Raw genomic sequence first — 288358 nt, 5'->3', positions numbered from 1 at the left:
GCGCACAGTTATGAATGCTTGTGCAGCCATGAGTTTTAGTTTAATTTTAAAATGTGCGCAATTTCGGGATTTGTATTATTTGAATTTATTTTTAAAAAACACAATGTTGAGTTTTATTGTAACACTGTTTAATCGCGCCCACGGTTATATTTTGTATATTATATATAATTATAATGTATTATCTGTATAAAATAATACTACAATAAAAAACAAATTTGTGACCGACCTGATCCAGCAAAATTAGTCACAGTGACCCAAATTCAAAAATTGAGATTTTAATATTAATGGAAAGAGGACACTGTAAGCTTTCAAATGATACCTTGGTCATACCTTGAATGGTTGTAAAGATATACAGATTTGAATTCTGGTCGTCTGCCCTTTTTTTCCAATTGAAAACCTAAGAAAATCGCTTTTAAAGTTTTTTTGCCCGTTTTTTTTTTTTTTTTGTTGATATCTTTCAAAATCCATAGCATTTTAAGGGATAAACTATTTATTTTATATAGCTTAATTTGACCAAATAGATTAACATATATAAATGCAATTTAACGAGGCTGAAACTCAACTTATTTTTAATTTTTTTGAAATAAATAATTAAAAAGTCACTTTTACAAAAATGTTCTAAAATCAGAAAGATTAAAGAGGAGTCAGAGAGAAATTCAGTTTTCATACGGATTAGCCCACATAAGCAGAGAGCAGTCTGTTTTCTTTCATTTTGAATGGTTGTGTTTAAAAGTAGACATTTCAATATATATGTCTGTGAGGATACCTTATACGCTGACTTTCGGTTCATGAGACAAGCTTCAGTTCACGTGCCGCGCGTCTCCGCGTCGTGATTAGGCCTAGCCTATTGTCTGCAATTTATTTCTTATTATTAAATCCTAGTAATTGGTTGATGAAACATTGATTTAAATTAAGATAATTATTTTAAAACGAAATTTACTTTAAAGAAAGGCGTTGTGCTTGCATGTTTAAGCTATGTGAAAGTTTTAGTGCTGCTTCCAGAGAACGGTCACGTTCGGATTGTTTTTCCTCAATGCGAACACGGAAAATAAAATAAAGATTTTATGTTCTGGAGAGAGTCAACCCTTCTTCATCCGGTGAGTATTACTTTTGGTTTGTGCAGTGTGGTTCACATAGGCCAATTTATTAAAATATTTAATTATCTGGGAATTGGATCTCCTCCATAATGCTGAAATTGCCCAATTTAAAAAAAATTAGTAATAATTTAAGTTTTGTGGTGTAAGTCTACGTATTTTATAATGTTAACTTTAAATAATACTAATAGTAATTTAAAGATGTTGTAGCTAGCATTGGGTCTGGACGTGAAGGATAACTTCGGGAGTTGAAGGGACGTGTCGGTGTTGTGATTCTGTCTTCTCACACCGCGACACAGGTTCGTGGATCTGAGTGTCGCGATCGTTACAGCCTTACATAGGCTATATTCTTCTTGCAGATAAATATACTCACGCAGTTTAGGTTAGAAGCCTCCAGTGAGTTCAACGTTTCAGGGGATACCCGGGAAATGCTCAGAGGTGACGAGGGGAGTTGAGAAGAGCAATGTTTATTTCAGCGAATTTAAAGCTTTGACAACTTTAATCGTTATTTAAATACCTTTACTCAATTATCTCGACTACGAAACCCTGTGAGATTATTTTTGAATGTCTGTTCTTTGAAATTAGCAAAAAAAAAATATATATATATATATATTTTTTTTGTTATTTCATGGTTTTTCCACATAATCGGCCCATATCTTAAAATGGAAGGTTGCAACTTCCGACTCATTTCGCCAGAGCGGGTCACATTTGATTTTTATTTTTTAAACAATGTAATGTGTAACCTAAAAATAAACAGATTATTTGATAAATGGTATATTTAAATCTGCATATTGTAGCCTAATATCTGCAGGGCAGCCTAGTCTTAATAAATGTATGCTTAATTTTTCATTAGTAAATTTGATCAATAAATTCAATAATTTAGAATAATAAGACACTATAGGGCTGTTACCCTAGGTAAGGCTGATCAAATTAAATCGGTTACACAATAATGTTACGAGATTGGTTTAACAGGAGTCAATTAAAAATCGCTGTAAAGAACGATACTTTTAAACATAACCCTAAATCACCATAAGGTGTCGCCAGATGACCGTCTTAATGAACGAGTCAAAATGCTGAATCATTCAGTAATGAGAAAACACATTGCTTTGAGATGCGCGATGGGTCGCTGTGATCTTTGTTTAACTATTTTCTCTGCTGAAAGTCAATATTGCATCTAAAAAGTCAATATTGCATCTAAAATGTAAGTGACTTGACTTGTGTGTGTGACTATGTTTGTTGTAGTGATAAGAGTTGCACCCTTGTTAAAGTTTAAGGCCTTGTGTTTTTGGATATATATCTTTCTTTCTTTTTTTTTTCTTTTTTTACAAAATATGCATATAACCCATATATTTTAGATTTATTATTTGCTTTAAATTAAATTAAGATTGTATTTTGGTAATTGAACCTGAATGAATTTTAAAAATGAATGTGCTATATTTCAGATCATATATTTGTTTTTCTTAAAATTTGAACTAACTTTATTCTCAGCTGAATTATAAATATTTTATTTCTGTATGAATTAAAAACACATTTGATTTTTCTTTTTTAATCAATGTAGAATGTGTAACTGAAATATAAACAGATTAGGGCTCTGTTCGAGGACAAGTAACTAAAACCAATGCGACATGATGAATGTTTGTTTCCCAAACCATCTCAGAGTAACAGCTTACTTTTCTTTCTTACTATATTCTTTCTTACTATAAACTGTGCTGTAGAGCTTGCATCAGTCAAAGCAGGGTTACATTTTGCATGTCGTGCACAATAAACCTAAAGGCACCAGGGTGGCGGTGCCACCGGCTTCATATATATATGTATATATACAGTATATATATATATATATATATATATATACAGTATATATATATATATACAGTATATATATATATATATATATATATATATATATATATATATATATATATATATATATATAGCTGTGATCCGCGATGAAGGGCCAAAGCCAGTGGCATGGCCACCCTGGTGCTTTTAGGTAACTAAGGAACCGGGGTTGCGGTGCCACCGGCTTGGGCCCTTCATCGCTGCTCGCAGCTATATTTATTATTATTATTATTATTTATACGACTATTCGGGCACTTTTGGGGCCCTTAACATGCTCAAAAACTCTTGAAACTTTGCACACGGGTCAGAACCCGCGGCCATCAGGGCCGGGCTGAAGATGGTACCCGGGCGTGGCAGGGGGGCTAGACAGCGCCCCCTGGAACGGGGTCCGAACACTTGGTCCATAAATCAAACACGCTTGCATGTAATAATATGAAACTCGGTACACATGTTGATCTCATCGTTTCATCTATACCTCGTGCTTTTACTTTTTACCCCAGCCCAACAGGAAGTCGGCTATTTAGGGTTGTTCGTAAAACACTCGCAATGGAATTTTTAATACTCCTCCTAGAGCTTTGATCCAAATTCGACGAAACTCGGTCAGCGTGAAGTCAAGACATTGAGGATGAAAGTTTGCGAGGGGATTTTTGATATCTCGAACGGTTTGGCCGTGGCGAGGAAACAAAATTATGGCGAGAAACGTGAAACAGGAAGTGTATCATAACTTCAGCACACATCAACCGATCTTGATGAAACTTCAGCAGTGTGTTCGCTGTAAGAGGACGATCACATGGATGTGACTATTGTGAGTCAAAGTTATAGCGCCACCAACTGGCAGCAGGAAGTGTGTCATTTTCAAAATGCTTTGAAATCACCCTCTAATTTTAACTCGATTTGCTTCAAACTTCATCTGTATAATGCAAATACATAGCAGATGAAGACCTGTGAATGGATTCTTGATATCTTTGATACTGTTGCCGTGGCAACGCATCAAACTTTAAAATTCTTTTTTTTGATGATTTTGAGACTCTTAGCGGCTTTTGGGGCCCTTAACGGGTTTGAAAACTCTTGAAACTTTGCACACAGGTCAGATCCCACAGCCATCAGAGCCGGGCTGAAGATGGTACCTGGGTGTGGCAGGGGGGCTAGACAGCGCCCCCTGGAACGGGGTCCAAACACTTGGTCCATAAATCAAACACGCTTGAATGTAATAATATGAAACTCGGTACACATGTTGATCTCATCGTTTCATCTATACCTCACACTCTTACTTTTTACCCCAGCCCAACAGGAAGTCGGCTATTGAGGTTTGTTTGTAAAACGCTCGCAATGGAATGTGCAATACTCCTCCTAGAGAATTCAAACACACGGCACGAAACTCGGTCAGCATGAAGTCAAGGCATTGAGGATGAAAGTTTGCGAGGGGATTTTTGATATCTCGAACGGTTTGGCCGTGGCGAGGAAATGAAATTATGGCGAGAAACGTGAAACAGGAAGTGTGTTATAACTTCAGCATACATTAACTGATCTTGATGAAACTTCAGCAGTGTGTTCGCTGTAAGAGGACGATCACATGGATGTGACTATTGTGAGTCAAAGTTATAGCGCCACCAACTGGCAGCAGGAAGTGTGTCACTTTCAAAATGCTTTGAAATCACCCTTTAATTTTTACCCGATTTGCTTTAAACTTAATCTGTATAATGTAAATATACGGCAGATGTAGACCTGTGAATGGATTCTTGATATCTTTTAAACTGTTGCCGTGGCAACGCATCAAACTTTACCATTCTTTTGGATGCTTTTGAGACCCTTAGCATGCTTCAAATCGCATGAAACTCGACAGACACATCACATTTATTAGCCAGTAGACATGTGCAAAGTTTCAGAAACGGGCGTGGTGAGGGCTCAGTAGCGCCACCTTTTGACAAAAGTGGGGTTGTTGGTTTTAACTAGAGTTACAAAAATCTGTATGTATATTGTACTCCTCGAGCCGGACAACTTTCTAATTGACACTCATTAGCTAGGACCCACAGAAAGTCAGATATCTTTGTTTGAATGTAGAGAAAATCTTAGAATTTTGCCAGTCTCTCAGTGTCTCTCTGTGTGAGTGAGAGGAGGGGCGCCTGTCAGGTTTATTTTAACCCTTTATTTGCTGTGTGCGACTTCTCTGGCATTTTCGGGGACCTTAACATCCTCTAAAACTCTTGAAACTTTGCACACGGGTCAGAACCCATGGCCATCAGGGCCGGGCTGAAGCTGGTCATCGGGCGTGGCAGGGCGGCTCGACAGCGCCCCCTGGACTGGGATTCGAACATTTGTCCATAAATCAAACACACTTGCGTGAATTAATATGAAACTCGGTACAATTATAGATCACATCAGGCCAAACAACTTTCGTGCTCTAAGTTTTACGACAATTAAAATGGAAGTTGAGAATTATGGGTTGTTTGAATAGTTGTCCTAGGAGAAATACATCAAATTACAACGCATGTGTTTACCAATCACAACCAAACTCGGTGTGCAAGAAGTCAAGACATTGAGGATGAAAGTTTGCGAGGGGATTTTTGATATCTCGAACGGTTTGGCCGTGGCGAGGAAACGAAATTATGGCGAGAATCGTGAAACAGGAAGTGTGTCAGAACTTCAGCATACATTAACTGATCTTGATGAAACTTCAGCAGTTTGTTTGCTGTAAGAGGACGATCACATGGATGTGAATATTGTGAGTCAAAGTTATAGCGCCACCAACTGGCAGCAGGAAGTGTGTCACTTTCAAAATGCTTGGAAATCACCCTCTTATTTTTACCCGATTTGCTTCAAACTTAATCTGTATAATGTAAATACATAGCAGATGAAGACCTGTGAATGGATTCTTGATATCTTTGATACTGTTGCCGTGGCAACGCATCAAACTTTAAAATTCTTTTTTTTTGATGATTTTGAGACTCTTAGCGGCTTTTGGGGCCCTTAACGGGTTTGAAAACTCTTGAAACTTTGCACACAGGTCAGATCCCACAGCCATCAGAGCCGGGCTGAAGATGGTACCTGGGTGTGGCAGGGGGGCTAGACAGCGCCCCCTGGAACGGGGTCCGAACACTTGGTCCATAAATCAAACACACTTGAATGTAATAATATGAATGAAAAACTTCATCTGTATAATGTAAACAGATGAAAAACTTCATCTGTATAATGATGAAAAACAGATGAAAAACTTCATCTCTATAATGTAAACATACGGTAGATGTAGACCTGTGAATGGATTCTTGATATCTTTTAAACTGTTGCCGTGGCAAAGCTTCAAACTTTGAAATCATTTTAGGATGCTTTTGAGACTCTTAGCATGCTTGAAATTGCATGAAACTCAACAGACACATCACATTTATTAGCCAGTAGACATGTGCAAAGTTTCAGAAACGGGCATGGTGCAGGGACTAAATAGCGCCACCTTTTGACAAAAGTGGGGTTGTTATTTTTATCTACAGTTACAAAAATCGTTATATACATTGTACTCCTCAAGCCAGACAACTTTCTAATTCATAGTCATTAGCTCAGACCAAGAGGAAGTCAGATATTTTGGTTTGAATATGGTGAGACTCTCTCTGAGCCTACGTCCGTGTATGGCAAGCCCTTTTAACATTTAAAAGCTAAGTTTGCCTATCCGGAAATTAACATTGTAGATATCAACAATGTCTTTCTGTCTAGTCGTAATTACATTTTGGATAGTTTGTATTATCATTTAAGATATCTGTAACATAATTGTGACTAGTCAAAATGACAGACTATGGCAAGCCGTTTTAACATTTAATCATGAAAGGGCCAAAGCCTTTGGCACCGCCACCCCGGTGCCTTTAGGTAACTAAAGGAGCCGGGATTGCGGTGCCACCGGCTTGGGCCCGCCATCGCTGCTCGCAGCTATATTTTTTCTTTCTTTTTTTACTGTAACAGCATAAGAAATTCTGTTGTTTTGTATGTAGACCACTGTATGTGCAACTGTGTGTTGGTTGGGGTGTACAAAATGTGGGATCTATCTCCCATTGATTTTGTGGGAAAAATAAAATATATTTGTTACCGTGCATTTGTGTGTTCTGGGTCTAAAAAGCAATATTCTCAAATATTTTACAACACACTTATGTATGTAATGTCTGTAGTAAGTGTAACACTGAACAAAAAAGGCCTAAGACATTCTAATGAATGGAGAAGAAGTGTTTTCCATTCATCATAGTGTTTTACATTGAGCACATCAGTGTTCAACTGGTTCTTATAAATGTCTATTCATATGATGGTTTGTGTGTGTCATTTGAAAACAAAATACCATTTTGAGAAGAAATAACATTGTTTTGAATGTAAAGTTTCATTTTGCAGGAGAATTGAGGGGTTTTGCCAATTGTGTGAGTGTTTTTAGATTTGTGTGTGGAGTTCTGAGAATATGAGGCATTCTTTCAGAAAATGTGTGTAAACAATCGAGAAAAACTGTAAGTGTGCACTCAGTAACACTTTATTTTAAGGTGCTTGTAATAAGCAGTAATTAACAGTTACTCATTAAAAAAATGTGTGTGTGTGTGTGTGTGTGTGTGTGTGTGTGTTACCACAGAGAGAGAGAGAGAGAGAGAGAGAGAGAGAGAGAAAAGAGGAGGTAAAGAGACAGACAGAGAGAAAAGAGGAGGAAAAGAGAGAGAGATAGAGAAAAGAGGAGGTAAAGAGAGAGAGAGAGAGAGAGAGAGAAGAGGAGGTAGAGAGAGAGAGCCCAAGAGAGGGACCCAGAGAATAAAAGACGAAGAGCAACAGTTACAATCCTTTACCTTTCCCTGACCATGTGACTTTAACCCAAATGTGAGACATTCAAACTGACCAATAAGATAATTACACTTACCTCATTGTTCTACATGTGTGAGGATTCATAGACCAGCAGTACACACACATCTAGCCTATCCCTCTCAACTACTCTCCTTTAGGAACAACACACAATCCTGATGGGGAAACAGAAAAGCAAATGTCTTTGTTCATTTTAAAGTACAGTATATTAAATCATTTTCAATCCTACACTTGTGGAATATATTAATCATGGATGGTATTAAAATAATGCATTTTCAGAATGGTGTAATTGCACTAATTAAATTAAATGGCATGATCTATGTGAGGATATATAATGCCACATCAGCTGGTGAAATAGAAATGCTTCAGTGATCTTTAACCATTGTGAAGTTGTTTTATTGGCTAAACAAAACCAGGATGTTTAAAGCCTCATTTATGTCATGCGAGAGCTTTTGTCTCCAGTGTTGAGAGTCAATGACACCAGGATGTTATTGTGAAGATGATCCTTTCACTTTAACCTCCACAAAGCAGTGATTTGTCCTTCATTAGGTTGCCATTTGAACTCACACCCTCTTCTGCGCACACGTTTCCAGATCTTTGTTGATGCATTTGTGTCCGAGTTCCCGGCAGTAATACAGGTTTATCTCCGTCAACAGACACATGCTGACAGACATTCGGTCTCGGCACAGAATGGCACAAAACGTTAATTACAAGGCTTGGCAAGTGTGTCAGCAGGTGTGTGTGAGGGGTCGTGTGTTTGTATGTGCTTTACATGTTTGTGCTGGCATTCCTATCACTGCTCTCCATTTATGTCCATATGACGAGACTTTTAATGACACACACACAAACCCTCAAACACGGTTCCGGTGTGTGTTTAAAAGCTTGTTTTTACATACTTTCCTCTCTTTGCTCCAGACCTGCGCTATATTCTCTGGCGCTTTTGCCAGCTGGATTTTTAATAAGAGAGTAATATGTGTAAAGATGCAACGACATAGTGCCTCTCCATAACCTATGTTTGATCATTTTATTTTTTTAAGAAAGCAGACAGGTAAATGTTGCACACATTTGCAAAAAAATGTCGTTCTTCCTCAGTATTTTTATGAGTATTTTTCGACTTCCAAACAGATGGAAATGGACAAATTCTCTTAATGTTTCGATCCAATTTGTTTTGTAATCACTGTTCCTTTGTTGGCCAGAGGAGAACTGGCCCCTGACTGAGCCTGGGTTCTCCCAAGGTTTTTTTTTTTCTCCATTCAATTACCTTTCTTTTTGGTTTTGTGGAGTTTTGGTTCCTTGCCACTGTTGCCTTGCTTTTGGCTTGCTTAGTTCGGGACATTTAAAGGGTTAGTTCACCCAAAAATTAAAATTAAGTCATTAATTACTCACCCCCATGCTGTACCAACCCCGTAAGACCTTCGTTCATCTTCGGAACACAAATAAAGATATTTTTGATTGAATCTGAGAGCTGGATCAGTCCTACATAGAATGCCAAAGGGACTGGCTCTTGATGGCCCATAAAGTCATTAAAGAAAAGGTTTAAATATTCCATGAGCCTACAGCGGCTCAATTATAAGTTTATCAAGCGACGAGACTACTTTTTGTGCGAAAAAAAACATAAACAACGACTTAATTCGACTATTCTATTACTTCCTTATGGGCGCATGCGCGAGAACTGAGACGACTCACGTTCTCCTTCGACTACTTTTTGTTACCGGCTGCTCCGCTTAGGAGTTTTACCGCCCCCTACCGTATAAGATGATGATCCATATATAAGGCGCTCCGGATTATAAGGAACACTGTCGTTTTTTGAGAAGATTAAAGGCTTTTAAGTGCACCTTATAGTGCGGAAAATACGCTAATTGAAAAGCGTATGTACAGCGCGCATCTTCCTCTGCTTGTAAACAGAACGTTTTGCACTTCCAGCTATATCAGCACATCATCTTATACGGTAGGTGGCGGTAAAACTCCTAAGCGGAGCAGCCGGTAACAAAAAGTAGTCGAAGGAGAAGAACGTCCTCGTCTCAGTTCTCGCGCATGCGCCAATAAGGAAGTAATAGAATAGTCGAATAAAGCCGTTATTTATGTTTTTTTTCGCACAAAAAGTAGTCTCGTCGTTTGATAAACTTATAATTGAGCCGCTGTAGGCACATGGAATATTTAAACCTTTTCTTTAATGACTTTATGGGCCGTCAAGAGCCAGTCCCTTAGGCATTCTATGTAGGACTGATCTAGCTCTCAGATTCAATCAAAAATATCTTTATTTGTGTTCCGAAGATGAACGAAGGTCTTACGGGGTTGGAACAGCATGGGGGTGAGTAATTAATGACTTAATTTTCATTTTTGGGTGAAATAACCCTCAACAATATTATTGATCTGACTGTGTTGTATTTTTTTTCTTCATGTTATCATTGTGAGGCTGCTTTGATACAATCTGTATTGTAAATAAATAAATAAGTAAATAAATGTGACTTGACTTGACTTTTGCCCTGTTTTCCAATACAAATATCTAAACATCTTTAAATCAAGATGTACTTGAGATGTACAGTAAACTTTTACAGTAAACAGGCTTAAAATCTTGATTTAAGAATGTTTAGATGTTTTTGCTGGAAAACAAGACAGAAACACAGAGGAAGAACATCAATTTTGGCAGTGTGTATTTCTGATTTAATATTTAAACATGAAAAAGAAATTAAATAAAAATGTATTTCCACATATTTCTAAATAACTCATCACACAATTTTTTGAGAAATCATATTTCTAAGCCTGTATCTTACACACACTTCATGGGAGATTTTAAATTCAGTAAAGTTATTATTATCTAATATGACCTCATGAGAACTTCAGTAGAAGTAGCCCAGTTTACCCCAGACACTGAGGAAGAACATTATTTTTATTTTATTTTTTTTTTGCAGCAAAATTATTTCCATATAAAAGCTGTCCTTGTAAAAGAAATGAAAAAGTAATGGATCTGTCTGAAGTTGTGTTTTCGAACTCAAGTGATGCTGATCCAACTCGTCATGTTTCTCTCCACACATTTAGAGAACACTGACATATTGGTTACATTTGATTAAATGTTCCTTCACAAGTCTTGCAGAAACACTGGTTGTGTTGTGACTTCTTAGTAACATGTTGCAAAATATTGAAACATCTGCTGAAGCAAAGATTAAAACAAGCTGTAACTGAGAGGCTGGAAATCATATGGAAGCTGAGGGTCAAACATTAAAGAATGAAACACACGCTTCACTATGTAACAATTAACTGTGATTCAGGGGAATCCCAATCCGTGAGACGAGCGGGATTGCTTATATCACTCAGTGTGGGAAGAACCTGAAGGCATCAGGGAGGGAGATCTGAAACACACTCTCATCAACATGTTTCCAAACTCCACTGGGGTTGAGAGTAGGTCTGGAGAGTCCCACACTGAGTAACGTGCGCCGGATCAATGCTTTGCGTGTCAACCTGCGCTCGCTCTTAAATAACTTGTCTGGGACTCAAACATTATTGCTCAAGATGCTCATATTTCTCATGGTCGTAATATCCATCCTTGTCTGAGGTATGCCATATGTAGATGTTTAGAGATTGTTATTGTCAACTAGACTGTTCTTAATGAAAAAGGCCACGGATATACTGGAAAAAAATGATGATGTTCTTCAAAAGTTCAATAAAAGAGCAGATTCCTGTGCATTGCTCAGTACTGATGGGAATATGAAGCATGCGTTCCCTCGAATGTGTCGGTCTGGACCATTTCCTTCAGCGGATGATTCTGAGACTGCAAACTGTGGCCTTCAAACAAACAATGGATGGATGGATGGATGATGACGTTGGTTCAACGTTAATTCGATGAGCAAAACAATGTCAGATCAACGTTGTTTCGATGTCATGTTTCTACGTTGATTCAATGTCAGTTTGCTATCTGGGAAGATAGATAGATAGATAGATAGATAGATAGATAGATAGATAGATAGATAGATAGATAGATAGATAGATAGATAGATAGATAGATAGATAGATAGATAGATAGATAGATAGATAGATAAAAACACCGTAAAAACATTTGGAAATCTCTACAATTTATTGTGACACAAATATACTTTACTTTCAAATAGATTTTACTTTCATATAGATTTTAGTTTTAAATATACTTTAGTTTCAAATAGATTTTTGTTTCAACTAGACTTTTGTTTCAAATAGACTTTAGTTCCAAATAGACTTATGTTCCAAATAGACTTATGTTTCAAATAGACTTAAGTTTCAAATAGACTTAAGTTTCAAACAGACTTGTTTCAAACAGACTTGTTTCAAATAGACTTACGTTTCAAATAGACTTTAGTTTCAAATAGACTTGTTTCAAATATAGACTTAAGTTTCAAATATACTTGAGTTTCAAATAGACTTTAGTTCCAAATAGACTTATGTTTCAAATAGACTTTAGTTTCAAATAGACTTAAGTTTCAAATAGACTTAAGTTTCAAATAGACTTGTTTCAAATAGACTTACGTTTCAAATAGACTTTAGTTTCAAATAGACTTGTTTCAAATATAGACTTAAGTGTCAAATACACTTTAGTTTCAAATAGACTTCCCCCAGATGAGCAGCCGAATACTCTAATAAACACAACACTACACTAATATCAGGGTTATTATAACAAATAACCCTAAAATGACAAATAACCAATAAAAACAATTCAAAATAATAATAAAAATGTTAATAGTATATCAGTGATACTTAGGTATAGATGCTAAAAATCATATACGCTAAAACAATATATAAATATTAAACTATGAATCTGTAATCTATTCAAATCTTTCTCAGATCTTTTTTGCTCACATGTTGAGTTTTTACGCTCGCTGTTTTATATTTATGACGCTTCCTGTTAAGCCTTTGCGCCAGGAGTGTATCGAATATCTGCAACTCTGATTAAGATACGCCATAATGTGTGATGTAAAACACACGTACTCAGCAACAACACACCTGACCGTACTTCTACCTGACAGGAAGTGATGTCATCATCATCAGTTTCAGTAACAGTGGAAAGCCCTGGTCATGCCGTCTGACACTGACTCACACTAGAGCAAGGCACCTGTGCTATAATAGTTCATCACTCCCACACAATAATAATAAATCATACAGTCAGTCAATCCACTCAGCACTTTCAGAATGTTCATCAAGTTATTAGTCAGGAGAGTTATCATAACAGATAAGAAAAAAAATACATTCTCTCTCTCTCCCTCTCTCTCTCTCTCTCTCTCTCTCTCTCTCTCTCTCTCTCTCTCTCTCTTTGAGAATAAAGGAGTGGGTGAATCAGTAAATCTCTAAACCACCAAACATGCAGACTAAACCCAGGACACAAACCTGCAGATCGCTCTCTTTCTTGCAAGCGTTTAGACCTGCTGATCCACTGAGTCAGAGAAATGAACAACAATAGAGTTTGAGTTCCAGACATGTAATCCGGCTAATCTACAGACTCAAGAAGAGCTTCTCTCAGACAGTTTCTGCTAATGTGAGCGATCAGCGTGGATGGCATTATTAGCCAAGTTTGATCACAGCCTGAACATATTAAACGCAATTTCACAAGCACAATGAATTTTCTTTCTATGAAAATAATTTATCTCTAAACCTAGCAGTAAGACAAAGACAACAGTAACTCCTCATGAAAAAAAAAAAAAAAAAGATTGTTATTTTTTAATTGATCTAAATATATATATTTTTAATTTTAGGAATTGATTTTGTTGTTTATTTCATCATCAATTCTTTTCAAAGAATAAACAGACTTTTTATTTATTTATATTATTTATTTATCTAAATTTATTTATTATTAAAAATCATTTTCATTATTTAAATACACAAAATAGTCAATTTTATTTAGTATTTTTATAAATAACATTAATATAAATAATTATATTATATATAAATGTAAGTTTACCTTTTTAAATTTTTTATTTAATTATTTATAAATATTTATCTAAATTATAATCTTTATAAATGTGTGTGTATATATATATAGTTATAAATTATCTGTACATTTTTATATAAATGAAGATATATCTCATTTATCACAAGTTCAGTATGGCGTACCACAAGGCTCAGTACTAGAACCGCTGCTGTTCACTCTGTATGCATGCTACCGTTAGGATTTATCAATTGGACAAAAAAACTTCCTCACGTAGCAGCCTAGAATACTGTCTAACATGCGCGTCGTTAGTCTATGGTCATTAGACATGGGCATTCGGGTTTCAGCCCCGGATGGTTTTTTTTAAAGCCCCGGATCTCTAAAAAAAAAAAAAATAATAAAATAAAAAATATTGATCATTATTAGTAAATTTTAATAATTTTGTACTTATTAAAAAAAAAAATTACCCAGTATTTTAATCTATTCTTCGGAATAATATTCGGAATATTCTGCGCACCAGAGGAGAGAGAGAGTGCCTGAAAGAGCAATCGGTTACAGCTTTAGGGCTTGACTTTCATCATTGTTGTTTGTGGCATCACTAGGAGACAACTCACTGTCCGTTATGGTTCTCTCTCACACAGCCAGCTCCTCTTGGACTGGATGTGATGGTGCAGGTGTGGCCTAGGCTACACCTGTATGCATTTCCCCCGATATCAATGCTCCCGGGAGTTCTGGAAAGAGTTCGCCAGGAAGGGGCTCATCTGTTGTTAGTAGCCCAGCACTGGCCGACCAGAATATGGTCGGTTGTTATGAATATGGTAAATTGTTCTCTACATGGTGCAGAGAACGTGCTTTTAATCCTGTTGACTGCCCGGTTGGTACAGTTCTCGATTTCTTGCAAGACCGTTTCTCTGCTGGACTAACTCCCTCCACCTTGAAGGTGTATGTTGCGGCTATATCTGCCTTTAGATCCCTTGCGGGGGCTTCTTCTCTGGGGAGAGATCCTCTAATAACTCGTTTTCTCCGTGGAACATTGAGGCTGAGGCCTGCCTTGCACTCCAGAGCACCAGCTTTGGACCTGGCCATTGTACTCGAGGGTCTGGCTTTGGCTCCCTTCGAGCCTATCGAAGAGGTTTCAGAAAAATTCCTCACTTTAAAAGCTTTGTTTCTTCTCGCTATTTCTTCTATTAAGAGAATTGAAGATCTGCAAGCTCTTTCGGTTGCTCCTTCATGTTTGGAATTCGCACCTGGTATGGTTAAAGCATTTCTATACCCTAGGCCGGGTTATATTCCTAAGGTCCCTACTAATGTGATGGGTCCTATTGTGCTGCAGGCCTTCTGTCCTCCACCCTTCAATTCCCCAGATCAGGAAAGTCTCAATCTGTTATGTCCAGTTCGGGCATTGGATGCCTATGTTCAAAACCCTGTGGCGAAAGTCAGAGCAATTATTCGTCTGCTTTGGTTCGACTAAGAAAGGTTGCCTGGCATCGAGACTAGTAAGAGCAAGTGGATAGTTGAGGCTATCTCTATTGCTTATAATGCGGTCGGACGTCCCTCACCAATGGAGGTCCGTGCCCATTCTACTAGGAGTATGGCTGCCTCTAAGGCTTTAATTTCGGGTGTTTCCCTTCATGACATTTGTAATGCGGCAGGGTGGTCCTCACTGCATACATTTGTCAGGTTTTATGACCTAGACCTTTCCACTCCCGGGGCTAGGTTGCTCGCTTCTTAGTGTGCGCATTGGACTTCACACAGAACGGGCATTTCTCAGCATGGCATAGTGGGTATGGGGTTCCCATCGCGTTTGACAACGCAGCTCGAAGTTCCCTTGAAAGGGAAACGTCTCAGGTTACGTATGTAACCCTGGTTCCCTGAGAGGGAACGAGAGCTGCGTTCGCCTGCCATACTTCCTGCATGCCCTGATCGACTTGCTTCAGGCCTTTCACAGAAGCTGTCGCGGTCTGATCAAGGGTGCTTTATAGTTTCCTGGTCAATGACGTCACCTGACGTCCTACTCTCTCATTGGACTGATTGTACAGACGCTTCACGACGCAATCACGCAGAGCGTTCCCATCGCGTTTGACAACGCAGCTCTCATTCCCTCTCAGGGAACCAGGGTTACATTCGTAACCTGAGACGTTTTCCATTTTAAATATATATCTAAATTGCATTCATAACATCAAGGCTTAGATTATTGTAATGCTCTACTGGGTGGTTGCCCTGCTCGCTTAATAAACAAACTACAGCTAGTCCAAAACACAGCCTCTTGAGTTCTTACCAGAACCAGGAAGTATGACCATATTAGCCTAGTTCTGTCAACGCTGCATTGGCTGCCTATTAAACATCGTATACATTTTAAAATATTGCTAGTTACTTAAAAAACACATTTTCTCAGTATGAACAGGTGAGATGTTTCCTCAGTATAAATAGGTGAGATGTTTTCTCAGTATGCACAGGTGAGATGTTTCCTCAGTATAAATAGGTGAGATGTTTCCTCAGTATGCACAGGTGAGATGTTTCCTCAGTATGCAGAGTTGAGACGTTTCCCTCAGTATGCGACAGGTGAGATGTTTCCCTCAGTATGTGACAGGTGAGATGTTTCCCTCAGTGTGCACAGATGAGATGAGCCACTAGAAAGTGGCCTGGAGGAACAGATGGAGAGTTAGAGTTAGTGTGAGACACACACTTCTCCCATAATGCCCTGCTCACACACTAATGAGCGGAGGAGCCAGGCAACATCTGCGTAAGCCAATCAGATTAGAGTCACACTGAGCTGAGCCAATGAACTCATCAACATCTTTAAGGGTCTCAACATATAGAAAACTGAGGATCGTTTAAAGACATGATTCTCTTTTCAAATCAGAGTTTGACTCTGTTCAGTTTTTCTGTTTACACATGATTTATTTACACACTCAGTTCAGTTACGCAGATGACCAAGCAGATGGCATGCAATAATGCCGCTCTATAATCCCTAAAACTTGACGATCAGTGTAGTTATTACCACATAATCATCTTACATTCATCCTCACATCTTTCTTCCAGTGCTTGAAAGTAATTGCAGGCCTAAAGATGCTGATCTTGAAAAACAAACTCTGCGGTTGTTTGCAGAAGTTGGAAATGACAGATTAAATTAGATTAAAAGGCGAGATAAAAACAGAAAATCAGGGAAGTATTTATGTCGTATAGTTTCTATTACTGGCCTTGTGAACGGGAAGTTTGACTGCACGTCATGTTGTGAAACACTGTCCTCCTCCTCCTCCTCTTCCTGTCAATATTTGCCGATAGTTGTGTTTTGATGAGTGTGTGAGGCCGACGACAGGATTGATTGCATCAGGGTTGTGTTCTGCTCAAGACTAAAAGACTTAAAGGCTGCAGGATTGAGGCAATTAGTGTTGATTATGGTCCGAACGGGAGGGAGAGAAGATTAAATCAAGAGAATTAGGTCAAGTAATGCAGGAGAGAAATGGGAGGGAGGGATGGGGAATCGGGGAGAAAGAGAGAGTATTAGGACGGAGGGAGACGAGCTTCTGTTTCCCAGTTATTTACACTCAAACAAGGGAAGCAACGGAAGGGGCAGCGCTACTTCCTTCTCACTTCTAAGCAACCCTTACTTCTGTAAATCTACAAATACACATCTCTTCACTTATTTCATATATGTATTTACTTTCTGAAATTAAAATATTGATCTATTTATGATATGTTTCATTAGATTAAATTAATAAGTTTATTTTTTATATGTATTTTTTTCATACCTAATCAAATCATAAACCCTAAATAAAGCGTGTGTGTGTGAGGATTCCAGGACCTGTTGCGTGTTGAAAGTGAGAAAGGAAGGCCACTTCTATATTTAGCCTGATGCTCAGATCCGGTGTCGTTCCAGGTACCGGCCCTGATCCGGTGTCTGTCAGGTGTGGTGCTTCAGGCTTTACTCGGTCTAGACGTCTGTGAATCAGCACAGTGTGTGTGTGTGTGTGTGTGTGTGTGTCACTCCCTCTCCCCCGCTTTATCTTAATTAGCAGACGTGTTTATTGATTCAGGATTTGAGGGAAATCCCTGCTGTCTGTCAGACGGATCTGTATTTTAGCTCTCGGACGAGTCTGAGGTCTTTGTCCCTGCAGCATCGAGGCTTTGCCCCTCACAATATGTCACACAATTAGTCATTATGCGCTTTCCTCTCGTCCTGCTGTCTAACGGCTCTGATACAAGCTAAACCTGAGGAAGCCGTAGCAAGTGTCTGAGGCATCTAAACCATCATCACGCGTGTGTGCGTGTGAGTGTGTGTGTGTGCATGAAGCATAAAAGTGGCATTATTCATGTGTCATTTCAACAGAGCTTCAGATTCTTCATGAATATGCTAGCAGTGACATGAATCTGCGTGTCTTTAATGTGCTTTACACAAAATATCGACCTTTCAGGCTATCGGGCTTTCAATTTCACATGCAAAATATGTGAAAAATGAAATACATTGATTTTTATGTGAATTAGCAACCCTACTTCAAGCATAAAACATTTAAAAATGTAAACATTTAGGACAGTTATTATTTTATATTATAGTGTTGTATTGCTGAGCTATTTGTATCAAAAAATGAGAATATAAGAACACTTCTATTCTGATTCATTTCAAACTATAAGCGACTAATAACAGGGGTGAAGGGGCAAGATCATGTGCTTTTGTGCAAGTCTTTATTTCTATAGCCACTGTTGGGAGTAACGCATTACAAAAGTAATACATTACAGTAACATATTACTTTTTGCTGTAACAATGTAATCAATTTTCAGTAATATTTTACTCGTTACATGTTCAGTGAGGCTTGTATTACAGTTGTATTACAGTGTATTGTCTGCTTTTACTTTTACTTCTTTTTCCTCATAAATGCGAACACGAAAACTAAAATAAAATGAATATTTTAAGTTCTATGGAGACTGGAGAGCCAACCCTTCCTCATCCGATTTGCGCAGTGTAATTAACAGAATTACAAAAAATATATTTTGCCTCCTATTTTTTTGTCACGCATGAATGTGTGTCTTTTCCCTAATATTAAAAATAAAACAGACTGATATTTGTCTAATGTCTGGAGTCATTTAAGGAAGTAGCCTATATACGTTTCAATACATGTATTTTCTGAGAATTTTTATTTCAAGTTTTGACTGCAAATGTCATGTCCATAATGCTGGACTTCCCCAATTTTAAATAATTTATCCTCAAATAGTTTTGTGGTGTAGGTCAACGTATTTTATAATGTTAACTTCAAATAATACTAATAGCCTAATTTAAAGATAAGGCAGCATTGGATCTGGACGGTAAGGAGAATAACGCTGGAGTTGGAAGAGGTGTGTCGCGATTCTGTAGGTTCGTGGATCTGAGTCGTGTGGCGAATCGCGATTTCGGTTTCATATTGCATATCGTTACAGCCCCAAAGTTAAGTTCTACTTAGTTATTTTGGTGAAAGTAACTCAAAAGTAATACATGAGTAATGGAATGCATTACAATTCTGAGACAGTAATATTGTAAGGTAATGAATTAATTTTAAATAACAGTAACAAGTAATACCTAATGTATTACAGTTTGGAAGTAACTTGCACAACACTGTCTATAGCACTTCTATAACTGTTTGAAAGCAGCTTCACAGTAATGAACATGAGAGTAAAATAATATGCAAACTTCATCAAATATGAGGCAGGTTAAAATTCTGCTGTGAAGCAGCTCTGCAAACTCCATAGTGTCATTATTCAGATCAATTCAGTTCTGTGTTGATTCTGTTCAGTGTTTCTTTTAGCCCTTATGTCTGTTTTATCTCACTTGCATTGCTCTTTCAGTCAAGTTTTCACGTCTTCAAAACGAGCACACTCATTGACAGAAATGAATAGTTTCAAAAATTGTCATAAAATAATATTTTCCCAAATAAAATAAAAAAAATTGCATTAACCCCTTCAGACCTGAATTATGTTTCAAGTTTCTGAAAAATATAAAAGTACATTTTCCCAGCTCATGAGGCTTCTATAAATGAAAACAAATGAAAAAAAAAATTTTATATGATGGCTTTCATTGTGATTTTTTTTGTCCATTCCAATGGACATCAGGTCAAAACAGGTGTACTTCCGAAAAATGTACCAACATAAAATAAATTAATAAACATAAAATTTGTTGGTCTATACTTTAAGCTTTTTCTCAAGGTCAAAAAATTCCAGCAGTATACCATTTCAACTATAATTTTGAGGTTTTGTTTTACAGATTGCACATTGTTTGTAACAAACGAAATATCTTCGAATCAATCAATCTGGTCATTTTCTGTGTGCATCTTTCTTTTTTTAGATCAAAAACTTGAACATTATAACATTACAACTTTAATCGTAAGGTTTTTCCTTTATATATTGCACATTTGTTTATTCATAACAAAATAAACCTAGGAATCAATCAATGCATTCATGTTAGAGTCATTTCCGGTGTGCATCCTGTGTTTTCTTGTATTTTTACAGTACTGGCAGGACGGTTGCCAGCAAGTCACTGTATTTCGATTTCCAGTACCTAGTGTAATTCACTTTACAGTGCACAAGATCAGTAATGCAAACTAAAAAACAGTACTTTACTGTATTTTTACTGTATTTCGTAATTTCGCAATTTGATTACTGCTGTAATCAATTATACGGCATTGTACTGTAATATATATTGATACATTACTGCTAAATATTATTGTAATTTTCTAAATAGTTACTAATAATGATAATTTTATATTATAATAATATCATATAGTTATTTGGAAAATATATAGGAAAACAAAATACTATTGAAGTTAATGGCCACTGTCAGCTGTTTCGTTACCGACATTCTTTATAATACCTATTTTGTGTTCAGCAGAATAAAAACGGTATATGAAACTCATACAGGTTGGGAACAACATGAGAGTGAGTAAGTGATGACAAATATAATTTGTGGGTGAACTATACCTTTAAAGGAATAGTTCACCCAAAAATTTAAATTACCCCATGATTTAACCACCCTGGCCTCTAGCCATCCTAGGTCTATATTACATTCTCTCAGATGAAAACAATCAGAGTTATATTAAACAATGTTCTGACCCTTCCAAGCTTTATATTGGCTGTAAATGGTTGTTTTTGTTTTGAAAGTCGATAAAAGTGCATCTATCCATGATACAAGTGCATCTAGCCTTCATAAAAGTTCATCTATCCATGATAAAAGTAGATCTATGCATCATAAAAGTGCATCTATCTATAAAAATATATATATTAATATAAAATATTAAAAATATTAATATTTAAGTTGTGCTTTAGATTTAAGTCAAATCCATACGTTCTTTTGGCCAGAAGTTATTTTACTATATAAAGTTTTAAATATGGATATTTTTCTTACATCTTCATCTTCCTCATTACTCCACATAAAGTCAACATCTGAGATATTTTCATCAGCAATATGTTCAAGCACTTCAGAACTGAATATTCTGCACATGAAAAAAATTCAAAAATGTATCGGTACACTGATATTATTATTTTTTTTATAAAAGAAATTTCAATCAGCATTACTGAAAATGTGACTTCAGTAACACGCTTTCAAACCTACTGTCCATTCTAATGGACAGACACATTTAAAAAAATCCTGATTTAAAATGTGCAATTCTAAAGTCGATTTTTAACTTTAATTAATAAGTTCAATCTTTCTATTTTACATACAAACCATGAAATACTGGAAAAAATACATACAAAATGTAAATTTAACTTAGAAAATGTTGCTTGCTTCTGTGTTTGGAGTGAAGTGCTGACATGCTTCTCTTCAATGTAGTGTTTTTTATATATAATTACCACATGCAGAGCTTTTCTGGCATTTGATTGGATGACAAACGTCCAATCTCATGGACTGCAGGCTTTAAACTAGGTGAAATGCTCCAGAAGTTAAAAAAAGGGGGCTGACATGTGATGTCCATTGTAATGGACACAGGGTCTGAATGGGTTAAAGATCAAGCATGTGCAACAAGATCAAATGGGCAACGATGAAATAAAAAAAAAAAACTAAGAGTCTGTCAGATCTCTTTAGAGGAAAAAAAAAAAAGTACAGCAGTTTGCGCCTACCCGAGAGTATCGGAGAGTGGTTTGCTGATCGAGACTTCGACGATGCCATAGGATCATTCAGCCTTGATCATTTACAGAGATCTTCTTATCGTCGACATCTGCAAACGGCCCCCTGAAGCCTGCTCTCTTCCCCTCCTTTCTCGCTTGTTCCACAAGTGGCCAAAGTTTGTTCCTGGTGTCTTTGGTGTTTTGCGACAAGTCTTCGAAAATTCTGATTTTCCTTTCTTTGAGAATGGCCGAGGTTCTGCCATCCCTCCAGATTTTATCTCGAACATTGCGTGACAGAAAATGTACGATGATGCGCCGGGGCCCAGTCTGTGGGCGACGTCGGGCGTGTACACGAATTGGTCTGCGATCTCCGGAGAAACTTTGCTGAATACGTCGATCAGAATCTTCCGTACGAGCACACCTTGCTTGATACCTCTTCCATTTGATTGCTCACAAACTCAAGCGCCTCAGTCACACTGTTTAGCGAGGCTGTATTACCTTGCATTCATTAATGAATTCATGAATTCATGATTCATGAATTCCAGTTGCATTTTTTCGACTCTCTCCAAAACTTACATCAGGTTCGAATTGGACACCATCTGATTATCCGACGCCACTCTTTTACCCAATTTAGATTTTTTGGCAGGCTTTCTATGAGTTTCAGGCAGGGGAACTTTAGCTCCTGTTGCATTCTTAGCGTCATTCCCTTTGAACGAGGCATCCAGAGATTTCTTTGCGTACGAATGCATGGCACCTCGAGTAGGCTTATCTTCTTCCATCGCGCTCGTTGAAACGTTAAAAAACGTAAGATCGAACAAAGACTTTCTCAGATCAATAAAGAAATTATTACTTTGTGCCCTTTTACATATTAAATCTTTTGTCAACTATATAATGAGTGCAGAGCTTCGGCACAGTGATGTTACTCGGTCGCCATCTTGGCTCCTCCCCTATTGATTCATTTCAGTGCTGATTCAGTTCTGTATTGATTCAGTTCTGTGTTGATTCAGTTTATTGTTGATTTAGTTCTCTGTTGATTCAGTTCACTGTTGATTCGGTTTAGTGTTAATTCAGTGTTGATTCAGTTCACTTTGCTTCAGTTCTGTGTTGATTCAGTTCACTTTTGATTCAGTTCTGTGTGATTCAGGTCTGTGTGATTCAGTTCTGTATTGATTCATCATGAAACTCAATTCAGCTGCAAGACATTTGTAGACAATACTCACTTTGAGTCAATGTCAATGTTCAGTTCAATAGCAGTGTTGCAAACTTGATCAGTTTTGAAATAATTTGATTCAGCTACAAAACAGGAGAGAATACTGTCATAATTCAGTTCAAGTTTATTTCTCTGTGGAGACGTACAGAAAGACAGTAAATGTGACAGTGTGTGTGTGTGAGAGTGACAAGCGGCGGCAGATGACTGAGATAAGATCTGATACACACACTCGCTCTGCTCGTCTCCAGATGAAGGTGTGACTTCTGCAGCTGATCGCTTCAGGTCTGTTGCTGGTTTATAGGCATGGTTTATTTATGTGTGTTAAAGTGTGAGTTTAATGTGACATATAGTTCATGAAGTCCTTCGACATGAACTCCAGTGACCTCAGCTAACACACACACTAGCAGCAAATGTACAGTCATCAACATTTGAAGAGGAACAGATCCCGTTCTTGTCTCAGGACAACTTTGATGAACTTTGGTGGACTTTTGATCCTCTTCAAATGCTCACTACTGTATATACTGTACATGAATGAGAGGATTAATTTCAGAAATATGATTATTTTGCTTAAAGTCACCTAAATAGACAAATCTAAATAGACAAATCGGTAACACTTTAGAATACGGTTCCTTCGTTAGTGATCTTCAATTTATAATACGGATCCAAATAATTAGTAAGTAATAGCTCACAGATGAAAGTCTTAATAGATACTTCTGTGGGAATTACTAATTTTTTTCTTAGCATGATTGTGTTTATGGGGTGCAATATAACATGTATTCGTGGTTTTTCTTTTTTTTAAAAGTCTTATTTTTCATAACCTTCACCTTTATTGTCAGCCGCGCTCTCCTCTGTCCTCGAACGACCGGTCGACTTCCTGAGTCTATGAAACCACTCCCTCAGAAACAGGCAGTGGGCTCAGATTGGTTAGTTTGGGCCGGTGTGTTGTGATTGGCTAAACTGTCGCTCACGTTGTCCGGAAAGGTTAACGCCCATTACCTTTACTGGCGAAACGTGCATGTCATGAGCTCCGGTCCAGATGTAAATAAGGTAAATACTGGTGTCGAACTAGAGTATCAGTTTGAGGCAGAATCAGACCGAGAAAGCCGCGATGAAGAGAGTCAAGCAGCACTCCTCCTCTGAGTCATTTTTGTTGGCAATATACTTCCTGATTTTTATAAGACGATATGTTTGCTTACACTGAACTTTCAGCGCTGCAACTTTGCAGATACTCTTCATGCACCAACAGAAACATTACACACTGTTCAAAAAAGTGAATCAAAAAAGTGAACTCGCAATCAAACCCCCTTTAATAATCTTGAATGAGAATAACTTCCCCTCATCTCTTCTCTGATGATGTGGACGGGGCAACCTGTCAATCACAGGAGATCAGCCAATAGCAAACCATAACCATCCAATCAATTCCCCACAGACACAATCAAGCCCCGCCCACATGTGTTCTTGTTGCTGAAGCTTTTCGCTGGATAACAGAGGACAGAAGACGAGTGTAAGTTCCCTCTCACATCGACTTTAATCTGCATGTTTGTGATTTGAAAGCCTCGTCTCGGCATCTGCTGCTTAATCCACTTTGAGGAACGAGGTGTTGTGTGTTCTTCTGTTTTTCCTCTTCGCTCCAGATGTTTCCTTCACTTTACGTCACTACATTCTCCTCCTTACAGAAAAGCCTTCCCTTCCCGGCCCTGGCCAATCAGATCGAGCCGGTCGGGTCTCTGAGACTGTAGAGAACCAAATTAGAACAAAGCCAGAGGAAGAGGAAGAGGAAGAGCAGCATGATCCGTCACACACAGATGCGGCTTGGAAACACACATCAGTGTCTGCCAGTCCTTAAGAACACACACCTCTGCTCACATCATGAACAGATTAAAGGGCTGAGAATCATTTACTGGCACATATCAATATTCATAAACCTGAGGACTTTCATTGAATGGCAAAAACTCTTCCACTGAAGAAAGAAGGAAGTCTTGCAAATTTTCACTGCATAGCATCAATAACATCAATAAAATTAATAACATCAATATCATCAATAACATCACAACATCAATAACATCAATAAAATAACATCAATAACATCAATAACATCAATGACATCAATAACATTAAAAACATCAATAACATTCATAACATCAATAACATTAAAAACATCACAACATCAATAACATCAATATCATCAATAACATTAATAACATCAATATTATCAATAACATTCATGTCATTCATAACATCAATAACATGCATAACATTAATAACATCAATCACATCAACAACATTAAAAACTTCAATAAAATTCATAACATTAATAACATCAATAACATCAGTAACATCAATATCAATAACATCAATAAAATAAATAACATCAATGACATCAATAACATTAAAAACATCAATGACATTCATAACATTAATAACATCAATAACATCAATGAAATTCATAACATTAATAACATCAATAAGATCAATAACATCAATAAAATCAATAACATCAATAACATCAGTGACATCAATATCATCATAACATCAATATCATCAATAACATAAATGTCATCAATAACATTCATAACTTTAATAAAATCAATAAGATCAATAACATCAATAACAACAGAAAATCAATAAAATCAATGACATCATAACATCAATATCACCAATAACATCAATGACAATAACATTAAAAACCTCAATAACATTCATAACATTAATAACACCAATAAGACCAATAACATCAATAACATCAGTATCATCAATAACATCAATGACATCAATAGCATTAAAATAGCAACAACATTCATAACATCAATAACATTAAAAACATCAATGACATCAATAACATCTATATCATCAATAACATCAATATCATCACAACATCAATAACATCAATATCATCAATAACATCAGAACATCAATATCATTAATAACATCAATAACATCACAACATCAGTATCATTAATAACATCACACTCCTCTGTGTTTCTGTCTCGATTTCCAGCACAAATATCCAAACATTCTTAAATCGAGAGATATTTACTGGAGAAACTTCATGACTGAAGATATTAAGCCTTTTTTTCTGAAAAAGAATCATGAAAATGAAGTGAGTTTGTGTTTAAATCAAGAACCAATATCTGTCAGTGGAGTCAGAAGAATCATCAAGTTTTCCCTCTGAATGAAGATCATTTTTCTGACAGATATTAGTTCTTGTTTTAAACACAAACACACTTCATTTTCATGCATATATCAGAAAGGATGGCATCACATCATGTCATTTTGCTTCTCAAGTAAATTATGTTTATTTAAGACTTTAAGATTTTAGATATTGGTAACACTCTACATGAAGAACTGCAGGAACCCTATAGTGTGTGTTGATGTCATTGCTTCGGTTCGGGCGAGATCAGAGTGTGATGATGTCATTGCTTCAGTTCGGACGAAATCAGTGTGTGAGGATGTCATTGCTTTGGTTTGGGCGAGATCAGTGAGTGTTGATGAGATCAGGCCTGCATGACTCTCCTTTCATTCCCATGGAAGAGTAAGTGATGTCTAGAATTATAATAACCACTCAAAAAATAAACTTCGGCATGTGTTGGATTGGCAAACAAGGAGTTTGCTTAAATTGCATGATTTAATGGTGCTTATCTTCATTAAATGATTCATTCTTGTCTGTAAAACGTGGTTAAACAAATATTCAGATGAATTATAAACATTCATATCAATCAAATGAGAAGTAGATTGATCAAAAAAAACGACCGCCCTTGACAAGCAGTTGATTGGACGAATGCATCACGTGGGGCTGGCTTCTCCCGAATTTCAAAACCGGCCACAATGGCGGCTGTTCGAAATAAGATCTCAAATTTTATGAACATAGTCCATCGAAACTTGTTTCTGAAAACATTTTAAGCGAGATATAGGCCATAAAGTTGCTGAATCTGTCTTTTTAGATCTACAAAGTTCTGTTTATAAGATTAACGCTAGAGGCGGCGAGCCGAGCCGACCGCTTTATGACCTCATTTGGCTTACGTTGGCTGGATTCAACCGACTCAACTCGACGCCCCCCTTCTCCAAAGCTTTTACCGCGACTGCCAGAATGCATTTCACGGAATGTGACGCGGGAATAACGGACTCTGCTGACGAACACATGCTGCAGGTGCATCGTTTGATTCCTTTTAAGTGCATTTTTTACATACATTTTTAAACATAAATGTATGTAATTCAACTTTACTTGGTGTGTTATAAATAATAGTTATTGGCACTTGAGAGACATTTCTCTGTTCAATTGTTTTCTCTAGGCCTAACATTACAGTATGACTCGTTTTTCAGTAAGCTAACTAACTAATGTTAGCTAAAGTTAACGTCAGTTGCCGTTAGCTTAACTGCATTGGTAACTTAGGTTTCAATACTTTAGCTACACCCACGGGAACATTATTTATCATAAATGCTTTCTTGCTGATTGAATGGCGATAAATATAATTAAAAACACAGAGGCACGTTTGTCAGTTGCGCTTCAATTAGGCACGGTGTGTGGTGCGGGAAGAGGGGAGTGCAAGTAAGTTAGTCGTAAATTAACATTAGCCATAGTGAAATGTATTTTGAACATGGTTTTGAGTGGTTAACGTTAAGTTAAGCCCTGTGCGCAGACTAAACGTTGCACAACTTTCAGCTCGGCCCACGGCACGTCTTGGGAGGGAATCTTGAAGTTGTTGTGGCGTTCACACAAACGTTATGTGACTGTTTGATAACGGGGTCACACACTAAAGTTACAGGAGCTGACAGTGTCAGCGACTCTGTTGCTGGTCACCAAACCAAATTTTGTTAAGAATACAGATGTGAAACTGGAAATGACGCAAAACTACAACGAAATGACGAAACAGCTGTTGTTTGCTATTATAATAATAGCAATTATTAAGACAAAGAATCTGGGTGAATAATTTAGTATAATATAATGTTATCACACTTTCACTGGTCAGTTATGAAGATCATTTGCCCATTATAGCAATTGATTCCATTAAATCTATTTGTGTTAATATAATATTGCTTTTTTTAAATAAACATGCTCCTGTATTAAACTGAGTAACATCTGTAATGTGTAACTAGATACTAACATGCTTATTTGCGAAAGTTTATCATATATGTGTGTGTGTGTGTATATATATATATATATATATATATATATATATATATATGAAGAGTTCAGATGCAAAAGCCTCTAAATGCCATTAGAAATGTTCTTCTTGAATGATGATTTTTATCAAACTTGTATATTTAAGTTCAGTAATTTCACTTAAATAACAATTAATAGGTAATCATCATTGCCATTTAAGTGAAAGCACTGAACTTAAATATACAAGCTTGATAAAAATGATCATTCTAGAAGAAAATTTCAAATGGCACTTAGAGGCTTTTGCATCTGAACTCTTCATATATATATATATATATATATATAGATTCACCTATTCACTAAATATATTTAGATATATCGAAATCATCTTCCATTGCAATTTCCCGTATATCTATATCGTATATATGTTTAGTGAAAGGTAAAACTTCCAAAATCTCTGTGTAAACAATGCGTGATGTAGACGTGCGAGAGATCATTTCCGGCGTAACGTCTGGAGAGTTTGGTTCAGTTGGACATCTGATTCAGATCAGTTCGACGGCTGTTAACAAGAGGTAAACACCAGATAAATACTGTTCGTTTTCTCACTCAAACCGCTCGTTTCGTGTCTTAGGCCATCAGTGTGTACTTACATTTACGAGTCATTAAATCTTGTTTAATTTTGACTGCATGCTCTTTGACGTGGACCCCCTTAACCGTATGACTGACAGACAACAACGGTTTGACCAAAAATATGTCAAAATTGAAAATGCTGTGGAAACAAAGACACCTACATCTTGGATGCCCTTGAGGTAAGCTAAAACATATCAAAAATTAATTTCAAAGTGAACTACTTTAAAACAGATAGGCCTATTTTAACAGGTTTAAGATTTGATACTAATGTGAAAACACTTATTTGATGCAAATGTGGATCAGCTGCAAGAAAACTAGGAAATGTCATGGTGGTGATTTCCAAGGTTTGAATTAAAATGTGTTTCCAGGTAGTCAGGAAGCCAATTGCTATGTATTTGTGATGCAGGCAAAATGTTGGATAAATAAAAATGTAAAAATGGATTTGCATTTTGTCTTTTTATATTCATATTTTGTCATACACAATACATTAATGTCCTAGGAATTAAATCAACACCAATTAAACCAGCAAGATTGACATCAGTTCATTCAACAACACTAGTACTATTTTAGTTGATATATCAAGGTTGAATTTTGTTCAACTGAACAATGTCTACCAATGTAGAATAGCTACACTCAAAGTAATCTCACTAAATAAACTAAGAATGAACATGTAACTCCAATAAGATGCAAATTAGTTTCATGGAAATATTCATATCATGTTTAATATCATATCATATCATCTATTTTGTGTTCAATTAAAATCATAAAGTTTGGTTGACTTAACTTGGTTTGTTTAGATGGAATATAGGTGGCATGATTAAATAATGTTCATCCAATGAATAATTTTTTTGAGTGCACGGGTTGAAGGATCCTCATGACAGCACTGATCCCACAATGCACCACGACACATGATGAGCCGTCATCCAGCATGACCGATACTCGAGTGGCTGATGCATGGATGATTAAAGTAAAGCATTAAAACGTCTTTTCTTCTGTTTCCTGAACACAGACGTGCATGTTAGCGAGGATGAGGTCAGAAGCATGTTCTCCTTCCTCACTAGCGGGGAACTTCCTCAAAACATGTCAACATCACACCAGAAAAACAACACGATGAAATGAAACTTCGATGAGAGTGAATAATGTGATTGAGGTGTTTAGGCAGCAGATAATCTGTGTTTAGGAGGATGTGCGCTGGCCTTAAGCCGAGAGAGACGGTAAACAGAGCGTGTATGTGTGTGTGTGTGTGTGTGTGTGTGTGTCGAGGTGGGCAGGGCTTGTTGCTAGGGTTTGTCATAGATGTAATGCAAAAAACACTATACATAAACAGATATTAATCCCTCTCCCTTGAGGAATACGGTCTGTTTACTACAGCATCTGACTCGAAAAACAGAAACAGAAACTGTCAGTTTGTGTTTCATAACTATATTTAGTGTGATGTAATATTGTGCAGTTATTTTGGAGGGTCTTCTTGTGAGCTTTTTGAGCCTCACGCACTAAATGTGTGATTAAATCATAAACACATCTTGGATCATGATGCGCAAATAACAACAATTCAGAGGTCTCTTGTAGGAATTTTCTGCTGTCATGAAATGCTGTGCTGTGTTTGTTCCCCTCTGGCACTTCTGTCTTCACATTATCAGCTTTATTCAGATTGTTGTTTTCAAGCTGAAGGAAAGTTGTAGGAAGTCGAAACATCTGCTGTTTTGGGCCTTTATCTCGTGCGAGGTTATGAAAGATTTCATCAGACTCAGTGTATTTGAGACTCAGTTTGTTATTTCATTCATCCATCGGCGCAAAGTAGACATACAGAGTACAGACACAATGATTCAGACAAAGAAAAGCAGATAAGATATATTTCCTGCAAGTGTGTGTGTGTGTGTGTGTGTGTGTGTGTGAAAGAGAGAGAGAGAGAGAGAGAGAGAGAGAGAGAGTAACATTTGAAACCCTCACCCTATAAAAATATCCGTGATTTTAACAGTAAAAGACTGTAAAAATGCTACAGTGCAAAACTGTTAATTGACCCTTCGCTAAGCCACGCCCGAAAACCGCCACTGGCCAATCATGTCGTAGCAACCGTAACAATGCGCGGGAGGTCTGGCAAGCTTTCGAACGAGGGAAACATGCTGAAGCATTGTGCGTATGGATTGTGCAAATCTGATAACGGTATACTAAAAGTTTGGACGGGGGAGAGGAATTGTTTTCCTTCCAGAAAATCTAAAAGCCAAGGGGAGAAATGACTGGCGTAATCTAGCATCTATGTGCGAGACCCATTCACAACTACTGGTAAATGTTGACATGCTTAACAAAAACACCTATAGGCTATGTGCACAACCGTAGTTTCGAACTTCCGCTTTTGTCAGAAGTCGGCATCTCAGTTTCCGGTCTACGACTGGTCATCCGCATCCACTAATAAACAAACAAGATGAGTGCTGCTGTTGTACGAAAAAAGAGTTCTTAAACACATCTAAGTTTCTAAGAACTGTAGTGGATCTAACGTCCGTTTCACACCCGTTTGCAGTGTGTGTTGCGGTGCAGGAGCGTGCTCTGTTAGTGCGTTCACATCTTATGATGCGTTTGCACAGTGAATAACTGATCCGCGGATGTACAACAAACACACACTTAACAGTTTTATCATTTTTTGCGCGTCACCCAAAATGTCTATTTTGTGCAGCCACTGTGCACGAAGGTTGGTCAGGAAGCTGTTGAAGCTCAAATGGCTGTTAGCGACTTGAAGCTGAGCAAAGTGCCACACAGCAGTCTCCTACGCACCATGTAAACAGGTTAGGGCTTTCACTTTTCACTAATGTGGTACATATAACAGCAGCACAGCGATCGTTTCCACGCCGAATCTATTTCTGCTGTGCTGCAAACGCTGGTGGTCAAAATAATAAAGATTGACCTGAAAATGTAGTAATTTCACCATAAATGCATTTAATTAAATAAAATGTAGTAATCTCACCATAAATGCACATTTAATCAAGGAAAACTACAATTTACTTCAACCAGGCGACAGAATGAACTCGTCTCGATCGTGGAGGTGGAAAAATAAGTTTTGTGACATGCAAGATCTATTGTTTTAAAATTAAAGGTGGAATACCTAAGATTTTTGCATTAAAATATACCAAAATCACAAGGCCAGTGTTATATATTTAGTTAAGATGATAACTTAACTAAATGTTAAATGTCCAATTGGACATTTAACATTATAGGACATTTAACACAACATTGGACATTTAACACATAGCCTATATTGCTTGGAAATATTGACGGTTCTTTGGTCATTATGATAACGTAAAATAAGACGATTAAGAGACAAGACAAAGGCTCACTGACAGACATTAAAATATATTTCAGCATTTTGTTAATCGACGTCCTACTAACGTTAATCTACCACTTACTAAGTAACTTAACCCAATCCGATCGCGGCTCTCCCGGTAATACTGTTATTCCACAAGATTTATTGATAAGCTGTTTGATTTATAATTATTAAGATTATTTTCACATACCCTGCTGTGTATGAACATAGCTGTTCCTCAATTTGTGTTTCCCATTTGAACGGTCCGCGTATGAGGCGCTGCTGCTTGCGCTGGGACTAGTATAACGTTAGGCTTTAACTTCAATTTTTTAAGAAATTATTCTCTAATCCGTTGCATATAAGGTCGTAAATATATCCCTCGAATGCATACTGTAGCTTTTGTCTTGCTCTCTCAGATATTTCCCTTGTTCGCCGAAAATGACTAATTATCTCATTGGGAATGTCTGACACCGGGTGCATCCACACTATAATAGATGGGCCATCCGCGAAAGCTTGACAGGCGTAGCAACAGCAACTAGGGAGGGCGGGGCTTAGCGAAGGGTCAATTGGTTAACAGAAAGTTTCCGTACTTTATATAGTAAATAACTGTGATATAATTTTACAGTAAAATACCGTTAAATTTACAGTTTTTGAAAGTGAAAAAGAACAAATCGTTGTATAATTTACAGTGAAAAAATGTAAATTGACATTCCCACAATTCCCTGTGTGACACTTCACATTTGATGTATTTTTGTTGAAATAACTACGGTTCCTCATAGTTTTATTGTTTTTTTTCTAATCAGTTATGTACATTAGGGTTTTATGTTACATTTAATGTTGTTAAATTAATGTTTATTGCATTTTTTAATTTCACGTGTGTTACCATGATGATGTTTAATGTTTGTGTGAATGACACTGTGCAGCTTCTTTTTATAAGTATTTCTTAAATAAGTAATCACTTATGATGAGCTGTGATTGCTCAAGTAACTCTCATCACTGCTGTGATGATTGATGGTTGTCAGTGTATTACAATAGTCTAAAACAGATATCAATAAGTTGGTAAATAAACATTTTATCAGAAAATAAAATACAGTTTATTACTGTAAATTTTAAGTTAAGTCTGTAAAACCATATTAACGTTCCTACCGTATTTTTAACGGTAAAGTTCTGGCAACCACAGCTGCCGTTTTTTTACCATAAAATTTACGGTTTATTTTTTACAGTGTAACCCAACCAATATGGAGGGAGAAAAACAACTAAAAAGCGTGGGTGGGCAGTGAACCAGTTCCGAACCAGTGCAGCCCTGTGGAAACTTACATCATCCCAAAAGACAACACACCTGAGTTGCCCTGGGCCCTCTACCTGATCTAGAGGAATGAGTGTGTTGTGTAGGGTGTCCAGGAATGTGATCAGATGGGCGGTGTTGTAGGGGCCGAGGGCAGTATGGTGATGGATGACGCCGTGGGTAATCGCTGCACACATTGTGATGTTCCCTCCACGCTGGCTAGGGACTTCAGCGATGGCACACTGGCTGATGATATTCCTTCCCCTTGAACCCAACCTCATCAATGCAGATGAACTGGTGCTCCATCGCAGCCAGCTCCAGCTCCAGAACTCTCTGAAACACACAATATCAGAAATAGACATGGAGTGGTCACTATTGTGAAGCACAATCATTATGATTACAATATTGAAATATGTATAATTTACTGTATACAGTGTTGAGACTATGCATCAATAGTGGGAATCACTTGCACATACGTACATATTGCAATTCTTTGACTCTTTCTGAATTTCGTTAGATTGGCCCCCTGTAGACCTGCTTTATACTGGGATGATTTCTGTGCAAGACACGGTCCAGTGTTGATACGCTGACCCTATCAATATTTTGAAATATGTCATTGTTTTCTATTATTTTTCTTTGTATCTGCTGTAATGTTATGGCGTGGTTTTCTAGGACCATGTTTATGACTTTAGTTTCCTGTTCAGGAGACAGAACACACTCCCGACCACCTTGTGTTGGTAATCTTCAGTTCTTCCTAACAAATAGTAAAATACTGTAAATACAAAGTAGGTTTACATTTCCTAAATACTTGAAACACATTTCCTCACATTTCCTCAAACAAAATATGGATGCAATTGGTCCTGGTCTGCTGTCCGTCATTAATAAGTGCTTATATGCGGGCACTGTTCCTGTTTGCCTTAAACAGGCTGTGAGAACACCATATATTAAAAAACCTAATCTAGATTCCTCATCTCTCTCCAGCTTTTGACATATTTCAAATCTTCCTTTTATTTCAAAGATCAATGAGAAAGCTGTATTGGCCCAACTACAAGCTTTTCTGTCAAACAAAGTAATCAATTAAGTTTTTCAATCTGGTTTTAAAGTTTTACAAAGCACTGAATCTGCCCTTTTAAAAGTCCTACATGATATATATCTTATAACAGATTCTGGTAAACCTCTGGCTCTGGTCCTCTTAGATCTAATTGCTGCTTTTGACATAGTAGACCACAACATTCTTTTGTCACGCCTGGAGTCTTGTGTAGGACTTTGTGGGTCTGTCTTACAGTGGTTTCACTCTTATCTGTCTGATAGATGTTTTACTGTACAGTTAGAACAATATTCATCCTCCATTAAGCAGCTTGGTTGTGCTGTTCCTCAGGGATCAGTCCTTGGGCCTGTGTTATTAGGGCCCGAGCACTAACTGTGCGAGGCCCCATTGAAACTGTTGGGATTATTTTTTTTTTTCGTTACATTTGCTGCTTGGCAGCTCTTTTTTAAAAAACATGGTGTCTTGTTTCATTTTTATGCTGACGATACCCAACTCTACCTCCCCTTGCAACACAATAATGAATCTTCTCTTCAGCTGCTGCTAGATTGCCTGAATGATCTTAAGTCATGGCTGTCAAACAATTTTCTACATTTAAATAGCACCTATTATGCCCCTTTTTACAAGATGTAATATTGGTCTCGGGTGTCCCCAGAATGTATTTGTGAAGTTTCAGCTCAAAATACCCCACAGTTAATTTATTATAACCATTTGAAAATGTCATTTTTGGTGCCTGTTTTAAAAATGACCTGTTTTGGTGCATACAACCTTAAATGCAAATGAGCTACATATCCCCGCCCTGCCTTTGGATGAGGGCGTCACTTGCAGGCCTATGGCAGTCGGTAAGCAGAAGGGCTGAGAGTGAGAGACCTGCTGTTTTGAATGTCATTCAGCCGTACATGTTTGAATCGGAATACATAAATAGATCAGCGCTAGATGATGAAGAGACTTTGGAAGAATAAAACACAAATGAGAATGGACCAGTACGTTTCGGTAATTTGATACATTTATGCACTTATAGAGTTTTAATCTCGTCCCCTTTGAAATTGTGGATGTGCAACACACACACACACACACACACACACACAGACACACACAAACACTAACGTTGGTGCAATTTTTTGAAACTACATACACATACTGTGACAAAGTTTGCTACGTACAAGCGAGATTACATTTATGCGAGGGACCTGTTGCGTCATGTTTAAATTAATTGTCATACAGGTGCTTCTGTGGCAAATGTGAGAAGATGGCTAACTTACAAAACAAGAACATATACAGTATGCAGTTTTAATACAATATCTTTATATATATATATATATATATATATATATATATATTTATAAACGTGTGGTTACACACTATACAAACAAAGTTCAAATTATATACACAGACATCCTACGACGACAACAACTAATGACGCATTTGTTGTTGAATTGGCTGACATCGACTGAAATGACTATTTGCTCAAAAATCATAAAATACACTTACTGTTACTGGAGGTGTCGTTGGATTGCAAACAGTAGACGACGATCCACAGTTGAGGATTAACTTTGAAGCAAGACCTGCTTTCAATTGACCCTTGTTCACAAAACAGTCACTCAAACATAAACTTATTTACGAAGGACAGGCCAGGCGCCACTTAAACTTCCAAAATACAATACATCCACTGTGTTTAAAGTGGCTCTGATGTCGGAAATAAGTGAAAACTACCATGTATGTCATTACATCCCACCCTACAACAGAACACTTATGATTCTAGGAGACATTACCGGTTGTCGTTGAAACAATGGAGGAAGGTGTACAGATCACTGAGGGTGGGATCTATGTCACAACCACACTGTCAATCAAACCCCTTTCTCAATTCTACGTCACAAAGCGTTGAATCTTAGGACAGCTCGTTCTGAGACAGTGCATATGATTTATTGAGATTGTAAAAAAAACACTGGGTGGATTTGTATCATTCTAGGGTGGTTATGCTCACACACTGCCAATATTTATCTTCGAACACCATGTAAAAGTGAATTTCCATAATAGGTGCCCTTTAAATGAAAATTAATCGAGTTTATTCTGTTCGGCCCCAAGGAAAACTGTGTTCTTGACTTTGATTTTGGCCCTCTCACCCCGTACAATACAAAGTGTGCCAGGAATCTGGGATTTCTCTTTGACTCTATAGCTTAAAGTTCGATAAACAGATTTCTTCTGTTGTTAAATCATGCTTTTATCAACTGCGCCTTCTCAGTAAAGTAAAGTCCATTCTATCAAGAAGTAATTTAGAAATAGCTATTCATGCGTTTGTTACTTCTAGGCTTGACTACTGTAATTCTTTGTATGGCATTTCTCAGGCATCAATCTCCCGTCTGAGTTACATGTTGTGGTTATTGTATCTCAAGTACCAGAATTTGTGTGTAAACAATTGAGAAAAACTGTTACACGCTTTACGAGTCTCTAACGCAGTTTAACGCTTGACACATGGAGGATAAAGCATGCTATTTACTCTCACCGGTTTCGGCTTCATCATAGATTCTGTGTTTTCTTGAATCCGACCATGTCATTCGACTCCTCGTTCACATGATTAGCGAAATCAGTGTTGTCACCTAGCTAAAGCTTCATACACATCTCTGCTAACGTGTGGGGTGTTTGTCACGACGTCACACATGCTGCTGTCAGTCACAGTACTGTAAATCTCAAACATGCGAGAGCTCACTTATGGTGTTAAAGCATGTTATTACACGGCTCTGTGGAGCGCTTGATTCTGATTGGTCAATCGCACATCCAGCGGTGTATTATTCTCCGATAACAGCAGAAACACCCCAGATAGCAAACTAACATTGAATCAACGTGGAAATATGACATTGAATCAACGTTGATCTGACATAGTTTTGCTCATCGAATTAACGTTGAACCAACGTCAGACGTGTCATTCTTTCAAAACTAACGGAAAATCAACTTGAAATCAACGCGTTGTTTCAACGTTATGAAAGCAAACTAATTTTCGATTTTCATTTAGCTTTGAAGAATGCCGCGTCTGACGTTGGTTCAACGTTAATTCGATGAGCAAAATCAACGTTGTTTCAATCTCATGAGAGACGTCGTTTCCACGTTGATTCAATGTCAGTTTGCGTCTGGGACACTCATCCGGCTCACTGAAGACATCAGCTACACACTCACTAGGAACAGCTTTTCTGTGTAATAAGTTTTATGACCGTTAAATGTCCGTCTAGTTTGATCTTGCCGCTGAAACGGCTATCTCCGCGCAAGCTTTGCGTTTAAAGAGATAATAAAACATTTCAACTCAGATCAATATTTCTTGGCTAATTATTTACTTAAGTATCCGTGTAATAAGCGGATAATCTACATCCAGCTAGACCGCCGGTTGTTATCTCAGAATAAACCCCTTCAGGTGTGTGTGTGTTATCTCAGAAAAAACCCCTTCAGGTGTGTGTGTGTGTGTGTTATCTCAGTATAAACCCCTTTTAGGTATGTGTGTGTGTGTGTGTGTGTGTTATCTCAGAATAAACCCCCTTCAGGTGTGTGTGTGTGTGTGTGTGTTATCTCAGAATAAAACCCCTTAGGTGTGTGTTATCTCAGAACAAACCCCCTTCAGGTGTGTGTGTGTGTGTGTGTTATCTCAGAATAAACCCCCTTCAGGTGTGTGTGTGTGTGTGTGTGTGTCCTGATCACCCTGCCGGGTTTATTCTGAGATAAGGACCGGTTGGATGCACATTATCCCACATATAACACACAGGCGTCGAGCTCATCACATAGGATCTGTGTGTGTTTCCCTCTCTCTCTCTCCCTGATCAGTCCTTTACAGACCCCACCCGACCCGACCCGATCGACCTCAACCCTCCCCTGTAAAAGTGCGACCCGCGCGACGCCTGGATGATCCTCAGCCCAGACTGTCTGCCAATTAGAGAAATTAGCCCAGTGAAAGAGAGGCACACTTACGCCATGCGGCCCACATGCGGCTCCAGCTCGGCCATCTGCTGGCCACTGCTGACCGCTTCACTGCACAGCCGAAGAGTGGTGGAGACGTGGAGGACAGCAGACACTAAACACTAAACATCTCCAGTTACACAATTCGGCTTCACTTGATCTCTATAGTCCCGTCTACACATTCTAACTATCAGTAACTTTGCAACTCCAGGTCAACTAGTGTCATTTGAGTGTTAGTACACACTAAAAAATAGTTTTAACCCAAATTTGGGTCAAATATGGACAAACCCTGTCATTGGGTTAAATTCTTAAATTAAATTTTTAAGCCAGCCTTTGGGTTTGTCCATATTTGACCCAAAATTGGGTGATTTTTAGAGGTTTATACAATAAGTTGACATGCGGTTGCAAAGTTATTAATAGTTAGAATTATTTGAAACAATCTATATTGTTAAAAGCGCTATATAAATGAAGGTGACTTGACTAGAATGTCTAGAGTAAACTCACAGTTTAAATATTACAGTAAAACAAACTACACTCTAAATAACGCTGGGTTGATTTAACCCACATTTGGGTCAAATATGGACAATCCCAAATGTTGGGTTAAAAATGTCATTTCAAATTTTCAGCTTCAACTTTCACTTTCAACTGTAATTTTTTTAAATTACATTTTTAACTCAGCATCAGGTCGCAGTTGTAAATGAGAACTTCTTCTCAACTGATTTTACCTGGTTAAACAAAGGTTAAATAAATAAAATAAAAAAATTGGGTTTGTCCATATTTGACCAAAATTTGGGATGAGACAACCCAGCATTTTTTAGACTGTAAACTCAATGTAATGCATGTTTTTGTCATACGTAAATAAAATGATCAGATGTCTGGACTTAAAAAATCATGGCACAGTTTATTATTAATTAACTACTTATTTGAATTTATTTAAATAAATGTATGTTTATGTTTTTAAAAATGCACTTTTTAAATTGCTCAGTTTATCGTGAAAACAGTTAAATTTGTTCAGTATAAACATGGTTAAATATGGAAGATTCAGGAGTTAAATAAAATGCAAAACAATCTGTATTTGTTGTGATAAATATATAAACCTGGTTATTGAGTTTAAAACATCTCTGGTTACTGGTGTAACCTATGTTCTCTGAATAGGGAACGAGATGCTGCGTAGCTTATGACGCAGTGGGAACGCCTTCTGGGTGTGCCGATTGTCTGATGCCCTTATAGAATCCCGCCAATCCTATTGGCTGATGGCGCAGCCACGCCCTTTGACGCCCATGCGTCATCATATCATATTAGCGCGCGCGCCATCCGCTCCTCAGATTTCTCTGCCGAAAAGGAACCTGTTGGCAGCGCAAGGAGCTTGGCAGCGAATGCAGCGTCTCGTTCCCTATTCAGAGAACATAGGTTACACCAGTAACCAGAGATGTTCTCTTTCATAGGTTCACTCAACGCTGCGTAACTTATGACGCAGTGGGAACAATATACCAAACTCGCGAAGCTACAGTGCTGCCGAAACTAAAAACAATAACATATAACACGTTCAACTGGTTCAAGCAGACAAAACCTGGGAACTTGGAGTCGTATAAAGATCCAAATTGTAGAATTTGACAAAAGTGTGCGGAGAGGACTATCCTGCCGCCATTCAAATGTCCTCCAGGAGAGCACCTGTAAAAAGGGCTTGAGAGGAAGCCACACCCCTGGTGGAATGTGCCCTGATGCTAAGAGGTGAAGGTAAACCGCACACCTCATAAGCCAAAGAAATAGCGTCTGTGACCCAGTGGGAGATTCTCTGTTTCAATGCGGCAAACCCGCGGCAGCCAGCACCAAAACACACCAAGAGCTGGTTGGATTTCCTCCAGCCACTGGAACGATCCACATACATCTTCAACGCCCGGACTGCGCAAAGCAAGTTAAGCTTTCTGTCCTCTTCAGACCCAAAAGGAGGAGGGTGGAAAAAACGAAGGTTAACAACCTGAGAATGAAATGCTGTGGACAAAACCTTAGGCACATAACCTGGTTTTGGTCTCAAAAACACTCTGACCAAGCCTGGAGCAAAATCAAGACATGACTCGCTAACGGAAAAGGCCTGCAGATCTCCAACTCGCTTCAACCCCACACATAAAAGCAGACACTAATCTTACTTTGCCCATATGAATCTCGTCCGATTCTCTGTGAGCAGCAATAGCGGCAACATAAACTCTCAAGGTAGTAGCCGCCGCCCCCGAGGCAAACTTTTTCCGTAAGAATTCCATCACTGAACCAACTGGACAGTTGACTGGGTCCAAAGAGTGTACTGAGCACCAAGAAACAAAAACTACCCACTTAGAGGAGTACAACTTTCTCGTGGAGGGAGCCCTAGCATTTGCAATGGTTTCCTGGACATCAGCGAGAAGACTAAAGTCCAAAGCAATATCCTGCCCTGAAGTTGGAACAACAGATCCTCCCTGACCAGAATCTCCCAAGGTGGGAGTTCCAAGAGGGGAATCAGCTCTGAAAACCACGGCTGGGAGGGCCAGAATGGGGCTACCAAGAGGAGACGAACTCCGCTCTCTCTCACCCTGGAAAGAACTGCCTGAATTTGCTTGACCGGCGGGAAAGCATAAAGTCTCCGTCTCGGCCAAGGGTGAGCGAATGCGTCTATCCCCAGAGGTGCTGGGGGGCTCAAGGAGAACCAAAGAGGGCACTGGGTCGACTCCTGGGATGCAAAGAGGTCCACCTCCGCCTCTCCGAACACTTCTCAAATTAGAGCTACTGTCCGATGGTTAAACGCCCATTCCCCCAACCTGAGTTTCTGCCTCGACAGAAAATCTGCTGTGAGGTTCAGGGCTCCCAGAACATGGACTGCCCTCAGTGACAGGAATCTGCCCTGAGACCAAAGGAGAAGGCAGCGCCTTCTGTCCAACGTGCACCTGCATAAAAATGCACCTATGCTGACCCCTTTCTGAAGGAAAAGAGGGTCCCGCCAAATTGAGAGCGCGTGGAGGCAGCTGCGCGACACCTTCAATAGGCGGAAAGCTGGTCCTGTGGAACAGCCTCGTGTTCCACAAGGAGTAAGCCAAGGGGAAGCACCAGAGATGCTGCAGCCATGGGGCCCAGCAGCCTACGACAAGTGCCCACAGAAACATGATGACCGAGTGAAAAACGGGCCAAACATGTCAGAAGGCTGGAAATTTTGGCAGGAGCCAACCGGGCCTGCATCAGAACCGAATCCAAGCACACCCCTAGGAAGACTGCGCTTAGAGCTAGGGCAAGAACACTCTTCTCCATGTTCAACCTCAGGCCAAGAGACTGAATGTGACGAGGGACAAGGTCCGTGTGGTGAGTCACTAATTCCTTGGAGTTGGCTAAAGGAGCCAATCGTACAGGTAATTGAGTATCTGGATGCCCTGGAGCCGCAAGGGCAGCAATGCCAGAGCAGCATCCATACACTTCGTGAAAGTTTGTGGAGCTAGGGCAAGACCAAAGGAGAGGACCTTGTACTGGTATGCCTTCGCCCCGAAGGAGAACCTGAGAAACCTCTTGTGTCGTAGCACTACCTGAATATGAAAATGTGTATCCTTCAGGTCTATGGTCACAAGCCAGACCCCTGCTCAAATTTGAGAGATGATAGCTTTGAGCGTCAACATCTTGAATTTCCCCTTGTAGAGACAAAAATTCAGTCGGCGCAGGTCCAGTATTGGACGCAGACCTCCGCCCATTTGGGGACCAGGAAGTAACAACTGAAGAGGCCCTGCTCAATCACCTCCGGAGGAATCTCCTTTATGGCTCCTTTGAGTAAACGGGAGGAAATTTCCTGCAGTAGAACAGAAGCCTCTGTCGACTACTGTTGGGCATACTCCATTGAAGCAGGGGGGCGGGCGACAGAACTGAAGTGTGTAGCCAAGCCGAATTGTGCGGAGGACCCAGGGTGAAACCCCTGGTAGACGCTCCCAAACTGGAAAGAACCGAGAGAGAGGAGGTGGAGTGGTGCAAGGCAGCGGACATATCCGAAATGGGGTGATGTGTTGGCTCCCGGAGCGATCCAACGTGCGATCCAACGTGATCCAGTGATCCAACGTGAAGGAAGGCTGTTGACGTCCTGACACGTACAGGGGAGAACCATTTCCTGATTGGCAAAAACCAACGGGTCCATCTGCTGCTGAGAGAAAATGAAAGTGTCTCCTGCGGGAGCGAAATGAATCGGGTGAGTCGAGAGGGAGGGAAAAAAGCTGAGCGTGTCTCCTTCCTCCTGCACTAGACGGTTTGTTGAGGGGTGGCTGCACTTCGGGACACGCAGGGTGGCGAAAGTGGCCGGTTTAGAAAAGGAGAGTGAGTGAGAGGTGGGCAGAAACGCATGCGCGGTCTGACCAACCTTGTGGATCGAGAGAAGCTCTCCTTTTCCTGACCTGCGGGTGAGGAACGATTTAAGGAGGCCGAGCGAAGGGTTTGTTAGACCGCTTCAGCTCGAGGCGCTTATGGGGCCGCTGGCGAGTGAACGGGCGACCACGGGCTCCCCAGACCGTAGCGGGTGGGGGATGAGCCGAGCCACATCTCCTGACGACAGGGAGAGATGAGAAGCCAGCATGTCCTCAACTGCTGGGATGGCGGGATAACCCTGCTCCACAGAACCAACAAGGTTGGTGAAGTCAGCGGCTGCCGCATTAAGCTTTTGCGTTCACACTACACGTGACCAAGCGACACGATACCATTCATTTTCAATGGTGAGCGGGCGACTTCCGGCGACACGCGCGACAGCGACCGTTGGCGACTGGTGGGGCATGTCCAGTGACGCAATAAAGTTGAGAAATGTTTAAATGTATGCAAATGTAGAGCGATACGAAACCCAATTTTCACGAGCGAAACCCAATAGGAGTGAAGTCAGTGGAGCGCGTCACTCTTCAGTGCTGAGTCTGACCAAGGCAAGTGGCAAGTTGAACAAGAAGCTCATTTTAGCAGTCAGAAACTGTCCTATAATGTATGATATATCTCCGTGAACATACAGTGGTGTTCACCGTACTGACTCCGTGAGACGGAGGGAGAGAAAGGGCATAGCCCGTCTGCTCAAACTCCATATCCTAGAGCTCTAATGTTACATCCGAGCCCCAGGTCGTGGATTCAAATGAGGCCTCAGCGGCCTCGGGAGCACGACGAGGGGGGGGGAGGGGGGGCGAATGACTCTTCTCAAACAAGGCTTTAGGATTGGCGTGATTCTATAAGGGCTTCAGACAATCAGCACACCCAGAGGGTGCTCCCACTGCGTCATAAGCTACGCAACGTTGAGTGAACCTATGAAAGAAAACACATTCAGTTTATTAGTACTATTACAGATATTTTATTTATTTATTTATTTATTTATTTATTTTTATCAGACTCTTTTATTTACGTATGATTGACAGATATGAGTCACATTATGTCTATTAGTTTGTTAGAACTTTGTAATTCAAAAGGGTTAAACATATATGCAGTTTTATTTATTGTTTTTTCATAATTTTAATGTAAAATCTCCCTTTGAACATGCACTGACTGACAGTAAGTAATGAATGTCTCATCTCTGTAATAATCTCAGTATTTGAACAGATTGGTGATGAATTGGAGTGAAACGCGTTACTCTTATATCAGGAGTGAAACACGAGGAAGAGAATCTCCAAAGAAGTGTGGACGTCTTCTGACTCATGAATGCATAACATTCCAGAACAATCATAACATCAGTCTGCGGTCCTCTGTCCTCTGCCGATGACGAAGCGATTTCAGTTTTTATTGAATGTATCATTTATTCAGCAGTAATGCTCAGAAGTCTGAGGCCGCTCGTGAAATGTTTTTATTTGCTTTATTTCTTTCAAATAAAAAGATGAACAGGATTTGAGACAATCCAAAGAGCCTAGTGACCTTGACATAGTGCATTATATCTTTAAAAAAATCTTAATTATTTGATGACATTGTTTTTTTTTTTTAATTCGTTTTTGAAAAAAAAAAATGAATTTTGTTAGTTACAATAAAAAATTTAAAAAATACATTGTCACAACAGAAAAAATATGTTCTTCCTCAGTGTTGAAACCTGGTTGAAACACTCTCTGCTCAGTGTTTCTGTCTCGTTTTCCAGCACTAATATCCAAACATTCTTAAATCAAGAAACATTTACTAGAGAAGATATTATCAAGTCTTGTTTTTTAAGGTTTGCCTTAAAACAAGAAATAATATTTGCTAGTGAAGTCAGGGAAATGAATAATAGATAAACAAAACAGGCAAAATTGATTTTTAAAATATATTTATAGATACTTTTTCTTGCTTAAGTGCAAACTTTAAACTTTTAAGTTTAAAGACATTTCATGTCCTTTTAGGAATGTTAAAAAAGCAAAACACAAACACTCCCAGTCATAATTAATTGGGTATGAGAACGATTGTATAAGATTCACTCTTGGGCTTTAACCCGTTTCATGTTGTTGTTTGGTTTCCCTTTTCTCCCAGCCGTGCCGGATGATACCCGTGTGTGTCAGGTCAGTGTTCAGAGCTGGTATGTGTGTGTGTGTTCAAACCCTGCAGACAGGTGTCTGAGACGCTCTTCAGTTTGACCTGCTTTTTCTCCCCCACCACTGGCCTAGGCACAGTATAACACACACACACACACACACACACACCAGTCCAGGTCTGGATCTAGGTCACAGAGGTGTGTGTGTGTGTGTGTGTGTGTTGGGGAGGGGTCTAATTGGGTTGGGACCAGATTGCTCATTACGAGCCCATCCAAGCAAAAGTCCACTGGTGTTTTCAGTGATCCAACCATCTGTTTTTCTTTTACTCAGTTGTTCAACTCTTTTCAGATTGTCTATGATCCTCCTTTGTCTGCTGGAGGTGTTGATGTGAACGTTTGCGCCCAAAAAAGCTTCCAGTGTCCTGATTGGATCACCTTCAACTAATCCTGACAGTCACATGATTAGAGCCAGATGCCGATTGGCTGGCTGCTGCTCCTCAAAGGTCTGGCGCAGCCGAGCGTGGGCAGTGTGTGTTACGGTGGTCAACGAGTGTGAGAGTCAGAAGATCTGCTGTTGGACTTTATGGAAACAGGAGAGAAACCAGACGAGATGGCTGAGTGAAGCTCAGTGGGACACAGAGATGACCTGACCAAAGACAGAGGATCCAACAGCTTCACCAATGTGAAGTGAGTCCAATGTTATTATTATTATTGATAGGAAACATGTTGTGATCTTCAGGTCTGGTGTTGGATGGATGATGTATTCTGTGTTGAGGTGTAAGTGGATAAAGTGTAAGTTTGTGTGAATGGCTCCATCACTGGCATTATTTTGAATGGGGTTTGAATTTGGTATGGTCACTAAGAAAACATTTTATTATAATTTACTTGAAAACTTTAATACTGAAAAATCATCAACATCAAGTGAGTTTTTGCTTGTGGAGTCAGAGAAGTAATCTTGTTTTCCCTTTGAAAAAGTTTAGATTTCTTTATTCACCCTTCTGGCCTACAGACTCAATTACAGGGCTAAGTGTGTAACGACATAGACTACATTTACTCACAAGAATACACTGTATTTCTCATAAACGTGGAGTTGGTACACACCACTGCTATTGTCATCTGCAATTAGTCATCTGATAGTTGTATGTGGTTGTCGAATTCTGAAGAAAGTTCGTTCATCTCTGGCCTCAGGGCTGGTTCACAGTCACAGTGTAAGAATACAGTATATGCTATCATGTGTTGCAACACACACTTACAGTATATTGTATTATGCAAGGTGTGTATTGCATGTTTGGAGACCTGAGAGGAAGTGTGTGTATGGCTAAAGACGCATTTCGCTTTTTCTTTAGAACTTGAACTAACCAATAAAGCAAAAGGAGAACCAAAGCAACCCGAACCAAAGGAGAACATACCAAACCGAAAACCAAGCGAGTGACGACTGAAGGATTGAAGATGAAGCTGGAAGCGTGTCTCGAGGACTTGAGCGAGTGGAGGGAACTGGACTTCGCCATGAACTGCACATATATTGTCCAGGACCAGGCGTGCGAGCCGAGCTTTGGGCTCCCGAAGGCCATGACCTCCATCCCACGAAACCTCACCTTCCAGTACAGCGCCGACAACCAGGTACGCATTCCAAGTTCTCAGTTCCCCCCGTCCCCCATCCCCAGTCCCTAGTCCCCAGTCTCAGTCCCACGTCTCCAGTCTCAGTCCCCAGTCCCCAGTGCCCAGTCCCCAGACCCTAGTCCCCAGTCCCCAGGTCCCAGGTCCCAGTCCCCAGACCCAACTATTTTCTATTTTAATATATTTTAAGATGCAATTTAAAAGTTTTGGGTAAAAAATAAATAATAAAGTGAAATGCTTTATTGTGTGTGATTTGCAAGTTTGATTTATTTTAAGACATGTAAGCTGAAGATCTAAAATAAGTTAAAATGGTTGGTTCAACTGATTTAATTGTCTTATTTTTATATATAAATGAGCTTAAATGTTAAGTAAACAGAACTAAGATTTGTTTTGATCTCACATGGCCTGCACTGTGTTGGATTTACTTAAAAGATATATGCACCATTTTTGCGTCATACTTTTTAAGTAATCCGTAATCATTTAATTAAGTAAATTTTTAACTTGGAATAATTTTACATAAAATAAACTTAAATATTTTAGTTCACGTGACATTCTTTACTTAAAAATATATGTAACGTGATGCATACATTTTTAAGTAAAGAATGTTGCGTGAACTCAAATAATTAAGTACATATAACAAAGATTTTCTTGTTAATTTTAAGTAAAATTATTCCAAGTTGGGATTACTTAAAAAGTATGGTGCATATATATTTTAAGTAAATCCAACACATCATTTTTTAGAGTGTGGTCGCTCATCTAACATGTTTCAGAGAACATTCAGAAGTAATATTCCAATAAACCAATGGAATGCTTGCGTTACACTTTACTTAAAGCCTTTATGTAAAAATGTATTCATCATGTACATAATGCATTATGGATAATTGTAACCAAAGTTAAAATGCATTGTAATATTTGCAGATTTCTCGTTCTATCTGAAACTGTCGTGATATTATGCATTATATTTTCTAAAAGTGTAACAATGTATTATAAGTGTGGTTACAATTATTCATGAGATAATACCATGCATTATAATGTGCACAATTAATACATTAAAGTAAAGTTATGTAAAGTGTTACCAAAAGGTTTTAAAAACGTTTTGAAGATTCAGAAGTAACAGTTTTATAACATTCTTAGAACATGTTTATGTTGGCTGGTCATGCTGTCATTTAAAAAAGTCCATCATGACGGTGTTTTGTTGTGTATGAGTTAATCTCAGCACTTGAAGTCCAGGTCCATGAGTGGGATTGTTCATTAAAGTGTCCGATGACGGAAACGGCTGGTTTGGTTTGAGTAGTTGAGTAGGTCAGTGTGACGATGACAGAGGATCTAATCACACACACACACACACACTCTCTCTCTCTCTCTCTCTCTCTCTCTCTCTCTCTCTCTCTCTCTCTCTCTCTCTCTCTATCTCTGTGTGTTGGATGTCACTAGTTCTCTTGCTGGACTCGACTTGTGGCGTATGGTGTGTGTGTCAATGTAAGGTCATGTTACACGGCTTTCTGGAGTGTTTGATTCTGATGTTTAAAGGCTCTTATTCTTCGGATAAAACAGTAAACAAAATCACAATAAATGATCACCCTGTAGAGGTTATTTTGGGTTGATAATCGATTGATTGTTAATTATTTCTTGGTTACTTTTGATGGCAGCTTATTTAGCATTTTTTGTAATACAATAAGATTGCTGCAGTTTATGGAAGCTTGTTTTTTGGCACAGAATTGCAACTTTTTATATCAGAATCAATCAGAAAGTCAGAAAGTTGCAATTGCGTGTTTTTGACTCTTTTTTTTTACTTTTTTGCGTGTTTGTATCTCACAATTCTGAGAAAAGATGCTTTTGATTGATACACAACACTCTAGAAAATGCTGGGTTATTTTAACCCAATTTTGGGTCAAATATGGACAAACTCAAACATTTGGTTAAAAATTTAATTTGAAAATGTATCCCAATGGCTTTGTCCATATTTGACCCAAAATTGGTTTAAAACAGCCCAGCATTTTTTAGATAAAAAGTTGCAATTACCTTTTTTATTGTGTGTCGGAAACAATCAAGCTTCTATGTTAGTGTTTGCAGTCTCCATCATCTCTTGCCCGTGTCACTCGGCCTTTGCTGTGGTTTCTCTGCGTCGGCTTCATGCGTTTCTTCGCTCTTGTGTTCGTCTTTTGCATTCGATCCAGTTTCCCTCCTTCGCAGGTGAAAGTCAGTTCCTCTTTCTAAAGCTCTTTGCTCTTTTTATATCCTGTCACACTGAAGGTGTGAACTTGTGGTCATGAGCTCATAAACACACACACGCACAAACACTGGACGGCCCGTGAATGTGCAAAGATAAAACAATACGTGTGAAAAATATTCGGCTTCTGATGAGACCTCAAGATCAGCAAGACATTAAAACTGTGTGTGTGTGTGTGTGTGTTTGTGTGTGTATATACAGTATAGTATGTATGTGTATATATATAGGAATTCTATATAGCCATGTATCTTTATCTATCTTTTCTTGTAAGTGCTTCTTTTAACATGATTCTCATTAGCCGCATAATGAAGCTTTCGGGCCACATTCAATCGCTTCTTTCTCTTCCCCTTTCACACACTCTTTCATGTCTCACGTTCATATTCTCACTGTCATCTTTTATCACACATTGAGCCTCTTTTATTCAAGCAGAATCAAGCAAATCGTTGAATCCAGCGCCTGTCCCGATGGACGAGAGCGAACAGCAGATTCTGTATCTCACACACACTCGAGAGGAATCGATCACACACTTCCTATTCCTGGCCGCTGATTCTGTGAAAAGCTTTGCTCTTAACTGTCATTGACGTTTGCCTCGGACAGAAAAACCCAGTGGTCAGTTCCTGGAGGGCCGACAGCACTTTTTTATTGCAAGGAAAAATGAAAGCTTTTTAGGGATGTTGGAAAGCCAGTCTCAGGGTGACGAGATGCAGTCACTCGCTGATGGGTTTTTGTGATGCATACGCACATAGTTTCTGTGTTTGTGAAAGTCTGCGTATTAATGTGTCGTCGGTGCGCAGTGTGTTGTTGTAGGGAAGAACTGAAACTCTCGAATGATGTCTGATGTGTAACTTAAACTAAATGTGTTTTCTTTGTCTTGTTTTTCCAGTGCAAATCTCTAAATGTTTTTTAAATTAAATCCATGTACATTTACTGGAGAAGCAATTAAAGTAATTTTAATTTTTTCATTGTTTATTTTCCGGGAACTAACTCGTCACAATATTCCTCATTATAATAATTCATATGCAGAATAAAGGGGCAGGGCCTGGTTGAGTTAGTTAGTAGTGTGTTAAACTGGAGGTTGTGGAAAGGGGTGGGACATTTCCCAAACACACTCGAAGCGCTCGGCCAATCACAACACACTACTCCAGCCGACCAATCAGAGCACAGTGTGCTTTCAGAAAGAGGGGCTTCATAGAGACAGGAAGTAAACAGAGCGTTACTGACAGACTGAGAAGAGACGAGCCGCAACAATGGAGAATAATCAACATTTACTATTCAAACCTGTTCTAGTAGAGCCTGAAACATCATCACGGCTTGCAACTTATTCTTAGTCTACTCTACTAATTCTGTAATGAAAGCTAGTAGACATGAGGTGCAACTAGTCAACAGAATTTTTTAAAGAGACCATCAAAATAAAGTGAAACCGAGTTTTTAAAGAAAAGCAAGACAATCTTTGTTTGCAGTGTGTTAACGAGCAACAGGCAGAATGGCACGCAGTCATGCATGTAAGCGTGTGTATAAACGAAGCGTGCCTCCCGAGCGGGGGCACGTGGCAGATGGGGTGATCTGTGACTCAAATGCACAAACACTTATAGAATCTCAGGCAAAGGAAGTAGGTTAAGCTCGACTGATTAACTTTCGTTTGGACCTGGATCCTCGGACAGCTGCGGGGTGTTGGGTTAGCGTGGTGCCGCTGGCCTCGTCCGAGAGTGACACACACACACACTCACCCCCTCCTCTGACTCCATAAACCCTCTCTGAGCGGTTAATCACTAAAGAACAACCAATTAGTCACGCAACGCTAACGACTCACAATTCTTCTGTCAGTGCAGCTCACGTCTAAGTGACCGTCCCTGTACTTATTGCAATCCATGATGTCTTTATCCTGCAGTAATTTTGTATTTTTCAGTGTTTCTGTGTAGTTTTCCAGCACTAATATCTAAAAATTCTTTAAGAATGAGAAACAAGCCAAAAGCACTAAGTATGCGGGTTGGTTGTGAGCTGGTTGTTCGGGGCCGTGACCCCCACGCCACACTTTGACCCATTTTACAGGCCGGTTTCTGCGCTCGACAGCGTCGAGTGTCGACCACCTGCTCCAGTTTCTCTTCTGCCTCTTTTTAAGACATTGTTTGTCAATACCAGACAACTTTTGCCAGCAGGGTCATTGGGGTCAGGCTTATTGAGGACAGCTGTATGTTTCCAGGTCAGGCTCCAAGTAGAGCAGGGAAAGTATAAGTCTGTTAACTCGTTAGTGTGCTACCTTAGGTCACCTATGACGTTTCCTACAGGTCATCTCCATTGAATTCAGTGTATCATTAATGATTTATGTGCTGACTCACAGTCTGCTTCTCTCTGCAGGTGACCGGTGTGTTCAGTAAAGAGTACATCCCTCAGGGCACGAGATTCGGACCTCTTCAAGGGGTCGTCTACACCAAAGACAATGTGCCCCTTCATGCCAACCGGAAGTACTTTTGGAGGGTAAGTGACTTCATTACTGCACTAATCCTTCAGGGACACCGTTTCTGCTGAAAAGCTGCTAAACCGGTCACGACTTTCCCGAGAATTTTAGCAGAAAGGAGCCGGAAGCTTAAACATCCAAGCAAGAATACATACCATGACGCCTTGGCTTCTTCGACACGATCGTGTTTCCTTTAAACACACGCCTATGTTTAGACACATGCATGCATTGAATAAGTAGTTATTCCTATTGTTCTTTTAAGGGCTTGTTTGGAAAACACAGAGGAAGCTCTGAGAGCCGTTTCCTGTTTGCTGTAGATTCCTCTCCGTTCTCAGAGGCTTTACTCCAAGTGTGCCTCTTTCGAAACCATTCGTCAAAAACACAACGATAGCGCAAGTCTTTGGTTTGTGGCCAGGTTTTAGAGAAGTCGGGATTCCTGCACAGACAGGGACGCACGCACACACACACACATCACTTTCTTTTCAGTTCTTTGTGTTCTCATATCAGCATGCATCTAAGTGAACTTCAGTCTCTTTATCTCTCTGCCAAGGTCACTAGATCTGCCTGTGTATGTGTTTGTTTATATGCATGGTGTGCGTGTGTGTGCGTGTCGCTTTGGGCTTTCCTAGTCTGAGCTGTCCTTTCCTTTCTCCGTTTCCTGTAAATCCTTTCAAACTTCCTCTTGCCATATAGAATTGCAATGACGCATCGTGTCACGTGACCGAGGGCAGGAGGACGGATGTGTCCATGTGGGTGAAAGTGTGTTTGTGTTTATGAGTCTTCAAGGGTGTGACTGGTTAAAGGAGCGTCTGTGATAGTGGAGATGTCATGCCTCGGCACGTCTGCACAGTGAATTCCCCCACACACAACTGAGAACGAAAGTGGGAGGAGTCAAGGGCAGAGCCTGAGCATGTGACTGGCAGCATGTGTGGAGCGTTATAAAAAGCCTGACATCATTGACACACAAAGTTAGTCACACATCTTCAGCAGGACAAGCCACACACACACTTTCACAGGTTAGGAGACACAGAGGAGTTGATATAAAAAGCTGTTTATCAAGCATTCTGTTCATGGCAGAGGTAAAGAACCTTTAGTAACGACTGATTCACAGCTTTAAAGAGTGATTTTAGTGTTTAACGGTAATGGTTTTGACACCTGCAGACTCAAGCCTTCATGTTTTCCTCTCTCTCTTCATCCAGATCTACAGTGGTGGGCACTTACACCACTTCATCGATGGCTACGACGTCCAGCGCAGCAACTGGATGCGGTTCGTTAACCCGGCACGCTCGGGGGCCGAACAGAACCTGGTGGCCTGTCAGAACGGCCAGGAGATCTTCTTCTACACGCTGCGGCCCGTGGAGCCCGAGCAGGAGCTGCTGGTGTGGTACAGCCCCGAGTTCTCCCAGAGACTGTGTGGCCAGCCGGTGCAGCCCGACCGCCTCAAGCCAAGTGAGTCACGCTGGGACTGTCCCACCGCCGGCTCGGGGATGGAAAACTGGATGTGCTTTGATGCATATAGGGGCTTTTGCTTTTCCTCCTGTGTCTTGATTGTGTTTTTTCTTGCTGTCTTGAAGCAATATGATTAGTCACATCAGTTACCTTTGTGTTTTCCCGGAGTCTTTCCTTTCCTCAGTATATAGTGGGTTTCTTCCCCTCTTTTGTTTTTCTTCTTATATATCTTTATTCTAATATTAGTCATGAGTCACATCAGCTACCTTTGTGTTTGCCCTGAGTGTTTCATCAACATTAGGCGACTCCTTTAACCCATTTGAACTGAAATTCACAAATAATTCCAACGAATCGATCATTGGACATATGCGTTGCGTTCTTTTATGCCTCTAACTAAAAACAAAGTTGGCTTCAAATTTTTTTTATGTAATTTTCCCAAATACTTCCAAGGAATCGGTCATTGAACGAAACATGAAATTTTAAAGGCTAAATGCTTGTTATTTACAACTTTGAGAGTCGTTTTTGACAGTGTAAGAGTTCAGTAATTAGCGGGCACCCTCAGATCTTCTGCGCACACTAGTAATATTGACATCCAAAATACATATGGGAGGTTGTTTGATATTTTTGTCATATACAGTCAAACCAGTATTAATTGCTATCCTAACTTACGTAAATGAACTATCATATCCTGCACTCACTAGTAAAAATAATAATATAAAAAAAGGTTACACTTTATTTGGATAGTCACTTTAGACATTCTACTAACTATAAGTAACTTTTCAACTACATGTCAACTAAGTGTCTTTAGAGTATTAGTAGGCTGTAGTAGACTGTCAGTAGACTGTTAGGTTAGGGTTAGGTGTTAGGGTTCAGGTTAGGAGAACAAGTTGACTTGTAGTTGCTAAGTTACTTACAGTCAGTTGAATGTCTGTTGGGGGACCAACAAAATAAAGTGTTAGCTGATATTAAGCAGACAGTCTACTAATCCTCTAATGATAGTTAGTTGACATGTAGCGGCAAAGTTACTTGTAGTTAGTTGAATGTCTAAATTGGACTATCAAAATAAAGTGTTACCTAAAAAAATACTGTATATATGCTGTCTGAATAATTTGATGACTGTATAGATGTACTTTCTTTACATGGCTGAAATGAGCTTTGTGATATTACACCACTAATAGGAGCATACTGTTAAATGTTTACTGAAAATTATCTCTATATGTAAAGAACAGTAAGTCAGGGATTCATTTGAGACTTGAAAACATGAAAGCCACAACATGAAAGTGACTGTCAATGAGCCTGATTGTGTATGAATGTGTGAGGTCTGTGAGTGTGTGCGGATGTTTATGACAAAACACTGGACATTTCTGTCTGAGTAGATGTCATGCGATAGCACCTATATCACACTGACACTGTTGTCTTATTCACTCCTTGGAATGCATGTATTTGTGTTTCTGTGCGTGCTGTGCGTGCATTAATGTTTGCTGTTGTTAAGGACCATTACCTGAGTCATGTCGACACGCATACGCTTCTCTCTTGTGATGCTTTTCCTCAACAATTACACCTAAATGTCCCTCTTTAGGAAGTCATGCGCCGTGAAGAACATCAGCCTTTCTTAAAAACTCTTTTTAATTTGGATCATTCAGTCCCCTTTAACCCGTTATTTTTCTTTTGTGAGCGTAAAAGAAATCTGTATATTCAGTTTTGCATCATATCGCTCTTTTTGCTGGACTTTGGCATATCAAGTCCTTCTTCAAATCTGCTGATATTTAGTCTAATTTAAAACACGGTGAATGTCAACCGCTTCCATTCGCCCGTGTTCCTCCGGGAAACGTATTCATACACATTTGACAGTTCGGAGTTTCAAATATCCATTTTCGCTTTCCTCACGGTAGTTAGGAAATGCCTAGACGATGCCTGTAAATGTTGCACCAGATTGGGTTTGAGGAACCAAGCTTCGACCACAAGGGTTATAATGTGTTGGTGTAATCTTCCCACTGCTGTGTGACACACTCGGGCCTTGAACCACTCTCCATGATTTAGCAGATTTTGTCTGAGTCACCAGAAAGGTTACTGAAAGAAGCTCGCTGTTGTGGCTTTCCTTTTACAATCTCTGAAGCGAAAGGACAGTAATAATCTGATCTTATCTTGATTCCCTGCATAACAGTAAGTTACAGTTAGTGATTTTTCCCATGGTCGAGGACATCTGCTGTTATAGTGAGTCAGAGTAGTTTCTGAGAGAAGTATGGCCATCACACGAGTCTCACATACATATGGCCCTCCACCTCACAAACATACACACACCCACACTGCGAACACCCACACGGTTGTAATCTAGGTGCTGTGTGAAAGCAGTACTACCTCTTTGTCAAACAGAAACCAGTCAGAGATCTTCTGCCTGTCAGCTTTAAACTGAAAGAGCTGCCATTTACCATAAGTGAGCGTTTGAGGAGGAAGGGTATGAGTAGGTGTGCGGCACACAGACACACACAGGCATGTGCGACGGGTGACCGGTGTCGCTCTGTGAAGACTTGGACCTGCTTGGTCAATCTCAGCAAACCTGAAATCTGTTGACAAGTTTCGTGACACTTTATTATGATGGTCCCCAAACTGATCGTCTACTAATGCTCCAATGAGAGTGAGTTGAAGGGGTGTCACAATATATCATGTCACAATGTCATGTCGCAATACAACAATGTGTGTGAATATGTACTAGTTCACCCAAAATACAAAAGAAAAATCAAGTTTTCAGAGTTTTAGTGTCAGTAAACCGCTATATATAATGTTGAATGTAATGATGCAATGAGGGATATTTGTGGGTCCTGATAATGCCAAATGTATTGTTACCAGTAAAAAGTGGCCTACATTGTTTTAAATATATCTAATCAGTGACAGAGTGCAAGTATATTCGTCTAAAATAATTTTATGTATTTCCAAAATCATGAATATGTTTATTCTGGTGTCTCTATTGTCCTGCGCTTTGGGTTTCAGCAGCAAGTCCAAGCCTATTTATTTCCATCCCCGATGTAAAACCAAATGTAGGATTTTAATCAACACTACATTTGTTTTGTTTTGGAGTATCGCAATGATGCCATCTGCCATGAATCGTGACACAAGGGTATTGTTAACCCCCTAGTGAGTTGACATTTACAGTATTTAAGTTAGTAGAACGTTGAAGTCTCATACTCGTGTTCTCACCTCTGCTGTCTGTCAGCCTTCACACGTCTCCTTGCACTGTGTGACCTTTTTGCGCTCTCTTTCTGCAGAGTACATGCCTGACATGGACTATCAGAAGCAGAATGTCTACTACCCTAAACAGGCCTCAAGCCCACACAAACTTCGAAACGAGGGAGAGGAAGAAGAGGTGGACGAGAAGATCGACGTGGAGCTCATTGAGAGGGACACGCCTCCTGACACACCAGACGAACAGGTCGTGGACTTCAGCAAGAAGATCCACAGAGCTGCTTCTCCACAGTTGGTGCGTTCTCCACATCCCAACCAGAAGGAGATGAACATGAGCACTCACCTGTATCCCACCCTGTCCCCGCAAGACCTCTCGCTCCACTTACAAGGCCTTTATGGTCATCATCGAGAGGGTTTGATCTCGTACCCTTCCCTGCCCTCTCCTAGACCTCTGCAAGCTCCTTATCCACTTCTACCACAGTACAATCCTCATTTTTCCCGTTTGCTGTTGCCCCCGTACTCCCCTCCCTTCCCGTCCATGTTGCCCTCGAAAGGGAGTCTCCGGTACAACGGATTCCTGGGAAGTGATGGCTTACCCTACCCTTCAATTCCCCAACCTGGTCTGTTACCAGTTACCCTTCCCTATCCCTCCCCGGTCCATGGAGGATTGAAGGAAAGAATCCCGAATACTCCCCCCGGTGCCCCGGCCACCCCCGAACTCTCCCCTCAGCAAAGCTTCCACAAGTCTCTCTCTGAATGCGAAGAAGCCATTAACCTCAGCCTGGCTTCACCCAGGAGCACACCCCCCCTGTCCTCGTCTTCTCCACCAACACCCGGGTACAAATCTCTCCCATATCCACTCAAGAAGCAGAACGGCAAAATCAAGTATGAATGCAATGTCTGCCTCAAGACCTTCGGTCAACTGTCCAACCTCAAAGTGAGTACACTTTATTCAGAGTCTTGTTTTGAGAGATGTGGAATGATGTGGTTAAGACTAAACGGTCTGTTTTTGCTTTGAAGGTGCACTTGAGGGTCCACAGTGGCGAGAGACCATTCCAGTGCAACTTGTGCAAAAAGAGTTTCACCCAGCTGGCACACTTACAGAAACATCACCTGGTCCACACGGGAGAGAAGCCACACGAATGCCAGGTGAGCTCATATGCTATGACTCAAGATAAAGTTATATCCTATTAACATGCCATGACGCACTCCTACAACATTGCTTATCTGTCAGAAGACCTTTACCTTGTCACTCCTGTTTCCTTGAAGAGAAATGCTTTGTTGTTCAGTAACTAGAGAGGGTGTGACAGTGGCGTCAGCCTGCACTAGTTATTCATTTTGACCACTGAAAATTAACAAGTCCTTTAGTGTGGCTGGCTTGCTGTCTGCATACCAGAGCAAACAATGAGGTGATTATGTAAGGCTGCTCTTTGAATTAAAGTCTGTGATTCTCTTTGAATGTCCACAGGTGTGCCACAAACGCTTCAGCAGCACCAGCAACCTGAAAACACACTTGCGTCTGCACTCGGGAGAGAAGCCGTATCAGTGTAAGCTGTGTGGAGTGAAGTTTACCCAGTATATCCACCTCAAACTCCACCGTCGGCTTCACAGCTCCTGCGAGCGACCGCACACCTGCCAAACCTGCACCCGAGGCTTCCTCCATGGCTTCTCCCTACACCTCCACCAGCGCTCGGGATGCTGTCCCAACACCCGTCCCGAGATCCCCGAGCTGGTGGAGCGATTCGACGCCAGTCACGAGGCCGAGGCTCTTCCGGAGAACGCCGGAGACGCTCAGGTCGACGCCGCCTTGGAGAAATGGCTGGCTAGGAGTCTGGAAAACGGCGAGGGGAAGGAAGACGTGGGATTCCTCAAGGCTTTCAGTGCTTCAGTACCTCAGGGAGAAACCATCATGGGCCACCATCCCCAGGAGAGAGCCAGCGTGGTTCACTTCAACCATCGGCACTCCATTAAGACTGAGGAGGAGTAGATGACCCATCCCAGCAAGCAATCTTTGTATCTAAAGGACGTCTAATAGCCGTTTAATAGCTAAATCGTGTCTATAGATTGACATGATATCTTGTTGATAATATTGACATTGGTAACCATCTCACGCGCTGCCTGGCCAAAAACTACAATGAATCAGGGTTGACTCTAAATAGCACAGAACATGTCAAAGAAACCAAACACCTTGTAATCACTGTTGAATTTGCTGTTTTGTAATGTCATCAAATTCAAGGTTATGAATTTAGAAGTCTGTAAGTGTGTTACTCATAGCCGGACTATATATCGAGTCTATAGTTAACCTATTGACGGCTATTGCTTGCTGAGAGTGCTCCTTCAGGTCTTCCAGAAACCCCTCAAAAATGCGATCTATGCACAGGGCATTCCCTAGTTGACCAAAAATCCTATCTTTCCTGGGAAAATCAGAGAGAAGATGCATAAACCAAGCCAATGAGAGCCGCACCAAACAAATACTTGTACTTTCCAAAGACTTGAAGAAAGTGATTGCACTTCCACCCTCTGACCTGTTGTAGAATGAAGATGTGATTTATAATGTCCTCATCTGGTTTTCAAACCAGTCTGTCTGTGTGAGTTTGTCTTAACTTATTATTGTTGAGTTTTTGAGCACTGTATCAAATGTTTATTTGTGTACTTTTTATGTATTTTTAAACAAATATTGGGATTCTCAGGAATTATGTGTCAATCCCACTATGGACACTATATGTTACAGTCCCAAATGGACTGGATCTTCTCCGTCCATTCCAATGGTCTGTGTGCGAATGTGTGCAGATGGATGTACGTGGCTATGATTTTACCTGGTGTTCAATAATTGTGAATGTGATCTTTTATGAAAGTATGTATAATGTATCTTTTCAATGGATCATTCACTGTAGATTCTAAGAATAATATAGCAGTTTTCTCAGATCTTGAACTCCTTGGACATTGGAAAGAAAACATGCCTCACTTTTTATTTAATATTCGAAATATTCTTTGTTTTCTTAGTTTAATGTTACTTGGTTGTGTCTACCAATGTTTACTGTTGTCTCTTTAATTCAAACAAGTGTTGTTAGCACTATGAAAATGATCAACTCCATGTAGCTGAAACTGAATTTGCCAATCATGAAGATTGCAATACTTATTTCTTATAGACTGCAGTACCTCATACTAAAAAGTTAAATTGTTAGTTTCATATGTTATGCTCTTTTAATTTATTTGATGTCAGCACTGGAAAAAGCAGGAACTAGATCCAAGTGCAGACTGTTAGCTGTCACAGGGTTTAGAAAGGAGACATTTTGTAAAGTTCTTTTGTTATCCTAGTTTATTTTTGACTCAGTCCAAAGGATGTTGATACTTTATATGTGAGAACTTATTTTTTGACAAACTTTTATAATGTAGCGCATTAAACATGACTTGTCTAAGACCTTGCTCTGTCCGTGTGATTGTGTTGTTGAAGACCTTGTTCTCATAGAATCAGGTTTTCACACTCGCGTCGCTTCTCGCTTCTCTCTGTGGTCGTATTTCTAGAAAGTAGAGGAACTGAAATTGTTGCTCATCAGCCAAGACTGATCAAAAATGCCCACCGTCACGTGCATTGCTATTTTTCATTTTGGTGTGAAAAAGAAATCATAAAAACACCCCCAACCTTTGCCTACTGTTACTTTAGAGTCACAAATAAATAACTCCTCCCAGCAATTCGATTATACAAGATGATATCAAGACATATGTAATATTAGATTTTCTGAAATATCTGTTTCAACTAACGGTGCTCCTAAAAAGTGGCCGAACACCTCAAATGTAACTTTAAAATTACGATACCTTTGTTTCCACAATACAAAACAAATAACTAATTAAATATTTGCTCAATTAACCCCTTCATTGCTGTTTGCTTGCTTTCTGCATTCTGGCTGATTTAGTTTGTATCACCAAAAAAAAAATATAATATATATATATATATATATATATATATATATATATATATATATTTATTTCCCATTCATTCTTATGGTGGTCATTTTTGGCTGAGATGAGTGTTTTCAAGTTCAGTTAATTGAAGCACGTTTAAAAACAGCCACAAGATGAACCAAAGTGCTGTACAAAACTGAATATAAATCCTAAATACATATTTAAGATAACACACACAAATATAAAATAATATAGTTCACTTTTGAAAAAACTTTTGCTGATAATTTACTCACCCACATGTCATCCAAGATGTCCATGTCATTCTTTTTATTTTATTTAATTTTTAATTAAAGGTTTTTGATGAAAAAACATTCCAGCATTTTTCTCCATATAATGGACTTTAATGGGAACCAACGGTTCAAGGTCCAAAAGACAGTTTCAGTGCAAACTGCAAACTGTTCAAAGGGCTTTAAACGATTCCAGACAATGAATAAAGGTCTTATCAAGCAAAAAGATCACTCATTTAATAAATAAATAACAAAGTCATCAAAATTTCATCAAATCTTTTTTCCGAGTCATTGGTTCAAAACGAATGAATTGCTTCAGAAAAATATTTGTTCATTTTGATGAATGAGTTTGAACAGGAGTCACGAGCGCGCATCGCAGTGCAGAGCTTATTTTTAATTTTTTAATTTTTTTTTTTTAAATGAGCGATCGTTTTGCTAGATAAGACCCTTATTCAGCGTTTGGAATCGTTTAAAGACCTTTGAACAGTTTGCACTGAAACTCTCATTTGGACCTTGAACCGTTTGGTTCCCATTGAAGTTCATTATATAGAGAAAAATTCCGGAAGGTTTTCATCAAAAATTTACTTAATTTCTTTTCGACTGAAGAAAGAAAGATATGGACATCTTGGATGACATGGGGGTGAGTAAATTATCAGCAAAAGTTGATCGAAAACAAATACGTTTTAAAAGAGACTTTAAAAGTACAAGTGTGACTTTTCGAATCATATGCACACTTTTATTTGTGAGTGTGTGTTTACATAGCAAGTTCCACAAAAGTCACCAAGTGTCATACCCTTCCAACAAAGTAAAAAAAAAAAAACACGTTCTTTTTCTCAGTCAAAAGTGGCCAGCGAGCACCACCGGGTTAAACGTCCTGTGTATATGGTGTAAAAGTCATTTCGTAGTTCTACTATTTGTGAAACTGGAGGCTAAATATGAAGCAATGCTTTGATTTGAGTAACTGAGGCGGTTTCTGGTCATCACTCCTGCTGTTCTCACTGCTCTTCTCGCTGAAACTGCGATCGACATGAGTGTCGGTAATGGAAGACAGGCAGTTACAGTAAGACATGTCTCATGTCTTCAGTGTCCTCTCTGAGTTCAACGTACACGATCTGTTTCCTTCTGTCAAAGCCTCCCCTCTTCTCCGCTGGCACACACACATGAGGGGAGAGCCCCGGACCACACACACACACACCTCACCTCAGACCAGAGCAAACACACCTCAGTGCACGCGCGTGGCGTGTGTGCGTGTGAAAGAGAGACAAGTGAAAGAAAGCGCTTCTGTCATCGACATCATGTCAAACCACCACTTTGAATACCTTTAGGAGAAGTTGCGAGACGCCCTTTTATGGCAGAAAGGAGAAAGAAACAGAGAGAGGCATGTGAAAGAAAGAAAGAGTGGAACTCGACTTGCTGTAAATGACATGCGGCGTGCGTGTGTGTGTGTGTGTGTGTGTGTGTGGGTGTGTGTTTGTGTCATGTTCAGAGTACTTGCATTGCCTTCCTGCGCACACTTAAAACTTCGAGCATTCAGTAATCTGTTGTTGTTCTCTGAAACCCAGAAGCTTCAGTTCTGTGAACCGCGGCTCTGGGGCAAAAGCCCTTAATGCAGAAAACATGCAGTGTGTTAGGTATCTCAAACATTTTACAGATCAAACACATTCAATCAGCCGTTGAGCGCCACTGTAAAAAAGACTTTTTGAGGATTGTAAAGATTGTTGTTTACAAGGAAATAGCCTACTGTTGCATTCTACTTCATTCAATGCATTACTTGTCCTTTGTGATTTTTTTTAAAAAGTACAGTAAATCCTCCATTCATTTTTCAAATGGAAAAGGTAAAATCTGGAATTTTGAAACCTATAGTTAAAGGGTTAGTTCACCCAAAAATGAAAATTCTGTCAGTATTTACTCACCCTCATGTTGTTGAAACCCCGTAAGACCTTCGTTCATCTTCGGAACACAAATTAAGATATTTAAGATATTAAGATCGCTCCTGCATACAGTCCATAGGCTTCTTGAGGGACTGGCTCTTGCTGTCCTCGAAAAGTCATTAAAGACATCGTTAAAATAGTCCAAGTGACTACAGTGGCTCAATTTTAACTTTATCAAACGACGAGAATACTTTTTGTGCGCAAAAACAAACAAAAATAACGACTTTATTTCAACTATTCACTTCCTTCTCCATGGGCCTGTAGTCAGTTAACGTAGTGTGATTGCGTAAAGCTACGTCACACGTAGGCTCACTATTGGCCGACGCTGGTCATGTGTGTGATGCGTGTGACGTACAATAACAGAAGCTTACGCTATTAAACTAGTAACCTGACTCGCGCAGAGGGAGAAATAAACGAATAGTTGAAATAAAGTCGTTTTTTTTGCGCACAAAAGTGTTCTCGTCGTTTGATAAACTTAAGATTGAGCCCCTGTAGTCACTTGGACTATTTTAACGATGTCTTTATTGACTTTTCGAGGACAGCAAGTCATTCCCTCAAGAAGCCTATGGACTAGTATACAGGAGTGATCTTAATATCTTAAATATCTTAATTTGTGTTCCGAAGATGAACGAATGTCTTACGGGGTTGGAACAACATGAGGGTGAGTAAATACTGACAGAATTTTCATTTTTGGGTGAACTAACCCTTTAAGTTTTTTTTTTTATGCGATTCATGTCAAGATGGGGTTCCTTTCAGTGTTATTAATTATAGTTTTATTTATATACTTTATGTTAATTTTAGTTTTAATTTTTTTAGTCATGTCATGTGCTTTTATCATTTTATTACTTTTTTCTTTAAATAATGCTATTTAGGTCTAATTTATTTTTATTTCAGTTTTAGTTTTAATTTTAATTTATTTCCAGGTAGTTATTTTAGTATCTCACCTTAAAATTATTTCAGTTTTTTGCCAAGGCAACATATCCGATTATTGTTTAAAGTTCTCCAACTAATATTTATATATATATTTTTTAAAATCTTGTGAATTATGATTAAATCTGCAGCTCACATGTGGAAAGTTTTTAGCATAACTTTGCCATGCCTGTTTCAATCGGTCGAAACATCATCTTAAGAAGATAACCGGTTTCATATAGTTCAATTACAACCTTAAATAAATAATTCCGCTAAAAGTGTATGATTCCTCATTTTTAATTTCATAATTCCTTTGATGTTGCTCTATTAAAGTAATGGAGTGTCCTCTTACAGTTAGACGAGTGTGTGTAATGACACTGAAAGCAACATTCCTGGCGCTCGGCCAGACTTCCATCTGACTTCTTCTCATAAATCACTCTGAAGTGTCTCATGTCTCTGACTACAAGAGAACTAAAAGTGCAAGCGGCCCGTCTCTTCCAGTGAACCCGAGTCCGGAAAAGCAACATTCACCGATTCAACATATTATCATACCTCTGTCTCATCTTACCCTCGCTTTACGAGCAACACAGTGGAACGTCCAATTAAACAATACTTCACAGTGTTTGCATATGCAAATATTAGTTAATGCATTGACAAGTACACTGCAAAAACAAATGTACGTAAAATCCACAGTAACATACTGTAAAAGCTTATACAGTAACTGTTAAGATTACTGTGAAAACAGCAGAAATCATTTACAGTGTAGTTTAAAGGGATGCTCCACCCAAAAATGAAAATTCTGTCATCATTTACTCGTCCTCAAGTTGTTGCAAACCTGTATGACTTTCTTTCTTCTGCTGAACACAAAAGGAAGATATTTTGAAGAACGATTGGAACCAAACAGTTGTTTGGCACCAAGTAGAAACAAAATACTATGGAAGTCAGTGGTGCCAAAGTTCCAGTCGCTCTTCAAAATATATTCCTTTGTGTTCAGAAGAAGAAAGAAACTCATACAGGTTTGCAACAACTTGATGACAGAATTTTAATTTTAGGGTGGAGTATCCATTTAATGTTACTTTCTACATATAAAAACCTTTTTAGCATTTCAAATTGCATGATTAACAACCTAAAGCATTAACTGTTGTAAAATGCTACTAACTTTCATTTAGACAGTAATATTTGTGTCCATTTTTAAGTCAAGTCATCTATATTTATATAGTGCTTTTTACCATATGGATTGTATCAAAGCAGCTTCACAGTGATAACATGAAAGTAATGCTAAAACTAAGTTGTTTTTTAAATCAAGTAGATTGCGTCATCGTCCGCCTGAAGTAAGGCAGATCAATAATACTGTCGGATATTAAATGTCTCCAACTAAGCAGCCGAAAGCCGTGAAGGAACCCAAACTCCATCAGGGACAGAATGGGGAGATAAACGCTTGTGAGAACCCAGACTCAGTCACTCAGGTGATTAAATAATCTCGAATAGACAAGTCTTTCTAACATTTTTGATATACACGGGAGAATTGATATTGGTCTGTAATTACTAAAATCCTTGGAGTCACCGGTCTTCAAAATTGGTATAACCCTAGCAACCTTCAAATTAGTGAAGTTTGTTTATGGATTTTGACATTTTAACACATGGAAACATTCTGATCCCTCTCTTTGTGTGTTATATATGGGTATGCATGTTAGGACACATTCTGATACAACATAACATTAGGCCTACTATACATCTATGCCAGAACATGACTTGCTGTTTTTTTTAAAAATGCACAACTCCATGTGACCTTTACACCCAAAACCGGTGTGTGTGTGTGTGTGTGTGTGTGTGTGTGTGTGTGGGGGGGGGGGGGGGTGTACAAAGGGAAGGAGAGCTTGTTGCCATGAATAAACATGTAAATATTGCATTCAATCGATTGTACTCAACTGCCAGTTTAATGCTTCAGTGCATTTTCACTTTTCCTTCTCCAGCTCTGACTCAGACACGACTCGAGTGTGATTAAATGACACACGTGAATTCCAAATATGCTCTCAGTAAAATCTGATCCCACGTTCAGATAATGCGCTTCTAATTAAACCGGTCAATGGCAGAGAGAAAACCAGAATTTCACTATAAACCTATCAAATTATCAACAACATTATTATCAAAAACATTCCCTAGAAATGTTGCACGCCTGTTAACTGCATATTCCAGATAACTGTGTTCGAATCGGCTGAACCGGTTTAGTGTTCGCTAATCGCGTGTTGGAGCGACTGACAAGGAATCAGTGACGGGCCCTCTCTGCTCTCTTCTTGTGCTAGGCCGTACAAGCATTTGTTTCCTTCTGTGTAATCTGCACAGAACTGACAACAAAACAACACAAGCACTTCTGCACACGGAAACTTTAACAATCACTTTTTCCTTTCCACAGCGTCAAATAACAGATAAACAACCTGCACTTCTGGGAACAATAAAGTGCAGTCTGTTAACATTTTTGGAGTAAATAATGGTAGTGTGTGACAAGATTGTCTCTTTAATTGATAAAGAGACAGGATGATACAAGTAGAATCACTTATTATTATTATTATTATTATAAATATATATTTTTTAGAAAAGCCTTTCAGGGGCTCGAGACGCAGATTAGCTTATGCTATACTCTCAATGTGCAATACATAGTTTCCAGTTTTCAACTGGAATCATGTTTTGTTTTGTACTGTCCCTATCTAAATAAACTTGTATGCCAAAGCTCAAGCAAAACCATGTTCTTCTGGACACAGAGGCTCTCACATTGACATACACAACACATTCACTCCTCCTACTGTTCCAGAGAAGAGTTTCACCTTGTAAGAAGACTTCCACATAAGTGTGTGTGTGTGTGGGTGGTGTTTTAAAACAGCGGCCCTCATCTTTAGAAATGATCTGTGGTGCAACCAGGAAGTTTTAGTAACTGGACCATAAGCATAATCATAATCATACCTGCATGCTATTTATTGTTTGATGTGTTGGTCTGTGAAGGTCTGGACATGCCCTGGTGTGTGTTCGGTGTTTGCTGTGTTTCTTAGAAGATTAGTCGTCAACTTAATACAGTCGTTTAGCCGACTAGATTCCCCTGACTAACCGCCATGCTTCTCAGTCTGCTGTCATTTAGTGTTTACAGTAGATAATAGACCTTGGAGAAAACATGGGCTTTTCTGGCAGAAATATCTGTGCAATAACAGCAAAATAGGAAGTAGGGCTGTTGTTTTCTCACATGAAGATTGGCAGAATGAGCGTGTGAAACAGCAACTCCTGATACATACATCAGTACATACATCAGTTCTGAGTGTGTGGTTCACAGTTTTGACAGCAGTGTGTTAGCATTCGGACAGTGCTGTACATCCACAGTGTTGTGCAGGTTGTGGGTAAAGTCATGGGATAAGTGTGTTTGGTCCACATGAACGGCTGCTGGTTCGAGTTTAGCACACACAGCTCCAGTGTGTCTCTGGCGTTTAGCAATCCAAAAACACTGTAAGTGGACTACAACTATTACAAACATTTCTGTTAAAGGGATAGTTCACTTTGAAATTGATTTTTGATATGTTTTAGCTTACCTCAAGGGCATCCAAGATGTAGGTGTCTTTGTCTCCACAGTATTTTCAATTTTGATATTTTAGGTCAAACCGTTCTTGTCTGTCAGTCATATAATGCAGGTCTATGGTCACCACCTCAAAGAGCATGCACAGAGAAGTCCAGATTAAACAAGATTGAAATACTTGTAAATGTAAGTACACGTTGATGGCCTAAGACATGAAATGAGCGGTTTGTGTAAGAAAACGAACAGTATTTATATCGTTTTTACCTCTTGTAACTGTCACGGCAAATGATGGCCAGGAAGCAATATGCAAGTAACTCAGTTTAATATAATATATATGGTCAGACAAGGGTAGACACAGGGTGCAGCGCAGGGACGTTGATGATCAACAGAGTGGTGATGAGAGGTCAGATGAAGAGGATGATGGCTTGAGTAGATCCAGACACGGAGACGAGAACACGAACAGAATCAGGAACGAACCAAGGCACTAGGACGGGACGTCAACCGGAACACAGGAACTCACAACAAGAACATCAAACAACGATCTGACAAAGAGAAGACAAAACAGTGAGTATATGGACCAGCAATGGAGCTGCAGCTGGTGACAGCAAATGAAACCAGCTGCGCGCTGATCAGCGCTGATAGATCTGCCGCACCCTCTACTCACACACCCACACACGTATAACAACAAAGACACGAGACACGAAGAACACAATGAATTCGTGAAACGTGACAGTACCCCCCTCCTAGGAACGCCTCCTGGCGTCCCCAGACTCTCTTACCTGTTGATTGTAATCATCAATAAGAGAGTGATCCAGAATGTCTCTAGCAGGTACCCAACTTCTCTCCTCCGGACCGTAACCTTCCCAGTCCACCAAGTACTGGAATCCGCGTCCCCTCCGTCTAGAGTCCAGAATACGATTGACTGAATAGGATGGTTCCCCATCTACGAGTCGCGGCGGTAGGAGAACTGGGGCTGGCGGATAAATGCGAGAATAAAACACGGGCTTGACTTTGGATACATGGAACACGGGATGAATTCTCCTGTACGCCAGAGGAAGTTTGAGGCGGACTGCCACCTGACTAACGATCTTGGTGACAGCAAACGGGCCAATAAATTTAGGAGTAAGTTTATTCGAGACGGATCGGAGAGGAATGTTCTTGGTTGAAAGACACACTTTGAAACCGACGACGTACAAGGGAGGCTTCCGCCGGTGGCGATCGGCTTTGGCCTTGGTGTGTGCCCCCACTTGGAGTAGAGTCTCGCAGGCTCTAGTCCAAGTGCGTTGACACCTCTGGACGAAGGCGTGAGCGGAGGGGACCGCGACTTCGGATTCCAGACTAGGAAAAAATGGTGGCTGGTAACCTACACTACACTCAAACGGAGATAGGCCCGTAGATGACACCGGTAACATATTGTGGGCGTACTCCACCATTGACAGTTGCTTACTCCATGAGGAAGCATTCTTGGAAACCAAACATCGCAACGTTCTTTCCAAATCTTGGTTGGCTCTCTCAGTTTGACCATTGCTCTGGGGATGAAACCCTGAGGACAGACTAACAGTTGCCCCCAGTAATCTACAAAACTCTCGCCAAAATTTGGACACAAATTTGGGTCTTCTGTCGAAAACCACGTCTATCGGGAGGCCATGTAAGCAAAAGACGTGGTCTACAACGGTCAACGCTGTCTCCTTGGCTGAGGGTAATTTGGGCAAGGTGTTAAAATGGGCCGCCTTCGAGAACCGGTCCACCACGGTCAAAACTACCATGTGCCCCTGAGAGGGTGGGAGGGCGGTAATGAAATCTCGCGCAATACCAGGGTCAATCAATACCAGTCCCACCAGGGTCTCGAAGGGACCGGCAGCGGTTGAAGTAACCCATCAGGGGGCCGATTGGAAGTCTTACCAGTGGCACAAACTGAGCAAGCCAAAACAAAACTGTGAATGTCGCAAGAATGTCGCAAGAAGAAGAAGGGCGGATGAATCCGGCTGCCAGAGAATCAGAAATATATTTCTCCATAGCCTCCCTTTCTGGAACTGAAAGAAAAATATAAAATATAACTTGCCCTTAGGCGGAGACTTACATGGCAATAAGTTTATAGCACAGTCATAGGGACGATGTGGAGGGAGAGAAGCAGCACGAGACTTACTGAACACTTCCTTCAAGTCTTGGTACTCTGCGGGCACGTTTGACAAATCCACTGTCTCCTCCTGCAACATAGGGACAGAAACAGACGCACAGGCAGACACAAGACAAGACTGATGACATTGATTGCTCCAGTACACGACAGTGCACTGCTGCCAGTCCACACGGGGGTTATGCTGAATGAGCCACGGATGTCCGAGAACGACAGGTGCTAGAGGTGAGTCCATAATATAGAATGACAGTCTTTCAGTATGATTTCCAGAAGTGATGAGAGTGATGGTTTCCGTGGTGAATTCGATAGTGGGGAGCTCCTGACCGTTGAGTGCATTAACTGAAATCTTGTGTTAGAGCAGTTTGATGGGAACATGAAACTTAAGTGCAAACGAATAGTCCATAAAATTACCTTCGGCTCCAGAATCCAACAGTGCACGACAGTCCTGGGTGTGTGTTGACCATCTAAGTCTTACCGGGAGGAGCGTAGATGTTGATGAGGTCTTCTCAGCAGAGATCCCCTTGGCCCGGTAAAAGGCCAAGCCCGATAGTAACTATGAGGCTACTATCGGGCTTGGCCTTTTACCGGGCAGCTGTAAGCATGATGGCAGCTGTAAGCATGATGGTTTCCGTGGTGAATTCGATAGTGGGGAGCTCCTGACTGTTGAGTGCATTAACTGAAATCTTGTGTGAGAGCAGTTTGATGGGAACATGAAACTTAAGTGCAAACGAATAGTCCATAAAATTACCTTCGGGAGTCTTACCGTGAGGAGCGTAGATGTTGATGAGGTCTTCTCAGCGGAGATCCCCTTGGCCCGGTAAAAGGCCAAGCCCGATAGTAACTATGAGGCTACTCCTCAGTAAAGGCATAGTCCATGGGACCTCCGCCTTTCCTTCTCCGGGAAAGCCGAGCTCGCCCTACCTGCATGGGCTCATGATCGTAAGTAGCGCTGACCGCATCCGCTCCGCTGAACCGCTGACTCTCGGAACCACTGGCCAACCGGCTGGGCAGACTTCTTCTCTCCGCTCTGGTCACACGAGCATCCACCACACTGGTCACACGAGCACAAGGACGGGATGTCAACCGGAACACAGGAACTCACAACAAGAACATCAAACAACGATCTGACAAAGAGAAGACAAAACAGTGAGTGTATATGGACCAGCAAACGAGCTTCAGCTGGTGACAGCAAATGAAACCAGCTGCGTGCTGATCAGCGCTGATAGATCAGCCGCGCCCTCTACTCACACACCCACACACGTATAACAACAAAGACACGAGACACGAAGAACACAATGAATTCGTAAAACGTGACAGTAACCACAGCCATGTCCAAGTGAACTGTGGGCGCTTCGGTCTGCGCATGCGCTGGAAGTGATCTCTCGCGCGTGTGCGTCACTCGTTGTTTACAAACAGATTTCGTAAGTTTTACCTTTCACTAAACATATTTAGATATATCGAAATCGTCTTCTATTGCGATTTCCTGTATATCTAAATATGTTTAGATCTTCACAGTGAAAGGTAAAACTTCCGAAATCTCTGTGTAAACAATGAGTGATGTACACACGCAAGCGATCTCTTCCATCGGAACGTTGGACATGGTTCAGTTGGACATGTGGTTACAGGAGGTAAAAACGATATAAATACTGTTTGACTTAGGCCATCAATGTGTACTTACATTTACGAGTCATTAAATCATGTTTAATTTTGACTTCTCTGTGCATGCTCTTTGAGGTGGTGACCTTAGGCTATGAGCACAACTAGTTTCGAACTTCCACTTTTGTCAGAAGTCGGCGCATCAGTTTCCGGTCTACGACTGGTCATCCGCATCCACTAATAAACAAACAAGATGAGTGCTGCTGTTGTACGAAAAAAAGAGTTCTTAAACACATCTAAGTTTCTAAGAACTGTAGGTGGATCTAACCTCCATTTCACACCCGTTGTGTTTCACACCCGTCTGTGGGCAGACGGGCCACGTTAGGCGTGCCAAGAGAGCGGACGACACTGAGGCGGGACCGAGCGGAGAAACAGCGCGTGATAACAGTCGCGCGATGGTGACTGAGGATTCTGTTAGTGAAGATGATGGTAGTAATGCAACGGGACGAAATACAGATAGTGGGGAGAAAGAAAGTGACATAGTTATTGCGGGGGGGGGGGGGATGCAGAAAATATTGGGGGAAAAACTGATACAGTGTCTGATGATGTTAATGTACAATCTATTGTAGAGGAGGAAGAGATGGTAACAGACATTGCTTGCGAAGAAACTCTCTTCAAAGTACCCAATACTAAGAGAAAGAGAACTAAGAAAAGTACAGGAGCAACTAAAATGAGCAGACAAACAAACGCAGAACCTGAAAAGCATGATGACACTAAAGGCAGTATGGTTGATGACTCTGATGGTGAAGTAGTGGATAGTAGGGCGGGACGAAGTCGACGCAGTGATTACAACTTAGACAAAATAAAGTCATTCCTGCAAAGAACAAAAAATTTGAAAAATGTCCAGTTCGAGGATTTTTTTGCAGACCGTAGAATGTTTATTAACTCAGTTACAATGCTAATGAGAAATGAAAGAGGGGAACAGTTTACAGTTCAAGAAATATACAGATTAAAGAAACTTGTTTCCAAACTGAAATTAGAAGTACAAATTGAAGATGGCTTTGAAACCACATAATCACTGTTTTCTCAAGTTTTTGTTTGTTTTATGTTCCCTCATACTATTTATTTTAATGAGTGTTATGAGGGTGAGCTCTCTAAATTTGAATGGAGCCTGAGATAAAAGAGCAAAGCTATTTGAGCTTATCAGGCAAAAGAATATTGATGTAACGTTTGTCCAAGAAACACACAGCGACTGTTTTAATGAAATTGACTGGAAAAAAGAATGGGATGGTGAAGCATTTCTTACTCACATGAGCTCAACTAGAGGAGGGGTGGCTGTCCTTTTTGCTAAGAATCTCTTACCTATCTCATGTGATGTCAAACATGAGATACCTGGCAAACTAATATTTGTAAGGGCTCAAATATCAAGGCTGTTTTTATTAATGTGTATGCTCCAACAAATGGTAACAAAAGAGTACTATTTCTTAAAAATGTTAATACAATTATGCAGAATTGTAGCTCTGATGATTTTCTGTTTTGGGTGGGGATTTTAATTGTACAGGAAATTATAGATTAGACCGCAACCATATGGAACCTCATATTGGTTCAAGTCGTGCTTTAAAAGAACTGATTGAGACCCATAGATTACAGGTATGTGATCTATTGAGGGATCTAAATAGTAACGTAAGACAGTACACGTGGGTACATACTAGAGAAAATTGTATTTCTTTAGCCAGATTGGACAGGTTTTATAGTTTTAAGCATCTTTTTTTAATGTCCTGAAAAGTTGTGTTATTACACCAACTGGTTTTTCTGATCATTGTCTAGTCACATGTAATGTGTTTAAAACAAATATGAAGCCAAAGAGTGCATATTGGCATTTTAACACTTCCCTGTTAAATGATGTGAACTTTAGAGATGTTTTTGTTTCTTTTTGGAATGATTTTAAATTAAGAAAACCATGTTTTAAAAATCTACGTCAGTGGTGGGACTACGGAAAGGTTGAAGTGAAAGTACTTTGTCAACAGTATACTTTCAGTGTCTCTCGGGACATCACTAGATCAATGAGGAAACTTGAGTCTGAAATAATAGAGGTACAAGGTTTAGCAGAGATTACTGGGGAGGGAAGACATATCGAGACACTTAAATCTGAGACACCTCTTCTGTCAGATTTGCTCCGCATTAAAGCAAAGGGGGCTCTGGTCCGTTCTCGCTTTCAAAATTTAACACAAATGGATGCCCCATCTACTGTAAGTTTTTCTTTAGTCTTGAAAAAAAGAACGGCCAGAGTCGCTAAATTCACTCCTTACGCTCTGAAAATGGGCAGGAATTGACAAAGACATCTGAAATTAGAAAACGAGCTGTACGGTTTTATGACAAATTGTATAGTAGTGAATATAGAAAGGACGAGGGGTTGTCTGGTTGCTTCTATGAAGGTCTGCCAAATGTCTCGGAGGACTCAAAGGCAGAGCTGGAGAGGCCTCTTTCAGAAGAGGAGCTTCTGAATGCTCTCAAAGGCATAGAGAGTGGAAAGGCTCCTGGGATGGATGGACTCCCAGCTGAGTTTTATAAAGAGTTTTGGGCTGTGCTGGGCAAAGACCTGCTGGAAGTCCTAAATGAAAGCTTGGCTGATGGCTCTTTACACCTGAGCTGTAGGAGAGCAGTGATCACATTGCTTCCTAAAAAGGGTGACTTGCAGGAGATTAAGAACTGGAGACCTGTGAGTTTGCTCTGTTCTGATCATAAGGTCCTTTCTAAGACTCTGGCCAATAGACTGAGAAAAGTGATGGGGCAAGTCATACATTTTGATCAGACGTATTGAGTGCCGGGTAGGTCAATCACAGATAATGTGCGTCTTATACGGGATATTTTAAGTGTTTTGAGTCTTTTAGGGGTAAATTTGGGGTTTATCTCTATTGACCAAGAGAAAGCATTCGATCGAGTGGAGCACCAGTATCTATGGGACACCCTAGAAGCTTTTGGTTTTAGTTCTGGTTTTGTTGCCATGATAAAAGTGTTGTACCAAGACACTGAGAGTTTGCTGAAGGTCAATGGTGGTTTGAGTGCCCCTTTTAAAGCTAAAATAGGGATCAGACAAGGTTGTGCACTGTCAGGAATGCTCTACTCATTAGCTATTGAACCAATGCTGAAAAAAAAATTAAGAAACAAGATTAAAGGTTTAACGTTGTATCATGATATACAGCATCACATTTCAGCATTTGCTGATGATGTAATTGTGTTGGTAAATGGGCAACAAGACATAAATCAGTTGGTTTCTGTTGTTAATGAGTTTGGAATAATATCTGCTGCAAAAGTTAACTGGGAGAAAAGTGAAGCACTGGCTGTTGGGAAATGGGAGGAAGGGTTACCAAAACTACCTGGTTGGTTGAGTTGGAAGAAAGAAGGTTTTAAATACCTAGGGGTATATCTTGGGGATTTAAATACCCAACAAAAGAACTGGGAAGGGGTGATTGAAAAAAATAGAAGGAAAATTGAAAAAATGGAAATGGATTCATTCACAGTTGTCATTTAGAGGAAGAGTCTTAATAATTTACAACTTGGTTGCCTCTACATTGTGGCATAGATTATATTGTGTAGATCCACCTGTTGGATTACTGTCCCGGTTACAGGTCATTCTAGTTAATTTTTTTTGGGATTGTTTACACTGGGTTCCTCAAAGTGTGCTTTTTCTTCCAAAAGAAGAAGGAGGACAAGGTTTGGTGCACTTACCAAGCAGACAAGCTACCTTTCGTCTGCAGTTCATTCAGAAATTTCTGACTGGTCCTGTTGATCTGGTGTGGAGGAAGATGACAAAAATGATTTTACACTCAGTAGATGGGCTTGGACTGGATGCTGCGCTGTTTCTTATGGATGCTAAACAACTACGATTGGCTGGAGTGCCTCGATTTTTCGAACTTTTCAAGGTGTGGGGACTTTTAAATGTTTGCAGACCGGAGGAGACCAATTCTTTGTACTGGTTACTTGAAGAACCTCTAATCAAAGGCGCTCGCATGGATATTGCAAGTGAGAATGTTCTGGGACTTACGCAGATACTGTGTGCTTCAAAAACTGTGGCATTGAGGCACATAGTTAATGTGGCTGGACCTGAGATGAGTGATATAAATGCAGTAGCAACTTTGCTGGGTCAGAGGTGAACACGCCACACACAAACTTTAGTGGATATGTGGAAAACAAGACTGACAAGTCGAGAATTGAATTTAATAAAGGATTTTAAGAATGGACAAGTGACTCTGGATATAAGAGACCCCTTTCCAAAACTCGGGATTACACCAGACTTAAAAGAAATGTCAGGACTTTTGCTGGGTCTCAACGGATTGCAAAATTTAGATCTGAATGAAGTCGAAGGGAAAGTGATGTATAAATGCTTTGTAAAATCTTTTAATAAAGGAACATTAAATGGGAGGGTTGATACAGTGTGGAGGGATAAACTGGGGTTGACAGATGACAAGAAACCTGTGTGGAGATTGCTGTACAAACCACCATTGACCAAACGATCTGGTGACTTACTGGTGACTTATCTGAATATTACATGGGGCTGTGGCTGTGAACGCTTTTATCTCAGTCATTAATTCAAATACTGATGATAAATGTGTATTTTGTGGATCTAGAGAAACTGTTTTTCATTGTTATTTGGAGTGTGAAAGACTTCAAAGTCTTTTTAATTTGTTGGATTTGTTATGTGGTAAATGTGGGGAAAAGTTTACACCAGATGCTTTTATTTTAGGGGCAGGATAGCGGTCACCCCCCCTTTTTGAGAATGGGGGTTAAAATGCACTATTCAAACTTAAATGGTTGTAATTTAAGAATGCTTTGGAATATATACCCAAGTTTGGTCTTGTTTTAAAGAAAACACTCAGCAGAATATTCAAAAAATGAAAGTATGAAAAAGTTATGGAAGTTTAAATTTACAGTAAATTATACTGTACTATATATTTTTTATTTTATATAAAATATATATTTTATAAAATATTTTTTACTCTAAAATTTCTATAAAATCAAAGCCATACATCTTATCAAGTTATGTTCCAAATTTGAAGTTGATATCACAAACATTGAAGTTCCCATGAGATTTTGTTTTGGCGTAGTACCAAAAAAAATATTATATTTTAGAGGATAATAAATATAATATTATCATTTTTAGAGGATAATATTGTACTATAATTTTTTATTTTTTATTGAAAAACACTAGATTTTATGTTTATTATGAACTTTTAGCATGAAAACAGAAGTTTCAATGATTAAAAGTGGGTTCATCAACTTGTGTGACAAAGGTCAAAACTCCTGTTATGAAGCAGATTTTTTGAGGTGCACTCTTGTCATAAATTCATCAATTACTCTTCCTACATAATTTTTTTAACACAAAACAGGGGTAGAATATCTATTTAGAAGTCTTAGACCTTTCCAACAATATATAATTTGTCATAATTAGATTAGGATTTAATAGAAATATAGTGAAGTAAAGTTAGGCGTCCCGGTACCGGGAACGGTGACAGTTAAGGGGTTAAATGGCAGCTGCTTAACTTTTTGTTTGGACAGGCAAAGCTTGCAATCTATAAAACAAGGAAGAACAGAATAGAAAACAGGGGTGGTCAGGAGATTGGAGTCTTATTTAAAGCTTTTATCAAGTCGAGAATTGCTGTGGAGTTTAAGTACTATGAACGATATAGAAACTTTTAAAAAACAGTGGTGTTACAATTCCATTTTCTGTACGGTTGTGGAGGAGGAGCTTTTTTTTGAACTTGTGTGGATTTGAAATTGGTGTAATGTTTATTCTTTTGATATGATTGAATAAAGTGTGTTATTAAAAATCTCTCTCTCTCTCTGAGTGCATGCTGGGAGTGAACGGAGCATGGTGAGGGTGAGTGTGAGCTGTGTGTTGTGGCCGTGTGCTAACAAACTTTTCTATCTTCTATCTTTTTTGTGTATGTTTGTGTTTTTAAAATTTAAAAAGTAATTTAAAGGGTTTTGGCTCTGCAACCAGCGTTGTGCTGGGAGGCATGACGCACCAAAACACAATGAGTTGTAAAGACTTAACCCGCTGCCATGGATCGAAGGTTGAGTCTAGAATAAACGTAGAGCAGTGTTGTTTAGCGGTGGGAGAGATCGTGGGACATGAGCATATTGTCTCGGCATCGCGAATGAACAGTGCAATTGTTCTTTTTTTTAAAACAATTGAAAAGGCAAATGAAGTTGTCCAAAGTGGCGTTGTGTTGTGTGATGGCCGCACTAGCAGCCACACATGGAAACTTCAACTCACGGTGGTAACTTTTATTTGTTTGAGCACATTACATACAAAATAAATAACTGGACACATACACCTATTTTAGTTTTAAAAACAGTTTTATTAGTTATTTGACTTGGTTTTCTGTTTGGCACACATTTAGTTAATTTGGTTAATTCAGCTAATTTCAGGTCTATTATCTTTAAGTTACTTTCTGTGAAGTTAATACCTTTTCTTTTGAGTTACCAGTTTCTGGGGAGTCGCTGTTGGGGGTCTCCGGCTGGATGACAGGCCAAAGGATTTGCAACTGACTCTCAGCTGTTTAAGTAGGGGAATGGCTAATTGGACTGCACCATGTATGCCCATTTCATGGGGGTGGCAGAGTGTTACATTTTGAGTTTTGTTCTTTTTCTTTGCTATTTATATTTTGGTTATGATTTATTTGATTGCTTTGTCCTTAGTTCATATACAATAGCATTGGTTTGACATGTGTTGTAATTTCTCTGGTTTGTTTATATATTATGTGTTTCTCTACCCCTTTTTGTGTCAGAATGGCCTGATCAGCCACTATATAAGTTTCCCCATGTCTCAGTTTAGTTAGGTCGGTTTTGTTCTGTTCAACCTATGTTACCTGAGCTAAGTTCTGTTTAGTTGACCTCTTTTATGGGCCCAGAACTTTCTTTTTTTTGTGAAATAGTTATTTTTTGTGTTTGGAAATAAAATCTTATATTTTTGAAAATATACATTTTTTGTCTCTCCTCATGTCTGCCAGCTTGGTCCCTCACATGTTGGATGGTTCACTTGTAACTGTTTTACCGCTGAGAACCCCATCAAAAAAGGTCATACTGTCTAACGTACCTCCGTTTATTAAAGAGGAAACACTCGTGCAAGAGTTATCTCGGTATGGAAAACTGGTTTTCCTGATAAAGAAAATTCCTCTCGGGTGCAAGTCACCTTTAGTAAAGCATCTAGTCTCATTCAGAAGACAAGTTTTCATGGTTTTGAAAAATGAAATTGATGAGATCGATCTGGTCTTTAAGTTCAAAATTGAAGGGTTTGACTACACAGTGTTTGCAACATCAATTAAATGTTTTAGTTGTGGTAAGATCGGACATCTTGTTTGTGATTGTTCTAGTAAAAAGGACAGTGCAGGTGCGAGTTCAAGCATGGGACAGGGTGTGTCTGTACTTCCTCCAGCTGAGGTCGCGAGTGACACCGATATGTACCGGTATATACCGTTATGGCTGTGGTCGAGGCTGGTGACGCTGCCGCCGGTGTGGTTGTGGTTGACAGAACTTGGGTCGATCGCAACCATGAAAATATCTGATACAACTGATATTGTTTCTGAGCATAGCAAAGATGTTAAATGCACGATGTCTGAGAAGTCTGAGCATTCTGAAAACGTCTGTGTAACAGACGCTGATGAAATTGATGTTTAAGATGATGTTGATTTTGAGGGGAAAGCAAAATCTGTTTTCAAGATCCCAGTTAAAAGAAAGAAAAAAAGCAGTGGAAAAGCTTTTAAAAAAGTAAAGAAGGATGAGGGTGGTGAGGATACGAATTTGGCTTCGGACAGTGAAAGACATTCCTCTGATTCAAATGTGTGTCAAGTTTTAAATATAACTTACACAAGAGAAGCTGGAAAATAAGTGCAGCGCACGTCTTGTGTTTTTGAATGTAACGTAGGCCTAATCTGCTTTTAGAGCAGCAAGACTGAAAGAAAAAAAGATATATTAAAGCGTATCTCTGTATAATGTTATTAAAATGTTAGTTCTCTTAACATTTTTACTGCAATGGGGATGATGACGTTTCAAGCGAACATAAACTGAAGTTTCATCTGAAACTACTTGGAATCTGACACAACACTTTTTACAGATATTTTGGATACACAATAAGGTTTCATTTGTTAATATTAGTTAACTACATTAGTTAACATGGATTAAGAATGCACAATACTTTGCATTTATTAATCTTAGTTCATTTTAATTTAGACTAATACATTATTAAATCAAAAGTGAACAGTTGTATTTTTATTAACTAATGTTAACAAAGATGAATAAAGGAAGAGTTCAGATGCAAAAGCCTCAGTGCCATTTTAAATTTTCTTCTAGAATGATTCTTTTTTTTTTTTTTTATCAAGCTTGTATATTTAAGTTCAGTAAGTTCACTTAAATGACAAATTACCATTGCCATTTAAGTGAACTTACTGAACTTAAATATACAAGCTTGATAAAAATGATCATTCTAGAAGAAAATTTCAAATGGCACTTAAGGCTTTGCATCTGAACTCTTCAAATACTGTAACAAATGTATTGGTCAATGTTAATCCTACTGTAGTTAAATTAACTATAGCCTAATTTTAACAAATGAGACCTTATTATAATGTGTTACCAATATGTAAACTGCTGCTTGAACTTTGGCAACAACATTTGTCAAACATATGAAGAGTTCAGATGCAAAAGCCTCTAAATGCCATTTGAAATTTTCTTCTTTAATGATGATTTTTATCAAACTTGTATATTTAAGTTCAGTAATTTCACTTAAATAACAATTAATAGGTAATTATCATTGCAATTTAGGTGAAATCACTGAACTTAAATATACAAGCTTGATAAAAATCATCATTTTAGAAGAAAATTTCAAATGGCACTTAGAGGCTTTTGCATCTGAACTCTTCATATGTGCTTAAACTAATTCTTAAGATTTAATATTGACCTCACAATATGTATTCCTTTCTATTCCTTTCTTCCTTTCTAAGGTTCTATACAGAAGCCTTTTTAAGGGTCCAATAGTAAGAATAAGTTCTTTGTAACCAGGAAAAAGATTCTGAAACTTTTGGGTTCATTCATTATCATTTATTTTGTCCTTTCTGGATTAAATATTTCATATTTTTGACAAACATCAAGACCTTAAAATGTATTTGAATGCATTTGAATGATCACAAAATTCAAGATATGGGGGTTAGAAAATGTACGTATATCATTTTATGTAGTTAATTAGTATCACACGATGAGTGCCATTTCAGTTTTTATCCTCCAAAAATCAGCATGATTAAAATGTGATATTAACTTACTACAACAGTTTAATAAACAATACTTTAATTACAACTACAAAATGTTGCAGAATAATGTAATATATGATAATGAATGAATAATAGCCTATAAAGAACCTTTGTGCCAAAAGGGTTCTTTCTTGTCATTATAGAAACTTTTTTAGCATAAAAGGTTTATTGGAGTTGAGTAAAGAACCCTACGCTTCATATATATGTAGAACCCCAATGAACCCTTTTTTCCAAGAATGTACACTTATGTTAGTCTCTCTGTCTCATTCTGATCCCAAGATTAGGCTATACTGTAGTCATCCGGATCTAGTCTGCATCCAGACCAGATGGTGGACCTGCCCCCTAAGATGACCACAGCAGCCTGAATGCCAGGCGAGGACATCACAACTAGACAAGACCTAGAAACAAATGCCTGTGAAGGCCTAAGAACAGTCTTCGGCACAGTCATTGGATCAGATCCAGAAGAAACAGACCAGTCCACCACACAGACCCAACGGCCAGCTTCAACTCCCCTCCCACCGACACCGGCGTGATCTTATGAAGGTAAAGGAGGAGCAAAACTGGAGAACAGATGTGAACTTAAGAAGTTGTACAACAAATATTTGTACTTGAAAACCTGGTGAATGTTGAGATTTTCACTCGCCGACAATAGTCACAAACCTGTATTCTGAATTTGAAGCTGCAGTCAAGTAGTCACAAATGTGTAAAATGCCTTTCAAAGAAATACAACGACAGACACAAAGTTGTATTCGTTCATTCACATTCGCAATACAAACTCAATTAGGCATTTGCAACTTTTCAAATCTGCCATTGCTATTTCAAATCTTCACGCATTGACTTTGCAACTATTTTCGCAATATATTAATGCGTAACTAACTTAGGCATTTGTAAACTGAGTAATGGTGAGAGAAAGGCGGGGCAATTAAAAAAATTGCAATGGTTGATTTGAGAAGTTGCGAATGCCTATTACAGGGTTTTCATATTCACGTTGGAGCTGTGAGTGTAAACATTATTGTACAAGTACAAATATTTATTCTACAAGTTCTCAAATTCACATCTACATGCTCTCAAGTTTTACTCTTTTACCTTGGTGTAATCTTTTCCAAACTTCAAGCAAAAGGAGCTGAATAAAATACTCTGAATGATATCAATCCACAATCTGACTTGTGAAGCAGCCTGGAATCCTAACACACACATGTTGGTTGTTTGGCCAGAGGAGAACTGGCCCCCGACTGAGCCTGGTTTTTCTTTCTTTGTTTTGTCACTGATGGAGTTTGGGTTTTTGCCACTGTCGCCTCTGGCTTGCTTAGTTGGGGACACTTATTCTTAATAGTGATCGGCCTGCATTGACACCACTGAGCTGGGATGACATCACTGTTTTCTGCAGAGCTACTTAATAATGAAAATTGACTCTTTTTATATTTGATATACTTTATACAGTTATTGAACAGAACTGAATCAACACAGCTAAATTCAGATGAACAATGACACTACTTTCTTTTTAGAGCAGCTTTTTAGCCAAATTTAACTCTTTTTTGCATCATTGATCATTTTCCTGTCTAACCCTGTAAAGCTGCTTTGAAATTACTGTATAGTGCTATACATTTAATGGTGACTTGACATTTGCAAAATGAATTTGTTTACTGTTAAAGAATGATAGTTTGTGTAGGAAAGAGAATGGTGTTTTTCTTTTAATCATATATAATAAATATAATTTACTTATTATTTTGTTTAAAAATTGTGTTGTTGTTAAATGGTAATGAAGTGTATTTTGTTCATTGTTAATACATGTTTATATTAAAGTGTATTTGTTAATTTTATAATAAAATGGTTGAATTTGTGTTTCACTGTCTGCCAGTTTGTGGGCCACAACTGGGCCGGGGACCCAGCCGACTCTCAGCCATATCTGTCTTAGTGCCTGGGCCAGAACTGAGCCATGTCAATAAATAAGAGTCATTTTACAGTGCCTGCGCCAGACCTGGGCCATGTCAATAAATAAGAGTCATTTTACAGGGTGTGGGCCACATATGGGAAGTTGTTTGAGTCCGTTGTCAGTGTGTTGGGCCTGTTTAGGGCCGGGGACCCAGCCAGAACTGGGCCAGAATTGAAGCAAGGATGAGGCCCAGAGGTGGGCCAGACAATTTTTGCTCACTTCTACAAAAATTTACTTGAAAATCTTTTAAAATCATGTTTAAACAGGGACCAAGGTCAGTGACGGGGTTGAACTTCAAAATAACTTTCAGTAAGAAAAAACACTCAATATCGATTAGAATTTCATGCCTGAGGTATAAAATGTGTTTTCTTAAAAGTTTGACTAATCCACTATCACATGAAATGGTCAGAAATATAACTATTTGAGGTATATAAAAAAGGTAATACCTAAAAGGCACCCATCTCAGAGAATCACCCATATATATATATATATATATATATATATATGAGTAACCTTAGGTGTGTTTAAGATAATAGTTTTTGATTGCTGGTTGTACATAATCACTTTCATATTTTATGCATTGGATGTTCACGCACACGTTATTTAATTAGGCTAGTTGTTGCTCTTTAATATTTAAATAAAATATCAATCAATGGCATCATTTTTAATGGACCGGATCAACTGAAAAATCATACCTAAGAAATCCACATGACAGTGTACTTTTATTTTCAGCGAAAATCCAGTTAAATGCACTAATGAGGTGATGCTGTGTCTTCCGCATGTCTCGTGAAGCAGCGCCCTCTGCTGAACGCACACTATGTCCAATTATTAGCTTGGAAATTAAAATAATGTTACATTTTTAATTGTTTAGTAAATAATGTGTTTCTGGCAATCTGATCAAATATGATTATTATTCAACAATTATTTTGAAAAAAAAATATAACATGTATATTTTTCCATAAACTGGTTACTACAAATAAAGGTTATTCATTAGCATTTTTTAGAACTGTTCATCGAAAGGTTCTTGGAATGGTTCTTCATTGGCATTGAGTCAATAACATGTCAAAACCTTTATTTCTCCAGATTGCATGAGTGAGATCCGTGCAGATTGTTGTGTAGAGTGGCGTCATCCACTGGCCAATGAGTGTCAATACATCCTGTGGACAAACAGTACACAGTAATATTTCTTTGCCTAATTATTTATGAATGATAGAGATCAGTTATTATCAGCGAGATGAAGATATTTGACTGCTTATAAACTCGAAATAAAATATTAATTATCTATATTCATTCTGTGTTTATTGTGTCTGTCTGTCAAGCTTGTGATCAACAATGATGGTAAAAGTTATTTAATATATCTTGATATTTTTCAAAGGGATTGGCAACGATTCACCAACCTGACATACTTCATTCTGATGCATTATGAGTGAATTTTACTCATATTATAATTATCCATTTTATTCAGATTTTTATTGAATTTCTTATAACGAAGCAGCTTGCTTATTTATTTATTTATTTATTTATATTTGTGATTTTAGAACATAAGAATATAAACGACACAATTTTAGAATGATTATTTTTGGTCTCTTTCGGTTATGTTGCTTTTAGGTTCTCAGATTTAAAGTCACAATATGTATTTTTTCTACTTTAAAAATAGCAAAAATAACTGTATCTATGTTATATATTTCTATTAGATGTGTACTTACATTATCCCGACAGTTTCCACCAACTTTAAAGGATTAGTTCACTTTTGAAAAAAACTTTTGCTGATAATTTACTCACCCCATGTCATCCAAGATGTCCATGTCTTTCTTTCCTCAGTCGAAAAGAAATTTAGGTTTTTGATGAAAACATTTTTCTCCATATAATGGACTTCAATGGGAACCGGATGGTTCAAGGTCCAAAAGACAGTTAATAACTGTTTCAGATGCAGCTTCAAATGTCTTTAAATGATATCAGACGATGAATAAGGGTCTTATCATGCGAAACGATCGGTTATTTCAAAAATTATTCCAAAAATGTAACTTTTCTAAGGACAAATGCTAGCCTTGCTCTATTCTGTGAGGCGCGTTTGCAACGTCACATATTACGTAATTACGTTCAAAAGGTCACGGGCGACGTAGCCGAAAGTACATTTCGTTTATAAACATATATATATATATATATATATATATATTTATAAACGTGTGGTTACACACTATACAAACAAGGTTTAAATGATATTTGAACAGACATCCTACGATGACAACGACAACTTTAAATGCATTTGACATCGACTGAAAAGACTATTTGCTCAAAAATCATAAAATACACTTTACTGTTAACTTACTGGAGGTGTCGTTGGATCGCAAACAGTAGACGACAATCCACAGTTGAGGATTAACTTTTAAGCTACAACAACAGGATTATCCCACAACAGAACATTTATGTTTCCAAGAGACATTACCGGCTGTCGTTGAAACAATGGAGGATGATGTGTACAGATCACAGAGGGGGAGGTCTATGCCACAACCACACTGTCAATCAAACCCCTGTCTCACTTTCTACGTCACAAAGAGCTGAATCTTAGAACAGCTCGTTCTGAGACAGTGCACATGATTTATTGAGATTGTAAAAAAAAACACTGGGTGGATTTTTTATCATTCTAGGGTGGTTTTGCTCACACACTGCCAACACACATTTATGTTGAAACACCATGTAAAAGTGAATTTTCCATAATAGGTGCCCTTTAAAATAAGGAGAAATGTATAGTTTAATTCGAAGACACGGGACGTTTCTTTATTTCCGTTTTGTCGCCCGTCTATGGCGTCATATAACCTTTGACTCCTCTATTTTCTCTAACTTCCTGTGGAACCCGGCGAAACCCGCCAAACACAAAGGGGAACACTGACTGGACTACCGCCAATAAAGCAAAGAAAATAGCAAAGAAAAAAAAGTTGTACGTATTTTTATGTGTGTAAATCACATGCCCGCTCACGAGCGCCCACTCTTAACAGACACACTGTCCCCGGTGCTGCTCGCGCGTCACAGAATGTTCATAAAGCGCTCCCCGTTCACAGTAACCGCCGGGTCGTCTCATTCAAATCAGCCAGCTGTTGCTGTCAGCGATCCGCACACATGATTGAATACTCATATGAGTCAGGCTGTGAATGTAAGTTACGTGCCCCCTCCAGCGCGCTCATGCTTACTAAATAAACGCCTCACCTCCGGCGCCGCACACTCACTACATTCCCTTTAGCCTTAGCACAAAGTGGATGCATAACGCAAACCCAGTCAAACGTTTGACTGCAGTATCTTATGCGCTTTATAATCCGGTGCGCCCTATATATGAAAAATGTTCTAAATAGGTCATTCATTGAAGGGGCGTAATATAAATATTTATATTCGTCTCTATTATAGTTATGGACCACGATACGCTTTGCCTGCACGTTCTGCTGCTACAACCAGCTCAGTAAAGCTCAAACGTACGGGTGAAAAATGTGACCCGAGAAGGGTTTGGGACAGGAGAAGCATGACACAGGTAAACATTGGGGTTGCATTTAAAGCTTCTTGACAAGCTAAATCTTCAGAGAGATGCCGTATATCCGTATATTTTGTGAAACGATGATGTCATGTCATGTCATGAGCTGAGCTAGTTGTCATTGATAGCGACAACAACTCGTGAGCCCACGCTCTTTCCCGACGTCATCAAAGTACGTCTTTTGTTATTATTTTAAATGAGTGACCCCTGGTGGCCAAAAATTGCATTCTGTACGTTTAAACCAACATAAATAAAATGCCTGAAGCTATTTGAATGAGTAGTATGGAGCTGCAGACTCGGAGACCTGCATCTACAGTCCCCCGCACCCAGAGTCTCGCATTCTCAGACCCCTCGTTTTTCGAACACAGCACCTCCTATCAAATTGTATCGGAACTTAAGGCAAAACGTGAGTAGGCTATCTTCAATTTTATTTAGCGAATCGTAGTAGCCTACTCGTTTGATTTATTTTTTAATAAAACTAATTTAGCTCATCGATACAACATATGAATAGTCCATTTAATATTTGTAAAGATAGTTTGTAACAAGATTTGAGCCGTTAATGTGTGTTTTTCGCCCTCTTCCCCCCAAAAATATTTAGATAGCTAACGTTAGCCTTTAAAGAGCCCCTATCATAGCATTTGAAATGTTCCTATTTTTGTTTTAGGAGTTCCCAAAAACAGTTTAACGTGCATGCAAGGATAAACACTTTATTTGTCTTATAATATGCATTTATTTTTAACTAATTTGCTCACCGACTCCCAAATGATTCGTACAACGACTCATTTTTCCAAACCACTCCTTTGCGTGACGCTAATCGGCGGTGATTGGTCAGATGACCCAGTCAGTTATTGTTTGTTAGCATAACACATAAACATATTGATAAAGCACTGCAGTACAAGACGCTCTATTCTTTATGACAACTCCAATAACAGCGACAAACATTTCACATATTTAAAAAAAAATTGACATTAGAGACCTAAGCTGCGCTGAGCGTAACTTACACACACACGCGCACACACATACTTATTGTGCCTTCCCTCCTCACGCCCCGACGCTACAAAACCATTCAAAACCCACAAAATCAACAATTATTAATAATACTTACAGGTTGTGATTCATAGGAGGAAGCTGGTCTATATATGCTGGGTAAGTAAGTTACTGAGCCCTCCTTCAGGAACAACCGCTTGTGAATCCACATTTGAATTAATTTATGTTTTTGAATGATTCGTCACAGGGCCGGATTCAGCCAGCCCCACTAGGGGGTGCAGGTAGAATATCAGGGGGGGCAGCAAGTCTTTATTTATTTATTTATTTTTTTTTTTGGGGGGGGGGGGGGTGAAATTGTATCATTTCACAATATATATAAAAAATATATATTGTGAAATGTAAAAATCCTATATCGTCCAGCTCTAATCTATCAGCTCCTTTGATCCATTTGATTTTATGTTGGATGCCCTTCCTGACACTACCCTCTGCATTTTACCCGGGCTTGGGACCGGCACAAATAGGACACTGGCTTGTGCGCTGTTGAGGCTGCATTTATCTTTCTTTTTTTCTTTCTTTTTTTTTGTCATCTGTCTGTCTGTCTGTCTGTCTGTCTGTCCTTTTGTTTTTTATTTCAATCTTTTTTATTTATTTTTTGGGTTTTTTTGTTTGTTTGTTTGTTTTAATTTCTTTAGCTCTGTACACAGCTTATATCAGTCATTAGCATCAGTCGTCTGCTTTTCTGTGCAAAAGTCCTAACAAATGCGTCCATATCTAGACCTGTTGTTATGGGGTCTGAGACCCCATAACAAGAGACCCCGGGTCTCGTGCTCTTTGAGAGATCAAAATTAAGAGCTTCAACCCATGAACTGCTCCTTAAACAAAGATAAAGCACTGATTTGTATAATGACAATAAAGAGGGCTCAAACATCTTTTTAATTATGAGAGTCTCAGTCTACACATTACATTATCAATGGTGTTTTAGGATGCCAAACAATTATTATAATAATGTAATAACGATTTAAATATAATTATTCCTATGACGTAAAATATCCATATAGCCTATTATTTAGGCTACTATATGAAAATGTTTATTTTAGTCTGCATTACACTATAATATAGGAAAATTAAAATACTTTTGTCCTTATTTCTACACTTGCAAGAAATAAACCTTGAGCTTGTGTTTAGGGGGAAACAAACACCAGCTGATCGCGTGAGCAAAGTGCACACGTTTCTCTAAATACCCAGCACAAACAGAATGCCTATTCTTAAAGTCTTGTGCTCTTTTATGAAAACAAAAAGCCATATCATGGTTTTTTAGTTCATTGGCAAAATATAACGCTAGAGACCTTCATGTTAGTTTATACATTTTACATCTCATGTTCAGCAAAAGGCGGATTCGAACTCGAGTCCGAGCGCAAAAGCTCATTCACGAACGACACGCTCTACCATATGCGCCACTGTCGCTGTTCCGTGACGTGCGTGTTTTGTTCAAAATTAACATCGCTATCGGCCTTTGCGAGATTGCGACCAGTAGCTACTTTGAATGAGGGATAGAGAGCAGAGAGCGCTCACTCTGACCATTTCTCTTGAAATATTTTTTACATTTCGGATCTTTGCATGCCATCACGTTTGGGGGGGCAGTCACGGCATTTGGGGGGGCATTGCCCCTCCTTGCCCATGCCTATATCCGGCCCTGATTCGTCATTAAAATGAGAACACAATCGGGGTATACTGTTGCGGTATCGTTGCAAATATGAACTCTAACCACCGATTCTTCACATGCTCGTCCCTGGTAAATGAAAACAAAGTGGCTGAACTATCTTTGCATTGTAGAACACAGCGTCTTCTCGACATGACGCTATGATGAAGTATTTGAATGTGTAGACACAGCGTCTTCTCGACATGACGCTATTATGAAGTATTTGAATGTGTAGACTTCAAGTTTACACTTCCGTCTGCGCGCGCAGTAACTGGGCTCGGCCAATGACCTCTCTAAGGCACGATGTAACAGCAATGACTCGTTTCAAAAACAATTCATTTCATACGCTCAGAGTCGACTCACACTTTTGAAAGACAATAACTTTATATATGGTGCACTTTCAGATATAAATCTTTGCAGGATGTTTTCATTCCCTTAGAGCTATATTCCACACCATATGAACAGTCATTTTCAAAAATCCATGATAGGGGCTGTTTAACCTTGGACTTTTTGTAGAAATGTCATAAATGCTGCTGTTATTTTCACTGCCCATTCTGTGCCCCCATATATTCAAAGTTCAAAAACATCTCAAGGGACACTTCAACAGAGCAGTGCAACATGGTAGCTAACATTTGCAAACATCTTTTTTCTTTTTTTTCTTCCTTTTTGAAACGTCAAGACATGTGCTATCAGTCCTATGTTGTAGGCTATTCCAGGGTACACCATACATCGATGGAGTTGCCGCTGCCGAATGCAGCAACATATCATTTTATGATTATATGCAAAGCGACTTATAAATTAGTTTTTTTTAATGCAGTTGAAGATGAAAAGTAAAGTCACAAACACAGTTTTTTCTTCCATTTTTCTTTACAGCGAGAAGATGTTTAGGTGATCATTAAATAAAGTACAGAATTGTTTATTATTGGTGTTTTGTCTATTCTGATTTGTTTTGCTTCACATTCAAAATATCAAAAAAAAACAGATATTGTAATGTTAGCATGGTATTGTTAGACCATTATAGGTTGAACTGAAAGAAAAATTGGAATTTGAATAAAAAATATAATAAAAAAAAAAACATTGTAGCAATATAATATCACATAGCCTACTATTTTTCTGAAGATAGTTTCCCTTCCATCAGTAACAATTAGTTTTTTGGCACATGCATTAAGCAGGGAACGCAAATATTTATTGGATCATTTATTTGAAGACTGTAATATTGCAAATATTGCATTTGGATAATCGTGCGCTGTACTCTGTGTGCGGGTGTTATTCGATCTTTTGAACAGCAGGAGGTGCTGTGTTCGAAAAACGAGGGGTCTGAGAATGCGGGACTCTGGGTGGGGGACTGTAGATGCAGGCTCCGAGTCTGCAGCTTCATAATATTGATTTGAATCAACTTTATCTTTAGGCTACTAATCGCCAATGACGTTTGTTTTTTACACTGGCGCTTTCTGAACTTTATGATAGAATGGGCTATATCTACGTTAATGAATGACAAAACTGATGGAATGAAACATTCATAGGGATTAAACCCTGCTATTGAGGGACATGTTTAGTCAGCGTTAACTTCGGTTAATCAGTTCATCATGTTAAGTTAAAGTGAAGCTGCAGTTCAACAGAACTGATCAAAATATTCAAATCTCTCGGTGAGTGTGAGAGTTATGGCTGTTAATAATCATAACCGACAGATCTGCCCACATCTGGGTCATACGGCGCGTGTGTCACTGATGATCACAGTGCACTAGTGAACACAGCTGTAGTGTGCTGGATTGTAGTCACCTGTAGACTCGGTTTACTGCTCCTCTCGGGATCTTCTGTGTGTTCGTCGGCATGGCGAAAAAGAGTTTTTCCGGCAGAAAGTCTTTGAGGAACTTGTTTTCTAAAAGTGAAGCGAATCTCGAAGAGTCTGTGGACAAAGAGGACAGGAGAGGAACACTCAGACTCTTCAAGTGGAAGAAAAAGCAGAAAACGGAGAGTTCAGACACTGAAAGCCTAAAGGCTGCGAGGTAAAACATTGTTTTTGTTTGTTTTGCATCTGTCAGAGACATCCGTCAGTAAACCTCTATCTGACATCTAGATTTAAACATTTCAATATGATGTAAAAATAAAATGTAAAAACAACTTCGTACTTTCATCCTATTTGTTTTTAATGTTGAGTTATTCGGGATAATGCGTTGTCACTTTAGAAGTCACGTAAAAATAATTTATCTATTATTATTGAATCTATTATTGAAAAATAGCATTCTTAATTAATTTATTATTAATTTATGAACCAAATGCATGCTATGTTTTATTCTATGGTATTAAAGATATGCTTTATAACCTCCTCGTTTCTGTCCTCTAATTTGAGGACGTGTTGTTCTGAGAGTAAAGCTATGAAAGTTTAACCTGTTTATTATTTTGTTGTTTTGCTTGTCTTGTGATTAGCATGATATTATAAACGTTTATGATATGTAATGCTGCAGTACCGCAGGGAGTAAAACGGAATTCTGTCCAAAGGAGCGTGTAGAAAGTTGTGGAGCAGGTTTTGTTTTTGAACAATTTTATATGGTTGCAAAGAAATATACGATCTAATTGGCCTGAAATGTAAGTTTAACGACATTATTTACTTGTTTAAACACCTGCATTTGATATTGTGCTGCACTCTAAAAATGCTGGGTTGTTTTAATCCAACTTTGGGTCAAATGTGGACAAAACCAGCCATTGGGTTAAATTTTTTAATTACATTTTTAACCCAACGTTTGGGTTTGTCCATATTTGACCCAAAGTTGGGTTAAAACAACCCAGCATTTTTAGAGTGTGTGTAAAATCCACAGCACTCTTGTTTAGGATATGTTTTAATTGGAAAGATGGATTGCATGAGTATCTGTTACCTGGGTTATGAGCCAAGACACTGAGTTGTGAAGCGTGTTTCCACCACAGAATAACATATTTCCTCAGGATTGCGAGATACAGTCGCATTTGTAAGTTATAAAGCCAGAAGTGCACAATATAAAGTATCACGTGTATCACGTGGATGAATAATCATATGCAAATGATATGCAGATGAGGATATGCATATTTAAACTAGGCGTTGTAATCTCCATATGGTTATTTCGGGGAGGAGACGCACGTGCGCACAATCTCCCGCTGACTGGGATTTATAAAGTGAATTCTGCGCAGGTTCTGGCGTACGAACGGTTTTATAAATCTGAAAACTTTTGTGCGTACACAAATTCTGCCTTATGTGCGTACGCACACTTTAAGGATGAAATCTACGCAAAGTTTTATACATGAGGCCCCAGTTCACAAGTGGAAAATATCCTACTTTCCATAGCACGTGAATGCAGCATTAGTATGGCGGAAACCAGCTTCAGTTCTGGGTAATGATTAGCCTGGCTGCGCCCTCCTACGCACTTCCACTCAATTTCATTTTCCTTCATTACTACGTCTGGGACTGCTGTGTATCCTTCCTTAGGTTTCCAGAAATCAATTTTTTTGTAGGACCAATCAGCGAATAGGGAGTGGCTGAGAACGATGACATTGATGTAGCGTGACAGTTTGAGTTCAGTAATGGCAGTGGAAAAAGACGTGAGAAAAGCTATTCGGTCCGTTGTTGGAAAATAAACTGCCGAATATACAGAATTTAAAGCTGGATTGTTATCGTCTCACCTCAGGATTGTTATCGCTTGTTTCACAACGGAGGATCAAGTGAAGGAGGCAGAAAGGTTGGAAGTTTGTGCTGGCCAGCTCGTGCACGATGACCGTGACATTTTGGACGGTTTAGCCTGGTGTTCGGAAGCCCCGAGTCCTGGCTGCTAAACTATTGTTGAAGATCCGCTCAGGAGTCATGTCAGTCGCTCAGATTCCCAACAGTAAATTTACTGATTCTTGTGATGAATAGAACATTTTGAGACCCTTTGTGTACTCGTGCAGGAGGTTGGTGTGTCAGTTTTACATGTTGTAAATCATACAAAATGGTTGTGATTTTTTTTTTAAATAATTGTCATAAATAAAAATGTGAAAACCCATACTTTGAAGACTATATTTGATTTTCAGTTTTAGATGGCAATGGTTAATTTGTTTTTTTAATAAAAAAAAATAAATAAATGCCATATAAAAATGTACAAACACATACTTTGAAGACCAATTAAAGGTGGAATACCTAAGATTTTTGCATTAAAATATCCCAAAATCACAAGGCCAGTGTTATATATTTAGTTAAGATGATAACTTGCAATATTCCAAATGTTTCAAACAATGTTTAAATCGCGAGAAAATTTAGATTTTAACCAAGGAAACGGGGCGTGTGAGCAGGGGTGAGCTGGGAGTCGCCAGTCAATCGCGTCATACCTCGGTTTCCGCTCGTACTGCGTGTAGTCCTGGACAAATGCGGAAGTTGTAGTTGTGTGTTAGCGTCTATCAAGCAACAAACGTCAGCTTGTTTCGCGCATTTGTTATGGAATGGAGCACAATTATTCTTTTAATTTATTCTCGGAATGTGAACTGTTGGCTGTAAAGGGGGTCGCACACCGTACGAGAAGCGGCGCGCCACGTTTGGGACAACAGGTAACACCGAACGCGCACTTTCTCATCAGTGTATGGCCAGCAATATTGTTATGTTTAATGACATGAAAGGAAGATAACGTCTGTTCTATGTTATTGTACTGTACAATTAAATACAATCGTTGCTGAGTCTGCATTCTGAAAACTTTACCTCAGATCATCATCCGTTAACTGAATCAATTGAGAATCTCAACTGAAAAATCTAATAACATCAGCTATTGTTATTCAAGCAGCTGATTTCTGTAAATGAATGCAAACCTTATGCATATTGCAGCATAGGGCGAAGTCAGGATCCATTAGCAACGATTTGAGACAAAAATAAGTCACTTCGTCCAGTGACTCGTACAGTAACATCTGTGATAACTAATTTACTTTTAAACCTGACTTTTCTTGCGGTTGTTTCAGTTGAATAAAAAACAAGCATGTCATTAAACGCAACATTTATAGAAATCGAACTTTACCTCATCCATGACAACTAATTTTCGATTCCCGTCTGACTGATTTATCCATGGTAGAGTTGAAAACAACAGTTCCCATCATTCCGCGTTCCTCCACGGCGTCATCAAGCAAAGCCGTTATTGTTGTTTTGAATGTAGCGCCCTCTAGCGGCATCTAAATCATAGGTATTCCACCTTTAAGGTAATTAAGAAACAATAAGTCGTAATATGAAAAATTGTTGTTTATTACACATCTGCAGATAGAGACAGACTGATCATTCACTGTACAGCATTTGCGAAAACGACCACAGGGACGTATTTGTAATGATTAGACACAGCTTCGACCGTTGAATGAATATATCACTGTCCTTCGTGTCAAATATACATTTCAAATTATTAATTGTTCCTAAATTAACAAAATATGCAGCTCTCGTTGACTGAAATCCTATTGTAAACATAATCCTCTGATCATTCGGACTTGTTGTTTCCAGCTGTTTCAGCGCGTGACATACGTCGCTCACGACCACACGCTAGCGATTGGCTATGGCAGATCGTGAGTGACTATGGGCAGATCCAATAGTTTTGAACTTTAATAGTGAATCCGCCTACAAGGAAGTAAATGTTTCTCAATGGAGAGAGGCCAGACTCTATGTACAAATGAAATGTACTAGAGTCTGGTTGAACCAGGCTAGGTAATGATGTGAGGAACAGCACAACTGACCCGGACTGGTCCTGTAGGCCAACGGGCCGAATAACCCACTGAACATCCAATAAAGTTTATCGAGATCAGATTCTGAGCACATTCATGATCTGATCTTATTTTTATTGTCAAGTCAAGTCAAGTCACATTTATTTATATAGCGCTTTTCACAATACACATTGTATCAAAGCAGCTTCACAGTGATAACATGAAAGTAGTACAACACAGATCAATAATATTGTTAAATATTAAATATTAAATAACCCCAACTAAGCAAGCCAAAAGCAAGGCAGTATTTAGGCAGTAGCAAGTTAAGCAGTTTCAGTGGCAAACGGTTCCGTATGGCATAACAGAGGACTAAAAGGTAAGCATTATGTGAATGCTTGACTAAAGAGATGCGTCTTTAATCTAGTTTTAAACTGTGTCAGCGAGTCAGAGCCTCGGACCGCATCGGGAAGGCTATTCCAGAGTTTTGGAGCTAAATGTGAGAATGCCCTCCCTCCTTTAGTGGACTTAGATATCCTAGGAATGACCAGAAGCCTTGAATTTAGTGATCTTAAGGAACGCGGTGGATTGTAGGGCAAAAGAAGGTCCGTTAAGTACATAGGAGCTAATATAAACCATTTAGGGCTTTATAGGTCAGTAGTAGTATCATTGTCAGGACAAATTGGGAAAAGTGAAGAAACTCTGCAAGTGACTGTAGATTTTAAGGCCTGAAGAATGAAATCTCATAAACTTTTGCTTTTAAAACGGCGTAAGTCTTGTTTGGGACACTGAAGCTGAAATGGGACACATTTCTGACTCTTACTGCGCTGGACGTCGGATTGTGTGTGTTCACTGGTTTCTGTTTGAGTTGTGATGAGCTTCTGCTAGTCAGCAGCTGGTGGAGCTCAGAAACAGGTCGAGAGGAGGATATAGTGTTTCTTTATGGTCCATTTTATGCTTATAAGTGTAATCATAGTCATACAAGTGTAACTCGTAGTCATATAATGAGTGGGATCGTTCCATAATTTACAAAGGGTGTGAAATTGGAGGTTGACAGATCGCTGCAGTTATTCAGCCAGTCCTGGTGACATGGACACTAGATATCTGTTAATCTGTGGATCTGAATGTAATAGGTGAGTTAATGGGTGAGTTGAGTTTAATCACTTTAATTGTGACCCAAAAGGGTCTAATCTGCACATTACCACAGTTTAACCCTCTATTAAAACCCTTCTGTTGTAAATTACAGGAGGTTTTCCCAAACTACTTACACACCAGAAGTGGATCTTGAGGTTCACTCGTTTACTGATTATTCAGACCAAGTTTGCAAAACCAACAGCACATTACACGCTTTATTGTAGAAATACTCTAAGCACAGGTCTCTACTTTACACACATCATCCAACAAACAGCGTTCATGTGGGAAACACTGTCATTTAAATTCCACACTGCTTTACATATCGACACAAAGGTGTCATTATTCATAACTCAGGTCAGTTCCATAACTGTAAAATGCATCAGTACTGTATATAGAGTGTATTTGTGCACAGACGTGTCTGCCAAACTCCTGTAACTCCACTGCACACTGAAGACACGAGTGTTTATGTTTCACATCTGTTTGTAGTTATGTGTGTATGTCGGTGATCATTTGATGTTTGTGTGTAGAGTTACTACGCGAAAAACACAATTTTTGAAGGAGTTAAAATAGTTCTGTTTGCTTTTGCAAGAGATGTTTTGTATGTTGTGTGTGTGTTTTGTGGTTATGTGTGTAGAGTTTCAAGAAAGTGATCCAACATTTTTTGGAAATGTTGTATCTTGAATAAAGTGTAATGCTCAGGTGATCGACCTGCAATAACCCCTGAACCGTGACAGTTCTTCAGAACCCGTCGGTTAATTCTGTGTTTGCTCGACACAATACTGTGATGCCTAAATCAAACACGCGTCTCCATTCCCAAACAAACCATGACACTAAAGCAAACAAGCTGTGTGTGTGTTCACAATGACAGGAGTTCAACCCCAAACCTGTTGCTTGTGTAGACAGACTCAGAACGAGAGCGAGAGAATAACTGTGTAGTGTTTGTGTGTCGACAGAATCAGCCAGAAATGGCAGATACACACTCACAACACACAGATTCAGTTGAATATTGAGTATTGACCAATATATTATTAGAGCTTTTCTTCTTCTTTTTTTATTTATCAGTATAGTATAAGAAGTCTCTTCTGCTTATCAAAGCTGCATTTATTTGATCAAAAATACAGTAAAATATTTTTAACATCTGTTTTCTATGTGAATATATAATAAAGTGTAATTTATTCTTCTGATCAAAGCTGAATTTATCATCATTACTCCAGTCTTCAGTGTCACATGATCCTTCACAAATCACTCTAATATGATGATATGATGATCATAAACATTTATGATTATTATTAGTGTTGAAAACAGTTTAGATTTTTGTGGAAACTTTTTTTTTCAGGCTTCGTTGATTAATATAGAGTTAAAAACAGAAATGTGATAAAAATGTGACATTATAAAGGTTTTTACTGTCACTTATGATCAATTTAATAATGCGTCCTTCCTGAATAAAAGTACATTTTTGAAAAAAACCTAACAAACCCCCAAAGTTGTGAATAATGTAAGTGTGTGTGTGTGTGTGTGTGTGTGTGTGTGTGTGTGTGTGTGTGTGTGTGTGTGCATGTGTGTGTACGTGTATATGTTCAATCATTTGTAAATTTATTTAGACAAAATAGAATTTTCATATGAGCCATTTATCAGTTATCAGCTATGACATGAAATTAATACATTTCCTGCAGGGATTTAATTTTTTATAAAAACATAAAGTAATTGATTTTATAAATGACGTGTCTAGTTATCTACTGTGCTCTTTTAAACACATTTAAGCAATAATTTGTGGCTGAGCGTTTCCACAGTAACACCAGCGAGGGAGTTTCTGCTAATGATACAGTTGCAGTGAAGGAACAGGCTGCGCAACATTACTGTCCTCATCATCACACGAGCGAAACTCATGTGTGTGTGAGCCCTCGAGGGAGAAGATGATCACACACACTCCACACACCAGTGAAAGTCTCAGCTGACTTTCACCTCGCAGGCCTCCAGAGAGGAGTTCAACAGATTTCATAAACTCAGTGATTATACTTGAGTTGGGTTATAGACCTCAGTGATGATTATACTCAGGTTGGGTTATAGACCCCATTGATTATACTCGGGTGAGTTTTAGACCTCAGTGATTATACTCGGGTTGGGGTTTAGACCTCAGTGATTATACTCAGGTTGGGTTTTAGACCTCAGTGATTATACTCAGGTTGGGTTATAGACCTCAGTGATTATACTCGGGTTGGGTTTTAGACCTCAGTGATTATACTCAGGTTGGGTTATAGACCTCAGTGATTATACTCGGGTTGGGTTATGGACCTCAATGATTATACTCGGGTTGGGTTATAGACCTCAGTGATTATACTCGGGTTGGGTTTTAGACCTCAGTGATTATACTCAGGTTGGGTTATAGACCTCAGTGATTATACTTGAGTTGGGTTATAGACCTCAGTGATGATTATACTCAGGTTGGGTTATAGACCCCATTGATTATACTCGGGTGAGTTTTAGACCTCAGTGATTATACTCGGGTTGGGGTTTAGACCTCAGTGATTATACTCAGGTTGGGTTTTAGACCTCAGTGATTATACTCAGGTTGGGTTATAGACCTCAGTGATTATACTCGGGTTGGGTTTTAGACCTCAGTGATTATACTCAGGTTGGGTTATAGACCTCAGTGATTATACTCGGGTTGGGTTATGGACCTCAATGATTATACTCGGGTTGGGTTATAGACCTCAGTGATTATACTCGGGTTGGGTTTTAGACCTCAGTGATTATACTCAGGTTGGGTTATAGACCTCAGTGATTATACTCAGGTTGGGTTATAGACCCCATTGATTATACTCGGGTTGGGGTTTAGACCTCAGTGATTATATTCGGGTTTGGTCATGGACCTCAATGATTATACTCGGGTTGGGTTTTAGACGTCATTGATTATACTCAGGTTGGGTTTTAGACCTCAGTGATTATACTCAGGTTGGGTTTTAGACCTCAGTGATTATACTCAGGTTGGGTTATAGACCTCAGTGATTATACTCGGGTTGGGTTTTAGACGTCATTGATTATACTCAGGTTGGGTTTTAGACCTCAGTGATTATACTCAGGTTGGGTTTTAGACCTCAGTGATTATACTCGGGTTGGGTTATGGACCTCAATGATTATACTCAGGTTGGGTTTTAGACCTCAGTGATTATACTCGGGTTGGGTTATAGACCTCAGTGATTATACTCGGGTTGGGTTATAGACCTCAGTGATTATACTCAGGTTGGGTTATAGACCTCAGTGATTATACTCGGGTTGGGTTATGGACCTCAATGATTATACTCGGGTTGGGTTATAGACCTCAGTGATTATACTCGGGTTGGGTTTTAGACCTCAGTGATTATACTCAGGTTGGGTTATAGACCTCAGTGATTATACTTGAGTTGGGTTATAGACCTCAGTGATGATTATACTCAGGTTGGGTTATAGACCCCATTGATTATACTCGGGTGAGTTTTAGACCTCAGTGATTATACTCGGGTTGGGGTTTAGACCTCAGTGATTATACTCAGGTTGGGTTTTAGACCTCAGTGATTATACTCAGGTTGGGTTATAGACCTCAGTGATTATACTCGGGTTGGGTTTTAGACCTCAGTGATTATACTCAGGTTGGGTTATAGACCTCAGTGATTATACTCGGGTTGGGTTATGGACCTCAATGATTATACTCGGGTTGGGTTATAGACCTCAGTGATTATACTCGGGTTGGGTTTTAGACCTCAGTGATTATACTCAGGTTGGGTTATAGACCTCAGTGATTATACTTGAGTTGGGTTATAGACCTCAGTGATGATTATACTCAGGTTGGGTTATAGACCCCATTGATTATACTCGGGTGAGTTTTAGACCTCAGTGATTATACTCGGGTTGGGGTTTAGACCTCAGTGATTATACTCAGGTTGGGTTTTAGACCTCAGTGATTATACTCAGGTTGGGTTATAGACCTCAGTGATTATACTCGGGTTGGGTTTTAGACCTCAGTGATTATACTCAGGTTGGGTTATAGACCTCAGTGATTATACTCGGGTTGGGTTATGGACCTCAATGATTATACTCGGGTTGGGTTATAGACCTCAGTGATTATACTCGGGTTGGGTTTTAGACCTCAGTGATTATACTCAGGTTGGGTTATAGACCTCAGTGATTATACTCAGGTTGGGTTATAGACCCCATTGATTATACTCGGGTTGGGGTTTAGACCTCAGTGATTATATTCGGGTTTGGTCATGGACCTCAATGATTATACTCGGGTTGGGTTTTAGACGTCATTGATTATACTCAGGTTGGGTTTTAGACCTCAGTGATTATACTCAGGTTGGGTTTTAGACCTCAGTGATTATACTCAGGTTGGGTTATAGACCTCAGTGATTATACTCGGGTTGGGTTTTAGACGTCATTGATTATACTCAGGTTGGGTTTTAGACCTCAGTGATTATACTCAGGTTGGGTTTTAGACCTCAGTGATTATACTCGGGTTGGGTTATGGACCTCAATGATTATACTCAGGTTGGGTTTTAGACCTCAGTGATTATACTCGGGTTGGGTTATAGACCTCAGTGATTATACTCGGGTTGGGTTATAGACCTCAGTGATTATACTCAGGTTGGGTTATAGACCTCAGTGATTATACTCGGGTTGGGTTATGGACCTCAATGATTATACTCGGGTTGGGTTATAGACCTCAGTGATTATACTCGGGTTGGGTTTTAGACCTCAGTGATTATACTCAGGTTGGGTTATAGACCTCAGTGATTATACTTGAGTTGGGTTATAGACCTCAGTGATGATTATACTCAGGTTGGGTTATAGACCCCATTGATTATACTCGGGTGAGTTTTAGACCTCAGTGATTATACTCGGGTTGGGGTTTAGACCTCAGTGATTATACTCAGGTTGGGTTTTAGACCTCAGTGATTATACTCAGGTTGGGTTATAGACCTCAGTGATTATACTCGGGTTGGGTTTTAGACCTCAGTGATTATACTCAGGTTGGGTTATAGACCTCAGTGATTATACTCGGGTTGGGTTATGGACCTCAATGATTATACTCGGGTTGGGTTATAGACCTCAGTGATTATACTCGGGTTGGGTTTTAGACCTCAGTGATTATACTCAGGTTGGGTTATAGACCTCAGTGATTATACTCAGGTTGGGTTATAGACCCCATTGATTATACTCGGGTTGGGGTTTAGACCTCAGTGATTATATTCGGGTTTGGTCATGGACCTCAATGATTATACTCGGGTTGGGTTTTAGACGTCATTGATTATACTCAGGTTGGGTTTTAGACCTCAGTGATTATACTCAGGTTGGGTTTTAGACCTCAGTGATTATACTCAGGTTGGGTTATAGACCTCAGTGATTATACTCGGGTTGGGTTTTAGACGTCATTGATTATACTCAGGTTGGGTTTTAGACCTCAGTGATTATACTCAGGTTGGGTTTTAGACCTCAGTGATTATACTCGGGTTGGATTATAGACCTCAGTGATTATACTCAGGTTGGGTTTTAGACCTCAGTGATTATACTCAGGTTGGGTTATAGACCTCAGTGATTATACTCGGGTTGGGTTTTAGACCTCAGTGATTATACTCAGGTTGGGTTATAGACCTCAGTGATTATACTCGGGTTGGGTTATGGACCTCAATGATTATACTCGGGTTGGGTTATAGACCTCAGTGATTATACTCGGGTTGGGTTTTAGACCTCAGTGATTATACTCGGGTTGGGTTTTAGACCTCAGTGATTATACTCAGGTTGGGTTATAGACCTCAGTGATTATACTCGGGTTGGGTTATGGACCTCAATGATTATACTCAGGTTGGGTTTTAGACCTCAGTGATTATACTCGGGTTGGGTTATAGACCTCAGTGATTATACTCAGGTTGGGTTTTAGACCTCAGTGATTATACTCGGGTTGGGTTATAGACCTCAGTGATTATACTCGGGTTGGGTTTTAGACCTCAGTGATTATACTCAGGTTGGGTTATGGACCTCAATGATTATACTCGGGTTGGGTTATAGACCTCAGTGATTATACTCAGGTTGGGTTATAGACCTCAGTGATTATACTCAGGTTGGGTTATGGACCTCAATGATTATACTCGGGTTGGGTTATAGACCTCAGTGATTATACTCGGGTTGGGTTTTAGACCTCAGTGATTATACTCGGGTTGGGTTATAGACCTGAGTGATTATACTCAGGTTGGGTTATAGACCTCAGTGATTATACTCGGGTTGGGTTATAGACCTCAGTGATTATACTCGGGTTGGGTTATGGACCTCAATGATTATACTCGGGTTGGGTTATAGACCTCAGTGATTATACTCAGGTTGGGTTATAGACCTCAGTGATTATACTCAGGTTGGGTTATGCACCTCAATGATTATACTCGGGTTGGGTTATAGACCTCAGTGATTATACTCGGGTTGGGTTATAGACCTCAGTGATTATACTCGGGTTGGGTTATGGACCTCAATGATTATACTCGGGTTGGGTTATAGACCTCAGTGATTATACTCAGGTTGGGTTTTAGACCTCAGTGATTATACTCAGGTTGGGTTATAGACCTCAGTGATTATACTCAGGTTGGGTTATAGACCTCAGTGATTATACTCAGGTTGGGTTATGGACCTCAATGATTATACTCGGGTTGGGTTATAGACCTCAGTGATTATACTCGGGTTGGGTTATAGACCTCAGTGATTATACTCGGGTTGGGTTATGGACCTCGATGATTATACTCGGGTTGGGTTATAGACCTCAGTGATTATACTCGGGTTGGGTTTTAGACCTCAGTGATTATACTCAGGTTGGGTTATAGACCTCAGTGATTATACTCAGGTTGGGTTATAGACCCCATTGATTATACTCGGGTTGGGTTTTAGACCTCAGTGATTATACTCGGGTTGGGGTTTAGACCTCAGTGATTATACTCGGGTTTGGTTATGGACCTCAATGATTATACTCGGGTTGGGTTTTAGACGTCATTGATTATACTCAGGTTGGGTTTTAGACCTCAGTGATTATACTCAGGTTGGGTTTTAGACCTCAGTGATTATACTCAGGTTGGGTTTTAGACCTCAGTGATTATACTCAGGTTGGGTTATAGACCTCAGTGATTATACTCGGGTTGGGATATAGACCTCAGTGATTATACTCAGGTTGGGTTATGGACCTCAATGATTATACTCGGGTTGGGTTTTAGACGTCATTGATTATACTCAGGTTGGGTTTTAGACCTCAGTGATTATACTCGGGTTGGATTATAGACCTCAGTGATTATACTCAGGTTGGGTTTTAGACCTCAGTGATTATACTCAGGTTGGGTTATAGACCTCAGTGATTATACTCGGGTTGGGTTATGGACCTCAGTGATTATAATTGGGTTGGGTTATAGACCTCAGTGATTATACTCGGGTTGGGTTTTAGACCTCAGTGATTATACTCAGGTTGGGTTTTAGACCTCAGTGATTATACTCGGGTTGGATTATAGACCTCAGTGATTATACTCAGGTTGGGTTATAGACCTCAGTGATTATACTCGGGTTGGGTTATGGACCTCAGTGATTATAATTGGGTTGGGTTATAGACCTCAGTGATTATACTTGGGTTGGGTTTTAGACCTCAGTGATTATACTCGGGTTGGGTTTTAGACCTCAGTGATTATAATCGGGTTGGGTTATAGACCTCAGTGATTATACTCGGGTTGGGTTTTAGACCTCAGTAATTATACTCAGATTGGGTAGACCTCAGTGATTATACTCAGGTTGGATTTTAGACCAGCATGTTTTCAGCATCGTGCTCCCGGGGGTTTTCAGGGTGGGTGTGGAATGTGAAGTATGATGATTTTTCTCAAAAACCTGTGGGATCTTTAGACCTCAGACTCACTTTTGAACACATTATCTCGCTTCTGAAGCTCCTGGATCCTCACTGCATGTTCATGCATCCTAATTAAATAAACTTTCGACTGTGTGCATGACATTTAACAGATTATTTCACATAAGTCAAAGGATAATTCATCAGTTGTTCACGTTCCTCAAGAAACAGCTGCTCTTTGTTTTCAAATAAGTTTATTTGTGCATGGCATCTACATGATTCACTTTCAAAAAATGTGATTGCTTCCTTCGTGACTAGTTGTTTTAGATGCACCTTTTCCAAACTAATATTTCCAGTTTAAATGAGAGCTATGATGAGTTATGAATTGCATCCCTTTTTATAAGAGTATGTAATGCCACACAATTAGTCCATTGTTTTCTTTGTTCATTAAGGTGAATCAGAAGCACTTTACTGAAGTCATTTTAATTGGCCATTAGTTTAGTGTGTATTCACGTCTTGTTCTTTGAAAGTATGCCACAAGTTTCTGCTTTAATGAATACGAATAACCTGTTTACACATTTAATTTCCATAGATCATTAACTGTAACACATTCCTGTCGTTTTAGTCGACGGTTATGAATACTGTAAACTCCAGGACACTTTTTGTTTGCTCTTTTGCTTTTATCTGAACTTTAAACCGAATTCTCAATCTCTGGATCTCTAACTGAATGTCGTCTTCCACAGAACTGAGTCGGGAACACCGGGAGCCGGAGACGGGGAAAGTCAGGATGGCGAGAAGTCGAGTAAACGCAAGACGTCTCTGTTCGGCTCGGTTTTCAGGTCAAAGGTCAGAGCTCGAGCTGGCATTAATCCAACATGTGCATGGCGGGATTATTGACCTTAACTAAAATTGAACTTAACTAAAAGGTTTAAATATATTTTAATAAAGATGAAGTCAAATCAAATGTAGATATTAGTGTCACAGTGTCTGGATGTGTTCCCTTGTTTGTCCACTAGATGTCCTCCTTCCCCACTGTGTCATTCACTATCTGGAACTGCATTTCCCATCATCCTGTTCTGTCACTTACTGATCATTGCACTCAGCTGTTCCCCGTAATCATTGTTCCCAGCTGTTCTGTGTTAGTCTTGTTAGAGATGTGTATATATTCCCTTTGTTAGTATGTGTACGGAGTTGTTGTTTTATGTCAGCACACTTTGGAGTTCTGTGTTTCTTGCCAGTTTCTTGTTTTGTTTGTTTATTTTGTATTTGGATTGATAACATGGATTTTAAACCTTGCCTGGATGATTACGAGATGGGTTGCCCTTAATTAAAATTTTACTGCAACTGGATTTTCTGTTCCCTGTGTGTGTTCGTGACCGAACGACTCCATCACACCTAAATCCAGCGGTAATTTTCTTTTCTTTTTTTTTTCTCGGAAGATCTCTTCCCCAGTCATCATGTGGATTCCACGTAGCAAGCTTTCTTCCACTGAGAGGGAGAATGGCATCTCGCTACTGGAATATTTTTCGAGATGTGCATGAAGGCATAAGGAGATCAGGGTAGCTGAGGCTTCACCACTGGTCTCATCGAACGCTGGGACTTCGTCAATGGTTTCGTCCATTTCTGAGGCGGCAGAAATCCGTCTGAAAGGACGAAGGAGGAGAAGGAGACCTGTATCTGCCCAGCGAGAGACTGTTCGCGTCCCGTCTGCCCAGCGGGAGACTGCTCGCGTCCGGTCTTCTCAGCGGGAGACTGCTCGCGTCCCGTCTGCCCAGCGGGAGACTTCTCACGTCCCGTCTGCCCAGCGGGAGACTGCTCACGCCGCGTCTGCCCAGCGGGAGACTGCTCGCGTCCCGTCTGCCCAGCGGGAGACTGCTCGCGTCCCGTCTGCCCAGCGGGAGACTGCTCGCGTCCCGTCTGCCCAGGGGGAGACTGCTCGCGTCCCGTCTGCCCAGCGGGAGACTGCTCGCGTCCCGTCGCCCAGCGGGAGACTTCTCGCGTCCCGTCTGCCCAGCGGGAGACTGCTCGCGTCGCGTCTGCCCAGCGGGAGACTGCTCGCGTCCCGTCTGCCCAGCGGGAGACTGCTCACGTCCCGTCTGCCCAGCGAGAGACTGCTCACGTCCCGTCTGCCCAGCGAGAGACTGCTCACGTCCCGTCTGCCCAGCGAGAGACTGCTCACGTCCCGTCTGCCCAGCGAGAGACTGCTCACGTCCCGTCTGCCTTGTCGGCTTGCGGCTGTCTCGGATATTGAAGAGGCCGGTGTCCAGTGTTTCAGAGCTGAACCCAGTGCCTGTTCCAGAACCGGAGGCAGAGTCAGTGCCCGTTCCAGAGCCGGAGGCAGAGCCAATGCCCGTTCCAGAGCTGGAGCTCATGTCGGTTTCGGACCCAGTGTTTGTGTCTGTGTTTGTGTCTGTCCTTGTGACTGTTTCTGTTCTAGTGTCTGTTCCTGGGCCGGTGTCTGTTCCTGAGCCACTGCCTGTTCCAGAGCCACAGGCAGAGCCAGTGCCTGTTCCAGAGCCACAGGCAGAGCCAGTGCCTGTTCCAGAGCCGGAGGCAGAGCCAGTGCCTGTTCCAGAGCCGGAGGCAGAGCCAGTGCCTGTTCCTGAGCCGGAGGCAGAGCTAGTGCCTGTTCCAGAGCCGGAGGCAGAGCCAGTGCCTGTTCCAGAGCCGAAAGGGAAAGCCAGTGCCTGTTCCAGAGCTGCAGCTCATGTCGGTTCTGGACCCAGTGTTTGTGTCTGTCCTTGTGACTGTTTCTGTTCTAGTGTCTGTTCCTGGGCCGGTGTCTGTTCCTGAGGCGGTGTCTGTTCTCGAGCCGGTGTCTGGTCCTGAAAGGTCTGCTCCGCCCTGGCCACCTGAAAGGTCTGCTCCGCCCTGGCCGCTCGAGGGGTCTTCACCGCCCAGGCCGCCCGAGGGACACTCTGTTTCGCCCTGGCTCCCCGATGGACTCTTTGTCTCGCCCTGGTCCCCAGTTAAGCCCTCATCCCTTGTTCCTGTCTCCCTTCACGGACCTGGTCCACCATCCCTCCCCCTGATCCTCCACCACTCCACCTCCCTCCTGAACTCTTGTGTCAGGTTTTTTTAATGTTGTCGTAGAGTGTCTGGTAGCCGCTCCGTAGATGGGGGGTTATGTCACAGTGTCTGGATGTGTTCCCTTGTTTGTCCACTAGATGTCCTCCTTCCCAACTGTGTCATTCACTATCTGGAACTGCATTTCCCATCATCCTGTTCTGTCACTTACTGATCATTGCACTCAACTGTTTCCCGTAATCATTGTTCCCAGCCGTTCTGTGTTAGTCTTGTTAGAAATGTGTATATATTCCCTGTCTGTGTTAGTATGTGTACAGAGTCGTTGTTTTTTTTTTTTTGTCACCACACTTTAGAGTTCTGTTTCTTGCCGGTTTCTTGTTTTGTTTGTTTATTTTGTATTTGGATTAATAACATGGACTTTGAACCTTGCCTGGACAACTACAAGATGGATTGCCCTTAATTAAAATTTGACTGCAACTGGATTTTCTGTTACCTGTGTGTGTTCGTGACAATTAGTATAAAAAACTTAAAAATATAAAAATTATAAAAATTTAAATGAAAATTACAAATGTTGCCTTGGCAATAAACTGAAATAAGTTAAATATGAAGCACTACAATTATTAACTGGAAATAAATCAAAATTAAATAAAATTACATTAAACCTACATAGCATTTATTTAAAATAAAAAACGAATAAAATTACAAAAAATTCAACTAAAATTAACAATAAATACCAGCTCATTTAAAATTTTGTTAAAACTAAAATAACACTGCTGCACCCTTGACAAAATTGCAGTAAACATGTATCTGTTGTTTTAGGGTTAATGTGCAAACGTTTATATGTCATTATGTGTACGTTACAATGGAAAAAAATGAGCTGATATTAGTGGTGTGCATGCAAAAAATAATGATAAAACTGTAAATGAGAAGATATTAGCAGTGTGCATGCAAAAAAATTATAATAAAACAGTAAATAAGCTGATATTAGCAAAGTGCATGCAAAAATAATGATAAAACAGTAAATGAGAAGATAATTTCAATGTGCATGCCAAAAATAATGATAAAACAGTAAATAAGCAGATATTAGCAGTGTGCATGCAAAAAAAAGATAAAACAGTAATTAAGCTGATATTAGCAGTGTGCATGCAAAAATATTGATAAAACAATAAATGAGCAGAGATTAGCAGTATGCATGCAAGAAAATAATGATAAAACATTAAATGATCAGATATTAGCAATGTGCATGCAAGAAAATTATGATAAAACAGTAAATAAGCAGATATTAGCAGTGTGTATGCAAAAAAAAAAATATGAAAAAACAGTAAATGAGCAGATATTAGCAGTGTGCATGCAAAAAATAATGCTAAAACAGTTATGCTAGTTGAGCTGGTTAGTGGGACTCCATCACCCCCTGGTGGATAATGTGTTCACTACACCATCTATCTCATTTATCAAACCGAATCCTGGTGGTTTGTAGAAAAAATGCTTTGCACAGAAAAGTGAATAGAACACAATAACAATTGATTTATATGCATATATTAGATTGATTAGTCAGAAAATGAATAGCGGTTGAGCATACAACAATATCACACATTGAGTCCAGGTGTAAATATAGGCTAGGCTACTTGTTTCATTATTGTTTGTTGTCACGGCCATTCTCATATATTTACATCCATATTTTACATTCTAAATAAATAAAATGAATGAATGAACACAGTTATTTAGTGTTGATGATGATGATGATGATGTTCAGCGGCCCAGAATGTCGTTCTCTCAGGATAGACGCGCACACACCTGCAGAAGGACACGCGAGACTGACTCATTTCAGCAGTTCGTGCCTCTGGATACTTCTTTGAAAATCAGATTTGAACTTTAATGGCTTTTTAGTCTGCCTGTTATACAGTTTATAGGCTAGTGCTCTCCTAAACGGTTTCACATATTCTTTAATCATTCTTAATATATTACAACATAATTATTTGCTTATTGGTTTAGTTACACCGCCCCACAAAAGATTCCTGTCTTGTTTTACAGCACAAATTAAGCACAAACATTTAATTTCTTTTTTTGTGATTTTTAATATCTTAATATAATATCTTGATATCTTAATATCTTCAGTCGTTGCTTCTCCAGTAAATGTATTCTGATTTAAGAATGTTTAGATATTTGTGCTGGAAAACGAGACTGAAACACTGAGCAGTGAGAGTTTCAGTTATTATTGATCTGACATTAAAATTCCTTTTGGGGTTTTCCCCCGGCCAGCAGGTGGTGTGCATCGTGGGCGCGTGTGTGTGTGTGTGTATGCGTCTGGAAGAATCACGGCTGACAGGTTGATCTCTCCACAGTTCTTCAGAAGTTTATTCTCAGTCGAGTTTACAGGTTTCTTCTGTTCAGATGTGACTTTTAGTGTCGGATCGCCATAAACATATTGTCATTAACTTAATATGTTGGTGTTTCACACAGTGCCTTTTGATTTCTGTCACTATTTATGACACCGATAAGCATTTATAACTCTGCATTACAAAAGTGGATAATATTCATTAGTGATGTTGAAAACTCGTTAGTGTAATTCCAGCAGGTTAAAAGTCGCTTGTGCTTCAGCGGCTGTTCCTGTAATGGACTATGTGCACGTTAGCATATGCTAGTTCCGGCTGCGAAACCGATATGGGGTGTCTAGTTTCCGGTAGCCTGATGGACGACGTAGAGGATGTATGTTTCTCCAGATGTCTTGAACATTTGCCGAATATTACAGTCGATTATGTTCATCGACTGGCTAATGATTTTCTTCCAGCTCCCCAGAGCAAGAGAGAATTGGGGTTTAAATATTACATTTCTCAGTATTTGCATCATTTTGAAGGGAACGTTAAGTCACAACAACATCCATGCTCAGACTGATCTCATGAAATTGCGTATGTAGGCTATGACGCGTATCACGTATTTTTGGCATGCTATCAACATGCATAATTTCTTTTCTGCGTGTTTATGAATACCGTTGACTTAACATTATTATTGTATATACATACATATGTATATATATATATATATATATATATATATATACACTCACCGGCCACTTTATTAGGTACCCCATGCTAGTAACGGGTTGGACCCCCTTTTGCCTTCAGAACTGCCTCAATTCTTCGTGGCATAGATTCAACAAGGTGCTGGAAGCATTCCTCAGGGAGTTTGGTCCATATTGACATGATGGCATCACACAGTTGCCGCAGATTTGTCGGCTGCACATCCATGATGCGAATCTCCCGTTCCACCACATCCCAAAGATGCTCTATTGGATTGAGATCTGGTGACTGTGGAGGCCATTTGAGTACAGCGAACTCATTGTCATGTTCAAGAAACCAGTCTGAGATGATTCCAGCTTTATGACATGGCGCATTATCCTGCTGAAAGTAGCCATCAGAAGTTGGGTACATCGTGGTCATAAAGGGATGGACATGGTCAGCAACAATACTCAGGTAGGCTGTGGCGTTGCAACGATGCTCAATTGGTACCAAAGGGCCCAAAGAGTGCCAAGAAAATATTCCCCACACCATGACACCACCACCACCAGCCTGAACCGTTGATACAAGGCAGGATGGATCCATATGCTTTCATGTTGTAGACGCCAAATTCTGACCCTACCATCCGAATGTCGCAGCAGAAATCGAGACTCATCAGACCAGGCAACGTTTTTCCAATCTTCTATTGTCCAATTTCGATGCGCTTGTGCAAATTGTAGCCTCAGTTTCCTGTTCTTAGCTGAAAGGAGTGGCACCCGGTGTGGTCTTCTGCTGCTGTAGCCCATCTGCCTCAAAGTTCGACGTACTGTGCGTTCAGAGATGCTCTTCTGCCCACCTTGGTTGTAACGGGTGGTTATTTGAGTCACTGTTGCTCTTCTATCAGCTCGAACCAGTCTGGCCATTCTCCTCTGACCTCTGGCATCAACAAGGCATTTCCGCCCACAGAACTGCCGCTCACTGGATGTTTTTTCTTTTTCGGACCATTCTCTGTAAACCCTAGAGATGGTTGTGCGTGAAAATCCCAGTAGATTAGCAGTTTCTGAAATACTCAGACCAGCCCTTCTGGCACCAACAATCATGCCACGTTCAAAGTCACTCAAATCACCTTTCTTCCCCATACTGATGCTCGGTTTGAACTGCAGGAGATTGTCTTGACCATGTCTACATGCCTAAATGCACTGAGTTGCCGCCATGTGATTGGCTGCTTAGAAATTAAGTGTTAACGCGCAGTTGGACAGGTGTACCTAATAAAGTGGCCGGTGAGTGTATATAGCATATATATATAGCATATGACCTACCTTAACCCCAACCTACCCGTCACCTACCATCCTAGGAAAAAATAAATATCGCTCCCCAGATGTAGATCTACATTTTGTTTTGTTTCGCTCGGACATTTGACGGCGTGTACATACGCGGTACATGTGGAATCACTCGGACATTAATGTTGCCATGCTACGTGCTCAAGCTATGCGATTTGGTAACTGTTATATCTCTCTATACATTATAAAATGCGAAATCATGCGTTAGAAAGTGCATTTTCCAGAACAGTTTGTGTTGGCCATTGTTTTGTTTATGATGTTCAGAGGCTATGTTGTTGACAACCACTATCGTCATATAGATCAGTGTTGACAACCACTATACATGTCATACAGGGAGTAAAGGTATCCGACGTTGGTTCGTTCGTTATCAAGTTAGGCTGTTCACACATATTTCTAAACAGGTCTCCCTTTCAAAATAGGTTCTAAACCCAGGGGCTTCTCCTGGTTAAAGGGTATAATATAATAAATAATTAGTAGCCTAAAAACTTCCTTCTAGCTGTCATGGATACGCAACGCTCCAGTCTGTAAAGCGACTGCTTGGGTGTGATGACAAAATGTGAAATATCGTTTACTTTTCACAATGCAGCAGCGCCTGGCTCCACCCAAATATGAGTGAAAACTGTGTTGGTTGACTTGACAATGAACAAACGAACATAGTTTTAGACAAATATATTTAGATAGCTAAGCTTTAGATAGCCGGTCCACTGATGTGGGATGTAAACAACGGCAACCGGAACCGAAGTACCCAACATCCGCCCTCAAGGCGGAAGTTAGCATTTTTCTCGTGCACATAGTCAATTAAGGCTTGTCTGAACATGTGATGGGACTTTTAACTCTACTTTTAGTTGATTTGAAGTAAATTCCCATGTACACTAGCAGTGGACTACATAAATATTCACAAACAAATCTATTGTATTGGATTCCAAAATATGTATTGACAGAACGGTATTTAATAGGCTTCTCAATCAAAAGAATAAACACAACTACAAGCCAAGTATACTTAGAATAGGGGAGCGCGGGGCACAACCTAACGCGGGGTTAAATGTAACACGGGCGTTTTACATAGTTCGTCAGGATCAAGCAGGCTGTCTTTACGCTCTTTCTCTCGCTGCCAGACGGTCTCACACGAATTTGCGGAAAGTTTTGAAAATATTTCGTGAAGATACTGGACAAAGAGTGTTTTGATATCATGAAAGTAATTTTTTTCATCATAGGTTTTTTTTTTTCGGTTTCTGAGTTGGGTTTCCAAATCTAACTTTATATTGCCTTAATCACTGTCTTGTTGGCTCAAACATAACACCGTTTTGAAATATGTCAGCAATTCCTAGCAACTGTTAGCTAAGCTTAAAATATGTAATACACAGCGGGGTTAGTTCTAACACAATGTTACAACTAAGCCTCCAAGTGTACAATGATAATCAAATATAAACGGAGCCACACAACTTTTCAGGTTTGAGTATACATTTAACTTTGCTGGACGTTCACAAACAATGTTGGAATTTAAAATGTTTAAAATTTAGTGTAATATGAATGATAACTTGTTTATTTATTAAAAATATGGCCTGTTTTTTAATGCAATAAACCCTTTAAATTTTTATTTTAAGCTCATTTGTATTATGACTGTTATTATTATTAGTAATATACTGTTATTAATAATAATAATTGTACATGCAGCTGCCACACAAAAATCTAATTTAATTGCAATTGCAATATTTTATAATTTTATTTATTATTATTTATCACAAAACTGTGCAGCCCTTTTCTATGTCTCTATCCATGATATTGATCCACAATAGAAGGATGATCGGATGAGGGATGGATTTATGGATATCTGTCTATACAGATTGTGATGTCATGAGAGGCGACACATATCTCAGCGGGACAGTTCAAGTAGTGCAAGGACACAAAGTTCAAGTGAAAACAAGGATTTTATTCAGTTCTTTGGTAATATCAGAAATAGCATTCCCAACTCAAAAAGTGTAACTAAGGATCAGGTCGGTCTTCAACAGTCAAAACTTAAAGGATGCCTCTGAGGGTGGAATCATAATCTTGTTTCCCTCAGGAACGTAAACTTTCAAAGTCTTTTCCAACCTTACATCAGTCTGTGTTGCAGCCCGTGGCAAAGCCAGCAGTACATCTTCCAAATGTCTGGTGAGTATTTCCAACCTTCATTATTCCTTGTGGAAACAATCCTGGCGTGGTCTTGGTTCTCCACAGAGCGCACAGCCTGAAGCTTGACTCCCCAAACCTCACACACCCCGTCACTGTGTCTCTAACCCTTAAGTAGGCCTCCAGCTCATCAGACCCTAATCAGTCTCAGGTGTGCAGGAACTTTGTGTATTGAGGGGTGGAGTTCCCGCCATCACCAGCAGATGGAGCCACAGCTGTTTGTGGTTGCAGCCACCTCAGGGAAATGTAGCGCCCTTCCAGGACACAGCCTCTCGTGACATCACAAGATACACAAACAATATCAAACTATTCAAATAAAATAGTACTGAATTATGTGTGTTACACACAAGTATTACAACTAACCTCTCTGTCTGTTACAATTAACCCTGCATATGGGGTAAGTTGTAACATTTGCACTTCTGTCACTTTCAGTGCAACTGTACAAAAATGGTAGGTCCTAGAAAAAACTTAAGTGTTCATTTGTAGCAGAGATGTGTATGTTGCTTGTGTAAAAAAAAAAAAAATAATCTAACCTAATTATTTTTTAATTAATTGAGCCAAAACCAAAATGCGTTAGGTTGTGCCCCGCTCTCCCCTACTTCATTATAGTTATAATCGAACAACAGACTGTGTACAAGATGTAAACAACACTGGTCCAGAAGCACTTCCTGTTTCAGTTTTTTAACACTACATAAAAGCTGGGATAAAATACAACCAACAGAACACATAAAACTGAATCAAAAAGTTGTACAAATATCTTTAAGATGTTTTCTTTACATGTGAAATAAAGAAAACGGTTACAAACTGAAACGGGAAGTGTTTCTGGACCAGTGTTGTTTACATCTTGTGAAATGGTCTATAGGCCAATTATAATTAGACTATCTGTCAGTATAAGTTAAGTAATATTAATATTAAGTATAATAAGTGTTATTTTAAGTATATTTCTGAGAAGTACATACTAAAAGTACATACCGAGTGTGTGTTTCATGTATCATTGATCAGTATGGATTGGTTGAGTCTTATGACAGGTTGATGTTGACTGATGATTATCTGTTCTGTACCAGTCGCAGTTTCAACAGCCTCCAGCCGACTGACACACACACACACACACACACACACTCACACTCACACTCACACTCACACTCACACTCAGACAAACGCGTTAACAGATAAACACTGAATGCACTTTAGCAACAGACTTCTCATCTTCCCCCAGACAGCAGAACAGGATTTAAATAGAGTCAGAGAGATTACATCTGTCGGTATTACTTTGATTAATCTGATATTCTTCTCTTCATCTTGCTTGCTACTATTTCTATATAAATATTTTTTTAAAAATGCATATAAGATTTCACGTTTGAGTTATGGTTAATTTCGCTCTAAAATGTTTAACAACAAATGTTACAAAAGTTTAAAAAAAGTTTTCGTTGTGCTCCCGTCCTGTTGTGTGCTCTTGTTGTCATTAGTGAAAGCAGTCGAATCACATTCAGTCTGGATAAAACTAAGATCGTAGTTATACGTCACAAACAAAAGGCCTATTAAACCCTCCCCAATATACCATTGTCTCAAATCTCTCATGCCTAAAGAATATGCAAATTAACCAGGCTACGATGACACATGACATGTTTCGGTTACACTTTATTTAAGGTGTCCGTTTCATGGTGTAATTATGCATTTAATATTGTTTACTAATAATTAACTACATGTGCTTTTTATAGGGTTAGGGTTAGGATTAAGGTTTGGTTTAGGGTTAGTTCCATGCAAATCTGTAATTATGCATAATTTATACTTATTATAATAAGAGTTCAATAAACAGTTATATTATTATATTATACTTATTATACAGTTTAATAAACTCCGCTACATACTGTTCAATAGTCCGACTCTCCTGATGAAGACGGAGAATCTGAATAGCTTGTCTCCAGGAAAGCATGGCTGCTGGATCACGATAGGGTGAGTTCCCTATCGAGGGAACTCAACACTGCGTCGATAAAATCGACTCTTTGGGGACGCTCCCTAAGCGTGCGCCTCTGAAGTATGAATGAAACTAATCCAATCCTGATTGGTGTTGCGTCGTGACGTAACATGTGACGGCATACCCGGAAGTATAAAAGTGACGCTGTCACAACACACACTAGCTTTCGCTCTTCAGCAAGCGCTTTATGTTGAAACTGTCTGTCTTATTTGGTGTTGTTTGTCTTATTATTGAAAGAGAAAAGTATGGCCAGTGAACAATTCAAGAGGTGTGTGCATCCCTGTCCTCGTTACATCACGGGTGGGGACGCACACTCTCTCTGTGTGTATTGTTTGGGAGTGCAGCACGCACGGGCAGCTCTCGAGGGGGCTGCTTGTGAAATGTGTGAGGCTTTGCCTATTAGAGTGCTGCGCTCCCGGCTGGCGTGCTTTGACGAGCACGGTCAGGCTCGCGTTCCCCAGGGTTCCGGTCCCGCATATGTCGAGGCGATGCGGCGATTGAGATCCTGGGGTTCGCAGCGGGATCTGGCGGAGGAGAGTGAGAATGCTGAGGCATTTTCTCGCTCGCCATCGGCTGATCCCGCAGCCTCTGGGAGTGGTGTGGGAGCCCGCGCTGCGGTTTCTCCTACCCGCGATCAGGTCCCGGTGCTTGAGCTGTCTACTTCTGAGGAAGGGGACGTGCTCAGCATCGATGCGGACGACCGTGATCTCAGCACGCCATCACGCGGCCTGGGTTATGAGGAGCTGGTGGAGGTTGTGACACGCGCTGTGGCCAGACTAAACATCAGCTGGCCACAACATGAGCAGGAAACGCAAGTCACCAGTAAAATGGACGAGCGTTACCTGCAGCGCAAGTCACAGCCTCACCGCCGGGGTCTGCCGTTTTTCCCTGATCTCCATAAAGAGATTTCGAGAACGTGGGAAAGACCGCATTCGTCCCGTATTTCGAGTCCCAATGTAATAGATTACAGCAATGTTATGGGGGCTCGAGATATGGGATATGGGAAGATGCCGAAGGTGGAGGAGGCTTTAGCGAGCTATCTCTCTCCCGAATCGGCGTCTTCCCTAAAGACCCCGGTGTTGCCTAGTAAGCCCTGCAGAGAGACATCTGCATTGGTGGGCAGGGCTTACATGGCGGCGGGTCGGGCTGGTTCGTGTCTGCACTCAATGGCGATTTTGCAGGCATACCAGGCCGACCTCCTGAAAGATTTGGATGGGGGGAGGGGCCTACTCCTGAAGATGTCGCGGAGTTGAGGAAGGCCGCAGATTTGTCTCTCCGGGCCACTAGGGAAGCGGCCAGCGCTATTGGCCGCTCTATGGCGGCCATGGTGGCCACGGAGAGGCATCTGTGGCTGAACTTATCCGGTATTAAAGAAAAGGATAGGTCCTTCCTGCTGGATGCGCCGCTTTCGGCTTCTGGCCTGTTCGGCGACGCCGTTAATTCGGTTGTCGACAGGTTTCAGGAGTCGAGGAAACAATCTGCGGCGTTCCAGCAGTACCTCCCCCGGAAAGCGAAGGCCAAATCTAGTAGGGGGGGGCAAAGCAATCAGCCCCAGCCATCAGCCAGCTCCTCCCACAGGGCAGAGCAGAAGGAGAGCGTTTCCTCTAGAGCCCCCCCTCCGGGGTCTTGGCAACAGAGGAAACGCTCCCAAAAAACCGAAGTCCTCCAGCCAGAGGGGCGACCTGAGGGACGTCATTCAGGCTAAGAGGACTTCGGAAAAGAGGTCCTAGCCAAGGCAGGACTTCAGAGGGCTGCCCCCTCCGCAGTGAGACAACCGAGGTTCCCTCTAGGAAAAGATGCAGGTCCGCCGTTAACAGCGCTTCGGGCCGCATCAATTTCCAGCGAAAAGACACCAGAGGCCAGCCTCGAGAGGCTGGCACCCTTAGCAGATTTTGTAGAGGGATGGTATCATCTTCCCAACATATCTCCATGGGTCCTGCAGATAATACGAGTTGGGTACAGACTGCAGTTCGCGCACCGCCCCCCCAAGTTCTCTGGGGTGGTGCTCACTGCGGTGGTCCCAGAGCAGGCTCAGGTGCTGGAACAAGAAGTACAGACTCTGCTGTCGAAAGGAGCCATAGAACGTGTTCTTCCGGTAGACAGGGAGTCCGGGTTTTACAGCCGGTACTTTATAGTTCCAAAGAAGGATGGGGGGTTAAGGCCAATTTTGGATCTCAGGGTGTTGAACCGGTCTCTGAGAAAATTCAAATTCAGAATGTTGACCATTCCAACAATCGTGAGTCAAATCAGATCCGAGGACTGGTTTGTCACGATAGATCTGAAAGACGCCTATTTTCACATCTCCATCCTTTCTTGTCACAGGAGGTACCTGAGGTTCGCTTTCGGGGGCGAAGCATACCAATATCGGGTTCTTCCGTTCGGCCTAGCACTCTCTCCCCGCACATTTACCAAGTGTATGGACGTGGCCCTTGCTCCACTGAGACTTCAGGGGATTCGCGTATTGAATTATCTCGACGACTGGCTTTTTTTGGCCCAGTCTCGGGAGATGGCAGTTCGGCATCGAGATGTCGTTCTTGGCCATATTCAAAAATTGGGGTTAAGACTCAATTTGAAGAAGAGTGTGCTAGAACCGTCCCAGGGCACGACCTTTTTGGGAGTCGTGTGGAACTCGATTACAATGCAGGCACGTATGTCTCCCGCACGTATCGAGTCAATTCTGGCGATGGTGTCCAGGGTGAGGCTAGGTCAGGCCGTCACTGTGAAACACTTTCAAAGGATGCTGGGCCTCATGGCAGCGGCATCCAACATTATTCCTCTGGGCCTCCTTCACATGAGGCCCCTCCAGTGGTGGTTGAAGACCAAGGGGTTCTCACCCAAAGGAAATCCGTTCCGTATGATCAGAGTAACGCGCAAGTGCCTTCAGTCTCTGCAAATATGGAAGAAGCCTTGGTTCCTATCCCAAGGGCCAGTGTTGGGGGTGTCATGTCGCCGGGAAACCGTTTCGACAGACGCCTCCCTTACGGGCTGGGGCGCGGTCATGGACGGCCGCTTTACCAGGGGTCTGTGGCAGGACCATCATCGCACTTGGCATATAAATTGCCTGGAGATGATGGCGGTATTCAAGGCTTTGAGGAGCTTCCTCCCAGACATCGAGGGTCGCCACGTTCTTATACGGACGGACAATACGTCAGTGGTGGCCTATCTGAACCGACAGGGGGGACTCAGATCGCGCCCTCTGTGCAAACTGGCGCATCAGATTATCCTTTGGTCCCAGGGAAAGATATTGTCAATAAGGGCAATGTATATCCCAGGGGTTCAGAATCGGGGAGCAGACATCCTGTCGAGGCAGGGGCTGAGGCCCGGGGAATGGAGACTTCATCCGGAGGTGGTGAAGTCGATATGGGAGAGGTTCGGACCGATGGAAGTGGATCTGTTTGCGTCTCGAGAGACGTCCCACTGTCCACTTTGGTTCTCCCTCTCACATCCAGCCCCGCTGGGGTTGGATGCCATGGTACAGGCTTGGCCGAGGCTTCGCCTGTATGCTTTCCCCCCGATCGCTCTGCTCCCAGGGGTCCTGGAGAGGGTCCGTCAAGAGGGCATCAGTCTACTTCTGGTTGCCCCGAGATGGCCGACACGAGTATGGTTCTCGGATATAATATCACTCCTCATAACTCCGCCATGGCCGATTCCTCTGAGGAGGGATCTATTGTCTCAGGCGGAGGGCACAATCTTCCACCCTCGCCCAGAGTTGTGGAAGCTGTGGGTCTGGCCTCTGAGGGGGTTCAGTACCTAAATGCTGGCTTATCAGCTGAGGTGGTTGAAACCATACTTAGCTCTAGGGCCCCATCTACCAGGAGATTATATGGCCTCAAGTGGAAGGTGTTTCACACTTGGTGTGGAGAACGAAGGTTGGATCCAGTAAACTGCCCAGTGGCTTCAGTTCTGGAATTCCTTCAGGATCGTTTCTCTGCGGGTCTCTCCCCGTCCACTCTTAAGGTGTACGTGGCTGCCGTTTCGGCTTTCCACGCGCCAGTAGATGGTGGACCTCTGGGGAGGCACCAATTGGTCATTAGGTTTCTCCGTGGTGCTTGGAGGATGAGGCCGGCGATCAGGTCCAGGGTGCCTGCCTGGGATCTGGCAATGGTTCTGGAAGGGTTGTCCCTCGCTCCCTTCGAACCTTTAGAGTCGGCTTCGCCTAAGGACTTAACGCTGAAAATGGTCTTTCTCTTAGCGATTACCTCTCTTAAGAGGGTGGGAGATCTCCAGGCCCTGGCGGTAACGCCAGCTTGCTTGGAGTTTGCCCCTGGCAAAGTAAAGGCCTTTTTGCACCCGAGTCCGGGCTACGTGCCTAAAGTTCCTTCGAGTACGGCTCGCTCTGTAGTCCTTCAGGCATTCCATCCTCCACCTCATGTGTCGGCGGGAGAAGAGAGGCTTCACTTGCTCTGCCCCGTCAGAGCTTTGAGTGTATACTTGGAAAAGTCTGCTTCTTGGAGAAGATCTGACCAGTTGTTAGTATGCTTTGGGTCACCTAAGAGGGGGCTCCCGGCGACCAAACAAACTATAAGTAACTGGATTGTCCAGGCTATTACTGAGGCTTACAAGGTGCGTGGGGTTCCTTCACCTTTGGCCTTAAGGGCTCACTCGACTAGAGGCATGGCTTCCTCTAGGGCCCTTCTGTCGGGAGTACCTCTGCAGGAGATTTGTGAGGCAGCCGGCTGGGCTACCCCGCATACTTTCATCAGGTTTACAGTCTCAGCCTTCCCAGTACGCCCGGTGCACACGTACTCGGCCCTTGCTGAGTGCCTAATCAGTTTCACTCTGGGGCGGGTCTGTTCGGTGCGTGGCCTAGTGGGTACTCGTTCCCCAAAGAGTCGATTTTATCGACGCAGTGTTGAGTTCCCTCGATAGGGAACGTCTCGGGTTATGACTATAACCCTTGTTCCCTGAGAAGGGAACGAGACACTGCGTCGTGTTGCCACGCCCCCTTTTCAGACCCTTGAGCGTCTTGCTTCATCGCGAGGCTAGTGTGTGTTGTGACAGCGTCACTTTTATACTTCCGGGTATGCCGTCACATGTTACGTCACGACGCAACACCAATCAGGATTGGATTAGTTTCATTCATACTTCAGAGGCGCACGCTTAGGGAGCGTCCCCAAAGAGTCAATTTTATCGACGCAGTGTCTCGTTCCCTTCTCAGGGAACAAGGGTTATAGTCATAACCCGAGACGTTCTTCTGTTACGATGCTAGTGTGGTTGAAGGACAGATAAAGCGTTGGATCCATATGCAGCACACGCTTTATTTAACAAATAATACAAAATAGACAAACTACTGGACTACAAAACAGGAACAACCGACACTGGCGTTAACAGTCCACATGAAACAAGAGCTCACAAAGACAGAAACACAGGGCTTAAATAATGAAGGACAAACAAGCTAAACCAGATAACGAGGGGGGCGTGAGAAATAATTAACACCTGGGATAATTAATAGACAGGGAACAACTGATAGCAAAATAACAAGACACAAAACCCACATTATAACAAGCGTTATAGGCTAAACTGTTTTTATAGATAAAACTATTTACATTCGGCAATCATGAAAACAAATCTCAGATAACAGTTGACTGTAACAATGTGTAATTAGACCAAAGGTTCATTTTGCGCCGGAGTTCTCCTTTAATAAAAATACGTCAACATTTTGCTGATGCATATGAATGCTTATTTGATATTATTGATATTAAAGGGGAAATGGTGTTGACGAGATGGGAATATGATGGCAGACATTGTGAACAATGTTTCTATGTGCAGTTTGTCATATGACATTACACGTCGTCTTTTTGTGTAATGACTGTAACTTACATTAGTCGTTCGCGGTCAAAACACTGGTGTAAACAGTTTGATGTCGCGATATTCAATGCCCAGAGCCTGGGCCAACCAACCCCGTGACGTCACATGTTAGAATACTGCACAATGGTGGCGCCCTGGCGGCGCAAAATATCCACAAGTTTCCGAGGGGCGCTCCTGTAAAAAATAAAGTGGGTGAAACTTCCGGTGACACGGCGGAAGTAGCATTCCAATGGTATTTTGTGTGTTAGTTAGCGAAGAGGCTAGCTGTTTTTCGGAGAATTATTTTACTACTTAAAGACGCAAATCTTTATGAGAGATGTCGTTACGGAGCTCAGGGACAACATGTGCTGTTCGCGGTTGTATGTATAACCGGACTAAACTAATTCAGTGGCTTAAACGTGATTGTTTTGAACATAAGCTGAAAACGAAATCACAGTGATCCTGCCAGAGCCCGTCTCTGATCCTGCCAACGACTGTAGTTTCCATCACCTCCCAAAAGACGACGAATCTTCCTGTGTACATTTGTTTAAATTCTTAAAGCTATGGTATACAATGTTAAAAATCGGTCGAGACGGTAGGGAAGTTTTAAAAAACTCATCCCGCCCCTCCACACACACCCCCTGAGCTACCTGATCCCTGACGTATGTCATGTTTGAGTTCACGTAACGCAAGATTAGCAACACATGAAATAACCATAACCAGCATCTAAACAAGGATATTAATAATGAACAATCTTTGAAATCGTATACCCTAGCTTTAATGTTCTATAAACTCTCTAAGCTTGTGTTTGGCTGTTCGCTACTGATGTTACACCTAAACTTAGGATCAAAGCCTGCATTGACAGAATACCAAATGTGCCAGTTAATGTATTCAAGTAGCTATTCATTTATAATTTTGAATAAACTCCAAAGCACAATGACTAAGTGTGTATTTTTTATTTTAATTGTTTGTCAGCTCGCACAACTGTCTGTCACCATGCCTTGATGAGTATTGATTATTAACAATGTTATTATAATATTCCCAACCAACTACTGCGGAGGGTAAAGGTACTGTTATTTCACCCTTTTGAATTTCGTTGAGGTTGTGTTCCCACATCGTTAGCTAGTTTGGATCGCTATAACTTGAATGACTGTCAACTGTTGAATGAACGAGTGTCAAGCATATCAAATCGCGCTTTGTTTACTTCCAACCGGAAGTCGCGCCCACTTTTGGGGCCCACTCAAGGCCTCATGGGGCGTAGGAAACTTGTGGATAAAGTTTTTTTTCTTTATTTCTTGTTTATTTATTTATTTATTTTTTTGTTTATTTATTTTATGTTTACATTTGTCATATTTCTTATATAATTGTTGATTATAATGGAAATCCATCTTGTAAATCATGTAAACTTGATTGAGTGCTTAATTTCCCCTTTAATTTATGGAGTTAGGGTGCTTTGAAACAATATTGTATAAATCCCTATAGAAATGAAGAGTTCAGATGCAAAAGCCTCTAAATGCCATTTGAAATTTTCTTCTTTAATGATAATTTTTTTATCAAACTTGTATATTTAAGTTCAGTAATTTCACTTAAATAACAATTAATAGGTAATTATCATTGCCATTTAAGTGAAATTACTGAACTTAAATATACAAGTTTGATAAAAATCATCATTAAAGAAGAAAATTTCAAATGGCATTTAGAGGCTTTTGCATCTGAACTCTTCAAATAAAGGTGACATGACTTAAAAAAAAAACTCTTCATGATTATTAATCTTTGTCTTTTTTCTCTTCTGTTTTGCATTCTTTCTCCCTTTCTCCTCCCTACTTTCTTCATCTCCAATTTCATCTATTTCTTTCATTATTTTTTAGAAGGGGCTGCTCAGCTACTCGGAGACGGACCTCCGTAAACCCAAGGGCTTTGCTGCATCCCTGTCCTGGAAGAAGAAGAAGAAGAAAAGAGATCTGTCCCAAGGTCTTTCAAGCAATAGTGATATCCCAGGGGTCAAAGAGGACATCAGTGAACAGGAAGAATATGACAACCAGGTAGAAGTAGAACCAAACCAACTTGGTTTTGAGGCAACAATGCCTATGGCAGAACCGCCCTGTACTTCTGACCTATCCCAGACCCAGGATGTCTTGAGTGACATGTCTCGACCCAATGAGGAGGATGCAGGTTATATGGCTTCAGATTTGGGCAGTACATCAATACAATTTATTGACTCTTCACTGTCGGATAGTGATGCTTACCAGACGCCCCCAGATAGCCCAGTCCCAGAGTACTTCTCGTCTGATTACACCGATACCCAAGCTGTAGATAAATCTTCTCAGTACTCCACATCTGGGTCTGACATCACAGACTCATTCAGCCCTGTTCCTAACATGGAGACTTCCGCGAATACTGACACATGCACAGTCCATAATTCAAGCACAGATCTGAACCTGAATGATAATTCTGAAGTATCTAAATCAGGAATTTTAGCAGATGTTGAGGTCAAAACCATCACCACAGATGTTGTTAAAAAAGATTCATACTTGGGAAATAAAAAATCAACTGATGCTGTGCACCACAACTACATGTCCTCCATCAACCAGAGTTCCACCACTTCCGTCTCCGAGATTCCCACCACTTCCATTCCTTCCATCCCCCAAAGTTCCATATCTTTTATTTCTGAAAATTCCCCCACTTCCATCCCCAAAATTTCCATCTCTTCCATTTCCGAAAATTCCCCCACTTCCATCGCCCAAAGTTCCATCCCTACCATTTCCGAAAATTCCCCCACTTCAATCCCCCAAAGTTCCATCTCTTCCATTTCTGAAAATTCCCCCACTTCCATCACCCAAATGTCCATCTCTTCCATTTCTGAAAATTACCCCACTTCAATCCCCCATATTTCCATCTCTTCCATTTCTGCAAATTACCCCACTTCCATTGCCCAAAGTTCCATCTCTTCCATTTCTGAAAATTCCCCCACTTCAATCCCCCATATTTCCATCTCTTCCATTTCTGCAAATTACCCCACTTCCATCGCCCAGAGTTCCATCTCTTCCATTTCTGAAAATTCCCCCTCTTCAATCCCCCATATTTCCATCTCATCCATTTCTGAAAATTACCCCACTTCCATCCCCCAAATTTCCATCTCTTCCATTTCTGAAAATTCCCCCACTTCAATTCCCCAAAGTTCCATCTCTTCCATTTCTGAAAATTCCCCCACTTCAATCCCCCAAAGTTCCATCTCTTCCATTTCTGAAAATTCCCCCACTTCCATCGCCCAAAGTTCCATCTCTTCCATTTCTGAAAATTCCCCCACTTCAATCCCCCAAAGTTCCATCTCTTTCAATTCTGAAAATTCCCCCACTTCAATTCCCCAAAGTTCCATCTCTTCCATTTCTGAAAATTCCCCCACTTCAATCCCCCAAAGTTCCATCTCTTCCATTTCTGAAAATTACCCCACTTCCATCGCGCAAAGTTCCATCTCTTCCATTTCCGAAAATTCCCCCACTTCAATTACCCAAAGTTCCATCTCTTCCATTTCTGAAAATTCCCCCACTTCCATCGCCCAAAGTTCCATCGCTTCCATTTCTGAAAATTCCCCCACTTCAATTCCCCAAAGTTCCATTTCTGAAAATTCCCCCACTTCAATCCCCCAAAGTTCCATCTCTTCCATTTCTGAAAATTCCCCCACTTCAATCCCCCAAAGTTCCATCTCTTCCATTTCTGAAAATTCCCCCACTTCCATCGCCCAAAGTTCCATCTCTTCCATTTCTGAAAATTCCCCCACTTCAATCCCCCAAAGTTCCATCCCTTCCATTTCTGAAAATTCCCCCACTTCCATCCCCCAAAGTTCCATCTCTTCCAATTCTGAAAATTCCCCCACTTCCATCCCCCATAGTTCAATCTCTTCCATTTCTGAAAATTACCCCACTTCCATCCCCCAAAGTTCCATCTTTTCCATTTCTGAAAATTCCCCCACTTCAATTCCCCAAAGTTCCATCTCTTCCATTTCTGAAAGTTCCCCCACTTCCATCCCCCAAAGTTCCATCTCTTCCATTTCTGAAAATTCACCCACTTCCATCCCCCAAAGTTCCATCTCTTCCATTTTCCAGAGATCCCTGATCCCCTCAGACAAAACCATGACCCAGAGTTCCAGTTCAGACTCAAATTCTGCCTTTACCCTTGAATGTTTCTCCACACATCCACCTTCCATTACATCCACTGAGGTAGAAGATTCTCAAACCAACACTGCAAATAACAGAAACCTGTCTGCCAGTAACAGTGATAGAGTGAAGACTGACCCCTCCAGTGCCACTGCTAAAAGCACCAAATCCATTTCAGTTTCATCCATGCCTGAAGTGATTTTGTCTAGTTCTGTGTCCTATTCCAGAATTACAGAGAACAGTTATAAAGATACTGATATAAAGACAATTTTATCTTTCTCTAATACTGATGTTTATGAAAGTGACTTAAGCTCAGTAACTCCCAGTTTACCCACAAGCACTCTACATTACACTTCTGATTCAAGGTTTCTGGAAGAAACTCACCCTGAAAGTAATTGTGAGACTATTTCAATGGAATCTAATCAAACGGATAATTATTCTTTCTCGACATTTGCCACTGACTCAGAGAAGCCTGCTGAACCTGTCCTTTTTGAGGATGAGTTAAATATAGATTTACCAGGTGCGTCGAGAATATACACCACCATTAAGTCATCTAAAAAGGTCACCTTTGACCTCTCTGGTCACTCTGAGCCCATCAGCCCTGACCATTCCCAGAAAGGTCTCTCTAACAATAGGTTTTATCCAGATGTGGAAACCCTGACTGAAACATCAGCAGAAGACCACGTAAATCAGGAAAGAGACAAAATTAAATCGGCCAATTCATCAGAAACTTCCTCAGATTTTCTAGACAGTGGTGTCTCCAGCACTTCTGAAATCAGACCTGCCATCACAATTCATCCTCCCCCTCACTTAGATGTTTCTTACCAGCTGTTCAGCACTCGATCCCCACAGGGAGAGATAGACAAACAACAGAAAACATGTGAAGATTGTGAGGTTGATGTTCAAGAGGCATCTACTCAAAGTTCTGAGTTGACTGGCCATGATGAAACCACAGCAGAGAGTATAACCACTAGAAATGACCTTCAGATGTCCGAGAAGAACAAATATGGACCAGAAGTGGAGGAAGGAAGTAGACCAGATCCTGATTATCATTATAAATCTCATGTTATGCCCGTCCAAGAACCTGAACCAATTGAGATCATAACCGCTACTGAGAGTATGACCATTAGAAACGACCTTCATATGTTTGTGAAGGAAAAATACGATCAAGATGTTGAGGAACGAAGGGTTATTTATGATGAACATTATTACGTATCATTTGATCAAGAAAAGGACGCTGAAGAAGAAAAAATCGTGGATGTTTTAACACAAGAGCAAACGTTACTTCACAACATTTCAGAAAAATATGAGGTTGAAGTGCAGAGAGAGGAATTGCAAATGGTCCAAAGCACAAGAGGAGCATCTGCATTAATGGAAGCAGAAGTATGTGGAGTTAAAGTGCTGACAGGTCAAGCAGAGAAGCAGATCCTCTGCCTCGATCCACTGAAACCAGACCCACCAGTCAATCAAGAATGTGGCTCTGAAGAATGCACTTCGGCCCCTCCCTTCTCTGAGCCGGTGAAGGTGTCACTTGCAGATTCAAGTATGGAAACACACAGTCACCTGGAGATTAGGCCCCGCCCCTCGGCCCCGCACCAGCCCAGCGGAGAGATAACAACACTGGAGGACACGGCAAGGTGCATATACCAAACAAGCACTGATAACCCCCACGCCGAGAGGGAGGAACATACCAGCAGGAATATAGACACATCTCTCAAAAGAACACAGGAGAGTGAAAGTCAAGATCACAGACCTGGGAAGATCTCAGCAGAGGAGACCTTCACACACGCCGAAGACACAAGATACACACAGGGGACGGTGACATCCAGAGACTATATCTCTCACAGGAACTGGGAGGAAGTCAGTGATAGATCATCCGATGAGATAAGGGAGGAGGACACCACAGAAGTAAACACTTTCCCTGATCAACTACTTTCAAGAAATTTAGTACCTGGGGAAAGGTAAGCTGCTGATATCTTATTGTTAATCATGATTGGTGTGTGTACGGTTTGAATGGCAAATGACTGACGTGTGTGTGTGTGTGCGTGTGTTCTAAGGGTTAGAGAGTCAGACTTGTAACGTGATTGAGGGTTCAATTCTCAATACCGACAGGAAATGACTGGTGTGTGTGTGTGTGTGTGTCTCCACAGTTTACAGTGTGTGTGTGTGTGTGTGTGTTCAGTACTCGCTACTACTAGTTAGTGTGTGTACACTTACTTAGATGGGTGAAATGCAGCGGACAAATTCTGAATATTGGTTGAATATTGGTAAATGTGTCTCTGTCGCTTTTATATATAGCAATCTAGCTAGATTGCTATATATAAAAGCGACAGAGACACATTTACCAATATTCAACCAATATTCTGAATTTGTCCGCTGCATAAATAATTTTATTCCTGCTTTTATTTAGGTTTGGCCTATGAGCAAATTCATAAATAAAATAATAAAAAATATTTTGTAAAAAAAATTTAAATATAGAGATTAAAGCAATTTTTTTTAATGATTTCTGTATTTTATTCATGCACGTTCCGCTCATCTTTTGCATGATTAAATTACACACCTTACACATGAGCAACAGATATAAAATTAAAAAAAATGATAAAAATTTATATTTTTATCAAATATAAATGCTAATTTTTGAACATAATGTGACCCTGAAGTGATTCAGATTGTATTTGAATAAATCTTTTGATTAATGTGTTAAATTGATGTATTATGGTCGTGACTCGTGTATGTACAGCATTGTTAGTCCACAAGCACTTCTGTTTCTCTGCCAGTTTCATTGTTTTTCCTGGGCCCTAAACTGAACGCAGCACACACTTATGTCCCTGTCTCTGTCAGATTAGTTAAGATGTACTTTACATGCGTTAGTAAATGAGGTTGAACTTCTTGTCCCAAGATAGGACAGGTTTATCAAAGCCTCGCCTCGCGTCCCCGTACGCTGGTCTGGCTGGGATGGGCCGCTGGAGGAATGTTAGGTAGTTCAAAGTTTGCTATTGAGTCACACTTGATGATACGCATTCTTCAAATAGTCTTCATGAATGAAGACGAATGTCTAACAGCTGAGACCATCGTTACGCAAACAAGTGTGACTATCAGGAATGTGGCTGATGGATTTGCATATTGCACTGGCATTTAGTTTCTCTTCTGAAGATCTTGGTAATACTTACATTAATCATCTATGTGTTAACTTTTCTCAATGCAATAGTTAATTGTTAGCAATAGTAAATCTAAATTACTTGCTAAATTATTATAAAGATGTTCTTCCGTCATGTGAGTGGCATCGGCGTTAGTTTGATCAGAGGCCATTTCTGTCCGGGTTACTTCATCAGCCTGTTCTTGTGAAGTGCAGTGGAAGGTTTCATGCATGAAGCTGTCAATCAGTCTTTCAGACACCCTGTCAAACACTCGGATAAGACCTGTCACATCCATAAATGTCAAACTTTCTGAAAGCTTGGCTGTATGTTTTTTGCAGAAACAGACGCAGGAATGAGTTTCTATGCAAATTTGCAGATTCATGTTGTAGTTCAGTGAGCGATGCAAGTGACAGACAGATGTTAACATGTTCTTATTAACTCCAACCTTCATATCTGTGCTGTCAGTCTCAATACACGTCTGTATAGGCCTCTTTACATTATTGTGACATTTAGCAATATAATAACAATAATGCATGCTTAAATGTAGGACTGATGTTTGAAATTATTTAGGCATTGTTAATGAAATTCCCATGTTAAGGCGTTTTTGGCCTGGAAAACCTCACATAATCCCTGTAATTATTACAATAGTACGCTGTCAAGAATGACCCTAATAAAATATTATATATTACATCGTTTTCAGACTTGTGACTGTTGGCGAGTCCATCAGTAGAACTGTAGTCTCAGCCTCAGACGTCACGCCCAGGGAACGTTGGCTAAACGTCTGATGCATATGGTACACTTAACTGGAAACACTTCAGGAATGTTGAAGTCGTCATCTGATTGGTTGAATTTTATCGGATTTCCGGGGGGCGTCAGTGTCGCGTTTATTTTCGGTCCGCCGGGAGACAAAGTGCAGACGTGTGATTGCGAAAGAAAACCTGTTGTGTTTATATGAGTGACAATGAGCATTAATCAAGATCAGCTAAACATAGTTGTATGTCCCCTCCATCTATTATGGAAGATCAAGTTAAGTTTGTGGGCAAACATGAAACAACAGACGCTGACATCGCAGCTGGCCGATTCAGTATTCATATATAGGGCGCACACTGGATTATAAGGCACATAAGATACTGCAGAGTCAAACATTTACTGGGTTTGCGTTATGCATCCACTAGATGTGCTAAACTAAAGGCTAAAGGGAATGTAGCGAGTGCGCGGCGCCGGAGGTGAGGCGTTTATTTAGTAGACGTGAGCGCGCTCGGGCAGGGACGTAACTTACATTCGCTGCCTGACTCACGCGAGTATTCAATGTGCGGCAGCTCGCTGACAGCTAACGCTACAGCTGGCTGTTTTGAATGAGACGAGCCGGTTACCGCGAACGGGGAGCGCTTTATGAACATAACTGTGACGCACAAGCAGCGCCGGGGACAGTGTGTCTGTTAGGAATAAGCGCTCGTGAGCGGGCACGTGATTTACACACATAACCTGATTTATAAGAGGTTGAACTGGCCGTGTGACAAAGCGGGCATAAGATGGACATGAGCGCGAGTTCGTGGGTGAATTTAATAACGTGGAGCGTTGTTAACGAGCGCCTCTGGTGACTGCTGACTGACTTGTTGCACACCGGTCTGTTGTTATGGGGACATTTCCACGCCCCGAAACGTGACGCTGAATGAAACGAATTGTAATTGGTTGTTTGACATGTCGGTCAAACGGCCTTATGGGCGGGCCTTGGCCAAAGAAAGCTGCTATGAATTCCAGACCTTCAGCCGTCAGTCTGAAGGTCTGGCTACGTGAGACTAGTAGAACTGCAGCTCTGTCAATCTTCATCAATATTCAGATCATCTCTCAAATCAGAAAAACTAAAATATGTGAATAAAAAGCTCTCGTGGTTCATTATTTCAATCCCTAAAAACAGCAAGATGTTCTAAAAGTGCCTAAAAGTACAAAAACACTGATAATTGTGGTGGTCTGTGGTACAGATCCATATGGTACACTGGTGCCGGTATAAATTTGGTACACTGGTGCCGAATTCCGGGAGTGAAATATGATTCGTGACAAGTGGATAGGAAGAAGGAGATAGGGTCGGCGGTGCTGGAACTCAAACTGTCTTTTATTACTCAACACACACAAAACAAAGGCGCGCACACAGCGCATTCACCGTAGCTCGTGCTACAGCAGTTTTCATTCACAAACTCTTTCCACATCGATAACGACAGCTTCTCAGTTCCCAGGGCTTAGTCCACTGGTCATTTACACACAAACTCTTTCCACATCGATCACGACAACTACACAGTCTCCAGCCCGAGTTCCAGCATCCTCTCTCTCTCTCTCACTCGTCCTTCTTCTTCTTTGTCATTTTATGGCAGTTGGCATCCAACATTTAAGGTGCTTTACCGCCACCTACTATACTGGAGTGTGGACCGGAGATAAAATAAATACCTAAATAACCCATCTAACTAAAATGAACTTTTTATTATTTTTCCTCTTTTCCTTCTAAAAAAAAAACAATTATTCACCTAAATCCTTTCTGCCAGTCTTGTTTCTTTTAAGAATTGCAATACCAATGCACCTATACCATTTACTGATTTCCCCAGCAATTCCCTTAGTAAATTCCCTTGCCCCCCTAACCTTCTTATAGCCTCTTTCATCTTTCCTCTTTCCCTCTCATATTTTTGACATTCAAAAATCACATGCTCCACAGTTTCAATATTTTCACAAAATTCACACCTACCCAATACGTGCTTACCTACAATATGTAAATACTTATTTAACCCACAATGTCCTATTCTTAATCTTGTGAAGATAATTTCTTCCCTTCACTTCCTTCCAGTGACCCTCTCTGTCCCAACCTTTTGTTGAATGTTATAGAAATGTCTTTCTTTTTCCTCCGCATCCCAGTGTGCCTGCCACTTTTTATTGATTTTTGACCTGATTTGTGCTTTCGCTTCTACTTTACTTATTGTAATTACTATTTCAACCTCTTCTTGTTTACTCGCTTGCTTTGCCAATCTATCTACCACTTCATTACCCTTCACTCCTACATGTGCTGGTACCCATGTAAACTTTATCGTTATCCCCATCTGACAAATCCGTGTATGAAGTTCTAGTATTTCATATATTATGTCCTGTCTTGCTTGTGATTTAAAAGAATGCAAACTATTCAGAACTGCACTTGAGTCTGAACATGTGACAGCCTTTTCTGGTTTTAATTCTTCAACCCAATTCCATGCCAACCAAACAACTACCAATTCCACAGTGAATACTGATAAATTATCAGAGATTCTCTTCTTCATTTCCACCCCCATCTTTGGTACACTAAAAGCAGCTCCAGCTTTTCCCGACTCAGTGTCTTTAGATCCATCAGTAAATATGACCAAATATTCCCCATACTTGTCACTCATCCTATCACAAAATATTTGACATATATCCACCTCCGCTCTATTTCTTGAGTGGGTATTTAAAATCTCAAGGTCCACACTAGTCTGCCAAAGAAGCCAAGGTGGTCTGACTGGCAGCGGAACTGTTGGGCTAAATTCCTTTCCCTCTAATCCCATCTCTTTCCCAATAGTATCACCCACCCATCCAAAACTCTGAATTTTAACCTTTTCATGTTCCCAACAAAACTGCCAAACTGCTCTTGTGGGGTGAGACCTACCCTGTCCTTGCAGGTTTGCCCAATAATTGGCTGCCAGTTGTTCCCTTCTTAATTGTAGTGGCATCTCACCCATTTCTACTTGCATTGCAACTGCGGATGATGTGCAAAACGCCCCAGTACATAACCTTAATGCTTGTGTTTGCACCACATCCAACTTGGCCAATGTTGTTCTAGCTGCATCTCTGTATGCTATACATCCATAATCTATTATTGATTTAATCAGCGCCCCATATATCCTCTTCATTGCTTTTCTATCTGTGCCCCAGTCCACTCCTACCAAACACCTCATCACATTTAGCACCTTTTTACATTTAACTAAAACTTTCTCAATGTGGCCGGCCCATGTCAACCTAGCATCAAACACCATTCCCAAAAACTTAAAGGACTCAACCCTCTCCAGAACATGTCCATATAACTTAAGATTAATCTCTTCATCCACCTTTTTCCTTGTAAAGAAAACCACCTGCGTTTTTTCCCTTGAAAATCTAAAACCCCATCTCAGTGACCTGCGCTCTACTAGCTCTATTGCTTCCTGGACCTTTCTTACTGTATACTTTATGTTCCTTCCCCTTTTCCACATCGCCCCATCAACAGCAAACAAAGATCTTCCAACTCCAGGCCCTACATCTGAAAATACATCATTTATTGTGATGGAGAAGAGCAAAGGACTAATCACACTTCCCTGAGGGGGTCCCATTTTCTATTAGGTAACCAGATATTTCTTTTCCAACTCTCACTCATATGGATCGTCCATACAGGAAATCCTTCACCCAGTTAAAAGCTCTACCTCCTATACCCATTTTATCCAGTTTAATCATCAGTCCCTCTTTCCACATCATGTCATAGGCTTTCTCCACATCAAAAAAATACTGCTGTTTCTTTATTGGCCTGGGCTTTCCTTATTTCGTCTTCTAGGCATAACACTGGATCCATTGTTCCCCTCCCCTTCCTGAATCCACTTGGACATGATGTAATTAATTCCCTCTTCTCCAAAAAATAAACAAGTCTATCCGTTATCATTCATTCCATAACTTTACATACATGCGATGTTAACGCAATTGACCTATAGCTAGTAGGTTTTGTCGGGTCCTTCCCTGGCTTCCTAATTGGAATTGCAACTGCTTCCTTCCAGCTCTTCGGAAGCTGCCCATCCTCCCATATAACACTGTATATAACTCTGTTATATAGCCTAAGCAGTCTACCTAATGCTACCTCACCCATACCTGAAAACATAATATAGCACATTTCATCCTCTCCTGGTGACGTCAAACCTGCTCTAGCAATAGCTCTTTCCATTTCTGCCTTAGAAAATGGAGCACTCAGTTCATCTCCTACTTCCTCCCTTTTTTCTAAGACCCTAGGATATGCCCTTAATGTATTTTCTCTTCCTTTCCTTCACTCGCCCTCCAGGTTGTCAGAGCTATGTATTGCCACAAAAGCTTTAGCTATCATCTCTGCCTTCTCTACATCAGTTACTGCCTTCTCCTCCCCACTGACCAGTACAGGATAGTCCCATTCCCTCCTTATTCCACTCATCTTCTTAATCATCCCCCACACTTCTCCCACAGGTGTCTGTCTTCCTATTGAGCTGCAGAACTCACACCAGTATTTCCTCTTAGCATGTCGTACAGTTTTTCTTACAAGTGCTTGAGACCTTTTGTATTGAATTAAATGCTCAAAATTATGAGTGCATCTCAACACTCTAAACGCCCTGTTTCTAACTTTAATTACTTCAGTACATTCCTGTGTCCACCATGGAACCGCTTTCCTTCTCCTTATCCCAGAACTCTTAGGAATAGTTTCATCTTCCACTTTTTTAATAATATCTATGAACGTACTATACTCTCTTTCACTCTCCATATCTTGAACCTCCCCAGCTAACCTTTCCTCACATAACTCCTTGAATTTGTCGCAATTAGCCTTACTGAATACCCATCTCCCTCTTCCCTCTCCAGACAGGTTTCCCACCTTCATTCTGATTGTGCATAAAATAGGAAAATAATCACTCCCTACTGTCGACTCCTCCCATACCTCCCAATCACAAAACCTTGCTAGGTTGTGAGATGTGATGGTAAGGTCTAGTGCTGACTCTTTTCCTGACCCCATAATCGATCTTTGTCCCTCTACCTTCATTAATGCACACCAATCCTTTTAAATCCATCAACTCCTCTATCACTCTTCCATTTTTATCTAATCTCTTTCCCCCCCAAAGTGGATTGTGGGGATTAAAGTCTCCACACCACACTAAATTTCGTCCTTCCTGTCCCTCTACCTCTTCCATTAAACCTAATTCTAATCTTTTACATGGATTGTAAAAATTGATTATCACTAAATTTTCCATTCCTACCCCACACCTCCACCACTACATACTCCAACTCCTTCCCTAATCCTAGAGTCCTATATGGCAGCCCCAGTTTAATAAATGTTGCACAACCTCCCCCACCACCTGTGCTTCTGTCTCGACGGACACCCACATACCCTTGTATCACAAAATCCAGATTTGGCCTCAGCCAGGTCTGGCTTTTGTAACATTTCTTCAATAACTTGTTTAAACTCTTGTCCGTTTGCTACCAGGCTTCTGGCATTTTAATGTATTATTAACACCATGATAAATATTAACCAACCCATACTTCCTGACTAGACTGATGTTTGAGATAATCTCTCACTGTTTCCCATGTCAGCCCTGTTACTGTACATCCAAATGCCGTACTGCTGCCATCACAATTGATTGATTGATTGATTGATTGAAAATTTATTAATCCCGGTAGGGAAACTGGTTTGCCACCAACCGTACAACCTTAAACACAGTACACAACTAACAGACAAATAAATACATAAATATGCCTTAAAAGAATGACCAAAACCTGATTAGACACAACTACAAGAAATGTTCAATTTCACAGTGCAAAAATAATCAAACACTAACTCTATTTAAGGCCTGGATGTCACTCAATAATTAACAATGTTCATTAAAATATCTGACTGCTGCTGGGACAAAAGATCTTCTCATCCGCTCACTAGAACACCGAGGCAGAACCAATCGCTCACTGAAAGAGCTTCTGAGTCCCTTAAACAAATTTTGTAGTGGATGGCCTTCAAAAAGCAGGACAGTTTTCAATTTTGAATGCATCCTCTTCTCCACAGTAACCTCCAATGCATCTGGGTTAAGACCAATAACTGAACCAGCTCTCTTGATCAGTTCCCTTTCGAAGGGAACTCAACAATACGTCGAATGACGCTATGGGGAACGCCTCAGGCGTGACAGGTGTCTGAAATCAAATATCAACTCACAGTAATCAGGTTGACCGGCGACAGCCCGTGCATCATCAGCTTGAATGATGAGCGCGTCAATCTGGATGTATAAGAAGGGCGCCTTGAAACCGTGACAACATCTTTTCGTCTTCAGGGACTGCTTGTCTGTGTGATAGTATCAACGATTAAACGCGCAGAGACGTGGAGAAACACTTTGCGCGAGTGTGCCGACTTGTGTCCAGATATTTGACACCGGAGGATTCACACGATCTGTGCGTGTTCTGCCTGAGAGAAGAGCATTCGCGGGAAGCTCTCGAGGGAGTTTTTTGCGCGAACTGAGAGTTTTTCCTTTCAGAACTCTCTGCTCTCGTCTGACCCACTTCTCGAGGGAAGTGTGCGCGGCATCTGAACCCCGCGGTTCCGGTTCCCGCTCGGGCTGAGGCTCAGTGGCGGTTGAGCTCGTGGAGCTTTCAGATGGAGCTGGCAGATTATCGGGAGAGGGGCGTTAACCTCGCGGATGATCTACCAGCTGACGAGGGTGAGTTACAGATTAATGTTGAACATCTAAGAAGAGAGAAAATGAGCGCTCTCTCTCTTTGGTGAATCTGTAACTGTTCTCTTTGGGCAGGGCAGGAGTTGGCTGTAATATATATATATACATATACATAGAAAAGGATGTCAGTTTGGTTGAGACCGAATCATTTCAGCCCTCCTGCCCAGTGTACGCTGAGCTGGTTGACATTATGGGGCGCGCCTCAGACAGATTGCTGTTGCAGTGGAGGCGCGTCTGGGAGGAACCCGCTCATGGTATTTTGGATGGCTGGTTCCTCCCCACCCATAAGCCACCAGCCCGGATGAGCCTTCCATTCGTTTCCGATCTCCACGCTGGGATCGAGAGGGTATGGAAGAGTCCGTTCTCCTCACGTCTCTATCTGCATCAGCGGGCTAGTTTCGCTGCTGTGGAGGGAGCCGTGGAGAACGGATAAGTGTCGAGGCCGCCAGTGGACGAGACGTTGGCTAACTATCTCGTCTCTGGTTGGTCCTCTTCACTAAGAGCTCTGACCCTGTCATCCAAGCTGCTCAAGACATCTTCATGCTTGAATGACAGAGCGTACACGGCAGCAGGTCAGGCAGGTGCGGTTCTGCACGCCCTTGTGGTCCTCAGGCCTACCAGACCGATCTGTTGCGGGACTCCGGGCCACCAAGCAAGCTGCTGTTCTGTCGGTGCTATGGTGGCCACGGAGAGACATCTGTGGGAGCTCCCACATACTGTGGTTGCCAGGTTACAGGCCTCACCAGGCCTTCCTGGTTATGAGCTCCCACTGATTGTGGTCACCGGGTTACAGGCCTCACCAGGCCTTCCTGGTTATGAGCTCCCACATGCTGTGGTCGCTGGGTTACAGGCTTCACCAGGCCTTCCTGGTTATGAGCTCCCACATACTGTGGTTGCCAGGTTAAAGGCCTCACCAGGCCTTCCTGGTTATGAGCTCCCACACATTGTGGTCGCCAGGTTACAGGCCTCACCAGGCCTTCCTGGTTATGAGCTCCCACATACTGTGGTCGCCAGGTTACAGGCCTCACCAGGCCTTCCTGGTTATGAGCTCCCACATACTGTGGTCACCAGGATACGAGCTCTCACGTACTGTGGTCGCCAGGTTAAAGGCCTCACCAGGCCTTCCTGGTTATGAGCTCCCACACATTGTGGTCGCCAGGTTACAGGCCTCACCAGGCCTTCCTGGTTATGAGCTCCCACACATTGTGGTTGCTAGGTTACAGGCCTCAAAGGGGCCTTCCTGGTTATGAGTTCCCACTTTCTGTGGTGGTCAGGTTATAGGCCTCACCAGGCCTTCCTGGTGATGAGCTCCCACACATTGTGGTTGCTAGGTTACAGGCCTCAAAGGGGCCTTCCTGGTTATGAGTTCCCATATACTGTGGTAGTCAGTTTACAGGCCTCACCCAGCCTTCCTGAATGTGGGCTCCCACATGATGCGGTAGCCAGACTACAGCCTCACCACCTTCCCTGAGCACTTTGCTCCCACTCTGTGGTCACCAGGCTTCAGGCTTCATTGGCCTTCCTGGTTGTGAGTTGTCACATGTCAGGTTGCAGGCTTCACCAGGCCTTCCTGAATGTGAAACCCCCACTTTTCGTGGTCGCTAAGTTGTAGTGGTGAGTCTTCACATGTCAGGCTGCAGGCCTCAGCGGCCTTCCTGAATGTGAGCTCCCCATGCATTGGGACTATCGGGTGTTAGGCCTTGTCAGGCCTTCCTGATTATGGGTTCCCACTTGTTGTGGCTGCCAGGTTACAGGCCTCAAGTTCGGCCTTTCTGAATTCAGAGTGAAGTACACTAACCCCTACTTCACCTATTATTGTGGTAAATCACATGACGGGATGTCTTGTGTACTTTCTAAAATCCATTTTGTATGGTAAGGGTCACGCGTGGTATGCTTCGGTCCCTTCTTATGTGGCTCAGACCCCGGTCTTCCCTTGGGTCCCACTTTAAGTGGCGTCCTGTCACTGGCTACAGGGACGCCCTTCTCTGGCTAACTTCTGGAAGAAGTAGCTTCCACTTGGTGGAGTAAGCTCCCACAGGTTGTGGTCACCAGGCTGGGTCTCACTGACCTTCCTGAGTACGAGCTCCCACCCAATGTGGTCGCCAGGTTACAGGCCTTACCAGGCCTTCCTGGTCATGAGCTCCCACACACTGTGGTCGCCAGGTTACAGGCCTCAACAGGCCTTCCTGGTTATGAGCTCCCACATATTGTGGTTGCTGGGTTACAGGCCTCACCAGGCCTTCCTGAATTCAGAGTGAAGTACACAAACCCATACTTCACCTATTATTGTGGTAAGTCACCCGACGAGATGTCCTGTGCATTTTTTAAAATCCATTTCTTATGGTGAGGGTCACGCGCAGTATGCTTCGGTCCCTTCTTATGTGGCTCAGACCCCGGTCTTTCCTCGGGTCCCACTTTAAGAGTTCTTAAGAGCTAACTTCTGGAAGTAGCTCCCACTTGGTGTGGTTTTTCAGGTACACCAGGCTGGGTCTTACTGACCTTCCTGAGTACGAGCTCCCACCGGATGTGGTCGCCAGGTTACAGGCCTCACTAGGCCTTCCTGGTTATGAGCTCCCACATACTGTGGTCGCCAGGTTACGAGCTCCCGCATACTGTGGTCGCCAGGTTACAGGCCTTACCAGGCCTTCCTGGCCATGAGCTCCCACACACTGTGGACGCCAGGTTACAGGCCTCAACAGGCCTTCCTGAATTCAGAGTGAAGTACACAAACCCATACTTCACCTATTATTGTGGTAAGTCACCTGACGAGATGTCTTGTGCAGTTTTTAAAATCCATTTCATATGGTGAGGGTCACGCGCGGTATGCTTCGGTCCCTTCTTATGTGGTTCAGACTCCGGTTCTTCACTTTGGGTCCCACTGTAGATGTGTCTTTGTCGCAATACATTACGACAGGCACTTCCCTTGTTCAAGCTATCTCCCACAACTGTGGTTTTAGGTCTGATTAGACCTTTTTCGAGGTAGCCCAACATTGTGGGTCTGTCAGGTTTCTAGCCTCTGGCTTTCCTGAAGGATGAGCTTCCACATGCTGTGGTCGTTGGGTTTCAGGCCGCACAACGTACGGCCTTCCTGACATGAGCCCTCATGTATCGGAGCTCCCCACACATGGGGTCATCAGGTCTTAGGTCTCTTTGACCTTCCTGATTTTTGATCCCTCTCTTACTTCCTCAGTGCTCAAAAGCGAGCACTGGGTGGAAACTCGTGGATTGAGTGTACGATTCCCATTGGTTCGAGGTTGAGTCACACTCTCCGGAGGATCCCGTCTCTGTGATCCGAAACTCGATGGTTTCCGCCAGCTTCGCGGGCCTTCAGTTTTTGGATGCCTTTTCTAGGCAATTTCCAGAGGCTCTGTCTTGGACGGACAGGCTATGGCCAGACTGTGTGTCTTAGTACAGATCACCAGGCCAGCCTGGGGGCATTTCAGGAGGAGTGTTCTCCTGAATAGTGACTGGCTGGGGGTCTCTTTGGCCCCCTAGCCACACTCCCTAGAAGGGACCCCTTCTATTTTGAAGTTGTGGTCCTAAAGCCTTTGAGCTGGCCCTGATTTACTCACGTTATTACGTTCTGGTTTTTCTTGGTTCATTAGCTTGGGCTATGACCGGTAGGGAGTGCTGTCACTGACAGCCCGATGTAACATAGGGTGAGTGGTTTCAGTGTTTCTTGGAATTACTGGTTCTGACAGTTGTCACTGCCTTTCGGCATGCACTCCCCTCAGCATGGCGGAGTGGGTATTTCGTTCCCCATAGCGTCATTCGACGTATTGTTGAGTTCCCTTCGAAAGGGAACGTCTCAGGTTACAACTGTAACCTATGTTCCCTGAGAACAGGGAACGAGACAATACGTCTCGTTGCCATGCCTCGGGGCCTGCCTGCAACAGTCCCTTCAGACGATAGGATGTTGTCACGGTTTCAAGGCGCCCTTCTTATACATCCAGATTGACGCGCTCATCATTCAAGCTGATGATGCACGGGCTGTCGCCGGTCAACCTGATTACTGTGAGTTGATATTTGATTTCAGACACCTGTCACGCCTGAGGCGTTCCCCATAGCGTCATTCAACGTATTGTCTCGTTCCCTGTTCTCAGGGAACATAGGTTACAGTTGTAACCTGAGACGTTTATTTATCCTATTTTTGTCCTCAACAGATATACTGCCCCCCCAGCAAAGTACAGCATAAAAAAGAACACTAGCTAAAATCCCTTGATAAAAAACATTTAAGAGTTTTGTGCTGATATTAAATGATCTTAGTTTTCTCAAAAAGAACAGTCTCGACTGAGCCTTCTTCATCACAACACTAGTGTTCTCTTTCCAGTTTAGTTTTTCATCCAAATGAACGCCCAAAAATGTATATGACTGTACAATCTCGATCTCTTCACCATCAATTCTAACTGGGAGGACCTTCTCTTTTTTCTTTCTGAAGTCAATCACAAGTTCTTTAGTCTTCCCAATGTTCAGTTTCAGAAAGTTTGAATCACACCAGTTATAAAAAGACTGAACTTCCATTCAGTAAGCAAGATCATCACCCTTATTAAGTAGACCTACTAAAGCAGTGTCGTCAGAGAATTTTTGTATCCAGCAGGATGGCTGACTATGCCTATAATCAGCAGTATAAAGTGAAAATAAAAAGGGGGATAAAACTGTACCCTGAGGTGCTCCTGTATTAGTTAAAATGGTATTAGAATGTTTGTTACCCATCCTAACAAACTGTGGTCGTTCTAGAAGGTAGTCTAGGATCCAGGAAATGGTTGTTTTATGCAACTTAAAATTAATTAATTTATTAACTAAAATATGTGGCTGTATAGTGTTAAAAGCACTCGAAAAATCAAAAAACATGATCCTAACGGAACTGGCAGTAGTTTCAAGATGACTATAAATATTGTGAAGCATGAATAGCAGTGCATCATCTACCCCCACACCCTTCCTATGAGCAAATTGCAAAGGATCCTGAAAGGCAGACACATGCCTAGTCAAATGATCCAGTACAACCCTCTCAAAACACTTCATAATCTGCGAAGTCAAAGCTATAGGCCTCAGATTAGAAAGATTGTTAGACACCTTAGCTTTTTTGGGAATAGGGACAAGACAGGATGTTTTCCACTTAATTCACAATCAGCTGAATTCTTTCTGTCTTTGATTTTACATCTGCAGTACCATTAATCACACCAGCAATAAATGTCACTAACTTTCTAGCATCCATTCGTATCATATTTCCCTCATCCTCTTTCCCTTGCCTTGCTTCATGTCTCACATTATTCTCACTGCCACCCCCTGCTTTCTGGTTCTGGACCTTTTTAACTGCCTCTGCGTATGACACGTTCTGTCCTACTCTCACTTGCTGCACTTGTACCGCTTCCTTCATCATAGAACACCCTCCATAAGCCACACTATGAGCACCCCCACAATTACAACATTTAGGTGCTACACCTTCCCCACACTGACCATAATTATGATTTCCTCCACATCTTGCACACCTTCTTGTCTCATTGCACATTACTGCTACATGTCCAAACCGCTGACAGTTATAACACCTAAGCGGTTTAGGCACATACAGTCTCACAAAGTAGTTCATGTACCCATTTGTTACTTTCCCTGGAAGGACCCCTCCCTCAAACTGTAACAAAACTGACTGACTGTCTTCCTTAATGCCATCTCTTGTTATTTGTAGCCTTTGTGCACTCATTAAGTTTCTCCCTCTCATGTTATTCTTGATTTCTTCCATCTGCACACACACCGGAATTCCTGTAATCACCCCCTTACTCCATCTTTTCCCTCCCTGATCTTTTTCCACCTTTACCACCTGAAATTGTCCCACATTTTCTAACTTCAGTGCCTGCTCTCTTTGATTACTATCTTTACATGTAACCACTAAACTACCATTTCTTAGCACCCTTGCTGCAACGATATCACCTATCGCATTCTTTAATGCTGCTGTCAATCTGACCGGATTTACACTTCCTACTCCGCCTTCCTCTCGAAAATTGATTACAACTTTATACTCGTCAATATCACGATCCTCTTGTGTAGTTTCCTCATTCTCCTCACCACTCATTTCCGAACTACTACTTACTCCTAGGGCCCTATTTTAATGATCTGAAACGCAAGTGTCAAAGCGCATGGCGCAAGTAACTTTGTGTGCGGGTCCCGGCGCTGTTGCTATTTTCTCGGCGGGATAAATTTCCTTTTTGCGCCTGGCGCAAATCTAAAAGGGGTTGGTCTGAAGTAGCTTCATTATTCATAGGTGTGGTTTGGGCGTAACGTGAAATAAACCAATCAGAGCGCCATCCAACATACCCTTTAAGAACAAGTGCGCATGTTGCATGACGTATTGTTATTATAACGGCGGGTTTACCAGGCGCGCGCCAGGAGCGTTCACAGCCGATGAATGTATGTATGTTTTCTTGCCACTATTGGGCAAACAGGTCTGATCCTTCAGTACTATACAATTAGCCTTAAAAAATGGGTAATTGGGTTTTTTTCATCTTCATGTAAACCACAATGATTTCCCTCATGTTTTAATATTTTTCCTTGTTATGATTTGCAAAAATAAAAACCGCTGCATACTGCATCTGTGTTGATGAGAGAATCAATGCGAGCTGATACCCGCTACATTATGGCCAAGCATGCGCGTTTAAAATAGCATTATGAACAACGCGCAACGCGCCACTGACTTTAGACCAGGTTTTTTCTGGTCAGTGGCGCAATTGTTTTCTGGAAGTGTAAAATAGCACCGGGGAATGTTTGCGCCGAAACACGCCTCCTTTTTGCGCCGATCCGCCCAGGGAGCGCAAGTTCATTCCCTAGTTTACCGACGTGCGTCTGTGGACGGGAAAATCCTGCTAAATAGGAATGACACATGCGTTTGTGTATAAAGTCATTTGCGCCGGGTGCAAGATAGGGCCCCTAATGTGTTAGCGTTCCTTTTCTTAATCATACTTTCATTTCCCCTTCCTCCTTTGCCCTTTCCTCGTCCACCTCCACCTCCACTTCCTCCATCTCCGGTCCAGTCACAGCACAGCCGTACCGAACCGCCGACCGACACTTCTGTTGATTTTAGTTTGTTTGTTCCTCAATCCCACCGAACGCCGTTTCCAAAACAAACCTCTGTCCAAGTAGCAAAAGACCTGTCTCCGATACACACCCCCTTTCTCTCGTCCTCTCCTACTGTGTGGCTTTTATCGGTCTCCCCACTCCAATCACTGCAATCAGACACAGGTGTACATCTGCACTTGACCTACTTACTCACCGCACAGCTCATTGGCCGTTTCTCAATATGCGTACTTGTCTGTACTTATGTTCTTGTGGACTTGTGAAACGTCATCAGTCGCTGTCGAAGTACTGTTCCAATTCAAAGTTCGCATCTAGCCAAGTCCACTTCAAATCCCCGGATGTGTTCTTGATCCGCCCCGTTTACCGAGGATGCATCGAGAGGTGACTTGTGTGGACTTGAGATAGCCAGGTAACCCAGAATGCACCTCGCACCAACCAGCAAGCGTAAATGGGAGAGGAGAAAATCTGCGAAATATCAAAATACTACTGTTATTGAGTCATGAAATGTAATTTTAAGAGTGTTTCAGGCGAGAATGTGGTTGTTTAAATCTCAAATCTGTAGTTTATTTATAAAGATAGCACCTATATTGTAAAATGCATCTGACGTTTTCGGAGTTCTGACATCCAAGCCTTCAGCGGACACTCAGCGAGAGCAACCCCGACTGGAACAGCTTATCCTCAGCTAGTGCTTCTGACCTTTGCCGCCGGCTCTGATCTCTCTAGTCTAGTGGATAAACCTTGACGTATAACTCGTCTTGTGTTTATAAGTCTATCTTTGGTCTCATTAAACTATAATTTGTTCCATGGCGCAAAAAAAAAAATTAAAAAAAATAGTTTTTAAGGTTTCATGGCTATTTTTTTATATTGTCTTCACTATGAACAATAAAATAAAATGACATAACCCTGTCTCTGTTTGATAAATGTCAATAAAAATCCAATGTTTCATATTTTTAAAATGAAAACAAAAAGATCATGTTCATTTTGTTATAATGCAGTGAAGAGAATCGCGTTGCCTGAACCACATGGCCATTAGGCTATTATAGGCTATGTTGTTTTTTGTTAATGAAGAGTCAGAGGGGTGTTTTACAACATATTTCGTCTTATTGTTGACGAAAAGATGCAAAGTTGTAGCAAATTTCGTTTTATTGTTGCCTAAAATATAGAGTAGAGCGTGCTGAGTGACGCGATCAAGTACGCTCTGTTACATTTGCAGAAGAACCGGACTTGCGTCCTCGCATCCTCGGGAGTTCGTTCTCCGGAGTCGAACTTGCAAGTCTGAACTACCAAGGACGCAAGTCCGAAGTCTGCGTACTTGGTATTGAGAAACGGCCATTGACTCGTCTCTCACTACAGACGCCGCGAAAACCACGCCCCCTCAGCACAATAATAAAATATCAAATTCATACTATATACAGGCGAGCAGACGAGCCCAGAATATGAACCCAATGTACTAAACACAGTTGTGCGTTTCTGTAGGAAAACGAGGATCTGCGTGTTGTTCATATTCTGCTTATTCCTCTGCTTGCCTAGAATGCAACTATGATTGACACTGCTCTAAGCTCCGCCCCCTTGATTACTGACTCGAACCTTATGGAATATTCGATCAGAATCAACTGAAGATTTCCTTTGTGCTGAAGATTTCCTTTGTGAATTATTTTCAGTGTGCTCATGAAGCTGTATTATATATATTTTTTTAATTATTCTTACTTATGCAATTTTTAATTTATTTTAAGAAACGTAAATGAAATGACTTTAAGTTTGGAGCAAATGTGTTCTTACTCGTGTTAAACATGCTCATTTTGGGAATGAGTGTTGACATTTTTTTACAAAGAATCACTTATCTAATATAATAATAATAGTTTTACATTTTAAGATGCACTGATATATCTCAAATCTGGAACACAGACCTTTCCCTTGTTGTCTCTTTTAGCAAACACTCGTGCTGTGCTGTTTATTATACTTTACCGGGTCTTTCAGGTCTCTCAGGTCCCACACTGTCATGTAAACATGTGAACAGTTCAGATGCAAAAGCCTCTAAGTGCCATTTGAAATTCTCTTCTAGAATATTCATTTTTATCAAGCTTGTATATTTAAATTCAGTAATTTCACTTAAATGGCAATTCATAGGTAATCTTCATTGCCATTTAAGTGCAATTACTGAACTTAAATATACAAGCTTGATAAAAATTAACATTCTTGAAAAAAATTTCAAATGGCATTTAGAGGCTTTTGCATCTGAACTCTTCATGTGTAAATGCTTGTTAGGAGCCGGTCAGTAATTATAGGTGTGATTTCTGTTGAAATGGAGACTGGACTGACAGACACTGTACAGACATACTCTAGCATGTGTAGAACTGAAATCTAATAGCATCTGAACTGCCAGAGAACCGGTGTAGCTCCCGCAGACAGCAACACTTGTATTTATGCAATAGGGTTTTGTTTTAAGTTATTTTATCTTTGGTTGGTCCTGTGTGTTGAACATAACCACATAATCACAGAAGAGGCCAAGATCTGAGACATAACACTTCTCAGACAAAATACCATTATATCTTAACCCAGAATATTCTACATAAGTTAGCTTGTGTGCATATCTAATAGTTGTTCATTTAAAGCTATTGATTATCCATTGTCATATTTTTTGCATTGGTTTTACTCACTCCCAAAGATTGAGATAGCTTTTAAAATGTTGCCAATTGAAATGCATTGGCAAGTGAGGGCCAGAGACGGCGTAAGGCGCAGATCCTCCACTAGGGGGCGAGATTTACTGAAGAGGATCCTGAGGGGCGTGAGGCGCAGATCCACCACTAGGGGACGTGATTCACTGGAAAGGATCCTGAGGAACTCGTTCTGCCACTGAGATAACTCGATACCTCTCCCTTTAGACATCTCAGGGCGAAATAGCCAAACATAAACTACATGACATGCGACGGCTCAGAGTTACAGGATATGATTTATCTTGTCCCCGTTTCTTGTCTTTAATCATACTTGTTTTATATGTGTTCATGTTTTAGTGCTGTTCTAAAACATGTGTACTTTCTTTAATACCAATGAAACTCTGCTTGTGTTAAAGTGAGAGGAAACTATTAATGTTCAAATGTATTTTAATGCATGTATATTTCTGCTATCTTCTGAACATTCAGTTAATAGAATTTCTGTTTTCAGTCTGATTTGAATGTGGAATGTGTGTTAATCTTGACCCAGGGTCTTCTTGTTTGGATAATATTTAACAGAATGAATGCTTACTGTAACTAACAGAGACAAACATTTTGGTACTAGTTCTTTCTGAGGGCTATAAGTTAAAGCCAAACCTAGTTATTTTTCATAATTACAAATCAGTTGATCATATTTGCAATGACCACTAAATATGCATTACTACATAGTTGAGAAATGCGTTGCTTTTGATAGTTGTGATCAATTCTGTTGGCAATTGGCTCTTTACAGCACTCTGTTTATTGTATGGTTATTGTTGCATAGGTAATGTTGTAAAGTATGTTGCATTAGTATCTTTTCTCATCCACTCATCTCTGTACTATTGTATGGCGAGATTGGAGCTTAAGTGACCTTTTAACTCGTCATCTCTTCAGAAACTCACCTACGCACATTTCTATACACTCCCACATTTACACCTTTCATAATCTGTCATCTACACTCTTATAATGCAGGTGTATTTCTTTTCAAATATAAATGTATTTATTCGGGGAGTCAGAAACCAAACAGGCTACAAATTCCACTTTACATGAACAGAATTTGAGATATTTATTTCTTACAGACCTCAAGTGTGTTCAGCTTTATATTTCCCTCTAATTGTGTTTTACTGCATTCACTTGCAAGTCGTTATAATTAAAGGATTAATGTTTTTTTCTTTTGTTTTAGGACCTTCTTTCATGCATCTGTTCTCAGGACAGTGATTGAAGAGTCTGATACGGAGAGCCAAGCTGAGACTGAGCCTGGATCGGATGCAGATATGAGCTCGAGTGTTGCAGTGTTCAAACTCAGTCGACCGTCATCTGCTCGCGAGGGCCGAGACGAGGCCATGGTCGTCCACAAAGTGTCTCTGGTCAGTGACAAACAGGGCAGATTCGGGAACCACGAAAGCCCGTTAGACGACTTCAGGCGTAGAGATGAAGCGGAGCCGAGCAAAGCCAGTCCTGAGCTCGAGAGAAGGTGGAAGAGGCTATACTCTGAAGAACAACAGACTGGCTTCACGGAGAACACACACCTGAGCTCCTCCTCTCAACTGGCCCACAGCTATGAAAGAGGAATCTACTCGTCTCATTTTCCCTCTCAGACCCAGCCCACTTTACCCTCAGGGACTGACGGTGGCCAAGGAAACACTGACTGGAAAGTTGTAGAGAGCAAAGTTCATGAGAGTGGGAGGATCCGGGAGGAGTTTAGCTCAGCTGAAGAGAGAGAGAGAGAGACAAGGACAACAGTCTTTAGCTCACCTCTAGAGAGAGAGAGCGAGAGAGAGACAAGGACAACAGTCTTTAGCTCACCTGTAGAGAGAGAGAGAGAGACAAGGACTACAGTCTTTGACTCACCTGTAGAGAGAGAGAGAGAGAGAGAGACAAGGACTACAGTCTTTGACTCACCTGTAGAGAGAGAGAGAGAGCGAGAGACAAGGACTACAGTCTTTGACTCACCTGTAGAGAGAGAGAGAGAGACAAGGACTACAGTCTTTGACTCACCTGTAGAGAGAGAGAGAGAGACAAGGACTACAGTTTTTGACTCGCAGGCACAGTTTGATTCCCGCTTGATGATTGTGGAGACGGATGATTTCTCCTCGGATGTTTTCCAAGCAACTCGGGTTGAGCTGATTCCCTCGCCCACCGACCTCGAGCCTGACGCTCTCTCTCCCTCATCCCTTACAGAAATGGACAACCTTGTAGATACGCTGAAAAGCATGGATCGACCGATCCGGCAAAGGCTTCAACGTACCCCATCCAACACTCCCTTCTCTTCACTGCCGCCTATTGAAGAGGATTCACCGGTCCCACCTCCTCTTCTCTCTCCTCTCTCGCCTGTGTCTGATCCAAAGACGTCCCTGAATGGCGTTTCCAGTTTTCCTCTAGACATGGGCTTCAGCTGGAGTTCTCCTAAAGACATGCGCTCTCCGATGACCATGGTGAAGGAGCAGCAGTTTGGAGAGGCGGGCCGAGGGCTTTCTCTGCCACTACGGGCGTCGGCGCTGAGCAGCATCGTGATGCGCAGGGGATCCCTCAACGATCTGACTAGTCCTGAAGAAACTCCCGGGAAAACCCTGACCAACGGATCCGGATCCCGTCTGGAGAACAGCTTCTTCTTCCAGCCGACGGAGAACGGGAAAGCTTCGAGTCGCTCCATCTTTCGAGCAGCTTCTCTCCCGGAGATCGGACCCGGTGTCGAGCGGATGAGCTCCGCCAATAAGGGGTCCGACCCGGCCCTTGTCTCCCGGCTTGAGCGCTTCTCCTTCCTCACATCTCCGTCGTGTTCCCTCAGTGGGCTCGCCGAAACCTCTCGCATGAGTGTGGCTCCGGGCCAGCAGAACTCGGCCGAGACCTACGACCACAAGTCCACGATGGAGCTGTACCGCTCTCTTCCCTCCGAAGCCCTCCTCAAGAACTCACAGCCTTTGAGTCTTCCTCAGTCTTTGAGTCTTTCTCAGCCTTTGAGTCTTCCTCAGTCTTTGAGTCTTCCTCGCAGCTCCAGTCTTGATGGAGGTCTTCTGATCAACGACACCAGGGGTTTCCAATCCAATCCAAATCCAGAACCAGAGCGAAACTTGCCCCTCAAATACAGAGCCTTCCCTGATGCATATGTGAGTACTGCTTTGTATGCATGTGTTGGTCATTTACACTTGGCATGAGGAAGTTTCTCACTCTGAGAACGAGGTCAAGGAATCAATGAGAGAGTGTTGTTTTCATATAATATCACTGCTCTGTTTCTCCCAGTGCTACTCAGACTAACTTGATATCAAGCCGCTCACTGTAAGCGTTTTGTAACATATTATGCAGATTGTTTTTGCTCTCAAACGTCTGATGCTCTATTGCTGCATTCCCAGCAAGCAATATTTGCATTTAAAGGACGTATAATAGCCGATTAATAACTAAATCGTGACTACAGATGACCATGACACTGATATCTTGTTGATATTATTGACATGATGGGATATCAACCATCTCATGCACTGCCTGGCCAAAAACTACAATGAATAAGGTCTGGCTATAAGTGGGCAACAAATAGCACAGAACATGTCAAATAAACCCTTTTAATCAGGTTGACTTTGCTAACATGATGTAACATACATCCGGCAAGTTATTTTGGAATAAACAACATGTAATCAAATTCAAGGTTATTTTGTCTAGAAATGGGTAACCTTTATCAGGATATTCTACTATTCTACACTTCTAGACAAAATAACCTTGAATTTGGTTGCATGTCGTAAAATAACTTCCCAGATGTATGATGTTCCATCATGTTAGAAAAGTCAGCAGTGATTACAAGGTGTTTGGTTTCATTTCTTTGACGTTATCTATTGATGAACTAGTCTATTCTTGGGCTCAGGTTAGACATCTGTTCAGTTTTCACTGACAGCCCAAATTGTGCCTTGTTCTAGCCTAGACTATGGATTGTGAATGGATGGCTATTAGACATCTCATCTCTATTCCTACCAACTCACCATCACTGCCAGAAACCAATGCAGATATTCTGGAAAACGGAAGAGCTGCCTGGACACACAAATCATAGTTGCGATACACAGTGCGGATGTCAACACGTTTAGATCAGATTCTATCGGATACACAAATAATCAGATTTGGATTGACAGTGTGATTGTAGAACATAGCCTTTGTTTTATATTGTTCACACTCTAAAGCCAATGTGCTCAAATCCCAAATTACAACCTGTTCTCATAGACTGCTGTAATCTTCTGTTATTAGACTTGGCACTGAACTCTGCAAGTCTCTCCAAGTGTTGGATTGGTGCTGAACCTCAGTTAACGAAAGCCTAGAAGGGGTGTAATGTCACCTCACGAGGAGGCCTTACAATGGAGGATATATTACCAGAGTGCTCATGCAAAATTCACGTTTCCTCTTGTCCTCCATCACAGACACAGAGCTCTCTTATGCCGCTTCTCTACTGTACTGAGAAAAATGAGTTTAGATCTGAACTGAAAGCAGCTTTATCTAACCCTTGGGGGGTTTAGATATTATGAAAAGATGTAACCTTCAGTCATGCTCACTTTCCCCCAAGGCAATTCTCAGATGATCATTATCGGCTAAAAATCATCTTTGAAAGCATTTGTGTAATTTTGCATATTAGGTTTTAAATGTCTGGCAGGTTTGATCGTGCAGAGAGAGTTGGTACGTGACTAGTGATGAGTTTATGATCCTGATATATTAAAGGGTTTGACAGGCAAATGTCCGTCACTAGGGAGTAACTTCTGTTATCACACATCCACTGTAAAACACACAGGTCATTCACGTCAGCGCTCTTCTCTGTGTGGACATAGAGGTTAATGCTGCCGACTTATCTGACTATTCTATTTGGCAATTTAAATGTAATATATGCAAAACACCTTTTACAGATGCATCATATTTCCAGTCTTTAAAATAATAACAGTTCAGATTTTAGTGACAGAGCAAACTTTTTAGTTTCCTGTAACTACATTTTAAGAAACGATTGTTGGCTTAACTTAAAAAAACAAGTTACATGGTTGCATTAAAATTTTGAGTTAATTGCAATTAAAAAACGTAGATAATACAATAAAGGAGATTAGTTTAATAAATAGAAATGTATATTCTTTTACAGTATATGCATACAACAACAAGATGAATTCTGATGTGTATAATTAGGCTGTTTTCCAGTCGAATGCATCTTTGCAATAGTTTCCCGCCGGAGAGACCCGTGATGAGCCGAGCCGTCGGGGCAGGACGGTGTCGTGGAACAGGTTTTCCCGAGGCAGGGAGCGAGGGAGAGGTGGATGGAATGTGAATCTTCATTATCTTAATGTTCTCCTCGTCATCTCTAATCAGTGCTGATGGGTTTCCGAGACAGGCTCTGGCACACCCTGCTCTCAGGCTTGGCCTGACTTACTGTGTTTCTGCCAGAAAGCAATTATGCACACTTCACACATGTGTAGGCTTATCTTTAGACATGCAATCAAGAACAGTTCTCCAAAGAGTCTAGGAATATACAGCATGAGTATGTGTGCAAGACAGAAGGCTCTCATACGGCTCACATGTAAATCCAAGGCAGTGTGATATAAATATATTGTAAATCACCTCATTATGCCGCCTCTAAAGGCAGTTTTAGCTATAGTCAGCCTATATCCAGAGCTTAAAATCAAGACCTCCGTAACCTGATCTTGGGGTATTTTCTGCGCTCTTGCATCATTTTCTTTACTAATTAAATTTTTAGGTAGATATATATCATTTTAGTATTTTTCATTTTTATGTAGCCTCACACCCATCTCACACCCATTTCCACGATGCATATCTGCCCTTTTTGAAAACATATTTTCACAGTGTCTGACCGTGAGATTGACGTATGGGTGGTTTAAAAGGTCGCTTTATTATGTAAGCCTTGTGTTTGGCTTGTCATTAAGAGCGTCCCCATATGCAAACAGAGGACTGTACACTCGTTTGTAATGTTGTCTCAGTCTGCTAACCTTGCCATGCCTCACCGTGAGAGTAAAGCGTGTCGACACATACAACCAGTCTGTCATATGACACAGAAACTGCTGGTGGATGTGTGTTTCTCTTCATGAATGAGGAGCTCGATGTACTGTGGCATTTCAAGCATGTCTGGTGAATGTCGGGTGACAGTAAAGCCTTTCTCTTCTTCGAGTGTGGTGTACACTGCATGTTCTTCTATTGTGAAAGCTTATGTAGGAATGGAGCATTCCCTTAAAATACCTGAACCTGTTTGAATGCAGACACGACAAGCTTTACATCACCATTTTAAAGTACAAAGATGAGAAAAGGGATGTTTTGATGCTGCCTGAACCTCAGGATTTTAATGTATCTGACTTCATTTAGCTGATTTACAGTAATTTTGCTTCTACTGTAAATATATCTTGATTTAAGAATGTTTGGATAGGCCTATTTGTAATTTATTCCTTTGATCAAAGCTGAATTTATCATTATTACTCCAGTCTTCAGTGTCAAATGATCCTTCACAAATCACTCTAATATGAGGACCTGATGATCACAAACATTTATGATTATTATCACACATTTTTTTCAGATTCTTTAATGAATAGAGAGTTCAAAAGAACAGCATTTATTTGAAATATAATCTTTATACCATTATAAATGTCTATACTGTCACTTTTGATCAATTAAAAATATTTCTTTAAAATAAATCTTTCTGACCCACACCTTTTACTGGTAGTGTATAAATCAAACATATTTATATTGATATATATTAATTATTTAATTAATTAATTAAAGCTCGAAATAGTTCTGGTCTTGCTTGTTTCATAAACATATGCGTAATACATTTAAATACATAATCTTTATTTAAGAATGTTTAGATATTTGTGCTGGAAAACGAGACACTGAGGACGAACATGTTTGCCTTATGTCTGTGTGTTTCATCTCATGGAAATATTTATTTTATTTCCTCAGCTCACGAAAGAGAAGGAGCACGGCAAACTCAATCCTCGCCCCGGAAAGGTGAGAACCTGCACAAGTGTTCGTCCTTCTGTCAGTACTGCTGTATTAACTGGTCATCGACTGATGAGATGCTTATGTCAGAGACAAATCTGATGTTTTACTTTCCAAACAAGGCCATTTCATACTCTTACTGAGACAGAAACACACATTTACACGGCACTTATAATGGAGGTCTATAGAGCACACAGATGAACATTACAATACAGTTAGAAGTGAAAGATATTCTGTGCACTCCTGAGGAAAGCCTGAGGCATGCGTGCGTGTGTGTGTGAAACTGCTCTGCTCTGACACACGTTTGGACAGAACGACAGAACTTTAAATGTCACGACTGACAGCAAAAGACATAATCTTCTTTTCAAAGGGTTTTAACAGAAGTAGTGGGTTATAAATGCACATGTATGTTTTATACTTGGAGAATCTGAAGTTTTGCGATGTGAGATTTTATCTCTCCTGATTGTGACTTTATTTTATTTATATATTTATTTATTTTCTCTCTGGTGGGAATATTAAACCACAATAAGGCTTTTCCAGAAGGCATGATTGAACTTGCCACTGACATTTACAATTATTATTTTATTAGACAACTCGTTTTGAATCGGTTTTGGTTGGCATTCCTGTGTTCTTCATCAGCAGCAGAGTAAGGGATTTAGAAAAGGTCACCGAAACTGGATTATTGAGCTTGTTGTTCTGTGTTCCTCTGGTGTAATATTGCAGCCTGAAGGATCTGAGACAATAAGAGTGCTTTTGTAAAAGTAGGCCGTGATTCCCCGTCAGAGAAGATCGAGCCTCGTCCTGCTGTAACATCTCGAGTTCAGATGTCAAACACTGAACACTCCAGTCTTTGTAGAAAACACGAGCTGTGTGTGTTCTTCCTGTCAGATGCTGATCTACGACGGGCCGGGGATGAGCGGCCAGAGGATCGAAGTGCGAGGCGATGTTGTGGATGCCACACCGTGGGAGTTTACAGACACCATCTCAGTGCGAGTGATCAGAGGAGGGTGAGAGACACACTCACACACACACGCAAACACACACATACATAGACGCACACACACACAGAGAGAGAGAGAGAGAGAGAGAGAGAGTTCTAAGTGTTCTCTGTTCTTCAGTTGGTGATGTGTGAGTTCTGAGTGTTCTGTGTTCTTCAGTTGGTGATGTATGAGTTCTGAGTGTTCTGTGTTCTTCAGTTGGTGATGTATGAGTTCTGAATGTTCTGTGTTCTTCAGTTGGTGATGTACTGTACGAGTTCTGAGTGTTCTCTGTTCTTCAGTTGGTGATGTGTGAGTTCTGAGTGTTCTGTGTTCTTCAGTTGGTGATGTATGAGTTCTGAGTGTTCTGTGTTCTTCAGTTGGTGATGTACGAGTTCTGAGTGTTCTGTGTTCTTCAGTTGGTGATGTACGAGTTCTGAGTGTTCTGTGTTCTTCAGTTGGTGATGTGTGAGTTCTGAGTGTTCTGTGTTCTTCATTTGGTGATGTACGAGTTCTGAGTGTTCTGTGTTCTTCAGTTGGTGATGTACGAGTTCTGAGTGTTCTGTGTTCTTCAGTTGGTGATGTACGAGTTCTGAGTGTTCTGTGTTCTTCAGTTGGTGATGTGTGAGTTCTGAGTGTTCTGTGTTCTTCAGTTGGTGATGTACGAGTTCTGAGTGTTCTGTGTTCTTCAGTTGGTGATGTGTGAGTTCTGAGTGTTCTGTGTTCTTCAGTTGGTGATGTACGAGGTCTGAGTGTTCTGTGTTCTTCAGTTGGTGATGTATGAGTTCTGAATGTTCTGTGTTCTTCAGTTGGTGATGTGTGAGTTCTGAGTGTTCTGTGTTCTTCAGTTGGTGATGTATGAGTTCTGAGTGTTCTGTGTTCTTCAGTTGGTGATGTACGAGTTCTGAGTGTTCTGTGTTCTTCAGTTGGTGATGTATGAGTTCTGAGTGTTCTGTGTTCTTCAGTTGGTGATGTATGAGTTCTGAGTGTTCTGTGTTCTTCAGTTGGTGATGTGTGAGTTCTGAATGTTCTGTGTTCTTCAGTTGGTGATGTGTGAGTTCTGAGTGTTCTGTGTTCTTCAGTTGGTGATGTACGAGTTCTGAGTGTTCTGTGTTCTTCAGTTGGTGATGTGTGAGTTCTGAGTGTTCTGTGTTCTTCAGTTGGTGATGTATGAGTTCTGAGTGTTCTGTGTTCTTCAGTTGGTGATGTACGAGTTCTGAGTGTTCTGTGTTCTTCAGTTGGTGATGTACGAGTTCTGAGTGTTCTGTGTTCTTCAGTTGGTGATGTATGAGTTCTGAGTGTTCTGTGTTCTTCAGTTGGTGATGTATGAGTTCTGAGTGTTCTGTGTTCTTCAGTTGGTGATGTGTGAGTTCTGAATGTTCTGTGTTCTTCAGTTGGTGATGTGTGAGTTCTGAATGTTCTGTGTTCTTCAGTTGGTGATGTGTGAGTTCTGAGTGTTCTGTGTTCTTCAGTTGGTGATGTATGAGTTCTGAGTGTTCTGTGTTCTTCAGTTGGTGATGTGTGAGTTCTGAATGTTCTGTGTTCTTCAGTTGGTGATGTATGAGTTCTGAGTGTTCTGTGTTCTTCAGTTGGTGATGTATGAGTTCTGAGTGTTCTGTGTTCTTCAGTTGGTGATGTGTGAGTTCTGAGTGTTCTGTGTTCTTCAGTTGGTGATGTATGAGTTCTGAGTGTTCTGTGTTCTTCAGTTGGTGATGTGTGAGTTCTGAGTGTTCTGTGTTCTTCAGTTGGTGATGTACGAGTTCTGAGTGTTCTGTGTTCTTCAGTTGGTGATGTGTGAGTTCTGAGTGTTCTGTGTTCTTCAGTTGGTGATGTACGAGTTCTGAGTGTTCTCTGTTCTTCAGTTGGTGATGTACTGTACGAGTTCTGAGTGTTCTGTGTTCTTCAGTTGGTGATGTACGAGTTCTGAGTGTTCTGTGTTCTTCAGTTGGTGATGTGTGAGTTCTGAGTGTTCTGTGTTCTTCGGTTGGTGATGTACGAGTTCTGAGTGTTCTGTGTTCTTCAGTTGGTGATGTGTGAGTTATGAGTGTTCTCTGTTCTTCATTTGGTGATGTACGAGTTCTGAGTGTTCTGTGTTCTTCAGTTGGTGATGTACGAGTTCTGAGTGTTATATGTTCTTCAGTTTGGTGATGTATGAGTTCTGAGTGTTCTGTGTTCTTCAGTTGGGTGATGTATGAGAAGCCAGACTTTAAAGGGGAAAAGATCGCTCTTGACGAGGGCGACATCGAGCTCAGAGACCCGTTTGGACCCGCAGAAGAACACGAGTCCCATCAGAATGACGGAACGACAATGGATCGTGGAGAAGAAGACAAGGAGCCTCGGATGAAGAGGAGGTGCGTCATCGGATCCATACGGAGAGCAGTGAGGGTACGACATCTCTTTATTCACATTTACACTCTTAATAAAATAAAATCTTTAACATCCACCGAATCTTTCCATTGCACAAAAAGCGATTTTATTTTGGGTTTATAAGGTTCTTTTAGGAACCAGAAATTATTCTTCTATGGCATCGCTGTGAAAAGCTTTATTTTTAAGAGTGTATAAACAGGCAGACATGAGAGGTAACATTGTTTTAGCCCATAAATATGTCTGGAATGGATGGGAACATGATCACAGCCGTGTTCTTGAAATGTCCTTGTGCGCCACCTTGTGTCCTGAAGAGAAATTGTGACTATGTTAGTCAGGATAACCTGAAGTACAGAAATCAAGTATTAAAGGTGCCCTCTGTAAAAATTGAGGTTAAAATATCCCAAAAATGAGCTACACGCATCAAAAGAATGAGAAGAAATAAGGTTGATGATGTCATTAAAAAAATGACAAGTTATAGTGCTGCCGAGATATTAACCTGAATTAGCATGCTAAATTACTAGCCCTGGCCCGGCAGGTGTTGTAAAACCAGTTTCGGCCATGTTCTCTCGCTCTCTGCGCACTGCACAGTTTGAAACACAGTATGTGCGCACTCTTGCTCGCTCGCTCTAGATTCCGGGAGATTTGAACTAATTTGCGAGCATCAGCATTCAGCAAGCCTCTATCAATCTGGAGGAGACACCCGGAACTTCTGGGAGACTTGGGATGTCTGATATTTACACAACGCACACATACACTGCTTATCAAATCTGCCGCCTTTTCAAACAGTAACGTATTTAAATGTTTCCCAGCTTGACCGTTAAAAGCAGACGATTGGCTGTCCAGCGGGAGGAGCGGGGCATTTGCATCCAACCGCCATCTTTGGTGTTACGGGTTTTCCCTATACATTTGTATTAAGGATTGAAGAAGTGGCATATATAAATAGTCTCTGGTAACATTTACAAGTGCCAAAACTGTATTTATTGTTTGAATTGCGTAATAAAATTAACAGAATCTGAGAGCTGAGATCGCTCTCTGTGTCCTTTTCTGTGCGTGACATAACTGATGTGTGGCGTGAGAGTGTGTGAAAAGTGTCAATTGTGTGTCTCACGGTGAATTTGTGAGAGTTGGCAGCTCTGAAAGGCGCTAGCTTGACCAACATCAGGGAATGCTGTCTGTCAAATTAATTCAAACTAATGATAAAAATGTAATATTAACAAAACGAATACCATAAAACTAGAAATAATAGCCTGGGCTTTCATTTTCCCATATCGTCAAAATGCACCGGCTTGTCTATGAGACGGCCTTTATAATTTAGTATTGAGATGTTGTTCATTTAGTCTCTGATCTCTAAAAATCTCCAAATGCTCCACGTGAACCTTTTACTATTGTGTCAATTGATTTGATTAATATGCGCGAGGGAGACAGAGCAACACAGCAATCGCCCGTGTTGTTTGAAGACATGAGAGTGCGCGCGGCTGCGGAGGTATTTCTGGAGGTATACTGCCTCCATCTGGTATGGAATATGGTGTATGATTTGATTTTTATGCCAGAGAGCACCTTTAACCCTTAAAGACCTAGACCATTTTTGGAGCACCTGCACCGCTTTTTCTTTTCTTTGTTTTTCTAACCCATTATAGCAGTCAGCATCAAGTGCCATATATCATTTTTATCAGGAGAACTTGAAGTTTCAATTTATCTCATTTAAATAATCCATTTTTACATTTAATATGTCTTAGAATGGATGAATTTACCAGATTTAAGAAAAACGGCAGCATATTTGTAGTGATTTTTTTTTACTCAACTCAAACAAATCCTCCTGAAGTTTGGATTTTTTCCTTTAGAAAGCTGTACTTGGATATTTTACATTTCCAGATGTAATTTTGACAACATGCAACAATCCCTAAGCAAGTTATAGGCATTTATTACAACATTATGATAGGCGATTTTCAGTGAAAAGCATTGTTTCAGTGAAAACAGTGTTTTTCATACTGACAATTTAGATGTGTCCAAAAAAGTTAAGGAAGTTACATAAATAGAAACATTGTAGTAGAACAATGAAGCAAAAAAAAAAAAAACTTATATATAAATAAAACTTATATATATATATATAAACACACACACACACACACACACACACACACACTTACATACATAGCCTATATGAACTACTTTGACTTTACCTCTGTTCAAATTTCTAAAGAAAGATGCTAATTGGTCGTGCAAAAGACCAAGAACTATATTTATTGGTTGAGTAGATGATAGTTTTAACCAATCTGGGGATGGGGTGGGACTAAGCATTAACAGTCATTTATGATTGGCTCAGAGGAAAAAAACGCACGGGTTTCTTTGACGAATCAATGCTGATCAAAACTTGATGACGCAATCACATTCACTACGGAGCTTCTGAATGTCCAAACGCGATTAACCCGATATCACAGAAAAGCCGCGAATCTCCTCTTTATGGGACTTTTTAAAGCATACGGATTGGAGCAGTGGTTCAAAAGTTATTTAACATTTAAGAACAACAGTTATTTTTAGCCGCCGGCGGCTGTATAGGTCTTTAAGGGTTAAAGGGGGGGTTGATTGCGATTTCACTTTTTTTCATTTTAAATAGTGTGTAATGTTGCTGTTGGTGCATGAGCAGTATCTGCAAAGTTGCAGCACTGAAAGTTCAATGTAAGCAGAGATATCGTCTTTTAAAAATCAGGAAGTATAATTGCCTACAAAAACGACTCGATTGGGACTACAGCTGGGTTTTAGACGTCACTAACCCATACATTTACATTAACCCCTCCCTCCGGAAAATACAAAAAAGGGCATGCGCATATTGTGGAGTGGCTGTCAGATCTTCTGTGTTTGAGCATCCCACGGATGCTGTACTTCGACAACAATGGATACAATTTATGTTTGATTATGTTCCTGAAAATGACGATCGTAATTTAGCTCTCTGGTCTGCACATTTTACGGAAGACAGCTTCCAGAATCTCCACGAATTCAACACCGGATTCAACAAGAAACTGTTACTAAAACATGAAGCAGTTCCAACTTTAAAACCAGAGGCAGCAGTTGTTGGGCCACAACCTGTAGGCTAAGACTTAAAGGGTTAGTTCAACCAAAAATGAAAATTCTGTCAGTATTTACTCACCCTCATGTTGTTCCAACCCCGTAAGACCTTCGTTCATCTTCGGAACACAAATTAAGATATTTAAGATATTAAGATCGCTCCTGCATACTAGTCCATAGGCTTCTTGAGGGAATGACACTTGCTGGCATCGAAAAGTCAAAGACATTGTTAAAATAGTCCAAGTGACTACAGTGGCTCAATTTTAACTTTATCAAACGACGAGAATACATTTTGTCCGCAAAAACAAACAAAAATAACGACTTTATTTCAACTATTCACTTCCTTCTCTATGGGCCTGTTGTCAGTTAACGTAGTGTGATTGCGTAGAGCTGCGTCACACGTAGGCTCACTATTGGCTGACGCTGGTCATGTGTGTGATGCGTGTGACGTACAATAACAGAAGCTTACGCTATTAAACTAGTAACCTGACTCACGCAGAGGGAGAAATAAACGAATAGTTGAAATAAAGTCGTTATTTTTGTTGTTTTTCGCACAAAAAGTGTTCTCGTCGTTTGATAAACTTAAGATTGAGCCCCTGTAGTCACTTGGACTATTTTAACGATGTCCTTTAATGACTTTTCGAGGCCAGCAAGTCATTCCCTAAAGAAGCCTATGGACTAGTATACAGGAGTGATCCTAATATCTTAAATATCTTAATTTGTGTTCCGAAGATGAACGAAGGTCTTACGGGGTTGGAACAACATGAGGGTGAGAAAATACTGACAGAATTTTCATTTTTGGGTGAACTAACCCTTTAATCATTTTAAATGTATTTGCATGTATAATTACAGACATAGCCTTGTGTTTTATTTTATTTTTCAAATGCCAGCGCTGGCTTTATAGCCACTAGGCCAGTGGTTCCCAAACTTTTTGAAAGCATGGCACCCCTTTGTAGTTTTTTTTTTTTTTTTTTTCACGGCACCCCAACCCAATTAAACTAAACAAACATATACAAATATACAATTAGTGATGCCGGTAATGCGTTACTTAGTAACGCGTTACTCTAGTCTGAACACTTTTGTCAGTAACAAGTAATCTAACGCGTTACTATTTCCAAACCAGTAATCAGATTAAAGTTATTTATCCAATTTACTGTGGGTTACTATATTTGTCATTTTCTTTAGTAGAAATGATGGCTGACATGCGATATGAAACAGAAATGTGTGTGAGAAGGCAAAATCAAGACACACCGCTTTAAACTGCCAGAGTTATCCTTCCCGTCCAGATCTAATGCTACCACATCTTTAAAGGGCACCTATTATGGAAAATTCACTTTTACATGGTGTTTGAACATAAATGTGTGTTGGCAGTGTGTGAGCAAAACGACCCTAGAATGATAAAAATCCACCCAGTGGTTTTTATCAATCTCAATAAATCATGTGCACTGTCTCAGAGCGAGCTGTTCTGAGATCCAGCTCTTTGTGACGTAGAAAGTGAGAAAGGGGTTTGATTGGCAGTGTGGTTGTGGCCTAGACCCCGCCCTCGGTGATCTGTACACATCATCCTCCATTGTTTCAACGACAGCCGGTAATGTCTCTTGAAATCATTCTGTCGAAATCAGTGAAATCAGTGTTCTGTCGTTGACTCGTGGGTTAATCCTGTTGTTGTGGCTTAAAAATTAATCCTCAAGTGTGGATTGTCGTCTACTGTTTGCGATCCAACGTCAGCTCTGTGTATTTTATGATTTTTGAGCAAATAGTCATTTCAGTCTGTCAGCCAATTCAACAACAAATGCGTCTAAAGTTGTTGTCGTCGTAGCATGTCTGTGTATATAATTTAAACATTGTTTGTATAGTGTGTAACCACACGTTTATAAATATATATTTAAATATATTGTATTAAAAACTGCATATATGTTGTTGTTCTTTAAGTTAGCCATCTTCTCACATTTGCCACAGAAGCACCTGTATGACAAGTAAACATGACGCAACAGGTCCCTCGCATAAATGTAATTTCGCTTGTACGTAGCAAACTTTATCACAGAATGTGTATGTAGTTTCAAAAAAATGTGCCAGCATTAGTGTTTGTGTGTGTCTGTGTGTGTGTGTGTGTGTGTGTGTGTGTGTGTGTGTGTGTGTGTGTGTGTTGCACATCCATACTTGCAAAAAGATGCGATAACAACAACTCTATAATTACATAGATGTATCAAATAACCATACCAAGACTTACTGGTCCATTCTCATGTGTTTATTCTGCCTGAGTCTCTTAGTACGATTCCGATTCAAACGTACTCTGAATGACATTCAAAACAGCGTGTCTCTCACTCTCCCCTTCTGCTTACCGACTGCCATAGGTTTCATGTTACGCCCTCATCCAAAGGCAGGGCAGGGATATGCAGCTCATTTGCATTAAGGTGGCAGACACCCATAACAGCTCATTTTTAATCAGGTCCCAAAATGACATTTTCAAATGGTTATAATAAATTAACTATGGGGTATTTTGAGCTGAAACTTCACAAATACATTCTGAGGACACCCGAGACCAATATTACATATTGTAAAAAGGGGCATAATAGGTGCCCTTTAAATTACTATAGTATTATTTTAAGTTAACATAATAAAATACATAGTAGACCTATACACTACAAAACTAGTTGAAGATAAATTCTTTTAAAAAATTCTTAAAAAATTCCAGCGTGGACGTGACATTTGAGATAAAAAAAAAAACTTGAAATGTAAATTCTCAGAAAATGCAATACCAGTATATTGAAACGTCTTATCCATACCCCCTTTAGACCTTTGAAAAATATCAGTCTACACGCGTTTATATTTTAGGGAAAATCACATCCGTTATGACAATGTGACACACAAAAAAAACTTTCACTTTTAGGTGGCAAAAGTACAAAAAGTAATACTACCCACTGGAAAGAAAGGTTGGCTCATCTCCACAGAACATAAAATATTAAGTTTGTCTTATTTTTCGTGTACGTATTTATGAGGGATAAATAATGATACGTGACTGTTCCCTGTTACGGACTTGACCACTCGGACTGCTTTAAAATAATAAAATTTTTTTGTAATAATTGTATCTTAATTTTAATAAATGTTTCATCGAGCAATTGCCTGGATTTAATAAAGAAATAGCCTAAATACGGTATTTAACGGACAATAATCACGAACGGCGCTGGCACGTGAACTGGAGCTCGTCTCATGAGTCATAAATTTTTGTTTTATGTTTTAGTTAATGAGTTCGTTTGCCCATAAAATCTTTAAGATATTAGGTTAAACTTATTTGGCTTGCTGTCCATTTGAGAGGGGCTCGATGAAGCAGCTTTAACTTGAGCTCTGATATACCCCTCAGTGGTTTAATGTAGGACCTGTTAATTAAAGGGCAAAATACCTAAGATGAAGGTGGAGTTTGGGGAGGTGGAGGGATAGTGGAACGGCTGATACTAGGGAGAGGTAAGTAGCTGCTTATATACTATGGTTGTTGATTGAAAGATTGGATGGGCTCGCTCCTCCCTAACTTACGTTTAGGAACTTCATTTAACGAGTTCGTTTGCCCATAAAATCTTTAAGATATTAGGTTAAACTTATTTGGCTTGCTGTCCACTGGAGAGGGGCTCGATGAAGCAAGTTAGAATAACATGATTTAAGAACTTAGGAAATACGGGAAGATTAAGAGCTTAAAGGCACGATTACCCCCCAAAAATGGAAATTTAAAACTTTATGGAGCTTGGATGGAGGCTGCTGCGGCAGTGATGTTAAATGGGGCTCCTAGCTGGAACGCGTCTCCCTACTATGCCCACCATGTGAGGCTACGAGTGGAGCTCCAGCGGGAGCTGTGATTAGAAAGAAAGTGCCCGCGTTCGTTGAGACGCAAGGGTTTAAGGAAATTTGAAAGAGGTACTTCTCACCGCTGCACTGCTGTGGCAGTGACTTACAGGGAGTATCTTGGGACTGGAGGTTTGAGTACGAGGTTGGAGAACGCCCTGCCACATCCATGACATGGAGCCCCATGGATTTAGAGAACATGGGGTCTCTGGATGTCACAAATGAGGAAGGAGGCCCTCATCCGTAAAGGCAAATGGGCCACCAATATCTGAAGCGAAACTCCCTACGCAGCAAGAGGGAGCCTACGGTATACATAAGAAAAGCAGAACTACCATCCTCCTGACGCAGGGGGCCTGATCGCATAAAGACACAATGGCCCGTTGCGTTCGAGGGACGTACGATCCTTGGTACCTCCAGTCCTCTTTTCGGATAGGAGGGCCCACACTGCTATCCGAACAGGAGAGCCTCCATGGTTAAAATCATGAAGGATCACAATAATTCGTTTTTTGCCTGAAAATTTTCTGGTGGCAACTCCTATAGGACTTATACGGAATAATTTGAATGGTGGAGAATCAAAAGGGCCGATCATGAATCCTAAATCTAGTTCTTTTTTAATTAGGGCTTCCACTATATCGGGTTCGGCTGTTGTGGATTGAAGATTGTTGCAAATCAGGCTGGAATCGGGTATGGTTACCAAGCCGGGGTCAAACCCCACTTTCAGGCCTGAAAGTAGAAACTGGGTGAAGTTTTTGTCTGGATGGTTGTGTAGTTCTCTAGCTAGTGAGGAAATAATGATTGGACTAGAGAGGTACTTTTGAAGTTTTTTATTGAGGTTAGCAGAAAAGCGGGGCACGGGGCAAATGGAACGGGCGTGAGCTCCGCCACAGAAATTGCACACGTGAAGGAAGCGGCATCGTTGTCTGTTGCAACCTGAGGAATTGAAGCTGTTGCACACTTGTCTACCTGAAACGGAGGTAAAGATTTGACTGCGGTCATTCCTTGGTTGAGGGACGTAGGCTGTGGATTTTTCTTGGAAAGGAGCTGGATGGGTTGGAAGATCTGGGTTAGTTTGTGGACATTTTGAAGTAGAATGAATAATGGACCTGCAGATGGCGCAGGAAAGGCTCCGAGGCGCCTAGGAAGACTCTGTTGTAAAGTTCGAGGTCCAGAGCTCCCCAATAAGGACACTGGTTCCAGTGGGTGGCGCGGGCGGCGCATTTAGCTGAAAAAAGCTTATGATACGTATAAAAATGACTGCCTCCAAAAGAGAGACTGAGCTCTGCTACAATTGAGAGGTAGTCGTTTAATTCCTTGCGTCTGGCTGGAAATGAAGTGCAAATTACTTCAGTATATCCAGCAAACGCTATGCAGAATTCTTCGAGTGTGAGAACTCTTTTTGAAGGTTGTACCGAATTTTTAAGATTGATGGTTAATGGGCCGCAATCAAATGAGCGGTGGGATTCATTGAGGGGGACGGAAGTCAATAGAGAAGGAAGAGCAATGTCTGCACCTGATAGAATTAAGGACCGGAGATGGGCTGAAACTGGAGGTGGTTCCATGGCCTATTCATTACGAGGAGCTGGAAGATGGACTGCTGTGGAGAGTGAATGGGCTGGCAAGCGGATTGTACCTGAAGAGTAGGTGTTGGTGTTAGGAAAAGCAGATGAATGTTGATCGGAGGGTCCCATTACTGGCTGGTGTCCAAGATGGCTGGCATGGGCTGAAGTTAGAGGAATGGGAGTGTTTATGGGAAAGAAAGGAGAAGAAATCCTTTGCGGAGGCAACCTCACGCTCGGAAATGATGAACTGGGAAGAATATTAGGAAATGATTGGAAAATAGCAGGGGAGAAAAGGAATGGGGTGAATTGGAATTGAAAGAAAGAGGAGGGGGTGGAGGGGGGATAGCTAGCGAAGGCAGCCTCACGCTAGAATCCGCTTTTTGGGTAGGTTGGTTTGGGGATGATAGAAACGTAACCGTGTGCGAGGGTGGCCTGGCACCAGGGTTATTATGAAGAGGATTAGAGAAAGCTGGAGAAAAAGATGGAAGTGCTGAGAAAAGTGTTTGAGAGTTTGGTTCTTGCCTGGGGAGTGGGGCTGACTGGATGAAGTTTGTTGGAGCTGGAGAAGAAGCGTAACTGTTTATTGAAGCCGCTGTTTCTGGCCGGGTGGAATTACCGGCGGACCCAGAAGTGCGAGCCACGGAGCTGCCGGTAGCCTTTGGATCGCCACGTTGAGATTGTTTGGGATCAGGACGCCCGGTGCTGGAACTGATGAAGAGATCGTAAAGCTGTGCTTTTGAAGATCTGCGGAAGAAATGGATTCCGGAAAGGACTTGACGTAGGCTGGAAAGGACTTGACGTAGGCTGTTGACTGAACATTTCGAAATGGGTGTAATTGGTGTTTTAGCGGCTGTTGCGTGGAAAGATGAAATCTGAGAAGACGGACGAGGCACAGTTAAAACTGGCGGTCTTGAAGGTGGAGGAGAGCGTTGTCTTTTAGAACGTGGTTTGTATGAGCGCTGGATTTCTCGGCCAGAACGCTCGTGGAGATGATCCGTGAAATCCGATATTACACGGGGTGAGGCTGTCAGAGTCTCGGGAAGGCTCGTCAGTTGGTTGTCTGACGGAAAGAGCTGTATTTCACATTATTCCATGAAGCAGTAATGCATACTGGAACGGCTGATACTAGGGAGAGGTAAGCGGCTGCATATACAATGGTTGTTGATTGAAAGATTGGATGGGCTTGCTCCTCCCTAACTTACGTTTAGGAACTTCATAAAAACAAGTATTTATGCTAAGTGAAGTAAAAACTGAGAGACTGTCATTATTTTTATTTTTTATAAAATAGACAGTTGGTCTTCTGGGCTGTGACATTTCTGCTTTTCTTTTGTTTAAACCTATAAATTTATCCATTTGTCCTGTTCTGTCTATCTGCGTGAAATATAAAATTGAGCCCATTGCAAAGTAGGCTACGGAGCGAGCGGGACGATTCCCTCCCGACAACAGTCCAATTAGCGGTAAATAAACATTTAAACTGTAAAATGTATGAAATACTAGGATTTTTTTCGCTTATTAATTTTTGTTTGGACATTCATATGTTGGTGTTTTGATATTATTTTTAAATATGCTGTAAAAGGTTATTATATGGTACGATAGTTATTTTAGGCTGTTTACATAGGAAAATAAAGCTGAGATTCTGCGGCACCCCTAGCCAGTTGTCACGGCACCCACTTTGGGAACTGCACTAGGCTACTAGTTATGCTATTTTGTGTCTACGACAAACGCGTACAAACATTATGGACCTGAATTTTGTATAAGAACTAATGTTTTAAACTTATTTTTCATGTATATATGCTTAATGACTTCATTTTCGGTTTGATCAAGAACGTAAACTAATGCCAACGCTGTGTGAGTATAACATTAGCAGCCAGTCAGTTGCTATTGTTGCCAGTCAGATGCTATTTTGTTAAACAAACGTGTATAAAGTTAAAAAATTTATCAAATTATCATTCAGAAACGTTTAGTAAGAACCGTGTGTGGTGAGGTTCTGTTTGCGTCTCTTCATCGCCGCTTTCTCGTTCGTTTCTCTTTCTCGCAGTTCGACACCATTATTTACATCTGGACCGGAGCACAGACACGTTTCGCCCATACGCCTTATTCATGGCAGCGTCATCTTTGATTTTTAATGAGAATGAAAGCGAGGCTGTGAGGGATAGACTTGCATCTCTTCAATGGGCTTTACTGTTATTTAATGTGTTTTCGGATTGTTCTGCTCATGAAACACTGGAAAAAATATATTTCCAAGAAATGGCAGTTGACAAAAACTTCCGACAATGTAAGCTGTGGAAAATTGTAAGTAATCTAGCCGCTTTATTCAGCTTTTTACAGCGGATGCCGTTGGAAACACGGTAAGTCTATACTGTCTATTGACAGTAAAAGAAAGGTTTTGCCCGTAAAGGTAATGTTAACCTTCCTGACAACATGAGCGACAGTTTAGCCAATCACCACACACCGGCCCAAACTAACCAATCTGAGCCCACTGCCTGTTTCTAAAGGAAGTGGTTTCATAGACTAAGGAAGTCAACAGATCGTTCAGGTGACAGAGGAGAGTGCGGCTTACAAGGTGAAGTTTATGAAAAATAAGACTTTTTAAAAAAGAAAAACCACAAACACATGTTATATTGCACCCCATAAACAGAATCATGCATAGAAAAAAAGCAGTAAACCCCAACATTACTCCTGCAAAAATATAAGCATGTAGGATGAACCATATATTTGTTCTAGTTAGCACTAAGAAAGATTAGTGCATGAATTTAATATGTATTGCAAATAAGCAAACTTTATTTTATTATCAACATTTATTATTCACCATTAAAACATTAAACTTAAATATACTAAAATATCAGCAGTTAAAGTTACTGATAAGTCAAGTATGCAAACAAATAATATGAGCGTATTTTTTTAAAATGGGGTAATTAAATTTGGGCAAATATGTGATGACAAATGGAATAAAAATACAGACGTCATGGATAATGTAACAAAAAATTTTGAGGAATGCTATGAAAACATATTCGTTGATATAATCGGAAACCGCTACAGCAGAGGCTACTTTACATCAGTGGCGCTCACACTGAAGCTCTTGTCGACTCATGAACAGCTGCAATTGGATCTGTCCCATTCACAAATGAATCGTTCAGTGAATCAGTTCAGTAGGTTCATTGGAGAGAATCAACTCGTTCATGAATCGGACATAGCTCTGACGATTCCTTCAGTTCGAAAATAAAGAGGAATGTTTTTATGTTGTGATATTAAAACATAATATTATGCTTTGGAATGCAGTGAGGTACAGTAAAAGTTTCCCAAAATAAATACAGATACTTGAAAAATATACATAGAAATAATTTGTTTCAGTCCAAAGTAAAATAAAATCTGTTTAATACTCATCACAACACTTCTTGATGCTCAGCATAACTTTTCTGCCCTTCCAGGATTACAGCGTTCCTGAAATCTGCCTTTTCCCAGAGGAAAACGCGGAGGGCAAGAAGGTGACGTTCAGAGACACGTCAGACGACGCCAGAATCTTCGGCTTCCCGATCAAAGCCAACTCCATCATCATCAACGCTGGGCTGTGAGTGACTCTTTGTGTTGCCTGATTTCATGTTTGTGGGTTTTTAAAGTAATATTTTGAAAGGTTGGTTTCATTTTTGGTTTCAAGGTTTTTTTTTTTTGTTTGTTTGTTTGTTTGTTTGTTTGTTTTGGGGGGGGTATGGAAACATGTATGGAATTATAAAGAAATGTTGTGCGTTGTTAGAGATGGTGAATTATTTTTGTTAAATTTCTTGAGTAAAGTGTATGTTCATTCATTGTTTTTAAATGATTTAATAGTGTTATAAATCTCTCTCTCTCTCTCTCTCTCTCTCTCATCGCATGTGTGTTGTGCTCAGATGGCTGGTGTTTGCGGAGCCCTTCTTCCAGGGTGTCCCTCGGGTGCTGGAGGTGGGGGGGTTCTCCAATCCCACGGCCTGGGGCGTCACACACCCTTACGTGGCCAGCGTTCACCCGCTCAAGATCGTAAGCTCACACTCCTCTCTAACCCTAACCTTAAGCCTAACCCTGCTTATCACACACACACCAGATCTGCTAAACTCATGACGTGTGTTTCACAGGGGGAACCCAGAGTCGAGAACCTCCATGAGCCTAAGGTGTGTTTTAAATCATCCTTCCTTCTGTTGTGTAAGGCGTGGAGGGCAGATGATGTTTGATATCTGTTGTTTCGTGCCAGATTGTGCTCTATGAGAAGCCGTATTTCACTGGGAAAAGCAGAGAACTTTACAGCAGCATGAGAGACTTCCTGTCTCGAGTCGACCGGCAGCAGCAGCTGTTCGTGTTCAGCCCAGGATCCATTAAAGTCATCGGCGGCTGGTGAGTGTGTGTGTGTGAGTGAGAGAGAGAGAGAGGGGGGGGGGGGGGGGGACTCTAGAGCATGTGGTTAAAGGATCATTGTTACAGGAGTTAGTTCACTTTAAAATGAAAATTATGTGATTTGCTCTCCCTCAAGCCATCTTAGGTCTATATGACTTTCTTATTTCAGACGAATACAATCGGAGTTATAAAAAAAATCTGGCTCGTCCAAGCTTTATAATGGCAGTGAATTGCAATTATGTGAAGTTTGAAGTCCATAAAGGTGCATTTATCCATCAATAAAAGTGACTTCACACTGATGGTTGTGTAGTTAAGTTTTTTTTTCTTCCACGCAACAGACCAGGGGCCTCATGTATCAACACTGCGTACGTACAAAAACACGGCGTACGCCAGCTTTCACGTTCACGGCCAGATGTACTAACAGTGAAATTAACGGAAGAATGTGCGTTCCTCCAAGTAAACTTCATGTCTGGCGTACGTACATTTGCCTTGATTTGTCCGTTGGCGACTCCTAGAGGCAATAAGGTGAAGTGGCAAACATTACTCTACGAATTGTTCTATCGCACCACCAGCTGTCAGATATTGCTTAATGATATGTCAAATAATGTATCAATTACAAATTATGTCACACGAGTCTTATTAAAATATTCTATTATGCAATAAAGTAAGAACATAAAGCATGTGCAAACCCGTCTAGCAATGGCAGCGTTGGCTTTACTATAGGAAATAAAAAAATAAACTTCATTATTTCGGTCAGTAAAGGTAAAAAAAAAAAAAGTAATATTTTTATTCAGCCAGGACATATTGAATTTGTTTAAAAGTGCCCGTACATGCATTTATAATGTTAAAAACGATTATAAGATTTCTATATGTGTTTGATTTAAGTTTTTATTCATTAAAGAATCCTGAAAATACTATATCACGGTTTCCATGAAAATATGAAGCAGAAGCACAGCTGTTTTCAACACTGATAATAATCATAAATGTTTCTTGATCATCAAATCATCATATTAGAGTGATTTCCGAAGGATCACGTGACACTGAAGACGAGTAATGATGCTGAAAATTCAGCTTTGATCACAGGAATAAATTACACTTTCACATATATTCACATAGATAACATTTTCAGTGGAATTTCATTTCCTTGCGGGTTTCTTTTGCCAAATTGGACTATTACCATATTTAAATTAATTTAATTGAGGGAGGAGACTGGGTGGGGCGTTGTGCTCGTGCATGTGCGCTCAATTTTACGTTAATTGGGATGTACAAAGAGAATATGCGTGGGATCCTTCGTACGCAGACATTCATATCTGTTTTTTTTTGTGCGTACGCACATTTACAGCTTTGATCGTACGCTATGTTTTAGTATGAATTCAACGCAAGTCTTTGTACATGAGGCCCCAGGGGTCTCATTTATAAAACTGTGCGTAGGATCCTTACTAAAAGTGAACGTGCCCCCGAAAGCCAAAAATGGCGTACGCCAAAAAAATATTCAGATTTATAAAACCGTGTGTACGCCAGAACCTGCACAGAATTCCCTTTATAAATCCCAGTCAGCGGAAGAATGCGCGCACATGCAGCTCCTCCCCGAAATAACCATATATGGAGCTTACAACGCCTAGTTTAAATATGTATATCCTCATCTGCATATCATTTGCATGTGATTATTCATCCACGTGAGACCATGTTAACGTACAGGACGTTAGGAAAATATTAAATACAGATGTGCCGTGTCACAATACATTTTTTTTTTTTTTTTTTAGTATAGCCTACACTGTAAAAAGAAAAGGTGCCTGGAGGAACCTTTTGGGGTTCTTCACTTTGCCACGCCGGCGGAACCGTCTGTAGATCCTCTAGGAACCCTTTAAAAAAGGGACAGTTCTCTGAGGAACCACCCAGGTTTCCTGAGGAACTCTTATATTAGGCACTGCATGGAACCGCTTTGGGTGCTTCCAGGAACCAATTTTTATTTATTTATTTATTTATTATTATTATTTCATGTTGTTACTATGGTTAGCATTAACTTCTATTATTATAAACAAACTGAACCAAATTCAAGGTAAGAATTGTTTATTACATTTTAGATCCATTTTAATACATACACTTCCATGCACTCGGGAAAAGAAGCTAGTAATAGATTAATATCAATGAATAGAATACACAAACAAATAGTATAATACATACTGTAAGCAACATGAATAATCAACAATGTACAGTATATACAATAGGGTATACAAGAAAAGACATCTCAACAAAATGCATGGAAACACATCACATTAATAAAATAAAAAAAACAATTAAGTTAAGTTGTGTCAATGGACTTTTTTTGCCTGTGTAATTTCACAAATTTGACCGCACCTTTACTTGCTGAAACATAAAATGCAATCATTAATAAAATCTTAACAACGGACATGTGAGGTTAACGAGTTAGAACAGTACAATTTTCCGTTTGTTTTTCCTCTTTACTGGTGGATGGTCCAGGCACTTCAATGATTTTCAGGTCTACAGGAGGATTATTTTTCTTGTTCAGACTTGTATTTCAGCTTACCGAGGTGCCTGCAAAGAACCAAAATTACTGTCAGCAGTGTTATTAAAGTGATAGTTGTGAACTGAAAATAATTTCCTTGTGACATTCCGAACCTGTTTGACTTTCTGTCTGTGGAACCCAAAAGCAGATCTCAGGCGTAATGCAACCCCAGTCATCATTCAGTTACACTGCAGGAGACAAGCAGAACAAAACTGTGTAAATCATTCATGAAACCATTCTTATGTACACTTGTTTAGTTCAATTCAATGCAACAATTTATGTAAAAATGGTTAAATATTGTGTTAATCTCCAAAAATGTCACAGAAAAGATCATAAAAATATGAAAAATTAAATTGAAAAATTGGTCCACAACTCATGTGTTATGAGTTGTGTTGCAAGTCTTCTGAAGCCATATAATAGCCTTTGTATTTTTTGTCTAAAAAGACTACAGTTCGATTTTTTTTATATTCAAATGCAAATGATTAAAGGGGAAATGAAGCAGTGAATCAAGTTTACATGATTTACAAGATGGATTTCCAATATAATCAACAATTATATAAGTAACATTACAAATGTAAACATTTAGAAGAAAAAAGGAAAAAACTTTGCATCTTTCGCCGCCAGGGTGCCGCCATTGTGCAGTTGACGTCACGGGGTTGGTTGGCTCAAGTTTAACAGGCTCTGGGCACTGAAAATCGCGACATCAAACTGTGTTTACACCAGTGTTTTGACCGCGAACGACTAATGTTAGGTACAGTCATTAGACAAAAAGACGACGTCTAATGTTATATGTTGACAAACTGCACATAGAAACATTGTTCGCGATGTTTGCCGTCAGATATTCCCGTCTCGTCAACATGTAAGTTAGCATGTAACGTTATTTGTTAAAGGGGAAATGAAACGTCCATATTTTCGCAGTGGTAGTGCTAGTAGCTACAGCCTACATACTAGGAAAAAGTGTCTCCGCTCTGACATCCTTCAGGGAAAGCATCGCCGCTTCCACACGTCTACCTCCCGGCACAGCATGGTAAACGTGCGCGCCGGTGATGCAGAATTGACCATGAAACACATGCTCAAGATGAACCTCTTGTCTTGACAACAGATGGACTCTGACACGGAGGGCATCGAAGTAACGCTACAACAGCCACACTGACACCTGGTAAGTTAGCGTTGCAAACCCGCTCTTCGCCCCAAACCACCACCGGCTGTTCTACATAGCAACGTAACTTAACGTTACATGGTGTTGACGAGACGGGAATATGACGGCAGATATGTGCAGTTTGTCAACATATAACATTAGACGTCGTCTTTTTGTCTAATGACTGTACCTAACATTAGTCGTTCGCGGTCAAAACACTGGTGTAAACACAGTTTGATGTCGCGATTTTCAATACCCAGAGCCTGTTAAACTTGAGCCAACCAACTCCGTGACGTCAACAGCACAATGGCGGCGCCCTGGCGGCGAAAGATGCAAAGTTTTTTCTTTTTTTCTTCTAAATGTTTACATTTGTAATGTTTCTTATATAATTGTTGATTATATTGGAAATCCATCTTGTAAATCATGTAAACTTGATTCACTGCTTCATTTCCCCTTTAAGGAACTGTATAAGAAAAAATAGAATTATTGGAGCCAAATCAGTGATGTAATTTTTCTGAGTGACATGAATGAGATTTAAGAGCCTGAAGGAATATTTTCATAGAATAACTGATTAAAAAAACACAAGTACACAGTCAAACAAAACTAATTTACACAGAAAAGTTCATAGTAATAAAGTAACGTTACTTGTAGTGTGGTGCCGGTAACTTCCTCCTGTAATTCAATGTAGCCTCTGAAATGTTCAGATGATTTTAGAAATGCAGTGGTTCTTCTGAGGAAACAAAAGAACAAAGTTGATTATATCCATTCACAACATAATAATTATTGGCCAGTAAAGGGCTTTAAAATGGTTTTTGAAAGAATCAGGGCACCTGTAGTAGGCTAGCAGCTAAATAAACAAAAACAGACAAAACTAAAGCCTATCCACTTGTTATTCATAACGCAAATGACGACAGTCGACAGCAGGAATTAGCTATTAATGTTATATCAGCAATTTGAAGACACAGTTGTACAGAATACATTTAAGTGAATGACTAAAACAATCTAAGACAATAAGTCAATGATTTTCATTAATTCTTTAACGTTAGATTAGTTAGCGTCGCGGCTCAAACCTTCATACCACATAGGTAGCCTATGTGCAATAAACGAGTGGTAAACTCTGTAAGAACGCGTGTTTTAGTTTATATGTGTTTGAATATATAGTGAATAGACTCAGTATTTATATTTCTTTGGCGAGTTTACAAACCTTGTAACGGAGAGCCGAACAAACAGCCGAAGCTTTGATGAGAGGAGCCGTTACTTTCAAATCCGACGACGATCAGCTGATCTGTGTTGCGCGCGACGCGCGAGCAGCGCGAGGTTCACTGAAGCGATAACAGCAGATGAATAGCAGCAGTTTCGTTACAGGATAAAACGTCTCTGGTTACGTATGTAACCCTAGTTCCCTGAAGGGAACGAGACGCTGCGTGTAAACGCCGTGGGAACGCCTCTGCGTGACGAGTCATGAAGCACGTATGAAATCTGTCCAATGGCGAGACGGAACGTCATAGGCGGGGTGACGTATCGACCAGGAAACTATAAAGCATCCCCGAAACACAAGCGCAACAGCTTCTGATAGGAATGAAGCAAGCGCTCACGGGCATGCTGGGAGTATGGCATAGACACGCAGCGTCTCGTTCCCTTCAGGGAACTAGGGTTACATACGTAACCAGAGACGTTCCCATTCAGGGAACTTCGAGCTGCGTGTAAACGCCGTGGGAACGCTAATACCAACGCCGCCATGCGAGCAGGTGTCCGTTGTATGAAATCAGGCACATATTTAGACGAAAGCACCTGCGCCCCTGGAGCGGAGCTACCATACCCCTGGTTGAGTGAGCCCAGACAGCCAAAGGAGAAGGCTGACCGGCGGACTCATATGCAAATGAGATGGCCTCGACCACTCACTTACTCAACCTCTGCTCAGATGCGGGACAACCTTTCTTCGGAGGTCCAAAACAAACAGATAACTGTTCAGGCTTTCTCCACAGGGCAGCTCTGTGGACATAAGCATCTAGAGCCCTCAGAGGGCAGAGCAGATTAGTTTCTCTTGGTCTGACCTCACAATACCACGAAGAAAAAGAATTACCAATGGGTATCTCCCGTGAAAAGCTCCACTCAAAGGGACGTGGTAAGCAGATAGGCCACCACATACACCTTTAGTGTGGAGTGGGATAACCCTGTGGAGAAATGCTCCAAAGGAATTCCAGCACCGCCACACCGGGCAGTTAACTGGGTCCAACTGGTGTTCTCCCCACCAAGAGGTGAAACATTGCCACCTCAAGGCATATAATCTCCTCGTGGACGGAGCTCTGGATTGGAGGATGGTCTCCACGACCTCAGTCGAGAGACCCGATTCTATGAGCTGGGCCCCCTCAGAGGCCAAGCCACAACCTCCATAGATCTGGGCGGGGGTGAAGTATCGACCCGCATCCATACTCGGGCCGGCCAACGCGGGGCTACTAACAGTAGAAAGACCCCGACTCGGTGAACCCTCTCCAGAACTCCTGGGAGCAGAGCAATCGGGGGAAATGCGTACAGGGGTGACCTCGGCCACTCCTGTACCATCGCATCCAACCCCAGAGGGGCTGGTGGATACAGAGAAACCACAGCATGCAGTGTCTCAGTCCCTGGATTCAAATAGGCCTACCTCGGTATGACCGAAATGACTCCATAGGAGCTCCACCACCTCGGGGTGGAGTCTCCACTCCCCGGGCCTCGGCCCCTGCCTCGACAGGATGTCTGCTCCCCGATTTAAATATCCTGGGATATAAAATCGCCAAAGAAGAAGCTTCCCCTGGGCCCACAGAAGGATCTGGCGCTAGCCTGAATAATGGACATGAGCGCAGACCCCCTTGATGGTCTATAAAAAGACCCCCGATGTGCTGTCTGACCGGACAAGAACATGGTGACCCCTCAGGTCTGGGAGAAAGTCCACAGACCCCGGGCTGAGCGACCACTCATGATCGCCCCCAGCCCGTGAGGGAGGCGTATATCGTTAGCTTCTTTGGAACAATGAAGTAACGGCTGTAATACCCCAACTCTCTGTCGGGGGGAAGAACTCGTTCTATCGCCCCCTTCAGTAACAGAGCTTTCACCTCTTGTTCCATGACCAGAGCCTGCTCGGGGGATACCACTGTAGGCAAAATCCCCCGAAAACGAGGCGGACGTGACCTGAACTGGATCGCGTACCCGCGTTCGATAGTCTGCAGGACCCATCGAGATATATTTGGAAGACTTTCCCATTCTGCCAGAAATTCCACTAAGGGTACCAGTCTCTCGAGACTGGCCTCTGGAGTAATTATAGAGACAGAAACAGTGCCCTGTGACCGCGCACAGGCAGGGTTTAACGACTGTTCTGTATCGCTCCTCGGAGCAAACGAGCTTCCCTCGGGAAACCACTCGCTAGGACCGTCTGCGCCCACCCTCACAGGCAGGTTCAGCAGAACGGGTCCCTGCAGACCCCCCTGGTGGTTTATGTAAGAGACCACAGACATGTTGTCTGACCGGACAAGCACATGATGATCTCTGAGGTCTGGGAGAAAGTGTTTCAGAGCCTGAAACACCGCCATCATCTCTAGACAAATTATATGCCATCGGAGATGATGGTCTTGCCACAACCCGCGGGCCGAGCGACCACTCATGATCGCTCCCCAGCCCGTGAGAGAGGCATCCGTCGTCACCGTTACCCGGTGACACGGGGCTCCCAGCGCAGGTCCCAGGGACAGGAACCAAGGTTCTTTCCACATAGCCAGGGCACGGAGACCACGTCGCGTGACCTTGATCTTGCGGAGCGGCTTTCCCCTCGGGGAGAACCCCTTGGTCTTGAGCCACCACTGTAGTGGTCTCATGTACAGCAGGCCGCACGGTAACACGTTGGATGCTGCTGCCATCAGACCCAGAATTCTCTGGAATTCCTTTACAGTGAGTGACTGGCCTAGCTTCACTTGCTTGACAGTCGAGATAATCGAGGCTATACAAGCCGGCGACAGACGTGCCTGCATCGTCGTCGAATCCCATACCACGCCTAGAAAAGTGGTCCGCTGAACTGGCGAAAGCACACTCTTCTTAGCGTTGAGTCTCAACCCCAACCTTCTGATATGGGCGAGGACGGCATCTCGATGCCGAATCGCCTGATGCTCCGATTGAGCCAGAATCAACCAATCGTCGATGTAATTTAAAATGCGAATGCCCTGGAGACGCAGCGGGCCAAGGCCGCGTCCATGCATTTCGTGAAGGTTCGAGGAGATAACGCTAGGCCGAATGGAAGGACCCGATATTGGTACGCTTCGCCCCAAAAAGCGAACCTCAGGAACTTCCGATGTTGCGGAAGGATGGAGATATGGAAGTACGCGTCTTTTTTTAGGTCTATCGTGACAAACCAGTCCTCGGACCTGATCTGTGACACGATCTGCTTGAGAGTCAGCATTTAGAACTTGAGCTTCCCTACTGACCGATTTAAGAGGCGCAGGTCTAAAATCGGACGCAGCCGCCCATCCTTCTTTGGAACAATGAAGTACCGGCTGTAATACCCCAGCTCTCTGTCGGGAGGAAGAACTCGTTCTATCGCCCCCTTCAGTAGCAGAGCTTTCACTTCTTGTTCCATAACCAGAGCCTGCTCGGGGGTCACCACTGTGGGCAAAACCCCCCGGAAACGAGGTGGACGCGACCTGAACTGGATCGCGTACCCGCGTTCGATAGTCTGCAGGACCCAACGAGATATATTTGGAAGACTTCCCCATTCTACCAGAAATTCTACTAAGGGTACCAGTCTCTCGAGACTGGCCTCTGGAGTAGTTTTTAAAAACAGAAACAGCGCCCTGTGACCGCGCACAGGCAGGGTTTAACGACCGTTCTGTATCGCTCCTCGGAGCAAACGAGCGTCCCTCGGGAAATCGCTCGCTGGGACCGTCTGCACCCCCCATTACAGGCAGGGTTGGCAGAACGAACCCCTGAGGGCACCGAGAGAGAGCGGGCGCCGGATTCAGCGGCGAACACCTCTGTCTCACGGTGGAGACCACCCTCAGTAGCCTGACACCAGTGGCGTCAGGACTTCTTCGACGAAGCCTTCCTGGCGACAATAACCGTCCTCAGATCGGTTCTATCCCGGGAAGACCTCGCCTGAGAACGCCGCGTCTCAGCCCAGTTTTGCTGGGGAGGAGCCCGAGACGCGACGCTCTCTCGACGGGCGGGGCTGCTCTCGCCCAGCAGCCCCCGAAGGATGAGTACGGAGGGGGAGACATTTCTGGAGCGCCGCTGCCTGTTTTTTTCCCGGTCGACAGCGGCGCATCCAGGAGAAACGCTTTATCTTTCTCCTTCATATTAGCCAGATTTAGCCACAGATGCCTCTCCGTGGCCACCAGGGCTGCCATAGAGCGGCCGACTGATCTGGCCGTCTCCTTGGTGGCACGGAGAGAAATATCTGCCGCCTGACGCAGTATCTCATTAATCACGTCAGTGCCGACGACCTCCCCCTCACTCATATCTCCTAGACCCAGCAATATTAGCATACATAGAGGTCTGGTGTGTCAAAATTCTAGCTGACACTGGTTTGTTCCACGATCTACACACCTCGGTGTGTAGATCGGGGAAGAAGGGCAAACACCGGCATGGAGGTAGTGAGTGTGATATTAAAAATCTCTCATCCATTTTACTCTCTCGACTCTTGTTTCTCAACTGGCCATTCAATGGTTAATTTTTCCACAGCCCGAGTCAAAAACCTCCATTTTTTTTTTTTTTTTTTACTACATTCGCGGGAGACTGGGATGGCAAACGAGCTTCCCTCGCTCTCCACTGAGTCCATAGACTCTGCATCCACACTTTCAACATCCAGCTCCTCAGAACTGGATAATTGAAGTGATGGCGCCTCAGCCCGGGCAGGAAAAACCGCAACGCGGACTCCCGCAGCGAGAACTGAGGCACTGGATCTACCAGGTAAGGGCAGAGAAAGGGCGGGGCCCGTCTCAATCCCCGCTGATAGATCCATCTGCGATCCCCACGACGCAAGCCTTCGCTGTGCCTCGGCAGCAGCGGGACCCGAGCCGCGGGGAGCGCGCACCGAACCACTCTCCTCGAAGAGTGCCCGGCGGGAGCGAAGTGTCTTCATGGGCAGACACTCGCAGTGCACAGCCGGCCCCCTCGAGAGCCGACTGAGCATGCTGCACTCCCAAGCAAACAACACACAGATCGTGTGTATCCCCACCCGTGATGAAGCGAGGGCAGGGATGAACACACTTTCTGCTGTTGTTTGCTCGCCATATCAATATATATAAATATACAATATTAGACAGACAGACAAAATTCATACATAGAGCGCTTGTGAAGACTCAGAAGCTGTTGCGCTTGTGTTTCGGGGATGCTTTATAGTTTCCTGGTCGATACGTCACCCCGCCTATGACGTTCCGTCTCGCCATTGGACAGATTTCATACGTGCTTCATGACTCGTCACGCAGAGGCGTTCCCACGGCGTTTACACGCAGCTCGAAGTTCCCTGAATGGGAACTGTTCTCTTCCTTCTTCTTCTTCTTCTTCTTCTTCTTCTTCTTCTTCTTCTTCTTCTTCTCATATTCATATGATCATATTATCATTATAATTATTATTAGACATACTTACTATTTTTTGTCGTTGTTTAAGTTTTAAATGAATCAATAAAATAGGCCAATTACTAATTAAATGTAAGTATACTAGCTGCATCAGAAATATAATTTTCAAAATATATTTACAGTATATATATATATATATATATATATATAGGTATAACAATACTTAAGTATAACAATAATAGGATAATAATAGTATTATTTAATTATTTTAATAATAGTATTATATAATAGTATTATAATAATTGTATTCTGGACTCACAGAACCATTAGCCTAGGTTCCTCCAGATGCTGACTTTAACATAAGAGATCATCCAGGAACCATTTAAATGTTAAAAGATCTTACAATAACCCTTTTATAGCATTCAAGTTCCTCTAATTTCCCCCAAAGCACTTCGAGGTCTCATGGTAGTGAAAAGGTACCTCCAGAACCTCTGAAATTAATACAAAGTGCTTCAAGGATCCCATAAGTTCCAGCAAGAACCGCTAAGATTGTCAATGCTCCTCCAGTAACCCCAACTCTATGAGAAAGAGCTTTGAGGCACTTAAATTGTGTTTTTAGGTTCCTTGAGTATCCGACAGGATATTTGAGGCACCTTTAGTTTTTACAGTGTATATTCTTGCCTTGTTTTTGAATGAATAAATCAAATAGTGTCAAATACATTTCAGAGGAAGATTTTCTCAATCTTTTCAACTGGCCAAATAGTATTTTTAATGAATTTATATTTTTAATGGAAACAGATAGACATGGTTGTGGATTATGGAACTATTTTCTCAGACAATCTGCTATTATCATAAAACACTGCATGCCAGAAGAAAAGTGTTCAAAAGCAATGCATCCACAACAAATAGGTATATTTCTATTTATTGAATATATATATATATATATATATATATATATATATATATATATATATACTGTATATATTGTAACTTCTCAGTAATGATTGCATGTTTAAGAGTTTAACTCCATTAATGAGAATGGCATATTTAATCTAAATGTTTATATCAAAAGTAAAACATAGTTTAAACCATTCTCTTATTTATTTAAACTGTTATTGTGAATATGGACTGTATTTATGATTTGGACTCATAATGAAGATTTATGGTTTTACTCCATCTGCCGTTAGATTATAGGCTATATGTGCGTCAGTTAGTTTCACCAAACGGCCCAACGCGCGTGCTGGCACGGTCATTTAGGAAGGGATGGATGTTTGCTTCAAGTGATGATATAGGTTTGTGAAATTATATTTGTATTATCTTTCTGTAGATGTATAATTTTCTTTAGATTCTCTGTCTAATAGTAAGCAAAAAGACATTTGACTCCAGCTCACCATCGGTGTCGCCAAAACCCATAATATTCTAAAAGAGTGCGTACGCACGGTCAAGAGCATCTTTACGGTGCGCACTTATTTACGGCAAGTTTATTTTTTATAAATACCGATGTGCGCGTGGAAAAATGCGTACGCATATTTATATCCCCATTTTGTGCGTACTAGTCATCTCAAGGATAGTCTGACTTAAAAGAACATAAGATTCTAGTTTATACATTTCAAAGAGGGTGGGATTACCTAAAGGTGGAGACACTGAAACAAAGCAAATGGAAAATGCATGTGACCCTAGAGCTCCAAGGCAAATGGCCTCAGAAATGAACATAGGTGTTCAAACTTCAAACAGGCATTTTCACACGATGAGACGAGAAACAGGAAAGGCATGGCTTTCCCGTGTGGTCACAGGACAGTCAGAAGTGTCATACTGGGAACTCCTACTGTTTTCTGAGATTTAGACTTTAGATTTAGACTTTCTCCATTTAAAACATTAAATTAAACATGTTAATAAAATGTGTAATATCACAGTTGCAATTCACTGCCATTATAAAGCTTGGATGCATCAGGGCGTTTATTAATATAACTCTAAATTGTATTGTATTTATTAGTTTTTATTGTATTTAATTATATTTATTGTATTACAATCTCTTAATTAGATTGTATTCGTTTGAAATAAGAAAGTCATATACACCTAAGATGGATTGAGGGGGAGTAAGTCATGGGGTAATTTTAACTTTAAAGTGAAGTACTCCTTTAACTCTTCCTCGTCTGACTCCATCAGCTGGGTGGGGTACGAGAAGGAGGGTTTCCGTGGCAACCAGTATCTGCTGGAGGAGGGAGAGTATCATGATTGGCGGGTTTGGGGTGGAGTCGATTCAGAGCTGCGCTCGCTGCGCGTCATGCGGGCCGTGAGTCACGCACGCACACACACACACACACACGAGTACACTCACTCACTCACTCACTCACTCACTCACTCACACACACACACACACACACACACAGTCACCTCAGTGCTTCATCTTACTCATACATGATTACACAATCTCACCAGGATTCATAACATCTTTGTTCACAGCTTGGTTGTGACTGTTGCTGATATGTGTGTGTGTGTGTGTGTGTGTTCCTCAGGATCTGTCTGAGCCGCTGCTGGTGTTGTATGGGATGCCTGAGGAACAGAAGGAGGAAGAGGAGGAGAGAACGTTCGAGGTGACGGAGGCGGTTCCGGATGTGGAGCTGTTCGGGTTCGGCATCAACACTCACTCCATCCACGTGCTGAGCGGAGCGTATGTGACTCTCTCTCTCTCTCTCTCTCTCTCTCTCTCTCTCTCTCTCTCTCTCTCAATTCAATTCAATTCAGAAAGCTTTATTGGCATGACAAAAAATACATTTTGTATTGCCAAAGCGTCAAAACAACATAGAAAATGATTTGGAACATTTAGTACACAAAATATTAAAACTGATATCATAAAACAATAATAATAAAGTGAACAGATTAATAAAAAAAATAAAATGGATTTAGAAATCATATATATATATATATATATATATATATATATATATATATACTAGGGCTGTGCAAAAATTAATTGCGATTAATCGCATCCAAAATAAAAGTCTGTGTTTACATAATATATTTGTGTGTGCTGTAATTATTTTGTATATATAAAAACACACACATGCATGTATATATTTAAGAAAATGTGTTATTCATATATAAAATATTTATATTTATATAATATAGATTATTTCTATATATATATATATATATATATACAAAATTTAAGCGCAAATAATTCTTAAATATATACATGCATGCATAGGTATTTTTATATTCAAAATAATTATATACAACACACATAAATATATTACGTAAACACAGACTTTTATTTTGGATGCGATTAATCGCAATTAATTTTTGCACAGCCCTAATATATACATAAAAAAGAAAAATATTGAACATTATATACATGTGTGTAGATCTTAGGCTGTGAATGAGTGTGTGTTTAGTGTATGTTTTCTGGTTTCTGGTCGTCCCTCAGGATGTGGCAGGATGCTACAAATTTTGCAGCTATATTTGAGCATTTGGCTTCTTCGCCAAGAATGAAACAAACAACGTTTTTGGGTCGGATTACAGGTGTTAAATTGGGGAAATATATTATTAATTTTGGGGTAATAGTGGTCTCTAATGTGTTCATATTTTGGGCATTCTGTGAGGAAGTGCAGCTCGGTCTCCGTCACTTCCAGGGTGCAGTGCGGGCAGAGTCTGTCCTCACGGGAGAGCCAGGTCTGTCTGCGCCGGCCCGTCTCGATGGCCAGGCTGTGCTCGCTGAGTCTGTACATCGTCAGGGTTTTCCTGAGTCTCACATCACTCACTGTGCTCAGGTAGTTTGCAACGGTGTACTCTCGATTTAGTGCCGAATAACATTCCAGTTTGTGTTGGTTTTTAATGGTGTTTGTCCAATGGGTGATGTACTTGTCTTGTTCTGTGTTGATAATTTGTGCGGGCCGAATGTGTGTGAGTGTGTGTGTGTGCTGAGGCGAGCTGATCTCTGCAGGAGAGAGCCCAGTCAGTCTCAGCACCAGCTGGCACAGGGGACTCCTCGCTACGCTCAGCTCTTGGTGTTTTAGGGCTTGGTAATGGTATGTGTTGGGGTCGCTTGTTTTTAGGTGTTTCCACAATTTGATGGCTCTTTTTTGGATGTTTAGAAGGAGAGGGTATTGGCCTAATTCTGCCCTGCATCCGTTGTTTGGTGTCTTTCTTTGGACTTTGAGTATTCGTTTACAAAAATCTAAATGTAGAGTTTCAATTGGATGTTTTTCCCAGTTTAAGAGATCAAATTTGATAGAAGGACCCCACACTTCACTGCCATATATGTAACGGAGGCCAGCTAGTAGTTGTGCGAGTAAACCTCACTCCCCGATCTCAATAGGCGCTCTAGCGACAGATGCTAGAGGCTGCAGTCTTTAGCCTCCTTGCTAGAGCGCCCGACTCTCACGCCGGAGACCCGGGTTCGAGGCCTGCTCGGAGCGGGGCGAGTTGGCCCCGGGTGTGAGGAGTTACATATTAAAACAATTGGTTCAATTATGGATTTGAAAAGTTTGAGCCAAATTTGGATTGGGATGTCAATTTGATTGATCTTTTTATGGCATAGAAAGCCCTTTGAGCTTTCTCTTTGAGTTCATTCACAGCCAAAGTAAAGTTGCCAGTTGGAGTTATTTTCAGGCCGAGGTAAGTGTATGTTTTTGTGCTCTCGATGGTTCTGTGTGATAGTGTGAATGTGTGTGTTGGTCTCTCTCTCTCTATCTCTCTCTCTCTCACACACACACACATTCACTCCATCCACGTGCTGAGCGGAGCGTATGTGACTCTCTCTCACACACACACACAAACACACTCACTCTTTCGCTCCTCTCTCTCTCTCTCTCTCTCTCTCTCTCTCACACACACACACACACACACACACACACACACACAATCCACGTGCTGAGCGGAGTATATGTGACTCTCTCTCTCTCTCTCTCTCTCTCTCACAAACTCACACACACACACACACACACACACTCACTCTTTTGCTCCTCTCTCTCTCTCTCTCTCTCTCTCTCACACACACACTCCATCCACGTGCTGAGCAGAGCGTATGTGACTCTCTCTCTCTCTCTCTCTCTCTCTCTCTCACACACACACACACACACTCACTCCATCCACGTGCTGAGCGGAGCGTATGTGACTCTCTCTCTCTCACACACACACACAAACACACTCACTCTTTCGCTCCTCTCTCTCTCTCTCTCTCTCTCTCTCACACACACACACACACACACACACACAATCCACGTGCTGAGCGGAGTGTATGTGACTCTCTCTCTCTCTCAAATTCAAATTCAAATTCAAATGAGCTTTATTGGCATGACTTATACAGTATTGCCAAAGCATTGGCCATTACATAGGCAATGAACAAATAATCAGTAAATGAATCAGTAAACAAATGCATGAAATACATGCATATATATCAGAAAACAAACAAACAAAATAAATAAATAAATAAACAAATAAACAAACAAAAAAAAAAAGTTTTTTTTTTTTTTTTTTTAACCAACTTTCAGACTTTAGTTTTGTCCACTGGCTGACTCTCGTAGTTTGTGGCAGGCTGTTACATAGTCTGCTGCTGTTGTGATTGAGCTGGAGTTTTCTCCCAAAATATGAATTAATTTTTCTGAATTTGGCAATGCCATAAAATTTGGATCTAGTTGTTGGAATCTAGAGAAATACTCTGATCTAATGCTGTGATAATGATCACAGTAAATGAGGAAGTGTTCTTCTGTCTCCACCTCTCTCTGAGAGCACAGTGAACACAGTCTCAGCTCTCGCGGCTGCCATCTCTGCCGGTGCCGTCCTCTCTCTACGGCCAGACTGTGGTCACTCAGCCTGTATCTGGTCAGGGTCTTTCTCACTTTATGCTCTTTCACACAGCTCAGGTATTCTGCTGGTTTATAATCTCTTTTGAGGTTTAAATAGAGTTCCATCTTCTTTTGTGATTTAGTAGCATCTTTCCAATAGTTAATGTAATTTAGTTTTTGTAATTGTATAATTTGGTTGGGCCAGCAGACAGTGCTGTGCGGGTCGGGCTGTAGTTTGAGCATCAGCTGTGAGAGTGCGCTCCGGGGCCGGTTCTGTTCCTGACACCGCAGGGCTTCGGCCTGGTATGAGCTCGGGTCACTGTGCTTTAGATGCTGGTAGAACTTTATAGCTCTTTTCTGGATGCTGATCAACAGGGGGTATTGTCCTAATTCAGCTCTGCATGAGTTGTTTGGTGTCGCTCTGTTCACTTTTAGGATGTTTTTGCAAATTTGGGTATGCAGAGTTTCAATTTCTTCTTTTTCCCATTTTGAGAAATCTTGGGTTTTTAGAGGTCCCCATATCTCGCTGCCATACAGAGCAATGGGTTCAATTATTGCTTTTAGGATTTTTAGCCAGGTTCGAATTGGAATTTCATGTCTAATTGTATTTTTAATCATGTAGAAGACTCTCATTGCCTTTGCCTTCAGCTCATTCACAGCCAGATTAAAGTTCCCTGTTGAACTCAGTTTCAGACCCAGATATGTGTAGTCATGGGTGTGTTGGAGGACTTGGTTTCCTGCTCTGAATATGTATTTATTTTCCCTACACCTGGATCTATTTTGAAAGATCATTACTTTAGTTTTTGCCAAGTTAATTTTGAGAGCCCACGTTTGGCTGAATGTCTCTACGACGTTGAGGAGCTGCTGTAGTCCCTCTTGTGTTTTAGACAGAAGGACTAAATCATCTGCAAAGAGGAGACATTTAACTTCTGATTGGGTCAGGGTTGGGCCGGGGGCAGTGGAATTATTTAATGCTTTGGCTAGTTCGTTTATATATATGTTAAATAGAGTGGGGCTCAATGGGCAACCTTGTCTGACTCCTCTTTGTTGGGAGAAAAATTCTGTTCGTTTATTCCCTATTTTTACAGCACATGTGTTGTTTTTATACATGGTGTTGATCAAATCAAATGTTTTCCCTCCAATCCCATTTTCCAGTAGTTTTAGGAAGAGTCCTTCGTGCCAGATCGAATCGAAAGCCTTCTCAAAGTCAATAAAGCAAGCGAAGATTTTGGATTTATTTTGGTATACATGTTTATCAATGATCGTGTGAAGTGTGTAAATGTGGTCAGATGTTCTGTGTTTGGGCAGAAATCCAATTTGACTTTTGTCCAGAATTTTGTGGGTTTTGAGAAATGTTTGCAGTCTTATATTAATAATCGAACAGAATATTTTCCCCAGGTTGCTATTGACGCATATGCCTCTGTAGTTGTTTGGCTCATGTTTGTCTCCTTGTTTAAATATTGGAGTTATTAGGCCTTGGTTCCAGGTGTCGGTGAAATATCCTACTCTCAAAATAATGTTGAATAATTTGACAATTGCAGTTCTGAGTTTTTCGTTGGTGTATTTGATCATTTCATTTAATATCCCATCTATGCCACATGCCTTGTTTGGTTTTAAAGCATGTAGTCTCTCTGTAAGCTCTTTTATTGTGATTGGGAAATCTAGGGGGTTCTGATTGTCTTTAATTTTTTCTTTCAGGATTTCTAATTTGGTTTTTAATTCATTTCGAGCAGGATTTGTTTCAGTTGTTTTGTACAGATTTTCAAAGTGTGTCCTCCAAATGTCCCCATTTTGAATGGCCAATTCTTCCTGTTGTGGTCTATAGAGCGAATTCCAGTTGTTCCAGAAGTTACTGGTGTGTATTGACTCTTCTATTACTTGAAATAATTGTTCTGTGTGCTGTTCCTTTTTGACTCTAAGAGTTTGTTTGTACAGTCTAAGGGTTTCGTGATACTGATGGCGGAGTTCTTCATTGTCAGGATCTCTGTGTTTTTGATTTGAAAGATTGCGTACAGTTGATCGGATATTTTTGCACTCGCTGTCAAACCACATTTCTTTGTTGTTTTTTGTTTTCCTTTTTGATGATTTATTTTTCAAATTGCATTTGGATGCTGATTGGTGGAATATTTTGGAAATGTCACTAAGTGCCAGATTTATGCCTAATTTATTTTGTGAATATGTGTTTGTTATGAATTTGTCTAATAATAAGTTGATCATTTTACTTTCTAGTGCATTTTGATAATTTTCTGTGCTGTTCTTTGTCCACTTGTAGGGTGGTTGCAGCTTCAGTAAGTGGGAGGGCTGTCGGTGTGATTCATTGGGACGAGTTTGTCTTATATATAGTGTAATTTTACTGTGGTCTGACAGAGGTGTTTGAGGACTGACTGTGAATGCCCTGAGATGCACTGGGTCAATGTCTGTAATGAAGTAGTCTACAGTACTGTTGCCCAAGAAAGAGTTAAAGGTGTAGGACCCAAAAGAGTCTCCCCGTATACGACCGTTCACTATATACAGGCCCAGTGATCGACACAGCTCTAGTAAGATTTTCCCACTTTTGTTTGTTAATTTGTCATAATTGTGTCTTAGGTGGTATGAGGGCAGATGGAGGCTGGTGTTTGTGACATATTTGTTTCCCTTAACAAAGTCTGGTTCATTTCCAGTTCTGGCATTTAGATCGCCACATATTAACACACTCCCTTTAGTTTGGTAATGGCTGATCTTCTCCTGCAGGATGGAGAAGGTTTCTTCATTATAATAGGGGGACTCGGCTGGGGGAATGTACATAGCACACAAGAATATATGACGGTCTGTGGAGACAATGTCTTTTTGGATTTTTAACCAAATGTTATTTTTTCCGATTTGTATATCTGTGATTGAGGTTATGAGGTGTGCTCTATACCAAATCAGCATTCCCCCTGATTCTCTGCCCTGAGTCACCCCTTTTAATTTTGTGGATGGTAAAACTATTTCTCTAAATCCAATTGGGCAGCCAGTGGACAAATCTCTAACATTCCATGTTTCCTGTAGGATTATTATATCCGAATCCATAATTTCTTTTTTAAAGTCTGAATGTTGGCTCTTGATACCAAAAACGGAGGACCTCAGTCCTTGAATGTTCCAACATGTGACTTTCAGGGAATATGAGCTCATTAAATAATCACATTAGTTATTTCAAAACAAGACAGACATCAGTATATGGAATTGATAAATCAAGAAGAATATTACATAAAAATATTATGAAATTAAGTTAAATGTGTCAAATAGATATTCAAAGATATCATATTCATATTATATATGTATACATACACATGGCCATACACACACACATACACATACATAAAGTAATATCAGGTTTCTAAAAATCGGATAAAATGAGTATAAAGTAAACACATATATATATATATACATACATACACACATACATAGAAACACCCACGCATGCACACGCACACATGTATACACATATATACACATACACACACACACATATATATAAACACACACGCATACACATCCATACACTACTTTTTTTTAAGAATAATGCATGTTTCTAAAAATCTGATTTAAAATAAGTAGAAATAAAACGCACTCTCACACATACACACTCATACATACATTTCTTTTTTTTTTTTTTTTTTTTTTCTAACCCATGAGATGTGAGCACAGCAGGGTCAGCATGTGCTGGATGTTAGTGAGGTCTCTGGATGGAGATGAGTCCGTCTGGCTGTGGGCTGTGCTGGGGCTGCAGTGGGTCAGGGATCTGCCGGCTGCTTCAGCGTAGCTCCGTCTGTCCGGCTGTTGCTGCTGCTGATGATGATCATGTGGATGAGAAGGCGAGGGGGCTTCAGGCCTGGTCATGCGGTGTTTTCCAGGGGGGAACACAGAGCCTGTCGTGGGGTTCCTCCGGTCAGAGCTGAAGTGGTGGAGGGGGTGGTGTTTAGGGGGGTGTCCTTGCAGTAACTCTATGGGGTGTCCGTGAAGTCGCTGCGGTGCGCTGGAGCTGCGGTTGAGTGCGATGTCCTTCAGGGTTTTGGCAAACACAGGGACTGCCCTTCTGTGGAGGTGGACGTGGTCGTACAGGCTGCTGAGATTCAGAGTGGGGTGCTGAGCCAGGTGTACATTGGGCTTTAGGGCACAGTCTCTGGAAATTCTAGCATTTACATGCCTGATGGTGTCTGGGTGGAAGTCCGAGCGCAGTAGTAGGGTGGACAGGATGATTTTGGAGTTGGGGAAGTTGGAGGATGCCTTCTCAGTCATGTTTATGAGAGCTGTGGCTACTCTCTCTCGCTGAGCTCGGAGGTCGTTGGTGCCGGTGTGGATGATGATGTGACTGGGGGAACCCAGCTCTTCTTCACACAAGAGCTCCAGGGCCTTCTGTGTGTTTGGGCACCATATTTTTTTGACATTTTTTCTGGGGAAAAGTCTCTTTTCATCGATAAACTTGCTGTTGGAGTCCATGAGGAGTATAATCTGCGGCTGTGTCTGACTGTGGGAGTCTGCTGGAGGAGGGCTGCTGGTGCTGGTCTCTGTGTTCGCTGGAGGACGAGTCTCCTCTGAGCACTGCTGTTCTCCTCTCTGTGTCGGCTGCTTCTCCACAGCCGACCGGTGTATGGTGTGGGACTCTCTGTCCTCTCTCAGCTTTCTCAACTCTTCCCTCATTTCAGATATCTGATTGCTGTACTCTTCTCCCTGTTTTTTCATTTCTTGAGTTTCTTTCTTAAGGATTTCTATTTCTTTCCTGTAATCCGCTTCTTTCTCTGTTGGATCAGTCTCCTTCACTACTTCACTTCTATGCACCTCCTCTCTCAGCTGCACCAGCTCCAGCTCCATCTCCCTGAACTTCTCCTTCATGTCGTTGATGATGCTGTGTAGAAGGGAGATCTCCTCACTGTCGTCTCTGGACTGCTCAGCTGTGGACTGATGGCTGGAGGTCGAGGGGTCATCTGCACGTTTCTGTGTATTAGGACTGGTCTTGTTCAGCTGAGCTTTTACTTTAATTTGCAGGAAATCCTTTTCAAATTGTTTCAGCTTCCCCTGAATCATTACAGTCCCGTTTTTATAAAGGTTTGCTGTTATTGTGACATCTGAATCTGGATCCTCATCTTCTTTAATCTGTAGTTTCCATCCATTACTGATGCCCTTTCTAATCACTGAGGGGTAATGATGTTTGATTGCAGAGTGCCAGGCTTCGGGGTCTTCTGTGTAGAATATGATGTTACTGACCTCTCCATTCCTGTACAAGTCGGAGTACAGGGTTTCTGGGTTGTCCTTGAGGAGCTTTTCTTTATGTTTTTTCTTAAGGATCTCATTGGTAGCTTTGGATGGATATGTTACAGGGATTGATTCCGTCATTTTTCAAATATTCTGACAGTTGCTGGCAGTTTGTTGTTGTTTTATGAATATTTATATCTACTGGAGTTAGCCCTTATATTGTAGATTAATTAAATCAGTTTTGGGGCAAATCTTTCTCCAAAACAGGTGGTTGATTGTAGATATTTTGTGTACTCACTCGGAGATTCTCTTTTCCTCTCTCTCGTGGCAGTTGTGAGGCCTTTAAGCCTTCTGTCAGCCTTCTGTCTGTTGGTTGTCAGCTAGGTGTCTTCTGCTGAATTTTCTTGATCAGTTCAATGTCCTTTTGTTAAAATGTTGCAGATGGTCTTATTTTATAAATGTTTATAAAAATTGATTGTCTGTCTTGTCTTAAAACAACATTTAAAAAGCAAAAAATCAGGAGCTCATTTTCATGCTGCTGCTGCTGAACGGAACCTCTCTCTCTCTCTCTCTCTCTCTCTCTCTCTCTCTCTCTCTCTCTCACAAACTCACACACACACCCACACACACACACTCACTCTTTTGCTCCTCTCTCTCTCTCTCTCTCTCTCTCTCTCTCTCTCACACACACACTCCATCCACGTGCTGAGAGGAGCGTATGTGACACTCTCTCTCTCTCTCTCTCTCTCTCTCTCTCTCTCTCTCTCACACACACACACACACTCACTCCATCCACGTGCTGAGCGGAGCGTATGTGACTCTCTCTCTCTCACATACACACACTCACTCTTTCCCTCCTCTCTCTCTCTCTTTCAATTCAATTCAATTCAAAATTGCTTTATTGGCATGACTGTACATCATACAATATTGTCAAAGCTTGGAATACATAGAATAATTATAAAGACATCAACATAGTAAAATAATATAGCATTTTAAATTGATTGTACAAATTAACAGTGTAAAATAAATAAAATGGAACAGCTTATGAACATTTAAAAATTCTGTGAAGAATTTAGAAAAACAATGCGTATGAGTGTGTGGTGTACAGGGGTGTGTGTGTATGTGTGTGTGTGTTGGCGCATCACTGATTGGTCGTCGACTCTCTCTTTTTGTGACATGCATCAATGTATCTGGCTGCTAGTGTGATACAATCTTTTTTTTCACCTAATAGATGTTGTAATTGTGTTTTGTTATTTAATTGCATAAATTTAGGGTAAAGTATTTCAAATTTTGTGTAAAAAGTCCCTCTAATGTCCTTATAGTTGGGGCAGCTGGTGAGGAAGTGTTGCTCAGTCTCCACTTCTCCCTGCTCACAGTACGGGCAGACGCGTCTCTCTCTGGGTCGCCAGTTCTGTCTGTGTCGGCCCGTCTCTACAGTCAGTGTGTGATTGATCAGTCTGTACCTCGTCATCCTTCCTATTCTGCGGTGGTGTAGTCTCTATTTAGGGCCAAATAACATTCAAGTTTACTTTGTTTCTCTGTAGTTTTAGTCCAGGAGGTCAGGTAATTCTCTCGTTGTGCTTGTATGATGTGTTTGGGCCGGATTGTGTGTGTGAGGGTGTGTGTGTCCTGAGGCGGAGTAAGGTTAGTGGTGTCAGTGTGTGTGTGGAGCCGCAGGACCAGCTGAAGGAGCCGGCTCTTTTCAGGGTTCATCTCATGGGTTTTAAGGGCTTTAAAATGATAAGAGTTGGGGTCACTCATCTTTAGATGTTTCCAAAATGTGATGATTCGTTTCTGAACGTGTATTAGCAGAGGGTATTGGCCTAACTCTGCCCTGCATGCGTTGTTCGGTGTGTTCCTCTGTACTCCCAGGATACTCTTACAGAACTCGGCATGCAGGGTTTCAATCGGGTTTTTGTCCCATTTGTCAAATTCATGATTTAGGAGAGGACCCCAAACTTCACTGCCATATAATGCGATCGGTTCTATGACTGATTGGAATATTTTGAGCCAGATTCGGATTGGTATTTCAATTTGGATAGATTTTCTATAAATATAAATAATAAAATAAATAAATAAATAAATAAATAATAGATTTTCTCTCTCTCTCTCTCTCTCTCTCTCTCTCTCTCACACACACACACAATTCAATTTCAATTTTCAATTTCAATATAGCTTTATTAGCATGACTGTGTAACACAATGTTGCCAAAGCATCAACATATTATATATAAATAATAGAACAAACACACAGAACATATATGTATAGATCATGTCATATAGATCATGTCATATGTAGCATGGTAAATAAATAAACACAGTATATATTAAAAAATGAATAAATACAATTAGCCATCTCTGGCGTTGTGAATAGCTAACACATATTTAGCCGCTAGTGCAGCTGTATTATCATCTTCTCCGAGTAAGAAGAACATTTTCTCAGTGTCACTCAGATCAGAGAATGATGGGATCAAGGATTCAAATCTGGGCAGAAAAGTTTCTCTAATATTGGTATATTTGGGACAGAAGAGCAGAAAGTGTTCCTCATCCTCTATGTGCTGTAGATCACAGTGTCTACATATCCTCTGCTCTCTCTCTGTCCATGTGTGTCTATGTCTTCCTCTCTCTATCTCTAGATCATGGTCGCTTAATCTGTATTTGGAGAGGATTTGTCTTTCTTTAAAATGTTTAATAAATAGATAGCTGGCCAATTTAGTGGTTCTATTGAGGGTCGAATAACATTGGAGTTTATTTTGGAGGTCAAAATGTGCTTTTAGTGATTTATCATGAGTGTCTATTAGGTGTGTGTGGATCTCTTTAACAGTAGTTTTGGGGCTGTAGCTGTAGTCAGTGGGAGGTTGGGTCTGATGGACGAGTTGAAGAGCGAGTGTGTGTAGAGGATGAGGTTCTGCTGAGCTTTCATTGGCGAGGAGGGCTTTGTATTGGACTGACTCTGGATCAGACTGATGGAGGTGATGCCAGATCTGAACACATCTTTTCTGGATCTCGATGTTCAGCGGGTACAGGCCTCGCTCAGCCCTGCAGGCGGCAGTGGGTGTGTTTCGGTGAACCCCTAAAATATTTTTGGCAATTTCCAATTGAAATTTTTCTACTAATGTTTTATCCCAATTTTTTAAATTTAGTAGTGGTCCCCAAATTTCACATCCAGATAAAAGGATTGGTTTTATTATCGATTTATATAATTTTATCCAGGTTTTAATGGGTAATTTTAAGTGTCCACATCATGACTTTATGGCATAAAAAGCCCTCCGAGCCCTTTCACTCAGTGTTTTGACAGCCAGACCGAAGCGCTGATGTCGATGCCCAGATAGCTATAACTCGTGCTGTGCTGCAGGATCTGGCCTTTATACAGAAACTGGTGTTTGTGGTCCTGAGATCTGGCCTTCTTCTGGAACACCATGACTCTGGTTTTGTCCAGAATGACTGTTAGGGCCCAGTCGTGACAGTATTGTTCCAGCAGGGACAGGCTCTGCTGAAGGCCCTCAGGTGTGCGGGACAGCAGGACCAGATCATCCGCGTACAGCAGACATCTGACCTCTGACCCCTGACCCCTGGCCTGTGTGTGGTGTAGAGTGAGGCCGGGCACAGTGGACTGCAGCCCTGCCTCACTCCACGGCCCTGCTGGAAGAACGCGCTTCTGTGGTTCCTGATGTCCACCGCACTTTTGCTGTTGCTGTACAGAGATTTTATGATGTCAAACGTTTTTCCGCCAATGCCAATTTTTAGAATTTTGTATAGTAGACCATCATGCCAAATTGAATCGAATGCTTTTTTGAAGTCTACAAAACATGCAAATATTTTCCTTTGTTTGTCATTAATGATTTTGTTTATGAGTGTGTGGAGTGAATAGATGTGGTCGGATGTGCAGCGTTTTGGTAGAAAGCCAATCTGTGCTTTATTGATGAGATGTGTGAGATGATGCGTGTGTTTATGTTTATCACACACACACACACACACACACACTCCATCCACGTGCTGAGCGGAGCGTATGTGACTATCTCTCTCTCTCATGTATGTGACTATCTCTCTCTCTCTCACACACACACACACTCACTCTTTCCCTCTCTCTCTCAGATGGGTGGCCTACTCTCACGTGGACTTCTCTGGGAGCCAGTATGTCCTGGAGAAAGGCTTCTACAACAACTGTGGCGACTGGGGCTCCGGAGACAACCGCATCTGCTCGCTCCAGCCCATCCTCGCTGTAAGAGCCCTTCCTCCTCATTCCTTAGTCTGATCCTGTGAGGGAACACTGCAGGAGTTAATGATATATTTACTGAATGAGCTTCAAGTGAATCAATAAAAACTCAGCATTGTTTGTGAAATGTATAAATCAACTTGCTGTTGCTGTGTTTTAGGCTCCCAGTGAAGGACCCAGCTTCAGAAACGAGGTGAGTCGATCGCATGTAACGACTCCCAAGGCTTCATTTATTTGATTTGTATAACATTATAAATGTCTTTAAGGCCTTGATATACTTTTGTGATGTTATTTCGTATAAAATCAGGCCAAAACAAAGTTTGTTGTGTGAGTTCTTGAAACAGCTTCAGAAGCAAACTTCCTATTATGGCTGAAAGCTGTTAAACACATCTGAACTGGATAACAGTGAAAACACAGATTGCTGGAAAACTCCACAAAAGCTGCTACATTAAAGCAATCTATTGTATAAAGTGTTGTATAACTAAACGTGACGTGACTGGAGTCTGAATCTCTACTGTGTGTTTTCCTTCTTACTGAGAGGACATATTTACATATTCATAGTCAACCATATATCGCTGTAGCCTGGGTTTCCCCATTCTGCCTTGCCGCAGCACGATTTTATTTGCGCTGCAAGGCAGTCTGGATACCATGAACCAAATTTTCCTCTGAAATAGGGAACCAATCACAGAACGGGGAGGGAGCACAGGTGCATTTGATAGACATACAGGCGCATTTGATAGACATTCGTAGCACCCAATAATACGGCTCTGGGTATTCGTAAACCACGCCTCAAATACGAGAAATTGAACATGTGGTTTCCAGACCACGTTTCATTCTCAATGATACGGGGTCTGGCGTTAGAAACTTCAGAGCCACCGAATGACGAATACGAAAAAACGCATACGAAACTTATGGTTTAAGTTAAAAAGCGAATTAAAAGTTTTTTACTCCGTATTTTTGTGGGACTGTAATTTTTATTGTGTTTTGTGAAGCGCTTTGGTCAGCAGAAATGTTGTTTTAATGTGCTATATAAATATAATGGACTTCAATGGGAACCAAACGGTTCAAGGTCCAAAAGACACTTTCAGTGCAGCTTCAAAGGGCTTTAAATGATTCCAGGTGATGAATAAGGGTCTTATCAAGTGAAACGATTGCTCATTTAAAAATAAAATAACAACGTTTTTGTTTAAGTTTTAGTCAAATGCTCGCCTTGCTCTGTTCTATGATGCGCGTCTACTCTCCTGTTCAAACTCGTTCATCAAAATGAACAAATCTTTTTTCGAGTCATGACTCGAAGGGTCCTTGATAAGACCCTTATTCATCGTCTGGAATCGTTTAAAGCCCTTTGAACAGTTTGCACTGAAACTGTCTTTTGGACCTTGAACCGCTTGGTTCCTGTTGAAGTCCATTATAAGGAGAAAAATCCTGGAATGTTTTCATCAAAAACCTTAATTTCTTTTCAACTGAATATGGACATCTTGGATGACATGGGGGTGAGTAAATTGTCAGCAAAAGTTTTTTTAAAAGTGAACTACTCCTTTAAGGGAAGAATGAAAATAAACGTCCTTTACTGTCAGCTTTGATCAGTTGTATGCATTCTTGTCATATAAATGCTCTCGTTCGCTCTTCTGCAGGTGTTGTTGTACTCCGACCTGGATTTCCAGGGCTCCTGTCGAGTCTGTTCCCAGAACCAGAGCTGTTTGCCTGAGAGCCTGTCGGTCCGGTCCGTCAGGGTGGTGGGAGGAAGGTCCGTGAAGGTCATCCTTTGGATTCATGCTCATATATTGTGGGAAACTCAGCTTGTATTCCTCTGTCTCTTTCAGCTGGGTGCTCTATGGAGGAGAGAACTTCACGGGAAACATGTGTGTTTTATCTGAAGGAGAATATCCCAGCCTGACCAGCATGGCCTTCCCCCCCGACTCCAGCGTTCGCTCCGTCAAAGCAGTGCCAATGGTGAGTGGAAACCGAGTGAATGAGGCATTTATATAGTTCTTACACTACATGATCACAATAAACAGGCACGTAAAGACTTCACTGGCTCATGTGAACATGCAGGATATTGATGGTTAAAAACATTGAAATAAAGACAGCTAGGTACATCACTGAAAAAACCTATGCGCTTTCTTACTCAACTAGCTTCTTGATGTTTTTTTCAGTGACGCACCGAATTCATGTTTTCGAACATTAATATCCTGCATGTTCACATGAGCTCGGTTTCACACACACACACACACACACACACACACACACTTCGATCAGAGTGGAATCTTTGCGTGCCTGTATATTGTGGTTAAAATCGGCATAGAGTGCATATTTTTCTATGATTATGAGCTTAATTGCATCGATTTGATGCAAGTGTTGTGTTTAAATGAGGTCAAGTTTAATGGCGATGATGTGATGATGTCACTGACGTCAGAGCCATGTTTTGAGAGAGTTCCGACACTGCCAGAGACCGCCATTGTAACTTAGGAATGCGGAAGTAACACGTGTCATGGAGCCGCTAATAGTTCCAACCGCTGATAGTTCCAGCATTGAACCCCATTCATTTTCAGTGCTTCCGAAGTACGCTCGCTGGTAAATTAATGAAATTACTGTATTTTTTACTTTTACACACATTAGCCGACTTCTCGTGAATCTAGTCTGTAGTTAAATGTTATGTAGCCAGATCTAGTAAATGTTAATTGGAAGATAATAGGTTAATTGCAGCGATAGCTTACGTGACCAACACTTCACTAGCGTTGTTAGCTAACTTATGGTAACCTGATGTATATAATATTTTTTATAACATCATATAAATATATAACATTATTATATTATTTAAAAATATATATAAAATAGCCATACTGAATTGGATCCCAACAGTTATGGATCATATTTAGGAACAAATATTTCACTCATTAACTCATCATTATCATATCTTTATTCAGGAAAATACATATTACAGTTTTTCTCAATTGTTTACACACAAATTCCGGTACTTGAGACACAATGACCACAACATGTAACTCATTCACCAACCCCCTGAACAAATTCAGGGGAACTACAAGCACAATTCCTGCTTTATACTCAAATTCGAGTTCTTAAACACACTTTTTTCAAAACACTACACACAAATTCTCTGCATTTTGGCACAATTTTCATGCAGAAAATCTCTTGTTTTCACAAGGAACACAATGCCATTCAAATATTTACACTGACTCGTCACATGGGCAAACACCCCTCACACAGTTTTACAATTAGCAATCAGAGCTTTAGCATAAGAGAGGATGCAGCATATATATATATATATATATTTTTTTTTTTTTTTTTTTTTACTGTAACAGCATAATCATTTTTTTTCTGTTGTTTTGTAGATCACTGCATGTACAACTTTGTGTTGGTTGGGGTGTATGAAATGTGCAATCTATCTCCCATTGTTTTTGTGGGAAAAATAAAATATATTTGTTACCGTGTATTTGTGTGTTCTGGGTATAAAAACAATATTCACAAATATTTTACAACACACTTATGTATGTAATGTCTGTAGTAAGTGTAACACTGAACAAAAAAAGGCCCAAGTCATTATGATGAATGGAGAAGGAGTGTTTTCCATTGATCGTATGTGTTTTACATTGAGCACATCAGTGTTCAACTGGTTCTTATAAATGTCTATTCATATGATGGTTTGTGTGTGTCATTTGAAAACAAAATAACATTTTGAGAATATATAACACTGTTTTGAATGTAAAGTTTCATTTTGCACTAGAATTGAGGGGTTTTGCCGATTGTGTGAGTGGTTTTATATTTGTGTGTAGAGTTTTGAGAATATGAGGCATGCTTGCAGGAAATGTGTGTAAACAATCGAGAAAAACTGTAAATGGTCCATAGCACTATACAAAATGAAGTGCATTCAAAATAGAAAAGATACCTAACAGTTAAAATTTACCGAACATTACTGTAAATATGGTCATTGCTATGTTATGGGAGCAGTCTATATCCCTCCTAAATCATTCATTTGTACATGCACAGTGTAATTATTTATATTTTATGTTGGTTGTCATGATTATAATCCTGAACGGGCCACCGGTCCACGGGTCTTTGCGTGATCACGGTAGGCTAATGGCTGAATCGGAATTTATAAGCAAGATCACAGGAATCAATAACCTACATCCCAGTTGTGCTAAAATAAATATCATGAGACGTCCATCATCAGATGAATGACATGGAAAAGTTAAGTTAGAGCCGCTAAAGCCAGTGCAACTACCAATGCGAACATGAACACAAGCTTCTCCCTCAAAAAATATAGCCTAAAAAACATCTAAGTTGTCACCCTGCCTCTCCAAATGCAACACTGACATTAACCAAATGCAATAAAAGCTTAAAAAGTACTTTGGTGTGCGTTTTATTTTATATTTACCGTTTAATAATGCAATCGCTGCTGTCTGTCCATTGAAGAGCATGACAGCCCGCGTCTGTTTTGGAACTATCGGGGCTTCCATGAACCACTTGACAGCCTTGCGGCGACATCAAAGCGTGTCGCAACTCTCTCAATACATGGCTCTGGCTGACGTGGGCCGGTCGTTCTCTCTCTCAGGGCTTTTCGGTGCCGTCGATCTCTCTCTTTGGCCTGGAGTGTTTTGAAGGTCGAGAGGTCACTTTCGACTCGCCGGTTTCCAACATACAGGAGGAAGGATTCAATACGCACTTCCTCTCTGTCAGGGTCAACAGCGGCTGGTGAGTTTAAAATGCTAGTTATTATTTCTCAAGTCTATATGGTATGATATTTTCACACACATACTCCCATTCAAATGTTTGCATTTTTTAAAGATTTTTTAAAATGTTTTTTTAAAGAGTCTCTTCTGCTCACCGAAGCTGCATTTATTTTATCAAAAATACAGTAAAACAGTGAAATATATGCAGAGATGTATAAAGTACTAGAAACCCGGACTTGAGTAAAAGTACAAGTGCTCTATCAAAAAAGTGACTTGAGTAGAAGTTGAAGTGCTCTTTATGCACCACACTTAAGTAGATAAAGTATTCAACATCTTTTGTACTTAAGTATTGCAAGTAGTTTATTTTAAAATTCACTACTTAAGTACTAAAAGTAAAAGTACAAGTATTGTGTCATGTAATTATTAAAGAAAGCAGTCAAAAGTTTGAACTAGCAATCAAATAAGGCGCTTTGGCGGGATACAAATTTGCTTTGGCGGCCGCCCCTGCATTAGTTGTCAATGTGTGTGTCAATCAATTAACCTGGCATGCCAGACCTACATCAAGATGTCACACTTTGCAGCAAAATAAATTTTGCTGCCGCTAGGGTGCGTCTAGATTTCTAGGCTATCAATCAATACCATTAAACTGGCGTGTGATCTAGGCAGCATGAAAGCCAACTTGCAACGAATGATTCGTAAAATTTTTATAATTGTAACGAGTAACTAGCAGAACTTTTAAAAAAATATCTAAGTCAAAGTATTAAATTCATCAAAAATATCTACTGAAGTAAAAGTAGAAGTATGAGAATAAAACAATACTCTAGTAGAGTACAGATACAGCATTTTAGTACTTAAGTACAGTACTTAAGTAGTTCTACTTCGTTACTATACATCTCTGCTCCAGAGTAATCATCTGTTTTCTATGTGAATATATAGTAAAGTGTAATTTATTCCTGTGATCAAAGCTGAATTTATCATCATTACTCCAGTCTTCAGTGTCACATGATCCTTCAGAAATCACTCTAATATGAGGATCTGATGATCAACAAACATTTGATTATTATCAGTGTTGAACACAGCTTCAGATATCAGTGGAAACTTTTTTTCAGGATTCTTTGATAAATACAAAGTTAAAAAGAACAGCATTTATTTTAAATATAATCTTCTGTAACATAAATGTCTTTACTGTCACTTTTGATCAATTTAATGCATCCTTGATGAATAAGACTAGAATCTAAATGAAATCTTAACCAACCCCAAAGTTGACTAAAGCACGTCGATGTCTCCTCAGCTGGGTGTTGTGTGAACACAGCAACTACAGGGGGCGCCAGTTCCTTCTGGAACCCATTGAAATCACAAACTGGCACCAGTTCAGCTCAGTGTCCTGCGTCGGGTCCCTGTATCCCGTCAGACAGGTCAGTTTCTCCTCCACATGGCCTTCTCTTCTCTTTCAAGGCTCTTTTAAAAAGTTCTCTGAAGTATATTGATTCTTTTCTTCGGTTGGATTTACTAATTTATTTTTCAGTTTGGTAGTGTTTTGCTACTCCTGTTTTAAGGTTACTCTTAGCTATGTTGCTCTTATTTTTAGTTTTATTTTTTGTTATGCACGTTATATCTTCTTTTAAACGTGTTGTTCTGTAAAGCACTTTGGTCCGCATAGTGGCTGTTGTAAATGTGTATAGAAATAAAATTGAACTTGATCTCTGAAGGATGTATTGTATGTTAATATCCCTGTAGAAGCAAAGACTGTTCCGCGTGAGGAATAAGGAGACGGGCCACTATATCTCAGTGCAGGGCGGAGTGGAGGACATGAAGACGGGTCGCGTGGTCGTGTCGGAACAGGTCGAAGGAATGAGTGACTTGTGGCTCTATCAGGATGGCCTCATCAAGAACAAGGTGTGTTACATTTCAGTTAACATTCAATATCATTGATCTCCTGCATCGACAGATTTATATGAGAAATGAGCTGAGCTGGATGATGACATCACGGTTTACTCCAGAGCGGCTATATACTGTATATATATATATAAACTGATTTAATAACTTTTTTAAACAAAAATGAGCCATCACTGAACTGAAGCTGGACTGTGACGCGATTCTCTATTTTCTTGTTATCTCTGTAAAGCTACTCTGAAACACTCTGTTTTGAAAGTAAAAAAAAAAAAGTAAAAAGCGCTATATAAATAAATGTGACTTGACTTACACTTCCACTGTGTACTTATTCACCGCTTCAAACTCACTGTTGACTGTCTGTGTGTGTGTGTGTGTGTGTGTGTCAGCTGGCCCGAAGCACGAGTATTCAGGTGATGGGTAACGTGGAGCCCGGTGCTAAAGTGGTGTTGTGGACGGAGACGCGTGTGCCGGTGCAAACCTGGAGCGCAGAGGTCAGAGGTCAAATCAAGAGCAACACCTTTCCGGGGATGGTGCTGGATATCAAGGGTGAGAACAAGCTCTGACACACTATCATTAGGGGCCAAGCCCCGAAGGGGCTAAGGCACCTATTGTATTTGTTGGTTTTTTTATTATTATTATTCCGCAAATGGGAGTCTATGGCAGCCCTATGAACCGTAAGTAGGAAAATGATGAAATTAGGAACACTTGTAGTAATGCTAATGAATAGTAATTGGACCAATTTTTGACCCTCTAGGACCAACTCTATAGCGCCACCAGCAGTTCAAAAATTCAACATTGAAATGGTTATAACTTTTGAACCCTTTGCTCCAGAGACATGAAACTTAGTACACCTGATTCCTCTCATCATGCTGATTGCAACCAATACTGTACATTAAGACCCCGCCCATTACAGTAGTGGCCATTTTGAAATGTACAGTTCTCAGTTTTTTCGCTACTCCTCCTTCAAATTTTGTCCAATTTTCTCCAAATGATTTTTTTCTGCACTCAAATGATCTTCAGACTGAGCCGCATAAAAGTACTGTCCCCGATTTTTTTATTCATCTTTGTTCAAAAGTTATGGTGTCGCAAACTTAACGAGGTCCACCCAAAATTGGCTAAGAGGCTGTATCTTGGCCAAAGTTTGATCAATCGAAACGAAAATTGGTACACTTCATCGGAACCACGTTCTGAGGTTCCATGCCAAAGTTGGGAACAGCGCCACCTACGGGTCGTGAGATGTGCAAAATTGCTATTTTGGCCAATAACTTTTGAACACTTTGTCAGAAAATCATAATTGTGGTATCTATGGATTCCTTGCGTCATGCCAAATCCTTGGATATCGATTTTTCCATGATGGGATGTACCCTGTGTCCGCCATTTAGAATTTTGTCATAATTTGCAATATCTTTTAAACTATTTGAAATTTCTTCACCAAATTTGGTATGGATTACCATTAGCATGGCCCGGAACAGTGATGCGCGGGTCAATGTATAAACAATCCGCAACCGACCGACGTTTTCAACTACCCGCCCGCAACTCGGACCGCAAAAAAAGTAAAAAAAAATTTTGTACCCGACCCGCTTCCTGACCGCATTTTTTAAAAGTAGTAAATGCTCATCGGAGCGTTATTGGGCCATAGATGTGTAATAACACAGCATCGCAAGAAGACGTACGCCTACACATAACAAAGGCAAAGCCAGCACTTAGGTCATCATCTTTCATTATTTCAGCAAATGTCTCCCACACTTTTACTCTTTCTATTTGTGTATTTGCGGAGCTTCCACTCCCCAGTCTTCACCTTTTCTCTTGCCGCCTCCATCTCTCTTCAGACTGTAGTGATCATAGACATGGCCGGTGTGGTGAAGAGATGAGTCTCCCTGAAGAGATGAGTCCCACCTTAGGACCCAAGCGATCCGATTGGGTTCGTGAACGAATCGTTCTTTTGAACCGGTTCTTTTTAGTGAACCGGTTGAACCAGTACACTAAATCGAACTGAATCGTTCGAAACAGTTCGCGTCTTGCGCCAGTGCTGATCCAGAAGTTACTAAAGTTACTCACTTTCAGACATGCCTGATAGTCCCTCCGAATCGAAATAAATCAATATCCTGAATTATATTTTACTTCAGTAACTCCAACAGTTCACTGAACCGAGACATGTTGGTGCCACTGTGATGAGTGATGAGCACGAGCAGCTGATACTGAGCATAGATACTGCGTACTACCGAACGCACAGGGACAACAGTTCTCGAATCACCAGTATAGATCCTGGAACTGTTTAGACTGAGCTTGTGTGTAATCTTCGTGCCAGTTATTAAGCCAATAATGTGTAGGGCTGTATATTTCATCAAAAATTGTGTCTAGTACTATATTAATACAAATGTTTAATTGGCATCTTTTTTCAAACGACCCGACCGACCGCGACCCGAATATCATTAAAAACATTTTTGGATGACCCGTAACTGCGGGTAACCGCGGGTGACCGCAGGCACCCGCTCATTTCGGATCAACCCGCGCATCACTGGCCCGGAAGTACCTGAGAAGTTTGGTCACAGCGCCACCTATTGTTCCAGAGATATCATTGTTTTTGAAAAAATGCTTATAACTTTTGCTAACATTGCTTGAAATTTGATTTCTATATGTCAAAATATTCTTTGGGTTATGCCGATTTCAACAATATCTCATATGTTACTTTTGAACAATGTGACTGGCCGCCATATTGGAGCGAATGTGAAACAGTTTTTTCGCTACTCCTCCTTCAAATTTTGTCCAATTTTCTCCAAACATGCACTCAAATGATCTTCGGACCGAGCCGCATAAAAGTACTGTTCCTGATTTTTTTATTCATCTTTATTCAAAAGTTATGGTGTCGCAAAATGAACAAGGTCGACCCAGAGTTGGTTCAGAGGCTGTAACTTGTGAACAGTTTGTCACAACATCATAAAATTGGTATCTATCGATTCCTTACGTCCTGTCGAATCCAATCAGTGGCGTTTCTACTTTTAAGTACACCCAGGGCGAGACCCCCTTCGAGCGCTGTTGCTCTGCTAAAAGATTTATTTACGGAGAAGAGAAAAAAACACCCAAGTGTTTGGGTGCACGTGCACTCCCATACTGAAAAGTTTATGAGCGCGCTTCCCGTGAGCACATAATGAGCGCGCTTCCCGTGCGCCTATTTGAAAATTTGAAATAGCTACCGCTACTGAATCCAATGATATGTATTTTGCCAGGATTGGATGTACCAAGTCATAAGATACATTAGCATTGAGCTAGCTTAGCATGCTAATCTGGATAACAGGTCATGGAACTTTTTTGAGAACTCATTCTCACACTGAAACCTCTCCTCAACAGGCTGTTGTACACGCATGAGTGATTAGCTCAACGTGTTACACCACGGATCCCGATGCTTAGCGTTGTGGGTTCGCCACTCAGTGTGACACGTGCCCAGACTGTATGAGGTACTGTGGCAGGAAAAGATGCGGAAGTTGCGTCTGTTCCAGGCATTGTGTCTAAGAATGATCTCATCTGAAGCTGTCACATACAACATGCAATTCTTTTACGTAAAATTAATTGTTCTTCTTCACCCAGAATGGTTGTCAGTGGCAGCCATTTGAACCACAAGTAGGAAAATTTGCTCACATGTAATGGTAATGCGTAGTAAGCTGATCAATTTTGGATGATTTAATCAAACTTTAAAATATAATATGCTCTGCATTCTATTCAAAATACTTCATTTTGACCTGATTCTCTCTTTAAACTATTGAATTTTTTCAGCTGTGTAGATGCATGTTGGCCAAGTGGCGCAATGTGTTGAGTGACAGACACCTAATCTATAGATAGTGGGTTCGAGTCCTGTGTAGGCCAACTTTAAAATTATGCGTAAATTTGTCATTTCAATTCCTTTATTATCCATGTGAGAGCTTTTTAAATACAATATCCTCTGCATTTTCCTCAAAATTCTTGTTTTTTACCTGAGTCTCGCTTCAAACTACTGATTTTTGGCAGCTGTGTAGATGCAAGTCTGCCAAGTGGCGCAATGTAATGAGTGACATGCACATGACCTATTGTTATGAACTGCTCTGAGGCTTGTAGATGTGAAGATCCAAATGCAGCTTTAATTTAAGAATAGTCGTACAGGCAGGGTAGAGAATCAGAAGACAGGACAATGGAGAATACACAGTGGGAATCCAAGAAACAGGCAGAGGTATGGGCAGGCAGCAATAATCAGAATCCAAGAACAATCCAAAAAAAATCAAAAACCAGAAAACAAACACGGAAAACACTCAGAAATGCAGACACACAGTACAACAAGACTTCGCAAACACTGAATGTGAACACAAGGTATATATAAGCTGTGTCCCAATGTGAAGGTTGCATCCTCTGAAGTCCGTATTTGAAGGACGCTTGGCCGTATTTAAAGGCCGATTGCGTCACAGCCGCGCGACGAAGGACGTCCCGATTCAAAGGCTGCATCCGCGAAGGCCGCATTTAAAGGCCGATTGCGTCATCGCGGTGGGATGAAGGCTGTCCCAATTCAGTTATGCATCCTCCGAAGGCCGTATTCGAAGGCCGGTTGCGTCATTGCAGCGCGACGAAGGCTTACCTGATTCAAAAGCGACGCCAAATGCACCCTTCGTTTCCCCGTGAAAGGAAGGATACATAAATGGACACTTCGCGGACTATCCTACCCGATCCTACCCCATAAATCATTGCGCGGGTGACGACAGCATTTTTATTTTAAAAAAGGGTGGCCGAGAGAGTTTAGTGGTGGACGGAAAATTCACATTTAAATGTAAAAGTATTATGTTTTTATTTACTCAAATAGCCAGAGAAACCAGTGTTAACAGCCAAAAGTTTTTTTTTTCGTTTTTTTTTTTCTTATTGTTATTCTTAACTCATTCGTCAGCATTCCATGGTTTTGTCAAGTGGAAATGTGAAAACGGCTTTTATAGCCTTGTATTGTTTTTCTTGTACATTGTATTTCTTTATTATTCATTATTTAATTATTTTATGCAACTTTAAATGTGTACACAAAAGAGAATTCATGGCTCTGGATATTTGTTTATTTTTGTAAGGGTCTCTGAGTAATTGCAAGGTTGATACATTTAAACTATAATATATTTTTGTTTTGTGTCCTTTAATGTAAAATGTGTAGTGTTGTCCTGTGAGGGAAAAAAAGTAGGCTACTTCACAATTGTACATGAATACTAGTATGAAGTTCCTTACATTCTCCCAGACTCCCACTGGTTATTTTAAAAATTAAAGTAACAAATTGTTGGTCCATTGTCACAATATTGACAAATTGTTGCTAACTTCAACTTCGTCCCTTATCAAAGTGCGCACCTGAAGCGCTCGGACCGGTCTAGCCTGCGGAGGATTGTTCTTGTCGCCTAGCAACTGTGACTGACAGCTGACGACGACGAGCGGGAGTAACGACGTTTGCACTGGACTTTTTATATCCAACTGGTTTAAAATATTCAAATAGGATTGACAGCCTGTATAAATATATTCACCATGGTCCATTTAGACAATAAAAAGAAAACCCTATTAAATCGCATCAAGGTACGATTAACATTTGAATATAGGCTATATATGTGCCTATGTTTTATCATTATTATTTTTTAGGCTATTTCATTACAATATTTACGTAGGTTAACATTCAATATTTGAACAGTTTACAGTGTAATCTGACTATTCAGGACGCAGCCTCTAGCAACCAGCTCTGGCCAACTCTTGAGCCGAAAATACATGACTCGAAATATTTTTTTAGTGGTTAGCCTATGTGAATTGAAATTATGTGATTTTATATATATTGCCCCTCATTTAAAGACAGGAAAATATAAAACATAACATTTCCAGTAAAATATAAAACAACAAAATGACAATAGCCTGTCTCCATAGGTGTTTACTCAGTTTCATTAAATGAATGATCAGGGTGGCAGCTGTACTCTCGCTTTGTTGCTTGGCGCCAGGAGCAGTAATAGGGAACACCTGGTTGCGCAAATAGGAAATCCCACGAAGGCTACATGAAGCGTCCTTCGAAGGCCAAATAGGCTGCATCCTTCGAAGTCTACAGCCTTCGAAGTACGCAGCCTTCACATTGGGACACAGCTATTGACACACTAACAGGATGAGACACAGGTGAATGCAATCAGTAAATGAGGTACAGGTGAATGTGATCAGTGATGATGAGTCCGGGCAGTGAGTTCTGGGAAATGTAGTTGTGAGTGAAACATGAACATGAATGGTGTGGAGTGCCCTCTGGTGACTCTCAAGGGCACTCCACCTGGTGACCGTTACACCTATAGATAGTGGGTTCGAGTCCTGTGTGAGTCAACTTTAAAATTATGTATTAAGTTGTCTTTTCAATTCCTTTATTATCCATGTGAGAGCTTTTTAAATACAATATCCTCAGCATTTTCTTCAAAATTCTTCATTTTTACCTGAGTCTCGCTTCAAACTAGTGAATTTTGGCAGCTGTGTAGTTGCATGTCTGCCAAGTGGTGCAATGTGATGAGTGACATGCACCTGACCTATAGATAGTGGGTTCGAGTCCTGTGTGAGTCGACTATAAAATTATGTATAAAGTTGTCTTTTAAATTCCTTTGTTATCCATGTAAGAGCTGTACTTATCACTTTTTACTCTTGGATTAGAAATAAATGTGTTTTTTTAGTTATTACTTAATTCTGTGTTCGTTCTCATCAGACCTTCTGTTCATTTTGATTTCATCTTATCTGTACTTCTGAATCTATATGTTCTTCATGTACATTGAATTTCTATTTTTTTATTTTTTTTTTGTTCTTCCGGCTCTGCACTGCTGTTGGTGCTGAAATGCTTGTTGCGTTGCTGTAATTGCTGCGCTGCTGTGCTTACAGTACTTGCTGGTTTGCTGTGGTTGCTGTACTTGCCATGCTTGCCGTACTTTCCATGCTTGCTTGCTGTACTTGCCGTACTTGCTGTACTTGTAGCTTGATGTATTTGTTCTACTTGCGCTGCCTTGCAGGGCTTGGCCCCGTGTTGCTGCTTGCAGCTTTATTTTATTTTATGATTATGATTTTGATATTATTTATTATTAAAAATATTACATTTTTTAAACATATTTTATTAATATTGTTATTAATAAACTAAATATGTCATTTTAGTTTAGAATGCAAAAAAAAATATCTGAAATGATGTCAATTCAGATGTGTCATGCTATACTTCAAGCTAAAGTTTTGGTGACGTTTGTATTTCTGATGCAGTTTTTAATTAAGTTAAATATGTTTGAGGAATACTTTACATATTTATTTGTCCCATTAGATTATCACACTACACTAAATGTACAGCAAAAAATTGAAAAGAAAAAAAATTGGTGATAATAAAACACGTATAATAAACTGCTACTGAACAGCTTCTGGGGCAGTTTTTTGAAAGAAAGAAATCTATACTTTTATTCGGCAAAGATCACACTGTTTAAAATATAGTTCAATTAAAAGTTCGACTAAAAATCTTGATATTGGAAACTACATTTCTGTAAAAAAAACAAAAACATGTGGCAATATATTTCCTCTGTTTTACAGGAGGCAAAACATACGACAGAGAGCATTTGGTGATCCGAGAGGAGAATGAGGAGCGAGAGAGCCAGCAGTGGGAGCTGGAGTTTGTTTAATCCCGCCTCCTCTCGTAATCATATGACCTGCATCTCCTTCTGACCCCACCCCCTCTTGTGATCATGTGACCCGCCTCTCCTTCTAACTCCACCCACTCTGACATACGACCCTCATTCACTCGCATAGATGAAGAGAGTTTATCCTGTGCAGAAGAGATCAAACAGAAACATTCACCAATGAGAGCAGAGGTCAGAGGTCACCCAAACTCGCCTGCATCCGGTGTGTCTTATTTGCACATAAAACATGAATATTACCCACAGGTCATTTTACGATGTGCACACTGAAGACGGTGCTGGTGGTTTAAGCTTTATGAAGTCACTTCACCAGAGATGCGTCACACTGTTGATTATAGTGCTTTCTCTCAGATCTCATTTATGAATCCTGTGACTTTCGAAGCATTCTTTCATTTCTGCTCATTTTGTTTACACACTAATGTTTTTATTTTCCTATATGTTATTTGAGATATTGGGTATATTCTGGTTTGTATGCTTTAATATCGATATCTGCGATTAGTTTATAGCCGCTGCAAATGCTGTTCGCCTGAATCCTGTCGGGTTTGTTTTTAATACCAAAATCTTTATCATGTGGAATTGTTATTTTTAGAAGAAAAATGTGAAATGTTATGTAACAGGGAGTGGCTTCAATTTTGTAATAAAACTATAAAACAAAATCATGTCAGAATTCATTGTAGTTCTTGTTCTTCTTCATATTCTCTTTGCAACCGCATAGCAAATTATTAACATTTCAATCCTTTACTCTCTCCGTCTGTCTAAACTATTACACACTTCAAGCTTTTACAATTACTTCAAAGGTTCAGGCTAGGCTTTCTCAAACTTTACTCATCTAAGCCCCTTTCACACAGCGAGTTGATCCCAGGAAATTGCCGGGAAATTGCCAGAACGCCTTCTGTGTGAACGCAAACACGACCTGGGATTGATTCTGGGATTGATCCCAGGTTGGGGACCTAGTAATATTGCCGTAATCAGTCCCGGAACGCGCGCTGTGTGAACAAAAGCCAGGACCAATGCCGTAAAGGGTGTGTCATAGTGATGACGCTCGTGCCATCGCGCGACTCTGTTGCTCTTAGAAGAAAGTTTGTGTTCGTCATCAACAAATAAAGGACGAACAACTACCTGCAAACTGGAGCGAAGCAGAGACCAGGAGCTCCTCACTATCCGCACTGAAGCTGAGATCGTTCACCAGCGGGTGTACGGTATGCGCGTTTAAGTGTTTTCGACGCGTCCGTTATACGTCTCATCCTGACGTCATGTGTCTGTCTTCCCGGGATTTTTACGGGTTGTGTGTGAACGCACTTAAAGATCCCGGCAAATCCCTTGCAGTGTGAATAAACCGAAATCAAACAATCCCGGAACAAATGCTGGGTCACATTATCCGTGTATTTTCTGGAATCTCTGTGTGAAAGGGGCTCTAGTTTCCTATAGCGACTGATCAGAACACATATGCAGGCGCAGCCATGTAGTTACATTTAAATAACTAAAATGTTTCATTTGAACGGGACGTAATTATAACCTTTGTAAGGATATAAATACCCAATCTATAGTGAAACACTATGTCTTAGCAAGGTAACTTTAGATAGAACAGTACAAGACATTAAATGTGCAAACACGACACAAGGCAAATATCTTTTCAAATATATGGACAAGACTTTATTAGCTATTCTAACCACAAAACTAAGGTCTAAATCATAATCACGCACACACACATTCATACAGTCGCGAAAGGGAAAGAGTGAGTTGGAAAGAGTGAGAGAAAGTTTCAACTTTCTATATGCACGTAAGACATGACCTGAAAGGACCACCAAGCGTTAATTTAAACCTTCTTTTCTTAGAGAGGTTATTCAATTTACATCAAAGCACCAGTTGAGTTAGAGTCTGAAGTACTTGCTTGTTTTGCGTGGCTATGGTTTTGTCTCGTCCATAAAACACCCTCCGGAGATTCAAAACGCAAAACGCAGCTCCAGCATTTCTAAACTTCTCCGTTTTAGGTCTTCGTTTTTCCCATTTTAGTGTGGACGTGAGGTGCAAACGTTGCAAAAGATCTCCGTTTTTAAACGAAAACGCAATAGTGTGGACGGGGCCTCATCAGTGTTGAGAACATAGACTGTAAAGGGTTGAGACATAGCCTGCATGTGTTAAGTTATTATGTTAATAATAACTAAAGTACAGAATTATGTTATGTATTTATTTTGTATGAAAACTAGAGTTAGTTGGCGTACTTTTCCGTACTGGATTAAAAACGACCGTTGTATGATCTCATGCATCAGTGCTGCACGAGCTCTCTCACAAACAGACTCGCGCACACACAGAGAGAAAAGATATTTATAAAATAAAAATTGACAGACAAAGTTCTTGCTTGTGTTTTCATTGTCAAAATGTCAAAGCTTTTTGTCTTGTCTATTCGTGTTTTTACTAATCGTGAAGCAACGGACGCTTTACTGTTAACAGCCCTCATTATGTCGGATCTTCGTCTTATTTGAACAATTATTGGTCTGTGACAGGACTCCTGTCTATTCATTGTTAACTGTTTTCTAGAAATTTATTTGGATTGGCTAAAGTATATTCAGCTAATGCGTGTCCTGTTTATAATGTGTAGCCTAATGTTCAAATGCAAAGAAAGCACAAATATAAGCCCTTTTCCCTGTAGGATTTTTATATCATGTTTGGATATTGGAACAATCAATTAAGCAGCCAATTTAAAAATTATATGCAATACAATATTAATCAATCATGAATAATGAGATGGAGTTGAGCAGGATTGAAACTTTGTACTCACTGTTGCATTGCAGTGCAAGTTAAAACTCATAAAATTTCTTCTAGGTTGGCAGGTCTGAAAGATGTCTGATAACGGTGTGTGTGTGTGTGTGTGTGTGTGAATGAGAAGCATGCAGATGTCGTGAGATCTCCCAACGCCAGTGTTGTTCTTTCAGGTGGAGAACTCTCCTGATCTTTCTTGTGTTTGACTTGAGCTTATTTGCACAGTCAAGTTCAGCTCTGTTGACATTAACAACAGTCTCTCACATTTCTCAGATTACAACCTGTTTTACACTGAATCTTTACCACCGACACTGTAAATTGAAACATAAACTTTCCTGAATCACAAAGATTCTTCCAAAGAACATTTTGGGAGGAATCCAGTCGATTGAGTCTTCCAGTTCTGCAGGTTTTCAAGGTTTTTGTGCGTGTCCAGGTTACACCCATGAGCGGATATCTGATCTGATCCGATCGGAGCCATTGAGATCTTCTATTTGGTTTGAGACGTTCTGTTCTGAGACGTTTTTGCATCCGACGCATCTGAGAACTACAGCGTATGGAAAACAGGAGCGGTTTATTCCTCGTAAGCCTTTTAAAACATTGAGTTTTCATCCTGCGCTATATTGAGTTCAATAAGATCCAGCATCTATAAAAGAGCTGAAACTCAACCTCAGACTGAGATTTATACACACTTCAGCAGGTAAAACACCTTCCGTCTTTCAGATATGAAGCCTTGTTTTCAACAAAACAATCATCAGTTTGTGCTTAAAACAAGAACAAATATCTGCTCTATCAAAGGGTTATTTTTCTGACTCCACTGACAGATATTTGTTCTTGTTTTAAGCACAAACTCACTTCATTTTTAGGATTTTTTTTTTCAGAAAACAAGACCTAATATCTTCAGTTATTTTGCTTCTACAGTATATAGATCTTAATTTATGAATATTTATGCTGCAAATCGAGACAGAAACCCTGAGGAAGAGCGTGATGTTTTGCAGTGTGGGACTGGTTTGCTGGTTTATGGGTGGGTGAAGAGGTCAACAGTGTAATTAGAGATGTAATTAGAGAAATTAAAACATGCAGGTATTTTTTTAAATATAAGCACAATAAGCCTGCATCTACACAATAAATGCATCGTATGAAACGATTCATTTAAATGTTAGTACATGCTAGTTGAAAACCCTTGGACTGCTTTTCCTCCAGACTTCCTAACTTCCTTCACTGATAAGTTCTGCGATGGAGAAAGAGTCAAACTCCCAGGATCTGTCTCCTCTGATGGTCAGTGTCTGGATCTGCACTCTTTTGCTCTGTATCAGTTGTCGTGTTGTACAAACCCAATTCCATAAAAGTTGGGACACTGTACAAATTGTGAATAAAAACAGAATGCAATGATGTGGAAGTTTCAAATTTCAATATTATATTTAGAATACAACATAGATGACGTATCAAATGTTGAAAGTGAGACATTTTGAATTGCCATGCCAAATATTGTCTCCTTTTGGATTTCATGAGAGCTACAAAAAAGTTGGGACAGGTAGCAATAAGAGGCCAGAAAAGTTAAATGTACATATAAGGAGTAGCTGGAGGACCAATTTGCAACTTATTAGGTCAATTGGCAACATGATTGGGTATAAAAAGAGCCTCTCAGAGTGGCAGTGTCTCTCAGAAGTCAAGATGGGCAGAGGATCACCAATTCCCCCAATGCTGAGGCAAAAAATAGTGGAGCAATATCAGAAAGGAGTTTCTCAGAGAAAAATTGCAAAGAGTTTGAAGTTATCATCATCAACAGTGCATAATATCATCCAAAGATTCAGAGAATCTGGAACAATCTCTGTGCATAAGGGTCAAGGCCGGAAAACCCATACTGAATGCCCGTGATCTTCGGGCCCTTAGACGGCACTGCATCACACACAGGAATGCTACTGTAATGGGCTCAAGAATACTTCCAGAAAACATTGTCAGTGAACACAATCCACGGTGTCATTCACCGTTGCCGGCTAAAGCTCTATAGGTCAAAAAAGAAGCCATATCTAAACGGGAACCCGAAGCGCAGGCGTTTTCTCTGGGCCAAGGCTCATTTAAAGTGGACTCTAGCAAAGTGGAAAACTGTTCTGTGGTCAGACGAATCAAAATTTGAAGTTCTTTTTGGAAAACTGGGACGCCATGTCATCCGGACTAAAGAGGACAAGGACAACCCAAGTTGTTATCAGCGCTCAGTTCAGAAGCCTGCATCTCTGATGGTATGGGGTTGCATGAGTGCGTGTGGCATGAGCAGCTTACACATCTGGAAAGGCACCATCAATGCTGAAAGGTATATCCAAGTTCTAGAACAACATATGCTCCCATCCAGACATCGTCTCTTTCAGGGAAGACCTTGTATTTTCCAACAAGACAATGCCAAACCACATACTGCATCAATTACAACATCATGGCTGCGTAGAAGAAGGATCCGGGTACTGAAATGGCCAGCCTGCAGTCCAGATCTTTCACCCATAGAAAACATTTGGCGCATCATAAAGAGGAAGATGCAACAAAGAAGACCTAAGACAGTTGAGCAGCTAGAAGCCTTTATTAGACAAGAATGGGACAACATTCCTATTCCTAAACTTGAGCAACTTGTCTCCTCAGTCCCCAGACGTTTGCAGACTGTTATTAAAAGAAGAGGGGATGCCACACAGTGGTAAAAATGGCCTTGTCCCAACTTTTTTGAGATGTGTTGATGCCATGAAATTTAAAATCAACTTATTTTTCCCTTAAAATGAAACTTCCACATCATTGCATTCTGTTTTTATTCACAATTTGTACAGTGTCCCAACTTTTATGGAATTGGGTTTGTACTTCAGGAGCATTGTTTGTCGTGAATCATCTTCTCAAAACCATTTTTTCTAGGGATAAACCAAGTTGAAAATTGTGGCCGATACGATAACCGATAATTCTTTATATTTTAAAAACCGATAAGTGATATATTGGCTGATACATCTAAATCCAAATTTTTTATATAATTTTTGAGAGCCTGATTACAAAAACAAAACTTTCACCATTAAAAGCCATGTCCCAAGCACACGATTATATATTTTATCTCATTATAATTGTATGTTGCCTTTACGACATGTTGCACTTTTTTGAAGAGATTCCAAATCCATCATGTTGAACAGTGCGCATCTGAAGAGTCTCAGCTGAAAGAAATAATACATTATTTGGGTAACACTTTACAATAAGGTTCATTAGTTAACATTAGTTAACTACATTAGTTAACATGTATTAAGAATGAACAATACTGTCACGATACACACACACAGGAAACGTTAGATCCAAATGCAGTATTTTTAATGGGAAATCCGTACTCACAAAACCAGTCCAGGCAAAGGGTCAAAATTCCAGAAAGGCAGTCCAAAAACATAAAACAAACAAGAAGCAGACAGAATGCAGACACCCGAAGTGTGGTGACAATAAACAAGGAATCCACAATGAACACAGAAACAGACAGGGTATAAATAGTCAGATACAAATAATGTGAGTGGGAAAAGCTGAGAACAATGATCAGTAAGTGACAGAACAGGATGATGGGAAATGCAGTTCCAGATGTACATGACACCGAGGGGAAGGAGGACATCTAGTGGACAAACAAGGGAACACAACCAGACACTGTGACATAACCCCCCCCTCTACGGAGTGGCTACCAGACACTCCACGACAACAACAACACAATCACAAGAGTTCAGGAGGGAGGTGGAACGGTGGAGGATCAGGGGGAGGGATGGTGGGCCAGGTCCATGAAGGGAGACAGGAACAAGGGGTGAGGGCTTAATCAGGGACCAGGGCGAAACATAGGGTCCATCGGGCGGCCAGGGTGGTGAAGACCCCTCGGGCGGCCAGGGCGGAGCAGACCCCTCGGGCGGCCAGGGCGGAGCAGACCCCTCGGGCGGCCAGGGCGGAGCAGACCCCTCGGGCGGCCAGGGCGGAGCAGACCCCTCGGGCGGCCAGGGCGGAGCAGACCCCTCGGGCGGCCAGGGCGGAGCAGACCCCTCGGGCGGCCAGGGCGGTGCAGACCCCTCGGGCGGCCAGGGCGGTGAAGACCCCTCGGGCGGCCAGGGCGGCGAAGACCCCTCGGGCGGCCAGGGCGGCGAAGACCCCTCGGGCGGCCAGGGCGGCGAAGACCCCTCGGGCGGCCAGGGCGGCGAAGACCCCTCGGGCGGCCAGGGCGGCGAAGACCCCTCGGGCGGCCAGGGCGGCGAAGACCCCTCGGGCGGCCAGGGCGGCGAAGATCCCTCGGGCGGCCAGGGCGGCGAAGATCCCTCGGGCGGCCAGGGCGGCGAAGATCCCTCGGGCGGCCAGGGCGGCGAAGATCCCTCGGGCGGCCAGGGCGGCGAAGATCCCTCGGGCGGCCAGGGCGGCGAAGATCCCTCGGGCGGCCAGGGCGGCGAAGATCCCTCGGGCGGCCAGGGCGGCGAAGATCCCTCGGGCGGCCAGGGCGGCGAAGATCCCTCGGGCGGCCAGGGCGGCGAAGATCCCTCGGGCGGCCAGGGCGGCGAAGATCCCTCGGGCGGCCAGGGCGGCGAAGATCCCTCGGGCGGCCAGGGCGGCGAAGATCCCTCGGGCGGCCAGGGCGGTGAAGATCCCTCGGGCGGCCAGGGCGGTGAAGACCCCTCGGGTGGCCAGGGCGGTGAAGACCCCTCAGGCGGCCAGGGCGGTGAAGACCCCTCGGGTGGATTCCTTCTGTCACGATACACACAGACAGGAAACGTTAGATCCAAATGCAGTATTTTTAATGGGAAATCCGTACTCACAAAACCAGTCCAGGCAAAGGGTCAAAATTCCAGAAAGGCAGTCCAAAAACATAAAACAAACAAGAAGCAGACAGCCTGCAGACACCCGAAGTGTGACGACAATAAACAAGGAATCCACAATGAACACAGAAACAGACAGGGTATAAATAGTCAGATACAAATGATGTGAGTGGGAACAGCTGAGAACAATGATCAGTAAGTGACAGAACAGGATGATGGGAAATGCAGTTCCAGATGTACATGACACCGAGGGGAAGGAGGACATCTAGTGGACAAACAAGGGAACACAACCAGACACTGTGACAAATACTTATTCAGCATTTATTAATCTTAGTTAATATTAATTCCAACATTTACAATAATACATTATTAAAATCAAAGGTTGTATTAGTTAACATTAGTTAATGCGCTGTGAACAAACATGAACGCACAATGAACAGCTGTATTTATATTAACTAACATTAAAAAAAGATTAATAAACACTGTAACTAATGCATTGCTCGTCGTTAGTTAATGCATTACTAATGTTAACTAATGAACCTTATTGTAAAGTGTTACAATACCATTATTTGAAGAGTTCAGATGCAAAAGCCTCTAAATGCCATTTGAAATTTTCTTCTTTAATGATGATTTTTAGCAAACTTGTATATTTAAGTTCAGTAATTACCAGCAGCCATATCACCCTGTAGCCCAAGACTGGTTGCCCACTAAAGCTAAGCAGGGCTGAGCCTGGTTAGTACCTGGATGGGAGACCTTCTGAGAAAAACCAGGTTGCTGCTGGAAGAGGTGTTAGTGAGGCCAGCAGGGGGTGCTCACCCTGTGGTCTGTGTGGGTCCTAACACCCCAGTAAAGTGATGGGGACACTATGCTGTCAAAAGAGAACCGTCCTTCGGATGAGATGTTAAACCGAGGTCCTGACTCTCTGTGGTCATAAAAAATCCCAGGATGTCTTTCGAAAGAGTAGGGGTGTAACCCCGGCATCCTGGCCAAATTTGCCCAGTGGCCTCTGTCCATCATGGCCTCCTAATCATCCCCATATACACCAATTGGCTTCATCACTGTCTCCTCTCCACCAGTAAGCTGGTGTGTGGTGAGCGTTCTGGCGCAATATGGCTGCCGTCGCATCATCCAGGTGGATGCTGCACATTGGTGGTGGTTGAGGAGATCCCCCCCCCCTCTATGTGAAGCGCTTTGAGTTTCCAGAAAAAAAAGCGCTATATAAATGTAATGAATTATTATTATTATTATTATTATTATTATTATTAATTTCACTTAAATGGCAATGATAATTACCTATTAATTGTTATTTAAGTGAAATTACTGAACTTAAATATACAAGTTTGATAAAAAATCATTATTAAAGAAGAAAATTTCAAATGGCATTTAGAGGCTTTTGCATCTGAACTCTTCATTTGTCAGCTTTAATATATCGAACAAATTTTCTTATTGGGGCAATAAAGATAACATTAAAAATGAACATAATATATTGGCTGATACCGATATGGTGGCCGACATATTGTGCATCCCTAATTTTTTCTTCTACACTTTCACCGAGTCCTGTATGTTTCTCTCCCTCAGACTGAAGGCATGTGGTGGGGAACGCTGGGATCAGTTCGGCCCTTCCCGAATTTCCGTCCCGAGAGAGATGTTACCATCCTTCAAGCTGCTCTGGAGAAGAAAGGTTCATTTATAGGAATGACTATTGCATTAGTAACAGTCTGACTGCTAGTCTTCTGTCATATTTAAATGTTTTAATTTCAAACTACCATATCTTTTTGTTAAAGATGTGAGCACCATTGTGAGAATAATAACCAATCGCAGTAATGCTCAAAGACAATCTCTGGCACGCGTCTACAAGAAGGCCTCACAAATGGTAAGGAAGAAACTAATTTATCTCCAAATAATCCACCAAAAATAGTCCTTGTGCTTTATAGTGGCCCAATAGTATAAAGAGTGACCAAGTAATATAATACATCATAGTGACTAAATGGTCACTGGTGGTTGTCCTGCCAGCAGTGCAGGTTTATCTGTGTGAGTGACGTGCATCTCTTCGGCTCGATGAACACACTCCTGCTGCAGCATCTACATCAGTTGCAGAGGTTTGACAGATGCTGGACGGAGAGCTTTACAATAGGCCACTCTTGATAGAACAAGTGCTTGGACAAGGAGTTGTGTAGCTCTGATAGGAACGACCTGATCCTCCTGGTGTTGTATAAGGCAAATCTGCAGAACAGGGAGTTTTAACAATCTGTGAAGTTCACCTGATCATCAATCACAACTCCAAGGTTTCTGGCTGTCCTAGATCGAGTTATGGATGATGAAACTACAGCTGAATGGAGAAGTTATTGTGTAGTGTTTGGTTTGGCCGAGGTCACAAGCAGTTCTGTCTTCGCAAGGTTTAGTTTAGGGTGATGGTCCTGCATCCAGCTGTGTCTGTCAGGCTGAGTGTCAGTATAGCTGTGGTGGGAAAAGCCATGTTTCTGAGTGACAGATCTAGTGATGACATGTAGATGGAGAATAGAAGCAGTCCGAGCACTGAGCCATGATGCACTCCATTTGCTAGATGAGAACAGTGATGGGAAAACATGTTTCTGACTGACAAATCCTAGTGATGACATGTAGATGAAGAAGAGAAGTGGGATGTCTCTGAGGATATGGTTTAGGTTTAGGGAACAGAAAATATTATTAACTCTGTGTAAAATCAATTGAAGTCAATGGATAATCTCAATACAGACTATATGAAATTCAGATCACAAGGAGAAGGCAAAATGTGTGTGTGTCTGTGTGTGTTACAGGAACTCCAGGCGAGTCTGAAGAAGGTTCTTTCCGGGGATCTGCAGTCTCTGATACTCAGTTTGATGATGATCCCGGAGCTATTTGATGCCCATCGCTTGCGCAAAGCCATGGAGGTTTAGCATTAATAGTGCCAGTCTATGTGTGTGTGTGTGTGTGTGTGTGTGTCTGTGTTGGATCACTATACATAATCCACATCCATTCAGACTGTATCCGTGGTATGTGTGTGTGTGTGTGTGTGTGTGTTTAGGGTGCTGGTACGGATGAAGAAACTCTTCTAGAGGTGTTGTGCACCAGGACGCCACTGCAGCTCGCCAACATCAAGACTACATACAGTCAAGGTGCTTTAAAGAAAATGTACAACATTTGTATTAATGCAATTACAGTTCCCTTTCGTAGTCACTCCGAGTTACGTCGGAATGACGGAGAATGGGGGTTTCGCAAAGAAAGCCAATCCTCTTCGAGTATTTAATGCCTTGGGGCTGTGGAATTTGCATAGTGTAACTCCGCCCCACCCCGTGGGTATAAAAGGAGGAAGTGAACGCAACCGCAGTATGTTTTCGCTTCGGAGCCAAGAGACTTCTTCACTCCTCAAGCCATTTTCAATGAGTACAACTCTTCGAGACGAGCGTCCTCTTCAGTGTTGGTGTGACGGCGGTACCCAGCGAGATTCTGCATTGCCTGCGATCTAAGCAGTGGTCTGCCAGACTTTGCGCTTCTCCCTGGTCGCCTCAGTGCTGAAAGAGTGAATTTCCTCCTCTCTATTGAAACTAGCTGCACGTGGCACGTCTTTTTAAAGATGGTTCGCCCATGTTCTTCTGGGTGCGGTCGATTCATGTCATCTTCTGATGGTCATGATCGCTGCTCTGTGTGTCTGGGCATTCTGCATGCAGCAGCAGCGTTCGTGGCAGACTCATGTTCCTTCTGTGGGAACATGACCATCTCTACACTGCGATCTAGACTCAATGATCTGATAAAAGTGAGAGTCCCCGTGTCCGCTACTCGTTCTGCTTCTTCCTAGAAGCTCTTCGACTCGCGGACAGGGTGATTTGACGGTGACTGTGTGGAACAAACCCCCGACGCTAGCTCCTCGGGCCACACCCACCGCTCCAGTGTTAGAGCCAGCGAGCGCTTCAGGCGTCTGCCTCTTCGTAGGTACCGTCTGTTTCGTTCGGCGTTCCAGAGGATGATGCGATGTCGATCGCAGCATCACAAGGCGGGCTTGATTCCTCGGGAAGTGAGGATGTGGCTGCGCTGCCTCCCTCGGGAGCGACAGCGTTGCCCGTGTCTGATCCCGAGATGATGGTCATGCTATCTCGGGCCTGCCGTGAGCATCGGGCTGGAGTGGAACTCCGCCCTGTCCCGATCTCTCGCGGAGGGATAATTGTTTTTTTGGGCAAGGCTGCCGCCTCTCGGCCACAGCCGACCCCAATTCCCTTTTTTCTCGAGCTGCATGCGGAACTATGGAGTCAGAAGCACCTGAGGTCCCTTCGTGCAGTTACATTCCAGGAGACCGGAACCTGGCGGCCGACGAGCTGTCACAGGTCCGCCCTATCTCCGGCGAATGGCGACTCCATCCCCAGATGGTCCAGCTGATTTGGGACCAGTTTGGGGAGGCACAGATAGACCTGTTCGCCTCTCGGGACTCATCCCACTGCGCCCAGTTTTATTCCCTGTCCGAGGGCACGCTCGGCACATACGCACTGGCGCACAGCTGGCCGCGGGGCCCACGCAAGTATGCGTTTCCCCCAGTGAGCCTTCTTGAACGGGTGTTGTGCAAGATCAAGGAGGACGAGGAGCAGGTCTTGCTGGTAGCCCCTTACTGGCCCACCAAGACATGGTTCTCCAAACTGATGCTCCTCGCGACAGCACCTCCTTGGCCTATTCCTCTGAGGCAAGATCTACTCACTCAGAGACGGGGCACCCTGTGGCACCCTCGTCCCGAACTCTGGAGGCTACACGTGTGGCTCCTGGACGGGACGAGGCAGGTTTGAGTTCGCTGCCACCTGCGGTGGCGGCAACCATCACTTCCGCTAGAGCGTCGTCCACGAGACACCTCTACGCGTTGAAGTGGAACCTCTTCGTTAACTGGTGCTCTTCCCGCGGAGAAGACCCCCGGAGATGTTCGATCGGTGTCGTGCTTTCCTTCCTGCAAGAAGGGTTGGAGCGTAGGCTGTCGCCCTCCACCCTTAAGGTTTACGTCGCAATTGTCATTGCCGCGTCTCATGATGCAGTGGAAGGTAAGTCTGTGGGAAAGCATGACCTGGTCATCAGGTTCCTGAGGGAAGCGAGGGGGTTTAAATCCGCCTCGCCCTCCCCTCGTGCCCTCTTGGGACCTCACAGTAGTTCTAAGTGCTCTGCAGAGGCCTCCCTTTGAGCCTTTGCAATCGGTAGAGTTAAAGTTTCTGTCTATGAAGACAGTACTCCTTGTTGCATTGGCCTCCATCAAGAGGGGAGGGGACCTGCACGCATTCTCCGTTGACGAAGCGTGCCTGGAATTCGGGCCGGCTTACTCTCACGTGTTCTTGAGACCCCGGCCTGGATATGTGCCCAAGGTTCCTACCACTCCCTTCCGGGACCAGGTGGTGAACCTGCAAGCGCTACCCCTGGAGGAGGCAGACCCAGCCTTGGCACTGCTCTGTCCGGTATGTGCGCTTCGCTCCTACGTTGACAGAACGCGGTGTTTCAGGACCTCAGACCAGCTCTTTGTCTGTTATGGGGGGAGCCAGAAGGGAAGGGCTCTCTCAAAGCAATGGCTGTCTCACTGGATAGTGGACGCCATCGCTTTGGCTTACCAACAGCAAGGTTGACTGTGCCCCCTTGGTGTGACGGCCCACTCCACTCGGAGTGTGGCTTCCTCTTGGGCTTTAGCGCATGGCGCCTCGCTAACAGACATATGCAGAGCTGCAGGCTGGGTGACACCAAACACCTTCTCAAGATTCTATAATCTGCGAATAGAGCCGGTCTCCTCTCGCGTACTCGCTCCCGCTAGTACTGGACCCGCTTAGGTGTCTTCGCTTGCTCGCCATTCCACTCCTCGGACTGGATAAGTGCGATATTCCTCAGTGAGTCTTCCGTTGAAGCCCTGAATCCTCCAGCACTTCTGATGCGGGCACCACTGCACTGGCTCTGGATGCCGGCTAGGTGCCTCCGTGTGCACGGTTCCCTATGGTAACTGTCACATGTGTATTCTCCACTGTAAGCCTCTCTGAGCATGTGTCTTCCCTTGGCAAGCCATCTGCCACATCAAGAGTTAAGTTCTTAGCCACCCTCAGGTTGGTGCTCCAGTGATCTCCATATGAAGTCCCTAATAAGGCCATATGTGTATTCGTAAGTCCTCCCTACGGTAGGCATTTGGTAGCATGTCCCTCCCGGGATATGTTTCCCAGTGTACCTTGGTATTCCTGCGTTAAAGTAGGTAACTCCTGTTATAAGCTAAGCTAGGAGTCCAGACTTTCGCAGGGCACTGGAAGACAGCTGTGAAGATGGCGTGATGGCACGGACCCCCATTCTCCGTCATTCCGCCATAACTCGGAGTGACTACGAAAGGGAACGTCTTGGTTACGGATGTAACCCTCGTTCCCTGAGTAGGGAACGGAGACGTTACGTCTCCTTGCCACTTCTGCTGTACCGCTGGGTAGACGCCTGAGTTCAGTCTTGGCTCCTCAGTGAAGACATACAGCGGTTGCGTTCACTTCCTCCTTTTATACCCACGGGGTGGGGCGGAGTTACGCTATGCAAATTTCCGCAGCCCCAAGGCATTTTCATGCCATTGGCTCATTATTAAATACTCGAAGAGGATTGGCTTTCTATGTGAAACCCCCATTCTCCGTCATTCCGACGTAACGTCTCCGTTCCCTACTCAGGGAACAAGGGTTACATCCGTAACCGAGACGTTTTTTTCAATCGCTAACAAGCGCTTACCCATAATTCAGATACTTTTTCTAAACTCTTAACACAGACTCACACCTACAAAACACAATTGGCAAAATGGATCATTTTCTTCTCAAAAACACATTTTGTTAAATATACACTAACTCTTCATTTCATAATAGAACACATCTTTCTCTGCACACACTAAATTTACCAAAACACTGGAAATATTACTCAAAATTAAATTATTCTGTCAAAGAATAACACTTGTTTTCACTTCACAAGGTACATGCAATCAATCAAAGTACACCAGGTTTCAAAATACTGGCTATTGTTGACATTACAAAAACTACATAGAATTTGATTTTTCAGTTTTAAAGGGGAAATGAAGCAGTGAATCAAGTTTACTGTCACAGTCCTCGTCTGCACCAGTCTGTCTTGTCATCAGCACTACACTTCCCAGGATCCTCTTGTCTCCACTCCTGAACTCACTCCCTCATCAGCCACCTGTTCCTCGTCTTGATCATCTGTGTCACCTGTTCTCACCTCATTATGTTTGATTCCTGCTTGTATTTAGTTCTCCCTCATTCAGTCAGTCTTTGTCGGTCAATGTTTGATGTTACCCTGTGTTTGTCTGTATCCTTGCCTTATATTTTGTAAGTAAAAGTCATCTTCTTCTGAATCTGGACTCTGTCTCCACTTCTGCCTTCAACACGCCGTGACAGATTTACCGACCCCCAAAGAAGTTTCAGCATGGGTATTCTCCTCACCCCAGCTCAAACGCTGTTCAACGTGTTCCAAGATGGACACCCTATTGAGGAGTATGTCGCCAGTTTCCTGGAACTCTCTGCTGGGGTAAGCTGGTCAGATAATAACTTAAAACTGTCTTTTGGCTGGGTTTGGATAATCATCTGTACCAGCAAGCCCCAGCAGCTGCGTTTCCAGGAACCCTCTCCTGTTACCTGGACCATGTGTTGTGGTTGAGTGGGTCAGCCTTCACCGTTGGTGAGGCTGAAGATAACAGCACCACTCAACAACACACACCCACCATCTTCACCCCACCAGGCCTCACCGCCTTCCTGGTGCCGTCCAGCCCTGCCGAGCCTGAGCCCACCGTCAGCCCTGCCGAGCCTGCGCTCCACGTCAGCCCTGCCGAGCCTGCGCTCCACGTCAGCCCTGCCGAGCCTGAGCTCCACGTCAGCCCTGCCAAGCCTGAGCTTTCTTCAACGCTGGTCCCGTCCAGCTTCGTCGAGCCTGAACTCTCCTCATCGCTGGTTCTGTCCAGCCCCGTTAAGCCTGAACCCTCTTCACCGCTGGTCCCGTCCAGCCCCGTCCAGCCTGAACTCTCCTCATCGCTGGTTCCGTCCAGCCCCGTCAAGCCTGAACCCTCTTCACCGCTGGTCCCGTTCAGCCCCGCCGAGCCTGAACCCTCCTCATCGCTGGTTCCGTCCAGCCCCATCAAGCCTGAACCCTCCTCATCGCTGGTTCCATCCAGCCCTGGCCAGCCCTCGCCAGGGACCGTCCAGCCTGAGCACGAGACCGTCCAGCCAGAGCCCGAGAACGTCCAGCCAGAGCCAGAGACCATGGTCCCTCCCAGCCTCCCTCTCCCACCTCCTCCTAACCATCACAGTTTGACCGTTCATCCACCACTGCTTGTCATCCTCTCTGCTCACTCAAGCCCCTTCCGTAAGGCCGAGTTCAGGTCTACACTTCTGTCCTCAGAGCCCACACCTTCATCTCACCCTGTCAGCCCTCCGCCTTCACCTGTACCCACCACTCCCTCATCGCCTTCGCGGTCCGTCTGCCCGGAAGCTCCGCTGGGCTCGATCGCCACACCAGGTCGGCCCTCGTTGCTCGACGCCCAGGACCAGCCACGGACTTCCGGGATTAGGGCGGCACCCTCACCCTGCACCCCTTCGGCATCCCTGGACTCCTCCCTTCCTCTGGTCTCCCCGTCGGCCTCCCTCGCCTCATCGTCACTCCGGTCACCCGTCCCCGCGTCGCCTGTTCGGTCCCGTGGCTCTACGGTGCAGCTTCAGCGTGCCAGGACTTCGTTGGCGCCATGGTTCTTCGGCCTTTCAGTTCCGCCGTGGCCGCCTGAGGGGTCTTCACCGCCGTGGCCGCCTGAGGGGTCTTTACCGCCATGGCCGCCTGAGGGGTCTTCACCGCTGTGGCCGCCTGAGGGGTCTTCACCGGCGTGGCCGCCTGAGCGGTCTTCACCACTGTGGCCGCCTGAAGGGTCTTCATCACCGTGGCCGCCCGAAGGGTCCGCTCAGCCATGGTCACGACCTCAACCTGCTCCGCCCTGGTCTCACCCTGAGCCTGCTCCGCCCTGGCCACGCCCTCAACCTGCTCCGCCATGGTCACGCTCTCAGCCTGCTCCGCCCTGGCCACGCCCTCAGCCTGCTCCGCCCTGGCCACGCCCTCAGCCTGCTCCGCCCTGGCCACGCCCTTAGCCTGCTCCGCCCTGGCCACGCCCTCAGCCTGCTCCGCCCTGGCCACGCCCTCAACCTGCTCCGCCTGGGCCACGCCCTCAACCTGCTCCGCCCTGGCCACGCCCCGCTCAGCCCTCAGATCGTCCCCCCTCCTTCACTGCCGTGGCCGCCTGAGGGGTCTTCACCGCCGTGGCCGCCTGAGGGTTCTTCACCGCCGTGGCCGCCTGAGCGGTCTTCACCGCCGTGGCCGCCTGTAGGGTCTTCATCGCCGTGGCCGCCCGAAGGGTCCGCTCAGCCATGGTCACGACCTCAACCTGCTCTGCCCTGGTCTCGCCCTGAGCCTGCTCCGCCATGGTCACGCCCTCAACCTGCTCCGCCATGGTCACGCCCTCAGCCTGCTCCGCCCTGGTCCCACCCTCAGCCTGCTCCGCCCTGGCCACGCCCTCAGCCTGCTCCGCCCTGGCCACGCCCTCAGCCTGCTTCGCCCTGGCCACGCCCTCAGCCTGCTCCGCCCGGGCCACGCCCTCAACCTGCTCCGCCCTGGCCACGCCCCGCTCAGCCCTCAGATCGTCCCCCCTCCTTCCTCTGTTGCGGCGTGAGGCCACGCCTTCCGGGAGAGGGGAGTTCTGTCACAGTCCTCGTCTGCACCAGTCTGTCTTGTCATCAGCACTACACTTCCCAGGATCCTCTTGTCTCCACTCCTGAACTCAATCCCTCATCAGCCACCTGTTCCTCGTCTTGATCATCTGTGTCACCTGTTCTCACCTCATTATGTTTGATTCCTGCTTGTATTTAGTTCTCCCTCATTCAGTCAGTCTTTGTCGGTCAATGTTTGATGTTACCCCGTGTTTCCCTGTATCCTTGCCTTATATTTTGTAAGTAAAAGTCATCTTCTGAATCTGGACTCTGTCTCCACTTCTGCCTTCAACACGCCGTGACATTTACATGATTTACAAGATGGATTTCCAATATAATCAACAAATATATAAGAAACATTACAAATGTAAACATTTAGAAGAAAAAATGAAAAAACTTTATCTTTCGCCGCCAGGGCGCCGCCATTGTGCAGTTGATGTCAGGGGGTTGGTTGGCTCAAGTTTAACAGGCTCTGGGCATTGAAAATCGCGACATCAAACTGTGTTTACACCAGTGTTTTGACTGCCGACGACTAATGTTCGGTACAGTCATTAGACAAAAAGATTATATTGGAAATCCATCTTGTAAATCATGTAAACTTGATTCACTGCTTCATTTCCCCTTTAAGGCCTGTTCACACCGGGACCCATTTCGCACACGATTTTCGTTGACATTTAACACCTCGTGACTAAACAATGGGCGCCAATGTGAGTGTTCACACCGACGCGAAAAACGCCATGCGTAAAAGGGTCATTTTTTTTAAAAAAATGCCTCGGGTTAGTTTTTTTGGTTTGATGCACCGCGTCAAAACCTATCCGACCAATGAGATTGGCGGGTTTGCTCACGTGTCTGGTACTTCTGAAGTTACAGTAAAACACAACTTGGGGGGCGCTCAAACGCGAAAAAGAGAAGATACCTATGGGCAAGATGAATGTTGAGTTGCTGGTCTCAGAGTATAAAGAGCTATAATGTTTATATTAGTATTTCTGTAATAATAGTATAGTATAGGGTGACCAACAGTCCTGTTTTCCTGGGACATGTGTAAAACGGTCACTTTGTGCTTTATAGAAATCTGAGTTGAGATGAGAACTGCGCATAGTGTGCGTAGTGTCAGTTAGATTTTGACAAGTGAGGAGAGGAGATAACGCCTCTACGAGGAAGAAAAACAAGATAAAGAGGATGAAAACTAAAGATATAAATAGAGTTTGTTAGTTCGTTTTTGTAAGTTTGTGAGAGCTATTTTTGTTACATTTGGAGGCATTTCTTTTAGTTATTTATTATTTATATATTTATTTTTCTAATACAGAAGACATTATTTCTATCATTATTTCATTCGTTTTTTTTATCTGTCATAATAAAACATTGAGACATGAATATGATCACCCTAGTATAGTATTCTATTATTATTTCTGTTTTACATTAAGCGCCATCTAATGTCAGGGAATGAATTTGCATGTTCACTCTCATCGTCAGCGGAAAACTCTTGGGTGTGAACACAAAAAACGCATTGAAAAATGCTGACGTGTAACGCGCGCTGATATTCATTCGGTGTGTACAGGCCTTTACAGGTATATGCATGAAAAACATCCAATCCACCTTCTTAACACTACATGTCTTGGTTGGGAACTGTCCACATGTAGAGTAATGTTCACATTCAAAAGCATTCCAGTAAAAAACAAATATTTTTCCAAGTTTTTTTTCACCTCTCACTGCATTTCTCACTGCACTGCATTTCTTTATGCCCAGCAGCACTACTTCCTGAACTTCAGCCAGCTCCTTGTTTCCTGTCTGCAATTATTGGCCAAATTGATTAATCCAGGTGTGCCTGACCTCAGTTGTCATGGCAACAATAATCAGACACACCTGAATTAATCAATTTGGCCAATAATGGCAGACAGGAAACAAGAAGCTGGCTGAAGTTCAGGAAGTAGAGCAGCTAGGCATAAAGCCCATTGTGTTTAGAGTTTTGAAAATTTGACAACTGTTTGGACAAATGCTTGTTAGCGACTGAAAAACTGTAAAAGCCTTGTCTTTGATTATTGGTGGTTTTCACAGTCAAACCACAAAAATTCTTTGAATGGAATTGACATTTTGAGAAAACTGATAATTCAGTCATTTTTTAAATATATTTATATGAGAATGGAATACACATTCTATTCAAAATATTGGAGTCAGTTAGTTCCCATTCAGGGAACTTCGAGCTGCGTGTAAACGCCGTGGGAACGCCTCTGCGTGACGAGTCATGAAGCACGTATGAAATCTGTCCAATGGCGAGACGGAACGTCATAGGCGGGGTGACGTATCGACCAGGAAACTATAAAGCATCCCCGAAACACAAGCGCAACAGCTTCTGAGTCTTCACAAGCGCTCTGTGTATGAATTTTGTCTGTCTGTCTAATATTGTATATTTATATATATTGATATGGCGAGCAAACAACAGCAGAAAGTGTGTTCATCCCTGCCCTCGCTTCATCACGGGTGGGGATACACACGATCTGTGTGTTGTTTGCTTGGGAGTGCAGCATGCTCAGTCGGCTCTCGAGGGGGCCGGCTGTGCACTGTGAGTGTCTGCCCATGAAGACACTTCGCTCCAGCCGGGCACTCTTCGAGGAGAGTGGTTCGGTGCGCGCTCCCCGCGGCTCGGGTCCCGCTGCTGCCGAGGCACAGCGAAGGCTTGCGTCGTGGGGATCGCAGATGGATCTATCAGCGGGGATTGAGACGGGCCCCGCCCTTTCTCTGCCCTTACCTGGTAGATCCAGTGCCTCAGTTCTCGCTGCGGGGGTCCGCGTTGCGGTTTCTCCTGCCCGGGCTGAGGCGCCATCACTTCAATTATCCAGTTCTGAGGAGCTGGATGTTGAAAGTGTGGATGCAGAGTCTATGGACTCAGTGGAGAGCGAGGGAAGCTCGTTTGCCATCCCAGTCTCCCGCGAATGTAGTAAAAATAAAAGGAAAAAAAAAAAAATGGAGGTTTTTGACTCGGGCTGTGGAAAAATTAACCATTGAATGGCCAGTTGAGAAACAAGAGTCGAGAGAGTAAAATGGATGAGAGATTTTTAATATCACACTCACTACCTCCATGCCGGTGTTTGCCCTTCTTCCCCGATCTACACACCGAGGTGTGTAGATCGTGGAACAAACCAGTGTCAGCTAGAATTTTGACACACCAGACCTCTATGTATGCTAATATTGCTGGGTCTAGGAGATATGAGTGAGGGGGAGGTCGTCGGCACTGACGTGATTAATGAGATACTGCGTCAGGCGGCAGATATTTCTCTCCGTGCCACCAAGGAGACGGCCAGATCAGTCGGCCGCTCTATGGCAGCCCTGGTGGCCACGGAGAGGCATCTGTGGCTAAATCTGGCTAATATGAAGGAGAAAGATAAAGCGTTTCTCCTGGATGCGCCGCTGTCGACCGGGAAAAAAACAGGCAGCGGCGCTCCAGAAATGTCTCCCCCTCCGTACTCATCCTTCGGGGGCTGCTGGGCGAGAGCAGCCCCGCCCGTCGAGAGAGCGTCGCGTCTCGGGCTCCTCCCCAGCAAAACTGGGCTGAGACGCGGCGTTCTCAGGCGAGGTCTTCCCGGGATAGAACCGATCTGAGGACGGTTATTGTCGCCAGGAAGGCTTCGTCGAAGAAGTCCTGACGCCACTGGTGTCAGGCTACTGAGGGTGGTCCCCACCGTGAGACAGAGGTGTTCGCCGCTGAATCCGGCGCCCGCTCTCTCTCGGTGCCCTCAGGGGTTCGTTCTGCCAACCCTGCCTGTAATGGGGGGTGCAGACGGTCCCAGCGAGCGATTTCCCGAGGGACGCTCGTTTGCTCCGAGGAGCGATACAGAACGGTCGTTAAACCCTGCCTGTGCGCGGTCACAGGGCGCTGTTTCTGTTTTTAAAAACTACTCCAGAGGCCAGTCTCGAGAGACTGGTACCCTTAGTAGAATTTCTGGTAGAATGGGGAAGTCTTCCAAATATATCTCGTTGGGTCCTGCAGACTATCGAACGCGGGTACGCGATCCAGTTCAGGTCGCGTCCACCTCGTTTCCGGGGGGTTTTGCCCACAGTGGTGACCCCCGAGCAGGCTCTGGTTATGGAACAAGAAGTGAAAGCTCTGCTACTGAAGGGGGCGATAGAACGAGTTCTTCCTCCCGACAGAGAGCTGGGGTATTACAGCCGGTACTTCATTGTTCCAAAGAAGGATGGGCGGCTGCGTCCGATTTTAGACCTGCGCCTCTTAAATCGGTCAGTAGGGAAGCTCAAGTTCTAAATGCTGACTCTCAAGCAGATCGTGTCACAGATCAGGTCCGAGGACTGGTTTGTCACGATAGACCTAAAAAAAGACGCGTACTTCCATATCTCCATCCTTCCGCAACATCGGAAGTTCCTGAGGTTCGCTTTTTGGGGCGAAGCGTACCAATATCGGGTCCTTCCATTCGGCCTAGCGTTATCTCCTCGAACCTTCACGAAATGCATGGACGCGGCCTTGGCCCGCTGCGTCTCCAGGGCATTCGCATTTTAAATTACATCGACGATTGGTTGATTCTGGCTCAATCGGAGCATCAGGCGATTCGGCATCGAGATGCCGTCCTCGCCCATATCAGAAGGTTGGGGTTGAGACTCAACGCTAAGAAGAGTGTGCTTTCGCCAGTTCAGCGGACCACTTTTCTAGGCGTGGTATGGGATTCGACGACGATGCAGGCACGTCTGTCGCCGGCTTGTATAGCCTCGATTATCTCGACTGTCAAGCAAGTGAAGCTAGGCCAGTCACTCACTGTAAAGGAATTCCAGAGAATTCTGGGTCTGATGGCAGCAGCATCCAACGGGTTACCGTGCGGCCTGCTGTACATGAGACCACTACAGTGGTGGCTCAAGACCAAGGGGTTCTCCCCGAGGGGAAAGCCGCTCCGCAAGATCAAGGTCACGCGACGTGGTCTCCGTGCCCTGGCTATGTGGAAAGAACCTTGGTTCCTGTCCCTGGGACCTGCGCTGGGAGCCCCGTGTCACCGGGTAACGGTGACGACGGATGCCTCTCTCACGGGCTGGGGAGCGATCATGAGTGGTCGCTCGGCCCGCAGGTTGTGGCAAGACCATCATCTCCGATGGCATATAAATTGTCTAGAGATGATGGCGGCGTTTCAGGCTCTGAAACACTTTCTCCCAGACCTCAGAGATCATCATGTTCTTGTCCGGTCAGACAACATGTCTGTGGTCTCTTACATAAACCACCAGGGGGGTCTGCAGGGACCCGTTCTGCTGAACCTGCCTGTGAGGGTGGGCGCAGACGGTCCTAGCGAGTGGTTTCCCGAGGGAAGCTCGTTTGCTCCGAGGAGCGATACAGAACAGTCGTTAAACCCTGCCTGTGCGCGGTCACAGGGCACTGTTTCTGTCTCTATAATTACTCCAGAGGCCAGTCTCGAGAGACTGGTACCCTTAGTGGAATTTCTGGCAGAATGGGAAAGTCTTCCAAATATATCTCGATGGGTCCTGCAGACTATCGAACGCGGGTACGCGATCCAGTTCAGGTCACGTCCGCCTCGTTTTCGGGGGATTTTGCCTACAGTGGTATCCCCGAGCAGGCTCTGGTCATGGAACAAGAGGTGAAAGCTCTGTTACTGAAGGGGGCGATAGAACGAGTTCTTCCCCCCGACAGAGAGTTGGGGTATTACAGCCGTTACTTCATTGTTCCAAAGAAGCTAACGATATACGCCTCCCTCACGGGCTGGGGGCGATCATGAGTGGTCGCTCAGCCCGGGGTCTGTGGACTTTCTCCCAGACCTGAGGGGTCACCATGTTCTTGTCCGGTCAGACAGCACATCGGGGGTCTTTTTATAGACCATCAAGGGGGTCTGCGCTCATGTCCATTATTCAGGCTAGCGCCAGATCCTTCTGTGGGCCCAGGGGAAGCTTCTTCTTTGGCGATTTTATATCCCAGGATATTTAAATCGGGGAGCAGACATCCTGTCGAGGCAGGGGCCGAGGCCCGGGGAGTGGAGACTCCACCCCGAGGTGGTGGAGCTCCTATGGAGTCATTTCGGTCATACCGAGGTAGGCCTATTTGAATCCAGGGACTGAGACACTGCATGCTGTGGTTTCTCTGTATCCACCAGCCCCTCTGGGGTTGGATGCGATGGTACAGGAGTGGCCGAGGTCACCCCTGTACGCATTTCCCCCGATTGCTCTGCTCCCAGGAGTTCTGGAGAGGGTTCACCGAGTCGGGGTCTTTCTACTGTTAGTAGCCCCGCGTTGGCCGGCCCGAGTATGGATGCGGGTCGATACTTCACCCCCGCCCAGATCTATGGAGGTTGTGGCTTGGCCTCTGAGGGGGCCCAGCTCATAGAATCGGGTCTCTCGACTGAGGTCGTGGAGACCATCCTCCAATCCAGAGCTCCGTCCACGAGGAGATTATATGCCTTGAGGTGGCAATGTTTCACCTCTTGGTGGGGAGAACACCAGTTGGACCCAGTTAACTGCCCAGTGTGGCGGTGCTGGAATTCCTTTGGAGCATTTCTCCACAGGGTTATCCCACTCCACACTAAAGGTGTATGTGGTGGCCTATCTGCTTACCACGTCCCTTTGAGTGGAGCTTTTCACGGGAGATACCCATTGGTAATTCTTTTTCTTCGTGGTATTGTGAGGTCAGACCAAGAGAAACTAATCTGCTCTGCCCTCTGAGGGCTCTAGATGCTTATGTCCACAGAGCTGCCCTGTGGAGAAAGCCTGAACAGTTATCTGTTTGTTTTGGACCTCCGAAGAAAGGTTGTCCCGCATCTGAGCAGAGGTTGAGTAAGTGAGTGGTCGAGGCCATCTCATTTGCATATGAGTCCGCCGGTCAGCCTTCTCCTTTGGCTGTCTGGGCTCACTCAACCAGGGGTATGGTAGCTCCGCTCCAGGGGCGCAGGTGCTTTCGTCTAAATATGTGCCTGATTTCATACAACGGACACCTGCTCGCATGGCGGCGTTGGTATTAGCGTTCCCACGGCGTTTACACGCAGCTCGAAGTTCCCTGAATGGGAACGTCTCTGGTTACGTATGTAACCCTAGTTCCCTGAAGGGAACGAGACGCTGCGTGTCTATGCCATACTCCCAGCATGCCCGTGAGCGCTTGCTTCAGTCCTATCAGAAGCTGTTGCGCTTGTGTTTCGGGGATGCTTTATAGTTTCCTGGTCGATACGTCACCCCGCCTATGACGTTCCGTCTCGCCATTGGACAGATTTCATACGTGCTTCATGACTCGTCACGCAGAGGCGTTCCCACGGCGTTTACACGCAGCGTCTCGTTCCCTTCAGGGAACTAGGGTTACATACGTAACCAGAGACGATTTGGAGAAATATTACTCCAGTGTAAATCATCTGTTTTCTATGTGAATATATAGTGAAGTGTAATTTATTCCTGTGATCAAAGCTGAATTTATCATTATTACTTCAGTCTTCAGTGTCACATGATCCTTCATAAATCACTCTAATATGAGGATCAACAAACATTTATGATTATTATCAGTGTTGAAAACAGGTCAGATTTCAGTGGAAACTGTCATACATTTTATTTTTCAGGATTATTTGATGAATAAAAATGTTCAAAAGAACAGCATTTATTTTGAAGTACAATCTTTTGTAACATTGTTCTTCTGTCACTTTTGATCAATTTCATGCATCCTCTCTAAATAACGCTATTAATTAGTTTAAAAAATAAATCTTTCTGACCACAAACTTTTAGTTTAGTAGTGCATTTATTATATTATCACTATTCCACAGGCACTGATACTTATATAGCTTTTCTGTAATCTGGGTGTGAATGTTTCATCATTGTGACGTTAACAGAGTTCAAGCGGGATTTGGAGAAAGACTTGATCAGTGAATCCAGTGGGGATTTTTCCAAGATCATCGTGGCATTGTTGAAGGTGAGACGCAGGACTCACACTGTTAAACATTTACAACAAAATCTATTTCATTGCGTAGATGAATCATCACTATATCAATATCCCGTTTTATGGTCTGTCTAAGTAATCTTCACTCTGTCCTTCATCAGAAAGAGAATGGGCCAGGAGTGATTGAGCAGGACACAGCAGTGAGTCCATGTAGATCCGCAGTCCCAGTTTCAGCTCATGTTCTGAGATCATCAAACCTGTGAAGCTGACTCTGCTTTGTTTGATCCGCTTCACTGCGTCTGATAACCTCTAGATGACCTCTAGAAGACCTCAGAAACAGGATTCGATTGTTGACTGTTCTCTCAGAAGGACCAATATCAGTTTTAGAAAAACAAGATTATTCTTCCACTCCACTGACAGATATTTGTTCTTGTTTTAAGCACAAACTCACTGAATTTTCATGATTGTTGTGTGTTTCTCCAGTAAATGTATCCTGATTTAAGGAGCATTTACATGCTAAAAAATGCTGGGTTGTTTCAACCCAAATTCGGGTCAAATGTGGCCAAACCCTAATGTTGGGTTAAAATGTAATTTAAAAAATTACAGTTGAAAGTAAAAGTTAATTAAATTCCATTTTAACCCAACATTTGGGTTTGTCCATATTTGACCCAAAATTTAGGTTGAAACCACCCAGTATTTTTTTTAGAGTGTAGCATTTAGCAGAGCATCCGTAGATTACTGTCTGATGTTTACAGACTTTATCTGAGGAGCTGAAAAACAAGAAACCTTCAGCTGATGTTTGGATCCAAATCCTCACCACGAGAAGCCCGGATCATCTGCGAATCGGTCTGTTCAACTGTGTATGTGTGTGTGTGTGTGTGTGTATGTGTGTTTCACCTGTGGAAAATGTCTCCAGAAGAAGATAAATCTGGAAATTGTTGCTTTTCAACATTTAATCAAAAGGGAAATGCTTCATAAAGACAGTAAATAATGACTTTATTCTACAAATGTAAATGTGAAACATTAGTATTAGTGAAGAAGCCTTGATTCATGTAGATGTTCTGCACACAGTATACGAAGGCCTTTATATTCTACATTTGACCTGATTATAATCACATCAGTTTCAGTTCTTCAGTTAACTATCAGTCCTTATACACGTGCAAATCCTCGTAACACAGGAACAGTTTAAGCCTTAATTCCTGTAAGGTTGACGACTACAAGTGTGTGATGCGAGTGTGTGTGTGTGTGTGTGTGTGTGTGTGTGTGTGTCCAGTGCTGGAAGAGCTGGAGCTGGAGAGAGGACAGACACTGGAAGACACTTTAGACGGACGCTTTAAAGGACTTCAGTCTGGAGATCTGAGGAAAGGCCTGAAAACACTCGGTAAAACCCCGTCACATGTGTGTTCATGTGGAATCAGTGTAAATCACATGTGTGTTTATGTGTGTTCAATCCACGTCACGTGTGTGTTGATGTGGAATCAGTGTAAATCCAGCATGTGATTTATCGTTTCTTCTCCCTGTCAGTTCGATCTTTACAGAACCAGCATCTGTTCCTGGCTCAACGGATCCAAACCATGAAAGTAAGCTTATTTCTGAAATATCTTTATAAATCTCATTTCAGACTCAGTTGGATTGATGCAGCTGCCAGGTTTGTGTGTGTGTGTGTGTGTGTGTGTGTGTGTGTGTGTGTGTGTGTGTGTGTGTGTGTGTGTGTGTGTGTGTGTGTGCATGATCAGGTTTTGCCAACATTGTGTGAAATAAATATCCCAATAAATAATACTAATAAAAACAGTTCCGTGAAAGTCCTTGTCCTCTCTGTGTGTGTGTGAGTGTGTGTGTGTGTGTGTGTGTGTGTGTGTGTGTGTGTGTGTGTGTGTGTGTGTGTGTTTGCGCGCAGTTCTCTTGAATGAATGCTGCACTGTTAATAAACAAACGTCTTCTTTGTATGGCAGCTGTGTATCAATGAAAATATGGATATTATGCTCATTCAAATGCAAAACAGGCAGTTTTTTAAAACAAAATATACAAGATCACTTGTGTGTACACTTTTGTAAATAAAGGTTGTTTATTGGTAAAGATTCTTTAAAGTGGAAAAACAGTTCTTTAGTTTATTAATGTTGAGTGTAGTTGTGTAATGTTCAGTTTAGTGTGTGTTTGTGGTTCAGCTGTAGATCTGTGTGTGTGCGTATGTGTGCGAGTGTGCGCAGGTCGCAGTGGTTCATCAGTAGATGTGTGTGTTTGTGTTGATGTGTGTGTGTGTGTGTGTGTGCAGGCCTCAGTGGTTCATCAATAGATGTGTGTGTGTGTGTGTGTGTGTGTGTGTGTGTGTGTGTGTGTGTGTGTGTGTGTGTGTGTGTGTGTGTGTGTGTGTGTGTGTGTGTGTGTGTGCAGGCCTCAGTGGTTCAGGGTGTGATGGTGTCTCACAGTGAAGAGGATCTGCTGAGAATTCGAGTCGCTTTCCTTCAGTCGACGGGAGCTTCACTGTACACTGCCTTACAGGTCTATCACACACACACACACACACACACACACACACACACACACACACACACACACACACACACACACACACACACTCTCATACACGCACACACACACTGCTGTATTCTCACTGACTCTGTGGTGTTCCTCAACAGAAGCAGTTTAAGGCTGATCTCCTGCAGGGTCTGTTGTGTGTGTGTCGAGCTGAGGATTAGCAGATGAGGAAACAGTCACACACTGTTTCGTAAATAAATAAATAAATAAATAAATATAATGCAGTGCTGTCCTTTGATTAATCCTGATGGAAGCCCATATTTAATCTGTGTTTAATCTCTACCTTTTATGTCATCATTTTGACTGAAGTTGTCATTATGATTTTTCAAAAAGACAAATGTGTTATGTGGTTAAAAAAAAGGTGAAATTATGAGATAACAAGTAAGAATTATAACAGACAAATTTATGAAAATAAATCAAAATTATACCTTAACTTTTTCGGGGGGGGTTTCGATTGCTAAACGCCAGTGAGCACAACTGGAGCTACATGTGCAAAACTCTAACTCCAGTCTGCACAGCAGGAGTTCATGTGAACCAAACTCTAGTTCGTTTTTCATTGCTTGAAGACAGTTTTCAAAACTCTACACACTTATCCCTAGACTGACTACGTCAGACTTCCTACTTCCGCTAATTTCATTTCGCTCCTGTAGTCAGTCTGAGATAGCGGCCTATCTTTCAGTTTTCCACCAGCCTGAAAACAGCCGGCCAATCAACGAACAGAGGGTGGGCTGAGAGCCGTGACGTAGACGCTAAGCGCCGAGTTTACATTGTAGGTTAGAGAAATCGAAAACCGAAACAACCGCGCAGAAATGGGAAACAAGACACGGGATGCAATTTGCTCTGTTATGGAGAACATTCCGGGGGTTTTCAAACTGAAGCAAAAATCGTTTACAGCCATGTTCACTCCGTTATTTCGCTCGCATCATCAGTGTTTACAGCTAGGACTGGCGCGTGCACTTCTGCCGCTCTAGGCAAAAAACTATTTTGCAACGTATACCAGCAAAAAGCAGCATGCTTGGCCATTATGTAGCTTGCACAACAAGCATACACTTTTGATTCTCTCATCAACACAGATGCAGCCGTTTTTTATTTTTGCAAATCATTATAACAAGGAAAAATTTAACACTTCAAGCTTAGGCATTTAGGCTACCCAATTTTGTCAGGCTAATTGTAGTAATGACGGATCAGACCATAACTATATGCATAACTATAAGGACATAACCTACCCCCATTCAACGTCAGTTCTCCGTCTTTTACGGCCATGACAAGAAAGTCGGTCTCCTTGGCTGTGAACGCTCCTGGTGCGCTCTTATTATCATATTATTATTATTATTATTATTATAATCCAAGTCCCAGATATGTGATTCATGAACGATCTGTTCATTGCGTATGTCACGTGACAAATGAACGTAAGACTCGTAAGGTAAGGTGATTATTTATGTTCCCTGTAAATCATTTTTTTTACTGCATTATGATTTCTGAACCCTCCTGTTACCCTCAAATCTGATAACACTTTTTACCCTCTGGGGTCAATTTGACCCCAGTAATTTAAACCTCCACAATATGTTTATTTTTTTTTACAAAGGTTTGTCTCAGTTAATTTATGTCTTTGTTGACTACTTAAGTAACGTTTTAAGTTGACATCCACCCACCACCCCCCTCCCCACCCCACCTAACCCCACCTAACTCCTTATACATCCAGAATACCCATTGCACGACTATGGACAAATTTACAAATCAACATAAAATCTTATTTGACCTAAAATTGGAAAAGTATAAAAACATCTGGTGTTTTATTTGTTTTATAATATTTCTAAGTATAGATTTATGTAATCTATGACATTTGGAAAGAAAAACTATATATTTTATCAAGGATAGTAACACGAGTTATGTGTTACTATCCTTGATAGTAACACATAACCCCCCCCCCCCCCATGGCACGGGAAACATCAAATTTTTCATAAAAATTATGTTTTCCCCTTCCAAATACACAGAAAAGAATTATTAGTTATCTTGAGATTTATGTCACATGTCATGTGAACGACTAGTAGTTCTCGCAATACTACAGATATGGTTATGTTTGGTTAGAGCCCTAAAACAGAGGGACGTTTTTTGAAAATGATATTGAATATGTAAAAATACAATGAACATTATAAATTCAAATTATAACATGTTATAATGACCTCAATATAACAACCAAAACAAATGTGTGTGAAATTTTAATATTTATTCTGTTTTATTATACATCTAAAAGAGCCTGGGGTCAAATTGACCCAAAGGAACACCGATGTTACAAAATTTGTACAGGACTTTGAAAAAATATTAGCAGGTTAATTTTATGTTTACAGAGTTGTCCCCATTAACTTAGGAAAAGTCATTAAATTTGAAGCAAAAAAATAAATAAATAAAATTATGTTTTTACAGACGTTAAACATTGAATGGGGTCAAATTGACCCCAAGGATAATAAATTCAGAATATGATCAACATTGCGTAGGTGGACGTGATCTGGGAATTTGACTGTTAAAATTATAACATAAGCCACTTAAATAAACTAAATGACTCGAATGACTCAGAAAATCAGTAAAATGAACTTCCTATTCATGACTCGTGAGAGCAGCGGCTCGGTCTCGCCCGATCGCGGCGCTGCGGGGCGGCGGAAGCTAAATCATTCATGACTCGTGAGAGCAGGGTCTCGTCCTCGCGGCGCTGCGGGGCGGCGGAAGCTAAATCAGAATCGTGAGAGCGGGGCACGCCGACGTTGCGGGGCGACCGCAACTCAGTAGCCTAATTCATATAAATAACCTAGTTTGTGAATTGTTCATTCCCGGTTGGCACGCATTTTGCAGTCCTTACAAAAGCGCCGCTCCCTGTTTACAGTGGAAGTTCGTGTCGGTGCATAACATAGCCTACGTCATAAATAAACTTATCTGATTGGCTTACGGGTAACCAATGATTTTAAACTTCAGAGAAGCGCCCCCTTGCGAGAGAGAAAACACTTCTCTATTATGCCATTCCAGACTCTAGGCGTTTCTCAATGTCAAGGAAGGATCCTCGGAAGCCGGAATTTCGAGGATGCTACGTCATCGACGTCCGTCGAAGGACTGTTCCAATGTCGAGGATCCTCAGAATTTCAACCAAGGACTGAGTCCTTCGTTCGGAAAATATCCCATACACAGGAAAGGATGCATATGTGTAGCCTTCGCGCTCTTAAATCACCCACAATCCTATGCGCAGCTTTGCTATCTTGTTCAAAAACTAAAAAATTTCGACCGTTAGCGGAGTCGGAGTGATAACGGCAATATGCTTTCAAATGTAAGCAAGTATAATTTCAGTTTAGCCATTTTTTTAATGTTTGTTAAACTATTTAACATATCGGCTCAAATTTGCTGAGGGGATTTAAAGCTGTTCCCTTTTACTGGTGATTAACTTTTTAATTTTTACTTCATAGCCTTTTTTTGTTGGTCACATATTTTACAATTGCATGTGTTTTAACAGCTAACGTTAGATCATGTTGCTATAGGTTCTGTTAACTCCGGTAATATAATTGAATGAATAAACTCCTTTTTAAATCAATATTTTGTGTCAAATTATTGATTTATTTGGTAGGTAGCCATGTTATAAGTGGGAAAATGTATAGCGAGGCGGTTGTTACAGCGAATACAACCGGCTGATCAAGACCCCTCTGCTTTAGAGTTTGCGGGGTTGTATTCACTATAACAACCGCCTGGTTATACATTATCCCTTTAGCTATTTATTTATTTCTATGAGGACTGACAAGACAAAATAAGGACTGTCAAGTGTATTTAAACAGTGCAGTACACCAGCACAATGATTTTTGCAGCGCCGAAGCGGACCTTTCACTGATGTAATGACGCAATGACGTGCACTTGCTATCCTGTTCCATTTACATGTTCTCCGAATGCTAAAGAGGACCCTTGCCTAGCCTCTGAAGGAAATGACTTGGAAGGACCCGTCCTGCCAAGGAAGTATCCTTGACATTGAGAAACACCTTCTGTCTACGAAGCAAAGTGAAGTAGCAGAGTCTGGTATTACCAGACTAACTTATCCCATGACTTTAGCCACCACAACCTGCACAACACTGTGGATTCACAGCACTTTGTTCAAATGCTAACACACTGCTGTCAAAACTGAACCACACATTCAAACTAGAATAAATTTCAGCCTTGTGCCTTTCACACAATGCTAATGTTCAAACAATTTCAGCTGGATGGCTGAAAACTTGTGGCCTTCTGTAAATTACTGCAGACTATTGAAGCAAACTGCTATTTTTCAATTATTTTGTTCTAAAAATGTAAATAAATCAATTGAAAGAATGTCACTCTTTTCTTTGAAGAAAATATTACTTTGTATGAAGTCACTGAAATTGTTGAAACTGTAAAGATGAAAAGTTTGTATTTTCTGTATTGGTGTTTGATGCTAGTGTTCCCATTCAGGGAACTTCGAGCTGCGTGTAAACGCCGTGGGGGAACGCCTCTGCGTGACGAGTCATGAAGCACGTATGAAATCTGTCCAATGGCGAGACGGAACGTCATAGGCGTGGTGACGTATCGACCAGGAAACTATAAAGCATCCCCGAAACACAAGCGCAACAGCTTCTGAGTCTTCACAAGCGCTCTATGTATGAATTTTGTCTGTCTGTCTAATATTGTATATATATATTGATATGGCGAGCAAACAACAGCAGAATTTCAGAAAGTGTGTTCATCCCTGCCCTCGCTTCATCACGGGTGGGGATACACACGATCTGTGTGTTGTTTGTTTGGGAGTGCAGCATGCTCAGTCGGCTCTCGAGGGGGCCGGCTGTGAGCACTGCGAGTGTCTGCCCAAGAAGACACTTCGCTCCCGCCGGGCACTCTTCGAGGAGAGTGGTTCGGTGCGCGCTCCCCGCGGCTCGGGTCCCGCTGCTGCTGAGGCACAGCGAAGGCTTGCGTCGTGGGGATCGCAGATGGATCTATCAGCGGGGATTGAGACGGGCCCCGCCCTTTCTCTGCCCTTACCTGGTAGATCCAGTGCCTCAGTTCTCGCTGCGGGGGTCCGCGTTGCGGTTTCTCCTGCCCGGGCTGAGGCGCCATCACTTCAATTATCCAGTTCTGAGGAGCTGGATGTTGAAAGTGTGGATGCAGAGTCTATGGACTCAGTGGAGATCGGGGACTCGCCATCCCAGTCTCCCGCGAATGTAGAGCTGATGGAGGTTTTGACTCGGGCTGTGGAAAAATTAAGCATTGAATGGCCAGTTGAGAAACAAGAGTCGAGAGTAAAGAGTAAAATGGATGAGAGATTTTTAAAATCACACTCACTACCTCCACGCCGGTGTTTGCCCTTCTTTCCCGATCTACACACCGAGGTGTGTAGATCGTGGAACAAACCAGTGTCAGCTAGAATTTTGACACACCAGACCTCTATGTATGCTAATATTGCTGGGTCTAGGAGACACGGTTATGGGGCGATGCCGAGGATGGAGGAAGTTTTGGCGAGCCATCTTTCTCCTGAGACGGCATCGTCTTTTAAAACACCGGCGTTGCCCACCAAGCCACTCAGAAATACTTCGGTTTTGGTGGGCAAAGCTTATTCAGCGGCGGGACAGGCAGCATCTTGCTTTCATATGATGGCCATCCTCCAGGCGTATCAAGCAGATCTGCTGAAGGATATGAGCGAGGGGGAGGTCGTCGGCACTGACGTGATTAATGAGCTGCGTCAGGCGGCAGATATTTCTCTCCGTGCCACCAAGGAGACGGCCAGATCAGTCGGCCGCTCTATGGCAGCCCTGGTGGCCACGGAGAGGCATCTGTGGCTAAATCTGGCTAATATGAAGGAGAAAGATAAAGCTTTTCTCCTGGATGCGCCGCTGTCGACCGAAGGTCTTTTTGGTGGTTCTGTGAACGCAGTGATTGAGAGATTCCAAGAAGGAAAAAAGCAGGCAGCGGCGCTCCAGAAATGTCTCCCCCTCCGTACTCATCCTTCGGGGGCTGCTGGGCGAGAGCAGCCCCGCCCGTCGGGTTCCTCGCATAGGGCGCAGCAGAAGAAGAGCGTCGCGTCTCGGGCTCCTCCCCAGCAAAACTGGGCTGAGACGCGGCGTTCTCAGGCGAGGTCTTCCCGGGATAGAACCGATTTGAGGACGATTATTGTCGCCAGGAAGGCTTCGTCGAAGAAGTCCTGACGCCACTGGTGTCAGGCTGCTGAGGGTGGTCCCCACCGTGAGACAGAGGTGTTCGCCGCTGAATCCGGCGCCCGCTCTCTCTCGGTGCCCTCAGGGGTTCGTTCTGCCAACCCTGCCTGTAATGGGGGGTGCAGACGGTCCCAGCGAGCGATTTCCCGAGGGACGCTCGTTTGCTCCAAGGAGCGATACAGAACGGTCGTTAAACCCTGCCTGTGCGCGGTCACAGGGCGCTGTTTCTGTTTTAAAAACTACTCCAGAGGCCAGTCTCGAGAGACTGGTACCCTTAGTAGAATTTCTGGTAGAATGGGGAAGTCTTTCAAATATATCTCGTTGGGTCCTGCAGACTATCGAACGCGGGTACGCGATCCAGTTCAGGTCGCGTCCACCTCGTTTCCGGGGGGTTTTGCCCACAGTGGTGACCCCCGAGCAGGCTCTGGTTATGGAACAAGAAGTGAAAGCTCTGCTACTGAAGGGGGCGATAGAACGAGTTATTCCTCCCGACAGAGAGCTGGGTATTACAGCCGGTACTTCATTGTTCCAAAGAAGGATGGGGGGCTGCGTCCGATTTTAGACCTGCGCCTCTTAAATCGGTCAGTAGGGAAGCTCAAGTTCAAAATGCTGACTCTCAAGCAGATCGTGTCACAGATCAGGTCCGAGGACTGGTTTGTCACGATAGACCTAAAAGACGCGTACTTCCATATCTCCATCCTTCCGCAACATCGGAAGTTCCTGAGGTTCGCTTTTGGGGGCGAAGCGTACCAATATCGGGTCCTTTCATTCGGCCTAGCGTTATCTCCTCGAACCTTCACGAAATGCATGGACGCGGCCTTGGCCCCGCTGCGTCTCCAGGGTATTCGCATTTTAAATTACATCGACGATTGGTTGATTTTGGCTCAATCGGAGCATCAGGCGATTCGGCATCGAGATGCCGTCCTCGCCCACATCAGAAGGTTGGGGTTGAGACTCAACGCCAAGAAGGGTGTGCTTTCGCCAGTTCAGCGGACCACTTTTCTAGGCGTGGTATGGGATTCGACGACGATGCAGGCACGTCTGTCGCCGGCTCGTATAGCCTCGATTATCTCGACTGTCAAGCAAGTGAAGCTAGGCCAGTCACTCACTGTAAAGGAATTCCAGAGAATTCTGGGTCTGATGGCAGCAGCATCCAACGTGTTACCGTGCGGCCTGCTGTACATGAGACCACTACAGTGGTGGCTCAGGACCAAGGGGTTCTCCCTGAGGGGAAACCCGCTCCGCAAGATCAAGGTCACACGACGTGGTCTCCGTGCCCTGGCTAGGGTGACCACCCGTCCCGCGTAGCGCGTGCGCGCACAGCGTTTGAAGCCCAATTCATGCATCCCGCAAATTGAGACCGTGTCACGCATAATCAATGCTTTCTCAAAAAGAAAAAAAAAAGTCGGTCACTCTATATCCTCGAGACCGAGGCAGCCAAACGTTGTGCCTGAACACGTTCACGTCCATGAACTCGTTCATATTTTGGGTGAACTGAACGTATTGTTTTACTGCCTGTCCCGATGAACGTGTGAACTCGTTCATTCTGGTGTCTGCGAACGCACGCTCTCTCAGTTTAATTGGGTGCCAGATTTCTATAGAGCCTTCCAGGCGAAAACCCGGCTAAAACTCACCGTAAACAGGGCTTAATAGTAGCGAAAAAACACCCAATCTGGCAACACAAGCCATCAGTGTCGCACCGTGGCCGCCGTCGACAAATAAGGCATCGTATGATAATTTAAACAGATTTTATAACGAGGTCGGTGAAGATGGGAAAAATCTTACATTTCTGTGCAAACTTTGAACTTAACTAGTTCATTTTAAAATGTGTGAAATGAACTTTGATGAACTAGTTCATGTAAAAAAGTGAACTTCCCCAACACTGGTTGCCACTCCCACGTGACCTGCCGACTAGGTTGATGTCAACTTTTTTATTGTTGTCATGACAGCGCAGCTTCTCGTTCCGTGAACCTCTGGAGTTGTGAGTTTAGACTTTTTTTCGACTTTTTTTAAAACTGTTCCTGTGGTGTTGAGCAACTAAAATTCCTGTTAATCCTATAATTTTATATTTTTATTTATTTAAAGTGAATTAATTGTAATGAAAAATAAATAAAATTAAATAGCTAAAGTAAATCGTAAGTGGAAGTGCATCTGTCAATTCATTGAATGTTCAAAATATTCATCTTTATTTAGAAAAAAAATACACATTGTTTGGCCTATCATGAGCATCAGCATATAGCCTATCAGCAAAACATGTTTAGGGAATAGGGCATTATTAATGTATGTGCTAAGGTATGTGCTTTTTTTGAACAATTATTCATGTACAAACAGTAAGGCAATAGTAACAATTCTAGATATGGGTAAACCACTATCGGAGTCTGCCCGTGGGATGGGGGCACCGCCGCGCCAAGCAGTGTCCCACCTTGTCCCTCAGAAACATACCCCTTGTCCCCCCTTGGGCTTATTAGCAGGTGGTCACCCTAGCCCTGGCTATGTGGAAAGAACCTTGGTTCCTGTCCCTGGGACCTGCGCTGGGAGCCCCGTGTCGCCGGGTAACGGTGACGACGGATGCCTCTCTCACGGGCTGGGGAGCGATCATGAGTGGTCGCTCGGCCCGCGGGCTGTGGCAAGACCATCATCTCCGATGGCATATAAATTGTCTAGAGATGATGGCGGTGTTTCAGGCTCTGAAACACTTTCTCCCAGACCTCAGAGATCATCATGTTCTTGTCCGGTCAGACAACATGTCTGTGGTCTCTTACATAAACCACCAGGGGGGTCTGCGCTCACGTCCATTGTACAAGCTGGCGCGCCAGATCCTGTTGTGGTCCCAGGGGAAACTTCGGTCGCTGAGAGCGATTTATATCCCAGGATACTTAAATCGGGGAGCGGACATCCTGTCGAGGCAGGGGCCGAGGCCCGGGGAGTGGAGACTTCACCCCGAGGTGGTGGAGCTCCTTTGGAGAAACTTCGGTCGGGCCGAAGTGGACCTCTTTGCGTCCAGGGAGAACTCACACTGCCCGCTGTGGTTTTCCCTGAGTTCTCCAGCTCCATTGGGGCTGGATGCGTTAATACAGGAGTGGCCGAGGGCACCCCTGTACGCATTTCCCCCGATTGCTCTGCTCCCAGGGGTTCTGGAAAGGATTCGCCAGGAGGGGGTCAGTGTACTTCTGGTGGCCCCCCGTTGGCCAACCAGGGTATGGTTTGCGGACCTGATTTCCCTTCTCGAGGGTCCTCCTCTGGAGATTCCAGTCAGGAGGGACCTTCTGTCTCAAGCAGACGGTGGGATACTCCATCCCCGTCCGGAATTGTGGAGGTTGTGGGCTTGGCCTCTGAGGGGGCCCAGCTCATAGATTCAGGTCTCTCGACTGAGGTCGTGGAGACCATCCTCCAGTCCAGAGCCCCATCCACGAGGAAGTTGTATGCCTTGAGGTGGAAACTGTTCACCTCTTGGTGTGGAGAGCGACAGTTGGATCCAGTTAACTGCCCATTGCCGGCAGTGCTGGAATTCCTTCAGGGACGCTTCTCCACAGGGTTATCGTACTCCACACTAAAGGTGTGCGTGGCGGCCCTATCCGCTTACCATGTCCCTTTGAGTGGAGCTTCTCTTGGGAGACATCCCCTGGTAACCCGTTTCCTTCGTGGTATCCTGAGGCTGAGGCCGGTAGTGCGTACGAGGGTACCGACCTGGGATCTAGCGGTTGTGTTGGAGGGGCTCTGTTTAGCCCCTTTCGAGCCCATTGATGAGGTGCCTGAGAAGTTTCTTACTCTCAAAACCATCTTTCTCCTAGCCATCTCTTCCCTAAAGAGGATTGGAGATATTCAGGCGCTGTCGGTTTCCCCCTCGTGCTTGGAATTTTCTCCCGGTATGGCGAAGGCTTTCATCCTCCCTAGACCGGGGTATGTTCCGAAGGTTCCAACTACGGTTGTCAAACCTATAGTGCTACAGGCCTTCTGTTCTCCTCCGTTTCGGACATCAGACCAGGAGAAACTAAATCTGCTCTGCCCGGTGAGGGCCTTAGACGCGTACGTCCACAGAGCTGCCCTGTGGAGGAAATCAGAACAATTATTTGTCTGCGTTGGGCCTCCTAAGAGAGTAGGCCTCCTGAATGGGAACGTCTCTGGTTACGTATGTAACCCTAGTTCCCTGAAGGGAACGAGACGCTGCGTGTCTATGCCATACTCCCAGCATGCCCGTGAGCGCTTGCTTCAGTCCTATCAGAAGCTGTTGCGCTTGTGTTTCGGGGATGCTTTATAGTTTCCTGGTCGATACGTCACCCCGCCTATGACGTTCCGTCTCGCCATTGGACAGATTTCATACGTGCTTCATGACTTGTCACGCAGAGGCGTTCCCCCACGGCGTTTACACGCAGCGTCTCGTTCCCTTCAGGGAACTAGGGTTACATACGTAACCAGAGACGTTTTTCCTCTCAGTGTGTTCTAAGTGACAGTGTGTCTTATGTTATCTCAGTGAGGGTTGTGCATAGTGTTGTGCACACTGAGCCTGTTTTTGAGCCATGTGTCAAGAGTTGTGCTCAGGTCAGGTAACTGTTGGTAGTGTAGTTAGAGTTTAGGGCTGGACTGGCCATCGGGCAATTCGGGCATTTGCCCAATGTGCCGACGTGCTTTGTGGGCCGATACATCTCAAACTTTATTATTTATTTTTTTTAACTGCCAATCCAACTCGTGCCAACTCGCTGAAACGCATCGGACAAAAAAGTCAGCGTGGGTCCTTTCTCACAGACCGGCCCATGAAACGGAGATCAGCGGCCCATTGGTTATTTTCTTGATTGACACTGGGCTGGTCCAATCACATCTTTAATCACCTCCCCCTCTGGGCTGAGCGAGCGTGCAGTGTCAGTGAGTATCTGTCAAAATAGTCAGAGTGAAGGAGAAGAAACCCTATGGAAGAAACGCAAGGAATGTTAGTTAAAGCTTTATTTGCCATTTGTTCCGGTACAGCTATACAGGTACATAGGAATTTTTGTAGCAGAGCTCGTTGAATCAAACATAAAAGATAAACATTAAAACAGCTAACAAGCACACACTACACACAATGGACTTTAAGAAATCAAGACTTAAAAAATACATTCAACGTCAACGAAGAGCATCTTAACCCCATGTTAAGCAACCCCCCACCCCTACAATTGTTACTTTAAGATTACATTTAAGATTGCTCCACGCTAAAAGAAAGAATATTGCACTGTCCCAAGATACTACGTGATATAAATATTTAAAAACAAACTTACTATAATAAATCTTGTCTGTTCTAAATATACTCTTACACTTATTTATACTCTTACTATAATAAATAACACCTGTCATTTTACAAAAAATGAGGCAGACACATTCGTTCCTTCTGCCATGTCCTTCGCCATCAGTCTCACAGTAGCTGGAAAGAAGCTGTTATAGAACCACACCCTGTGTGAAATAGTACTGTCCGGTCTATTATATCTCAAGTTATATCCAACTCAAATTTGAAGACACTCGCAGGCCTAGGAACTTGTAACTCTCAACTCTTTCCACCTCAGTCCCCTTGATTATCAATGGCTGTACAATGGATTTCTTCCTAAAGTCCATGATTAGTTCTTTTGTTTTATCTATATTCAGAATGAGATCATTGTCCTCCCCATAAGCCAACTGTGGTAAGCAGAACTAGGCTACTTTCAGAACACAGGACAGAAGGAACCCATTACTCAGTTACGCATTATTTCCACGTCTGCATGTTTGACAATTACGCATTTTACTATAAAGCAACTATACTATAAAGCATCCCCGAAACACAAGCGCAACAGCTTCTGAGTCTTCACAAGCGCTCTATGTATGAACTTTGTCTGTCTGTCTAATATTGTCTATATATATATATATATATATATTGAAAATGGCGAGCAAACAACAGCATTTCAGAAAGTGTGTTCATCCCTGCCCTCGCTTCATCACGGGTGGGGATACACACGATCTGTGTGTTGCTTGTTTGGGAGTGCAGCATGCTCAGTCGGCTCTCGACGGGGCTGGCTGTGAGCATTGCGAGTGTCTGCCCATGAAGACACTCCGCTCCCGCCAGGCACTCTTCGAGGAGAGTGGTTCGGTGCGCGCTCCCCGCGGCTCGGGTCCCGCTGCTGCCGAGGCACAGCAAAGGCTTGCGTCGTGGGGATCGCAGATGGATCTATCAGCGGGGATGGAGACGGGCTCCGCCCTTTCTCTGCCCTTACCTGGTAGATCCAGTGCCTCAGATCTCGGTGCGGGGGTCCGCGTTGCGGTTTCTCCTGCCCGGGCTGAGGCGCCATCACTTCAATTATCCAGTTCTAGAGGAGCTGGATGTTGAAAGTGTGGATGCAGAGTCGATGGACTCAGTGGAGATCGGGGACTCGCCATCCCAGTCTCCCGCGAATGTAGAGCTGATGGAGGTTTTGACTCGGGCTGTGGAAAAATTAAGCATTGAATGGCTAGTTGAGAAACAAGAGTCGAGAGTGAAGAGTAAAATGGATGAGAGATTTTTAGCGTCACACTCACTACCTCCGCGCCGGTGTTTGCCCTTGAAGATTCAAAATCTCTTCATTTAATGTTGTTTTTAGTACTATTATTATTTTTATTAATATTCATAATATGTATCTGTTTTATTACATGTATATACACATTATTATTTGCAATCTTTGCATTTGTGATTATAATGTTTTGAAGATGTGGGAGAGAGAGAGACTTTAGGAGACTTTGGGATAAGTTAAACTGTATGAGAGAATGTATGTTGGAGTGAGATTGAAAGTTTATATAGTGTATAGTTTCCATCAGGGATGGATATACATTCCATAGTTAATGGAAACCATATGTTCTTGTGGTAAGGTATGTGTTACTATGGTGATGCAGTTTTTTCTTGGTCAGTGGTATAAAGACTGAGACCTTTTGTCCGAAAAGAAGGAAGAGATGGTAACGATGCAGAATGAAGACCTCTGTTTCTCTTCCTCCTATGTCTTATAAATATTATAAATAAATTCGAGAGATCTCTTGGCAAAATCACTGGTGTCTCTTTTCATGGGGAAAGCAAAAGAAGTTTTTTTAGATCTACAATTTGGCGTCACAGGAACAGGATGGCATGTCCAGGCATTCGTCTCAATCATTGCAGGTAAGACTTTTTGCTTTATAAAAAGTTCTAAGTCTGCCTGATGATTAGAGACAGTGACTGAAACTGCTGAAAAGAACTGTGTGATTTTGGGTACCAGTTTTTTTGCCAATTAATAAAAGACATAGTAAAATATAAATACCAAAATGAATAAAATTAAGTCATTTGAATTGAATTTAGCTTATTTAGGTTCTCTGAAAAGTAAACCTCAAACAATATTTGAAATGCTGGGATAGAGGTGGATCTTTTTTAGAAAAAAGACCATCTAGTCAGAAATTTGGAATTAGCTGTAAATCGGTTAAGCTAGTAAAATTTGCTTGGTTATAACTGCGACGTGGTTGGATAGTGGCGGGACTGTTTAAAACGATGGCAGAGTAATCCCTAAAACATCCAGCACACCGAAGATTCGTTCTCAGAAGGAGACGAGGGAAGTTGTAACACGAGCAATACTTGATTGACCAAAGCGGTTAAATGTGGCGGAACTGTTTAAAACGATGGCAGAGTAATCCCTAAAACATTGTAACACGCGAGAGTTATACAAGTATTAAAGGCGCCCTTGTAACTAGCTAGGATCGTGGGCATTCTGAACCTGACCGTAAAGCTGTTCAAATATTTGAGGAGACTGATCCGAGTTAACTTTAAGGAAAAAAAAAATAAATACCAAAGAAATTAATCTGAGATAAAATCCAAAGTATTTGAAAAGAAAGAAAGGGAAAAAGGAACCGTTTTGAGTTTTAAAAAGAAAACTAAAATACTGAAAAGCATTAGAGTTAACTTTTCTTTAAATTTTTCTTTTGTTCTGTGAGTGAGGGAGAACGAGAGCGAAGCAGCCCCTCCCTTCAGAATTGCCCTGAACCTTCACACACACACATCCAGAAGGAAGAGAGGGAGGGAGCCCCACACACACATACTTAGATACACACACATAGGCTGCAGCTCTGAGCACACACACACACATACACAGACAGCCTGCAGCTCTGAGCACACACACAGACGCATCACATAGGCTGCAGTTTCTGAACACACACACACACAATACATACATAGCCCCTCCCGTATAATTCACACACACACATATAGGCACACATACATCCCTGCTGTTCTGAGCAGAGACATGATGAGATGTACACCAGCTCATAATTATGGATCTGACTGGGGTGATGAGACAAGAGATGACGACATGACCACAGTCGACAAAATGGGTCCTGAATTTTCTTCACCTGTGATTAAAAGGGAAGAGTCACAACCTGAGATGATGACCGAAGAAAGACCGTTTACTCCAGGAGAACGACAAGCCATTCTCTCAGCCTTGCCTCCTCTGAACAGACAAGATCCAAACACAGTGTTTTGGCGAGAATTAGACTCTCTGGTTGAAGCACATCAAATGACACTAAAAGACGTTCACACCATTGTGAAAGCTAAAATCCCAAGAGACAGATGGGAACGCTTGCCAGCAGTGATAACATCAGCCCAATGGGTAGACTTTGGGGTTGATGGCCAGGGAAGACACCTGGGTCTTTGGCAAACATTAGATGTATTTCGAAAAGAAATCCAAGAAATCTTGGGAAGTGGTAAAATTCCATTCACTTCAGTGACATTGATTAAGCAAAAGGATGATGAATCTCCAGATGAATATGCTCTGCGTAAGTGGAACGCTTATGAGAGATGGGTTCTCTGTGCAAAGAAACAACCTGACAGAGATGATGTACAATTAACTGACACACTTGTGGATGGCTTTAGCTCTAAATACCAACAAGCCTTATCACTTGGAGTCAATCCAGGCGAAACATTTGAACAAATTATGCAATGGGCTGGCCGTCTAGAGATGGCGATGAGATCAAACCTGGAAGAAGGAAACAAGCCAAACCAAAGAGGAGTGGCGACAGTTCAATATAACATGGACATAGAGAGGTGGTTAAAGATTTGCAGCAACTGTGGGAAGTGTGGACACTTAAGAAAAGACTGTTGGGCTAAAGGAGGTGGAGCAGAAGGTCAAGGTCCATCTTTTAAACAAGTCATTGTGAAAAAACCATGATGAAACCTCTCAAGGGAGGACGTGGACTGAAGCACAAGTTCGTCAGCTCATTGAAGGAATTATGTGTAACTGATTACTGGAACAGCAATGGTTCTACTTCCTGATGTTATGCCACCTGCAGAAACAGGAGGAGACTCTACTTTGTTTCAAGAGAAATTAAGATGCTATTTCACAATGCTGGACAAAATTACCAAAGACAATAATAGAAAGTGAATTCAACAGCAATGGGATGAAAACACACCACTACTGATTTTCCACACATTCCTGAGTTAGGCAGTTTTGTTATAGTCAAGCATGTTGTAAAGGGAAGGGTGTAGGAACAGATAGATGGTATCATTGGTCACAAGTTAAACCTTGCTTAGTGAATAAAAAAAATGATGATAGCCTATGGTTTAAGATTGAGCAAATCTAAGAATTATTATTTTTTAAATACTGGGAAAAGTGATGATTAATTGTTTTTCTGTTTCCATTTCAGGAATCAAGTTCATTGACATTAATTAGAGATGGTTAGAAGTTATTCTTCATAAAAGACATTGATAAAACCGAGAATGGAAAATACGGTGTGAGATAGGAGATTTTACACTACACTACATACAAAACACAACCTCACAAACAATGAACACCCGCTTACTGATTTACAACCCCAAGGGATAGGACCCTTTAACATCAACGTTTATTTTTGTTTATTATTTTTAAGCGCGGAACTGGGGGATTTAATTAATTAACGAGTTAATTAATTAATGAGTCCAGGCACGGGCAGAAGACTTTTTTAGTTTTTCTTTTCTTAGATGATTGGGGTTCATTTTAAATGCTCACACATAGATGTTAAATGACACATAGCATACGGGGACATAACATGGGTTGGGTTTTTGTTTGTTATTTGTTTTCTTTTCTTTTCTTTTTCCATTCTTCTGTTCTTTTATGTCTATGTCTTGGTCTACTATTTCTCCTCTCCACTATCACCTCAATAGGCTGGCCACCTGGGGATGATGGTGTGGAACTGACTGTCGTAGTTCCAGAGGAGGGACTGAAGATTCAAAATCTCTTCATTTAATGTTGTTTTTAGTACTATTATTATTTTTATTAATATTCATAATATGTATCTGTTTTATTACATGTATATACACATTATTATTTGCAATCTTTGCATTTGTGATTATAATGTTTTGAAGACGTGGGAGAGAGAGAGACTTTAGGAGACTTTGGGATAAGTTAAACTGTATGAGAGAATGTATGTTGGAGTGAGATTGAAAGTTTATATAGTGTATAGTTTCCATCAGGGATGGATATACATTCCATAGTAAATGGAAACCATATGTTCTTGTGGTAAGGTATGTGTTACTATGGTGATGCAGTTTTTTCTTGGTCAGTGGTATAAAGACTGAGACCTTTTGTCCGAAAAGTAGGAAGAGATGGTAACGATGCAGAATGAAGACCTCTGTTTCTCTTCCTCCTATGTCTTATAAATATTATAAATAAATTCGAGAGATCTCTTGGCAAAATCACTGGTGTCTCTTTTCATGGGGAAAGCAAAAGAAGTTTTTTTAGATCTACACCCTTCTTTCCCGATCTACACACCGAGGTGTGTAGATCGTGGAACAAACCAGTGTCAGCTAGAATTTTGACACACCAGACCTCTATGTATTCCAATATTGCTGGGTCTAGGAGGCAGGGTTATGGGGCGATGCCGAGGATGGAGGAAGTTTTGGCGAGCCATCTTTCTCCTGAGACGGCATCGTCTTTTAAAACACCGGCGTTGCCCACCAAGCCACTCAGAAATACTTCGGTTTTGGTGGGCAAAGCTTATTCAGCGGCGGGACAGGCAGCATCTTGCTTGCATACGATGGCCATTCTCCAGGCGTGTCAAGCAGATCTGCTGAAGGATATGAGCGAGGGGGAGGTCGTCAGCACTGACGTGATCAAAGAGCTGCGTCAGGCGGCAGATATTTCTCTCCGTGCCACCAAGGAGACGGCCAGATCAGTCGGCCGTTCTATGGCAGCCCTGGTGGCCACGGAGAGGCATTTGTGGCTAAATCTGGCTAATATGAAGGAGAGAGATAAAGCTTTTCTCCTGGATGCGCTGCTGTCGACCAAAGGTCTTTTTGGTGGTTCTGGGAACGCGGTAATTGAGAGATTCCAAGAAGGAAGAAAGCAGGCCGCGGCGCTCCAGAAATGTCTCCCCCTCCGTACTCATCCTTCTGGGGCTGCTGGGCGAGAGCAGCCCCGCCCGTCGGGTTCCTCGCATAGGGCGCAGCAGAAGAAGAGCGTTGCGTCTCGGGCTCCTCCCCAGCAAAACTGGGCCGAGACGCAGCGTTCTCAGACGAGGTCTTCCCGGGACAGAACCGATCTGAGGATAGTTATTGTCGCCAGGAAGGCCTCGTCGAAGAAGCCCTGACGCCACTGGTGTCAGGCTGCTGAGGGTGGTCCCCACCGTGAGACAGAGGTGTTCGCCGCTGAATCCGGCGCCCGCTCTCTCTCGGTGCCCTCAGGGGTCCGTTCTGACAACCCTGCCTGTAATGGGGGGCGCAGACGGTCCCAGCGAGCGATTTCATAAATTACATCGACGATTGGTTGATTCTGGCTCAATCGAAGCATCAGGCGATTCGGCATCGAGATGCCGTCCTCGCCCACATCAGAAGGTTGGGGTTGAGACTTAACGCCAAGAAGAGTGTGCTGTCGCCAGTTCAGCGGACCACTTTCCTAGGCGTGGTATGGGATTCGACGACGATGCAGGCACGTCTGTCGCCGGCTCGTATAGCCTCGATTATCTCAACTGTCAAGCAAGTGAAGCTAGGCCAGTCACTCACTGTAAAGGAATTCCAGAGAATTCTGGGTCTGATGGCAGCAGCATCCAATGTGTTACCGTGCGGCCTGCTGTACATGAGACCACTACAGTGGTGGCTCAGGACCAAGGGGTTCTCCCCGAGGGGAAACCCGCTCCGCAAGATCAAGGTCACACGACGTGGTCTCCGTGCCCTGGCTATGTGGAAAGAACCTTGGTTCCTGTCCCTGGGACCTGCGCTGGGAGCCCCGTGTCGCCGGGTAACGGTGACGACGGATGCCTCTCTCACGGGTTGGGGAGCGATCATGAGTGGTCGCTCGCCCCGCGGGCTGTGGCAGGACCATCATCTCCTGTGGCATATAAATTGTCTAGAGATGATGGTGGTGTTTCAGGCTCTGAAACACTTTCTCCCAGACCTCAGAGATCATCATGTTCTTGTCCGGTCAGACAACATGTCTGTGGTCTCTTACATAAACCACCAGGGGGGTCTGCGCTCACGTCCATTGTACAAGCTGGCGCGCCAGATCCTGTTGTGGTCCCAGGGGAAACTTCGGTCGCTGAGAGCAATTTACATTCTAGGATACTTAAATCGGGGAGCAGACATCCTGTCGAGGCAGGGGCCGAGGCCCGGGGAGTGGAGACTTCACCCCGAGGTGGTGGAGCTCCTTTGGAGGCACTTCGGTCGGGCCGAAGTGGACCTCTTTGCATCCAGGGAAAATTCACACTGCCCGCTGTGGTTTTCCCTGAGTCCTCCAGCTCCATTGGGGCTGGATGCGTTGGTACAGGAGTGGCCGAGGGAACCCCTGTACGCATTTCCCTCGATTGCTCTGCTCCCAGGGGTTCTGGAAAGGATTCGCCAGGAAGGGGTCAGTGTACTTCTGGTGGCCCCCTATTGGCCAACCAGGGTATGGTTTGCGGACCTGATTTCCCTTCTCGAGGGTCCTCCTCTGGAGATTCCGGTCAGGAGGGACCTTCTGTCTCAAGCAGACGGGGGGATACTCCACCCCCGTCCGGAACTGTGGAGGTTGTGGGCTTGGCCTCTGAGGGGGCCCAGCTCATAGATTCAGGTCTCTCGACTGAGGTCGTGGAGACCATCCTCCAGTCCAGAGCCCCATCCACGAGGAAGTTATATGCCTTGAGGTGGAAACTGTTCACCTCTTGGTGTGGAGAGCGACAGTTAGATCCAGTTAACTGCCCGTTGCCGGCAGTGCTGGAATTCCTTCAGAAACGCTTCTCCACAGGGTTATCGTACTCCAAACTAAAGGTGTACGTGGCGGCCCTATCCGCCTACCATGTTCCTTTGAGTGGAGCTTCTCTCGGGAGACATCCCCTGGTAACCCGTTTCCTTCGTGGTATCCTGAGGCTGAGGCCGGTAGTGCGTACGAGTGTACCGACCTGGGATCTAGCGGTTGTGTTGGAGGGGCTCTGTTTAGCCCCTTTCGAGCCCATTGATGAGGTGCCTGAGAAGTTTGTTACTCTCGAAACGATCTTTCTCCTAGCCATTTCTTCCCTAAAGAGGATCGGAGATATTCAGGCGCTGTCGGTTTCCCCCTCGTGCGTGGAATTTGCTCCCGGTATGGCGAAGGCTTTCATCCTCCCTAGACCGGGGTATGTTCCGAAGGTGCCAACTAAGGTTGTCAGACCTATAGTGCTACAGGCCTTCTGTCCTCCTCCGTTTCGGACAACAGACCAGGAGAAACTAAATCTGCTCTGCCCGGTGAGGGCCTTAGACGCTTATGTCCACAGAGCTGCCCTGTGGAGGAAATCAGAACAATTATTTGTCTGCTTTGGGCCTCCTAATAGAGGTTCTGCGGCGTCGAAGCAGAGGATGAGTAAGTGGGTGGTCGAGGCCATTTCACTTGCTTATGAGTCCTCCGGTCAGCCTTCTCCCTTGGCTGTCCGGGCTCATTCAACCCGGAGTATGGCTGCCTCTAAGGCGTTATTATCAGGAGTTCCCTTGTGTGACATCTGTGAGGCGGCAGGATGGTCTTCACCGCACACATTTGTGAAGTTTTACCATCTGGACTTCAGCTCCACTCCAGGGGCGCAGATGCTTTCGTCAGAATGTGCACTCTGATATTCATACAACGGACACCTGCTCGCATGGCGGCGTTGGTATTAGCGTTCCCACGGCGTTTACACGCAGCTCGAAGTTCCCTGAATGGGAACGTCTCTGGTTACGTATGTAACCTTAGTTCCCTGAAGGGAACGAGACGCTGCGTGTCCGTGCCATACTCCCAGCATGCCCGTGAGCGCTTGCTTCAGTCCTATCAGAAGCTGTTGCGCTTGTGTTTCGGGGATGCTTTATAGTTTCCTGGTCGATACGTCACCCCGCCTGTGACGTTCCGTCTCGCCATTGGACAGATTTCATACGTGCTTCATGATTCATCACGCAGAGGCGTTCCCACGGCGTTTACACGCAGCGTCTCGTTCCCTTCAGGGAACTAAGGTTACATACGTAACCAGAGACGTTCTCAGCTATAGGGTGACCATATTTTGATTACCAAAAACCAGGACACTCGGCCCGGCAAACAGATGGGCCTACTCAATGATACTCAAAGTTTACTCAAAGATACCTTATTAATTTCAATACATTTAAAGTATTTTATGCCTCCTCTTTATGGATAGAAAATTGTTATATTGTTATTTGAAAACAGGACATGTCCTGGGAAAACAGGACAGTTGGTCACCCTATTCTAAGCTAATTATGAAAGTTGCTTTTATTTTTCAGTGCATGTGTTTTACAATATATGGCTATAACTGTCATGTGATTAATGTTATAACTATGATTAATTATGTAGTATGTAATGTAGACAGACACTATATCCCAACTAAAAGAGTTTTGAGTTTTTCTTTGTTCAATTTGCACACTGAATATGGGTTGGAGCTCTTAATTTTGAACTCTCAAAGTGCACCAGATTGATGAATTTAACATTAAAAATCACAAAATTTTCTTACAGGGGAGCATGCCCCCGAACCCCCCTAGAGGGACAGAGAGAATGCAATTGGAGAATTGTATTTTAAACTTAGTAGTTATTTCGGTAACACTTTAAAATAATGGTCAGTAGTTAACAAGTAGCTATGCAGGAAGTAATAGGTAGTACTGCATTAACACCGAAGTTAATACTATTAACTAATATGGAAGCAATATTAACTAATCATTAAGTAATAGGTAATTTAGTACAAAGGTAGTTCCTTGGTAGGTATTTGATTGTTACTAAAGAAATATATCCTCATTGAGAACTACTTGTGAACTAAGAAATAATAACCAATTAATTACTAATCACAAAAGTAACATGTCTAAAAAGTGAACAATTGTGGGGGTTTTATACTCTTAACATGGTCATAACATTTCAGAAGCATGTGCCTCAAATGGGTTCTTTGTGGAAACCAGTTTATGAAGTTTATACATCCCCCCAAATACATTAGCTAGGTTGAGATTGTGACCACTACTCTTGCCAGGATGGACGCATGTTCTCTGTTTATTTAAAACTTAAACATAAAATAATCCTAATAAAGACAGTTTTTAACAATAAATCTTAAATAATTAGGAAGTTATGCTGACACTCTCATGATTGGATTAGTTCACTATTATGAGCTCTATAACTTTATGTTACAGTAGCTGCCTGAGGAGGACTTCTCTTTAGCACATGAATATAAACATTGATGTTCACTTGTCAAAAACAATTTGTATCTTTAATGAAGAAATTGGCTGCATTTATGTTACGATAAGCGCAAAACCACATCTACCAGATTACAGTGTTTGTTAGAATATTAGTGCCTCACAGAACCTGTACAGTATGTGTCAAATATAAAATTAAATTACTTGTATCATTTGTGAAAAACATGTTAACTCCTCAATAACTATTTAAGCGTTACCTTGTCATCCCGCAGGAACTACTAGTGATGTGGCCCATTATTTTAAAGTGAAAAACATGTTAACTCCTAACTAACTACAAGCGTTACCTTGTGTAAACATTGCGGGATGACAAGGTAACGCTTGGATTAGAAAGTGAAAAACATGTTAACGCCTTAATAACTACAAGCGTTAGGCCTACCTTGTGTAAACATTGCGGGATGACAAGGTAACGCTTGTAGTTACCTTGTCAAAAGGCCAATTTTTTCTCCCAGTCCAGCCCTGAGTTTTGTACATTTAGCTCCAGTTGTGCTCACTGTCGTTTAGCAATCGAGAAAAAAAAAACTGTAAAAAAAAGATTATGACAAAAAGTCAACATTGACAAAAAGTGAAAATTATGACTTACTAAGTCATAAGTGTGTTTAGTTGCAACATGTTTATGAACTGTGCAGTGCAGTAAAGAGTGTGTGAAGAGTGAATCACTCTTGATCAGACTAACTAAAGTGAACATAACTGGAGAACTTCAGTTTCGTAACTTTAATAAGGATTCATTTGTACAGTGAAGTTTATCCAGGGTTATTTCCATCTGAGAACTTTATTGCGAGTCTCTGATGCGTTAGTGAGTTTTATGACCAGCGGAAAGTGAACCTTTTAATCCAGAAACAAAGTTTTATTTGACTTTCTTATCATGTGAACTGTAGCGTGACTCGTTTGTTTGATGTTTTTGTAGCATCCAGTCAATATTGAGAAGGCCAGAACTGATGGTTAAACGACTTTTATTGCTTTCCTTGTCATGAACCAATGTCATGAACCAAGAGCTGAGTAAAAACAAATAAACCATGCATTACCATCACATTTCGAACATTACACAGCTCATTACATTAGTTTCAATACGATAGCATTACCAAATTATACATTATACAAAAAACATTTCCAGTAGACTAGCTCAAATATATTTCTCGTAAACTCTACAAACCTTGTTCCCCAATGTGCTATATGCACGCATAAGTTCCGCATTTGACGCAAGGATGCTCATCCATTTCCGGTTGTGGAGATTTAAGTGGAGGAGAACCGAGGAAAACGGGATTATGGCAGAGTCTTCAAAATTTACAGTCCTCCCGTCTTTGAAACGCAACGTACATACGTTTAGATGTAATTTTATATATAGTTATGTTTATTTAATATAATTTTAAAAAGAAGCATAAACACAACGAGGGGTGTCTGTTTTATCTGTTTTTGTGACTAACGTTTCTTTATTATAACCATGGAGTATAAAATTCAATATAAATTCTCGGTATTGCATTGGACTCTACGATCGGCGGAAGTTATCGAGCATCTTTAATTCTTCACCGGAAATACCGCCGTGCGGAGCCCATTGACCGAAGCTAAACCTTGTAGTTTAAACTGTTTTTCCGTGAACCTTTCTCAATATGCGTACTTGTCTGTACTTGTGTTCTTGTGGACTTGTGAAACGTCATCAGTCGCTACCCAAGTACTGTTCCAATTCAAAGTTCACATCTAGCCAAGTCCACTTCAAATCCCCGGATGTGTTCTTGATCCGCCCCGTTTACCGAGGATGCATTGAGAGGTGACTTGTGTGGACTTGAGATAGCCAGGTAACCCAGAATGCACCTCGCACCAACCAGCAAGCGTCAATGGGAGAGGAGAAAATCCGCGAAATATCAAAATACTACTGTTATCGAGTCATGAAATGTAATTTTAAGAGTGTTTCAGGCGAGAATGTGGTTGTTTAAAATCTCAAATCTGTAGTTTATAGCGCCTATCTGAAAAATACATCTGACGTTTTCGGAGTTCTAACATCCAAGCCTCAGCGGACACTCAGCGAGATCAACCCCGACTGGAACAGCTTATCCTCGGCTAGTGCTTCTGACGTTTCGGCTCTGATCTCTCTAGTCTAGTGGATAAACCTTGACGTATAATAATTCGTCTTGTGTATAAGTCTATCTTTGGTCTTATTGAACTATATTTTGTTCCATGGCAAAAAAAAAAAAAAAAGTTTTTTGAGGTTTCATAACTTTGTCCATTTAACTTTAACAACATTTTTTTTATATCATCTTCACTATGAGCAATAAAATAAAATGACATAACCCCTCTGTTTGATAAATGTCAATAAAAATCAATGTTTCATATTTTTAAAATTAAAAGAATCGCGTTGCCTGAACCACATGGCCATTAGGCTAATATTTAGTTGTTTTTTTTTTTGTTAATGAAAAGAGGCAGAGTGGTGTTTTTTATAATAACATATTTCGTTTTATTGTTGACGAAAAGATGCAGAGTTGTAGCAAATTTTTTTATGGTTGCCTAAAATATAGGCTAAATAAAGAGATAACCGGAGTAGCGTGCTGCTGAGTGAGGCGATCAAGTACGCTCTGTTCCATTTGCAGAAGAACCGGACTTGCGTCCTCTCGTCCTCGGGAGTTCGTTCTCCTGAGTCGAACTTGGCAAGTCTGAACTACCAAGGACGCAAGTCCGAAGTCTGCGTACTTGGTATTGAGAAACGGCAGACTTTCCTTTCGTCCTTTCTGCCGTTTGCACGGTTCATTTACGTCACTTTACTTCCGGTTTCTTTGGTTATCAAAATAAAATTCCGACACCGTAATAATAAAACCTTACAGCTATAAAATAGTGCTTAACTACTCGTTTGGCCTTTACAGTTTTGTTAAAGGCTTCAATCATGTTTAGGATGTCATTAAATCATAAACCCAGTAAAAGGAAATAAATGACAACTAGGTCATTCCTGGTATGCGGTGACATTTTGGCTTCATAAGTGTTGGAAAAAAAAGGACACGATTTTCATGTTTTTAACATTCTACCAAAATATTGACATGTTTAACTATAAGGTATACATATTGGTCAAGCTCAGGGACTCTGAAAATAATAATTATGGGTAGATTGTTCAGACATGCCCATGAAAATATTCCACCCTGTTAGGGACATAGTAATCACAACATGTTAATGATGTAAATGTTAAACAACAATGAGCTTTTCTTGGATAGTATATGTCCCTTATGCCATCTTAGATTTTTTTTTCTTCTTGAAACAAGCAAAACAATTTTTGATGAAGAGAATATGTCTTGATTATTAAAAACTGGTACTTTTTGTGCCCATCTTTGCAAATAGGATGGTAAATAACAATAAAAAATGGCTCAAAAACATATATATATATGCTGTTAGTGCTCCTTACCTCACAAAATAAGACAAAAGTATGCCAAACATTTAATGTTGCTGTCAAATTATTATTTAAAATGACTTGTCTAACAGGGTGGAAAGGAGCATAACAGGGTGGAACGGAGTATAACAGGGTGGAACACCAGTGTTCAGTGGATGAGTCTTTTCTCATTGTCCTGCATGGTTTACCATTGATAATGTGTAGAACTGCACCTATAACATATTGTTTCAAAACAATATAAAAACTCCAAATTTTCTTTGGGGGAGGGACACAAAAAAATATCTGTGGTTCCTCATCATAATCAATCATGGGGGCAAAACAAAACAATTCTCTCTTCAGATGGCTAGAGAAATATTTACAAATTAGAGAAGACAGACATAATAAATTACATTTTTATGTATTTATATTTGATTAAAAATATAGATGATATAATTCATTTGAATTAACTAGATTAACAAACAAATACAAAATTCATCACAAGAAGGAACAGTAATGGACAGTGATGCCCTTTGTGGTGTTTTGGCTACATCGCTAGATTAACAAACAAAATAAAAAGAAAAGCAAAATGGCAGGGGAAAAGAACTTTAAACTCTAATGGAAAGAACCATCTCATCATAGGATGGTATACTATATAAATAACCTTTATATAACAATCTTTGATATATATATATATATATATATATATATATATATATATATTAGGATATAGATATAGATATTAGGATATAGATATAGATATATAGAGATATAGATATGTATATATATACATACATAGAACTTGCTATATGCATTAAATACTAATTATTCTATTAGAATTTCCACCCTGTTAGGTTTATAGACCTAACAGGGTGGAACCTAACAGGGTGGAAAATTCTGAGCAAAGTTAGCCATAGCTCTTTTAGTGATCAACATTTAGCTAGCTAAACTTCTACAAATTAACAGAACTTTTATAACTATGTCAGATTTGTTTTTAAAATTTTTTTGATAGGACAAACATTCTTCATAACAAAGCCGAACAGGGTGGAACTTTAAGGGTGTGACAAGCAGGATAACATCTCAAAAACTAAAAAAAAAAAAAAAAAATAGGAGTGAGAGTTAAAGCTTACCTCAGTTTGTACAGTTGAATTCCAGCAAGTAAAAAAAATTAAATCACTTCTTGAAAATGGACTCAATGAAATTGCAATCGGATTTGGAAGGCAAAAAAGTACATACTAACAGGGTGGAAGATGACTTCAGGGACGCAGTAATTTAAGAAAATTTTAAGAAAAAGAACTATATTTTCACATGATTTATATGTATGATTAGATGCAATTTAGCCTATTATATAACATAATTAAAAAATATTTTGAAGTTTTTGTCATTTCTTGGTTTATATTTTTTGAAGAAGTTGAGGACATGAAATAATTGAATGCATACATCAATAAAAATGGTGTAAAATACAAAATAGTATTTTTAATGTCTAGTATCTCTGTTTAAATTGTAAAGAATACTTAAATCTACAATTTAAGCCATTTATTATAAATATGTGACTCATTTTAGAGAAAATATGAGTATATAAATCATTGGGACAGGAAAAGTCACCGCATACCAGGAATGACCCAACTATTTTAATCCAGAAGAGTGTCAAACAGTAAAACATGTACAAAGAACAGCAGTGACATCAGCGATACGCAGATTAATGCAATAATTACTGTATTAATGATTCACCTCGTAAATCCGTCGAGCCCTTTTTAATGAAGGTTCTGTAGGCTATATCTGCTTCATTCTTTATGAAAACCTAATTTAAATTGTCAAGCTCATTTCTAATTTCAAGTCATACAGTCACAAAAATCAAGACAATCAAAAATCAGACAAAAATCTGTTATTCAGTATGCTAGTCATATGGCCAACTGTGACTCCTCCATCACTTACATGTACAGTATGCATTCGGCAGAAGCTTTCCGTCACAGTCAAGCCAATTGTATTACATGTATCGGTCTAGTTATACAATAGAGTTATTTTCAGAAGAGTTCAAATCACTAGCGTGAACAGCAGGAACGCCAGAGAACAGATGATGAACGACACTCTCAGAGACTCGCTGGATGAAGGAGTTGTTTGAGTCGTTTGGATCTTCTGAGTCGTTGGATTCTGAGTGAACTGAGTCGTTTGATTCTGAGTCAAGTGAGTTGTTTCATTCTGAGTCCAGTGAGTTGTTTGATTCTGAGTCGTTTGATTCTGAGTCGAGGTCTGTTCTGTGGTGATAGTGCCAGTCATCAGTGTGGTCATGTTGCTCAGTTCAGGTGTCGGTGAAGATGAAGATGAAGATGAAGATGAAGTTGTTATAGTTTCATCAATTATAACTGTAGTTGCAGAAGCATTAGTTGTTGAATTAGCGTTCGGAGTTGTAGTATTTTGACTCACTGAAGCATCAGTTGTTGGGATGATTGTTGTCGCAGTTGCCTTTTAGGGAACAATTTAAACAATCATTAAGCAATCCAAATATTTATGTTAAAACTAATACACAATACATAGGCTAGTTGTTCCTCAGATTTTATTGGTGTGAAACTTCCTCTTCCCTAATATTCTGTAATAGGTGTAAAATCATTTCCTCAATCATTAACAATCATTAACTGTCTTGTCACGTATTAAAAATATCTGAGTACTTGATCGATATCATTCTTACTTTATTGGTATGTTTTTTTTTCTTTGTTTTTTTTTTCTTGGTAACACACTTTATGATACGGATTCCTTTTCTTAAATACCTTTAAACTATTAATTGAATCATTTTCCAATACATTAATGAAATCAACTTAATAGCTACCTGTTAACATTGTTTAATTGAGTTGCCATTTTATTTATGTTTTAAATAACTAACATTAAGTGCTGCCATTTCCTTCCTTGTTGGAAGCATAAATCTCATGTTTTGTTAGAGTTATGCATAAAACAAAAACAGAAAATAATTCAAGACATTATAACGAGCCTCATTTTTCTTGTCAAATAATTAAATGTTAGATGAAAGATGTTTGGACATCTCTACTGGAAAACCACAAAAATACAGTTGTTTTCTGTATATTACAGTTTGTTTGTTTTTTTGTTTTTTTTGTTTTTTCGATTGCTAAACGCCAGTGAGCACAACTGAAGCTAAATGTGCAAAACTTTTAACTAACTTGTAACTACAGTCTGCATTACCAACAGTCACCTGAGCACAACTCTTAACACATGGCTCAAAACAGGCTCAGTGTGCACAACACTATGCACAACCCTCACTGAGATAACACACTGTCACTCAGAACACACTGAGAGGAAAAACACTAGCATCAAACACCAATACAGAAAATACAAACTTTTCATCTTTACAGTTTCAACAATTTCGGTGACTTCAGTATTTTTTTCTTCAAAGAAAAGAGTGACATTCTTTCACATGATGTATTTACATTTCTAGAACATTACAATTCTTTAAGGTAAATGAAAATTTGCAGTTTGCTTCAATACTGTAGTGTGGAGTATTTACAGAATTATAGTAATGAGAAAAAAAGGTAGAAACTAAAAGTACATACTGTAATACTGTAACCCTGCCTCTCTCAAGCATTAGGCCACAAGTTTTTAGCCTTTCAGCTGAAATTGTTTGAAAATCAGCAGTGTGTGAAAGGCACAAGGCTGAAATTTATTCTGTTTAGAATGTGCGGTTCACAGTTTTGACAGCAGTTTGTTAGCATTTGAACAAAGTGCTGTAAATCCACAGTGTTGTGCAGGTTGTGGATACAGTAAAGTCATGGGATAAGTGCGTAGAGTTTTGAAAACTGTGTTCAAGCAATGAAGAACGAACTAGAGTTTGGTCCACATGAACTGCTGCTGTGCAGACTGTAGTTAGAGTTTTGCACATGTAGCTCCAGTTGTGCTCACTGCCGTTCAGCAATCGAAAAAAACTGTATGACATTAAATTACATTACATTGCATTTGATTACATTATATTAATTATTATAAATAGATGTAGAGTTTCGTGTTTGTAAAAATCAAAATCAGTTTTTCAATCAGTTTGTGGAACTCAACTAACTGTCATAACAATAACTACACTGTGCGTGTGTGTGTGTGTGTGTGTGTGTGTGTGTACCTGCGCCAGAGAAGAAGAGGACAGCAGCAGAAGCGCACAGAAGCCTGTGATCAAACCCTTCATGATGATCCCTGAGTCCGTGTGTGTGTGTGTGTGTGTGTGTGTGTGAGCCTCCTCTGCTCTTATATAGACTGCACTGGTGAGGATGGTGATGGTGATGATGTCATGTTCACAGGTGTGTGTGAGTGAGAGCTGAGCTGAACAGCCACTCCTGTTTCTCACACACTCTCTCGCTCCATTCTGATTCATGCACTGAATCATGACCTATTTTCTTCTTCACTTATTGAAATCTGATTATCATGATTTTATGCGGATAAATACAGTATTGGCAAAAAAAGAGGTCAAGAGGGGGTGTTGTTCTACAAGTTTGACTAAACCATCAAAATATGTTAAATATAAGAGTATAACGCACTATAAAGCCTGGTCACGGTTTGATAGGAGTATACCTACAGGCTTTATTTTACTGAGCAAAGAAGAAAAGGGAAGGAAAACACATTTTTTGGGATGTGTTCATAATTTCTTTGATTGACACCTTGGACAAAAAATACTGATGTCACATAATGAAGGATGAAGAGTTTCTGTCCTGCCGCTCCCGATCACTCCTCACATAACTGTTACGACTCACAAACTTTAATCCCGTTTCCAGAAATATCTGCTTCCTCCTTCCTCTGTGTGTCACAGAAAACTGAAACTTAATAATGCCAAGGTCACATTGATCTGAACTGTAAATTATTGATGGATAAGAATGAAGTATATGTGGAATATGCGGAAATGTCTGTTTTCTTTATAATGTCTCATTTTGTCAAGCATGACATAAAACAATTTAACATAACCTTCAGACTTTATGCTTACATGAAACGTCATTAAAAAGATAAAATAAGATTATGAGTGAGAATAGAAGTGTTTTATCACTGAGATCAGTCGTTTCCAGCAACATTCGCAATATTGGATATAAATATATACAGTATATGTATTATTGGATAGAATGTATACAGTATATGTATTATTGGATAGAATATATACAGTATATGTATTATTGGATAGAATATATACAGTATATGTATTATTGGATCCTGGGTACTAAATAAATCTTGCAGTCATGAATATCAATAGAAGTTATAAAGAAATATTATGTAGTAAAATCAAACAAACAATTCAGTTTTTGTTCTTTTAATTATTAATCTTTTACGTCATATTTTATTAATAAGTTTCTTAAAATCGTTTTATAAATCATTGTGCTGTAAATGTGTCTATTATTCTGTAATGATTAATGTGGGGTCAGGAAAGAGCTTTATCTCCTGGTGTCCCTGTGAAGCCGGTCATGTGACATAGTGATTATGATGATGATGAATATGTTTCGTAAATGTGGTAAACAGGGAATTAAATATAATAAAAAAAATGGATGGATACAAATAAATTATCTTTGAACATAAACAAAACTAAAATAATGATGTTTGGTAATCGTAGCAAACTGATTGAACAGAGAATAAGTATTGGTGATACCCAAATTGAAATTGTGAGTGAGTATAAATTTTTGGGGGTAATAATCGACAGTAAATTGTCTTGGAAGCCCCATGTCAGACACATTAAAAGAAAAATCTCCAAAAGCCTCTTAATTATAAACAAAGCAAAACTATACCTTGATAAAAATGCACTCCGTACCCTATACTGCACTTTGGTACTACCATACCTTATGTATTGTGTTGAAGTGTGGGGAAATAATTATCAGAACACAATAAATCCTCTGATTATATTACAGAAAAGAGCCGTGAGGGTCATTCATAAGGTTGGTTACTTAGAACATACTCATAAGCTGTTTAAGCAGTCAAATTTGTTAAAACTCGATGATCTTGTAAAATATAATACAACAATAGTCCTCTATAAAGCATTTAACAACTTATTACCGCCTAACTTACAACGTTTTTTTCAAATTCCTGTGCGAGCTCATAACTTGAGAGGCTTTGGATATTTTTCGTTACCAAGAGCCCGAACTACTCGTAAACATTATTGTGTGTCTGTATGTGGAGTGGAACTCTGGAACAAACTGGACTTACAACAAAAGCAATGTCAAACTATCATCAATTTAAATTGTCATATAAACATAGGGTCTGGTTAAAATACAGAGAGGAGGATTTTTAATTAAGTTGGCTTGAGAAAGCCAACTTACTGAAATCCTATTTAAACTTATTATTATTATTATTCTTCTTACTCAAAATTTTCTGACTCTAACTCCTCCTAGAGCTTTGACTCTACAAACTCCAAACTCGGGTCAGACCTTCAGACTGTTCTGACTTAGTGTGCTATATCTTTTTAGACTGATTCGACTTTCAGATTTCTTAAAAATTAATATTAAAAATCATAAAAATCCCATTGACTTTCATTGCAGCATGGTCAAATTGAGCCAAGACTACGGTGGCCCAATAGCGTACAACAAAAACTCAAATCTAAATTCCCTGAAGCCCTAGACTCAATTAAACTACCATTCTATATGTACTAATGATCTATCTATCTATCTATCTATCTATCTATCTATCTATCTATCTATCTATCTATCTATCTATCTATCTATCTATCTATCTATCTATCTATCCATCTTTCTTTCTAACAAATCTATCCATCTTTCTTTCTAACAAATCTATCCATCTTTCTTTCTAACAAATCTATCCATCTTTCTTTCTAACTAATCTATCCATCTTTCTTTCTACCTAATCTATCCATCTTTCTTTCTAACAAATCTATCCATCTTTCTTTCTACCTAATCTATCCATCTTTCTTTCTACCTAATCTATCCATCTTTCTTTCTACCTAATCTATCCATCTTTCTTTCTAACAAATCTATCCATCTTTCTTTCTACCTAATCTATCCATCTTTCTTTCTACCTAATCTATCCATCTTTCTTTCTAACAAATCTATCCATCTTTCTTTCTACCTAATCTCTCCATCTTTCTTTCTACCTAACTAATCTATCCATCTTTCTTTCTAACAAATCTATCCATCTTTCTTTCTACCTAATCTATCCATCTTTCTTTCTACCTAACTAATCTATCCATCTTTCTTTCTAACAAATCTATCCATCTTTCTTTCTAACAAATCTATCCATCTTTCTTTCTAACAAATCTATCCATCTTTCTTTCTAACTAATCTATCCATCTTTCTTTCTAACAAATCTATCCATCTTTCTTTCTACCTAATCTATCCATCTTTCTTTCTACCTAATCTATCCATCTTTCTTTCTACCTAATCTATCCATCTTTCTTTCTACCTAATCTATCCATCTTTCTTTCTAACAAATCTATCCATCTTTCTTTCTACCTAATCTATCCATCTTTCTTTCTACCTAACTAATCTATCCATTTTTCTTTCTAACTAATCTATCCATCTTTCTTTCTAACAAATCTATCCATCTTTCTTTCTACCTAATCTATCCATCTTTCTTTCTACCTAACTAATCTATCCATTTTTCTTTCTAACTAATCTATCCATCTTTCTTTCTAACAAATCTATCCATCTTTCTTTCTACCTAATCTATCCATCTTTCTTTCTAACAAATCTATCCATCTTTCTTTCTACATAATCTATCCATCTTTCTTTCTACCTAACTAATCTATCCATTTTTCTTTCTAACTAATCTATCCATCTTTCTTTCTAACAAATCTATCCATCTTTCTTTCTACCTAATCTATCCATCTTTCTTTCTACCTAACTAATCTATCCATCTTTCTTTCTAACAAATCTATCCATCTTTCTTTCTAACAAATCTATCCATCTTTCTTTCTAGCAAATCTATCCATCTTTTTTTCTAACTAATCTATCCATCTTTCTTTCTAACTAATCTATCCATCTTTCTTTCTTACTAATCTATCCATCTTTCTTTCTAACTAATCTATCCATCTTTCTTTCTAAATAATCTATCGTTCTTTCTTTCTAACAAATCTATCGTTCTTTCTTTCTACCTAACTAATCTATCCATCTTTCTTTCTAACAATTCTATCCATCTTTCTTTCTAACAAATCTATACATCTTTCTTTCTAACTAATCTATCCATCTTTCTTTCTAACAAATCTATCGTTCTTTATTTCTACCCAAGTAATCTATCCATCTTTCTTTCTAACAATACTTTCTTTCTCTTTCTTTCTTTCTTTCTTTCTTTCTTTCTTTCTTTCTTTCTTTCTTTCTTTCTTTCTTTCTTTCTTTCTTTCTTTCTAACAAATCTATCCATGTTTCTTTCTAACTAATCTATCCAGCTTTCTTTCTAACAAATCTATCCATCTTTCTTTCTAACTAATCTATGCATCTTTCTTTCTAAAAATTCTTTCTTTCTCTTTCGTTCTTTCTTTCTTTCTTGATGCTAATAACATGCTAATCATGCTAGCTTTCTGCTAATCATGTTAGCTTCTTGTTAAAAACATGCTAGCATGATGCTAGCTACATGCTAATCATGCTAGCATGATGCTAGCTACATGCTAATCATGCTAGCTTCTTGCTAAAAACATGCTAGCATGATGCTAGCTACATGCTAATCATGCTAGCATGATGCTAGCTACATGCTAATCATGCTAGCTTCTTGCTAAAAACATGCTAGCATGATGCTAGCAACATGCTAATCATGTTATTATGATGCTAGCTACATGCTAATCATGCTAGCATGATGCTAGCTACATGCTAATCCTGCTAGCTTCTTGCTAAAAACATGCTAGCATGATGCTAGCAACATGCTAATCATGTTATTATGATGCTAGCTACATGCTAATCATGCTAGCATGATGCTAGCTACATGTTAATCATGCTAGCTTCTTGCTAGCAACATGCTAATCATGCTAGCATGATGCTAGCTACATGCTAATCATGCTAGCTTCTTCCTAAAAACATGTTAGCATGATGCTAGCAACATGCTAATCATGCTATTATGATGTTAGCTACATGCTAGTCATGCTAGCTTCTTGCTAAAAACATGCTAATCATGCTAGCTTGATGCTAGCTACATGCTAATCATGTTAGCTTCTTGCTAAAAACATGCTAGCATAATGCTAGCAACATGCTAATCATGCTATTATGATGTTAGCTACATGCTAATCATGCTACCTTCTTGCTAAAAACATGCTAGCATGATGCTAGCAACATGCTAATCATGCTATTATGATGTTAGCTACATGCTAGTCATGCTAGCTTCTTGCTAAAAACATGCTTATCATGCTAGCTTGATGCTAGCTACATGCTAATGATGTTAGCTTCTTGCTAAAAACATGTTAGCATGATGCTAACAACATGCTAATAATGTTATTATGATGCTAGCTACATGCTAATCATGGTAGCATGATGCTAGCTACATGCTAATCATGCTAGCTTCTTGCTAAAAACATGCTAACATGATGCTAGCAACATGCTAATCATGCTAGCATGATGCTAGCTACATGCTAATCATTCTAGCTTCTTGCTAAAACATGCTAGCATGATGCTAGCAACATGCTAATCAGGTTAGCATGATGCTAGCTACATGCTAGTCATGCTAGCTTCTTGATAAAAAACACGTTAGCATGATGCTAGCAACATGCTAATCATGCTATTATGATGCTAGCTACATGCTAATCATGCTAACAACATGCTAATCATCTTAACTACATGCTAATCAAATTAGCATCAAGCTAGCTACATGCTAATCATGTTAGATTCTTGCCGAAAACATCTATCTATCTATCTATCTATCTATCTATCTATCTATCTATCTATCTATCTATCTATCTATCTATCTATCTATCTATCTATCTATCTATATTTCTTTCTAACTAATCTATCCATCTTTCTTTCTTTCTTTCTAATCTATCTTTAAAACTTCATTCAAACTTCAAAACTTCAAACGCTCTGGTCCGGCTTTCTCAAGCCAACTTAAAGTTTGTCATCAAACTTTTTTTTCTAGTTTATATTGATGTTGTACTCTGTCTTATAATGTTAACATGTGCTCAATGTTTCCTTACCATCGTTGGTATATTGTCCATTACCATCATTGGTATATTGTTCATTACCATAGTTGGTATTGTTTATTCTTCTTAAATTGTTTGGTAATGTTGTTATAATAAATTATTGTGACTGTGGTAACGCCACCATGATACAACCTATGTAAACAATCCGTGACCAAAGTAAACATGAAGCTTAATGTATTAATCACCAAGTGGTGAACTGGGGTGGGATTAAATAAGTTTTCTTCTTCCCACTCCCTTTCAGGTAGAATTCGATTTTTTTTGTTTGTTGTTGTTTTTTTTGTTTTTTGTTTTTTTGTTTTTTTGTTTTTTTTTGTTTTTTTGTTTGTTTCTTGTTTCTTTTTGCACTGTATGACTTAACAAACATTTTGTCTGCCTTGTACTTTTGTGCCATTGCCTGAAATAAATAATAATAAAAAATATATATATATATATATATATATATATATATATATATATATATATGAAGATGACCTTCAGCAGGAGGAAGTGCAGCGACAGAAACAATGAAGAAAATAAACACAATAGATCATTCATCAACGAGTGGAAGATTAATGTATGACACAACTGTGTGTGTGTGTGTGGGGGGGGAGAGAGAGAGAGAGAGAGAGAGAGTGTGTGTGTGTGTGTGAGAGAGAGAGAGAGAGAGAGAGAGAGAGAGAGAGAGAGAGAGACAGAGACAGAGATAGTGTGTGTGTGTGAGAGAAAGAGAGAAAGAGAGAAAGAGTGAGTGTGTGTGTGTGTGTGTGAGAGAGAGAGAGAGAGAGAGTGTGTGTGTGTGTGTGTGTCAAGTCAAGTCAAGTCACTTTTGTTTAAACAGCGCTTTTAACAATGTAGATTGTTCCAAAGCCACTTTACAGTGATAACAGGAAACAGAGACTGTAACAAACTAAAACAGACTACTGTAACACTACTGTACTCTAACACACTACTGTAACATACTACTGTACTCTAACACACTACTGTAACACACTACTGTACTCTAACACACTACTGTAGCACACTAACGTACTCTAACAGTAACACTACTGTAACACTACTGTACTCTAACACACTACTGTAACACTACTGTACTCTAACACACTACTGTAACACACTACTGTACTCTAACACACTACTGTAAAGGCCATTGCACACCGAGCACGAAATATTCGTATGCGTATTTTCGTATTCGTCAGCTTAAAAATTCGTCACGCATAGAAACCTTGCACACCGAGTCCGTTGCGTATTTCTTAAACCTTTGCGGGAAAAAACGCAAAAATACCAAATGGATTCGTCAAGCAGTGAGGATGATTTTTGCCCTCTCTCTTATTGAAAAGGGAAGAAAGAGAAAATATTACGTCCATCCAATCCTGAAATTGCGCCGAGAGGAAGGAGAGTTCCTTATCAAGGAGTTGCGAATTTATCCTGAGCGATTCAAAATTTACCTCAGAATGTCAGTGGGACAGTTCGATGCTTTGCTAGCGATTCTGGAGCCACATATTAAAAACAAGACCACCAATTTCCGTGAACCAATCGATTCTGAACGGAGACTGGCAGTGTGTCTGAAATGGACCAGGTATGGACACACACACACACGGACAAACACACACCCGCGCGCGGCCCGTTGGAAGCGCTGGGCAGACAGAACAGCTAGGCTGTTATTGTGTATATTGTGCCCAAATAATACATTAGTTATCGAATAGGCTGCTCAATCACACCTTATTCGATCCTAAATTTCAATCTGATTGAAAGGGGAGGTTTATTAATTTCATAATCCAATATAGAGAAGAGAACATAAACACTTGATCGAATTGAAAACCGAAACTGAAAGCACGGCGCATATGTGCAATGATTTGAGGACGAGCTCCCTCCGGCCCTGAATTGTCAAAAGACCTCTCAAAATGCTGGCTCTGGATGCGAAAAACGCAGAAAATCGAACCCGATCCGATTAATTTTATGACGGACGAAAGTTTCGGAGGCGGTGTGCAAGCGTGACTGACATAACGTAAGGTCGAATTTTTTTTTTAACGTGCGAAAATTTCGGATGCGAATTTCGGACTCGGTGTGCAATGGCCTTAACACTACTGTACTCTAACACACTACTGTAACACTACTGTACTCTAACACACTACTGTAACACACTACTGTACTCTAACACACTACTGTAACACACTAACGTACTCTAACAGTAACACTACTGTAACACACTACTGTACTCTAACACAGGGGTTTTCAAACTTTTTGTGTGTGTGGACCACTATTTGTAATCAAGAATTTTCACGGACCCCCTCATAATACATATATTATGATATTAAAAATTATATTATATTTTACATATTATAATCAGGTTAATTTGAACAACAGGCTTATTTCCATAGCAATGGAGTATGAAATCTATACAGTAATAAGAACACTTGAATATAGTCAGCATTTCAAAACCTTTGGCGATTTTAGGGGATTATTAACGTTAATATTCAGAGTTCTACAAGTCCTCAAAAAGTAGGCTTGAGTTTGTCCACTTAACAGCACATCCCCAAAACATTTCAGAAACACAAGATCAAGAAACGAATCGGTTACCTAACGTAACCTCGGTTCTCTCTAGATGAGGGAACGAGTATTGCGTAAGCTAGCTTACGCTACGGGAAAGATTCATCTTTGCTGAGAAGTTGAAGCCAAAAAATTATTCCATAATTTTGTAATCATTGTCAACGCAGTCTCTTCTGAGGCAGACCATGAGCGGGCTAGCTAGCGGCTCATTGGTTCGCTCAGAGAGAATGCACGAACCTATGGGAGAGCGGCGCTGAGTCCGCGGCCAATGAGCGGACGGCGCTCGCTTACTGCGTCACAGCCCGCCAAAAGGGGCGTGGCTACAGTGTATAAAGGTCGCTCTCCCAGCTCGTTCGTTGATTCTGTAGCATGAAGCGAAACGCTAGTGGCGCAAGCACGGCCGGGAACGCAATACTCGTTCCCTCATCTAGAGAGAACCGAGGTTACGTTAGGTAACCGATTCGTTCTCTTACGAGAGGTTCTCTCGTATTGCGTAAGCTAGCTTACGCTACGGGAACACCTGGTCAACGCCGTGCGCGCTAAGTAACCACTAAGCATCCCAGGGGAAACACCGGGGGAATCTATAAGTGGATGAAGATAATACGGCGGCCAGCATAGCGGCCGTTATCATCTAGTGCAAAAACGCCCAAGGCGGCCGGCGAAGGCGGGCCGTGATGTGTAGGCTAATGCATAAGCACATAGGGGAACACAAGGGGTGAGCCGGTTGTGATGGAACTCCCGATAGTGCGGCTTCTATAGGAGGGCTGTGAGTACTAGACCGCCAGAATTTTAGCCTGTAAGGCTGGAACTTCCAAGTTATAAAATCTGACAAAAGTGGAGGGGGAGGCCCATCCCGCAGCCACACAAATGCCGTGGATGGAAATCCCGCAGGACCATGCCCACGATGAGGCCATGCCTCTGGTGGAATGAGCCCTGATGCCCAGAGGGCAAGGCAGGTCTTTAGCGGCATAAGCAGAGGCAATCGCGTCTACTATCCACCTGGATAGGGTCTGTTTCGAGGCGGCTAGTCCCTTGGTGCGGCCACCGAACGACACAAACAGCTGCTCCGAGCGTCTGAACGCGGCAACGCGTGTAGTGTACACTCTGATAGCCCGAACCGGGCAGAGGCGGTCAGCGTCACGTTCGCTATCGGATGCAGGCAGCGCCGATAGAGAGATCACTTGCGCCCTGAAAGGGGTACCAATCGCTTTTGGAACATAACCGTGTCTAGGCTTTAGAATGACTATGGAGTCACTCGGTCCAAACTCTAGGCACGCGGCGCTCGAAGACAGCGCGTGAATGTCCCCCACACGTTTTACTGAGGCGAGAGCCGTCAGAAGAACGGTTTTTTTTTTAACGAGAGGTATTTTAGCTCCACGGACTCAAGTGGTTCAAACGGTGGGGCTTTCAGAGCTTCTAGAACTATAGAAAGATCCCAGACCGGCACCGTAGGGGGCGAGGGGGGTTCATCCTTCTGGCTCCCCTGAGGAAGCGGATGATTAGCTCGTCTTTGCCCAGAGACTGGGCGCGCCGGGGTTCAACGAACGCCGCGACGGCTGCCACGTAAACCTTAAGAGTGGATGGGGACCTGCCCTTATCCAGCATCTCCTGAAGGAACACTAGCAAAGACGAAACCTCGCACGTCCGTGGGTCCAAATTCTTGTCGGTGCACCATTTGGAGAACACAGACCATTTTGCAGCATAGAGCTTTCTGGTAGAATCCGCTCTGGCGTGTTTGATCGTGTTCAAAACCCCTTCTGGCAATTCGACGCGTAGTCGTTGGTCACCCATGCATGAAGCGCCCAGCGCTGTGGATGGGGATGCCAGATCGAGCCGCGGGCTTGAGTGAGGAGATCTGTTCTGATTGGAATGGGCCACGGGGCTGTCTGTGACAGCCGCGTTAGCTCCGGGAACCAAATCTGATTCTCCCAGCGCGGGGCTATGAGGAGCACCGAGTGGCGTGAGTCCCTGATTCTCTGAATGACCTGCGGTAGCAGAGAAATCGGGGGAAAAGCATAGAGCGGGCGGCGGGGCCAATCCTGGGCTAGCGCGTCCTCGCTCTTTGAAAAGAATGTTGGGCAGTGAGCGTTCTCTTCTGACGCGAAAAGATCTATCTCCGCTCTGCCGAATAGGCGCCACAGTGTTTGGACTGTTTGAGTGTGCAGGGACCATTCTCCGGGGGAGACCAGGTTCCTGGACAGCCTGTCTGGACCGTCGTTCAGATGGCCCGGCACGTGCGTCGCTCTGAGCGATAGCAGGTGACTCTGGGACCACAATAGGATGCGGCGTGTCAGATGAAAGAGATTCTTGGATCTGACGCCGCCCTGACGGTTGATGTAAGATACCACGGCCATATTGTCGGAGCGAATCAGGACGTGGTGACCGTTTATGCGCGGGAGGAAGCACAGCAGCGCGTTCTCGACCGCGATCATTTCCAGACAGTTTATGTGTAAGGAACTCTCGTGGCTCGACCACTGGCCGGCGGCCGGTGAGCCCTCGCAAACCGCTCCCCAACCCGAGTTGGATGCGTCTGTCGAGATAACTTTCCGGCGAGAGAAGGTTCCCATGGTAACGCCCCTCTGAAACCACTCGCTTACTGCCCATGGCTGCAGTGCAGTGATACATGTCTGAGAAATCCTGATCATCTGGCGGCCCGTCGTCCACTCGTGGTGGGATACGCGGCTCTTTAACCAGAGTTGAAGGGGGCGCATGTGCAGAAGACCCAGCTGTAGCACAGCGGAGGCTGAAGCCATATGACCCAGCATCCTCTGAAGCGATTTCAGGGATGTATGGGTACCCATCTGAAACGAGGCGGCCAGTCGCTGAACACGGCGCGCGCGCTGTGTGGATAAGCGAGCCGTCATCGTGATAGAGTTCAAATCTATTCCAAGGAACGAAATAGTTTGACTGGGCTGGAGAGAGCTCTTTGTCCAGTTGACAGAGAGTCCCAGCGCTTCCAGATGGTTGAGGAGAACTGTGCGGTGCGACAGCAGCTCCGTCTGGGAATCTGCTAGAATCAGCCAGTCGTCCAGATAATTCAGTATGCGCAGCCCCTGACTTCGCAGGGGGGCGAGCACTGTATCCATGCACTTCGTGAACGTACGGGGTGCTAAGGATAGGCCGAACGGGAGAACGGCATACTGATAAACTTGGCCCTCGAAGGCGAAACGTAGGAATGGCCTGTGATGAGGGCTTATCTGGATCTGAAAATAGGCGTCTTTCAGGTCTAGAGAGATGAACCAGTCCCCCTGGCGGACGTGCGCGAGGAGTTTCCTGACTGTGAGCATTTTGAACGGTCTCTTCATGAGCGCTTTGTTCAAAGCCCTGAGATCTAAGATCGGCCTGAGGCCGCCGTCTTTCTTGGAAACCAGAAAATAACGGCCGTAAAACCCCGACTCGGTCATAGATGGTGGGACTCTCTCTATAGCGCCCTTCTGCAGTAGCTTGGCTATTTCTAAGCGAAGCGTGTTCATAGCGGGCGGCTGACAGTGGATTCGAGCCGCACGCGCGAGCGTGGCGGGCGGCGACGAAACTGTAATCGATAACCATTCTTTATTATGCTAAAAACCCACGGGGAGATGCCGGGATGGCTTCCCACGCTTCGTAAGCGGTTGAATGGCGATTTCGCCCTGATTGCTGCACATCGCGGGCTGGACACTGTGTGTGGGCACGCTTATAATGTGGGTGGCAACGGGACTTACACTCAGAGAGGAGTTTTATGGGCCGTGTGACAGAGCGGGCAGAGGGGGGACACGCGCACGGGCTCGTGGGCGTGCTTATGTTCTCTGCTACTGGAGCGGAAAGTGCTCGCTCCGTGAGAATGGGCTCTGTGAGAGACCCTGGGCATAAGGTGCTTGTGTGTGTACGTGAGCACATGCTTGTGGGCACATTTATTACACTTGAGGCTTTTATGCTCTTTTTGTGAACTCTCTGGGTAGCCGTGAAAACGGCTTTTAGACGCTCGCAAGCGGGCAGGGAAACCGGCTTGTTTGTGGCGGTAAACCCTACTGCAGTCAGCGGTGAGACGGGGACTAACAGTGGGCGAAGCTTTTACGCCGATCCGGCCGCAGCGGGAGAAAGCCGTCCTTTTCTCAGCTGTGCTAGGCAGACTTCAGTTGACCGGGCCTCAGCGCGATCTTGGGTCGAGGCCCCCTGGGAGGAGGCTGTCTGCGGCGGCTGTCTGAGCGAGAGCGAGGGCGGCCGCCCTGTCTACGCTGGGGCTGCTGAGCTTGCTGAGGCGGGCGCTGCTGAGCTTGCTGAGGCGGGCGCTGCTGTGGGGTTCTGGCAGGAGGCTCGTGAGAGCGGCCTGTCGAAGAACTAGAGCGGCGGGGCAAGAACAGATTCATGGCCTGAGTCGCTTTCTGTACCTCTGAGAAGCGGTCAACGATGCTCGTGACGGCAGATCCGAAGAGCCCGGTAGGAGATATAGGCGCGTTGAGGAACAGGGCGCGTTCTGAATCTCCCATATCGGTGAGCGTGAGCCACAAGTGTCTCTCAGTGACAACGAGGGCGGCCATGCATTTTCCCAAGGCTTGTGCGGCGGCTTTAGTGGCGCGAAGGGAAAGATCCGTCGCGCTTCTCAGATCCGAAAGGATGGGCGGGTTCCTACCGCTGTTCGCCATCTCGCACAAGATGTCGCTCTGGAGCGCCTGGATGGAATGCAGCGCTGAGGCGGCCTGTTCGGCGGCGTCGAAGGCGCGGGCAGCATGGCAGTATAACCCATCTCGGCGGCTCCGTCCACTGAGCGAAGCGGACCCCTCGGAGCGGATACGAGCCGAAAGAGGGGCATTCCAGGATTTAGTGAGCTCGTAGTGAAGCTCAGGCAGGAATGGTGCAGCCCGGCTGCAGGCGGGGGCCGGGCGCCGGTTCGGTGGTTGCTCGGGGGGAGGAGACCACTCGAGACCCAGGCGGTAGATGGCCTGCGAAAGGAGGCGCGATAGTTCCTCCTCGATGCCGGCGCGGGTCCCCGCAGACTCTCTCGTCGATGAGCCGATCGACGACCAATCCTCGCTGTCAGAAGGGTGCAGCGAACAAGAGTCCTTCTCATCCGCGGTGTCGTCGGAGGCGACAGAGCGGCCATTCGGCGGCAACTGTAAGTCCGGCAGGGGCGGAGAGGGAGAGCGGTCGGTGGGCGGCGGCGGCGGCCCACATGGATCCGCAGGGGGCTCCGGCGGCCTCTGGGAGCGGCGTTTCTTCTTCCGCGGCGAAGTGAGAGGCGGCGCGGGAGCGGTTCTGACTGCCTGTAGTCGAGCCCGCAGGGAAGACGGAGGCAGGTCCTCGCAGTGGTCGCATCCTCCGTTGGCGAGGGCGAGCTCTGCGTGTTCCACTCCGAAACAGAGAACGCAGAAGCGGTCTCCTTCCTCGAGTGAAGAGCGGCATGAGCCGCAGGAAATTCGAGGCATCTTGAAAAAGACGCTCGGCTCTTTTAGGAATATGGAATAGTAAAAAGGATACGCGTCGGATGGCGCTAGCTTGCTGGGCGGCTGAAGGTGGCAGACGGCCGGCTTCCTCAGACTCCGGAGCTCGCTAGACGGTGCCTTCTCAACGACGGCGGCTTCTTCCCAGGACAGCGGATGCGTGTAGCTCGCTGAATGAAACAGAATCAACGAACGAGCTGGGAGAGCGACCTTTATACACTGTAGCCACGCCCCTTTTGGCGGGCTGTGACGCAGTAAGCGAGCGCCGTCCGCTCATTGGCCGCGGACTCAGCGCCGCTCTCCCATAGGTTCGTGCATTCTCTCTGAGCGAACCAATGAGCCGCTAGCTAGCCCGCTCATGGTCTGCCTCAGAAGAGACTGCGTTGACAATGATTACAAAATTATGGAATAATTTTTTGGCTTCAACTTCTCAGCAAAGATGAATCTTTCCCGTAGCGTAAGCTAGCTTACGCAATACGAGAGAACCTCTCGTAAGAGAACTAATGTTAACTGGAAATTAAAATAATAACAGGCCTTATTCATTCCATTTATAAACATTTTGTTTCATATAGGCCTAAACTGCCTATAAAGGCTATGCATGTGATTTGATAATGAGAACATATTTGCCTCTGCCCTATAACGTTACACATTTAATGAAAACATAGGCCTAACGTTAAAATAAAGTTGTCAAAGAAAAGCCATTGGAGTCTATTTGCTAGCCCGATATGAACGTAATATCCTCCTTTGTCACCCTCCACATCTTTCCCTTCCTCTTTGTATCGTCTGTCTAATATAGACCTATATTAAAAACAAACAACTAAATAAAATGCTCACCTAACCTGTTGCTATCCACCGATCCGGTGTTGTGGTTCTGACAACACGGAGCTTGAACGACACGGCCGAGCGCCACTAGCCTATTTTAGTAATCACACAATAGCTTGACAATTTAATTGACATTTTATATAAATATATGCCTACATATTCTTTTTACTCTTTTTTTTAATAGGAATTTCTTGGTAAAATATTTTATATTTTATTTTGCCTTTTCACGGACCACCTGTAGTACCCTCACAGACCACTAGTGGACCACAGTTTGGGAATCGCTGCTCTAACACACTACTGTACTCTAACTGTACACACTACTGTACTCTAACTGTACACACTACTGTACTCTAACGCCCGTTTCACACATACTCCTTTTGCAGTGCATATGCGGTGAGTGTTGCGGTGCGTATCCGGTACAGGAGCCGCACGCGCTAAAGTGCTTTCACATATGCTGCGTTTGCAGTGCGTGAGCTGTACCACAAACACTCGCTATTTTTATTTCAAAATCAGAAGTTATGCAGCAATAGCGTGACCAGTGACCAACAGTCCTGTTATCCCCCAGTCCTGTTTTCACGTCATGTCCCGGCCGTTTTTTATAAAGTCCTGGTTTAAAAAAAAAATAAAGATAAATAAAAACCGCTGGAAAAGATCAGCTTTACAGCAAAACATAGGTGATGAGCAAACAAGGAGGATGAGGAAGAAAAACAGGATGAAGAGGAAGAATAGTTCCTTGTTTGTGAGAGGTATTTTTGTTCAATTTGAAGGTATTTCTTTTAGTTAATTAATATGTATATATTTATTTTTCTAATACAGAAGAGACATTATTTTTTAATCATTATTTCATTCATTATTTTTTAAACCAACCTGTCATAATAAAACATGTTGAGTATCCTCTGAGAAGCCTATCTGAATTTGTGTCTTAATACAACAATTTTCTATCCACAGAGGGGGCATAGCCTATTTTAATTGTATTGAAATTAATAAGGCATCTTTGAGTAAACTTCGAGTATCATTTGTTTTCTGGGCCATGTGTCTTGGTTTTTGGTCATCAAAATATGTTCACCATATGCAGCAACTTTTATTAAAATAAAAGTTTTGCCATAGCTTTGCGATTCTCTTTTACAAACTTGAATGGACGCATACTTAAACACAATTTAAACAACGGATGCATACAATTCCATGCATTACTTATTAAGATGTCTTAAATTAAAAATATGAAACAATTAAATACCTTTATGGAGAGATTACTACATTTTATTGAATTAAATGCATTTATGGTGAAACTACTACATTTCGAGGTCAATCGAGTTTATTTGACCACGAACCGTGCGCTGTCACTTTATTTCTGCGTTTGCAGCACAGCAGAAATAGACTTGGTACGGAAACGATCTCTGCACTGCTGTATACGCACCGCAACTGGAATGGATCGACGGACTGCATCCGCGTGCAGTGTGAAAGCTCTAACCTGTTAACATGGGTACGGAAAAAAATACGGACCGCATACGCACTGCAAACGGAGTATGTGTGAAACGGGCGTAACACACTACTGTAACACTACTGTAACACACTACTGTACTCTAACACACTACTGTCCCAGACAGCAAACTGACATTGAATCAACGTGGAAACGACGTCTCTCGTGACATTGAAACATTTGCTCATCGAATTAACGTTGAACCAACGTCAGACGCGGCATTCTTTAAAGCTAAATAAAAATCGAAAATTGGTTTGCTTTCATAACGTTGAAACAACGCGTTGATTTCAAGTTGATTTTCCGTTTTAGTTTTGAAAGAATGACACAATGAACCAACGTCAATTCGATGAGCAAAACTATGTCAGATCAACGTTGTTTCGATGTCATATTTCCACGTTGATTCAATGTCAGTTTGCTATCTGGGGTAACACACTACTGTACTCTAACACACTACTGTAACACACTACTGTACTCTAACACACTACTGTAACACACTATGTACTCTTACACACTACTGTAACACTACTGTAACACACTACTGTACTCTAACACACTACTGTAACACACTACTGTACTCTAACAAACTACTGTAGCACACTTCTGTACTCCAACACACTACTGTACTCTAACACTTGACTGTAACACTACTGTAACACACTACTGTACTCTAAAAGACTACTGTAACACACTACTCTACTCTAACACACTACTGTAACACACTCCTCTAACACAGTACTCTAACACACTACTCAAATTCTCAGTAGTCTAAACCAATTTATCGAATAAATCACTCTTTTTGTAAAACATTAAATATTTTGCGTTGAAATTTGAGAGTTTTTTTACTGTAACCTTTGAGTGAATTTGAGCAGATGAAATGGTTTTGAGGCGATTGTTTGATTTTGCCGGAAGAGTCAGAGGTTCTGTGAATGTGAAAGTGTGGTTTTGTGTTTAAGGTTTTGAGAAAGTGATTGATGGGTTCAAGAAATGTGTTTTAGCAATTCAGATAAACTGTAACAGTAATCTTGTGTGTGTGTGTGTGTGTGTGTGTGTGTGTGTGTGTGTGTGTGTGTGTGTGTGTGTGTGTGTGTGAGAGAGAGAGAGAGAGAGAGAGAGAGAATGTGTGTTTATGTGAGTGAGTGAGTGTGTGTGTGTGTGCGTCACACTCTTTAACAGGCTGTTCAAGAGAAATGTATTAATTTATTATTTATTTACTGAGATTGGTCGTTGTATCTCTTTATGTTTCCCTCAATTTTAAGTATTGTTAATTTCTTACATTTTTCTCACAATCAGTTAACAGTCAATCCAAATATTATATGTCAATGCATATTTAAACAGAAAAGAAAGAAAAGACAGAGTTGTCCATCTCGTCAGTCATATGGACAGTGTGTGTTCAGCACAGGTTCAGGATCAGCAGCAGGAGCAGAAGCTGCACTGAAACACTGAGTCTGAGATCTCCATCTGTGCTGCCGCTGGTGTGTGTGAGTGTGTGTGTGGTCATCACGGAAGGCGTGCTGCTGTTGCTGCCGCTGGTGTGTGCGAGTGTGTGTGTGGTCATCACGGAAGGCGTGCTGCTGTTGCTGCCGGTGGTGTGTGTGGTCATCACGGGATGTTTGCTGCCGGTGTCTGCTGTAGTTCTTGTTGCTGCAGTGATGCTGCTGGTGTTCATGCTCTCGGTTGAGTTCTGAATATTCAACAAAAAATAATTTTCTTATGCATCTCTTTATGCATAAAGAACCACAGAGTGCAAATCATGCTCAGACACGCCCACCCGTGACATCACTCGCCCCGCCCCTTTATCTTACCCGATGGAATATGCAAATCAGACACTTTGAAGATCACATCTGGCTCTACGTTAACAATGATTTTTTTGTTCCTCTTCCATCCGTTAAATACTGCATTTATTTATTTATTTGCATGATAAAACCCGTGTCGTGTGTTTAAAAAGTTGTATAGTCTAAGTGCTTGAGTGTTACTGTTACTACTGTAAACTAAGCCACACCAGAACAACAATCTCATGGATTAAAATAACCTCTTAATTATTCAATTGAAAACATTGGCATTTCCTGACAGAGAGTGAAATGTTATATTTAAGTGTCACACAGTATTTAGAGGGATGATTTCCTTAATACAAAGATGCTTCTCAATTCATTAAAATTATAATGTTTATGAAAATGAAATGAAATAAAATTACCTGTGCATGTGTAAATAAGAGCAGACCCGCCGTCAGCGCCGTGAAAATCAGCATCTTGAGCATGATGGATGGAGGGTTCTGGTCCGGTTCTGGTCCTGCACTGTGAGATCTGGCTAGTGATGATCAAACCCCTCCTAATGCTTTTATACTCCCTCTCAACAGCCAATCAGCTGGCCGGATTTAATCATGACACTTCTACAGTCTTTCTTCATGTTTCTTATTTAAAATAAAATAAAACACTTTATTTTGTCATATTTCCCAGTACAAATATATGAACATCCTGAAAACTTAATATATCTAAATCAATAAAGACACAATCAAGTCATTTCTGCTTTATGCAACACAGATTTACAGTGATGAACAGGAAAATAACGATCAATTCTGCTGCAAAACCACATACATATTTAATTGTCAGAAATGTATTTTGAATTAGGTTTCTTCTCCCATTATCACAATTTTGTTTAAACATAAATCCAACACATTGTAAGGAAAACAAGTCTCATACTAATCAACAAATCTGATGTTGTTATATGTATCTTGTTTACATGATGTTGAGATAGCAACAAAACAAAAATAAATACAGTATTGTATCAGTATTCACATTTGAGATAGAGAGTTAAGATAAATAACTCGATGAATGTGTGACTCGGGTTGGTTTGGTCTCAATCATGTGCTTTAAACAGAATAGAGGTCGATTTAAACAGGATGATAGAGATAATAGAGTTGTTTTAAGCCCATGAACGTTAAGTATCGGATCGAACCCTTGTGTCAGAGCTAGAAGAACATTAAACTGAGGGTAGACATGAAGAATCAGGAGTCTTTGGAGAGAAAATTAAAGTGAGCTTAAAAGTTCAGAAAAAAAAATGTTTGTTTATAAAATGTTTTTATACTGTAATGTTTACATGCAGTTTTATTGGTGTTCATGACATGGACAATAACTATGTGTCCAATGAATTGAAAATAAAATTGCAGGAAATGTTGTGTGCCGTCAGATTATCAGATCCATCAGATGAAGCATTTGCATGCGGTCAGCTGAGCAAGGAAGGTTACTGAACATATTATGAACGTTATAATGAAATCGCTGAAACTGAAACTGGTTACTATGAAAAGTATGATGTAAATCAAGCAGACACACATCCAGCAGGAAAAAGCTCAATGAGTATAGGCCTAGCTCAACAAAAATAACACAAAATGAAAGACTGGCACAACAGCTCCATAAAGACTATTGATCGCAACGTTTTGAACGTTATGGCTGTTCATCTCACCGTATTGATTAGGAAAACATTGTTTTATAAAAATGCGGTCCACAATAAAAACTGGTTTGAACTGTCTTCAACATAGGGTTGTTGTTTTTGTATTTGATTTGACAATAAAGTTAACACAAGTAGGCTACAATCCAGCCCAACACACATCAGCATATCACATAAAATATTCTAAAAAAATAAAAATAAAAATAAAAACATATTAACTTCTAAAAGGACCTTCTTTTTGAATTTGTTTTAAGCAATCAGGCAATTCATTCAAAACAACAGGGCTAGAATACAAAAAAAGAAAAGTACCAGCTTGTACATTACATTGTCTGTCAATGTTGGGTAGGTCTTCACGCCATCCTCCATAAAGACTCTCAGGTGTGCAGGGAAAACACACTTTGCCTTAATGTTCTTCACTTTTAGCTGTTTTAACACATCACGCACCAGCGCCCTTTTCTTGTGCAAATCGGGAGAGAAATCGTTATCAAAGTAGATCTGTTTCCCTTCGTGCATAACTTTTTTCTGCTCCCGGGCATGTCTTAGAATGATTTCTTTTACTGAGAAGTCCAAAAACGAGGGGCTGCATCGGCATTCTTGAGCTTGGCAGTGAGCGCTCTGTGTGCCCTTTCAATGACGATGTTAAGTTCGGGAGGAAGTCGAAGAGCAGATTTAAGCAAATCATGTACAAAAAGCTTAACATCTCTTCCCTCGCTCCCTTCAGCCACATTATAAATTCTCAGATTATCCCGCCTTAGACGATTTTGCATATCTTCACATCGTGCATTCAAATCCATTTCTCGGTGCAGTAAATAACGAAGGGCCCGCTCATGTCGCCTAGTCGTGTCTTCATTAGCACTAATTGTTGTAATATAGTAATTTGCCAATAGGTGTCACTTTTGTATTAAGTGTCACCACAGTTCTGTTATTTCTTCTGCGCTGTTTTTCTCTCTCTCGCTGGAGTTAATGGCCGTTTCTCAATATGCCTTCTTGTCTGTACTTGTGTTCTTGTGGACTTGTAAAACGTCATCAGTCGCGGCCCAAGTACTGTCCCAATACACAAGTTTGCATTTTGGCAAGAACGGTTAAAAATCCCGGATGTGTTCTTGACACTCCCATTTTACCGAGGATGCATCGGTTGGTAACTTGTGTGAACTTGACGCAGAAATATCCCATAATTCATTTCGGCATTCGCGGAAGGAGCGGGAAGCATAGAGAGGCAGGTCAATTTTAAGTTGTTACCTGAATATTACCGGCGTTTTTTCCCGCCGTTGGCTAGTGATGTACACAAACAAACAACAGAAGCAGAATTAAAATGAGGCAGGTTTTGCTTTATTGTTATGAATATACATTACATTGTAGTGTATGTAGAGTAATCCTTTAGGCTTGGGCGATAGGCTGTTATCGTCAATAATTCTCGTTATGTTTGGGCACTGCAGACGGCGTCTGTGCGAAGGTAAAGTTACTATTGCGCAATACCAGCAAGAGCACATCGTCTCAAAATGTCAGCAGCGTTCTGTGTGCTCGTCACCTCGTGAGTTCGTTCTTCCAAGAACAACTAGCAAGAGCTTTCTTCCCAAGAACACAAGTCTGTTCTTTGCATTCTTGGTTTTGAGAAACGGTGAATAAAAAGGACATGTGAACTTTCAACAGGTTATGGGCCCAGATCCTCGTTAAAGAAATAGACAGTGTACTGGAACTCACAATGGAGGATAAACTGTTTATTGAAAAGCTGAATGGGCCAGAGAACTGAACAACGTGGAAATTTCAAATGGAACATTTGCTGAAAGCTAAAGGACTATGGGGCATGGTGATGGAGACAGACAACGTGGCAGATGGAGCAAATGCACAGGCAAGAGCAGAATTTGAAAAACGGAAGGAAAAAGCATTTTCTGTGTTGGTGCTGAATGTAAGTACATCTCAGTTGTATCTGATAACAAGCTGTAAGACCCCTAAGGAAGCTTGGAACACACTAAAGGGACATTTTGAAAGAGACACTCTTGCAAAGAAACTGTTTCTGAAAAAAAAATACTTCAGATGTGAAATGAAAGAAGGAGAAAATCGTCTCGGTTACGTATGTAACCCTCGTTCCCTGAGTAGGGAACGGAGACGTTACGTCAGAAGTGACGGAGATTGGGGGATTTCGCATAGAAAGCCAATCCTCTTCGAGTATTTAAACACGAGCCAATGGCATGCAATGCCTTGGGGCTGCGGAAATTTGCATAGCATACTCCGCCCTACTCCGTGAGTATAAAAGGAGGAAGTGAACGCAACCGCAGTATGTCTTCGCTGAGGAGCCAAGACTGAACTTGGCATCTACCCAGCGATACAGCAGAAGTGGCAGGGAGACGTAACGTCTCCGTTCCCTACTCAGGGAACGAGGGTTACATACGTAACCGAGACGTTCCCTTTCGTAGTCACTTCGAGTTACGTCAGAAGTGACGGAGATTGGGGGTCTGTGCCATCACGCCATCTTCAAGCTGTCTTCCAGTGCCCTGCGAAAGTCTGGACCCCCGAGCCTTACCTCTTTTTTGTTTTTGTTTTTGGGGATCCGACTTTGACACAGGATTACCAAGGTACACTGGGAAACATATCCCGGAAGGGACATGCTACCAGCTGCCTACCGAAGGGAGGACTTACGAATACACATATGGCCACATAGGAACACATATGGAACACTGGAGTACCAACCGCAGGTGGCTACAATTTCAACTCCAGGGGTGGCAGATGGCTTGCCAAGGGAAGACACATGCTCAGAGAGGCTTACAGTGGATAATACACATGAGACGGTCACCATGGGGAACCGTGCGCATGGAGGCACCTAGCCAGCATCCAGAGCAACAGCAGTGGTGCCCGCATCGTCGGTGCTGGAGGACTCAAGACTTCAATGGAAGAACTGAGGAATATCGCACTTATCCAGTCCGGGGAGTGGAGTGGCGAGCAAGCGAAGACACCTGAGCGGATCCAGAACTGGCCGAAACGAGTACGTGAGAGGATACCGGCTAAATTCGCAGATTATAGAATCTGGCGAAGGTGTTGGGTGTCGCCCAGCCTGCAGCTCTGCAGATGTCTGTTAGCGAGGCGCCGTGCGCTAAGCCCAAGAGGAGGCTACACTCCGAGTGGAATGGGCCGTCACACCAAGGGGGCACGGAAGGCCTTGCTGCTGGTAAGACAAAGCAATGGCATCCACTATCCAGTGGGACAGCCGTTGCTTTGAGAGAGCCCTTCCCTTCTGGCTCCCCCCATGACAGACAAAGAGCTGGTCTGAGGTCCTGAAACACTGCATTCTGTCGACATAGGTGCGGAGCACGTACCGGACAGAGCAGTGCCAAGGCTGGGTCTGCCTCCTCCAGGGGCAGCGCTTGCAGGTTCACCACCAGGTCCCGGAGGGGAGTGGTAGGAACCTTGGGCATATATCCAGGCCGGGGTCTCAGGAATACGTGAGAGTAAGCTGGCCCGAACTCCAGGCACACTTCGTCAACAGAGAGTGCGTGCAGGTCCCTTACTCTCCTGATGGAGACCAATGCAATCAGGAGTGCTGTCACATAGGACAGGGCAAAAACTCTACCGACTGCAAAGACTCCAGGGGAGGCCTCTGCAGAGCACCCAGGTCTACTGAGAGGTCCCCAGAGGGCAGGAGGGAAGGGAGGCGGATTTAGCCCCCTCACTCCCCTCAGGAACCTGATGACCAGGTCATGCTTCCCATAGACTTACCTTTCACTGCATCATGAGACGCGGCAATGGCCGCGACATAAATCCAAAGGGTGGAGGGCGACAGCCTACGCTCCAACCCCTCTTGCAGGAAGGAAGCACGACTCCGATCGAACATCTCCGGGGGTCTTCTCAGCGAGAAGAACACCAATTGACGAAGAGGTTCCACTTCAACGCATAAAGGTGTCTCGTGGACGACGCTCTTGCGGAAGTGATGGTTGCCGCCACCGCAGGTGGCAGCGAACTCAAACCTGCCTCGTCCCGTCCTGGAGCCACACGTGCAGCCTCCAAGATCGGGACGAGGGTGCCACAGAGTGCCCCGTCTCTGAGAGAATAGTCTCAGAGGAATAGGCCAAGGAGGTGCTGTCGCGAGGAGCATGAGTTCGTAGAACCACGTCTTGGTGGGCCCGAAGGGGGCTACCAGCAAGACCTGCTCCTCGTCCTCCTTGAACTTGCACAACACCCGTGCAAGGAGGCTCACTGGGGGAAACGCATACTTGCGTGGGCCCCGTGGTCAGCTGTGCGCCAGCGCATCCGAGCCGAGAGATCCGCGGGTCAGAGAAAAAACTGGGCGCAGTGGGTCGAGTCCTGAGAGGCGAACAGGTCTATCTGTGCCTCCCCGAACTGGTCCCAGATCAGCTGGACCGACTGGGGATGGAGTCGCCACTCGCTGGAGATGGAACGGACCCGTGACAGCTCGTCGGCTGCCAGGTTCCGGTCTCCAGGAATGTACACTGCACGAAGGGACCTCAGGTGCTTCTGACTCCATATCAAGAGGTGGCGGGCGAGCTGCGACAACCGGCGCGAGCGTAGACCCCCCTGGTGGTTGATGTACGCTACTGCCGAAGTGTTGTCTGAGCGGACAGGCACATGCCGGCCCTTGAGCAACGCTCGGAAGCGGTGCAGGGCGAGCCGTACTGCCAGTAGCTCGAGGCAATTGCTGTGCATGAGGCGCTGGGCTCCTGTCCAGGAACCGGCGGCTGCATGCCCATTGCACATGGCACCCCAACCCGTGGTAGGCGCATCCGTGGAGACAACGAGATGCCTGGAAACTCGCTGAATAGGGACACCGGTCCGTAAGAAGCTGAGGTTCGACCACGGGAAGAAGGTTCGGCGGCACGCTGGAGTCACTGGAACTCGGAGCGAGCCGCGATGCCATGTCCACCTCGGGACTCGATCGCGAAGCCACAGCTGAAGCGGTCTCATATGAAGCAAACCGAGCGGCGTTACCGCGGCCACGGATGCCATATGCCCCAGGAGCCTCTGAAAGTTTCAGTGGAACCGCACTCTAGCCCTCGAACTGTCGAAGACAAGTCAGCAGTGAGTGCGCGCGCTCGTTCGTGAGCTGCGCGGACATGGCGACCGAGTCTATCTCCATACCGAGAAAAGAGATCCTGTGCACGGGGCAAAGTTTGCTCTTTTCCCGGTTGACCCGAAGGCCCAGACGGGCTAGGTGCCGGAGCACCAGGTCTCTGTGTTCGCAAACCTGAGCTCGAGA

General features: G+C 41.9%; 3 protein-coding genes, 1 long non-coding RNA gene and 1 other non-coding gene across 8 annotated transcripts; 3 read left to right on the top strand and 2 right to left on the bottom strand.

Moving 5' to 3' along the window:
* The first annotated feature begins 46092 nt into the window (after positions 1-46092).
* Positions 46093-59010, top strand: prdm1b (PR domain containing 1b, with ZNF domain). Of its 2 annotated transcripts, XM_039654268.2 has the most exons (6): positions 46093-46278; positions 50861-50980; positions 52160-52409; positions 55673-56526; positions 56610-56738; positions 57058-59010. In XM_039654268.2, exons 1-6 carry the CDS (start codon positions 46108-46110, stop codon positions 57574-57576), a joined length of 2043 nt encoding a protein of 680 aa, XP_039510202.2. In that variant the 5' UTR covers positions 46093-46107; the 3' UTR covers positions 57577-59010. The 2 variants fall into 2 exon arrangements, with proteins under 2 accessions (XP_039510202.2, XP_039510203.2); XM_039654269.2 differs by lacking the exons at positions 46093-46278; positions 50861-50980 and adding an exon at positions 51916-52039.
* A 29751-nt stretch (positions 59011-88761) lies between these two features.
* On the top strand, positions 88762-207228 carry crybg2 (crystallin beta-gamma domain containing 2). The gene is made up of 22 exons (XM_089122834.1): positions 88762-89352; positions 102728-102830; positions 121144-125390; positions 144968-146891; positions 150703-150750; positions 151630-151748; positions 153899-154103; positions 165970-166109; positions 166426-166552; positions 166648-166683; positions 166764-166903; positions 179271-179397; positions 179621-179775; positions 192196-192322; positions 192477-192509; positions 193951-194063; positions 194140-194269; positions 196890-197029; positions 198299-198422; positions 198745-198903; positions 199287-199446; positions 206458-207228. Exons 1-22 carry the CDS (start codon positions 89177-89179, stop codon positions 206544-206546), a joined length of 8622 nt encoding a protein of 2873 aa, XP_088978960.1. The 5' UTR covers positions 88762-89176; the 3' UTR covers positions 206547-207228.
* LOC120464759 (uncharacterized) lies at positions 168963-171476 on the bottom strand. The gene is made up of 3 exons (XR_005618732.2): positions 171214-171476; positions 169544-169618; positions 168963-169459 (listed from the first exon to the last, which is right to left on the bottom strand). It is a non-coding gene; the product is annotated as an uncharacterized LOC120464759 (long non-coding RNA).
* A 2210-nt stretch (positions 207229-209438) lies between the features above and the next one.
* anxa14 (annexin A14) lies at positions 209439-234453 on the top strand. 3 transcript variants are annotated; one of them, XM_039654276.2, is made up of 13 exons: positions 209440-209901; positions 210522-210596; positions 215684-215786; positions 215890-215978; positions 216901-217014; positions 217149-217239; positions 231651-231730; positions 231859-231897; positions 232453-232543; positions 232971-233078; positions 233222-233277; positions 234089-234196; positions 234334-234453. In XM_039654276.2, exons 2-13 carry the CDS (start codon positions 210555-210557, stop codon positions 234391-234393), a joined length of 981 nt encoding a protein of 326 aa, XP_039510210.1. In that variant the 5' UTR covers positions 209440-209901; positions 210522-210554; the 3' UTR covers positions 234394-234453. The 3 variants fall into 3 exon arrangements, with proteins under 3 accessions (XP_088979054.1, XP_039510210.1, XP_039510209.1); XM_039654275.2 differs by having other exon boundaries at positions 209440-210018; positions 234334-234452; XM_089122928.1 differs by lacking the exons at positions 234089-234196; positions 234334-234453 and adding an exon at positions 233970-234005 and having other exon boundaries at positions 209439-210018.
* Positions 234454-260985: 26532 nt separating this feature from the next.
* LOC120464755 (uncharacterized) lies at positions 260986-263589 on the bottom strand. Its single transcript, XR_016147369.1, has 2 exons — positions 263491-263589; positions 260986-261839 (listed from the first exon to the last, which is right to left on the bottom strand). It is a non-coding gene; the product is annotated as an uncharacterized LOC120464755 (transcript).
* Between the last annotated feature and the right edge of the window lie 24769 nt (positions 263590-288358).

Source organism: Pimephales promelas, chromosome 18 (assembly GCF_988280905.1).
Source record: "Pimephales promelas chromosome 18, fPimPro1.hap1.1, whole genome shotgun sequence".
NCBI lineage: Eukaryota > Metazoa > Chordata > Actinopteri > Cypriniformes > Leuciscidae > Pimephales > Pimephales promelas.
Note: the sequence above shows the minus strand (reverse complement) of the source record. Positions and strands in the feature narration are given on the sequence as shown.

Excerpts from the sequence above, each read along its gene's own strand:
- prdm1b (XM_039654268.2), top strand. The coding sequence starts at position 46,108 with ATGAAGCTGGAAGCGTGTCTCGAGGACTTGAGCGAGTGGAGGGAACTG. Across the intron at positions 50,981-52,159 it reads ACCGGAAGTACTTTTGGAGG|ATCTACAGTGGTGGGCACTT; the intron begins GTAAGTGACTTC and ends CTCTTCATCCAG. Across the intron at positions 56,527-56,609 it reads GTCAACTGTCCAACCTCAAA|GTGCACTTGAGGGTCCACAG; the intron begins GTGAGTACACTT and ends TTTGCTTTGAAG.
- crybg2 (XM_089122834.1), top strand. The coding sequence starts at position 89,177 with ATGGCGAAAAAGAGTTTTTCCGGCAGAAAGTCTTTGAGGAACTTGTTT. Across the intron at positions 102,831-121,143 it reads GCTCGGTTTTCAGGTCAAAG|AAGGGGCTGCTCAGCTACTC; the intron begins GTCAGAGCTCGA and ends ATTATTTTTTAG. Across the intron at positions 192,323-192,476 it reads CGCTCCAGCCCATCCTCGCT|GCTCCCAGTGAAGGACCCAG; the intron begins GTAAGAGCCCTT and ends GCTGTGTTTTAG.
- anxa14 (XM_039654276.2), top strand. The coding sequence starts at position 210,555 with ATGGAGAAAGAGTCAAACTCCCAGGATCTGTCTCCTCTGATG. Across the intron at positions 217,015-217,148 it reads GCTTGCGCAAAGCCATGGAG|GGTGCTGGTACGGATGAAGA; the intron begins GTTTAGCATTAA and ends GTGTGTGTTTAG. Across the intron at positions 232,544-232,970 it reads CCCGGATCATCTGCGAATCG|TGCTGGAAGAGCTGGAGCTG; the intron begins GTCTGTTCAACT and ends GTGTGTGTCCAG.